Source organism: Falco peregrinus, chromosome 13 (genome assembly GCF_023634155.1).
Source record: "Falco peregrinus isolate bFalPer1 chromosome 13, bFalPer1.pri, whole genome shotgun sequence".
In the NCBI taxonomy this organism is placed as follows: Eukaryota; Metazoa; Chordata; class Aves; order Falconiformes; family Falconidae; genus Falco; species Falco peregrinus.
The window spans coordinates 15,249,781-15,484,384 of record NC_073733.1 but is presented as its reverse complement, the minus strand read 5'-3'; the positions used below and the strand labels follow the sequence as shown (position 1 = coordinate 15,484,384).

General features: G+C 47.1%; 1 protein-coding gene across 1 annotated transcript; it reads left to right on the top strand.

The window, feature by feature from the left end:
* Nucleotides 1-97,771: 97,771 nt before the first annotated feature.
* On the top strand, nt 97,772-233,974 carry HS6ST2 (heparan sulfate 6-O-sulfotransferase 2). Its single transcript, XM_005232774.4, has 2 exons — nt 97,772-98,415; nt 231,017-233,974. Exons 1-2 carry the CDS (start codon nt 97,904-97,906, stop codon nt 231,717-231,719), a joined length of 1,215 nt encoding a protein of 404 aa, XP_005232831.3. The 5' UTR covers nt 97,772-97,903; the 3' UTR covers nt 231,720-233,974.
* Nucleotides 233,975-234,604: the final 630 nt, after the last annotated feature.

The window sequence follows — 234,604 nt, the reverse complement described above, 5'->3', positions numbered from 1 at the left end:
GCTACAGAAAACAAGAGTAAACATCAATGTAGGATGATCAAAAGTTGTGTTCCTGCTTTTATTTTGTGTTTGTGTGTGAAATCGGCTCTCTGACACGAGCTTGTAAACTGAACCATGCGAGTAGGGGCGAGGCATGCTGCTGACTTCGAGGAAGGCATGTGCTCCCTTGCTTCAAGTATGGTTTGTGTTTTTTCACATAACCATTGCCGTTACAAGCATGATTTAAAGAAAAATTCCCATACATAGAATTGATAATTAAAATTAATGGAATTGGTAACGAGCTTCAAATGCAAAACGAGCCAGGAAGGTGGTGTTCTTGGCAGCATATGAGGTGCTGTCTCCCAAAGAGCTGGAATAAAAAAATACAGCCCTTGAAAGGACCTGCTTTAGCAGCTGTGTGCTGCGACAGCCTCGCAGGCAACGCTTGCACGGCGTGTGCAGGCTGCTCTGGGTTCCTCCGGCTGTGTCTGTGCTTCAGTGGAGGGGGAAAAGGAGAGCACATAATGGGACTCTTGTTCCGTGCTGTGGTGGCAATGTGGCCCTAAGTTGGGACACATGACCCTGGCAGCAAGAGGAGTCCCCCCGCAGCCCTGGGGCAGGGTCCTGCCCCTGCCCCCAGCTGAGCTTTTGTCCTCACGGGCAAGTTGGTGTATTAATTCTGGAAACTGCGACCTCTCAGTACATTGGTCGTTTCTTAGACCTGATGGTGCTGAAGTTTCCATCACCATCCTCTTAACTGCTTTAGCTGGACCTAAGACTTGCTGGACCTGGCAAGACCTCTGGCACGGTCCTGGCCGCTTTCATGGTAGCGTCTGGTGTTGGACATTTTAGAGCAAGGCACATAAAAAAATCTCTTCAGTCTGTTCGGATGTTTTTAATTATCACGTGTCCCACAGTAATTGCTGGCTCTGATTGTCACCCTCCACCCAAAGCCACCCTCTTCCCTCCTATGGAGCAGTGTCCCCCTGTGGTGGAGGTGGCAGCCAGATGAGTGACAGTCTGACCTGCTCCTGCGCACACCCTTCGCTTGCCAGCACAAACCCATGGCATTTCTTCTTGTCCCTGGGGAAGCCTGTGCCACTGGCATACCTCCACAGCCAGGAGCGGAGACACTGAGGTTCTGCCGGCACAGGCAGGCCCTGGAGCATCTCGGGGGACCCTGTGGACCAAGGATTGTGTGTGTGGAAGCTGGTGGGCATGGCTGCTAAAGGAAACCCAAGCCTGGATAAATCCATCTCGGACTACTGGAAGAAAACAACTTGCATGGTTTTTTAATATATATATTTTTTTAATGCCGGTGGCTTTATTTTTCCATGTAAGCCAGGCTGAGTATCTAGGAGAACTGCGGAGTGTCACTGCCTCGAGTCTCTGCCTGGTGTGGTGGCCAGTGGCCACCTGCCTACAGTGGTCCATAAGCCATCACTGCAGTGCCTGCAAGGCAGGCAGGAGGGTGGCCTGTCCTCTGCTGATTCTCTTCCTTGGGATGCTATCTAGGATTACTAGTAATTTAAAAATAAATTAAAAAAGAAAAAAGTAGAAGGGGATGAAGATTAATGAAGGAACATTGCAATCCCCTTCCTGGCTGGTGGGATCTCTGTTGACCTGAGCTGCTACATGGGGGGGGGGGGGGCTCACAGCAGGGAGCCACCCCAGGAGGGCGAGCAGCCACCAGGTCAGCACTGCCCCTCCTGCCTGTGTCCCCTGCCTGGGGGGTTGCAGTCCCCATCCCAAACGGTGCTGTGCTTCATGGCGTGTTCGTTGCGGTGGCTGTGATTTAACGGTTTGAGGTATCTGCAAGACACACGTTGGTTAGACGGTGTGCAACAGTGGTGTTTTTAGAACCACCTGAATGTGAACTAAGCCTAGTAATTTTTTTCATTTCTTGATAATGCTGTTTCAGGTATCACGTTTTCTGGGTTTGGTTTGCTTTGTTGTTTTTTTTTAATCCTCTGTTGTAGTTTGTTTGAGGGCTTGTGACTGTAAATTGCTTGGGAAGAGGCAGCTCTTCATGGGCTTGCTGTAATTCTGGGTCAAGTGTGCTTAAACTGCTGTTATTTGTATCTAATGGATTACGTGGATTGAGAGCCCTTTTGTAACTACTGGAGCAAGGAGGGGCTCCCACCCTGAGAGGAGGGGAAGGTAACCTGGGCATGGCCCTTTGTCCCTCTCCTCTGGGAGGAGGACCATCCTTTCCAGCCGTCCCTTGGGCTAGGCAGCCTGGTGAGAGCTGGGGACCCAGACAGGTGCAGAAGGGGTGGGTGGCCGTGGGGAAGAGGCTTTTGCTAAACCTGGTGAGTTTTGGGGAATGCTGATGGAGTGTCCTGACGTTGTGTTGCTTTCCTGATGTTTACTACCTGTGTGCTGTAGGCTGGGTGCCGGTGGGTAGCTGGTGGAGATGTTTTTCCTCCCTAAACCTGCTCTGCCTCATTTGCCTTTGCCCTTTTGGGCTCCTTCCAGCCTGCTCACTGTGACTTTGTCCTGTGTTTTCTTGCTGCCCTGGCTGCTTTTTCCCAAATCTTTGCTTTTTGTGGTGGACTCTTTTACGTGTGCCCCGTGTCCCAGCAGGAGCAGGGCAGGGATGTGTCTCCCCCGTGGACCTGGTGGTCTCCTCTGCAAGTAATCTCCATTTAACTCCCAACCAGAGGTTGCTGCAACCATTAAAACAGGAGTTTTCATTGAAAAAGCAGCTCTTAAAATTTACATTGGCAAATCTGCCTCAAGTTGTTAGCCATTTCAACAGCCAGGTGATGTCTCTGCCGCCCCAGCGGTCACATAGGAGCTGAGTGGGAGCAGCTTCATCCCCATCATAAAATTTGGGGTGCCCGTGCCCCTCTTCATGTATTGCGGCAATACAATTCCCCTATGTAGCTGTTCATCTTCCCAGTGTGTCCTGCTGCATTGTCTCCTACTACGTGTGTCATTAATTCATGTAATCTGGTGCAAATCAATATGCTAAACCCCTCATTAATTGGGTTACTGATTTATACTAATGAGACTTAAAATCTTGGAGAAGCTTGAGGGTATTTGTTTCTTCTCTGAAGGGCTGACAAGCTATTGTCAGCCCCACAATGGCTGGCCCTTGGCTGGGCTGGTAATTGCCTCATGGCTGTATTTGCATCGACATAATGGTGAGGATGTTAGCAGGAGTTAAGGCATCTCATCTTTTCCTCTGATTGGGAAAATTCAGGATTAGCAAGGTGGAATGCGTTTGCCAACGGTTGCTGGCAGCCCTGTTGTGCAGGGTGGCTGCTCTTTACCTGTAACGCAGCTCTGTTGGCGTTCCCATTATAAACCTGCTTTTCTTCAGAGCTCTATAAGCTCAGCCATAAAAATCAGGCCTGCCTGAAAACTTGGCACGTTGAGAATTGGCCAGGCTTTTATTTTTTCTGGTGGGAAGAACTGATGATTATTTTTAGAAGAAATTGTTTCGTCTGTGAAGTTTAATGGGTTGAATTGCTGTTTTGGCATTCACAAGCCTTCAAACCAGCTTTGTTGAAAACCCCATTTAGCATCATCAATAATACAGTAATGCTGAGGATCCCCAGGGACAGGCAACTAGAACAATAGCTGAAATCTTACATTTTTAAAGCTAATTGTTGTACATGTTCAGCCATTTCCCCCATGCCAGTACCACACACGCGCTTGCTGTCTTGTGCAAGCAGCAGATCTGAGGACGGTTCAGTCCACAGGAGGCATTTCGCTGACGTTAACAGGGGGTGCATCTGCATTTGCAGGGACTCTGATGGATGCAAGGTCACAGTTACGTATCAACTGGGGTGCTGCAGTACGAAAACTATTCTGGTTTAACCAAGAGCTTTTTTGGGGGGCTTTTTGTCTGTGTGGTTTTTTTGTTGGTTTTTTTTTTTTTTTATGGCTGCCTTTGTTCACATCCCCATAACAGGATGTGTTTGTATCAAAGCTGCGATGTGCCATCCTAAATAACTATGCCTGTATGACAGGGCTCTGGAGGCAGCTTTCAATGCATTTGTCTTCACACCACCCCTCTGATTTTGGGTGAGCAGCCACCCTGCCCTATTTGCAGGTGAGAAGCTGGGCACCTTGATAAACGTGTGGGGTAGCGGAGCGAGAGAAGTGGCTCTCACCTGAACAGTCCTAAATGACTTTGTTGTTTGCTCTGAATCTCCCACGCTGCTTTCATGAGGATGCTTCTGGTAAAATGCCTTGGAGAATGAGGTGAGGCGCTGACTTCTGAGAGAATGGTGCTGCTGTGTCTTGGGGCAAGTGGGAACTTTGGCTGGTGTGCCATGGCTTTGCTACTTTGGCTTCTTGCATAGGAAAAAAAATTTCCAAATTTGGAAAACAAAATTAAAATACATAACCGCTGCTTATTCATTATTAGTTCCTTTGCTTGGTTGTGCATTCAGAAGCACTTTAGTATTGAATAAGAATTTGTTGCTACAAAGTAGTGGTGGGATTTTCGGGTTTGAGCAGGAACAGTTGGGAATCGGTGCTCACGTGGGAGAGAGAGGGCTCTTGGCTAGCCAGAGGCCAGGAGAGTCAGCATTACAAAGAAGCCGTTGTCTTTGACAGAGGTCTTCCGGAGCCTCGTTGTCTGAAAATAATTAGCTAAATAAATTAGGTATGTTCTATTCCTTGTGTGTTCCGTACTAAGTAATTCTGACGTTTGGCTTCCTAGCGAAAGGGGTAATGTATATACGGCAGATAGCTCAGCTGGTCTTTTGTCAGCCGCCCCCACGACAGCTCTGCTCGCTGCTGCCTGCACCCAGGGAGGAGTTTGCACAGATTATAACAGAAGGAGAAGCTGCTGGGGAGCCTTGTGCTGACCAAAGGGATGGGGATGAGATGCCTGGGGAGCTCATGGCCAGCTGGATGGTGGGTGGGCAGAGCTGCCCTTTGGCTCCTGGGTGTAAGTGTAACCTGCCACAGAGGGCATGTTCGGCTGCAAACGTGTTTAGAACAGGGGTAGCAATTCCCTTCCTTGGTGTGCTCCAACACGTTAGTGCAGGTGTGGCACCGGATGAGTCAGAGGCTCATCCAGGAGCTCCCAGCGTTGTGGGGCCAATAGATGATGGTTGGAAATGAGAGGGAGATGTGGGATGAGTGCCTTGGGCAGCACTTGAGCTGCATCTTTGCCACTTACTTGATTTCTGTTCTTTCTTTCACTCTCTTGGTTATTTCAAGTGCATTAAATAGAGGCCTGCCTTGTGGTGGTGTATTAGCAGCTTCTTTCCTGAGAGGGGCTGGTGGCAGCATCATTCGGCCCACACTCCCGTGCTGGTTTTCTCTGCCACGGGGCGCGATCTCCATCAAAAGGCAGCAGGGTTGCAGCGTTTCCCGTGTTCTCTCTTTTGTTGGCCACCTTTGCAACAAGCATTGCGGAGGCTCTCGCTGCCTGTCCTCCCGACAGAGCCACGCTTACCCAGTCTGTGCTTTTTACTGCGGCATTTAAACCCTGCTGCAGGGTGAGAGCGTTTTGTTTGCAGCTCGGAAGGGAGGGAGACGCAGCTGACAGAAGGGCACAGGAGCCAGGTTTGTTCGTGGATTTTGTGCTGCGCCCTCCAGGCGATCGCAGGAACCAGACGTGAATTTGAGGCTTCTGGAAGGGGAAACCTCCCCCGTTAGGATTTTTGTCATTGCATTGCAAAGAGGGTTTACTTACTTCCTCGTTTTCATGCCCTTGCTGCTCACACCCACAGCATTAAGGAAGCAGGAACCCCAGCTGTGAGAGGCTGCTAAACCTATACAGTTGGAGGTGCATGGAAAACTTGAGTAAAACCATGAGCGAGCCTATATTTTTGTCCCGTCTCAATGGATGGAGGAAGCAATGCGTTAATGCATTCTATCCTTTGGTTTTCAAAAATATATTAAAGGGAAAATAACCCCACCAGCACACAAACCCCCTCCAGCCCCAGGGGCATGTGCACGGTTGGGTGAGGCAATGCAGGAGGCTTCCTAGGAGTCTGCGGTGATGAAGGTTGTGCTGAGGCTGTGTGTCCCCAGGGGGACGGGCAGCTCCATGGCACAGAACCCAGCACAGGAACATTCCTGGCTGTAATGAACCCAAATTCATCACGAATCGGGGCTCTGCGCTAGGTTCCATTCCACCAGGAAGACGGGGATTTTGGGGACCCATGTAAACAGCCCCAGGACTTGATCTGGGGTGAGCTGGGCTGTGGTGGTGCAGCCGCCTCCGGCACCGGCAGCAGCCATGGCTCAGCTGTCTCTGGGTGATGGATTCATGGCTCTCCTCTTCTGGGCCCAGCACTGAGACAGCGGGGTGGTTTTAATGAGAACGTGTAAGTAAAAATTGTTGGGTTTTTTTCTTTACAAAATTACTGGCAGGCTGTGGCTGTTCAGGTTGCTATTTTAACTGCTCCAGATGTCAAGTACAGCTCAGCTGTGATCAATGTGTAATCCAAAGGAAATACTATTAATTTGGAAGGAACGTGGTCAATATTTAAATGTTTTGGATCTTTTTAATATGTAGACGGTGGTAGTGGTCTAGCTGGGCTTATTAACTCTGCTTTTGGAGCAGTGATTCTATTAACATGAATTAATGTCTATGAATGTTACTGATTTTCATTAATTTTAACATATGGGCCTGTAACAGTGTTGGTTATTTTAGACATTCTCCAAGGCTGTACCAAGTTGGGAGCTGTTGGTTTAAGGCTTGATCCCAGAAGCTTTTATCCTTCCAGTTCCTACTTAAGCCCTGACTTAGCTCCAAGCCTGCAGAGCAGCTCCCGCAGACAGACTCCGGTTGGATTGAACCTGTTCTGGGTCCCCCTTCACCCAGCCCAGACAGCTTTGGCTTCATCTGCAGAGAAGCTTTGCCGGTCCTTGCATGACCAAGGTGAATTTAAGGCTTCAAGCAAAGCAGTAGCCGCCGTGAAGTATCCCCTCTGCTCTACCTCCACATCATTTTGTTCATTCGGTACAGGGTGGAGAGCCAGTCTGGGTCTTACACCTTCAGCAACAAGCAGGGTGGACCTGGTGTGTGTATTAAACTATTTCTAAATCAAGCCCAGACAGACCAATTTCCCCCCTCCTCTGACTTTTTGTTCCAATTGAATGTATAAAGTGCTTGTAAGGCAAAGAATTTGTAATGAGGAACAGAGTAGTCTTGAGTGTTTTGTTAAAGGTATGGGAAAAATGGAAAGTTTTAAAAAAGAAAGTAGTCTCCTTTAAACCAGGTTAAAGAACAACTTAGGAAAATAATCGGAGACAGAGCTGTACCTTACAGAGCTAGAAATGGACCTGTTTTTCAACAAAACAAAAAGTTCATAACTCAACATTTTCTCAACAAAATATCTGTTTTCAATAGCTGTTGAAATATTTTGCTTGTAGAGGTCACACATCCTTAGTGAAAGACATATCAGGTTTTTGGTTAAAAATATTTTTAAATGCCAAATGATTTCCATTTAAAAAAATTGTTTTAAATCGCTGGTAAAATTACAGAAAAGTTGCACAAGAAGAACATTATAATCAGCCTAGATATATTTTTGGAAAAAGCAGACGCTCAGAAAAAACCCAAGCCAATGCGCAAAAGATTTTGGTCTGCGTCAGAGCGCTCTCAATAAAAGGAAACCTTTGGTTCCTTTGTCTGAAGAAACCTCACCCTTTGTTCATGTCTGAGAAAAATGTTTCTTGTTACTGTGCGAGTGTTTGCCTTGCATGAAAAAATGGTTTCTGTGGGAGATGTTTTACATTCGAGTGACGCCAGAGAGCCAAAATGTTGAGCTATGTCAGCCGTAAAGACCACAGGCTGATGAAGCTGGAACAATTCGGTTGCAACCCTTTGGGGAAATGGGGGGATTTCCCCTACCTCTCGGGGCGAGCGGGGATTTCTGGGCAAGGCCAGGTTCTTTTTGGGTGGGAAAAACGCCGGGCAGGTGATGCGATGTGTCAGCCTGCGTGGATGTGTGGCACGAGGGCAGGGAGGGTGGCCAGGGGCACCGGTACCCCGCGGCTGGAGTATGGGGCCATGCCCATCTCCATCCCCACCGCCCTGGCTGGGAGCACATCTGGGCTGCACATCTGGCGCCTTGCGCGCCTGCCCGCCGGCCGTGCTATTTCTCTGCTATTTCTGCCTCTGTGCACTAGATGGCATTGCCAACTCGGCGACGGGGAGTGGGCTTCGGTGGCCCGGGGCGAGGGGCTGCAGCCCCCGGCGCTGCCTGGCACCCTGCACTGCTGCCCGACCTGAGCAGCCTCCTGGGTGGTGCTTGGGCAGCCTCCAGAAACAGGCGTTATTTGCGTGGATCCGAGCTCTGGGGCACTCTGTGCGTCAGCGGTGCTGTTGAGGATAATTTGTGAGGGCTTTTTACTTGGAAGCTTCTCTTTGCTGGGGAGAGTGCGGTACAGCTGCAGCGTCGGACCCAAGCCAGCTCCAGGTGCTGGTGCCTGGGGATCCCGGAGCCGCTGGTGCAGCCGGCGTGGCTGGGCTGGGGGTTGTGCTGATGGTTAGCAGCTGGGGCTCAGCTGGGCGTCCTGCTTTTGGGCACTGGCCGAGCACACAGCAAGAAACCATCTTTGCTGCGGCCAACAACCCCTTACAGGTGACTTGGACAAATATGAGAGAGGCCAGGTCATTGGCATCTTGGGGAGGCACCTAAATACCAGAGACGTCAGGAGTTAAGCAGCACCTCTCGGTCCCCTGTTCAGGCTATTCCCTTTCGCTGTCTCCATGGAAGGAGCCTTGCACTCATCCTGCCCACCTCTGTTCCTCCCCCGGCTGTGCGTGCTGGGCTAAGGTCAGTATCACTGGTGCTGAACAGAACGCTGTGGGAAGAGGGTGCACCTGCGCGGTTGTTACCTGGTTCCGTGGGTATGGCAGCTGGTGCTGAATGCCAGGAAAGCGTGCCAAAAACGGAGGAACTGTAAACCTCTGAGTCTTCCTGCACTGTCACTTGTTCCTTGGACTCTGAGATGCTTTTTAAGGGCCCAGAGGTACCTTGCTGGTATTTGTGTGCTCTGCTGGCCCTGCATCCCTTTGCAGGGAGCAAACCAAATCAGTAAAATCCAGGAGGGATGCCTAGGGTAGGTCTGCAGCAGAGCCGTGTATCTGAAAGCATGAAACCCGTCCCAGGGCAGGTTCTCCAGGGTGTCTGACCCCCCTGTGCAGCCCTGGGATGCTGAACAATGTGGGGCTGAGCAGCCGGGGCTACCTGGTGCTCTCTTGGGTGTTTGTGCTCCAAGCCTGTGAGCACCTCCTGCCCTGCAGGTGCCAGCCCCAAGGCTTCGCTGGGACAAATGTGTCATTGTTTGTATCCTGCCTTGCAGTTTCTCTTGAAAACAAAATCCTGAGTAGCATTCAAGTGAAACAGAGTTCTTGCTTTCCCAGATGGCAGTCAACAAAGGATATGCTTCCCTAGAAATACCGGCTGGCTCCAGCTTGTGTCATCCCAGGGCGCTCAGGTGGGTTGATCCTGGATTATTTTTTGTTTAGAGTTCCCTTTGGTTGCCTGGGGTGTCTGTACAGGGTACTGGTGTGTGGCTGCCAGTAGATCTGGTGATCAACAAAAATATCATTTGTGTTGTGTTAGCATCTTAAAGTATCTGTGTGACTTTCCAAGCTGCTCGGCTACATGATCAGTGTAGGAGTTGCAGAAATGCTCATGAAAAGTCTTCAGGATAAATCTCCCCCTTGGACAGTGAGTTCTGTGCTCCTATTGGAACCCCCTGAAAACTGGTGATATGGGAGACTTGAAGATGCAGCACTGCTCTGCAGACTTGCAAAATACATTTCTCTGCATGTGAGTGAGTGTTTGGTTGCGGAGAGAACTGCTTGCACCACTTTGGATATTCAAGTTTCCATGGAGAGGGAGCTGGCTGTCTTTCCTGACCAGGAGATGCAAGGCTTGGAACAGAGCTGCTTTTGGAAAATGAGGTATTTGTGCTCAGTTGAGCTTCCCGGAAGGAGGACTTGGCCTGAGTGTGTTGTTTGGGCCATTGCAGCACTGTCAATCAGCAGTTCGTATGAGACTTATTTTGTATGATCTTTGGCAAGTCCCTTCTCTGTCTCTGTTACCCCTTTGGAGGAACAGACCTAAAACCTTATCTGTAGCAAAGAACTAAGATAGCTGCGAGCTGCAGGTGCTGCTGCAGGACTCTCCGCTCCTGCTAACCCCTGCTTTACTGCCCCGCATCAGTGGCCCCACCAGTGCCGTGTGTTGCCATCTCTGATGGATTACAGCAATTCTCCCATTAGCGTGAGCCAGCCGCGTGTGCAGGGTCTCGTGCTTGGGTTGCTGAGCAAACCTCCAAGAACTTGGTGGTTCATATTTTAATGCTGAGCCGCACTGTAATTCTTTTTTTCTCCTTTAAGTTATTCGAACATACCAATTGTCTCAGGAACCAAAAAATCTGCCACCATAAAATGTATTAATTTGCTGTCCGCACTTTATTTGACTAACCTAAAATGCAGCTCACTCCTTGGTGTTCCTGCAGACCTGGGTAATGTGACATGTTGAAAGAACCAGAACATCCCTATCAGGGACTCTGCAGTGGACAAGCAACATGCATTTTTGCTGCACACTCAGGAAGGAAATCTCATTAGATTCATGTGATCTCAAACCACATACATTCCTTGTGCAAAAAACCGGGCCCCAAGCAGTGCCTGTATCTTTAAAGCCATGAAAATAAAGCGGCAGCATCTCTAATATCCGTCTTAATGGGATGAATTAGGAAGCATATGTATGGATATAATCCTTGAGACTACTGTAAGCATAAGTGATTGTAAAGAGAAGGGTAAAAGAGTGTGTCAAAGTCTCCAGCTTTATTAAAGGAGCCAGTTATGCGTATGCATGAACTTGGAGTGCCGGTGTCCAAATATTATGATTGCACCAGTCACTCTGAGTGGTGTTCATCTGCTAGGTAAATAACAGTGAGATACTTGTATTTACAATTAAATTGTGTGAGTATTCAGCTGGCCCTCATGCTGCCAGGCTTGACTACTTTCATTGCACTTTACTCATCCAGGCAGTCAGCGTCTCGGGGAAGTCTCTCGGTGAGACTTGCCTTGGAGGCTGCGGGACTGCCTGGTGACTTCATCTGGAAGAGCAGGTTAGAAACTCTCCCCAAAAGTCTGACCCAAAGCTTCCCATTTAACTCGGGCAATTCCCAGTAATATCTTTCCCAGCCAGGGCCAGATGCTGTGCAGTGATGCATCCTCCTACCTGTGTTACTGCCAGTGGCTCTTGCACCGCCTCAGCATCCCACGCTCGGGGCGTGCAGTGGCGGCAGGGCAGGGCGCCGTTTGCAGCCCCTTGCAGTGGAGCTGCCGGTGCTGGGGGACCTCATTGAACCACAAACCGCTGATCCCCACTGGGGTCTTTCCAACTCGCACATCAGTGGGACGTTGACTATCAATAGGAGAATGTGCGTCATGATGGTAAATTCTGCACCGCTGTGTCAGCATTTGTCTGCTTTCCGCTGCGCGGAGCAGTTTCCCACCCTGACGTGTCTCTGAGCAATTCAGCACGTGACACTTCTGGGCTGTGTGCTTTTGCGTTTTGGTTTTTTTCCAGTCCTAAGAGCAATTCCTTTGGCTCCATGGGATGTGCCATTAGTTGAACCTAAAGTAATTTCTGTGCTACCTGGGATGACAAACCGGCTGCTCGGGCTGAGCAGTTATAAACTACCTTAGGTTGGTGCTCAATCCACATGTGGGTAACGTAGGGTATATTTGCAGGCATGGGCAGTCATTAGAAGTTAAAAGAAATTAAAGTAGAAACTTAGAAATTTATATGATCCTAAATTATGCCTCCTTGCACCACTGTTGAGGAACAGCAACACAGCGGGTTAGACTGACATACTGATTTTGTGATGTGCTGCGCTTTTGCTGTTCTGAAAGGTTGTAAAACTGCGTCATTCTCAGATTATAAAAAACTTCATTGTCTTTATTATTGAGATGATTTTGTGTTGAGGGATGGTATCCATTTGCTGCTAAACAACATCCCCCCCATCCCTCCCACTTTTACAGGTAGATTTCTGAATGAAGGAGTTGGAGCAGGTCTGTGCTCTTTTGGCATCAAAGTAAATCAGAGCAAAAAGTAGCCTGATAGCAAACTATCCATTTCTGAAGGCGATCTCAAAAAATTAAGTAGTAACTCCCAAATTACCCCAGCGACCAGCAAATCTGTGAGTCCAGCTTGCAAACTCAGCCTGCCTTGCTGCAGCAGTATCGGTAGTCAGAGGCTCGGGATGCCGTATGCAGGAAGAAGCTGTGCTGCAGTTTCCATGTGTATCAGCATTAACTGTGCTGTAAGTGCAGAGCCAGCTCCGTCTAAAGTTGGGGGCTGATGTTAGTGCTTTCATAACAGAATTAATACCTAAAAGTATGTTTCAGAATATGCTTGAGACATGATCTGTCTTTCAATGTGAGCTCTATCTTAAAATTACAGCTAAACCTCTGCAGTTTAGTATCTAGGTGAAGGTTTGACTATCTAGGAAGAAAGAAAGAAAAAAAAACCCTTAAGTGTGCAGTACTGAACAGTGGGGTTTATCTTGATGGATTTTGTTCATAACCTCCTTGTGGAACTTAACAGAAAATTAGATCTCTGCCACCAAATTCTTAAAGGCATTAGAAAACACAGTGGAGAAGATCTTACCTTCTATCAAATTCCACTCCAGTGACTTTTAAAGAATGCAGCTGTTTCGCTCTTTTTGAATTCTTTTAGGCTTTTCCATAGGGGATATCTCTAGTTTTGCAAACAGTTTCCCATCAAATCTGAGGAGGAGAAAAAAAAAAAAAAAGAAAGGCATTTTGTCTTAGGAAAAATCTTGTGTGCTCAGCTGGAGCCGTTTCATGCAAAGACGTTCTCCCGAGGCCCGGGGAGCTGCTGGAAGTTCCCATGGCCACTCCTTTGCTCTGTGCACTGGTGGCTCAGGGATGCTCTCCCTGGGCACAGATACTGTGGCTATGTTGTAAGCACACGGGTAATGCGGGTGGATTCCCAGGGCTAAAGTCCCCAAGGAAGTCAGCCAGCAAACATCCCCCGTGCCCCAAAATCACCATGTTTAAAAAAGAAAATCCAAAAATTTAAGAAATACAGCAAGGAATACATTTAGCATTTGTTTTGGCTGGCGGTGTCTTACCAGCCAAGAAAGCCCCCTGTGGCTAAATTTTGATGGCCCTGCTGTGGGTGATGAATAAATGTCCCTCCTCCCTCTGTGACCACCTGCACCTGTCCTGGCAAGCAGGCTTTCCTTTGAGAAGCTGGCCTTTTTGGCAGAAGTTTTGCCATATTTGGTCCTAGCCCAAAAGATTCTCATTTAAAGATCTAGTCTAAATCTAACCAAGTGACTTGGGTGAGGGAGAAAGACTAGTGCATGGAAGAGTTTGCAGCTGGAGCCATCAAGGAGCCCACCGAGCTTGGGCACCCATCCCGGGCCCAAAAGCCAGCCAGATCACAAGCGTTACTGGGATGTTTTGCCTTTCCTCTGCCCAGGTGACTTGGTTTTTGGCTCCACCAAAGCATCATGGCACATTGTGTGACCCTGAGAGCTCATGGTGTTCAGGTGGGGATGGATGGAAATATTGTTTGGGGTTTTTTTCCCCTTCCTTAAATACATCCATACATATGGAGGGGGAAGGAGTGAGAGAGAAGGGGGAGCTTTTGGCTGGTGGCTTTGGGCAAATAGAAGATTGACCCAGCAGCATTGCTTGCGGGTCAAGGAGGTTAAATGGAAATGAAACAAAATTATTAAAACAAAAACCGACGTGGAGGAGAATCATGTTTCCTGGAGGGTTTTGCTTCTCTTGGGTGTGGTGGTCTCTCTTGGCTGGGCTGTCAGGCTGAGCTCACCGCCGGGCAGTCGCTGCCCCACTTCATTCTCGGCGTGCAGGGTGGGGCGGTTTATTTAACTAGATGGCTTAGAGCCCCGCAGGACTCCAGGCTGCCATTTATCTTTCTGAGCGACAGCATTAGCACACTATTCCTTTCTTTCATCTAGTCTCTTTTATTTAATAAGTGCTAACCAGAAATGCATGCTTTCCAGCTTTCCTTTCGCAAATACCGCAGAGACTTGGTCCTTGCAGGCAAGATAACAGCAAACAAAACCCCGGGGGAATGGTCAGCCCTTGCCTGTAATGGTTGGGTTTTAACACTCTGGGCTGGGGAGCAGACCCTTGCATCGTGGGAGTGTTGGAAATGACAGCCCTTAGTATCGCCCAGCTCCTTGAGGAGATGCTATAGTCATGTATTTTCTTCTCAGTGTTTCTTACGTCGCCCCAGTTTTGCTCTGGTTTTATTTCTATCCTGTGGTGGGAGCACTTAAAGCTCAAACCTGGAAAGGTGGGATGTTACATGCAGCACTGGGCTGGAGCCATGTGGGTGTCTCTGTCTTCCAAAGCACCCCCTTCCCGATGGGAGCCAAGCCCCGACAGGGAGCCCGGCTGCTGGTGCTCTTCACTGCAGCGGGGACAGGCTTCTGCAGCCTTGGTGGCATGTTCTACCAAACGTACGTACAGCAGCCACGCGTGCACGTGGGATGCGGAGACCAGCTGTAGCTCTGAAGATACAGTGTGCTGCCTCCTCACGTGCCCAAGGAACAGCCTTGGAATTTTCATTTGGTTTCATAAGAAAATGGTGCTTAGGTAAAAAAACAAACAAACCAAAAAAAAAACCAAATAGGAAAGCTTTTGACCCGGTTGCTTGATTCCAGCCCTGTTTGACACGTGGGTTGGTATTCCAAAGAGGTCAAGCTTTTCCACGTTTCATAAAAACAAGTAGCAGGGTGGTGGAGAGGGACTCAGGTTGGTCCCTGTGGGGAGAAGGTGGCAGCATGTGAGTCTCAGCCTCAGTTGCTTTCAGAAAACCCACAGGCAAAAGCTGCAGAAAACTAAGTTTCCTAAGTTTTAACTGTTCACAGGCCTGCCTGCTTGTTTTTCTTGTACGTGTGCCTACAAACAAGACATACATCCACCTTTCTCTCTTTCATACTTTTTCACCTTATCTTGAAAATTAAATGCATTGCAGATGAGACCCTGGCCTTGCAAAAGGACTGACCTGAGGGCAAGAAAATGACAGCAAGAAAAGCTGGGGATAGTTAAAGGAAAACCTTAGGTCAAGTCTAAATATCAGCATATCCGTACGTACCCAGACGGAGTGGTGTTGAGGCATATTTGGGACTCACTTGTCTCTGAGCTATTTAGTACCTTGTGAGATGGCACAGAAAGACCATTAACAATGAATCTTCTGCCATTCAGGGCAGTCTTGAGTCGTTGTGGCTTAAAAAATAAATTATCATATAAATAGCTGCTTAGGAATCTCAGCCCGAAGACCACAAAATCTCACCAGTGCATAGCTTTTTTGGCTTATGCAGCACCATGTCTACTTGCGGAACATTTTGGCCGTGTGTTGTAAAACCGCTTCCTATTTTAAAAAAAATATCACAGGAAAAGAATAAAGTCTATTGTCAGTGACAATTGCTTGTGGTTTCCTAGTGCCTCTCATTCAGAGAGGCTGAGCATACCCTAACCAGATTTTGCATCCCGTCTTTGCTGAACCCACCCCAAGATGCTGCTACCTTAGGGGGACCAGTCCCCCCTGCCCTGGCTACCCAGCAGCACGGCCGTGACCAGGAGCGCCCATAGGTTTGGTTTAACACTTTTTCTGGGTAGTTTTTCTGAAGGGCTGGTGGGTTTTGAAAAGCCAGAGGAGAGCGTGGTGGTGAGCAAGCAAATGGTTTTGCTCCTGCAGTTGAAAAATACTACTGGGATTTTGTTTTGCAAGCTGCCTCCTTGCGAATGGCATCCTGTTCTGCTGTCCTGAAGCAAAGCTGAATGTGACCCCTTTGAATCTGGAGACTTTATAATGGGAAAAAGTGCCAAGGTCTTTGTTATAGGCATATTGCTCTCTCCCAGTGCTATAGACAGTTAATAACAACGTTTTTGTTGACTTTAATGGGAGCAGGATCAGATACCAGGAGCGAAAATCCTCCCAAGAAAATTGTTCTGAGTGAGCTCCAGCCAGGCAGTTTGAACATAATCCATCCTTGGGTTTTCCCACTATGCTGGTTCAGGTCAATAAACTGCTTATTTATTTTATTTCTGTTTGGTTTTGTTTGCTTTATTTGCTTATTTGTGATGTCCCTTTAGGGGGAAAAAAAAAAAAAAAAAAAGAGGCTGGGAGGTACAGCAGCACCACTGGATCGGGGCTGTGGGACGGTGCACATGGTAATGACCCTTTCAACAGGTTTTTTCTCAGACATTCGGCAAAGGTTTGCAGTTCCAGCACAGAATGTGAGAATGATGTCTGTATCACAAAGACATTTTCCCAGTGTGGTTGAGCTGTGATATGAAACAAGCTGATTTTCTCATGAGAGGGGAGTAAATCCTTGGAAGTGTTATTTTTCTAATGTTTTATTTGAAAAGTACTAGCATGACCTTTTCTTGATGTTGCTTTTTCTTTCTCTTTTTTTTTTTTTTCTTTGTAAAAACCCTTGCAGGATTGTGATTAGCAAGATAATGAATACCATCTGCTTTTAATCAATTCCTTCCTTTTCTCTCAAACTCTCCTAACCTCTAATATTAATGGAAACAGATTTGAATACTGGAAGGGGCCGCTCTGGAGAGCGCTTTGGGTATTTACTAGGTGAAAAGTGAAATTGCACAGGTTTATTTCATGGGGTAGGGCATTTGACAGGTGCAATTTTTCTTCTAGATGTGTTGCATGCCTGTTTTATAAACCAAAATGCATACTGACACATGAGATTATAATTCTACATTGGAGGGAAATGTTAAGAAGAGGAGGTGACCTCTCACGTGAACTGGAGCGGCTGCCCAAGCCCTTCCAAAGGGCCAGCTCTGATTTACTACTGCAGTGACACACCTGGGGGTAAAGGTGGTTTACAGGTAAAGCAGGGAAGAAAAGGATGCTTCTGAGGAGGAAAAGCGATACTCATGATAGTTTGAGTGTTACCCTTCAGCTGCTTTTGCAAAATTTCCAAACGGGACTTACTAATACAGCTTTCCTCAGTGCCTATGCATCCAGATTCCCATTGTATTAGTTTATCTTGGAAGCTGAAAAAATTTGAATTCATCTGCTGTCAAGCCTTGCTTCAGATCAAACAGGGTTTCCCCCCCCTCCCCGGATAGGAATCAGTTTGATTTGTGCTTTTCTCTTAGGTTGGTATCAATCATCCTGCTCTGATTTGAATGACCCCTCCAAAGGTTTGCATAAACAGGCATTCCTGGGATGTTTTCTTGATTGGGTTCAAGGCATTGTGTGTTCCCATCTGTCCTGGCTGATTACGAACCAGCTCTGCCAGCTAATGTTGGCTGGGAAACATGTTCTTTCATGCATCATCCAAACTGGGCCCTGAGAAATCGCTGTTTCTACCACAAACATTTCCATTTCATTCTGCTTCATGCAATACTTGGATTTGGGGCTGGGGGTGGGTGGGTGGGTGTATGCCTTTGACCCTAGTCAGGGGTATCCCCTTCATTACCCCTGAGCAGTGAGTGTGGCCCCTGCACCTTTCCAAGGGCACGGGCTTGTTTCCATCACACAAAACTTCCTGGGTGGTGGTGGAGGGACCCTGCATGCCTGTCCGAATTAAACCAGGGCTTTTACCACGAGAGAACAAGGTGTGTACAGATGCTTTGTCCTCGGTCTGGTGCAGGTTCAGCCTGGGGTACCACGTTCCTGCTGGTTGCTTTTGTCTTTGCAGGGCTGTTTGGTGAGAGTGGGCCGGCGGTGCTGGTCATTCAGTGTGTGCAGCCCTGGGGTTTGCCAGGTAACACACAGACGAAGCAGCCCCTTTTCTGAACAGGAGCTGGCTGTAAGCACCTTTCTTAAGAAACAAGCTTCTAGTGGAGAGTTTTTAACTTCCCCAGCATCTTCCCTAATCCCTTGCTACAGGAGCTTTTGGGGTGAAGGTGTCTGAAGTCGCACGAGAGACATGCATGTAGTACTGCTGATCGGCTGACACAATTACGAGGGATGATGCTACCAACAATGCGCTCTTGTTCCCTCTCTCTCTTTACAGAGAGATGCTGGCATAACAGTGTACACCTCCTCAGGACATGGAGTCTGAAGTGAGTGAGCGTGGGCTGGGACAGAGCCAGGACGCCATCCAGGGCAGGGATGCAGATATTGCTGGAGTGTTACTACAGGTGCCTGATTGTGCTTTTCCAAAGGGGGGATGCTTTGCTGTGCGCTTTGCCATGCCTTGGAGAGCCTTCCCAAACAGGGTGACTGCATTAGCCAAACAGTTCTCCTGGAGCCATGGCTGAGATTCCAGGGTGGATGGAATAGTGGGGAGAAAAACAGTTGATCCTGTTTGCCTCCAAGAGCATTTATGTGTTTTTCCTGCTCCTAGGGACCCCTGAGAGCCTCTGGGTACAGTTTGGGGTGGGCATTTCAGGGATGCCTCAGGAAAATGCCACCTTCTTAGCTTGGTGGTGAGGATGTGCGTACAAAAGCACCGCACAGTGAAGACCAGGCCAGGAGCAGCAGGCATGTGGCAGGAGCCCCGCATCCGATGCAGGATGCTCCCTGTGCTTCCCGTTGGCACACACCCGCTGCCAGCCAGCCTGCAGCCGTGTGAAGGTCAGGTGAAAAGAATAGCTCTTTTTGCAAGGCTGATAGAATGAAATCGAGGGGTAGGGAGGAGGAGAAGGGGACAAGAGTCGTTGTGGTTTGCCAAGAAGCCTACGTGAGACACCTACAGACCGCCAACGGGGGTGGGCAGAGGCTGTGGTGGCTAGTGGAAAGACCCCTTAGCAGCCGTTTCACGTGTGGATAGACTTAAAAAGCCTCCCTCGCTGTCCCACTCCTCTGCAGCTCCAGTCGAGGTGGGTGTGGAGCTTGGACATTTTTCAGATTCTGCGTTTCTGGCCCCGCCGAGGCTGTCCTGGCTCGCTGCGATGTCACCGTGCGGGAATGCGCTTCCCCTGCGCTGGGACATCGCTGGCCAACACCAGATCCCCTTCCTTCCTGCCTGCTCCCATGGCGGGGATTATTGCTTTTGGCTTCTCCTGGCTTTGAAAGGCATCCAAAGAGCTCAGCTCTTGCAAGCTGAGAGCGGAGACAGAAAACCTCTCCCTGCCTCACCTGTTTGTGGTTATTCAGCTCCCTCCCTTCACGCTTTGGCACAATAATGGCCTGAAAGTAAAACAAGAGGCAAGTTCTCCCCCCGGCTCAAAGCGCTGAATGAAACCCAGCCAGCGGGGCCTATTGAGACAGCATCGAGACAAATGTCAACTTTAACACAAAGAGGCTTAAATGACTGACACAGAAAGGAATAATCTCGGATCTGTTTTCCAGGCTGCTCCCCAGCATAGTTGTGCTGCAGACGGAGACAATTTCCAGTTCCCCCGGGAGATTGTATAGCCAAAAAAAGATACTTGGTGGTGATATGCTATAAGACTAGGTCATGAGAATGGATGTTTGGAATAATGACAGAATTCATTATAGACAAACTAAATTAAGAGAGTGTCTTGAGAAACATATGGGGAGGAAATTGCCACTGAAGCCCTGCAAAGTGTAGCTTTGTTTCTTATTGTACTGGGCTCACCCAAGGCCTCCATGAAACAGGACAGGGGGTTATAGGAGTCATTTTGCGACAACTCTCTGAATTGGTTGCCTTTTTGTTTGCAGAGAGGGGAGGCTGTCAGGGCTATTTGCCTCTGAATCTTCTGGAAAAGTGAAAGTAATTAAGGTTCATAAATAATGGGAACAAAATGAAAATATAACCATCTTCTCCCCAGAAGTGAGAAGCAAATAATATCCTAGTTGGTGTCTTCTCAACCTCGCTCAGACCTTATCAGTGAAGCAGGCCGAAGCGTGGGTGCTGCATCATCCATGCCAGGGACCAAGAGCATCCCTGCCTGCCCCTGCACTGCATTTGCCTGTGCCAGACACAGAGAGCATCCCTGCCTGTCTCTGTGCTGCATTTGTCCATGCCAGACACCAAAAGCATCCTTGCTGCCCACACAGCACCTCCCAAAGCAGCCGCTGGTCCAGCTGCACCTGGCTGCAAAGAGCTTTGATCCCATCGCAGCTGCTGTGGGGGATGTGCCCAGGGCCTTACTGGAGGCTCAAGAGAGGGTGGGTTTCTGCCTGGGATGTCAGAATGAGCTGAGGATCTTCCCTGGGAGGCCCTGAGGAGTCTGAGTTTTGCAGGATTAATGAGCCCTTGGTCCTTTCGTTAGGATTAATGAACTCTCAGTCCAAGGGGTGTCCTCCCCAGGACCTCCACTGCCTGCAGGACTCACCAAAAAGTGTATTTACCCCTTGCAATTTTCTCTTAATTCAATGCTGTCTGGTAACAGCTGGAAGTCCCAAGAAAGGTCCCTGTACCTGTTTGGCTGGTGGCCCCTTGGTGCTTTTGGGTGGCAAATGACTGAGCAGGGACTCGGGGCCACGGCCATGGGCTGCCAGCAGGGGAAGGGTCCCAGCTTGCAGCCGGGTGCCCTTGCCTGTGGAAAGCTGGGGCACTTCTGGTGTGCCTCTTACTTGTATCCCTCTGGAGAAGAGGCTGCAGGACTGTAGCTAAGAGATTATGAACTCATGAAACAGCGAACAGCTGGAGTATAACAGGGTAGCATTCGGTAGAAAAAAATCAGCCTGGAGAAACTCAAGATGAACAACTGAGTAAGGGGGAGTGCAGGGGGGTTGCATGCTGTATTTGTGTTCATATTTATTGATACATGTATATAGGTAGCACCTATACGTACGTGCATATAGAAGAAATGAATGCATGTCGCAAATCCCGAGCAGTGTTTGCCTGGAGCATGGTGCAGGAAAGGCAGGAGGATGCTCTGTGTAGCCAGCACTGGTTAGCCTGGCATCTGGCCTGTGCAAGTAACAGCAAACGTGGCCTCAGGTTCAATTAGTAAAGAATTAAAGGACTGAGAGTCAATTGATGTGGAGCATTATGGAAATAGTCCTTTTTTCCAAAGAAACTCTGTCTCCCCAGGATCTGTAAATCAAGGTGGTTGGAGGCAAGGCACATTTTGAAAGTTAGCTTGGTATTTCTGGAGGTCCCAGTGGTGGGACATGGCAAAGCGTTCAAGAACAAGCTAAACAAGGAACCTGAAAGAGGACCTTAATGGGGGTCTACTGCAATAACCTCCCTGGGTCTGGAAGAGAAGAGCCATAGTAAAAAAAAAAAAAGGAAAAAAAATACAGAAAAGTAGTATGCTGTTTGTTTGTTTTCAATTTTTCCTCAAAAGCCCTTTCAGGGTCAGAAGCGTTTGGGGCTCAGTCCACTGGGAATTAAAACATAAAATAATATGTATATCCTTTTTGTAAAGTGTTGGCATTTCAGCTACCACTGAGCCCAGGACCTCTGGGGAAAGCTCTGCCTTCTCCTGGGTGGTTTGGGGAGCGGGGCTGGGGGGGGTGAGACAATGCGCTAACCCCAGGTTTTCTGCCTGTGCTTAAAAGGATTTGCCCTTGCGGCTGGCTCTGATGCGGTGTGGAAAAGGAAAGGGACGGGGAAGCTCAGAGGAGCTGACAGAGGCAGAAAAAGGGTGTGAAATTCATACTATCTGCTGTGTCTCCTTTGATGTGTCACGCAGAGATTGTGCAGGCGCTCAGACGGGAAGGGGTTAACGCGTTTCTCAGTAACCATTGAAACGGGGCTGTTATGGTCTATTTAGGCAATGATCTGTTACAATATCAATGGCGATTTCGATGGCAATGTCTCCTATTCTTCTATTGAAATCACAATAGCTTTGGAAGTTCATGGCCACTGCAGTCTCAGGGACAGATTTCTGTTCATTTTTCTTTGTTGTGAAGACTTTTTCTTTCTCTCCTTTTTTTTTTTTTTTTTTTTTTTTTTTTAAGGTAAATTAACTCACACAAATGTGAAAGAAGCATCAAGTGTGTGACCTTTAGACAAAAGCTTCAGATTTGTCATTCTCTCTCCTTAACTTATGCCGCTGCTCTCAGCCATGCCCTGATACAATATGTAGCCCAGCTTGGGCTACCTGGCCACAAATAGCTGGGCAAGGCTGGAGTGACAACGTGAAATCTCCATTTCTATGCTGTTGTCAGCTTCTAACACTTAGGGAAAAAAGTCAAAGTTGGGGAGAGGTTTTAGCTGTCTGCCTCCCATGCATTTAGATATAAAGGGAGCCTCCCAGCTCGGCCCCTCTCTGCTTCTTTAGAAACCAGGGGCTAATGCAGTCCCCAGGACTGTCTGGAGAGGTTACTCGCCCAGCCTTCACTTTGATGATTGATGACAGTGGAGAAACTAATGATATTTTATTCACCTGTCAAAAAAATTACTTGCTCTGGGCAAGGCAAGGCTAGCACGGCAGAATTTTAATGCTGCTCTTTTTACAAAAATGCAGTTATCCCATTTTCCCTAAAATATTCTCTCAAAGGGAAAAGTGCCGCCCTGCCAAGCCCATCGCTCCGGGATGCTGGTGAGGGGCATCTCTCCCACCTACAAAGTGCCTTGAACTTTGCATTTGGAGCATGAAACAGGCATGGCAAGTGCATTCCAGGGGGGGCTGCCCCCCGCTGCGTACGGGCAAGCAAAACTTACCAGGACCTGTAGATGTTCTGAAGCATCTTCCCAAAGAAGGCAAAGTATCTTTAGGTCAGGAGAGCCCCCAATAACCAACTGTGCCTTAAATGTTGTGGGTTTGAATCTCAGCTACAGGCAGCTTGCTTCTGTTTTATCCCAGCTGGGTGATTTATTTTTACCGTGCTCATTTATATTTATTGATTCCATGTTATTACTCTCAGCTCTTCCTTGTCAAGGAATGAACTAAATGTTACCTGCTCCTGCAGCTGCCTGTTGTAGATGGCTCTTCCTAGACCCAATAAACTACATGTAATTATTAGCAAGACCATTAGTTACCCTGCTTTCTCTTATCTATAGCTGACTGTGAAGCTGTGTCCATCCGCATCAGCCAGGACACCCCATCTGAGTCTTTCTTATGGTTCAAAGTGAGTAAAATATGTTGGAAATGAGTCCAGCAAAGTCAGTGTCATGGAAGCCATGAAGACTTTTTTTTTTTTGTGCGCATTCTTTATCAGCAGGTTGCTCTGCTAGATGTTACTTTGTGCTGTATCGTGAGTCAGAGTGGAGATGTCCACCAGAGCCCAGCTCTTGCTCTAGCTTTGCTGTGCTGCAGAGGGGCTGGCTGGGGTGGGATGGCTTTGAGCTGACCCCTGATGAGTGCCGGATGAAATGGGCTGTGCAAAATGTTGCTTCCCAGGGAGAGACATCAGGAGCTGACCATGATGGCATGAGGAGAGCAGACCCTGCCTCTGCTGCTCCCATGGGTCAACCCTGCAGATCTCCCTGCACCTTTGGTGCTTTCCCCATTAGACTGTACTGGCAACAGCATGAAGTCACCCTGCTTAGGGTCCTGTTGCATTTCCTGGGGGATTTTCCCATGGCAGAGTGCTCCCAGCTGTCTCTTGGCATGCTGTCCTGAGCCTTTAATCGTCCGCAATGTTGGCAAAATGTTTCCTCAAGGAGACAATTGATAAAGCGGATGAAAAGGGATCTAGGTGCCTAGGCAGGCTCAAGCTCTGAAAAGCTGGATTCCGCAGCACAGCTTCAAGTGCAGACATATGAAAAATAAACATTTCATCTTAATGCCAGTGCAGGTAGAGCTGTTCAAATGGGATGCAAACTGCTCTCAGCAGCCTAACTAATCTGAAGTACCATTACAATTCATCACAAAGAAACCCACAGCACAAAAAAATTGGCATCTTTTGACCTATTTCTGAGCTTGCTGTGTCAGGGTGCTGCTGTAGTCCCCATGGGCAAGATGAGGGGTCCCCATCATGCTGCCAGCAGGACCTAGAGGTCCACAGCATCTCTGCACATGGGCTGGTAGGGCTTCTCCTCCATTCCCTGGGATGATTTTAAGCTATGCAGGGCAAAGCAGAGCTGCAGCATGGTCCTGGTGTGATAAGGTCTCCAAATGAGTTCAGATACAGCAAGGAAACGGAGTTAAGGTGTCTCTTATCTGCTTGATGTGAGAGCAAAAGGCAATATATATTGCCACCCCGTCTGGCAAAAGCTGCTGCTGGTGCTCTGACGTGTGCAGGGTTAGTGCACAAGGGATGCTGCTGAGTGGCGATGCTCGCTGGGTGCAGGGGAGCCCTTCAGGTGACTTTGCAAGATGGTGCTTCTGCAGGAGCTGTGATTAGAGTGAGAGGTGAAACTGGGGGCTTGGATGAGGTTTGAATATTACCATTATTTATTTATTTTTTTTTAGCTTGGCTGACTTTTTTTCTTCTTTATTTTACATTAGATAACATTACTGCCGCTTTCAGTTCAGGGTCTGGTTACAAGGACTTACCTCTATTTCACACCAAGCAATCTGTCTCGACATTAATCAATGCAAGTTCTAAAAGAAAAGAAAGAAGATAAACTTAAAGCATTTGCAGTGTGAAGGCTCCAGAATGCTGTAATTTCAGCCCCTTCTCTTCCACCTCTATGGAGAATACCAAAAAAGAAATGTTCTTTTTTGATATTTCCAGTGCAATTATGGAGATAGAAACGAAACTTATGGAAATGAAAGTTGCTGCCTCTCAGAGATGCCAGACTTTGAGCACAGAGGCTCCACAGAAAGCGTGCAAGCTCCCCTCTTGAAAATGTCACTTGCCTTTTAAAAATGCTGCCCTAGTGTGATAATTACTGTGTAGATTTATTCCCCCCCCCAAAAAAAATCACAATGCCATGATTTATTTCCAGCATTTCCACAGGAAATATTGACATTTCAGCAGAAACTTGATAAACCAACTGTTTTGCTTCAGAAGAGCAGCTGCAACATGGCAGGCAAGTGGGAGCTTGGACGTATCCTTCCCTCGTGCTGGGAATTGCCATGAGATATGTTGCTGGGGTGTAGGAAACAGCTCGCTTCACTTTCCAGAAGTTTGGTTTTTCAGGAAGAAACATATATATATTTTTTCCCCATGGAAGACAGACCCTTTTGGTGGGGTGGTGACAGCAGCAGGCTCACCGGTGATGCTGCATCTGCCTTACCAGGGGAGCTGATGGACATCTGAGCCTGTACAGGTGTGTGCTGGTAGACACCACCAACTTTCTTATGAATGAAAAGCACCGCAAGATGGGTGTTGCCTTCATTATGACATCCCATTTCCTTTTAAAAAAGCGTTAAAAATATCAAAGCCATTATGTTCTTCATAACCTGTAGAAAATGCTTTGGGTGAAAACTGACTTATTGAGCAGGTAACCTGCCCCACACTGCTGGCAAGAGTCACTGAAATCCCGGATTGATTTGCAGGTTTGCCCGTACATTTTCCCCAGCTATTACTTCACATTGCCACTAGGTGGCAGTCAAGTAAAAAATATAGTGCCTGAAACCTTCCCGAATAAATATTTCATCCCATGTCAATGCGCAGAAGCAAAAAGAAAATTTCGAAGCCCTTCTTCCTGAGCTTGGCAATACCCCACTGTTTACCCTTAGATATTAAAGCTTGGGAGGAGATGGCAACAGCAGAGGTTGTAGGAATACGTAAAGGTTTTTCTTAGGAGAAGCTGAGCGTGCGGATGGATGCTTAGGGGACCAGATGAACAGCTCAGCCAACTTCTGCCCACTGATTCGGCCAGTGTACTCTTCAGCATTTACAGAAATCAGCCAGAAGAGGTTTGAGGCATCAGTAAGTGACATAAAGGTGCGTACAGCTGGAGTAAAGGCAGGAATCAGGCTGGTAGTGTTCCCCACCCACCGCAACAATGAACAATGCCATCCGCAAGCAAAACTACAGTTCCCCATGTAGTGAGCCCCTGGGTAACATTTGGCTCTGATGCATTAGTAACCATTTTAATTTTTAAGTGGTTTGAAAGATACTCAGGTAAAGCCTCCCGAAAGCAAGGCAGAACTAGGTCAGACACAGAGTGCGTTGGCTTTAATTAGCAACTGTGCAGATTTTTTAACCTTTTGTGAAATTCAGGGACCTCAGGTACCTCCCCTGCTCTGCTCTGGAGCCAAAGTGGAGATGACCTCTTCAGGGAGAAATGGTAATTGGAAGTGTCAGTTATCTGAAACTTTTATCCAAAAAGACAGGATCCCAGGCACTGTGCCAAGGTCCTTACGTTTCGAATATTTTAAAATATTTGAAGAAAGTAGCATGCGTGGCATACATTTTAATGTTCAAAGGACTCCTGAGATAAATTTTTTTTTCAAGCGTAAAGCAAATAGTAGAAAGGGAAGATAACTATCACAAAGTCATCTAAAAATGCCGGGGGGGGTCTGTCTCAGCCACCAGCGAAATCTGATGGTGTGGACCTGCTGAATTTCAACCAAGACCAGCCCAAATTCCGTGTTGCAGTTACTGGTTCTGCATATAGTTTTTCTGACCCACACTGAAGTTGTGCTTACAGATGCAGCGTCAGCCTTGGAGCCAAGGGGGTGACCCCTGGTAATCCCCAGTGCGTGGATCCTGGAGACTTCCAGGCAATGCTGCAGTGGAGCTGGCAGCAGTGTGGATGGAAGATGTTTGGGATACAGCAGCGGATGCTCTGCACTTGCTGGTGGAGCTTAAACACTCTTTGCAGGATTGATACTCATTCAGCAGGCTCCCTTGTACCTTCCTCCCTTTCTTGACACCGCACCTTGTTTTGCTGGTGTAAGTTACACGCAGGGCTGGCGCTCTGCAAGGGCACTGCTCCTGTATGAGCTAATTACTACAAGCAGCCAAAAAGGGGCCAGGTGCTTCAAACTCTACCCAGGCTGCTATTTCCTACTATTTTTTTCTGAAGGTCACACCAAGTGACCCTGTTTTCAGCTTCAAGCTCATCCATTTCCAGTGCCACCGTTATTTAATCTTTAGAGGTGTGTGTGAGGGAAAAAATTAACCCTGCTTCAAAATGTTATTTTTTGAAAGATGGAATAATGCAATACAAAAGCTTGGCTGAGTGTGCAAGATGTGCCCAGGCGTGCGAGCTGGGCTCCCCTAGAGGGGCTCAGAAAGCTGTGAAGTTTCAGGTGATGTTTTCTCCAGAAAAGAAATGTTTCCAGCACAGGTTTGTGCTGCTTCCAGCCCGCCTGGGTGCAGCGGCAGTGCCTCCAGGATAGCCTTGGCACAGGTTTAGCCAGGAACTGGGGCAGGCTGCGGCTCGTCCAGGCGTAGTTGGTGGTACCCGCTCCTCGGCGTGATGATGCTGGCACCCTGGGGGCCGGCTCAGTGAAGGGTCCCTGTGCAGGAGGCGATTTGTACTACCACGAGCCTCAAATCCAAAGCGCTGGGCGGGCGGGAGGCCATGGGAGCATTATCTGTGCTTTGCAGATGGGATGCTGCAGTGTGGCTGGAGCCAAGCGCTGGATGTGGGCGGCACAGTGCTGGCAGGGGATTCCTTGCAGCGTGCTGCTGGGGAGCCCATCCTGCCGAGATGCCTTCTGCTGAAGCTGCTTTTTGTCAAAACCTGGTGTGTGTTTTCTTTATGGAGCAGTAGTGCCCATTACCAGTGGTGTTTCTGAGCCCCTCTGCTTTCTTAAGGGCTTTTTCCCTGACCTTGGGTCTGAGTTTGCAGCAGGCTTTCCTATTTTTGAGCAGGAACACTGTAGCACAGATTAATCTTTGGGTTTTTTCTGCTTGCTTCTTTTCATGTGCTGATTTAGACATCAGTTTCCTTTCGTTTATCTCAGCCTCCCATCAGGATTCAGTCAGAGGCTGGGTACCATTCCCCATCAGTGTCACACCATGAAACAGGCAGTGTCAGCGCAGCAGAGAGGACCTGCAGGCACCCAGGGAAGAGCAGAACTAGGGTTGTCTGGGATGTGCTTTTGGAGTTGACGGCATCCCATTTCTGAGCGGTGGTGCACCAGGATTTGCAGAGGAGAGTGGAGCTGTCTTGGGATACTTTGTCTCCAGCCTGTGATATCCCCTTAGTCCCCATTTCTCTCCTGGATGCTCTTTGGGAGCGATGTGCCATCCCCCAGCTCCGTTCCTGCACCTTCAGGTTCACTTTGGTTTGTTGAATGTGTTCCTTTCTTTGGAAATGAAATGCTTGGCAAATAGCAAATTAGCCTGTGTTTGAATTCCTTCTGCTTCCCACCTGGTGACTCCGCCATTGGTTACAAACTCAGATTATCAAATGCTTTTTCCTTAACCAACATCTTGGTAGAAATTAGATACATATGAGCAAAAAAACTCTGTTCCAAGGGTGGCACAATATATTTCTGACTGTTTTAACCTTGTCAGTGAAGTACCAAAATGGATTTGCTGTTAGAAAGCCTACAGCACTGTTCTTTGTTGCTGAGCTCAGAAGGGAAAATTACCTTCCACTCTCAAATCTGCAACTTCTGCCTTTTGCATGATGAATAGAAATATTGCAAGGTCTTCTTTTAAACTTGGAGGTATTACGGACCCCTTTTACCGAGAGAGGAGGACACATCTAACTTTAAATGTGTGATTACCCCATTATCTTCAAAGGGAGAGAGCTGTAGCTGGAAGTTAGGCATGTCCTGAGGTCCCTTGCTGAAACAGAAATACGAGGAGCTCAATTTTACGCATACCGGTGCTGAGACTGTGCTTCAAGTAGCTGGAGAAGTGAGTGCACCCAAGGGCTGGTGCTGAGGTTCCTTTCGAGGTACCAGCTCAGGGACACTCGCCGCTAACAGAGAGTAAGTACGCAGAGTCAGATCCTCCGCTGGAGAAGTGTGAGGTGTTCTGCTGGTCCCACTGGGTCTGCACTGGTGTATATCCAAGAAGGTCTGGCCTTGAAGGCTGCTTAGGGGTCTTTCAGGAAAGTACCACCTACTGATTTTAGCTGGTTTTTTAACCTGCAAAGCGTCAGCTTGTCTTTGCACCTACATATTTGTTTTCAGTGCATGTCTTGCAGCTAAATGGCACTAAATGTTGTGCTGTTACTTCGTGCAATTGGATTGATTTATACGGGGTTGCAGTGGTCTCATTAGGAACAAGATTTGTTGCTTCTGGTAATACTCAGGGTTAACTTTTGTGCACGTGTGTGTGTAGAAGATAATAATGAGAAAATATTGATAGGGAAGAATGACTTCTATAAACAAAAACATATCGTGGAACTCTGTGGGATCGCGTCAGTCGGCAGCAATAGCTGGTTGATCACGTCGGGCAGAGAATTCCCTGGCTGAGGATGGTCCACATTGCCCCAGTGACGCAACGCCTTCTGCTGTACACATGCTCGGAGATTTACTGGTGCACTAAGACATGACAGGGTTGAGGAATGGTGAGTATTCATCTGCATCTAATTGTGCTGACAGCACAAGGCCAAGCAGCTCATGCCCAGCAAATGAGATCTAAGCAAATATACCATAATGCATGCTTTGTCTTCAGCTGATTTCTTACTCCCACAAGAGATATAAATATGAGTGTTTTGGGTACCACTGGAGTCCCAAGGCCAGCTCTGACCTCTCCATCTGACCTCTCATGTTGCCCATGTGTCCCCATGTTGCAGGATAGGCAGCAGGGAGAGGAATGCATGATGGTGTGTGGGTGTCTACTTTTGGGGAACTATAGCTGTCATTTAGGACAGAGAGTTTATTTGTAATTCACAGCTTTAGAACTGGTTCAATTAGCAGAAGTTTACTTCTAGATGCTTTTAATGGGAAGGATGCTTTTGAACTGCTTGTGCTGCTCCCATACAGCCTTTGGTTTTGCTTTTGCAGATTTGATTTACAGATTTCCTTTCCCATTAAAAGCGGCGGTGATATTAAGCCCAGGAATCCTTGATGGCTTTCAGATTGAATACTGTGATTCTTGTATTAATGCAGGCTAACTGCAAATAAAGGAGGAAATCCATTAAGCGTGTGGTGTGCATCATGAATATTCCATAACACAAAAGCGTTAATGTAATGATAAGAAAGGAAAAACAAAGGTGTAGGAGTTGGGAAATGCTGAGAGCTGAAAGCTCACTCAAAACATCTCTAACTTCTGCATTAACAGCCCTTCAGATGATAAAGGCCACGCTGGACTCCTCACTGAGCACTGTGAACAGCGCAGTTTATTATTAATTTTGTTTCTGATGAGATTTTGAAATCTCACGCAAATTTTCTGTAACCAGCCAAGTCTGAGTGAAATTGGAGTTAGAAAACCAAGTGCTTGCGATGTAACCAGTAATGACTTCAGTGAAGCTGTGCCCGCTTACTAACTGCGCATTTGTCCTTTGTGCAACTGGGTAATTGAAGCTCCTGTTTAGCGAATATTAACCCAGAATGAGGCACCGTGCCCTGGAACGACATAAAGTATGTGGGAAGCTATGGTGTAATGCAGCAGAGTCTGTGCCTCCAAGTCTGCTTCATGTTTGCATTGAGACCATTACAAAGTATAAGTAATTATGAAAGTTAACGTTAGAAATCAATCCAATGCATCTGCCTCGGAGTCTAAAAGCGCTGAACCAAGCGTGTGGAGCTTTCAGAGCAAACGCAAACAAACGCAGCGTATCGCCGAGGTGTGGAAGCCTCTCTGCCAGCTACAGAGACAAATGTTCTGGCTGGATTGTAATAGGCGCATTCGTTGCCCGTGCAGCTATGCACACTGAGGCAAGGAGGGCACAAACCCAGCCCAACAAACGTGTGCCCACGGAGAGCCCTGCGCTACTCGGGCACGTTCCCAAGGCACAGCCCGCACACCTCCCCCATCGCCAGCGCTTACCTCTTCCCGTATCGCCCAGCAGAAGCGATGCCGTGTTCTCCACTGTCTGTACTGGCTTTTCCCGCCCCCCCCTCCCCCCACCCCACCCGGCTGATGTGTAGTGCACTGTTTTCCAGGCATTTCCCTGCTTGTAGATTACTCTTAGTGAAGAGGCTGGCTCCTGTCGCTCACCTCCTCCCTCCTGCACAGTCTTGCAACGTACACCATCGCCTTGCTGCTCCCAGCAGCCTGCTGTTACAGCACTCACTCACTGTTAGCAAAGCAAGGAGGCACTTGTGGTTATTTCCGAAATCTGTGATGATGGAGGGGGGTGAGGAGGTATGACCAACCCTTTGGCAAGCAGCTTTTGCCTGTTGAGGCATTTCATAAGCTGGCGAGCACCATCCACAGGGGAATTTGGCCAGCCAGGGGGGCTGGTGGCACAGATGGAGTGGCTGGCTGTGAGACTTATGGTTTTAATCAGTTTAATCAGAATCAGCTCCCAGGTCTAAGCAGCACAAGAGGTGGGCTCCAGGCTGAGGTGTGTCGCTCAAAACTTCCCCAGGTTTCCCAGCAGCAATGTTGCTTGGTGCCAGGTAGAGATGCTGCGGCTTAACATCTGGCAGCTGCTACATGCATGGTGTGAGCAGCAGCACTTCGATGGAGATGCACTGACAGGGATGTTCTGACCTGTCCACTGTCTTAGAAGAGTCTGTGCAGCCAGCGGAGTCCAGTACCGCGGCAGGACAGCACCACTCGCCTCTGGGACTTGGCTGGCTGTCCATCCCGCTGGGACTGTCGGGCTGGAAGTGCAGCACTGCCTGAACCTCACGCCAGGGAGACGTGTTGGATGCAGCTCATGCAAGAGCCCAGCCAGGCAGACAGCTTCCAGCCTGCAGGGTGAGGTGCAGCTCACAGCACTGCTTTGCAGTTCCTCTCCTGGTGGCATCGAAGTACCGGGATAACAAAAGCAGTGAAGCCAAGAGAGCATGGGCCTTAGCACGAGGCAGGACTGAGCGGGGCACTAGCTGCTAGCCTGAGTTAAGGTTTTGGTGCTGCTGTCGCTGGCGCTAACTGGGCTGTGCTGACATCTTCTGCGATACAGTTATTCTTCTGGGGAAGGAGGACTTGGCCATCGGAGCAGAAGGCTTGGCCGGAGCGCACCCCTTTCAGCACGGGGTGTATCCTTTCTGTAATTTTGATTTCAGTTCGCTTGTGGAGAGCCCCTGCAGCACCTTGGGGCTGTTGTGCTTTGTGGGATGAGAGCACTGCTGTGTGGGAGTCAGATCTGCCTCCTCCACGCTGCAGGGCCAGGGCTCCCTGCCGACAGCAGCAGCAGACGGGCTGTGGGCCAGGGAGCTGGGGTCTCGCCTTGCCTCGGGGCTCCGAACTATTAACACGATGTGCCCAGTTTATCCTTTTTGTCTTCGGTGCCTGTGCCAGATCACATCTCGAGGCTGGCTACCCAAAATTATCTAATGCGTTTGTGTTTTCCCATCTAAAAGCCAGTGCTGCCACCGTTGCTCGCTGTTTTCATCTTGAAGCAGCGCTCAGCCTGACCGAAGCCTTTGAAGCCCAAGTCTCTTTCAGACCAAAGCTGTGTTGATTATTATCAAACCAGACGGCAAGGACTGGAACTGAGGCAGGAGGAGTGGGGAGCATCCTTCTGGTCTTCCACATGCCAGTGTCTGGGATTGGACTCCCCAGTCACCCAAGCAGGGTGCCATGGATTTTTGCAGGCAGTGATCTGATCACTGGACAGGAGCAGCGCTCTTTGCAGCACGCGCCAGGGAATAAATATTTTCTGTTTGGTTTCAAATCCGTGGTGGTGGCTGGGTGGCTCTTTAGAGCCAGATGTTTGAACTGCCATTTTGCTTGGCTGAACGAACTGCTGACACCAGGTTTGTGTGGAGGAGACCGTGAAAGGATAGTGTCATTTTATGCCATTGACGATCTGAGACCCCAAATCAGTGAAGAGGTGTGAGAGCAAGCCAGTGATAACTTAATGCATTGGATCAGCTTGATTTTGGGTCTAATGCTGGGGTATTTTGCCTAATGGCTTAGTAGGGGGATGCTTATCAGACTCCAGGGGATTGGGATCCCCTTGTTCTGATGCTCTTGTCAGGGACAGAGATGGAAGTGGAAAAGGCCTCTGGCACGGCGGCGGGTGGAGGTGGCTGTGCCTTAAAGCACCTCTCCGGACACAGGCACAGCAGGAGAGGAGAGCCTGTCCTCAGAGCTCCCTTCCACTCCACAGAGCTGCAGCACAGTGTTTCATCCCTCTACCAGGCTTGCATGGGGAACCAAAATGCTCTGGAGTTCGCAGTTGTCATCACGTTTTGTAAAACTCATCTGGCAGACAAGGAGAATTCTGTTTCTCTGAGTCAATGAGGTAAATTTTTTCCTGGATTGAATATCCAGGAAAAATCCCCAGGAAGGTATTTTCCCCCTGTTCTCTATACGTTAATGGTACCCTATAGCTCCATAGGCTGCTTGTGGTGTGGTGGGCTGGTTGTCTTAGCCTGTGCCAGTATCCCTGGGCACCCTGATGGAGTTGCAGGGAAGTTTGCTTAAGGGCTCTTGTGCTTAGCATCAGGGTCTGTTGAAACATGAGTCTGGTTAGGGGAAGAGTAACGGGCTGGTTGCGGTCTGATCAGTCTGGACAGGCTGCCTACATATAGTGACGGATAGCGCTCTGTGGATGTTGTCTCACATGCACACAGGCACACGAAGTTTACCCTGACCTGGCAGGGGAGAGACCCTTCACAGATGTCATTGAATTAGGCAGAAGCAGGTGGCCTTTCAGTCACTTACACAGCAGAGATGCCACCTTTCTCCCTTAGTTTTTTCTCCGATAAATGTTTATTTCTGTCCACAAGGCAAGCAAGACTATTTCCCCCTGCTTTTCATCTTGTTGCCATACTCTGGGTTTTGAAAGTGCTCATGCTTGCTGGATTTGGTACTTTTTTGGTTTTTAAATGTCTTGAGGCTATTGGGTACCAGGAGATCAAAGACGACCTTTCCCTTGGGGATGCCCAGCCCAGAGCACCATCCCCTTTGCTGAGGCATATAAGGCTCCAAGCGTTGTCTCTTGCTTTTTGCTTGCTACTGTGTGAGGGGCAGGAGGGCAGATGCTGGGGAGCAGCGTGGGCCCTGGCTGCGGCAGGAGCAGAGCAGCAATAGGAGTGAGCTGGTTTATGAGACTTTTGAGCCCTGCCTGTGAAACCAACTAGTTTCTGCCAGTTTTTAAGTTTCTGTCTTTGTGGAATGTAAAGGAATTCTGTACAGCAAGCTAAGTTGGTCAGATGTCCTGCACTTGCAAGAGAAATGTACTTCAGTACAGGTCTAACAAGATGCTGTGCCATGTGATGGATAGATATGATACACAAAATGTGACATGTTTCTTCGATTTCTAACGTTATTGTTAGAAATCCTTGGCTTATTCTGGGTTTATTGGTATGAAACAAAGGAAAAGAAGATAAATCCATCTATTGCAGAAAGTTTTCCAACAAAAATATAAGAGGACTTTTGCCATGTATGTTATTTCTACGTAACTGACACTTTCCTTTCCAGAAACTGCTGGTGTCTTGGTCTTTATTCTGTGCCCAGATTATGTGTAATTTGTTGCCTTAACATAATTGAGTAGTAGAGGAAGAGCAAGGTTAAAATGGGGAAAAGGCAGAAGTACAAATGGTAAGTTAGCTTTGCAGAATGCAAGCTGCTACTTTGAAGTAGACCACCATGTGAATTAGCAAAGCAGCAGGAATGGGAATGCTCCAGTCCAGCTTGCTAAAAGCAAGCCAGTGGCCAGGCTCATCATATTTGTCTCTTTCTCTGACCCATTTAGATTCCTGCCTCTTAAAGGACGTTTCTCCAAATGATAGTGTTTAACTAATGCAGAATTCCTATGTCTGAAGGACAGTCTGTGATCCAGTCCATTGACTCCTGATTTCATTTAAACTGCAATTCATTATTTTCTTCCTGTGCTCATTCAAGAACCCATTGTTCATTACTCTTTCATCACTCTATGATTGGAACAATTTGTATCTGTCGTTCATACATTGGCCAGATAATGAAATAATCATTTGTGCATCTACACAGTATTTTACATTTATTTTTCACAGTGTAATTCACTTCGTAGGGTCATTTTATCATTCTGGAACAAATTGTGATCTTGTTTAAGCATTTGCTAGTTGGTAACAGTCTGCAACTGCCAATGTCAGGACACGTGTCTGAATATTGCTGTCCACAGACAGAACAGCGGTAAAATTATTGCTGATCCTCCAGCTAACAAAACCAGCACATCTTCTAGGAGGAAGGACTCTGCTGGCTGTAGTCTTGATCCAAAGCACGCTGATGTTCTTGAGCAAAGTCCTGCACTCTTTCCCAGGGTTTGGGTCAGCCTTTCAGAGAGAGACATAATAAGAAGGGGTAAAACTACCTTAATAAAAATGAAACTAGATGATAATGCACCCAGAGTGCAATTATGGTGCTATTCATATGAGCTCCTATTCTCAAGGAGGTCACCAAGGTTATGATTTCTAGAGGGGTCAAGAGATTAGGAGAATAAACTAATTATTCTGACATCAAATAGATAGAAAGGTGATTGCCGATTGGTTAATTCATTTTTCTTCTGTGAATCTATTTCTGTTCAATTAATTAAAATGACACATATGTTATACTCTCCAAATATCACACACATTATTATGTAAAGGTTGAGTTAGTCATTATGTTGGAAAAGGTCAGGGCTTGAATTTAATGCTGGAGGGAGATACTGTCTTCCATTTGCTCGTCATAATTACCATCCAGTTCCTGTCCTACCCGCTGGTGGGATCACAGCTATGGTTTTCAATGGACTTGCTATGCAAAGTGTTTTGAGCCTCCCTCCAAGCACTTCTCCAGCAGAAGCAGGATTAAATCAAATAATGCAGTCTTTAAACCCATGGATTTGGCCTGGGAGCTGAGCAGTATCGGTGGCAGGATGTGTAATTCTTCTGCTTTCTACATATCTCGAGGTATCACAGGTGGCCTCTAGGAGAGGAGAAGGCTCCTTTGTGTTGGAGACTCTGCATGGGCAGCCCTGGAGATGTTTGGTCGGCTGAGGTGTGAACGCACAGCACAGAGCAGCAGTAGAAGAAGAGCAGATACACGGAGGAGTGCGTGACTGTACAAGGGTGACTGCTTCAGCCTCAGACCCATTGACCCCTCAATACCTTACCTGATCAGCCTCGTGCTGCCCCTTTGTTCATCCCTTCAGCTCCACAGGGCAATATAAGGGCAGAGATTTCTGCTGCTGGCCAGCAGGTGGGTGTCAGTGATGAGCGAACCATAAAAACGAGCCATTCTCGCTGTTAAACCTGGAGTGTTTCTGCACACTGGTGGCTGGGCTCAGAAATGACCTTGAAATAGCTAGAAACATTTGTACGCGGCCACCTCTAGCAATGCAGACAGAGGAGGAGAAATGAATGTCAGCAACAGTGGGTTTGGCGTGAGTATGGAGAATGGTGTTCCCACCTTGTCTTGGGAATGACTCCTTGCGCCAAGTTCCTTGTGAAGGTGATGCTCTTGGTGCAGCTGCTGTATAGATGCGTGGGGTTTGGTCTGCAGGGCCATCACTCCAGGACACTGCTCTATTTATAGGCTCTTTCCCCAGGAAACACCAAATATCCTAGAAACGGAGAAGGTCAGATGGGCATTTACTGGCTTCATAAAACAGACACAGAATATTCCAGGTTACTACCAAGTAAAGAGTTTAAACATTTGCTGTTTGGAACAGGAGGGAATGAGGGGACACATGTGGCCACAAGGTTTGCCAGAGTCTGTAAACATAAATCTGTGGTCATGTTTGTAGTTTTAATGCCTTATGTGAGACATTTTACACTTATTTTAATGGCCGAGAAATACTTTTTTTTGTAAATACATTAATTCTTCTTAGTTACGCTCCATTACCTGGTGTTTAGTTAACGTGCCTGTAGACTGTATCAGCCATTTTAATAGAACAAGACGGGGAAGAAACGCTATAAGGCACCGAGCTGGCATCAGATTTATCTGGAGAGAGAAAATATCGGCAGAAACAAACTGTCGCAAGGATGTTAAAAAATCACCTGCTTCTTAGAGGAGATACAATTGGGTAACGATCCATGGAAACATGAACATTTCAGATTGCGTATCTTCTATTCAAATTTATGACCAGCTGTCAGAGCGCTGGTGCCCCTCACTCCTCGAGAGGGATTGCTCTTTGCCAAACCGTAATGAGCAGATTATGGGTGGCGCTAGAAAAAGTATGGGACTCTTTGAGAAATTGCAGTGCATCGTATTAACTTCTCTCTGATGTTAGCAATTTCCCATCATATTGTATTACCAATCACTGTCACTAATATACCATGAAATTCAGATGTATAATGTAGTGTACAACTCAACCTCTCATTTCAAAGGTTTGTTACCCATAATCCTGCATGAGTCATTAGTAATGTCACTGAACAGAGTAAAACTCATTCACTTCTTACAGTGTTTCCCCTGCTGCCAAATAACTGACATATTACACGTGGGCACAATGCTTAATTCTCCAGAGAGCTTTGATTGCAGCATTGTGAAATGTATGCTTCTTTAATGGGCAATCAGGTCTCTGCACAGCCCTTGACTGTCCCCAGTCTAGCATGCCCTGCCGGATGGCTGAACAGCTGGGTACTCTGATAAAGCATCCATTTTCTTGTCTTTAAATTATTTATCTATTGAAATGCTGCTTGTGGTGTTTTAAAGGCAGTATCATGCTAAAAGGTAAAAATACACCCAACAAAAATGGAAAAACTTAAGGGTAGGGTTAAAATTTGGGAAAGAACTCAGATTTATGTTTTTCAAGGTTCGGTCTCACTTGCAAAAGTCACCAAAAGACTTGTGGCCCAAGCTTTGGGACAAAGGTAAGCACCCAGGTCCCTCAGGAAGCAGCAGCACAGGGCCAGGAGTAAGGTGCACTGCATCCGTCTGGAAATCGGGCATGGATGAAACCCAGCTGTTGCTGGAAATGCTGTCTTAGGTTTAATTGCAAGGAGAATTTCTCAAGGCAGGCTCAGCAGGAGGTTTCTCAAGGAAAGGGACTGTCTCTTCCTCCAAGAGGAAGATGGATGGCTTTGGAAAGCCTCAACCTACTTGTTGGGTTGTCTCACAAATGGCTTTATTGGACTTCACCGTGGTGATGCTGGGTGAGCTCTCCTACCTCGGAAGGTCATCTTGAACCGTGATCCTGTTGCCCAGAGCGCCGTGCCCCCTTGCAGCCATGCCTTTGCAGGTTTGTGGGTGAACTAGCCATCGTGCCAGCAGAAAGATGAGCTACAGGACAGGGCTGTGTTTGACAGTGAGCTGCAGATAATCATATTGAGAGCGTAGATTTGCGGCAAATTTTCATTTAGCTTCCATTTCCTCATTTTGCTCGTGTGAAAGTTAAATGGGATGGTGTCAAGAGCCTTCCTGAGCCAAGATGTATCACATCTACCGCTCCCCTTTGCCTCCACACTAATTATCCTGACAAATTGGTTTGCCGTGATTTGCCTGGGAAATCTGTTGGTCATTTCCCACCTTCTTATTGTCAGACTGCACACACAGCGTTTGGTTGGTTTACCCGGTCTTTTTGCAGGCGCTGGTTTGTCCGACAGGCCCGTGCCTTCTGCACGGCCATGGGGCATCATGATGATGGAGCCATGGGAGATGGTGCTTCTGGGTGAACTTCAGAGCCCTCACCTCCAGCAGCAGGGAAGGTGGGTATGGCAATGGCATGCTGTGCTGGCGGGTTACACCCGGTGGCGGGCAGACTGTGCTCTGGGTTTGCAGCCTGCGCCTGCTGAGTGTCAAGGGCGTGCTTCCTTCTGGTTCACCTTGTCTCACAGCTTAGATAAAATATCTGGAAATGACACTTTCTTCCTGACTTCTAGATTAGAAACACATGGACAGATTGCCTTTTTATTCAATTGCTTGTTTAAATTAAATAATTACTTTTATATTTTTTATTTTTAGTCCTTAATGTAACCTTTTTTTCCTTTCTGTTTTGTTTGGTTTTTTTAACCATTCTTTCATCAACTCCAAGATCAGGTCAAGAGCTTTTCATCCGGCAGGTCATTCTGTTCGTGAAGGCACTGTGACAGGCTGGCGCTGCAATGTTTGAGGCGTTTACAGAGAAGAACCACATTTAAAGTAGCAGGTGAAGTACGCGGCAGGCGGAGTAGCAAGGTGGCAGCGGGTCTGTAAGATTCCCCCACCAAGGCACGGCTGTACCTTAATTTTGCCTTACCTGGGCTGTGTGGAGGTGATGTTCCAGCCATAACCCCGGGCTCGCGTGGCTGACGAAGCTGTGGTTGTTAATGCTGGAGATGGCAAGGTGCGCCGTGGGTTCTCCCAGCAGTAGTGTGACAGGCCCAGTGGTTCCTGCATTGTCAATTCAAGTACTTAGCCTGCCATTCCCAATTTATTTCAAGAAGTGTCTGCAGTCTCCATGTTTGCTAATGTCACGATGGTGATGTATCTGTTCTTATCCCTGAAAGGATGCAAAAGAGGGACATTAGAGTCAGTGCGCTCCTCTTAAATACCTTGTTGGCAGGGCGTATCAGAAATACAATCTGTTTTTTAAACACAGCTTGCTAAAAACTGTATTTCACGGAGTACACAATTATTAGGAGTGATGCTTGTGACAGTAACATACGTGGCATTTTAGCTGTTCCTCTATGTGATCTGGCTGAGTGATGGTTTATGACCTGATTGGCACGCCAATATTTTTGCCTATACAAATAACCAGACAGCTATACTCAAACTGCAATTAAATGGGATCCAAGCTGTTACCAGTTTAAATCAGATTAAAGACATACCAATCTGGGAATGATAAACCATCAGTGACACTATCAGTAACTTACAGTAAATTAACTTTTGCAGGCTGGCCCGGGTGGAGTGTCACAGTGCAGAAATGTGTTATCTGGCAAAGGCTGTGATCCCGCATCTGGGTGCGATGTGATACGGAGAGCTAGTCAGAAACTTTCAGAAAAACAATTTCTCCACAGAAAATATTAGTTTACCCAGCCCTAAACTTTTGGCACGGAGTACTAGCTCCAGCAAAACACAAGGGTTATGGCATTCACCAGTGACGAGTTTATTATCTAAACCTTATTTTCTGAAGCCCCGGATGAGTGCTCAGACTTCTGAGACCCAGGCTGCGCTGGCTGGCTCTCTCTCAATCCCCAGTTCATCAGGATTCAATTTTGACACTTTTGAAGTTTCAGATCTATTTCTGGCTGCCTCTGCCAGTGTACCCCTGCTTGGTGTTTAAATGGCAGGAGGAATAGCAAGGAAGCCTTCCCTTCAAATCCTAGTTCAGCTCAGCACTTCTGTAAATTTGAGAATTTGCATAAAAACACCAAGTCTCTACTGTGGTTGCTAAATTGGGCTTTGGGAGAAAATGATTTTTAAAAACCTCATGAGTGGAATGGAGGGATTTCTATATGCCTACATATATCTCAAATCTACATGCCTGCTTTTTTGGTACAATCTTCTGGTCTAAAGCCCAGGGTGGCTCAAAGGTCTTCAGGTAAGCCAGATGTTTAAAGGCTTGTCCAAGTGCAGCTGCTGAGCCGTGGGGTCCATGAGAAAGTAAAACTTTAACCAGGCTTAATTTTCAGTCATTCATATTTATTATGAGCCTTTTGGGGGTCCAGGGCCCGTTCTGCCCTGTAACGACGTTGTCTGCCTGTTAGCAAGTGGTGCTGCAGCTGGTAGATATGGGTGAGACCCCAAGGCTGGGCTTTCTGTGGAGCTTCAGGACTAGCACGGTAAGGGGTGCCTTCACTGAACGCGCGGGGCTTTTGCAGAAGAGAGCAAACTTTGCAGCTTGAGACCTTGTCAGCACAAACGAGGGAGCTGTTTCCTCTCCCAACGTGATGTTCCGCTGTGGCGCTCATTGCCGCGAGAGGCTGTGGTGGCCCAAAAGCTTAAATGGTGCAAAAACCACTGCAGATGTGTTCACGGCAGAGTGATGCGGTGATGGCTATTACACACCAGGAGATCACCGCTGGCTCAGAAAGTCTCTAAGCCCTGATTACTGGGGCCTGTCGAAGCACCCCAGGCAATTAGTGTGTGTGCTTGTCCTGTTCCTAATCTTTTCTGTAGACATCCACGACTACTTGGTGTTAGAGGTGGGGTACCGGGCTAGAGGGACTTGTGGTCTGAGCCAGCCTGGCCGTTCTCATAAAGCAGAAGGAGATGACTTGTTTTCATCTCTGTTTTAAGACAGCACATGAAGATGTGAAGTCTGTACGATCTCCTTGGTAAGTGACGTGAGCTCTCAGTGTCTGAGAGCTCTTTTTCAGGAGACAGTCCTGAGGAGGCTGGCAGCGACGCCTGTGTCCTGCTGGAGAACATCGTGTCTGTGCTGGGGTCTGCATCGGTTCAAGTTAGTAAGGAGAAGGGAGGGGGGGAAAATAAGATAGGAAAAAGCAGAGGGTGGTTTGGCAATTCCAGTGTCAGCAGGAGCTGTTCCCAGCAGTTCAACATAATCACTGAAAGCAGAGAAAATCCAGGAGATTTCACTGGAACTGAGCAAGAGCTTGACAGCTGGCAAATGCTAATGTAAGTAGGCAACTGGGAGCGAGGGGTGGCGGGGGGGTGGTGTCATTTAGCATCGCTTACAGAAGTGCGTTCACGTCTGAAGAGAGCCTGTAGAAAATGCGCCCCTTTTTGCTGAGCCTCCCTCCCCTGTCACGCATGTCTGCCTCCCCAGCCCTGCCGTGCCGGTGGGCGTTTCGGCGCTTGCAGAGTCTCATTTAATGCAAAGCATCTCCAGAGCAGCCTTGGTTCACCCAGCCTGAGGAAACCTGCCTCCTCCGCTGCTGTCTGGAGTGTCACACAGAGATGCTTACGGTGCAGCAGGAGCATCCTCCTGCTTCTGCTGAACCGCTGGTTTCTGCCCCCGGGGATGGGGAGGAGAAACAGTGGCTGATGCAGGGCTGGCACAGAGTAGAGCTGGGTGACCAGTCTCAACAAACCAGCATATTTTTTCTCATGTGATTCTCTGCTCAAATAGCCTCCTTCGTTCAGTGGGGTGAAGGCTGGTCACATCGGTGTGTGGTTGCTGTGCTTTTTCTGCTGGCAAAGTTTCCCTGTTCCTCACCAGTCACTGGGTTCTCTGGACACTCAGCATCCAATTTAATTTCTGTCTTACTGCCTCTCCTGACTTCTGGCAGCGCTTCATCACCAAATGAAGCCAAATCTTTTTTTTTGATAGCAACAAATGTGGCCATTTTTGTTGTATTAGAGGTGAATTTCTTGCATGAACATCAAACCCAAAGCAATTTTCTTGCAGTGGCAAGGTTGGTGCCAAGCATCCGTGCTGCGCTGCAGACAAGATCTGCCCCAGCTCCACCCGAGATTGCATCAGGGTAGCACACACAGTATTTAGGCTGTCACTACACCAGCAATAATGTCCTCTGCACCTAGCAACATTTCTCTGGCTATTCTCCCCCTCTGTACAATTAACTATTTAACATTTAACAGCTCAAGGAAGCTTGATTGTGCTCCAGCAATGGTCTGTGAGCCTGTTCCACAACCCAATGCTCCAAAATCCCCCCCGGCCTCCATTTCCAGCAGCCTTGTCCGCTGCATAAAATAAAGAGCTGAAGCGATTGGACCGTGTGCACATTCTAACACCAAAATTGATTTTTTTCTGCATCTAAATAATAATTTGGTTGTCTCAGGACAAGCTTTTTTGGCCTTAGAGCTCTTGCTCTGACATTCTCTCTCATAAATACCTGATCACGTTAAATATCCACGCGGGACACTGTGCTTTCCTGAAGGAAAAAACCAAATCAGCAAGTGACACGTGAAGGTTGTAACTGCAAACCACAATTCTTTCTCATTTCCTGAATGGCATCATGCTATTCAGAGTTCCAGGTATTATTTGCTATCGTAGACCATATGTAGTATGGGATACGCTCCAGTAATTCTCCGTAGAGGCTTAGTATTGAACAGTTAAATGTAACGTTAAAGAATCAAATTTACAGGAAAGTGTTTTGCTTTGTTGACCATGTTAATAATAAAGTTTTGCAGAAGGATAACATCTGAGCTTCTGTAATCCAGCCTGCTTTCATGCAGGTTATTTTTGGTTTCCTGTGAAATGTGTGGTCTTAAGGTTCTTAATAATGACTTGTATCTGGATGTTTCTGCAGACGTCCCTGAAGCGACAACTTACCAATGACAGGCTTCACGAGCTTGTGGGTTGTTAATTTGAATTAATTATAGCAGATTTGACTTGCCTTTGCTATAAAATTGACTTGCCTAATTTGCCCAGCAGAAGTTGTCACTATTCAATCCAGAAGGTTTATGAGGATAAAGATCTTGGGATTCTGGTGACCCTCCTAAACACTTAATCAGACTAGAGCTGAAATCAGTCAAACACAAGGTCCCATGCCTGTGCTCAGTGTTGATGGGCATCCATAAATCCAGGTGCATGCAAACTCCAAGCATTTTATGATTTGCTATTATTCCAGTTCAGAGGGTGTGTGGAAGTCCCCAGTCTCCTGGGGAACACCACTAACTATGGATTTTCACTTTGTGTTTCCAAAACCAGCAATCGGTGGTCCTGGCAGGGGAGAACAGAGACGTATGTGATTCTTGTCACTTCACTAAGTGAGAGCTGTGATGGGGACAACTTCATTAACCAACATGATGGCTCCCAAGGGTCACGTCTGCAGCTGGAGACCCCAGGTCTGCCAGACGATCAGGGCAGCCAGTTATCGCATGGTGAAGAACCAGCTCCAGCTGCTTTATTAAATTAAAAGGTAACAGCAGTTTTCACAAGACTTCACAGCTCTTGGGATATCAGTTTCTTTGGGATGGGGGGAACAGGCTTGTGCTGAGCCCTCCAGCTCAGAGACACTGGACCACCCTGGACTGGCAGTGCTGGTATGCAGCTGCAGGGCTGGCAGGGGCTCTTCCTATGGCCTGTCAAGGAAAAAGCTTAATCAAAAGCTATGCATTTCTAAGGATTATTTCTTACCTGGTGTGCTGATGTTTCCTCAAGGAAAATGTTGCTATATCAAATTAATAGTGCTGAACCAGCAGCCTCTCTGTTTGTGCCTTTTTAAATTGAAAAACTAGAGGGGATAGCATTCAGCGTTCATGTGAGGAACAGAGTCAAATGGGTAACAGCAAAAAAAAAAACCCAAACTGCCATAAGGAGATATATTTTTAAAAGGAGAGCGAGAGAGAGAGAGAGTGCCATGGATTCCAGGGGTTAGGGATTTACCTGGGTGGTCCAGAGAGGTCAGACCCGGGGTCCCGTGTGCCTTCCCTGGGCTGTGCTGGCAGGACTGGCAAGGAACCAACACCCTTTGTACTGGAACAGTCACCCAGAGCTCACACATGGCTGTGAAAAGTTTTGACTTTGACCCCCTTGCCCCCTTTCTTTTTCTTTCCTGTGTCAGGAATAAGGGGAGGAAAGAGAGATGAAGTTTTGTTAGCAATTTCTGAATGAGCTTTAATGTGAGGCTTTTTACCTTTCAGTGAGAATGGGAGAATTATGTACTGTCCTACCGAGCCAGACTCCAATATCCTGTCCAACACATGTGTGGCTAATTTGTCTTTTTATATTGGTAATGTTAAGACACTTCACACCAAGATTAGCTCTGCTGGTAATTTGACTTCATTGGTGCCTGGACACTGCACTATGTAAGCTGCATTTTTATAGCTAATACGTGGAAGAAAATTTTTGTCCTTTTGCATGTGCTTCTCTTGGGCTTTGTCTTCATTAGCCTCTGAGCCTGTCTAAGGTGATAAAAAGATCCGCTCCTGTTCATAGGCAAAGCCAGAAGAGTTTCATACAGGCCATACTACAATTTTGAGAGGAGGCTGATTTCTTGTTCAGACTTAAATGCTGTTTGATTAATAAAATGTGTTAATTTACATCCACTTGGAAATTAAATAACAGCTCTGATGGGAGGCTCAAAAACTGCCATTTCAAATTGTGTGAGAGCAGGTTTGGGGACTCTGCTGTATAGGAGATAGAAGGATTTGCAAATGTTATGTGTTGCCTGACAATCCCTTACAGGTCACTGATGCAACCGTCTCATCCTCAAAAGGATTAAACCATATATATGGCAGGGACATATATATGAGATATATATATCTCATATGAGGAGAGGCAGCACACTCTGAACTGCAATGCAAAACTGGAAACAGCTTATTAAATTCTTAGGCTCTTTTGCATGTGCTAAGAAAACTAAGGTAAAAATGAAGTAACCAGTAAATAGGTTAATCAGAATAATGTAAGCATTGTTTAAGCTATATATTCCATAATAATCAGTGTGGTTCAGCCAATGTAGGATTGAAGAGTTTGGCTGCATCATGTTTTAAGCAATTATTATGGATCAGTATGGAATTTAAGGATAAATAACCTGTGGGGAAACAGAATCAAGATGAAGTTTTGTAAATAAGGTCACAAAATTGAATTGACTGAATATAGCACGGAATGCAGAACTCAGGATGGATGAGGTGTGATGAATGGGAAAAGCAATCCAGGTGACCTCACCGCGTGGATCGTGTCCCGGAGGAAGCCAGCTCGCCAAGGCAGCGCTGAGTGCCTGCTCCTCTGTGGCAGGGAAGGTGCAGACCTGAAAGGCTGTCCAGGGATAACATTGCAGAAAACTATGCAAAGTGGTATTTCTTCCCTGAATCTTGCTGTTGCTGGGGATTACCAATCAGTAATGATTTTGTGGTTGGAGTAATTTCCTATTTCATGTGTTGTGTTTATTGTGTAGGGCATTAGCACACCAAGTAATGAACCTGGAGCAGCTGACTGATTTGACGGAGTGTTTGCTCAGATGCTGAAGCTGGTTGGTGATCAATTACGGTTCTGTTGTTCATGAAAATGCTAGTTTCTAGGAGCATTAATTTCTGTGTGTGTAATTACAGTGGAAAGCAATATGCTCGAAGATTATTTTATTCTAACTAGTTCTAGAAGTCCCAGTATTGGAAAAATAAAACTCAAAAGTTATGCTTCCTATGGTATTTTACATTAATTTTAATCATATTATTCTTCCTTTTATGAAGTGTCTCTCTGGTGCTCATAAACCACAGAAATGGATATAATCTACTCTGACTACAAGTTTACATGATAAGTCGTTAGATGCAGGATTTGCCTGTTTCTTTATGAGATTTGATACTTGACTTTGTTTTGGCATTAAGAACATTTTCCACAACTTTGAGCATAGGGACCATCCATTCCTGCTCTGAGCGTCCTTCCCACCTGCCAGAAACACACATAAAAATCAGACATCAGTTATCTCAAGATCAAATCAAATAACCCCACAACTGCATGAATGCAATTAAGATAAATGTACTCACAAACCCCCCAACAGATTCCACCCAGCCCAGCCAAGCTCCCGGCTACAATTAGAGTGAGAGAGGGACTTGGGGCTATAGTATGTGCCTTTTCTATAAAATTACTGGGTTTTTTCTTTTCCTTTTTTGTTTCTTCTGAATTTCTATTAAGTGTTCGGTGTGCACCAATTGTTTTTTTTTCTTGCCTTGGGAGTTTTCTGAGTTTGCATGTGTTTTTAGCAGCCTGCTAAGGGCTGTCCATCCTCCAGCTCCTGAGCAGGCACACGTGCATTCCTGATGAAGATCCAGTTTTCTTTAGGCTCCACCATCAGCCCCACCTTTGACTCATGGAGTACGTGTTAATTAACCACCCCGCTGGCTGTAAGAGAAATTTGCCTGCAAATCCAGGTTGATAATCCACACGAGGAAAAATAGTGCAAAGGAAAGCTTACTGCTAGAATCAAGAAAACTCTGCAACTAAAATTAGTTTCTCAGGAATGAAACAGTGGTTTATTCAGTGACTCTTTGTCAAAGGACCTACGCACACAAAGAAAAGTCAATATAGTTGATGAATTCCCTTCTGTTTTACAGTTAAGGATAATTAATTTCTAATGATCTCCAGTATTTGTGTGTATGAGCATCAAATAGGAGGAAGCACAGCAACTGTCCCAAAAATTTGGTTTATGCAGAAGACCAGAACACCGATTTCTTATTGTTGGGGCTTTCTGTTAAAACTCTAGGAAATTTAACAGAATGTAATAGAAAAATGGAGTTGCGTACACTGTTGAATAGCAAAAAAAAAAAAAAAAAAAAAAAAAAGAATATTTTATATATTAAAAAGTGCTCCTAACAACAGCTATTCTCATAATAGTGTTTTGTTGAATGAATGGCTTGAGCAAAAGCGCTGGTAAATCGCCTGAAACGAGACTGCCTGACACTCAAATAGCTGCTAATGGTAGGTAGCTCCTTGACTTCTTGTTATATTTCTTCCTTGCATTTAATTCCATCCTTCTCAGTCCATTATGCAGAAGGACACTGCTTTGCTTAAAGGGTTATCAATGTCACCAGGCATTGGAAAAGATCCGGGTACATTTTTGTACACCTTTTTGCGGATGGGACTCACACGTCCTATTGAGATGCAGCAGAGCTTCGCTGAGGTTGGAAACCTTCTGAGAGGACCCCTGGAAAGGTTTTGCTGCTGCTTTGTGGCGGCGGATCTCCCTGGGGGAATGGAGCTATCAGCAGTCACTCCATTACTAACCACGTAGGACATTTTCCATTTTAACTCCTATTTTTGCTCTTTTTCCAGGGGAATGATACTTATAGAGCAGGAGCGAAATCTCTCTTAATCTTAACGGTATCTTCGGGCTCTGCTGCCCTAATCTCGCCTTGTCTCTATCGGGTGTTTCTATGGCAACTCCCTGGGGAGTTTTTCTGTTATCTGGGTGAAGTTAACTGGAAACAAGTAAATATGCTTGAGATGAAGTGGTGTTGGAGAAGACTGATGTGGCCTTCAGAGCGTGGTCTGAAAAAAAGCTGAATTATTTGCAGGAAATCCCCCCTGGAAGGGGCTTGAGGCTCCCACAGTCAAAGATTTTGCTGAAAATGCATTTGCCCTCTGTGGTGCCAGCGTAGTCCCAGGTAGAGGCAAATTTTGCTGCATTAATAATAAAATACATGGAGCCCAAACCAGCCAAGCCTGGAGGCGCCTTGCTGGGGAATGGAATTTTCACAGGCAGTTTGGCAAGGTCGATAGCCCCTGTTCCAACCAAGTTATAACAAACCTGGTGTCGTGTCTCATAGGCAGGCAGCCCTGTGTGTTTCATACCCTGTGGGTGAGATCCATCTCCCAGCTCATCACGGGGCTGCCAGGGGGAAGCAACACCTTTACCACCCTCCGACGGCAGCGTGGCAGCGGCTGGACCCAGCATCACTGCTCGGAGGAGGCTGTGCTCCTGGAAGTGGAGGTGAGGGGTGGGCCTGGATAAAGGGATGCTCTAAGGGGAAAGAGGTCTTTTCTGCAAGGAGCCTGGGGGCTGTTGTGGCAGCTTTTCTGCAAATGAATAACCCAGATTATCCCAGGTCAGAAAATTTGGGTCCCAATTCAAAGCCCACTCGCTTCACTCTCCCTCCTGTTTCAAGGTTGTGGATCGGACCTTCCCAGGTTTGTGTCATAACCGACATTAATACACTTTGCCTTTGCATCTTAGACCACCATAGACCAAGCTGTTGGTGGGCCAGTGGCTATTTGAAAGCTGTCAGACCTTTGCTAACTGGTGAGCATTTCTCTTTGAGCTTAAGAAATGTCTCTGATGGGGAGCTGTGACCTCCTGCTGCTGTCCCCCCGGGGAATGGAAAACCTGCCTCCTTTGTGGCATGGGCTTGCAGATACCATGCAGCTCCTTCGCCTGCTTTAATTTTTTGGATGCCAGCCATGGGTTGCTTATCATTGGTTCTGATCCCTAAAGCTGAGGTGCTGATTCTAATCTGCGGCTGCAGCCAGGTTTAAATCTTTATCTGCAATCGGTGAGTCTGAGCGCTGAGTGTGCAGAGACGTTATTAGATTATTAAATCAATGACACTTAGGTTATTAGTCACACTCATCCGCATTACCTGACACTGTAATGAAGTTCTATTTTTACTTCCAGCCTGCTAATGTCCCAGAGGTACTGAAATTATGACCAGAAAATTAATTTCTATACATTTGAACAAGAAATAGAAGTATAGGGAATAATCCCATATCGACAGTATAAATCCTGATGGAGTTGTTTAGAAAAGCAATGGGGAAAGGGAGAAGATTGAGAACTGTGTCTTGCATGCAGCTTTCTCTCCATTCTGCCATGCCCAGCTCTTACGGGTATGGTGGTTGCTAATAAGTGGGCCAGACTATTTTAGCTTGCAATTCATTTGGGGCAATTAGGACTCCTGAGCTGGCATTAATGATTTTACTCGCTCAGCCAATATTTTCTTGCAGAATCCCTCCACCAGGATGTCGCAACGGGCTTTTTTTTTCAGGCGTGAAATCAAACCCGGTAAACAGAAAAAGGCCAGCACATGGCAAGATGTTGTTTATGTTTTCAAAAATTACTCCTTAAGCAAAGGCGAATTATCATCCCAGCCCCCAGGTTGAGTTAAGAAGGGAGGCCTGATCTGACGGCGCCTGAAGGCTGAATTCAATGTTATTTCTGCTCTGTGTGACTAACCATCTGCAAGTTTGGGGGGAGTCTGTTACCGTGGAAAAATACCACGGGAGATGCTCAGAGTCCGTCCCCACCCTTGTCTGGCAGAGCGGTCCTTGTGTCTCGCCCCTGGGGCCAGCGAGCTATAGAGATATGTCCCTAAGGGCTCCGCTCCCACCTTCCGAGCTGGGAGCCCTGTTGGTGTATGGGGATGCTGGAGTGGGATGGGGAAAGCACTGGCATGGGGACAGAAACGGGGACGTGGGGAGGGTGGCTGGAAGAGGCGAGCTCCACGGGGTGCCCACAGCGCCCAGCCAGCTGCCAGCCGGCGCAGCTCACCGCTGAGCCCACAACTTTTGTGGGTGGGGGGGAAAGAGGGGGGAGCATATGGTGAAACACCCCCTGAGGGAGAACCGTTCGCAGCCTTTCCCCATGCCGCCCACAGCCCCAGCTACCTGCAGGTTCCTTGAGCTTCCTGATTACTGGGTGCAAATCTCCATATTGCTTAATTAACATGGTTTTAATGCATATCGTCACAGTGTGTTTATTTCACATTTGCAATTAATTCCAAAGTGCTCGCTGTGCCAGAAATGGAGCAGGGTGACTTTCTGAGGTCTTCAGCTGAGGAAATTCCACTTAAAAATGGAGAGAGACATGTGAGTACGAATGTGGGAGTAGGTCTTGTTGGTACCTGCTAAATGCATGTTGCAGGATGCTCTTGTGAGCAAATTTTGTAGAATCATAATGAGCTGAGTTGTTTAGGTGTAATTAAAAGATGGGGTGAGAACTTACATGGAAATTCTTTTCTCCAAGCTTTGGGAAGCCTGCTAATAAGACATAAACATTTAGCAGCTCAGCTGGAGTATGGTGTGCTCTTTGGTTAAATATTAAAGGGGCATTGTCAAGTGGTTTTAATTAATTAGCTAGGTTTTAAATGAAATCAAATCAATTTGGAGCAGTTAGGCTCAAAATTAAAGTTGTTTTCACCTGGTGGGAAACGTCCTTCAAAATCTGATCATGTTAAAGACAATGAAAATTAAAAATGCCTTTAAGAAATTGCACCCACATAGTTCCCTTTCCTTTTCCCATTTACCCAGAGAATGGCCAGTATTCTGACGATCTGGCATTACTGTAATTGTTATAACAGTGTGTCTGAATTAGAGCCTTCTGGTCTCTGCCCGCTTCAGTCAGCATTTACACGACATCTTCTAGACATGCAGTACCCAGAACTCATCTTAAACTTGGCTTATAGGGTCTTTGATATATCGTTTTACCTTTTTATTACAGCTTGTCATGGTGCAACATAGCCCTTACACCAACAGGTGAATAATGAAAGTGGGCAAATAAGTTGTCATTAATGTGATTGCTGGACACGGGTGCGATACGGGTGTTTTACATTCAGTCTCCAGGATCTGTGAGCTTTCTGCCTGCTTTTGGCCACTTTGGGTGGTGGGACAGAAATGTCAAGAATTACAAAATTCTTACAGGTATTGTGAAAACCCACAGCTGGGAAGGGGAGGGAGCCCAAAGGAGTGCCCACGCTGGAAGGAGATGGAGCAAGGTGAGATCAGAGTGGGAGGTGGCAGATAAAATCCAGTTCTCCAGAGGAGAGGGGTTTCTGTTTTCCTTCTTGCTGTTTTTGGGAAAACAAATACTACTCTGGATATTGACTTTTTAGAAGTAAAAAAACCCCAAACAACCAAAAACAACCCAAGTGAGAATTTAGGCACCTCCTATTAGGCTGGCACAATACCGTATATTATCTTAGATGCTTTGTGCTAGATTTAGGGGTGGAAATCAACACAAACTCCTTGTGACACAACAGGCCATAACTGCTGGAAGCTGTTATGGGCTATTATGTGAAGCCGTTACAGTCTATTGAGTAAATAATCTGCAGATTAAAGCTTTCTAAGTACACAGTAACTTGATAGGTAACCAAAGAAGCCATTACGATATTTCATGTCAATAAGAGGAGGATTAAAGTCCCTTCCACTTGGTGCCGTGACAGAATCTATCTGCTGCAAACCGGTGTTAAACAAAAGTGATCACCTTTTAAAAAAAAAACTGCAGTGGAGCTGTGTTCTGGGGCTGGGGATGCCTCTGCTGTAATTTATTGCAACCCAAGGACGATTGTGCAGATCAGCCACCGCGCTCCATCTCCAGCCCCCTGGGCTCACCTGCTCCTGGGCCATGGGCAGCTGGAGCCAGGGCCATCTGCTAAGGAGAATGGAGCAAACTGGCAGGTTTGGGGGTAGCTCCCAGTCCTCGTTATGGAAATAAGGCAGAGCGCTTTCCCTCTGAAATCTGGGAGAAATGGGTGCGCAGAAAGCCTTGCTGCAGGGCGGCAGGACGGGACACGGAGCCCTGCGAGCCCCGCACGGGGAGGATGCCGCGTGCTCGGTGGGAAGCCAAGGGGCTTTCCTCAAGCGTAAGAGATGTCTGCCTTCCTCCCTCAGCTACCCATCCAGCCACCGCCCTGACGAGCCGTGGCGGGGAGCCCGGGGTGCTGCTCCTCTCCCCTCTGCAGGAGCCCAGCTCAGCACCTGCCCAGTCCCTGGTGCACCCCAGCTCTTCTGGGAGACCCCTCCTGCACCTCCTGCTTTTGCAGGGGCCTCCTGGCTAAGGCACATCCAGCATCCCGCCTCCCCCCCAGCATTTAATTACTCCGGGTTTCCAGTCGCTCTGGTGAGTTTAATATGAGCTATGTAAATTCCTCCCAAGAATGATAGGATTTTGACAGCCTGATTTGCCTCGCAGGCATCCTCAAACCAGCTCATTTTCTCTTCCCTGGATTTTTTGAGTGGTCGGGTGGCATTTGATTATCATTGGCTGGCATATCTGAGCTCTGGGGTTGAGCATAAAGATATTTTAAATTTAATAGGTTTAAGATGTCATTATTTCCATGCTGATGAATTTATACTTGTAACCAGAGAAACTTAGAGCATTTAATGAACTTATTTAGATATCATGGTGCAAGCTTTCAACTCAATCCCCAGTATAAAATTAAATCATGTTGGATAAAAACTAACACCCAGCAGCAAAAACTGAACTGGGTAAATGAATGAATTTCAAAAGACAAAATAAATACAGACATAAGGCACCTAGGGGACAGATTTACTAAGAGTTTTTGCACTGTTTTCAATGGAGCTTGTAATAGCATAAAAGTATTAAATCTGATTTACTAGAAAGGATTTTTATAGTATTTCATCGCCTGCTTCCCGGTGCCGACAGCCCCTTCCCCATCACTCCCAGCTCGCCAGCAGGAGCTCTGGACACAGCCGAACACACAGCGGAGAAAGCTCCAGCTTTGCTGAGGAGCCTGCAAGCAGCCAGAGAAGAAAGTGATGCAACCATTCGGTGATCCAAAAGGATTAACAATGTGATGCTATGAAAATCAATTCTCACTCCCAATGGGTCAATATGGAGTGGCCCCACTGTGCCGGCCGGGAGATGGATGCTGCCTGCTCCCCCGTGGGACAGTCCTGCCCACCCTTCCCGGCACGGTGGGGCTTTGGGTTTGCCAAGGTAGATTTGAAACTTCCTTTCAGGCTTCCTTGTGCTGAGGCTTTTCTGAATATATACGTTAAATCCTACAGACTTTCAGAGTTCGTGCAAAGAAAGCGTCCTCTTGATAATAAAGGAGACGACAGTTTTCCCGTAAAGATGTCATGTGGGGTGATGACACACAGACCAGGTTTGGAAACACAGTTAAGTGAGCTTTTTTAATTTTTTTTTTTAAACAATTAGAGAACCCAGGTGAGGAGAAGCAGCTCTTGATCTATTCCTGAGGACCTCGTTCAAGATGTAAGTACTGATGAGCTGCTCTAGTAGTGACTGTTGTTACCAAATTCAGCATCCTTATGGGAAAAAAATCCTACCACAGCTATATTTCATTTTAAATGAAGAAGCTAGAGGAGAATGAGGAAACAGATTAAGAAGAAATTTGAAGGAATTAAATTTAAAAGTTTTTTTTTTAAAAAAAAAATAAAAGTTGCTTAAATGCTGCCTACAGGCAGAGATTGCTCATTTAATGCTTACCAAAAGCATGCAAACGCACCAGAAAATAAGTCAGGAGGGCTGAAGGACAGAAGAGAATCACCAAAAGGACTTAATGGCTCTAGGGCTTTCACAACATTAACCTCCTATGGACTGGTAACAGTTAGGAAACGTAGACTAGGAGCAAAGTCCTATGACAGTTTTTTGCACTGGGTGGAAATTAGAGTAGAAATCCTGCAGGAACTGGAAAAAAGAGGTGAGTGGTGAGATGATGAAGTTTACAGGTGACACAGATTTGCCCAGGGTAGCCAGCCCTAAAGCAGAGGTTTGCAGAAGGATCTTGGAGAAATAAGTGTGTCGGTGATACGAACTGGCAGGCAAAATTCAGTGCTGGTAAGTACAAATCAATGCCCTTGTTAAAACCGGTCTACCTATGTACACAGAATGATGGGCTTTGAATTAGCACTTAGCCTCAAGCCGGAGAATGTGCTGGAACCTTTGCGGCTGCTCCTCTCCGAACACTGGCACCATCCTCATGGCCACAGGGAGGACGGAAGAAGGCTCTGAGCACGAGGAGCATCACTGTGCCAAGGTTAAATCCCTGCATGCACACACTTCCAATCCTGCGTGCGGGTCTGGTTGCCCATTGCAGAAAGGTTGCAGGAGAACAAGAGAAGGTATGGGGAAGGCAACAAATCTCCTTAGACACAGGGATCAACCTCTGGGATTGGAAAAGCTCAGTACGTTCAGGGCTCTTGCTTGGAAAGGACAGGATTGAAGGGGAAAGGGTAGAGGTCTGTGCTACCTTGAGTGATGTGGAGGTTGATAGGGTTAAACGTTACCTGCAATGCAAGAAGGCGAGTGCCAGACTCCCAGTTTAGGGAGAAGAGGGCTTGTTTCTTTATTTATTAATTTATTTTGAAGGGCGACTCAGCTGTATCGCTGAATGATCAGCCACCGGTAGAGCGGGTCAACAATTTTCCAGCAGAATAGTTTCCCGAGCCACTTTCTGTTGGAAAATGCTGATTCGATGGTATCAAGATGCTCTGTGGGAACATGTCAATGCCATCAAAGCCGTCAGCAGAAGCCAGACATCTGCCTGGCCCCCTTGCCTGCTGCCCAGCTGGCTGGCTCCCTGGGACAGCTGGGCCCCGCGCTGCAGCCAGCAGCCCGCTTGGTTCTTTACTTTATCGTTGTTCTATTTATATTTGCGTTTTCATCTTTATGTTTTATAGCCGACGTACTTACAGCTTTAGAAAATCCCCTGTTGCCTATCAGAACATCGGGTGTCAAATCAAAGTGTAAGTCACTCAAAGGGAATAATTTATATTACAATTTAGATGAATTTTAAACACGCGTTTTAAGATATAATAGTGTACAAATGTAAAGAACACATGCAGTAAAAAGATGGGGCTTTTTTTATTTGTATATTATGTCTTATATTAACATAAAGTCATACTTCATGTTGTTTAAAGGTTGAGTTCATGAAGCCAAAATGATACTTTATATTTGAATCTCTTTCTAACTCACTGGGCTAAATGGAAATGGCATTTTTGTAGGACGCAATTTCAGAATTTCACTCCCTGGGCAATTTCAACATTTTGCTGTGTATGGTTGCTTTGTTTCACAGATGTTTCCATAAAAAGCAGGAAAAATGGAATGGCTGTTCTCTCTGTTAAATGAAAATACCTGCTCTCAGCCTGAATCAAGGCCGATGTATCACACAAAATGGATGAGTCAAATTTTAAAGGCAGGTGGAAAATCAGCCGTATCTGGGGTAAAATGAGCAAGTAAAACCCCTTCCCTAGTCAACACATCACTGGAAACAGGAACAGGATAAACTATGCAAAACACCCATCTTTGTATCCAAGATGGGAAGAAGTAGGTAACTTTGTGACCTAGGGTGATTCCCAGTAATTTTGTTCTGCCTGCACCAATGACATCTCCAGCAGAGCAGAAACCTGCACCTAGATGAGTGTTGCCCATGCTGCAGGTGAGGTTGCCGCTGGGTGCAGGTGGTACAAACTTTCATGAGATAGCCAGCCGTCAAGCATCACTAGATAAGCAACCCCTCTGCAAGTCTCAGCATGCCTGTTTTGGTTTGAAAAGCTTAAATTTGGTCCACACAGTCAGGAGAGTGATTTGAAAGGTTGATTTGGAGGTGTTTTTTCTGGTGAGCTGGTGATGCTGGAGCGAGTTAGTGCAACTCCTGCATGCAGTGAGCTGCAGGATGGTCTCTGCCCAGCATCCTTCCTGCACGGCAGCCCTTTGCCACCACGGCCACCTCTGACTGCAGCTCAGCTGGAAGCAAAAATGCTGTTTCTTCCAGCAGCATCTGCAGCTCTCCCAGTGTTTGGCGTGCCAGTGAGTCCAGCTCGTCACGCTAATGAGACCTTTCTGCTCTCAGATTTGGGTCACAGGGAGCAGGGTGACATACATGGTAAACTACCCCACCATCATCCCCAAATCCTGTGGTCACCGCCGCCACTTTTCTCTCTCTGGGGCAATTATTTTCAATAAACTTGAACAATTGGCTGAGATAACTTCAGTGAAGGGAGCCACAGCACCATGGGCAACCATTAGAAATTAAAATTAGATAAACAATCAGCCTGTGAACTTGGCACTCAGACCACCACTGCCTTGACAGCCTCTGCAGGAGCCTCCCACAGCCGCTGTACAGCCCAGTGCTCCTGGGGTCAGAGCAGGGCTGGCAGGGTGGGATGGGTGGGATGCCTGGAGGAAGTGCCAGCAGTGGTGAGGGGACTCTGGGATGTATAGTGTTATTTATAATGCCTTCAGTTTCTTTTTCTTCTCCCCTTCTTCATCAAGGCACTGGAGGGAATAGGAACGTGCTATCTAATTTCCTAATTTTCCTGTCAGCTTTCTGGCTTTCAAAATGATTGCAGCAGAAATCTATAAAATGAGGATGAGGGAAGCAACCTTAATACCATTGTAAATCTCCAAAATGGATGCAGAAACACAGTACTCAAATAGGAGTAAATAAAAGCAAGGAGAGATTCATTCCAGTTTTCTCCTCTGTAAACCTACTGGCAGCTTGGAATTATTCAGAAAACAACATTTAACTGAGAAAAAGGGAACCCTGTAAAATAGTAAAGATTATACCGTAAAGCTAAGCACCCTCCATAAATCATAGCTGGGAACATTGCTAAGTTATAGGAACCTGCAGATGGCTGTCATTAAAGGGAAAGAGCCTCTCTGGCTTGGCGGGCCATGCTGCGTCGTGGCGTACAGCTACAAAGCTGCTTCCATGGGGGAGCCACAAAAGTGGTTTTAAAATAGGACTTTCAACTAGAAGCCGCATGAGCTGTTCAGCAGGACTGGGGCTTATGGAAAAACCACGGCGGTAATTTCAGGCCTGACTTACAGGAGATTCTAATAAGCTTCCCCTGTTTAAAATAATACAGCAATAGTTTATTGTTAGTGCAAGTCCAAGGCGAGGAGAGCGGGCATGGGGCAGGGTGCTCTGGTACCGAGCCTGGTGTGGTCTCCATCGCAGACAGGGACAGCCCCTGCCTGTCCAAAGGGGTGAGGGCTGCCGGAGCAGGTAAGGTGCTGGGGGTCCTGTCTCCCAGCTGGTGTTTGGGAGTGGGTCCAGACCGGCAGGCTCCTTCCCTGCTCCGGGCACATTCCTGTGTGCTCACCGAGGTATCGAGGTATCGCTGTTCTTCCCTCTCAGGTAAACTCCCCTGGGGCTTCAACTCGAGCAACAGTGGGGGGAGATGCTCAAAACAAGTCTGCAAGCTGAAAATAACACACACCGGCTGCTGCTGCATCAAGATAAAGATGTCACCAGGTTTAACACTATATATTAAGCCACACCATGATGTAGCATCGAGATGTAGCATCCCATGGGGCAGTGCCATCTATCTAAACCACGCATCACAGATGTACGGGGACATCTGTGCCAGCCCTCAGCCTTGGGGTGCTGGTTCCCCAGGAAGGGCTGTGCCAGGCACCGCTTCCCAGAGGTGGATCATACTATCTGCTCTCTCGCAAGAGCTTCAGTGGAGACTTAATCCTAAACACTGCCCTGGGGCACCAGCACTTCCCACAGCGGTCCCGTGCCAGGAGGTTTAGATGTAGGTCTGGCAATCAAAACACCCAGCATATAACAAGACCTCCGCGAAGCTACCCTCGTTTTGAGGTTGGGAATGGTTTTGCCCCGCTCAACCACAGGGTTCACAGTTTTTCAAGGTCACCATCTCTAACAAGATCAGCAGCCTTTCTGGTTACAAAATGGCACAGCAGCTGATGGCATTGATTTTTAAATTCTCACACGCCCCCCACCCCAGCGTTCCCATTCCTATATTACCACTCCGAATTTCCTTTCTCAGCATTTCTGCAAGAGCACCATATACCTGCAGGTGCTAGCATGGGCTTGCCAGGCTCACTGCTCACCAGGCCAGGGGCTTTCCCGGGTGCTAACCAGGCTCCCTGCAAAAGCTGTAGTCACAGTGCTTTCCAAAAACACAGCCAGGTGGAACTGGATCCCACAGTATTTTTCTTCTCTGTCTCTGGGTGAACTCGAGACCCACTCACTGCATCTCTTAACAACTGTGTTTAGCTCCTTGTCACAACCTCCTTTTGTGCTTGGGCAGAAAAGGCATCACCAGCAGATGCAATTTCTTTCAGTGCTGGAATTGTGTTTATTTTACTGGAATTGTACTCCATTTATCTGGTGGCAAAGGGACTAGGCAATTTATATTGGCAGCACTGAATGTATCGAGACTGGCAGTGGCTGGGCACTCACGGCTTGTTACCCAAGGGAAGTTCAGAGCATACTAATTTATCCCACCACGGAGCAGCAATAGAGGAACCGTACGGTTGGTATGAATCAGTCTTACATTAGAAACACTGTAAACATTTTTTAAGATGGTAAAAGATCCAATAAATCTGCTTTATTCTGTTTCATTGTAAGGTCCAGTTCTTCCTTTCCATCATACAAACAACTTCCAGGTAATGGAAGGGATATTGCATTCGCTATTCACAAATCACAGTTTGACCTATTATTTGTAATTTTCAGTGCCTGCCTTCTTATGTAGTGTTCATAAAATGAGATTAGAGTGATTTACAATAGTGAGAGATGGAACAAGACTAAGCGGAGATGTGACTCATTAGACATTATCCTGTGGCTGTTGGAACGAACTTGCATCGCTCAGGAAGATGTGCTGTGATTTTCCAAAGTGGTCTAGGGGATTTAGATGTACCTTTGAAGGCTTTCAGCACCCATCTGAAAACATGACCCACCAGCCCCGATTTTATCTTTTTATAAAACCAACCAGGAAATTCAGTTTGAAGGTTCCTGAAACTTCTTTCCGACCCACTAGTCTTCTTTATGACGTTGCTCTAAAATGGTGTCCTTTAAACATTGTGTCACCGAGCTTTTCAAAAAGCTTTTTTATTTGCATTCAATGTGGGGAAACGATGCTTTGGTTGTAATTTACAGTGCTTTGAAATTATCAGTATTAGTTATGATTCAAGTGCTCAGCTCCTGTATTCTGGGCTTAAGAAAGAACTTGCTTCCCTGGTGGACCAACCAAAACCAGTCTTTTCTGTCCTGTTAACAGGTATGAACTGGGCTTCATCAAGCAAATGAAAAAGAAATAGGAAGGACACCCAAGGGTTATTTTAATGAGCAAGGAAATTAACTCCAGCAGAAGCCGGTCCGCCTCCTGGAGTCATGGATGCTGTTGGGAACAGCTAAGCAGGTTCCTGTCTGGCCCTTCGGAGGGTGCTAATAGCCCCTCTCGTTTAGTATCTCCTGCTGCTTGGTTTTCTCTCCTTGAGCACCCACATATTTCTGCCAAACTGTTTAGTGCATCTCCCTAAAAAAATAAAAATTGCTTGTCAAGAAGCAGTGCTCGCTTGTGTTCTCTCTGAGCAGACAGGATCTGTAACAAATGACTCACATGCAGTAATTACAGTCTATTTCTTCCTATCTTGCATTGATTATTCAGATGTAGAAAGAATAGTCCTTTCTTGAAGAAAAGAAAAGATCTGAAGACCCAAATACTGGATCGTTGGTTTGTGGGGTTTTTTCTCCCCTTTCCCTCCTTTATTTTCCAGGACTGTTTACAGCCGTGGTATACTGAGGAGATGAAAAATTTATAAACAAAACTTCCTGTCAGTGTGCTTGTAGTTTATGTTTGTTTAAGGGACAATTTTGTGTCACCTCTTTGTATTTTAATAGTCAAAATAAATTTTGCATAATAATTCAACTCCTCTCTGCTGCCTGTAATGACTGTCTGCATTTTTCTGATGGATGTTTGTATTTGTTTCCTATGATTTACATGACCTGACATCTCATATAATGAGCTTCCCAGCGCAAATGCCATTTGTGATACTCTGTGCAGCACTAATCTATCATTTGATGACCTTACAAGTGCTGGGGTCACGGATTCAATCAGTAAAATGTTTCAGAGTGTAATTAATTAATTTCCCCCTCCTCACTCTACAACTGTTCGCTTAAAATTTGATGAAAGCGATGTTTTTTCGTTACACTTCTTCAATACATATGGTTTGTTTGTGTAATCAATCATGCTAAGTTGGGGAGCTCTTAGTATTCATGGCTTTGTCTTGCTTGAAACTTCCAAATCTTTATTTTTACAGTGTAATTTAATAGTCAAATTAGCCAAACAACTAGCTACTGTACTTTTTAAAGTACACTCAGGTTGTGGTTTAATAACATGGTTTTGCCTTGGCTAACAGTGAGCTGGACTGCGCGGTGTGGGCAGCGGAGCGGGTCCAGCTGTGAGCAACACGGCTGAGCTGGCTGCATCCCGCATCAGCCTCGCACGAAGCTGAGCTGTGCTGCGGCCCATTGCAAACCATGATAGGTATGTTAGCGCTCTGCTTTAGGCTTCTCGCCAAACAAAAAAAAGGGAGTTTCTGGTCTTGGTGTTTAGCATCCTTTCTTTGCACCTGTGTTGCTCAAATACCATGCAAGCAGTAGAGAGGGCTGTGGATTACAGCTTCCTTGCATAGAGCCACTGGATTTTCATTGCTGCGGTTCAGCCCACCCTCAGGAGGTGTATGGGTTGTTTCCAGGAGTCTGTACCAAACAGCTAACAAAAGCTAGGCTTAAATTCCCTCTCCTGGGATTTACATCTTCACCAGAAAGGCGGTGGGATGTGCACACTGGGGAGCACTGACCTACGCTGCAGCAGCGCTGGTGCCACTGCTTTCCAGCAGCCTTCTCCAAAAGAAAGTCACGAGCTTCCCGGCACCTGAGAAACATTGCAAACAGCTCTCTGCTCCTTCCACAAAGACCGATTTGAGTCCTGATCTTTCTAAAGCAAAATGCTTTTTGACCACTCTCACCTTGGAGATGGGAAATGCAAAAATCCACATTTTTGCTGCTTTTCTGGAACACTAACTAAAAGTTTACCAGTGTAAGGTGTTACCTAAAAGGCTGTACCATATAGGTGAGATGCACACATGTCCCCAGCCGTGGTGTATGTCATAAAGGGTCTGGCATTTTAACTCTGCCTTTGACTTTATGCAGTGTTTTGTAGATTTTTGTTAATAACAGATGCAGGTGTATTTTTGTAGGTACGTAACCATCTTTTCACCTAATAATGTGAATCATGAATCTCTGATTTACAGGTGCCTCTGGACCCATCCTCCAGGACTCTGTTGGAAGAATGAGATGTGATCTTTGCCCGCAGCACTCAGGACTAACCTGCTGAGGCAGCTAGGAGGGAGCAGAAAGTCCTCGGTGGCTTGAAATGAATTCTCCGAGATGCTGTTATTATGGTAACAAGTTTTCTTTTATCCTGTCAAGGTCTTAGAGAATCTTTCTATTGACCATTAAGGCAAAGCAAGACAAAACACACTGAAATTGAGAACGGAATGCTTATGGATGGAAATCCTATAATGTTATGATTAAATTTCTCTTCAGGTAAATATGATTGTTTCTGCCATCCTGCTGCTTGGCTCACTGAAACCCAGGAAAAGACTCAGAAGGAAAGAAGACAGATGTGGAGGAAAAAATGAAAACTGGGAGAATATTCCAAATCTGCCTGATAAATTGGCCTTGGAAGAGGCACAGGTATGTCTCCAAGGGACAGCAGCGCTTTATCACAGAGCAATGGAGTCTGGAAATAACACTGGTGGCATCTCCCTGAGGTCAGAGGCTTTTGTAAAGGGCATCACGCCACAGCAAAAGCTCTTTAGAGCAAGGGGTTAAACCACTGGTTTAAGGAAAACCTTAGATGAGACCAGGTTGCTAACCCAGCTCCTCCTGCTGCCTGTTTGCTGGACCTTGCATGGAGCTGGTCCCATACCAGCATGGCCCGTGTAGGGAGGAGGCTTTGGGAAGAAGGTGTGGTGGGGACAGAGGCTGGGAGGCAATTCCCTGACATGGCTTCAGTCACTGCTTCATGACTTGCTAGAAAGATCCTTTTCTCACAAATGATGTTTTCTTTCCACTGTTTTGAACACACTGTAGGTAGTAAATCACAGCAGTGCTTGGCTGGAATAATGGAGTGAAGTGTTGTAGCAACATGTTTTTCTCATAGTCTGTAGCCATTACTTTGATGGAAAACAGGCAGGGTCTGACGTGCTTAGGGGTAGCATCTTAGACCCATCCAGCTCCACAGCATGCCACATGTCTGTAACACACGCAGGCATTTGCAGAGCTCAGGCTTAATATGTTATTTCACTGGGAATTGGCTGTATCAAGCACAAGACCTGGTCAATATTGAGAATAATACATACAGGCCATTGCCATAGTGGGAGAATCGCTGTTCCTGCACAGACTTCTTGCAGTGGTATTTGGGCTATGTCGGATCTGTGTTTTCTTTGGAATGTTAGAGGTCAGGAACGACTGGTCCCAGCTAAGAACTAATTGCCTGGAGCAAAATTTCTCTACAGTGAGAGAGAGAGTATGGAAGTAGCATCTGAAACTACAGAAAAGTCCCTGCACTTTTTGCTCTATCAGCAGACTTTAATGAAATTTTGAAGGGGGAAAAAATTGCTGTTATTAATTTCTACAAAGTAGTTTTATAATTGAAACGGTGATGGAACGGTGGCTTTACTTACTCAAATAATGACCTAACATAAGCATAAACGAGGCTCCATAATGCTGTGTCATGATCATAGGAGTTGTTGATAAAGTGAACAGGTTGAAAACTATGGCTTACATGCTTAGCTAAATTCAGATTCTTTAAAATTGTTTTTCGCCATCCTTACGGCATTTGGCTTCTGCATGATACCATAAGGACTCGGACTGTCCCAGGAGGTCACATCTGCTGCAGGGGTTGTCTTTGGCAGGTTATTGGCGTGGCTTATGCTGCCTATTGGTAAAATAACAGCATCCTGTGCTCTCATTTTCATCAGTAGTTTTAAAAAGAAAAGTAGTTTTGGTACTTAAATGGACAGTGTCTGTGGTCTCAGGTCAGTAGCTGGCCATTAGGAAAGACAAGGGCATTCTCCACACTCCTCAATCTCTCAGCCAACATCTGTTTAAAAAAAGTTTCTGGGCCAAGTGAAATTAGGGCCTCTTGGCCAAGCCAAAAGCTCAGCTTTTCCCAGCTCATCCTGGTCTGCTTATCTTATTCTGGGTTTCTGCTCTAGTTTGCTGTGTTTGTTCCAGTTTGTGCAGCCCTAAGGAAACCAGGACCTCACGGGGCTGGCGTGCTCATGGAGACTGGCTCAGATCTGCTCTCTAAAATGCAGACATTTCATTCTTATCCCTCTATATTTTCCTCTTCTTGAGGCTTCAAAAAACTGTGAAGAAAGAGACATATAAATTACTAGTCTCAGCCTGTGCCTTTCTGTGTGTGTTTCTGATTAATACACACCAGCATGCCTTCATTATTACCCCGTTCTATAAGTACCCATCAGGTATGTAAAGCAAAGCCTATATCAGAAAATCTCATCTTCTTCCCTTTTTTTCTGTAAGTAGGCACATGTGCAAATGAGGTAGGATATTAAAAAAAAAAAAGGGGGGGGAAAAGGACTGTGAGACATAGCTTTGGCTTTTTAAATAACAATTTCCTTCCCTAAACGGGAATGCCAATATTTAAGTGGACAAGAAATGCCGTGTGTACTCTCCCTGCCTCATCATTTTCATCAGGCATTGGGGAAACTTCATGAAGATAAGAGGCAAAGAGGAGATGGGAACAGAAACGATCTGGGAAGGGAGAGCTGGGAGGCACTGGGAAGCGCCTCGCCGGTGGGAAAGGCAGCAGAGCGCACTGCATGGGCAGGCAGGAGCTGCCACACTCCCGCCTGCAAGCTTTGAAATAATGCCAGTTATTTCTGACATTATCAGATTTCCACCCGGGATGTTTAGAACCCAGCATTTCTCCTGAAATAAAACACGTGTTTTTCTTGCCAAGCAGATGTGTCTCCACGAGAAGGGCAGTGCAGGGGAACCAGACCTTCCTTCCCTGGTGCCACGGACCAGCCCTGCTCTGCAGCACCATGGTGGTTTCCTCATGGAGATACGCTCCAATTCAGACCCCTTATGGGTGCTCAAAAAGCTTTTCCTTAAAGATACCGAGGATCCATTAATGCCACAGAGACCCACTTTTTGCTGTTATCTCCTCATCTTGAGAGCTTATGAAAAACGATGCCCTGGCTGGATCAGCTGGTTGAATAGCTTCACTTTATATTTATGGTACATGCAGTTCTTTGTGCACCTTTTAAATGTTACATTAAAATACAGAGTGGCACCAGCTTTAAAGAGTTGAAGCACAAAAGCTCCTTTCCTGCTCTTGTCTCCTATCGTGAAGAATTTGCAAAACTCTCAGGGAGGCTCTTGAATTACGGCTCTTCCTCTTCCTCATGATGCATGGAGAAAATAAATGTATTATTAATCTGCCCACTGTCAGAGATCTCTGCTCTCTCTCTCTCTGTCTGTACACAAGGAGACAGATTGACAGGAACAGCAGACGTATGCAGAATTGCCTAGCGTGTGCTCAGGCTGGTGAATCACCAAATGCTCGGGATGATGAGATGCTCAGCTGAACTGGGGCTGCATAGCCCTGAAGGGATTTGGTGTAGGAATGTAACCATGAGGAGCATCTTGTTCCTAGACCACAGTATCCTTCAGATGTTTGCAAGAAGCTCTTTTTATTTTTAAATTTATTTTTTTTTTTAAAGCCTGTTGGTTTGGGACAGCCAGCTCGAGACGTGGTGAACTGCATTTTTAGAGGACTTTGGAGGACAGCCTCTCCCAAGTGTGTGGGTGCAGTGCCTGCAGGCAGCGGAGCAGGAGAGGGTTGGGTGCAAGCCCCAGCACTTGGTGGGGATGCCAGGAGCAATGTGGCCTGACGAAGCTCAGGCAAGGGGGACAGCCCATCCCTCCCTGAGCCCTGCGGTGTGTGCGCAGCAGCCGGGTGCGCCCACCAGCTGCACAGCTCTGTTCCTGCTGGGACTGTGCCCTCTTTCTGCTTCAGACCAAACAGTGCGGCTCTGTGCCACTGCCTACATCTAACGTGGGGGTCAAGTGGGGCTAGGATCACAGCAAGGACTTGTTTTAGCTTTGGAAAGCAAGAGCCAAGGCAGGAGTCAGCAGACATGAACGTGTCTCCGTTGTGAGTCAGCCCTGTGGGATGCATCCCTCCCGGGGGAAGCCCAGCAGCGCAGAGCACAGCAGCCTGCGTCTTGCCAAGAGTTCTTCCTGCCTTGGCTCCCAAATAAAGAGGGATTTAGTCTGGATGTGTAAGCAATGAGCTTTCCCACAGGGGCCGCGAGGTGCCTCACCTAAGAAGGATTGTGCTCACAAAGAAAAGAGCCCTGGGGAAGCAGGGAGGGACCTGCTAAAGGCAAAAAGCCTGGGCTGGAAGGTGACATCCAAATTTCTGTGGGTGCTCGTTTCTCTCAACACCCACTGGGTCCCCCCATAGAGATGATGGTCCTTGGCCACGCTCTACTCATCCTCCTTCCAGCTCAGGATGCTGGGATGCCCTGCAGGAGGTGGGGTGCTGGCATGTCTCAGTGATGTCGGTGAGTATCATAGCACGGGGATGTTGTTTGCTTGCTCTGCTGTGCTTCTCCCTCCTGTACGGACTGGTTCCTTCATCTATGCATAGCTCCAGTGGGAATGCTCTCACTCTTAGATGATATTCAAAAGGAACTTGTTTCATATCATATCACGCAGCTCCTTGGTAATTCGTTTTTTGCAGCTCTCTGAGCTTAGCAGCAGAGCTTTACAGCTTCTAGAAAACCTAGTTTCCCAGATTTTTCTGCAAGAAGATGACCAGCATATCTCGCCCTCCTACTCCCCCAGACTAGAATACTTTCTATCAAAAAGCCTGCTGGAGTATCCAAGCATTGCCGTGCTGCGGCAGCAGAGACAGCCACACGTGTGGCATACGTATGACGTGCAGCAAGATGGCAAGGGACATCTGGGGAGCTTTAGCATCTCCCAGTGCCTGCATAGTGGAGATTCTACCACCTTCCCAGCCCTCCCCTTGGTCATACAAGAATTTTGGCTTGTGGTTCTGGGTTCTTGGGGACAGGAAATTTTGCCTTTCCTGGGCCAGAGCATGAGGCTCAGTGCAGGACGGTGTTTGCAGGACATCTGGTTGCAGTGGGCTTAGAAGCGTCAGGCAAAGTGTCCCATCTTGCCCACTGTGTGCATCCCTGAGAGAGCAGAAGGCTGGAGGAAAAACTGTGTCTGGGTCTTTTATGGCACGGTTTTAGTGGTTTCACTCTATTGTTATTCATTCTGCTGGTGCTTTGCTAGTTCTGTGTAGTGCTTAGTGAGGCTGTTGCACTCCTTACTGCGTGCAAAGAAACTGCTGTTTTCTTCCCATTTGTGTTTCCTCCTGTTTTCTGAATCCCTCTGGAGGACGGTCAGGGCCTGTTCCCATCCTGAGCACCATGGGGTGTTGAGAGGGAAGGTAGTTTGTGTTTGTATGAGCAAGTTAACAGTCTGGAGACATGTATCGATGCTAATTGATTTCCTGTCTCTTTTCCATGTCCAAATGATCTGCTATATCACTGCTATAAATATCAATAACTTCCTGGCTGAAAAACGTGGCACAAAGTCGTAGCCTTGCTGTTGCGTGTGCAAAGGGCAAGAGAAACACCAGCTGCTGATCATCTTGTAGGTCTTGTACACTACAAGTGTCACAGAGGCGAACAAAACTGCTGACTGTGAAAACAAAGTTTAGAAGGAATGCAACATATGAGGAATGTAAGAACAGTGTGACTTCATGGGAACTGTCTGGAAGCCCTGCTCAAAAGGTGGGTAAGGTTGAGAAATGCCTGGGCTTTGCATTTGATGAGACCTCTCTGATGGTCTGGCCTAGATATCCGAGGGAGAGGAGGGTCCCTCTACTGAGTCTTGCATTAAGCCATATTACTTGTGCTTGATCAAGGCCGTCCGTACCTATCACTTTGACACCTCTTGAAGTAGAAGCTTCAAGAATGAGGCTATCGTCGTTTAACCCCAGCCTGCAACTGAGCACCGCACAGCTGAGTGCTCTCTCTCCCCTCAGCTGCATGGGAGGAAGAGAATTGGAAGGGTAAAAGTGAGAAAACCTATGGGCTGAGATAAGAACAGTACAATAATAATAATAATAAAAATTATTATTATTTAATGAAAGGAAAAGAACAAAGAGAGGGAGATAAATCCCAAGAAAGACAAGTGATGTAAATGAGAACAATTGCTTACCACCAACTGACTGACGCCCAGCCAGTCCCTGAGCAGTGGCCCCCACCGCCAGCTTTCTCCCTGGTTTTATTGCTGAGCAGGATATCATGTGGTATGGGACATCCCTTGGGTCAGCTGGGGACAGCTGTCCCGGCTGTGTCCTCTCTCAGCCTCTTGTGCACCCCCAGCCTGCTCGCTGGTGGCACAGTGGGAGAAGCAGATAAGCCCTTTGCTCTGTGTGTCTGCTCAGCAATAATGAAAACATCCATGAATTATCAACACTGTTTCCAGCACAAATCCAAAACATAGCCCCATATTAGCTACTGTGAAGATAATTAACTCTACCCCAGCCAAAACCAGCACAGAGACTCACTTTCATAAAAAGGAAAGGCTTGGGGAGGTCTGGCAGCAACTTGGGCTCCTTGGTTTTGGGTAACTTCTGGGGGATCACATGGTAGAAGCAGAAATAAAACTTTGTCAGAAATTCACTGTTAATTAGCAGAATCATTTTGGTAATCCTTATAACAATCTTACATCTGATACCCATCTTATTGATGTTGAACTGATTTCCTGACAAATAACCACCACTGATAAAATGTTAAGGGAATTCTCTGCTAGGGGGTGGGTAAAGGCTGCTCTGTGAGAAACAGGCAGGCAGTAAGGTGATGCAGGGTCTCTACCAAGGTAAGCTTCACAAAGGCATTGCATGACTGGGTACTTAATTTTGCAGCGTAGGAAGGGCCACCAGAGTCTGTTGTGGTGTTACTGTGCTGATCCAAACTTAGCAGAGACGTTTCCACCTTACTGTCTCCAGTATTGCACTCCGTATTACAGAGTCACATTGGGCTGAACAAACTCGGATGCGTGGAAGACACATGCCATGCTGATGGCAGCCAAGGAGGCCCTAAAAGGAGATGTATTCTGCAGCTCTGAATTCATTAGGCTGAATGGAATTGGTTAATCTTAGAAATCAGGGTCAATCTGAAGAGCCTGGAGAAAAGCCTCCATCTGCCCAGTGCTCAGGGCAGGTGACATGGACTGCATTGTGATGCTGAGTCAGGTAATGAAAGGGCAGATTCTGGTGAATAAAGTGCTGAAGGAAGGTGAGATAACTCATATCAGTCAATGCAGGGCTGTGAGAACATTAACATGATGTTGTTTTCTCATTAGATTATACCTGGGGTCAATGAAAGCAATGGTATTGACCTAGTATACGTAGATATCTGCAAGCTTTTATTATTTTGCAGATTTTTAGTATTGATCAAGAATGATATTTTGTCATTAGGGCACACATTAAGTTGTTTAAAGAGTGGCCAGCCAATGTCCAAAATGAAAGCTGTTTATCTAATTCCTTTTTCCTAAAGATCACCTCTTGTTCCTATGCCTTTTGTAACATTTTTATCTATAGTATGGAAAAAAAAATTCTGAAAGTACTGATAAGGTTCCCAAGTGATCTGAAGATTGGAAATGTGGTAAACAAGGAGAAACTCACTGATATACTACCTGGGCAGCTAGCTAAGCTAAGGGCAAGCAGACAAATGTACAGTTCAAGACATGTAAATACAAGGTCAAGCATTTAGAAGAAGAATGTAGGTCAGGCTTGTGGAGGAGGAAAGTGTCTCAGGAAAGAGAAACTCAGGGAAGGGATGGTGGAAAACTAAATACATATGACTTCCCACTTGTGGTTGCAGCTGAAAGACCAGTAAGATTCCCTGGGTGTGTGGCTAAGTATAGTAGGCAGTAGGAGTAGGGAGGCTGTACTACCTCCCGGTTTGGCATTGGTGCACAGCTGCTGGCTGCTGGACTCATTTCTGGTGTCCACATTTCAGAAAGTATGGAGAAAAAGTTGCAAAGTATCGGAGGATGGACACAAGAGTGATCAAAGTGTTGAGAAACCACCCCATGAAGTTTGTGAGAGTTGCCTCCTTTCACTTACCAGCCTGAAGGTTAAGGATTACTTTGGATCACAATTGGTGAGTGTGTTGGAGGAAGACAGCTGGGTGGTGCAGCAGTTCTTCCATCTCTAAGATAGATAAGTTCAGGTGGAAAATAAGTTGCAAATTGTTCACAACCAGGACAAAGACCTGTTGCAATAGCTGCAGGTTCTCCACCACTGGAGATCTTCATAACTAGACGGGGTTTTTTTCCAAAGATATGTATATTCTCCTCCTGGGACGACTCCTAATATCTGTGTCTGACCTGGGGCACATGATACCTGGTCTCCAGCCCACTGACCAAGCTGACTGACATACCTACATGCCACGCAGGACAGCAGCTGTGCCGCAGAGGCAGGCAGAGGGGCACGGGCAGGTTATCTGGGGAGTGGGGTCTGCGTCCTGGGTGCGCGCTGCTGTAAGGGTGCAGTACCTACCCTGCCTTGCATCTCGCAGTATGTTTGATACCTCGCTGGTCGCCTCAGTGGCCAATTTGACTGCTAGGTGGTTTTGTCTGTTAAAGCATCTGTTTGCATGCAGTTTGTTTTCTCTTATCAATTCATCCCAGGCCCACCTTACACAGTCGCAGGAGTTGTTTATATAAAACAATTTCTTTTCCCATAGGTCTCTCTGCCTAAAGTAATATTGTAACCTAATTCCCTCTAGTAAGCAGTCTTATCCAGACTTCCTGTATTCGTCTAAAATCCAACAGCATAGTTTTCAGAGATCTGAAGCCCCAAGACATCATGCTGGAGCAGCTGAAACCAGTACAGGAGATCAAATATTAAAACAGAGGGGTCAGGGCACGGTAAAATGCTCCACGAGGGCTTCTGAAGCTCTCCGCCGTGCTGCTGACTTTTACAGAGATTATGTTATTATCAGACCCTATTTTGCTGCATGATTGTAATTATTGCTGCATACTGCCACTACTGTGTCTTGGATTTTTGGTTTGCCATTCCCTTGCAGTCCTTCTGCACTAACAGCACGTAAAGAGCATTGCCAATACCAAATAACCCCTGATTCTAACATACCGTTATTTCAAAGGGTAGGTTATCTCCATGACAGCTTGACATTCAAGGATCACAAAGCTTCCTCATAACAACAATGCATGGAATGATCTAATTATGCTTTGACAGGTCATCCCACAACACAGTTAGGTGGGACTGGAGGTATTTTATCATGTTGCTGTGTGTGCTACACATCAAAGACGTGGAGGTAGGAAAACTTTGAAATAAACAATGTTTTTAGGGTTAGCGGTTGCTGCTGGGGTAACTTGTCTGATTCCCTTCCCTTCCTCCTCCCACTCCCTGGATGGAGACTGGTTTGCACCAGCTGAGGTTGTGGCTCTTCAAAACTATCCGTCTGCTTTTAGCTACGGCAAATTGTTTAGGAAAATCCTTTTAGTGACAGGAGAATTTGGGCCAAGTGCACCTGGCGCTGCAAAATGCAGCATGTATGTTTCCTGAAATGTGTGACTGAGTGTGCCTTGGTCTCTGCCTTTGGTGTGCTGCTGCATGCACTCCAGCCTCACTGCAGCGGGGCTCGCTCCCTCCTTGTTAGCACACCCTGTGCGTGTTTGCACTGGAAGTAGAATGTATTTCAGCCCTTATAGCAATGTTTTGTTCGCATGTTGTTTTGATTTCAGTGGTGCTGCTGGGCAAGGCAGGTAAAGTGGGTCAAGTGAGATAAGGAGCTTCACAATGCATAGTAGCTACGGTGCCCAAGCCAGGTACATCTCTGAAGCAACGGTAGAACAACCATTCCTCATCACCTGGAGCTCCCAGGGCTGGGACACTCGCTTCTGGACCAAGCCAGCTCAGGCAATGGCAGGTAAAATCTGGGCTCTCCCCTGTTCCAGCTATCTGTGGTCAGCCCTGGGCGAAAGCCCAGATCATGTCACCCCTGGGAGCAGCATCTCCACATTGGCATATGCTGCACCACCGTGTGCACACCGAGCCTGTGCAGCCCAGAGTGGCTCTGCCTGAGGCCACCTTGTGATCGCTCAACAGTGCTTCCCAGCATGTCGTCTTCTGGCAGTGCAATGCGATGTGCAAGTGTGTGTGTGGGGGGGGTTCATCTCGGAGCCCTCAGTACCCAGCTGCAAGCTGGACAAGTGCCTACAGGTAAGGCAGCCTTGCTCTGTGTTACCTATATCAGGTTTCCTTCTCGGCATGAGCTCATTTCCACCAGTAGGAATAAAGAAAAAGAGTGAAGTCCTCAGCTAAGGTCCTTTCCAATGGATGGTTCTGGGGACAGCTTCCCTGCAGCAGCTTAATTGCTACGTGCATAGTATAGGACCCAAAGGGTTCCACCTCGGTGCTCTCGCAGGGATGCCTTCTTTTATTTTGGAGCTAGTCATACTTGTATGCTAAATCCTGACTAAATGTTTTGTAAAAAAAAAACACCAGCAAGAGCAAGCTGATGGGTTTTCCATGAATTGTACCTTTCAGCTCGTTGCTGCCTCCTCGATTGTAATTTAGAATGAGATATCATCGTGTTCTTGGCAATAATTGCATGTGTGTTATTATAAAGGTTTTGTTGATTAAAAAGCTAGAATGTATTATTTAAAATGGTCCAAATATTGTTTCCATTGAGATAAAGGGATTATTTAGTATAATAGGATGTTATCGAGTGTTTATATGGCATTCTTCCTCTTCAAAGCACTTTCGCAAAGTTAATCTGGGGAAAGTCTTCTATAAAAAACAGAAAGGAGCACTGGGGTCAAGGGGACAGCTCTCAGAATTTAACATTTTATCATCATCTTCTGAAAGGCTGGAACCCTTCAAAAGGCTTCTCAACTAATTTTGTTGAGAAGAGAAGAACGTGACCTGTTTCACATGCCTGCTATGCAGGAAAATGGTCCAACCTCTGATCAAACCTCCAGGAGAAATAGTTTCCTATTTCAGAGTCGGTGCCAGGGTTTGGCCCCAAAAGCTGGGCTCTGAGCGTCCTTGTGCATTTGGAAATGTGCTGTGGAAGCAGAAGCACTGAATCATGCCGAGCAAGATGGGCCATAGGCTCTGCAGCACCTTAAAAAGGCACTAGAAGCTTAAAAAAACAGATACCTTTATTTGCTTTTCAAATGATTATCCCATTGTCCTTGGTAAATGCCAGGTTAGAAGATGCTTCATACAACAAGTTATCTTCCTTTTTAAAATAAAGGTTAGTTTAAGCTTATCAAGAAAATTAATTGCCATTGCAATGTACCATGGAAAAAATGCTTTCACTCTATCCTGAAGACAGCTGTGAGGCTATAACTCTCCTTCTGGATACAAGAATAACTTCTTTGCCAGGGTAGTAATTATCTCAGCATCTGTCTCTTCCTTTCTGTGCTCCAAGAGAATCGAAAGCCTCTGACAAGGTTTGCAGATCAGCAAACACGAGGGAATTCTTAGCCTCTCCCCCCAAGGACCAACATTTATGTCCTTACCTTCCCGTATGCTCCTTCCCTTCCCTTTCCTCCAGAAATCGGAGCCACACTGATGTCCCCTGCTCGTGGCTGAGGCACGTCCCTCTCACTGCCAGCCCCAGCACTGGGGGGGTGCCTGTGAGAACCCCTCACCGCTGCTGCACAGCTTGGCTCTGCGCGGTTTGTGCATGAGTGCTGGCAGCAGGGATGTGCATATGGCTCCTCCAGAGTCAGAGGGAGCCACGCTGCTTCTCCCCACAGGGGGTTAAGGAGGAACGACAAAAAAACCCAAAAGATTAAAAAAAAAAGAGAGAGAATTTATCAGATTTTTACCCATTTCTTTGAGAAATTAATCTAACCAGCATCAGCCCTTCTCTGAAGGGCTCTCCTGAACAGCGTGATGTAGTTACAGACAACTTTGCTGTCAGTTCTTCCAGCTTACATGGTGTCCCTGCTTGCCTGAAGGCTGAAATGCAGGATGTTCTTGGTCCCAAAGGAGAAGCATGAAGCCCAGTTGTCCGTCCGCTGCTGCCAGTGCCGTGCCCTGTCCATCCCATCTGAGACCCATGTCTTCACAGGGCGGTCTCCCAGCTGCTCTGCCAGATCCTGGGCAGCTAGTCCTCACTGCTCAGTCTCTGCTCCGTGAAAACATGTCTAAATTTGTGAGTTCTCCTTCGATGTGTCGCTTATGCTCTTCCCCATACAAAGAAATCAAAGGCTGTAAGCGCTGCAGGATTTGCCTGTTTCTCTACGGATAACCAGTACCCCTTCCCCACTTCTGGCTAAGGTCCCTTTGGCACACCTTTGTGATGTTCCTCTTGTGTTCCCTGCTCTCTTGTGTTCACGTGCTGCACTCGAGGGCTGAGCTTTACTCATTATTAGTCTCTGTGGTGTTGTGTGAGATCACTGAGATGGACCCTGTCTTTGGTAGCTGTCCCTACCATCATTTCACGTGCCCTTTGCATACACCTTGCTTCTCGGTCTGAGCCGGAGAGCATCATCCCACGTGTTGACAGCTCCTCCCTGATTGCTTTGTACCCTGAACAAATTGCATTGCTGCTCTGTGCCTTCATCCTTCCAGGTTATTGATCATACAAATTAATTAAACTGATTCCGGTATTGATCTCAATGGCAGTCTATATATTGCAACCCGAACGGCTTTCATTTAACTACTCTTTCTCATCAGTATCACAGCCAGTTCTTTCTCCACTCGGGCAGCTCCATCTATACAACAGCCAATACCCACGTAATGACCTTCCAGAACAGCCCTTGCCAATTCTTCCTCTTGTCTAAACCCTTCTCTAGTTTTCTAGGGTGTGGTCACTTTTTCTTATCCTCCTAGCAAACAAAAAGGGGTGATGCAGGCCGTGCAAAGGGTTTAGATATGGAAATAATCATGGCTGGAAAGAGGGAAATCATCCTTTACATGCGCAGCAGCTTTCACTTTCAAAGGCAGCACTTGCCCATGCTGACTGTGGTGCAGCTCTCCAGGGCAGAGCTTCCTACTCCAGACAACCAACAGGCAGGGTCTCTGGAGATGCCGTGCTTTTCCTTCTCCTTGGAGGACAAGGCAATATCTGTTCTCTCCAATTGCACTGACCTTTCACTGGCAATCACCATGCTTGTGTTCGGCAGAGGTGTCAATTTGAATTTGTGTAATTCCCAGGGGTCTTATATGTCTCTCTTCCCCTCTCCATAACTTAAAGCAAGCCTCTCTGCCCGCTTCCAGTTTATCATGATCCTCTACCTTGGGACTGACACTGCAAGATCTATTAATTTCTCATTGCTCTGAGTTTGAAGTGAAGACCCTCTTGTAACCCACTCCTAACCTTCATGGGAGAGTGGAGTATCCTTGCCAATTATCTCAGAGATAGCTTTATAAACTCATTCCCTCCAAATATATTTTACAGTGAGAATCATTCATATGAAAAAAGATTCACCTTCCTTTCAGCAATGTCACTGGAGTCACAGCAGATTCAGAAAAAGTTGAAGCACTAACCGGAGTCGTATGAAATCATACGTGCTTCCTCCTTGCTTCTTGTTTTCCGTCCACCATCCCTCCTGGCTGTCAGAGCTTCCAGTCACATATTGAGCAAAAGAATGTACGTTTCTAAGTCCTCGTGCCCTTTGACATAGTCAATTTGTCCTTACCTCCCTTTGGACCAAAAATAAATGGGAGACTTCTTCATTATCTTCCAAATGAGATGTGAAACTGAGGTCTTGACCACTTGTGATCATTAGAAAAATCCCATGGCACTTCTTGCAAGAGCAAGACCATTAGCCCTGATGTCCTGGCAGAACTCCAGTTTGGGTGATTATAATTACATTTTGCCTGCTTTTGTAGCTTCATGGTGATAGTATAACTCCCAGTCCCAGCCTGTCGTACAGGGCAGCAGCACCAGCTGCCCCGCTCCCCCATCCATGTGTTGGGGGTTCCTCTGCGAGGGCAGGTTGAATGTGGGCTGGTTTGGCCCAGGCAGAATCTGGGACAGATGGGCTGCTTCTTTCAAACTCCATTTGCTTTTCTGGGTCGCTAGAAAGAGTCCCGTGTCTCCATGCCAGAAGCCCCTGGTCTGTGCACTGGCTGCATCCCAGTAACTCTGCCACTTGCTGCAGAAAGACCCCGTGGGCGATTTGCTGGTATCTCACTGTGTTTTCTTGCTCCTGGAGAGGGCTCTGCTATAAAAATCTCCCAAAACACAACCTTGGTTTTCCGTTCAGCCCCATGACCACTTGTATTATATAGGGCTGATTAACAGGTGCCTTCTTGCTCTTGTACTTTTATTTTTGTTATGTTTTGAGTTTTTACAGCCATGCAATCAACCCAAGTAACATGCCTAACTGCTCCAGGTGGAGGAGAATAAATCTTTACTAACCTTTTGCATGTTAGCCTCTTGCACCTATATCTAGGAGCTGTCTTTCTGCTCTCTCTAACCTTTTTGAGAGACAGTCGTATTAGGTCTTAGGTGGACACTGTTATATGCAAGTTACAGGTCAGGAGCCACCAAAGCCAATGGAACTACTTCCAGTGAGAGCTGTAGCTGTTCAGCAAACCCCTAAGCCTATAAATAGCTTAGCCAGAATTTGAACCACGCTGAGGGAGAGGCAACAAATTGCGATGAACTATTCTTCAGAGCTGCCTCCATGGGAATGAGGTGTCTCCGTCCCTTTGAGGATGTGTTTCAAAAGTGTTGGCGGCGCGTTGTGAGCAAAACATCACAAAACTCGGTAACGCAGCTGACACCCTCTTTGTTGGCTGTGTCATTCTTGGGTGGGGAGCTTTAGGAAATCCAGGACATCTCAGCTAGGTATTTTCAGATGCATGTGTGCCAGAAGAGTCCCAGCACTAAGAAATTCCTCTGATCATTTGCGTTTAATGCAAACTGAGTTACAGTGGAGTCTCAAAATCGGTGTTGATCAAAACATACACAGGAGGAGGGGTTTGGTTTCTTTTTTTTTTTCAGAAGAGCTACCAAAGTTTATTGAAGATTTTTCCACAGAAAATATCAACTTCTCTGCAAAAAAAAAAAAGTTAAACCCCAGAGAGACAGCGGGAGCTGGGAGCCCAGTGCCTCTGCAGCCCTTCTCCCCTCGGAGGGGTGGGAAGAGCAGCCGCGCTGCCCTGGAGATGCTGTGCACCCGTGCTGGAGCTCTGGCTGCCGGCTAAAGCTTGGAGTTGTGGATCCGCTGCTCTCTGGACATGCTGGGAAACCATGCAGCACTTTAAGACCTTTCCAATCTTCACTTTAAATCCAGAGTTTTGATCTGAGTTCATTTGGTCAGAGACTCTGGCTTTTTTGCCTGTGCTTATTTGTCCGTTCGGCTGGCTCAGTGTGTGTTTCATTTCCCTGGCTCCTTTGACGTTTCTTTGAAGTCTGATTAGAGAAAATATGCAAACCGCCTTTCCTACTGGGAAATTCCTTCTGCAAACACACAGGTGCCAGCCTGGCTCTGGAGCAGCCAGCCCAGCTTGTCCGGGGGGGTGGGCTTGGCGGGGGTTGCCACTGCCACTCTGCAGAGCCATGCATCAGCCAGGATCCACAGTGCCCATTCCCATCGGCATCATGTGTGGACTGCCACACCAAGCTGAGCCACCGCCTCTACCACACAGGTCTTCCCAACAGCATCATCTTTGTCGTGGAGCAACGCTGGGACACGCAGCGGCTGTGCTGGCGCTCAGGAGGGTGCAGGATTGGTGCACCGGAGCCAGGGCAGAGCAGGGCTCCCTGGCTCAGAGCTGGTACAGGCTGCACTCTTCTGCATAGGCTGGCGAAGAGCAGCTCACAGTGGCTGCATCCCTGCAGAAGATGAGCAAGCGTTTCTGGTCAGGGCTGCCTCCCTCCCCCCTTGCTCAACGAGGAGGATCCATGCACCCAGAGGCTGCATCCCAGGCAGCCACAATGAGGGTGAGTGTGCAAAGTCACGAGGAATCCTTCACCGGGCTTGGAAAGTTGCTGCTCACGTTACGCATAGACACATTTTGGCATTATTTCTCCCTGCTGCATCCTGGAGCAGCCAAATACTGCGACAGAGAAGAACTTGTAGAAACAAAAGGTATTTCTCCCTAAGCCAAGTGTCAGTGGAAACAGCCCAGGCTGCAGTAAGCTTTCACTCCCCTATCTCTCTTCATAATTAAGCTTTGCATTAATATCAGATGAAATTAATGCTCAAAGCTCATTCCCTATTAATGGAGAGGGTGGTTGCTGTTGTGCATATGTGTTTAAAGCAGAGTTGTACCTGCTGATCTTGATGAATGGGTCATTTGTGCTCTGAGTTTTCTCTGGAAATGAGGAGGAGAGTACACAACCCTGGTGCTGATAAGGGATGCTGTTATTTTGTGTTCTGTAGCCATTTCTCCACGAAGCTGTTGCTTCATTTGTATTGCTTTTTTAACCTTATATGCTCAGTGGGCCCAGGCAAGGCTTCTTTCTTCTTGAATTAAATGTAATCAGGCTGAGCAGCGAGGAAGAAATGATGAATGAGGACATCATTCTGGAAAACACATATCTCCTGACTGCTTATCTCAATGACATAAGAGGACTTGAATACAGTATGGAAAATAAATGCAGATGGGGGCTCAGCATATCATGCTGGAGAATAATAGCTCAGAGGGCTAGACCTGGCCAGAAACTATTTTTTATTTAGAACGTTGCTGTTGTAATTTATGAAGGTTAATCATTAAAACTTTAATTCTCCTAGAGGAAAATGGCTGAAGACCTCTGGCATTTGTCATGCTTGCAGCAAGAAGGGACCACGGCAATGACAGAAGCAGCCTTGCAGGTAGAGACAGTGCCTGCGCTGATGCATCCAAGAGGGTATTGTCATCCTTTCCACCTGCAACCAGGTCCAGCGCCAGCCAGACTCACTGTGGGAGACCTCTGGGGGCAAGGATGGGTGGCAGGAGGGTGCGTGCAAGGAGGTGGAGTGGCAGCGGTGCACGAGAAGACTTGCAGACTGTAGTTACAGCAAGGAGCGGTTGTCCTTCAGGGAGGACGCTGGATAAAATCCCACCACCTTGCAAGGAGCTCGTGTCCCGGCCACCCTCCCCAGCTGGCAGCAGCAACTCAGAAAATGTCACAGCACATAAAGTCTCTGGAGGGCAAGAGCAAAAAGGGACTCAAAACTTCATGAAGTCAAGAGTGGTGAGGTTATCCCATCATTTCTAAGGCTACACTTTTAGCCCAGGGTGCATTTGTTAATGGCTCTATAAACCGGGTGAATGAGGAGGAGAAGAAAGGGGGAATACTTGCCAAATAATTTGCTTTTCAAACACTCCAACGTACCACTGAAGTTATTTATTTGTGATGTGATTTCTTCTAGATAGGATAAATCTGATAAAGTCTGGCCATGCAGAGCTAAAATAGTATTTGAGCCAGCTTGTTCAGCACAGGTCAGTGTGTAAATACAGAAACGTTCACATTGTCACGTGGAGCAGAACAGGCCACTGTGCCCTGAAAAAGAAGGACCTTTTTTGCACTGATAAGATAATAAAACTTCCATCAGAAACAAAGTGCCTTTGCAAATTCAACTCATCGAGTCATGGCTGTGTTCTGGTGGGGGAATGCTGCTCAGCACAAGAACAAGGAGTACGGCCCATTCAGAATAAGTCCCGGGAGAGTCTGCATTAGGGGAGCATTTATTATGGTAACTGAAGGTGGCAGAAAATCAGTGTTTAGAAAATAAACGGAGGGCTAGGCCATGCTTAATTCATGCTCAGCCTCAAACAACCCTCGGACTTTGAGTATTTGAACTTTGAGATCAGAGACAGTCTCCAGTGCTAATTGAAAAATGCTTATGAATGCAACACAGAGCAGGTTACCTGACCTCCGTGTCAAGTCTATTTCATTGCAGAAAAGGCCTTGAATGTGGTGGGAATCCCGGCCCACCCACCAGCACTGCTGTGCGGTGAATCAGCTTACCTTCCAGCTCACTGCCCAGGGAGCAGCCGGATTCCTCCTGGAGCTGGGGGAAACATCCAGCCTTGCTTGAAGGTTTGCAATAGCTGGATGTAGGGGAAGAAAAGCTTTGGTTAGCAATTTGAGTCCTAAATGAATTGAACTGAAGCGGGTATTAATTAGTGTCTCTGTTTATTGGCATTGCCATAAGATTTTCCATTAATTCACAGAGTGACTGTTTTGTCTTGCTTGTGAAATCGAGGTATCAGCGCCTGCCAGGTCCTGGGATGCAGCTCTTCCTCGAGAGCGCTCCTCACACCACTGGTGTGCAAAATGCACAACTGGAACCTCTGGGAACAAGGTAAAAGCAGCAAAGAGAGCATTAAACGTATGTATTGATTCTTGTTTGTTGACCTCTGTTATTTCTAGGAGGCAAAAATTAGAGCAACTGCAGCCTGGTGATATCTTGCACTTGCCTGTGATGCTACAGGGCCACTGCAGCCCAGATACCAAGAGCGCCTGGGTGTAAAGCACTGACGCCCCATGTGTAGCCTTTGAGCAACATGTGGCTTTGATTCCCCCAGGGAACAGGGAGTGGGATGGCGTTAAGCTGGGGAAGAACTCAGGAGTGCTTCTGTCCAAGGCAGCAGCGAAAATCCTCTGGAGCAGGCACTTGGCATCCCTCCTGACTGCAGCCCAAGATGGAGGGCTGGAGGATTTCATTCAGAAAACCTGTGGGTCCCTGAGGAATGGATGCTTAGGCTCATTGCAGAATGATGGATCAAGGTTTAGCAAGGCAGACTGAGAACTGGGACTGAACTGGTTTTGGAAATCTTTCAATGGCCTCCTAACCAAAAATGACAATTACCCTTTTGGTATTTCTTTCTTCACCCCACCCCATCCATCCCCACCTTATTATTTTTTTAAATTGATTGTTAAAGCATATGATTTCCAGGTTTTACTAGGTCTCTCCTTGCTTCTGATTTACTTAAGCAATTATCTCTAAGTAGGACTGCATGTACCTGAGGTGTTCTACCTGCCGAATAGCCACTAAATCTTGGCAACTAACCATGAAATTTAGAAACACGACAGAGACAATGGCTGGAGCAACATTTCCTCAGAAAAGGGGTGGTAGAAACCTCAAACACAGTGAGCTTTTTGTCTCTAAGGTGGTGTGCAACAAAGGAGTGGGTGCTGCACAGGGTGCTCCTATCCTGCTGCTGGGGGCTTTGGCGGTGGCACACTGGCTGCTGGCACTGAGAGCCAGCCCGTGCACGGAGCTGCCCTGAGAAGGATGCTTCCCTCTCCCTCTCCCTGCATCCATCTGTACACTGGGAACAGAGACAGCACCTGCAGATCGAGGTCAGGCAGGGGGTGCTTTTGGCAATACTTATTTTGAAGACCACTGCATGATGATCTCACGGATCGCACGATAAATGGCAAAACGTGTAAGACAAAGGGAACCTCTGGCTTGTAAAACAACCCTTTTTGGAAGTGCCATAGAAACCCATCAAGTGCTCATCCTTCAAAGGTGGCTGCTGCATTGGCCAAGGGCTCCTCACTTGTATTCAGAACAACAATGTCTGCAAGGTAAGAAAGTGTGAAGGGGAAATAGTCTTCCTCTCCACATTTGCACACTGGTCTTCAGATTACATCATATAAATCAGCACCACCAACTAAATGTGGAGTGTTCTGAAATATTGTATTTGCTTTGGATCAGTTCACAACCAGATTGCTTTTATTTTGTTTCATAAGAAGTTGAGATTGGAGATGTATGGACATGTTACTCTTTATGTTTGCATCTGCCACCCTGGCAGGAGAAAAATGGTTGCTTGGGTTTTGCAAACGCTCTCCAATTATTTTCCTAAAATGGTTTGGATGAAATACTGTTGGTTCATATAATTAGCTGAAATAATAAACTGGCAAGAGTTTGTTTTTGTTTCCTTTCAGAAGGAAAAATACTGCAATGAGCTCAGTTGGCATGAACTGTGATGCCAAGATGTGAACAGTTTGGGGCAGATCACAGACTGCACCCAGCCACAGGTGGTAGTCCTGGGTGCAGGGACCTGAATTCCCGGTGCTGTCTCCCCTGTGGCCATAGGTTTACCATCAACTCTTGCAAAGGCAGTACTGCTGTGACGGAATGCGATACCCCTGCAAAAAAAGGATGTTTCTGGGGAGGCAAAGGGGGCTGCAAAGTCCATGATGCTTCAGATGTCCGCGTTCCTAACATGCCAGATAAGCCAGCTTTGGTTCACCTGCTTTTCTTACCAGCATCGTTACCCACACAGACTGAAAAGCTACTCCAGTAAGTGCTGAAGGACAAACCCCTGATGCACACAAGGAGAAAGGAGAGAAGCTCCCAGTGTGCAGCTACTCACTGGCAAGAGAGCACCGCAGCAGCCCCAGTGCGCTGAGCCAGAAATTCCTGGTATTATGGTGGGCAACTCTTTTCTCTCCTTAATCCCCCTTTCAGCCCTTGATGCAATATGGTGATTTTATCACTCCCCTCAGGAGTGCACGGGTGCGCTGGGCACATTTGGTCTGTTCCCCAGGGTGTCTGCAGTCTCTGCACTGCAGCATCCACTGGTCCTGGGGACCAAACACAGAAATTGCCATGACAAACACAAACCTTTTCTGCTTCCATTGCCCATGTTTAATAACAGAAGGAAAACAACAGTCTGAGTAGCAAATGCTGCAGACTACTAAAATAATCTAATTTTGAGTCTGCTTTGGAAAAGATGTGTGGGTTTTTAAAATGCTTTTGAACTTAACAGCACCAATTTTTATTCCTGACCTCTACAACAACCCTGCTTTCCTTCCCACCTCTCAGCATACCCTCCCTATGCAATAAACTCTGCTCCTCCATCCTGCCGGAGTTGTGTGTGCTTAGATAGTGGATCAATCACCATAATAGCTGTTGTCTTCAAGGTTTATTAATGCTTTCCAACTGAATTCCTGTTTTACTGCTAATAACCCTACCAGTGGAACATTTTTGTGGACACACAATTATTCACGTGGCAAGTTTGCCACGTGAATGCTGGTGGGTAATTGGTAAGTTTTGCATCCAACTAGGAGCAAGTAATTTTTAATTTCTGCAATAGGCTTGAAGCTGGGATTGTTTCACTGCAGGACTGTCTTCACTCCAAGCAATGCTTGGGAAGGAGGAGCAGCTGATGTACATGGAAGGAATGACAGGGGCACAGGTGCTACCCGTAGGGATTTGTTTGGCCCCACAGTTCATATTAGCTGGCTTCTCCCTACCTTAGTCTTGCAGAGTGCAACTGAAAGAAGATGTCTGAAATGAAGAGGGCAAGCAGAAACTGGGGATTTGGCTTGGCTGCTGCTGGTAGGAACGAGGAAAAGCTATGTAGAAAGAGATATGTCATGGTGCTGGAGCAATGAATTTCCTATGGGGTTGTGTGGGTTGGGCTTGTTCTTGCCTCTTTGAGAAACAGTGGGTTGGGCAAAGCCACGACAGAAACGTTTCTGCAGTAGTGAAGAGGAGTTCGGTGATGGAGAGAACCAGGCTGAATTTATTTATGCTCCTCTTGTTTAAGCAAGGCTGCAGGTATCACTTCACTAGCTCAGCTAATAGCCACTATCTGTCCCCAGCAGCTCTCTCTAGTTTTTGGTAGATAGGCAATGCTCAGGACTAGATACAGCCACTGGGCACAGCTCCAGTTCCCTGTGGTAGAGATAGATACAGGGCTGTATATGGACTGAAGATAGTACGTGGTCTTTTGCATTGTTATGCTTTGTCATTTTATGTCTATTATGTTTGGCAGTCAGAATAGTTGGCCAAGCTGGGAGTCATCTCTCTGCTTCAAAATAGTGCAACTTGGCAGCTCTGTTTATCCTTTACTGATTCATTTTGGTGCAAGCTAGAATTTGAGAAGTTTAAAAATTAAAAGAATGAGTCTGATTGCTGTGAAGTATGGGTTTAACTTGTGGCTTTCTGAGTGGGGTTTTTTTTTTCCTTACACTTTCTTTATTGGCCCCAGGCACGGTAGCAGAGTTATCCATACAGGCAGTGTCAGTATTTTTATGCCGACTGTAAAAATATCCTGAAATATTTACTCTGAAGAAGCCAGCACCTCTCTCATATGCAGCGTTGCTGGGTCCAATGTATTATGCTTCCAGACAAGTGAATATGGAAAAGCATGCAAAGCACACTGAAGAAGCAGAACCTGTCAGTCATCCCTTGGCGGCTGTCAGCATTGGAAAGGATGGATGCAGAAGTCAAACACAGCCATCTTCACCCAGTCACCTGTGTGCCTAGCTTAGAGGGAACTCCTCAGGAGGCAGGATGCAAACTATCCTCTGGGATGTGCCCTAAATATCTGTGGCGTTGCAGCTGAGTGGATGTATTACTCTGCTACTGGGCAGAGTGAGGCCGTTGCTAGCGTGTGCGTGAGAAGAGGCTGGGGCAGGGTGTGAGAGGGGTCAGGAGTCCCGCAAGCCCTCCCAGGACCCCTCAGCAGTGGTGGGATGCCCTCAGCTGTTGCAGGAGCTGGGTGTAGGGTTATCCTTGGGGAGCCAGGCATTCCCAGTGCTACAGCACATCCCTGACTGCCGCTTCTGCTGGAGTGGTGTGTGCTGGACCTGACCCCATCCTGCATAAGTACTTAGGGGCTGGTGGCTTTGGCCCTCCACAAGTGGGGCTGACAGGGAGCCAGGGGTGCTGTGGCAGCAAGGGGCTGCTGGCGCCAGTTTCCACCCTTCTGCCCCAAGAACACATCATGCCAAAAAGCTCTCGCAAGGGCTGCAATGACCCTGTCAGCACCCTTTCCCCCATCCACCTCCTCCAGCGTGAGCAATGCATGATGAACACATTGCCCTGCACACATGGGTACAATCCTGATGGTTCCACCATCAGCAGCAAGTACCCATCAATCCACTGGAGTCACTTCAGACTGGTTTTATTCTATTTGTTTCATTATGCTGTTACAGGTCTCCTCAGACACAGTGCTAATTAACTCAATCCCATCCTAGCAAGTCCTGGCTCCCACATAATCTCCAGGGTTTCCAGTCCAGGGAGTTGTAACAGATCATTTATCCCAGGGGATTTAAATGGATGCTTTTCCATGATGGAGCTATAGGCAGAGGGATTCCTGTTTGCAGAGGTGCATTAAAGTCTCTAATTCAGTGTGTAGCATCAAAGTTTGTATAGATTTTAATTAATTCATCACTGGGCTTCAGTATATTTAGTCATTTGAATTAAGAATCTAGAATTTTGTTCCACAGAGAGCTAGTGTGTGCTGTTGTCAGAGGTTAGCTCTGCTGCCTGTGTCCGTGCAGAGGAGTCAGAGGAAGTGACTGGCAGCAAAAGATACAGGAAAATCTGTGACACATAATAATGCCGTCGAGAGCCTCCAGGCAGCTGTGGGCTGGGTGACGCTGGTATGCGGTCCAGCAGGATGCACACTGCTGAGGTGTGGAGAGACTTAATTAGCAAGGAGCCTTGCCTGGGATTGCAGGGTTTGAGCCATTTGAATAGTCTAGGTAAGGTCTTTGGGCTTCAACCCATGAGCTGCCAGCACTTGGGGACTGCCTCCACCTGTTGCCCCTGTTCTGTAAGTGGATTGCAAACCCCTGGAGGCAGTGAGGTGCTCTTGCTCTTTGCTGTGACTGTAACAAAAGGCAACGCGGATGCTCGTACCCATTAGCAGATGCAGCAGCAGTGGTGGACTCTCAGTCACAGTTGGTAGAGCCCCAGGTTTGGCAGATTCCCAAATCCACTGCAGCGGAGCTGAGTCCTGCTACGAAGGGGTGGTTTAGAAATATGGACCCATAGCATCATTTTATAGCTCCACAGTTTCTGGTCCAGGTCTGCCTCTCCCCATTTCTTGACCCAAAGGAAGTCCTTAGGAAGGTGCTCCAGTAGCACTGAATTGGGAGGGGGCTACATGCAGCATCTCCCAGCTGATGAGATCTGCTCAGTGTGTTGAAAGTTATCCCAGCCACAAAAGATCCCAGAGTCTTTTGTCCAAACAGTAGTCTATTTATGGGAAAAGCTGCTGTTCATGAGAGGCCTGATTCTGCAAGGTCTCAACACCTAGTCACGTAAACAGGAGCAGGAAGCCCTCAGCACCTCTCCTAGGATCTCGGCACGTTACACAGGGTTGAAACCTTTTGTCTCCCTCTTGGTTTTATGCATTACAGTCACATTATAAAGAAGTCCTGCAGAACATTCAATTACTTACTGCACAATTATAATCATATTTGTGTATCTATAAGTAGGTCACCAGTCTCTTAGGTTAATCAATTATAATGGCATTCACACCGGTTTCTTTTATAAATCACTGGCTTTTAGTGTATCCACTGAGATAATGGAGGAAAACCATCTAATTTTCATCTAACTAGAATGAAATGTGAACATGCATAATTCACTCTTACAAAGTGTCTCTAATGTTCTCTACATCTGTATTTATTTGTGCTGTTTCATGCTGCATATCACTTATGTGGCAAAAAAAAAAGAAACCCAGAGGCTGCTGCACTTAAAACTAAGTGACCCAGAGCAATACAATCTATCTGAGTTTATTTTATGTTGTTCGTCATGACAGATATTTTAATAACCGGCTTCTGATGACTGATGCATTTATTACAATTGCACTGAAATTTGAGGCCCGACAGCAAGACCGGTATGCTGCAAGAATGTTTGGGAGAATGGTTTTGCCGTGTAAACCAAGCAGTGAAGTGGAGAGGGAGGGCTTTACTCAGGCTGGAGGCTGCGAAGGCTTAGGAGGTAGCTGGATGCCACCAAATAGTGATATCTGCAGAGACACTGACACCACAGATGCTTTAATGCCTACCCAAGGTGCGGCTTTCAGACAACTCAGTGGGTGGGATAAATCATAACTGAATGGTTTCTCTTTTCTGCCTTCTTAACCTGGGTGCCTCAGCACTGCTGTCAGAGATGTGTGGGAGGTCCCTGTGCTGCCCTCAATGGTGGCCTGAGGTAGTCTTTGCTTGGCTAGCTCCAAGGGATTGGAGATGTATGTTGTGAAGTACGGAGCAAGACCTAGACCTGTATTACCAGATCTGGCTGATCCAAGTTTAACTGGAGAAACTGGAGAGGAGAGCTGTGGAGATGTTCAGGGGCTTGGGATGCCTGCCCTGCAAGGCTCTGGCTGATAAGCCTGGCACTAGACTGCTGAAGGGGTGAGTTAGCAGCTACCTGCAGAAATGATGGAGTCGAACCTTTCTTGGTAAAGGCAAATGATGCTATAAGGGGCAAAAGCAGCTTGGGAGGCTCAAACTGGACATCAGGAAAGACTTCTTCCCTGTAAGAGGGATGCATCCTTAGTCATCTGCCAGGATGGTGGTATGCTGGGAGGCTTCCATGCCTTGGCTAGGCAAACCATGGCTAAGCTGATTTAGTGCTGGTGATCCCCCTGCTTTGGGGGGCAGGTCGCATGAGGGGCTCTGGAGATCCCTTCCCACCAACATTGCTGTGATCCCATGCTCCAGTGCCCCTGAAAGAATATTCAAGAAGGGTGACACAGTGGGGTGTGAACCCACCCCTTCACAGCAAATGCACCTTGGTTTATGTCTGTCAAAAAAGTACAGGCTGATCCCTCGTCCCCTTAGTGAGAGACACACCTGTACAGGCAGTGGTGGTGGGGAGCTGGAGGGTCTGGCATCAGCAGAGATCATTCCCGGCCATCAGCGTGGCGGTACACTCACTGAAAACAAACTGGACGTCTGAGTGATGCATAGGCTCAGACACCTTGCCTAGGTGCAAACCACGGCTCCCCATCCTGCCCCTCTTAGAGCAAATGTGATGCAAACCAGCTTTAGCTTTCTGTCTGTATGAATGTCTGCCTGAGCATCCCCTTGGCTGCCAGCCTGGAAAATGCCAGTGTTGGAGAGGTGGCGATGCAGGGACTGCATCCTGAACAAAACCAGCGTGCAAATTAAACAGAGAGGGCTGCTGGGACTCACCTTGTGCAGAGTTACCGACTACTCTGGAAATGAATTATTAGCTGGGAAATGGATTCTGCTTAAGTGCTGTCTAGTTTGGAGCTGTGGAGCAATTTTGTGCCGATTTCCAAACAAGATCTGAAAGAGCAGGTGAGCATCTGAGCGCAGCTTTGTGAGATGGCAGCTCCTTGGGTCTTCCCCAGCTTCTAGCGATGCTCTCCATGTAAATCGGCGCTGCAGGCTTGCTCTGGGCGTGCTGCTCCTCATGGCTCGCTTCCATGGTGTGAGCTCCACGTCCCCACACACTCCAATGACTCTGTGCTAGCTAACAGGGCTGCTGCCATACCCTTAATCCCAAAGCAGCTCGTGGAGGGAAGCTGACAACAAAGCTGGGTGGAGATTGCTCTTTTTTTTTTTTTTTCTTTTTTCTTTTTTTTTTCTTCTTTAACCTTAGTTGCAATCTTCTACTAAAAATCTCCATATTTTCAGAAGAAGTTGCTACCTGGGAAATAAGCAGTGTTTTCGAACCCTCTTGTCAGGGTTTTTGTGTGTGTTTTGCAGAAAACCAAGGATTTTTATACCTGAATTGGTTTCTGCTTTTCTTATGGAGAAAATAGCAATTTTTATCCAAGGGATGCTTGCTGCATGGAGATGTTTGTTTTCAACAAAAGGTTTCTTGAATTTGTTTGGGTTTTTTTTTCTTGAAAATGTTTACTGATAAAAAATATTCCAGCTGCTGTCATTTGGCCAGCTGGAAGGTCTGGCTCATTATTAATGTAATTATTTATTGTTTTGTTTGTGGTAGCAGCAAGAGCCCTCAACCCATCCATGGGCTCGTCGGTCTTACGTGCTTTGCAGGTTGCCATGCAGATTTGGTGACCGTGTCCAGGGATGGCGAAGTGCTGGGGCGAATGGCACGGGGATGGCACCTGGTTTGGATGAGCATCCCTCATGCCCTCTCACATGCACGGCGCAGGCTATGGGAAGGTGTGCCAGCCCAGCCCTGTGTTGGCTCTGCCGCTGCTCGGCTCTGCTCCGCAGAAGCGTTTGTGAGGATTTACGTCTGTCGGGCTCCTATTTTAAGAGGGAAATGTGTCAGTAGATCATAAATGTTCTGAATGATTTACATTCACCCATTCGGGTGCCTTAGCCCCAGGAGTAGATAAATTGTGGTTTAACATTTTATTTACGCTTTCAGGGAATTTAGTGTCTTTGGAAAGCACCAGGTCAATGGTCCCAGAGGGAAGCTGACTCCCAGTGGGATGGATAACCTGTGGGAGGGGGTCTGCCCGTGTCTCAGGTGGCTCCTCCGTCCCGCTCTGCACAGGGCACTGCAGGAGATGTTGAAAAACAACTTCTTCCTTAAATTATCTTATATCTGAATAGATGGTTTTAATTCATTTCTATTTCTATGTGCGTTTGGAAGTCCTACACGTCTGAAATCACAGCAGATGGCACAATAGAGGGTTTAGCTGAGTTTTAGGTATGCAGATGAGTTAAATTAATTAACAGTAATCTCCCTAAAACGAATGGCAGAGTAATACCAGTCTAGTCTATAGAAAGATTCTTTGGGACTTTAATAAAGACCTGGGAGAAATTAATTATGCAGTAACCCACGATTAAGCACATGATATTGGCCAGCTGGTGGGTAGAGTTTGGATCTGCCATTTCCCAAAGAGGATCCTTTGCGTTTGCTACATGGAGTCAGTGTGCACTGATGTTTACAAGGGGTGCCCATAGTCCCCAAAATTCCCATGCAGATCATGGGTGTAATGGCCCACGCTTTGCTAGAGGAAAACTATTATAGCGTAAAGCATGTGGGCTCAGAGGGGGTATAGGTGCAAGGGAAAATTGAATATTTTGTTAAGAACAGATAGTTGCCTTATTACCTTATAAGCACCTATCTAAGCTCTGTTCAATTAATGGAACATGATTTAAAGCAAAAAGGATTGGTACCAACCAAACCACTACACTATAAGCTCTTCTAATCATGCAATAAAATAATGTCCACCAGATTAAAATTTTAATTAGTTTAATTTAGAAATAGAAAAAACATTACATTTCTAGTTCTGGAACACCTAAAATGACCTCAAGGGGGGACAAAAATTGAAAATCAGTTGAGCATTATGCATGTCCTCACATCTGCTGTTTTCTGCAAGACATCAGCAAATCCCAGTAGGTTTAGGCTCCTGGGTTTGCTCACAAGAGGCTGTTTGAGGAGTTCTGGGGGGCTCTGGGTGCAGAGGACAGTGCACAGGGGTGCCCTTGGTTTTCCCCACCACTCATTCCCAGCCCCAGCTGCCTGTAGTCCCACTGGCTCCGCTTTTCAAAAGGCGGAAACGTGCTGGCTACAACAGGGACTTTTGTTCTTTTTTGGTTTGGTTTTTTTTTTTCTCTTTCCTTTTCCCTATTCATAGATTAAAAAGCCAAAACAGACCATTAAATCCAACTAATCCTACATCCTGCATGACAAAGGCCATCCCGCCCATCCCCTAATTCCTCAATACCATAGCTGACCATGACCATGTGATTATATATCCTCCTGTAAATGCACTGAGAGCCTCTGTGTGCTCCAGACACGGCGCAGAACCCCACTGAAAACACCCAGTCTTGATTTAAAGACTTTAAGTGGCTGATGATTTATTGCATCCCTCATGAAACCACTCCAATGCATAATTACACTTACAGTAAAATAAGTCATTGGGCCTGAAAGCATGGGGAGCTGTAACATACAAAGTGCATGGTATACAGTTGTGTTTGGTTATGAGGTAAGGAGTCCAGCAAATCGCTTTTATGTCTTTTCAGGGAAGAAACAAAGACGTTTGAACCATTTGCACAACACAGAAGCTCTCCAGCCCATGTCTTGAAAGGGCTAGAGGTTTGTTGGGGAAGCTCTGAGGAAAAAGGAGTAATAAAGAAAGGAGGGTTTTACGATGCAAGGTCGAATAGCAAACTTTTATTGGAGGGGCTTGGTCAGCTCCTAGTCCCATGGGGGAAAGGAGGAGGAATTTGAATGTAGTGATTTTCCCTTTTGGAAGGTCAAAGCCATTCCATACGATTGCAAAGCAGCATAAGAGAAATACACTTATTCCTCTGTCACTGCTGTCAGAAGTGGAGGGGGGGAGGAAGTCCCAAACACTGCATTTCATCAAAGCCCTGAAGGTAAAAATGATCTGCTGGCTTGAAATTTATCTTAATGAGCAAAATCCAGCCAATGGAACAGGGTGCAGATGAAAGTGACAGATGGGATCATTTAAAGTTTGATTCTTTGCATGAAAGAAAATAATTTTTGATAAGTTATTTTTCTTCTGGTTGTTACAGTGTTCTGCATAGTGTCACAGCCTCCCATTGGCAGTCCCCTGTCCCTGGCAGATTAATTTATCCAGAGTCTCTCGAAAATTCAGAGTTAGAGAGAGCTCCTGGAACTCCTCGGCTCATGTAAACCCACAGAGCTGGTTCAACAGCTGGTGACAAGTAGAGATAGTCTCCTTGGCCAAGAGATTTTTGCTAGGTAGGGACTGCAAGCAAAGACATGACAGAGTTTACAGCCCAATGTGTGCGTTAATGTTTCCGTTAATGGAGAGCTATGGTGGCTTGCTCCCAAAAATGTGTAAAGATGCAGATCCGCTGGGGAAATGCATTTTGGTGAAAGTCCTGTGGGGCAGAGTGAGTAGTCCTGGGTTGGACGGTCTCAAGGAGAACCTGTCCTGAGCCGAGGTTCCTTCGCAGGGATGGCTGCGGCAGATTGCCTTGGGAGCTCCTTCGCTAAGGCTGGACTCTGAGTCTGAAGCTGTCCAGGATCAGCTCTCCGAAAATATGAGCAGACATCAATCAGGCAGGTTAGAAGAGAGTATAGAAATGTATCAATTTGTTCCCGAGTATTTTCAGACACAAACAACTGCAAGAATTTACCACTGCTATATAAAAATGCCACTTGGGAGCTAGGCAGGTCCGTAAAAGCTCTGTGCAGTTGGAAGATGCATTTCCTTGTAGGAGATCTGCTGAATTTTGATGCTGAGAGGTGCTGTCATACACTCCTTGGACCATATTGTTATGTGTTGCTTTATCTTTAATAGGGAAAGAGGAGCAGCAGTGGAATCACCCCCATGCATTCCCCATGCATTAAAATAATAGCTGTCTTTTACCATCTCTTTGCACAGGTAATTTTTGCTACAGTGATCTAGTGCAGGCACAACAGCTGTGTATCAGTGTACACACAACAGCAGTGGAACCTGCCACCCCTGACGCGAACAAAAACATAAACCCACTCTCCTCTGCCCACTTATTTTCTGATTAGATCAATTAGGAGTTAACAAAGGCTCAAGACAAAGAAGAGGTCATCTTTTAGCTTGTCTTATTTAACCGGTGTTGGACTAGATTTTACAATCTACATGGCAAATGTTTGACTATGCAGCCCTCAGCCTGGAGGATGAAGAGTTTACATCAGCATCAGACGGGTGAGGGGAAGCTGAGGCTGTGGTGTGGCTGCTGCTGGTCCCCAGCCACCCCTTCGAGGACCCTGCAGCATCCCAAAGCTACTCCAAAGCATTGAGCAGGAGGCTCGGGTGAGGCCGGTCCATGCTGCTCAGCCCTCAGCAGTCGAAGAGATGCTCTTGGCATGGAGCGTGTACCCCTCCCCTACATCCACCTCTCCCGCCCAAGGCAGGGATGGATGCGGCCAGGGGATGCTGACTGCACGTGTGCTCCTTGCCGCACGCACGGCTCTGTGTCAGCTGGGAAGAGAAGAAAGGGATTGCAAGGAATTTCTTCAGATGTATTCCAGCAGCGGATTAAAATAGCTGCTACTATTTTAATCCGGTGAAGTGGCAGCTAAGGCACATGCAGGACTGGCAGCATCTCCCACAAAGCGGGGATTCAAAGAGCAGCCTGTGCCTTTAGTCATGCAAATGCAGGGCTGGCCCAGAGCGCCCTGGAGAGCCTGGCCCCAGGCCAAGTTACCCAAGGGCTAGAATTTAGGATCAGGAGGTATAAATTCATACTGCCCTGGGTTTCGGGTTTCTTTAGTTATTGCAAAGTGTTGTAATGCTCTGAACCCTAAGTGTTTTGGGGAAACACCAAGCGTGTGTTCGATATTCTTTATTTACATCCAGGCCAGCTGGGGCTTGTCTACTGAATTCTGCTGTGGTGACATTTAGGTTTTAAATGTTGATTTTTTTTTGTTCTCTTATTCCAGAAGTTCCAGTGTAATATAACACAAACATTCTGTTTTCCTGTGGGCTTGTGGTGGTGGAGGAGGGGGCTGTGGGGAAAGGTGAGCTTTTTCTTCTTTAGGAGTACTTTTACACATAACTGGAAAGTGAAACCCTTGCTTTGCCCTCGTTTTTGTTTTGTGGGGGGATGTTTGCTGTAGGCCTTTTGCAACTGGCAGAACTAGATTTGAAATAAAGGAGAAAAAATTTATCTTCATGTCTTCAGAAACTAAATTATTTATTTGCTATCCCTGGTAAATCTGCTTTTGTGAAATCTCACTGTGAAACGAACGTTTCTTTGTTTCACTGGATTTACCGGATCACTCCCTGAAGATTCATCAGCCCTGCTGCTCAGGAGGCTCCAGAAAGAAGCTTGCCTCAAAGCTTCCTGTTTTTTTTATTATTTGGTGATGCTTGGGGTTATTTCTGCTTCACCTTCATTTATTCTTTCATTCATTTTACAAATTAGGTAATTGCATTAACTTATCTGTGCAAATTTAAGACCTCTTCCTGCATTTTTTTTCCTGCATCTGATCCCCTCTCACACAGGTTAATCCCACAAGACAGTGTTGCCTGAATTCAGCATCAATTTCAATAAGCAAATATTTATACAGCATTCGAGATGCAGTCAGTACACAGAATGACACCAAATTAAGTTAAATCGATATTAACTACTCCAGGACTGAAGAGTGTCCAGGCAAAAGGCTGGCACCAGTTTAACTAAATCTATTTCAAAACCAGTGTAATTAAACTGGAATAATTTCACTGTGAAGGGCAGATTTCACCTTTCAGATTTCTTGAATGCCTTTGAACCAAATCCCACTGTATTTACCCCACACATGGCTACCTGTTGAGACAGCATTAGACAATACTGTGTTTTTTCCCCACAGTTTCTTTCAGGGCTACGTGAAAAGGTTTTCCCTTAGTTTTATGAAGATGCAACAAATATTTCTATGAGACCTTTAACAGCCCTTCTCTCCGGTGTGAAACCGCTGCTGAAGAACACTCTACAGTATCTGAGTTAGTCTCTTACCTACCTTAATCAGGAAAATGCTGCAGGTTTTGTTCTAAAGTAGGTCAGATATACGACACTTGCATTATACATCTTGGAAGTGGGACAAAAAATGTCCCTTGGACCATATGGCCTGCAGCCCTGGGTTTTGCTGGCTCACACCCCTTCTAATTCCTCCTAATCTGCTCCTAAGTACCTCCAAACGGGTGCTTCGCACACCTCTCCAGTAATCTCTTTCAATGCCTGGTTGCTCTTTGGATCTAAAGCCAGATGGTATTAATATACCCATCGCTGTAATTATTCAGACAAGCAAACAGTGGCAGGAGCAGTCCCAACTTCTCGCTTTTCCCACTGATTCAGAGGCATACTTGAAAGAGCCCTTTCATCCCCATGGATCCTGTTCCCTGGAGTTGTCCCAGGCTGTCCTCATGAAAAGGGAATTTGATGTTTCAGCAGTTTCTCAGCCAATTTCATGCTGGGATAAGAATCAGTGGTGATGGGACAGTATCATTTATTCACTCTGACTGTTGCCCAGAAGCTTGGTACATGTCCAGATGCCAGCCCCACACTGGGTCCTCCTACAAAACCTTTCACAGGACCGAGATCTATGTGTGAGATGGAAATACTGCTGATACCTTGTAACTTGAAAGCTAGCCTGCCTTTTGTCTGGCTCCAACTGATGGTGCAAATCCAAGATTTGCTGTACTGAACAGCCCGGATGGATGGTTTCCGATGCCGAGTGTCGGGAAGGAGGTACTTCCGAAAGCTTCCTGCCCCCAGCAAGTACTGTGCAAATACCTCCCACCAAGTCCATCTTCCCATGTGTGATTTCTACAGTTTATTTAGCGATCAGCCAGCAGCAAAATGAAACTGTAAGGGATTATCTTGCAAGGCTGGATCCCTTGAGTTTCCAGGTCTTTGGCTCAAGCTTTTAACGGCTGCCCAGTTTCCCACACACCCAAAGAGCTTTGGGCAGTGTTTGTATTCAGGAAGGCAAGATGTGTAAGTGGAGATAACCGCTAGGTGAGTTCAATAGCTGGAAAAATAAGTGCTTTTGGACACCTCCGGCTCTTCAGATCCATCAGCATGGTCCAGAGCGAGATGTTCCATTCACATCAAGTGTGCTTGGTTTTAGAAATGAGTGGCGGTGACGCCATAGTGACAAGAAGCAAGGCTTTGTTGCCCACATTACAAAGAATATGCAAACTTATATTATTCCTTTGATTAGCTGCTCTCTGATATGTCAAGTCCATGAATAATCAAGCCTCATTTTCTAATTAGTTTTACTCATCACCCCGCTGCTCCATGCCTTTGCTCATTTGCATACACTTTTACTGGAGAAGAGCCTTATTCTGTGAGGTGCTAGGAGAGCTTCAGTCCCTCTCCCACCACAGCATTCTTTGGTCCTTTTCTGGCCATTTTCTTGCTCTTGGTCCTGCTTCTCCTCCCATGCAATGACCATCTTGTTGCTCTGTGCTTTTCCACTCTTTCTAAGCCTTGTTTCCTCAGGGAACAGAGTGGTGTCTTCATACTGTCTGTCTCCCAGTGGTATCTTTTGACTCCATAATCCAGCTTTACCCTGACTCAACAGAGAAGTAAAACTATCAATGTGCTGGGTTTGTGTACATCTTACGGAAGTGGTGGGGGGAGAAGTCCTTCTGGGGCAGTGGAGGATAAGGCTGAAGCATCTGCTCCATCACTTTGAGGTCCCATGATGGGAAGAGTGGTTTTGATTGCCCCAGCTGCAAACCTGTTCAGCCATCAGCTGCTCCAGCTGAGAGAGACAAATCCATAAAAGAAAGCTGCAGCAGTTGGGCTGGTGACGATTATGTTTGTTATTTTAATAAATATGCTATTTTCATGGCACAACAGGCTTTTCTGCAGTTATTTCATTTATCTTCTCCCCCTTCCTGCACAGGTACTATAAGAAGAATCACATTACAAGGAGATACAGCAAAGCAGAGTTAATGGCTCGTTTGCATTTCTTTTAACCAAGTTATTCTAATTGTGCCATTGTGCAAATATGGTTTTCCCTCTAATTTGAAAAAGACCTTGTCCTCCCAATAGCTATGGATGTCCCAGCAGCCAGGGTTACCCCAGCCCTGCCTCTCTGCCCAGGGGGGTCGCGGCTGCCTGCACCCCTGCCCGTACCTCTGAGGAGCAGCAGATGCTGGGAGCGTTCAACTCTGGTTGAACTGACATGAAACCTCAGTCCTTTCAGTAAGCTGGAGGTGTTAATGCCTAATAAAGCTCAGTTTTACACACCAACAGCCCACTTACCTCAAAGCTAATGTGTGTTTTCTTTTTGTTAGGGCCAAGCAGTCACAATTTGCCAGGCAAACGCAGCAGTGAAATTCAGATGCTGTGCAAAAAAATGGGTCTTCAGAAAATATAAAGGGCTGTGATGATCAGTCCCACATGAAGAGCTAACAATAAAAAGAGTTTCCTAAAGCTGCAAAGATCAATTTAGGGCTTGAGGCACAAGGCGCTATATTGATCTGTCTCTGGGCAAATACCTGGTGCCTTTGCACACAAACCCCCACCTTTCTGAGCGTGTCTGTGGGTAAATAAGGCGGGGTCAGCCCAAGAGAAGATCCTGCACCAGCTCAACTGGACCCTGCTGTCGCATGTGCAGTAGCAGGAAGGGGCTGGGGCTGGAGGGGCAGCTGCTGGCAGGGCAGGGGGCAGATGGGACCAGCCGGCAGGAGGGGATGCTCGTAGGTGGGAGAGAAGAGGACCAGTGGCTATATCCATGTGCTCATTCAGGCACAGCCATGCACACACACATGGAGGTGGGGCGTTCCCCTGTGCCAGCAGAGAAGGGTGGTGTGTGGGGGACGAGGATAGCGACTGTGTTTTTGGGGTCTGTGGGGATACCGCGTGCTGGGAAGAAGGCAGAGATATTTTTTCCGAGCATTTTGTATCTGTTTCTCAGTGCTCAGCATTTTTGTTTTGACCTCTTAACTTACACTAGCCGCCGTGCCAGCCATCAAAACTTGCCCATGCTGTAAAACCTTAACAGCTCTGTTCTGTCCTACTTTTATCTCGTTCGGGGCGATTTTCATTTCTTTAGTGCCTAAGCAAATGTTTTGTGTCCCTGGATCAAAGCTAGGGAGCATCATTTACATACTGTGGGTGAGAAGGCAGCAGACTGGAGACCATCACTCATCAGTGAAAGGATGATCATTGTTTGTTTAGCCCATTCCAAAATAATGGCTCTGCTGGGAACGCCAACCCAGTATGCATCATATCTTTTATAGTATATATTAATTTAGTGCAGACATTAGGCCATCATTATTCCCTCCTTTTAATTCTCATGTATTAGCATTCAGGATCGGTTTTAACCCAGCACACGTCTTTGTTATTTCATAATGTAAAATAAATAAAGCTGGAGGCAAACGTATTTTTTTTCATATAAATGACTGTGAGAGAGTGATAGATATAAAGCACAGAAACATCTTTATAATTTTAAAGCTTGAATTTCAGAACACAACATTTTCATTAAATGTTGCAGTCCATTCATTTTGGAGATACAGATACAAACAGAAGCAAATTAACTCAGTAGTTCTCATGCCTAGAATCTTTGTGATAAAATTGCCTACTATTGTGAGTGTAAATGTTTTCAAAATACTAGGGACAACTGAAAAAAAAAATAGGAAAGACAGGATAGGTTGCTCAAGGATGAAAACCATAAAGACATCCCCTCCAAACACCACGTACCTGGTGAAATTACTTAAAGTGAATTGCTGTGAGAGGAGGAGAAAGGAGGCAGGCCATTTTTTTTCTCTTTTTATGATGGATAAAGGTCTGCGAGAGCGTTTTCAAATTATTTTCTTTGCTGTCGGCTGTGCATATTAAAAAATTCAGCTCTTGTCTGATGGGCCAGGCAAAGGAAGAGGGGCATCACAAGCAACAGGAGAGTGCAAGCCGAGGTGTTGGGGAGCCCTGCTCCCTCCACCAGCTCGGGAGGGGAAGGAGAAGCTCGGGCATTCCCAACCCTGCCTGAAAATCATGGATTAGGGAGAGGGAAGGAGCATGGTGAGATGCAGCACTTCTGTGTAACGCCTGCAGCTGAGCCCACCAGTTAAACCCTGGAGCACATCGGTTAAACTTGGGGATGGCCATGCCGCAGGTCCTGCCCCAGCTGCTTTTCCTTGGAAGGACAGGCGGCCACCTGGGATGGGAGCAGAACCCCCTTTAGCCAAAACCCTCATTTTTTAGCGGCTTTTGCTAAGCCACTTGCAAGGCTGCGGTTTTCCCAGGCGTGTATTGTCACGGCATCAGCTGCACCCAAGGGGGCAGGGAAAGCCCCGGGCCCAGTGGCTGTGCGGTGCTGTGCCCCTGGCCCTGCCGGGGGGCGCGGGGGGTGGGGGGAGGGGGGTGGCTCAGCAGTTTCGCAGCACCGGGGCGGCTGCGGGTGCGCTCCCACCCGCCCGGCCTCACCGGTAACGTGCCAGGAGCTGGAGGGCGAAACATAATTTGCATATAAATGTACAAAGGACTTTAATCAGAGATAAACCCGCCGAGTCCTCGTTATTGTTGTTTTATTTACAGCCCACTCTCATTGTGCGAAGGGGTTCCCAAATGTGCTGGCAGGGGGCGCGGGTCTGTTTGCTACTGATGAGTCGAAACCCCTCGGGGCGTCAAAAAAACAGCCAATGCCCCCCACCCCCCGCCAAACCCTGAGTGCTGGTGTGTGGGGTGGGGGCACGCAGCGCTCGGGGGGCAGCGGGACAGCGATGGAGCCGGGCGGCGGCCGGCCGGGACGGGGGCACCGCGCCGCTGCCGCTCCGCCGGGGGCTCCCTGCCGGGCAGCGGCCCCAGCCCCTTGCCGAGGGTCGCTCGGGCGGGCCGGGATCGGCGGTGGGGCCCCGCAGGCACTTCAGAGGGTGCGGTGACTCCGCAGCCTGCCGCGCAGAGCGCACGGTGCGCCCCGGGACCGAGACCCGAGCACGGCGTGCCCGGTGCCTGGCCACGGCCGGAGCGCGGCTCAGCACCGTGCACCCCGCGGCGCAGAGCGCTGCGCAACGGCCCCGCTCCGTGCCCGGTCTCGGCCCGGGTCCCGGTCCCGGTGCGGCGGTGCCGGAGGAGCCAGGGCGGGGGCCGTGCCGGTGGAGGGGGCGTGGCCCGACGAGGAGGCGTGGCCCCGGCGGGGCGGGGCGAGGGCGCGCGGAGGGGCGGCGGCGCGGGGGCTGCCGGGAAGGGCCGTCGGCGGCGGCGGGGCGATGGCGGCGGCGCGCGGCCGGGGCGGCCCCCCGCGGTGGCGACGGCTGCTGCGGCGGCTGTGAGCGGCGGCGGCGATGCGCGGCGCTCCCGGCGACGATGGAGGACCGGTCCCACAAGGTGCTGCTGGCGCTGGTGATGCTCTTCCTCTTCGCCGTGATCGTGCTGCAGTACGTCTGCCCGGGCACCGAGTGCCAGCTACTGCGGCTCCGCGCCCTCAGCCCCGCCGCCGCCGCCGACCCGTACCGGGCGGAGGACGAGACGCCGGCGCGTTTCGTTCCCCGTTTCAATTTCTCCGCCGGCGACTTGCTGCGGCGGGTGGACTTCAACATCAAGGGGGACGACCTGATCGTCTTCCTGCACATCCAGAAGACGGGCGGCACCACCTTCGGCCGGCACCTGGTCCGCAACATCCAGCTGGAGCAGCCCTGCGAGTGCCGCGCCGGGCAGAAGAAGTGCACCTGCCACCGGCCGGGCAAGCGGGAGACCTGGCTCTTCTCCCGCTTCTCCACCGGCTGGAGCTGCGGGCTGCACGCCGACTGGACCGAGCTCACCAACTGCGTGCCCTCCGTGGTGGACAGCAAGAAGGAGGTGCGGCTCCGGCCCTCCAGGTGAGGCCGTGCGGGGACCGCGGGCCTTCCCCGGGGGGCTTCCCGTAGTCTCCCCTCTCCCCGGGGCTCGCAGGGCGCCGGTGCGGCGGCGGCGGGATGGATGGAGCGGCAGGGAGCAGCCGTGGCGGGGATGCTGCTGCGAGGGGGGGGCGGGGGAGCGGGCTCGGTCGGTACCGAGCACCCCGGCACGGAGCAGGCTGCAAACCGGCGTGCAGCGGGGGCTCCGGGGGCAAACCAAGCCCGGCCCCCGCTCTGCTGGGGATGAAGTGTTGGGAACCGTGTCCCAGCGGCTGTCGCGATTGTAACTGCTGGCGGGGAGCCCCCGGAGTTACGGAGCCAGGTCCTTAGCAGCAGCGAGCACCGTGCACGGTGACACACGGCAGGCCTGGCGGCCCGGGGACCGCTCGGGGACCCCCCGGGGCGGATCTTTGGCGGTGGCACAGGGGCGAGGGTCCTCTGGCTGCCTGCCACCTTCTCCCGGAGCTTTTCCAGCTCTGGTAACCCACCGCCTAGCACTGAGCTCCCCGGGTACACACACCGTAGCTCCTTCGTACTCCAGGAATGAACCTTGGATTTGGGAGCGTTCCTGAGCCGCTGAGTCTTGTTACATTTGAAGTTTAGCTTATGTGGATGGTGGCCGTGCAAAGGAAAGGTTAGTCTTAGGATGGAATTACCCGCAAAGATTGGCATTCTCCTTCAGCTCTAACCTTGTTTATTTTGTGTTTGCATTTTGAATTTTAGTGGCGCTGCGCTTGGCGTCCCTGCGCCCTCCTTTGAAGTCGCTAACCTCACCTGGGTATAGCTGGGTGGTGGCCTGAGTGCTGCCCCAGCCTTGCAAGAGCCCAGGTGGCTTCTCCTGAGCAGCAAGGACCTGCTTCCTCTGCTCCTGGAGTGGGTTGATGACAGCCTACCTTCAGTTGTAACAGCCCGAGTAGCTTGTCCGCGGCTGTGCACACAGCTGTACCCTGTAGCAGAACAGCTTAGGGTTTTAGTGTCTTTTCACATTGCTTCACTGGGAAATTAGAAGCTAGGGTATCGCTTCTATTGCGCTGTTAGACTGATGGCAGGTCCCTTTACAATGAGGGTACTGTTATATATCATGCTCTCTGAAGTCAAGTCTAAGCACAGATTCACTTGGAATAGAAAGCAATTTCTTTCTAGAATTCCTTTTATATAGTGTGACACTACACTGCCATCTAGTAGAAAAATGGTTAGCGTCATTATCTTCCTGTACCCAAGAAGCAGCTCTTTATGAGACTTGGCTATTGTGATTCCTGCTCTTTTGTTTTCCCTACTGCTTTAAAATTTAATTGTCTCGTTTTGGTGACATCCGATTTGCAAACATCAAGAACCAATTCCTTGCCCTCTGGGTCTATTAGCTTCCCGGTTTCAGGCTGCTGAGCCTTGCAAGCAACGTAGTTTATTTTACCTGTCCTGTAAATACGTTTTTTGTCAGCAGAAATGGAAATTGCATAATGTGCGCTCTCTTGCTGAACAGCTTCCAGTGATCTTCCTCTCTCTACCCCCAGAGATGGGCCTGGCCTGCAGAGCTGTAGCTGTGGGGCAGAGACAGGTCTGTTGGTGCTTGGGCTTAGTTGTGCCCTCCAGTAAAACAGCAGACTCCTTGTGCTGAACCCACCACCTTAGGCAGAAGGGAACAGCAGGCTTGGAGAGCTGAGTTCTTGTCTGTAGCTTCTGGCTTTGGGTTTTTTGTTTGTGGTTTTTTTTTTTTTTTTTGGGGGGGGGGTGGGGCAGGGGTTGTGTACCTGCCCGGGAATTCAGAGGGATGGATCCTTGTCTAGCAAATGATGTACATCATCGTAGCCGACTTCAGAGAGGTCGCTAGGACTCGTGACTTGAGATTGAAGCCAGGAGAGAGGGAGGAAAATGAAGCTGTGATGATTTTGCATTAGGTAGAGGTTTACTCTCTCAAAGGCTTTGAAATGATGTTACATCTTTAATAAACTAATGACACAGCTTGCTTAATAGCTGCAGTTATTCTCCCCAATAATGTCTTGACAAGCAATTATTTGGACTGCAATTTCTAAATGTTTAAAAATACAGGAGAAGTTCTTAAATGAACAGTAGTCCCTTCAAGTCTTCCTGCCCATTGCAATACCTTGTCTTTAATTTTATTTTGTGTTCTTGATTTAGCAACATTCAGCTGACAACTAGTTAATTAGCACCTATTCCTTGTGCCAGTAACAGACGCTAATATAAGCACTTTCTGGACAGAAGATAGCTGCTTGCGGGGCAGCAGTGGGTGTGGGATGAGGACGTCTGAGCAGAAGAGCCTTGCTGGCTGTGAGCGGGGCTGGCCTGGCTGTTCCTGCACCCGGGTTTTGGGGGGGAGGCCTGAGGGTCCTGGGTGGTGTGTGCTGGGTTAATGCTGGTGGGAGGGAGGGGGCAGCACAGCCCTGCGGTGCAAATCCTGAGAGAAGGGGGAGCAACTTGGAGGAGTGCAAGGTCCGTTTGGGGAGCATCATCAGGTGAGGAGCAGAGGACGATTTCAAGGGGAGCTTGGCTTGACAGGGGTGGGAATTCCTGCGTTTGTAAGTGAGGTGATTAAAAAGTGAGACCTGCTCTAAGGGTGATTTGAACTGCTTGGCAGCTGCATAATGCAATCTGTAGTTACTATCTTGAGGCTGTGTAGCCTTGTCTGGGAATAGCCAAGTGAGTGGTGGTTGTTCCAGCAAACTTTGTAGCTCGCACCTGTGTGTGATTACTTTGCACAGAGGTTTGCTGTGTGGGGAGTCTCCTTGTCAGATTGCTGGTTAGGGGGGCCGTTCTGTAGGGGCCTTTTGTTGAAAAGTTGAGCCTTTGTTAGTCTGGAGGGTACCCTGTCCTGGACCTTGCAACGCTCAGCACTAGGTACAGAGCATCACCGTGATATAGGGCCCAACGGGATCGGCCTGGAGGGTGATTCCATGAAGAACCTTGTTGTCTGCAGCAATCATCCTCCAGCCTCTGCTTTTAATCCCATCACTAGTCTGCCTTTGTTTTCCCTGGCAATTGCAGGCTTAGAGGGCAGATACCTGTCCTGGAGCAGCAGAAATACTCAGGAAGGCTGCTGTAATATTTTTTTGTTTTGTTTTGTTTTGGACTTAACACAATGGTGCTTTCCTGTCTATGAGCGTATAGTTTCCCAAAACTTGCTTTCCTTGGTAGCAGCGGCTTGTGCTGCTTAATAAGTAGTAAGTAGCGAAATAGATCTCCCTCTCCTCCTTTGGTCCTTCCTCCTCCTAGAGGAACATGAATCTGTAGGTGTGGGGAGAGGGATTTTTTTAATATGTTTTTTCCCCTCCTTGGGTCCCATTGGGGTACATATTCTCTATGCCCCCATTCTTGCTTGTCTCCTGTTCCATCAGCGCCGCTCACCCCTGTGGCATCTGGAAATCTCAGGAGAGGGAAGGGGGAAGGTGCGGGCACAGTTGATGCTTTGAGTGCTCTGGATTTGCTGCTTGGGAAGTTGGTGAAATGGGCTGATGGTGGTGGCAGAAAGGAGGGGGTTGTCTCAGCCACTTGGCATCAGTGGTGAGAAAGGAGAAAAGTGCTTTTTCCTAGTCATGAGTGACTGACTTGGGTCACTTGATTGATTGTGGAAGCCTCAAAGCTTTTGGCACACTGAACAGAGGCAGCATCCAAAGTAACTGTGCGTGAGAGCATCTCAGAACTGAAATTTCACTTGGCTGTGGCTAATTATTATGGGGAGTATCTACTGAACTTGTCTATAGCAATAAATCCAATGGCACCGTTGCAAGAAACAAAAGGCCTTGGGGTTAGACTGGAAAATGTAATGAGACATGGGAGCAAGTACAGATACCTACATTCTTAAGTGGTGTCATGGCTGTGGGTAAAGGTTGGGCTGTATTTGGTGGCTCTCCTGGCTAGTGTTGCAGGAGAGAGGTGCTCTCCACTGAGAGGAGAACAACCTTGCAGAACTGCCTCTGGAGCCAAAAGGTCTGAGATTAGAAGAAATTTTATGCTGCTGGTACAAGCTTGTTGAACCAGGACCAGGGATGGTGCCTACTGGCTTTTGGGAGGCCTGATGCTGACACCACGTTGTTGTGATGTGGGCCCCTGGTGATGCATGGGGGTTCTTCTCATGTCTCTACATGTTAGTTACTTTTCCAGGTTAAGTCTTGTGAAAAATCGTAAGAAAAGATGCATTAAGACGTTTCCCAGCAAACTGGAAGTGTTTGCAGTGTGTGGCTCTGTTGGCTGAACAGGTTAATCCTCATGCTCTTGGAAACGTGGTGGGATTTGCATCTGTAAGTCTCATTGGCTCTGTGATGTGATTTACGGGGCCTGGCTGAGATGGAGTTAATTTTCCCCCTAGCAGCCCCCGTGGTGCTGTGCTTGTGGCAGCCTGCGAGGTGCTGGTGACACACGGGGGCTTTGGCTAAGCTGAGCAGTGCCCGCACAGCACCAGGGCTGCTCTCCAACCTCCCCCCACCCCTCAGCAGCAGGCTGGGGGTGGGCAAGGTCTTGGGAGGGACGCAGCCAGGACAGCTGACCCAAATGGACCAAAGGGATACTCCATGCCATATGATGTCTGCTCGGCAAGGAAGGCTATGAAAAAGCCAGGGGCATGTGGCACTTGTTATGACATACATCTTCTGGAGCAACCACTGTGTGTGCTGAAGGCCCGCTTCCCAGGAAGTGGCTGGATGTCACCTGCTGATGGGAAGTAGAGAACAAATCTTTTGCTTTCGTTTGCTTCCACATGTGGCCTTTGCTTTTGCTTTATAAAACTGCCTTTACCTTGACCCATGAGGGTTTTTTTTTCCATCTTGTTTTCTGCCCCGCTATCCTGCTGGGGAGTGGAGTGAGAGAGCGGCTTGGTGGGCACCTGGCATCCAACCAAGGTCAGCCCACCGCCTTGGCGTGCCCGAGTGCTCGGGCTGCTGGCAGAGCCCTGGGAAGAAGGCGGCTTTGCTGGAGCAAGCATTGCCATCAGCCCTGGTGTGAGCTCAGATCCTCCTGGAGCAGGCTGGGCCCTGCATATGGGTTTTCCTAGTAAGCTGCTCCTGTGTGGAGTGGGGGGAAGAAAAATCATACCACTGCCAGGGAGAGAAATATCACTTGGGGGGGGTTGCTTCTTAGCACTTGGGGGGGATTTGCTTCTTAGGGACAAGCCTACTCAACAGCTGCTACTGGAACAGCAGAAAGGATGTATAGCAGTGCAAAGGGACAAGCTCCGTTGTTTCACCTGTAGTAGCAGAATTTGGGGACTAGTTAAGCCCCATAAACTAGCACTAAGCCCCTTGTAGGTGGGTGAGATGCTGCAGGGTCCCCTGGTGCCCCAGGGCCTGGGGTGGGTACTAGAGGCTGCGGCAGGAGGTGGACCATCAGAAGCTTCTGGGTGCTGTTGGAGCAGACACAGTTTCTGAGGATGGAGACCCCAGCGCTGCCGCTTTGGGGGTGAAGCCTGGCTGCGGGGGCTGCTCGGGGACAGAAGGGGACCAGCACGGCTGAGCTGGAGGCTGTGAGTGAGCAGATGGGGTGACCTGCTGTAACTTGGGTCCTGGCCAGAGCGCCGGGAGGGTGCCTGCCCGCCCTTGAAATACGCATCGCTGAAACTCTTTGGGAAAAACTCTGCAAAATTTTTAATAAAGTAAAAAAAAAAAAAAAGTTAACAGAGTGTTAGCAGAGATGCTGCCAGGCCCAAGCGACTCCGTGCCACTTCATTTATCAGCGGGATTTCCTAACGACCCTGCTCGTTTCAGTGTGGTGGCTGCAGGTTGAGATATGTGGTGGATGTTCCCTCCGCACCTCTGAACACTGTCTGCAGCAGCTGAATTTCCCTGCCTCGCACCTGGTGGGACCCAAGCTGGGGCTGGACTGGGCTGTTGGAAGCAGCAGACCAGCCTGCGGAGCAAAAATGGGGCTTTGAGGGAAAGGGCAGGGGATTATTGTCCTAAGTGCAAGTGGTTCCTTGACCTAACCCTATCACAGGGCCTGACCTTGAAAGTCTTGGTGATAAACTTAGGTTCATGGGGTTGTTTTTAAGTTTGGACTGTAGGACTTGTAAAGCTCTCTAAATTGATATCGCTGGTTTTGCAGATAAAGTGTTAGACTTCTTAATGGGATTAAAAAAATAATTTTCCATATTGGGTTTCTTCAGTTCTCCTCTTAAGTCTTTTAACAAAGTGTAAATTGATTTTTAGTTATCTAAAAGTATATACTGCCTTTTATTTTTTAATTTGGATAATTTTTTTTGGGGGGAGGGGGATGTTAATATACAATAAACAATTTTTGCTTAAACATATAAACAGATACTACAAAAATTAAACAGAAGAAACGAAGCACAGGTGTTACTCCTTGCACTGTTTATTCCATTTGTTATCAGAGTTGGTCCTCCCTAAAGAAGAGGGTGGGAATATGAACACCGTGGCATGGTGCTGTTTTACTAAGACATGTTACTTTTTCTTGAAAAGATGCATTTCTGCTAATTTTTCTGGGAATTCGTAAATTTAAAAACGGAACTATAAATATATGCTTCGACTCTATTAAAATAGACACAGGTTGTGCCTCGTGATCCCTCTTAATAACTTTATAACCTTTAATAAAGGTGACCAAAGGCACCTGGAAGTTGAGCATCACCAATAGGTTATTTATTTTTACTAAAGGACAGATTTTTAACAAGTTGAGCATCAGTTCTGAGGTGTATTAACTGAGATTAATTTGTGTCTCATTTATTTAATCTGAATTGTCAGGAATCATGTTCTCTACTGATGTAAATGTCGTCAAAAAGGACTTATTAGTAGATTTGATTGCTTTTTAAATTTAACTAGCAGAGATGCACTGGCATGCCTAAGAGAATTGGTCTGTTTCTTGTGAACAGTTCAGTGCCTAATGAATCACTTCAATGTACTTTTCTGAAGGAAAGCAGAGCAATTTAAATGTGCAATGCATTGATTTACCGCAAATGGATTAGGCCTCTGTGTGCAATCTTTTGCATTAATTTACTTTCTCCACAACTGTAATAATAAAGGCAGTGTTTCTGTATGGCGTCAGCCCAATTTAGCTCATGTAACTTGCTAGAAAGCAAAATAATTAATACGTGGCCGCAAATGGGATGCGGGGATGGATCTTTCTGAGAGGATGCGGGTCTGGGGAAGCGTGGCCGGCCGAGTTCAGGATGCCCCTGGGAGCTGTGGCGAGGGTGGGATGCTGGGCTGGAGCCCACCCTGGCCGGACCTGGTGGGAGGCTGTCTGCATGCCCTGCCTGGCCCCCCAGCCTTGAGTGCCACGTAGGAGAGGGTTGTGTCTCAGGTACTGATGATTTCTTGACTTTATTGGGGGCAGGGAGGCAGGGGAGAAGTATTTGTAATTTGATGCACCTTTAAGAGATTATTTTTTTTTTTTATGTGGCCAGGTTTGTTGTTTAAAATGATTGAGGAAACGGGACAAAAATACTTAACTCCAGCAGATGTGAGCGTGTTTTATTGCTGTAGTAACTTTTTAGTCCACTCTCCCCCTCCCTGTAGCATCCGATCTGGGAGCGTTGGGCAGCTGGTGGCCAGGCTGCAAAACTCTGGGTAATTCCTTATTTAACCACTTAGCTGCAGAAATGGCGGCTGGGCTTTGTTTCACTCTGCGGGGATTGCTGTGGCCGAGCAGCCCTCGTGACTCTCAGCCTTTTTTTTGGAATTATGCTTGTAGGCTTCTTACATACTTGCGAGGATTAATTTCCCCTCCCCTTCTCAGTCGGCTAATTCCCATGGCTGGGCAGCTGCCTGCCCAGATGCAAACCTGCAGGGAAGCAAAGCGGTGGAGCATCCCCAGCTGCTGCCTTCCTCCCTTGGGAACCGGGTCCCCAGCTCCCAGTTTGCGGTTGGGATGCTCGCCCGAGCAGCGCCTGTCGGAGCGTGCAGCATCTCGGATGGAAGCAAAGCCGACCAGGACAGGAGAGGGATGGCATTTTTGTATGGGAGGATGAAGGCGGTGTGGTGCCCGGGGTGGGGAGGCAGCGCTGCTCCTGCCTTCCTCCTCTTCTGCCTTGGCAGCTGGCACCGGAGAGCGAGCGTGGATTATTGTTTGTGATTGATTTGCTGATGCTGGCAATTGTACAGCGTGTTCTGGGACTAATAGGGTAGCACCGAATTATTCAGGCATTATTGAAATGAATCACATTTGTGATGAGTAATAAGTAGCAGACTTTGGTATTTATGAATAATTAACACAGTAAAGTTTTTCTTAGACATGAAGAAATGATTTAATTTCTACTGTGAACGCTCTGTAAAATTAATGAAAGATAATTGCGTTTGCTAATGTGAGACTAAGAAGCCAAAGCAATCTATTTTTTTTTGTGTTTAAGTTCATCTTGCTGATGTAAACATTGAATGTATAATTCCTTCAGTCTGTTTTCATTGGGTGGGACCTGTGTTTAACATCCGGTGCGGTGGGTTTTGTTGAAATAAAAAGTCTATTGGTAAACACATAACTCGCTGTTGCGGTTTTCATCCACTCATGTCTCTCTGGGCGCGTGGTGTATATATGCATCGAGCAATATAATGTTTTTGAACGAGTGGCAGTTAGGACCAGCTTTTTTTCCCTCTTCCCTGACTCTAGCCTTCTTCCTCAGCTGTTCATGCTTTTGAAGACAGAATCCATTTAAGATATTGCTTATATACAGCTTTGAGTGAAATCTCCATTTATTTAGTCTTGGGGGGAAAAAAAAAATCATTAGTCTTTAGAGACCTGTAAGTCCTAAGATCCATTAGGGCTGAGACTCAAATCATGTTACTTCTTGGTTCTCAACTGCTCATCCAACTCTGAAGGAGCCAAACTTTTGATATAACTAATACATGCAGCTATGAGGGAGATAATCTGGCAGCATTAAATGATTTTGCACATCTCCATAAACGCATGAAAAAGACTATTCCTTTCATGAGATCCTTGTAGCAAATGCTCCTAATTTCCCATAATCAAAAGGGCTGTGAAGTTTTGATGCTCTTAGAGGTCCAAGTAGCTGGAAGATCAGTTCTTCCTTTGCTCCATTTTTGTGTTGGGTAAATTAAAACATTGCAGGGCTCCCAGCAGTGGGAATCTGCTCATTCAGACTTCAGTTTGAACTGTGGGATCCTTCAGCAAACGCCCAAATCAAGTAAAGCACACTCTGTGCTGATTATTTTCCTCAAGCTTCCTTGTGTTCAGAGTAAAGCAACTGTTTTAAGAAAACAGTTTGGAAATTAAGAAAAACAATGTTTCCTTGGTCAAAGCCAAAGAAGCTGCTTTTGAGAGTTGCTTTTTCAGGGTAACTGAGGGAAGGGAGTTTCCTTTTGCCTGTGGGAAAGTTATTCCCTGGAGCAATCCCAAGCCTTTCTGAGTTTTGTTTGGATCTTTTTTTCTCTTGTGGGGTCAGAGAGGGTTATTGGGAATGTGGTTGTGTCCAGCTTGAGCAAAACCTACCAGGTACTAACTTTCTCCCTTTTTATTGGCAGCAGCTAAGTCATCTTGATAGGGAAGATTCTGCTGTGGTAGTCGTTGCCCATGGAGGACTTTAATGGGGCTGGATGTGGGTGGAGGCATCTGTCCCTGCGATGCTCCCAGAAGAGCAGCAGGCTTCATTCCTCCTGGAACTGATGCCACCAACTGTAGATGAGGAGGAAGATGGCTGCGTGGCTCCTGCCTTTCACAGAGCTGTTTGTTTTTCTGTGGGGGTGTGGGATCTAATCAGTACGGTGGTGGCATAGAGAAGTAAGACAAAAGTGCTCAAGGAAATGTCAGACACAACAGGATGCGTCTGCCTGATGATAACTGAGTGACTTGCAAAAACATAAATGGCATAAATTAGACTTTAACTCCTTCAATTCTTATGTGCTGCGAGTCAGTTGCTGGTAAGAGAAAAAACTTTTGTGGTGGCGTGGTCTCCCTGTTACGTTCTTTTCCTAACTTTGCATCTTTACTGAAACTTCAGTAGGGGATTTTTTTTGAATTTTGGTGATTTCCAATAACTTTAGGTCAATAAAATGCGGAATAGAGTTTTGGCTTTCAAATAAAGCTGACCTAAAGGCCAGTTGTTTGGCCTTCTGGTGATGGGTTGCTGCGGGGGTCTGTTGTCTTGGCTCTGGTCTGGGTGGGAGAAAAGTGGTGGCTGAACGTGTGAGTGGGATTTGAGAAGCCAGGACTTTACACCTGCGATGAGCTCTTGTCTCCATCATCGTGCCTGTCCTCTTCCTCTCGGCCTCAGCCTTGTCTATGCAGTTCAGCTCTTTGCATCAGGATATCTCTGTGTATGTAGCCTAAAGGATGCTGGATTCCCTGGCCTGACTGCATATAGTAGCTCTGCTGCCTATACGTGACTGATCTTAGGTAGAGGCATTGGAAATATTTGTTTAGTTTGAATTTTGGGAAGCTGTAGTTTTAAAGTATAAATCCAACATACTGTACTGACAGGTGACTCCAGCTTGCCCGTGTGCGCTGCCCTGTGTCCTGTGAGGGCTGTGGTGTTCGTCCTCTTCTTGGGAAGGCAAAAGGAGAGCACCCTGACCATGTAGCTGCTGGTGTGTGGTCACACCGCTCCGTGCTTTCATGCCCGAGCTCTTGCACGATCTACTTTTCACCCCCTTTCATGGATGAAGCAGTCTCTGGTTTCACTCTTTGGAAGGCACTGCTTGGAGAGATCAAAAGCCTGGAAGAGCTGTCCTAAAGCCTGGTCTAAGCATGCCCTAAAGGTATGTCCATGAGCCTGGTGCTCAGGCTCATAGAAAAGCATAGTGAGAAGAGCCAGGACCCGCTCTCCTGAAGAGGAGACAGTGGGTGACTGACACCAGGTGTCCTGGCCAGCCTCAGTAGGAATGAAACATTGCCGCTCTGCTTTAGGCTTTTGCTTTGTCTGGTTGCAGTGGGTGATTGGTAAGGTGCCATCTGCTCAGGGTGGAGAGAGCTAGGCTGTCAGAGGGAGGTGGGACCACAGACCTAAGAGAAGCTGTAGGCAGTTCCTTACATCTCTTGAACACTGTTAATTTGCAAAACTGTCCTATATAGCCCTTTTAAACCAGTCTTGCTTCTGGAGAAACAGGTCAGATAGAGCCCAGGTGAGCCCATGTTCTTGAATATAACTAATGCATTTTGTAAAGTGCCTTTTTTCATCACGTTTCCAGAGGAGAGGCAGAAAACAAATGAAAAGAGTAGTTGCACCTGCAGCTGCTTCTCCTGAGATGAGCCAGCCTTCTGCTGGCTCACTTTCCATGCTGCTAGTTGTGTTTTGGGTGTCAGCAGTGTCCTGGGTTGGAACTGAGCATATTCAACATGCTACCACATGCAAGAGGAAATTGCAGTTTTGCTAGAAATGCAGTCAGCAGAATGTCGCACAAAAAATGCGTGAGCATCACCCTGTGTTCAGATTACTGAGCTCTTTTGGTGCTTACAAGAACAAAAGTGTGTGAGTAACTATCTCTGTCTACAAGCATGGTTAAGTGTGTTGGACCTGAGGTTTGGTACAATACAGCTTTTGGAAAAATCTGTCCTGAATATTTTTTTTTAAAAATTATTTATTGGGACATTCAACTGAAGTCACGTAACTGAGAACAGTGCTGATATTTCTGGGGAAGGGATTGGAAGGAGGTTGTGCATCACTGGGTTTAAGATGCACACAAACTATATCTTGTCAAGCCTGAACTCTATTGTGTGAACAAAAGTACTTATATATGTTGTTTAAGTATATACTTAAAGTGCTTAAATGTATCGCTGAGCACTCTGCAGAAAAAGGGTCAGTCTGATGGTGTGAGCACCTTTTGCCCTGGGGTGGTGAAGTTTCCTGCTCTGCAGAGCTGGGATTTCAGATGTCTTTGCTCTCATTTGGGATGCTGGCTTTCCCTGCTGGAATTCTCCTCTTTTTACAACTTGGAACTGGTCAGCGCTGCAGCTGTGTGTGCACTAGGATGAGCAGAGTGTGCGCAGTCCAGAGATTTGCTGAGAGAAGTGAAAAATGAGATTCCCTGTTACGGGACCCAAAGACCTAGAGAGCAGCTTGGGTAAGTTGATGCGTCCATGTGACGGTGTCCGTCCTGCCTAGTGTGTCGGGTTTGGGTTGGGGACCTGGAGAACCAGAAGCAGCAGCTGTTTCAGGCTCTGCAGGAGAAGGCTGTAGGACAGATGCCTTTCCTGGGCAGGTTTGGTTTGAGGGTGCCGGGGACAGGGGAGGTTTTGACCTTTTTTCCTGCCAGCATCTGGAGAAGCGTACCCAAAAGGCCAGCTCCATCTGACCTGAATCCAGACCTCCCGTCACCAATCCCTTTTATAAAATTGGTCAGTGTATCAGGCAGCACGGGGGGGCGGGGGGGGGGGGGAACACCACAGAAAAGACTTAAGAATAGCTGAGCTCATGGTGAGATAAAAATTTCTCAGAGCCTGGATTATGGAAGGATCCGGTTATTTGTAAAGTATATAAGCAGATTCTCTGCCTCAGCCGCGGTAGCTCAGCAGTTGTGCTGGGGGATTTGATCGTGTGCTCAGCCCAGCCTGCTGCTCTCCAGGTACAGCTGAGGTCTGGAAATGGAGGTTTAAGGCTGACGATAACTTGTGTATTAAATGTTGCAGATTAACTGTACTTTGGAAACTGCAAATACAGGGGTTTTTAAGGAACCTAAGGCACTCTTGTTTCTTTTTTAAAGGGTTGGTTTTGCTTTTCCTGTCACGTTATGTTATTTTCCTGGAATTAGCAGGACAGTTTTGCTTCTGCTTTTCCTCGTGTATCACCTGAAGTCATGAAGGTGAATTGCTTCCCGCAATAAACCTGCGTATTCACAAAAGGGTTAGGAGTATGAAGTGCAGTATCATACTTTATTTTTTCCCTGACAGTAAAAATCCTTAATGTCTTATTATGTCTTACATATGTTCTATCAAGATAAGTGAAATTCTGGTCTCTTTACTCTTGTGATTAAAAGGTCTTTTTAAGGATATCTATATGTCTCTCAGTACACACTAGAATCCCAGTACTTGTACCTGTTCCTTATAATGGAGGGTGGGTTGGTTAAACCTGAGATTGGGCATCTCGTGCTGATGGATGCTCAAGCTGGAACCTGACCATTGAGGCAAACTAAAAACAGTCTGTGAAGCAAGTTGCTCTGTTTTTTTGGGTGAGTTTTTGGGGTTTTTGGCAGCAGGCCTTACCAAACTGCTTTCTTGTGACTTTCACCTCTGCATATTCAGCTTACCTAGAACCTGTTTCCTTATTGAAGACAGCTTTGGGCTGGAAACCTCATCTCCTCCCTCCAAACACAGGGCAGGTAGAAGTCATTTGACACATGAGCATTACAGATGGCTTTGCCTGTCTAGGGCTGCATCTTTTACAGTGTGGCTAATCATTTCGGTTACAGCAGAGGACTGACTTCATTTTCTATGGAATGGGAAAGTGGGCATCAGGGATGCGATACAAAGGCAGTAATTGCAGTTCTGGGCTGCCAGAAGTCATTGCCTTTTTGTATTAGTGGGAGTTTGTGTCGGACTGTGTTACAGGACTTGGAAGATGCACTTTCTTTTGGAAGTGGGTTATGGTAGGATTTATAGATGCTGAAAAGCATCTTGTCTCCCAGTGGCATGACCTGTGCTAGTGTAAGTGATCCTAAAATCTGCAGTGTGCTATCTGGTGGGAATCAATCTGGGATGTTTGGAGCAGGGGGAAGCAGAACACAGGCTTTCTAGCTCACGTTAACAACATCCTTTTATTTTAAACTTGTTTTTCATATTTGCTTGAGCAGCTGAGGTGAAACATCCCTTTCTGTTAGGAACAAAAGCAGAAGCCTTCACTTTAATGCAGGTACCAGGGTTGGGATGTGCTGCAGTCACTTACTGCATTGCTTGGCTTTGATGCTTGGTTGTGGTGTAGGAGTGCACAGTACAACTCAGAAAGGTGCGGTGGTGAAGTGGTTTTAAGTCCCTGGTCTAGACTGATGTCGAATGTGTTCCTGGCCCAGAGTAAGTTAAGATCACTCCAGTCTGCAAGTGCCATCGAGCTCTTCGGGGTCACCTACAGTGGTTGCATCCCACAGTGCACAGAGCCCAGCCAGATCTTCCTTTACTGCCTGCTTTCCCTCCTTGTGTGCCCCCCTGGACAGGGAGACTGGAGGAAAAATTGCTGGGAGGAATGTCAAAAGGCTGTCTGTTGCCTTCCCTGTTTGAAAATTAGGATTCTCTTACTGGTTTTTATTTTCTACGCAGCTTTTGTGTTAAACAAGAGCAGCCTTTTTGCAAGCTCCGCTGCTCCTTGGGCTGGGAGCAGGGAGAGTATCTGCCTAGCAGAGACTTTGTGGCAAAATTTGTGTGTTGCTGTACTTGAACACTTAACCTGAGGGATTTTTTCCTCTTCACTCTTTAAACAAGCTTTTTTCCCCCCCCACTAATGGAAAATTTCAACTTGTCCCCAGCTTAACCACGGTTCAGGCTTTTCCAGGAAAACAGAATGAATCAGTAATGCTTCCCTTTTTTTGCTTCTTGAGTGCATAGCTAATTGTATTATTTTTATTGTGGGTTTTGATTGCATAAAGGTCGCCTTCTGTCCCCACCAAACTGGCATGGTTTTTTAGACAGGAGAAGATGGTCAGGATCTCTAAGGTGGTGCTTCTCCCTCCGGGGCTGTGTTACCCCTCGACCTTCAGAGTTTGGAAGTTGTTGATTTAGGAGGAGGATGAAGCTGAACAAGGGCAGACAGGCACATCGTATAGCACAGTGGTTTAGTATGGACTGAGGGCTTTTGATTCAAACGATGTGCAGGGATGAGCATCCAGGAGCACAGGGGCAACTAGGAGTTTACTATTTGGTGACAGGGAGGGGCAGCTTCTCCCCACAGCTGCCGGGCAGCCTCTTGGTGCTGCTGGGCTCCCTTCCTACCACTCGCTCCTCTTTTCAGCTCCCAGCCCTGTCCTAGAGGTTTGTTCTTGATTGTTTCGCCTTTCACGTAGACTCGATGCTCTCTAGATTGATGTCTTGAAGGGTGGGTTTAAAATTCAAATAGCAAATGACTGCGCTGTAATGGAAGTTATTGCACTACACATTATATTATGGAAGTCACTGTGGTTAAGTGTAGTATCTCTGGAATCATGTTTTTATCAAGACGTTTATGTGCCCCTCTAATTTTTGTGGAGAGTCGTTTAGATGTTTTCCAGATTAGAGCATAATGGAACTGCTAGCTATAAATGTTTGGAGGAATCCATTACACATGGTGATTTAGTGGTTAGTCACAATTACTTTGGAGCTACAGTGTCAAATTTAACACCAACCTTCAAATCCACGTTTTGTGAAATCCGGACATCCTTCCTGTGAGATGCTCCTCAGGCCTCCCAGAGAATAAAAAGGCATTTTGTACAACAAGATACAAAAGCAATTTGGAGGGAACTGGTTGATGCTGGAGGAGCAATTCAGTGTAAGAAGCAAACCAGCAGGCAGTTTTTCCCCCATAGGGTTTTAGTCTCTCTCTTTCTGCTTAATTAAAATCCAGAAGATTGGTGGTGACAGTGGGTTGGTGTGCTTGTTTCCCTTCCCGCTGTCCCGCTGGAGGTGCAGGTGGAGGCAGCGACTGATGGAGCTGCGGCAGGGCAGTGCTGCAAGCCCGGGTCTCCTTCCCGCAGCAGTGGGTGGTGCAGGGCTCCGGCGGCTCCTGCGGGGCACTGCTCCTGGACAGCAAAGAGCTGGTCTCCTTGAGATCTGGACTGGTGTTTTTATTAATGGTCGTGGAGATGTTCCCGCAGGTTTGTTGAAGAAGGTGCCATGGGCTGTAGAGCTTTATAGCTAATAATTAGAGCAACTTTGGTATAATAGATGCACCAACAGGCATTTTCACTCACTGTAACTATATATAGGCACCTGCTTTAACCACAGCCCTTGAGTGGAAGCTGTTGCCTCTGTTTAGCTTTTGAAATACCATGTTTTCCCTGAGATAACTACCTGGTTGTTGCAGTTGGCTGCCTGTTCCTGCGTCCGACCCAACGAGAGTTGTGTGCAGCGTCTTGAGCTCCATCTTCTACCGACCTCCTGGGGTGGAAATTGTTGCTTTGTCTTGAGTGACCTGCATCTTGCTGGTTTTTGTTTGCTGAGTGGAGGTTTTATGACCTGCGGGGCTTGCGAGTTGAAAGTGAGTTCATCTGAAGACTGTTGTAGCACTCTGTTACATATTTTAAGCCCAGGGTGGATGTGTCAAAATGAAGTACGTAAACGTGCAATCTAGAGGATGAGCAAGTAAATCCTATGTAATTTATGTGTCTTAGAGTCTCAGAACAAAATTTGGATTAAGGGGCGAGCTCATGCAGTTGGGCATCCCAGAGCTCCTCAGTCGTCTTTGTTGTCTGGGCGTATTTGTTTCTGCAGTGGTTGGTGCTGGAAATGCCTGCAGGAAACCTGAAAGTGCTTCACTGTCAGTATTTTAATAGCAATGATTTAATGGCACATTTTAAAAAGAACATTATTTGGGATTGTGAAGACTTGGCCTTGGTTTGGAGTTTCTTCTTGATACCTGGAGGAGATATTGAAATTCCAGGTTTGTGCAAACTTGAAAGGGTCAGTGCCCTGATCGATAGCTGAGTTTACTAGTAAAGCTTTGTAAAACGTCTAGGAATTTTTAGCTAATTCAGGTCAGACCCCCGCTTCTTACCAGCTGCCCAGAAATCTGAACAGTTTAAAACCTGCGTAACACAGAGATCCTCTAACCCTTTCATTCCCTTTGGTTTAGAATGTTACTTTCATTCATGAGCACAATGTAAGCTGTTAGAGGTGATGTTAGAGGACTTCGGCTTTGTGTAGAAATTAGTTTTCCGGGAGCTGGAGCATAGCAGCAAGCTTGCCGGGAGTCTGAACTACCCGGGGAAGGAGTCCGTACTTGATGTTGTCCCTTCGGTAGCTCATCGTCAGCTTGCTTCTGGAGGCATCTGAAGGGCACCGACAGCGTCGAAGCCGATGCTGTGACCTGGGGTGTTCTCGTGCTGCCTGTCCTCTGCGTCCCGGGGTGCTGCCGGGTTTGCTCTTGGCTTGTCTCTGGAGCTGCCTGGTCTGGCTGCTGCATAGCTGGTATTTGCACCCTCCCCGCCACGCGTGCCGTGGGCTTTGCAGGGTGCTGCTTTCCTGGTCCCACTCATCCCTGCTGGAGACAGCGGTGCTCATCCCGCTGGTTGAACGAAGAGCCCTGTTCCCAGGAGGGATGGCCTCCCTGGAAAGGGGGTAATTCATGCCCTGCACCAGCTCCATCTTAAATTGTTTGAAGAAGGTCTGCTTAGCTTTAACAAGAAGAGCTGGGTTTTTGCAGAGTCAGCTGTTTTCCCCGTCCTTAATACTGGGACCACAAAATTCATTAGAGTTGTATGATGGAATGAGAGGTTAAAAGCCAGTGTGATACCTACAAAGTGCTCCAGCCTTATAAAGAAATGTCACTGCATCCTTTTTAAACGCTTGTAATTAGTAATTCCTGATTTGCCCTGGCTCTTTGGAGCAGTCTGCTGGGAGCACAGGCTTGCAAACAGCACTCGGCTGCCTGGCTAGGGCTGTTAAACAAGCGTGCAGTTTTTGACATTCTTCATTTTTAGAACTGTGTTTCCACAACTTGCTTTAACTGTTATCATTAGCAGTTTGCTAGGTTTCATTTTGGTGATGGGAGAGCATTTTGTGATCTCTGAAGCATTCTGTAGTGCAGCAGTGTACAGGAGTGGCAGGCAGTACATAAACCAGAACTATATTATTGCTTTCTAAGTGTATTTTTTTAATATTTTTTTCTTTTAAACGAATTCCTCTTGGCAGCTCAACTAAACATATGTATCATTGCTAACATTTTCTTAAAATCAAATCTGGTACCTACAGTTTTTTACTCTTGCTTTTAAAGGACTAATGTGTCTCTTTTTTTTCTTTCCCTCACCCCTCTTTTTTCCAGTAGACTGTGTTCATCCTGGTCTCATGACTTTTTTCCTGTTTAATTGCTTTAGGATTGCATTGTGTTCTGCTTTCACTTTTTAATTGGCAATCATATCATGTCCATGGTGGAAGAGAGGGAATTTCACTGTGGAATTGAAGGCAGAGATTTGGACCGCTGTGTTTTCATTTAATGAGGAAAGTACTTTGTAATTCTCTTTGAACTGTACCTACTACAATAACAAATGGTGTCTACTTAAGTGAAGCCTATCAGATATATAACAAACACTTCAACTCCCTCTTTAAAGAATGACAAATTAGGGCATCAATGGCAACTAATCCAGATTTTGTGCCATGGCATAGCCGAGGAAGAAGGTTGGTGCTGGCATCATGGCAGGTGTGGGCTGCCGTGGGTGGTGGGGATGTGGTCAGAGGAGCCTTTGCTCCGCTGGCTGCCCAGTGGGTGGGTGAAAAAGTCTTGGCTGATGGACAGTTCTGTGCCATGGGCTTGCATGGCAAGTTGGTCAGCATGATGTTAGCCCTGCAGCAAAATGGGTATCACCAAGATGACTTCAAGGTTAGAAATTTCTTCTTCCCAGTGGGTTGGGATGCCCCTGCTTGCCCTTAAATTCCCCATGCATGAATGCTGAGATGCAGCTTTCAGATGTTTTCTTTGCACTGGTTGTACTGGGAGCTGAGTCAGTGTAGAAGCTGCACCTCAAACTGGGCAGCACAGCTGCTTATGCTTCTGCCAGCTTCTCACCCTGGGTCCTGTTTAAACCACCCAGCCAATTTTGTTAGCAGATGAACTTCAGCACTGTTGAGTTAGTGTATAAATAGCTTTTGATATAGGAGTTCAGCCTGTATAAATGCTGTAATGTCTTGTCTGTGATGGTTCCTGCACTTAATATTTTAGGGTTCTTAGGGTATGGCACAGACTACTATTGATCGCTTCTTATAGGTGCCTGTAGTTAGCATAAAACAGGAAAGTACAACTTGTATTGTGGGCACTTATTTATAAATATCTCGGAGCATCCAAGGAGCGTTGGAGGGCGCAGTTTGAGCCCCTCGATGTAAGGCTGCATGCTCAAGTCATCCCAGCGCCTAGACCGGGGGGATTCAGAGCCAAAACCTCTAGCCCTGCCATCAGCAAGCACCACTGCCGTGCACCCAGAGCTCCCTGCGTGGGTGAGGAGGCATGAAGGAGCAGCAAGGCAAGTTGCACTTTTGCATAATAACAAAGAGTCTCATCCTGTCACCTGCCCAGGCATTGTTCTTTGAGGTCACATTGATGCAAATCTGCTGTGCTGGGTGCAGGGAGATTGTGCATCTTTCCTGCCACTTCACCCTTTTGAAATGCATACCGCACAGTCCTGGAATTCAGCTTAATCAGAAGCAGGAATGTTTGTACCAAGATTGGCTGATGTATTTATTTTACCCAGGATTAATTTATAAACTCTGTGTCTACCTGGAGAAGTTTGATTAGTATTATAAATGTGCTGTGCAGTAGATACTGAAGGAACTCGATCTTTTAAAAAAAATAAAAAAAAATTAAAGGGAAGCTGGAGGGAGAATTCAGATTTAAATTGCAAGGCTGCCTGTGGTCCTGTAGAAGCTGAAGTTGGTAAGTCTGTGTCCCCTGGAAAAATGTAGCCCATTTGGGATTTCATTCTTTATTTATTACAGATACCCAAAACATGCTTAGCAAAGCATCTGGACAAGTCTGAATGGTTTAGAGGTGGCAACGATAACAGTTTCGGGGTTTTTTTTTAAAGTAAATTTTGTTGCTGAACTACAAGATATTTTGTTACCTAATATGACCCATTGAAAGAAAAATGAAAATCCCAACGGGCAGCTGTGACTGTGGTTTTTCGTATCTGTGATGCACAAAATTTTCAACAAACGTTAGGACCTGACTGATGAGAAGTGCCGGTGTGAACGTGCATCTGTCCTGCAAGCCAGGTGTGTGCCTAAGCCTTGATCAAACTCCTTGTGGCTGTCCTGCAAACATTAGCAGAGCTGCTGCTTGCAGAATTTACTTCTATAAAGTTCAGCGTGCTGGGATTTTTCCTCCAAGGGCAGATGGATGGCTTAGGGGACAAAGGGAGATCTTTTCCTGAAGAGCGGTGCCCAGTATTGATGAAGTTCATTATTGAAATTGATTGTAACTGCAGGCCTGTTTGAGGGCAAGGGATGTTTTTATAGAATAAGAATTATTTTTTCCCCCTCCTATTCCCAGAGGAGTATTGTTTGTTGCAGCTGCCTCTAGGATTTTGAAATCATTGGGGAAGGTACTGGTCTGATATATTTATTTTTTTTTGTTTGCTTTCCCAGCTGTTCCCTACTACGTGCTAAATGGGTCTTGTAACCTAAATGGACGCAGCTCATGGATGAAAGAAGGCAGCTAGAGGGGCAGAGGAAGAAGGGAGGAAATATATTGTGAGGCAGTTGAAGTGAATGATTTTGCTGATTGGTGAGGTGGCAGGCAGCCATCTGCTCGCTCTCCTGATCCTTTCCAGTTGACCTTAGCTTTGTTCTTGGTCGGTTTCTCCTAGAGCCCATCACAGAGTCGTCAGACAAGCGTTTGTGGAAAGGGAAGACCTTCACCACAAACCAATTCACAGGAGGTTTCTCCTTTATCTCAGACCTTGCCTCTCTTGTACCAGGTTGCTAAAGCCACTCTTGCATCATCTGTCCTTATCCCGGAGCAAACGTTAATGGACCCAGCGTCTCTGTACTGCTGACGCAGGCAGAGGGTCCTTGAAAGCAGGCAGTGACAATGCAGAGTTGGCATTTTCCGCTAGATCTGCTAATTAATTAAGGTCACATGTTCCAGCTATTAGTTTGGCCATTGCTTTTCTCCATTAAATAGGCACTGAAATGCCCAGGGAGGGGAAGGGGGGCTCTCCCCTCCACAGAGCACCACCACGAGACCGGGGTGATGGTCGCAGGGCGCTGTTGGCTGCGGGTGGGCCGGCCTGTTGATGGAGCAGTATTGTTCACTGCTCCAAATAAGAGAATTTGTTTTGTGTGGCAGTAAATTAAGAGAAATTCTACATGCTTGGAGTGTTTGCCTGTTCTTTATAAGGGTCTGCTCCAGTGAAGGCTTGCTAGAGAGCAAGGTGTTACTAGCTAAACTTGCTAGGTGCATGCTGGCGGTGCTGAGAAGCTGGCTTTAGTATTTTTAAGCAAGCAATCATTACCTTGTTTTTTTTAAAAAATAGTTTTTAATCAAGACTTATTGTTGAAATCTGGAGGGCATTCCAGTGCAGAGTACGTCACCTCCGCGATTGTCTAGACAGGTTACCTGTGTCCCTGTTAAGCAACCTCATTATTTATTTATAGTTATTATAATAAATGTGATTGCCTGCAGTAAGATGCTAACTCCACTAAGTCATATTTGAGATTGCACAGCTGTGTTGGTTGAATTTTCAGAATAAATACAACATTTGCAGCTGCACATAGAGCAACCTCTTTGACTTGGATGGCTCTAGAAGGTGCTGTTTCTGGGAGAGGTGTGAGAGGAGGTGGTGCTCGATTTTTGGGAAGGGGGAGGGGGCATCCTTCAAACTCGTACGCTGTCTGACCTGGGATGATGTCCTTGTGAGGTGCAGGAGCTGGTGGAGCTTGCTGTCATTGCTAACTTCAGCAGGGCTAGGATAGTACCCCAGGTGCTGCTTTGAAACGCTTCAAACAGTTTGAAAACATCCAGTCTCTACACAGAAATGGAGTTTAATGGATGTGGTGTGTTATCACAGTGATCGTGTTCTGCGCTACAGGACCATTGTTTTTGGTAGTGTTACTGAAGATTTGTCTCTGTCAGTAGCTATGATGAAAATTTGCTGTGTGCTTTTTCCCTCCGGAATTTTGTTGTGTGGAAGGAGCTCGCCGGCATCCTGATGCCTCTGGTTTACTGGGAGAAACCAGGAGCTTGCAGGTAGACTTCTGTCCAAAGGGTATGATGTCCTTTTTGAGCAGTTACCCCAAATCTGGGGTCCTCTGGACTGTTTGGCTGAGGGGGGAAGGCTGACAGTAAAGCTAGAGGTTGTTGTGTGTCCTTTCCTCAACACGGGAGAGAATTGACCAGGGGGAACAGTTTCCTCGCTCACCCGCTAATTAGTGTTCAGCCTAGAAAGGGTCCTTGCATTTTCTCCCCTTGGAGTCTCAGGTCTGCATCTTCTGGGACTGCTCTTGCTGCTTCTTGGCTGCTAAGCCTCTGCCAGAAGCTCTGCAAAGGTCCTCCGTGTGGCTTGCACTGTATTTTGGACAGGTGCTACTTGCCTGTGCCTGTCCTCTGGGTGTATTTTGATTGCTTCAGCTCCTTGGCTCGAGGGACAGATAAGCTCCTTTATTTATCCTAAATGAGGTGTAGCTGTCACACCCATCTGTTTGGTGAGCTGGGACCCAAGCCTTATGCAGAAGACAACCTTGTATGCTGCCAAGGAGCGGTAGAAAGCTTATCCAGTGGTATATTTTATATGTATCCTGAGTGGCAGGATTATGCATAGTCGATCTGTTTTGGTTAGATTGATCTGATGGCAACATATGGTCAAAATGGTTGAGCTTGGCTAGACGGATGTTTTCTTTCCTGTAGAACTTAATTTTATTAAAGTGCGAAAGAACATTAAGTTTGGCATTTTATGAAATTACTTGAGGGAACCGAAGTTAGTTGTTCCCTCTAGCATTTTATAAAATACACAAAGGCCATAAGGAATGAATGATTCACTTCTCGACTGTCAGCTGTGGTGGAAAAATGAGGTGAAGCTGGATTCGTGATCTGAAATCTGTTCATCAGCACTGGAACTTGTCAAAACATAATTTAATCTTGTTAATTTTAGAGAGTTATTGACTCAAAATTAAATCATAAAGATTTGTAGAAGGAGAGGAAAATGGTGTTTTACAGTGCTTTTTTTAAAGCTTGATTTATATATTTTTTTAATTTTTTAAGGAAGATTTCATAAAACTTCCTGCTGTTATAAAATTAACATGCTCTTGCTCCAGTAACGCCTGCCTGATTGCAGAATTTGAGGTTTAATCATGCGCCATCAAATTCTATTTTCAAATTCAGAGTTAAAACGGTCTTTCAGGCTTAAGTTAACCTGCTCACTTTCGTTTCAGTGCACAGAGTGGCAGATGTGGCAGATGATTATTGTGCGTGCTGTATTTCTCTCATTAACATTAATAGGTTAGTATTACAGCTTCTGCCGCACCACGGATAATTAAGGGGTACCTCAAGTATGAGTTTAAAAAAAAAAAAAAAAAAAAAGAAGAAAAAAAAATTCTGAGGAATTGTACTCGGTGAGGTAATGCCTGTCTTGCAGCAGAGACCAGGTAAATGACTTAACGAGTCCAAATCGGCAGATAGTCAAACATAAAACCTGTTCAAGCTTGTTAGCTGATCTCATCCATAAAACTAACTGCCTATTCTTCATGGATGTTAACCCGGTTATACTAATGTTTTAAGATAAAACACCCACAGAAGTGGAAAAGTTACATTTGGAAAGGGCATAATGAATGAACCTTCCTGCTATAGTTAAGCAGAGCTGTGGGCTGACTCTGACGCTGCTGGTCACGGTGTGTGACTGGTCGTGTTCCATCACCACTGTCTAATGTGGTTGACCAGCTGCATCTTAAGCAAGCTGCAGGACGGAGGACTTCCAAATTTCCATGTCAGTGTGTGCATGCGGCAGATGGATTTCTAAGAGGGAGAAACAGGCTGGCCGTGGGAAGGATGTACGCGAAGGGAAGGAGTGCTTAAAGCCCTCTTGTATCATCGTTGACTTAGGTGAGTTCATGTCTAGTAATACATGCAAGTAGTGCAGTGGTTTAGGTCTGCAAGTTATTCTAGGATCCCTGGGTGAAAAAGACTCTATTGCTACGAATTGCTCATAAATAGATTTGCTGGAACCCTAATGAAATAGCAAAGCTTGGGTGGTTTGGGCTGGTTTTGGGCAGCGCGGGGTGTGCCGCGTCCGTCCTTCCTCCCACCGTCTCCAGAAACGCTGCAGTGGAAAAAGCACAAAGGGTCCAGTTTTGTAAAAAGTAGTGGGATGTGTAAAAAAAGTAGTGCTTGTCTTCAAAACTGCCTTGTTGGGCAGGGTCCCTCTGCAGTGCGTATTTTTCCAAGTGGTCTTTGCGCCTTTTTTTTTTTTTTTTTTACTGTTAAAAAGCAGTGCGGTCTTGGGATCCAGCTGTTCCTCCCATGGCTTTTGGAAGCGTACACCATGGAGGTGCTCCAAGGTGTGTGACGATCCCACCTCCAAAGAGCTGTCAGCTGGAGCAGGAGGGCCCAGGGCAACCGTGTCTGTTGGCACCATCAGCAAAGACCTGGAGGAGCTGGAGGCTGAAGGTTCTTGTAGACACCTCAGAGCACTCTTGAGAGTGGTTTTGTATAAGGAGGGGAGCTGCTTTCCAGATGTTTTCCTTTACTTTTATGGAGGGGCTTGCTATGGGAGAAAGCCCAGAGTCTGGTTGGTTTACTTGGCTTATGGATGATGTGGGTGGCTTGGAGATGGGAGTCAACTCTTCCCAGTAGGACTGGGAGGTGGCAGTCAGGGAAGGGTGGGAAGGGCCCTGAATCTGAAGCCAGACAGCTGGCTTGGTGGAGGGATATATGGGTAGAGGCACAGCTGAAGTTACTGGTTAGGACGAGGACCTTTCTCCTCAGCTTTCTGAGTGGGTATCAGCAGGACAAGGTGCCTCTGTCAAGGTCAAGGCATGTGCTGTAATTGAGCTGCGAGATGAGTGGTCCCCGGGCGGGCGCTGCTGCGTGTGCCTGGGTGGGAAAGGCTGTTCTTTAAACCTTATGCAGAAACAATCAGCAAACCTTAGATCCAGCCTGGCTGTGAGGATCTCAAGTGGTTTGTTAAAAGCATGTTTGATGAGTGTAGAGCTGAAGGGAAGACGGGGGAGACAGCTGGAGAGACAAACATAGCTGAGCCTGGGAGGGAAAAGCCTGCATGCGGGGCGAGGAACGCGAGGGTGGGCAGAGGAAGGCTGGGGGTCACTGGTGGGGTCCTCGCTCTGGGTGCAGCGCGGCTGCTCGGTCCTTTGCATTTCTGCTGACGGACCTGGAGAACCAATGTGCCATGTTGCCGAAAGGAACAAAAATCCAAGTGCTGCTTTGCTGTTGAGGATGCAGGGTGCTTGTACAAAAAGCTGGAAGAAAGGCAAGCGTTAAACAGCGTGAGGGTAACTTGACCCATTGTTGGTCGTCTTATTCCTTCCCACCAGGAGGGTGGGCTTTAGTAGGGCCTTAATAAGGGAGGAAGAAGAAGACAGTGTGATCGATTTGCTTTGCAGTTATTTTGGAGTTAATTTCTGGTGGCCGTGGCCACAGCTGGGGTGTGGAGGAGTCTTTAGGAGAGAGATGTTTCTTGGAAAACCAGATTAACCTCCCTGGTGGTAACCAGTTCTTCCTCCCCATGTCCTGCTTTTAGCCTCCAATTAATATTTATTTTTTTGGTTCATTTCAAAGGGGAGGTGGCTTCTAGAGGAACTTGATGGTGTGTTAGTGAAACCACTTGGTGTCAGGTGCTCCTGCTGTTTCATTACCAGTGTTATTGAGACTGAGCTCTCTCTGGTTTCCCATCGCAAATGCTGCATAGGAGTTGTAGGAGCAGCAGGAATTGTTCACTGCTCTCCTGTTAGTTTACCCTGTAACTTATGCATGCAATTGGTATTTGGCAGGATCTTCAACATATATAATTTATTAAAGAAATAAGCTAGAGCTGGAGGTGAAGAGCCGCAGTAGTAGTTTGTGGGGATGTATTTCTCCCTTCTGCTTCTTTTTTCTTTTTTTTTTTTCCTTTTTTTTTTCCTGAAGTTAAGATCAATATTGAGTAAGTGTTGTTTTGAAAAAATTGACATTCAGGTGACCAGAAACAGTAAACAACAGACAGCAGCTGAAACAGTCCTAACATGGCTGGGCAGAAAGAAGTGATCATTCATCACAGTCCCAGTTTGTTAGAAAGATAACGTTTGAAGAAATTAAAGCATGGTGCAGAACTGCTTAGGGGTTCTTTCTCTGGACCATGCATATGCTCACGCTTTATTTGCAGTTATGCTGCTGTTATGTATGTTTGGCTGCTAGCAAGCACATGAAAATCTAATATCAGGCTCAAACTGTGCCTCCTTTATTTATAAACAGCTTTTCTTTTGCGTTACGCTGATAGAGCATGATACAGAGACATCTTGCGATAGACTGTCTCGGTATAAGGTGCCAAAACTGAAGAGGAAACATTTCATGTGATTAAACAACTGAGACGTCCTGGCAGATGTTTGCCTGATGGAGTTTGCAGGGCCAGCAGCGCTGCGCCGATCTGGTTAGTGCTCGGGCATGTGTTTGCTCCCCGGATTCGGGGGGGTGTTACTAGCTGGCCGTCTCTTGCAGGCTTCTCGGACCCCTCCCCATTTGTGTGGGCTTTGCGGTGCGCGTCGTACTGCGCCTCCGAGAGCGCCTGGCACGGGCTCAGTGCATGGCGCTGGGCTGACTGCAAACTCCTTCCCCATCCCTGTCCCAACAGCTTTCTCTCCAGTCTTCCTTTTCTAGAGCCTTCCTTTTTGTTAGCATCTTTGCTTGAGGTTTTCTGCCTCATGGCTCTGTGTTTCTTTCTTGTATTGATTTCAGAAGGTTTTTACTGGTTTCAGTGGAGACTTCTAACGTAGATCTTTCCAAAATCACAGTCAAGGTTGCTGGTTCTGACCTCTTGGTCCTGGCTGAATGTCCTTCCACTTCAATTCCCAACCAGATTTATTTTTGTGCTTTAAGGGCAGTTTTTGTTGGGGCTTTGACAGTTTTTCAGTATTAAAATAGCTTCAATTTGAAGTTTGAATTCAAGGTAATGCAGCTATGGCTTTTGAAAAGTTGCAGCTGATTATTTCTTACTCTTAAGTAGGTGGCAGGAAGGCCCTAAGTATTTTAAAGTTGTATTTGCATTTGGAGAAGAAATAAAAATGAATTCAGACCTGTCCAAGCTAGTCTGGTTTTGGTTTTGTCTTGTTTCTTTCCCCGTGCCCCCCCCCCAGATTAGTAGAGCAGGAGATGGACGTTTTTGTGATGCATAATCAAGTTGGAAACTTGTTTTGAGCCAAGCTGCAAAGGTGTAATCCCCTTCAGGGATTATGGTGCATTTTGCATATTGCCTTCAAGTGCCTATCTGAGGATTCAATGGCTGCTTTAACCCTGCCGCTATCTGTAGCACTTTGGAAAGCATTCATTCATAAAAATGGATTTTAACAGCTTTGCAAAGGAAAACAAGGAACATCATTGATTGCCCGGGAAGACATTGTGATTCTGGCAGCTGCAGTGATGAAAAAGGACACTTCACCTTGTGTGCCAGGAATGTTATAACTCATTTGGAGTTGAGTTCACCCCAAAAAGAGGAAGAGCATGGTGCATTCGTACAAGAACAGCTGTGGGCTACTGAAGATGCAAGTTTTCACTTGCGTTTGCTCCCTCATATGGTGCAGATTGGGAAATAGGTGAGTTTAGAATAAAACCCCCTAAAAACTGCATCCTAAGATTGAGTCAGATGATACATATTTCTCCTCCCCCCAGGCTGTGCAGCCCTCCCCTGGGGAGTCTGGGCAGTTTTAGTTCTCCATTGACTCCTGCTGCGTCCTTCTGTTAAGCCATCTCCTCCCAGCTTAGTGTATGCCCTGGCATGAGTCAGTGCACCAGTAAAAGAAGGAGAAAAGGGTGGATGTGTCATCCTTTGGTCTGCCAGGTCCCTGAACCTGTTTTTTACTACAGAAGCACTAAGGTGAGGTCATATGCCAGCAGTATGTGGCCGGGATGCTCCTGTCCAGGAGGCACAGCTGTTCTCTCGTGGTCCTGTTAAATTGCCAACTGCATTGATACAGCAAAGTTAAATCCACGGGATACTGCCTGCACATCTGCCAGGTCAGACCTGTTCAGCCCTGACAGCAGATGCTTGGGGACAAGTATAAAAAAAATCATCCAGATCTTTTCCCTTCTACTCTTGACAGAAGTCAGCAGCCTGGGTAAACTGTAAGGCGTTGCTAAAGTGCCTTTTTGTATGTGGTTAATGACAAGAACTGTCTGATTTTCATCAGTGGGACTCGAGATTTTAGCCATGAATTGCTTTTGTAGGCCAGCGCTCTGCTTGTAAACATGGCTGTGCTGGAGTAAACCAGTCATGGTTTGCTGCTAAGTCTTAATTAGGTGACAAATGGTAATGTGTTACATTATATCTATTGGTCTCATTTGCATGGCGTGGAAGGTAATGTGAAGAGGCTTATTTGTTGGTGCCTGGTTAAGAGGATTGGATGTGGCTCTGCAAAGGTGCAGGCAGGATGATGGGAAGGTGGGACGATGTGTGCCGTAGCATCACTAACGCCATAAACATTTATGTAAAAGAAAACTCCCCCTTTATCCTGCTGTGCTTGTGTTGAAGGAAGCACACTTGTTCCTTTTGACTTGGTTGTGGGAGAACGCTAAATTATTGCTTCATCCTACAAAGGCACTTGGTGAACAGGGTGGAGAGATAGCATAAAGGCTAAATAAGTGTAAAAGGATTAAGCGTTTGTAATTTATGACACAGCGCTCACAGGGGAATATGCTCACGAAGACCTGCAGCATCTTTTCCTATTGAGTGATTGGATTAATGCTGGCAAATTCTGCCGTGTTAGGGACGTGTGTGAGGTCACTCTATGTGGTTGGCCGTAGGAAATACTTCAGCTGGAAAAAGCCACTGTTTCCTTGCGGCTGCTTTGGATTCTGCTTTTACAGTCGAGAGAGCAGACTCTTTTTCTGGGATAGTTTTGGAAAATATTTAATTAAGCGGCTCTAATGAGGGGCCATTATAACTGCAAACAGAATTATTGTTATCATCATTTCAGCTGTTAACATTTTAAGGGCAGTTGTTCACAAACTGTTCAGTAATTAGGGCCCAATTCACTGTGGAAAAATTGTAGTTGGGCTGCTGCTGCAGCAAGTGTAATATGGAAAGGAGCATTTGAAAAGCAGTCATGCTTCCTAGGACGTGCGGATACGCAGGGGACACGCGGACCCATCACTTCTGCATCACGTAATCTCCCTTCAGTGCAGGCTACAAAGGTTTAGATCCTAGAAGTGGCATGGATTGCTTTGGCTTATGTATGGCAGGCTTATTCACCAGTGGGAGTGCTGTGGGATTATTTCATGGTCCTTTCTTAGTGCCTTTAGTGCAGAGCAGAGGCACAGGTTTGGGGCAGAACTATGGAAACTTGTACTTTTGGCACAGCTGCTGTAATGATCGTGCATGGCAGTTCTGCAAACATAGTGGCATCATTATATTAATGTCTAGGTGAGCCTTTTAACCTCCTAGGAAATTAAACAGCACAAGGAGGCGAAAAGCGCAAATTACCTTTCCATTCTTGGTAAGAAGCAGCACCTTACACAGCTTGATGCAAATTGTTTCTAGTTAAGGAATGTCTTAAAATGCAACTCTGCAGGGTTGCTCAGCTGTAGCTATAGTTAGAGCTGCAACTATAGATAGCATTGAATTTATTTAAGTGCTAATAAAATGAAGTTTGGCATTTCCTCTGAGACTTATTTTAGAGCAAGTCTATCTGAATTGTTTAGCACCTTTGTGCACCTCGGGTTCAAGCACCTTCATACTGCTTAGGCTGGGCAAGTTAATCTGGGGCTCTGGCTGAGCTGAGCTTTGCTTTCTCAGCCTGGTTTGGGATGGTCCTGCAGGAGCTGGGGTGGATGCGCCAGCCTTCCTGCTCCTCTTAGTCCTGCCAGGGTGGCAGGGTGCAGCTGGAGCACAGGGCTCTCCTTCCTCAGGGACCCATCTCTGGTGTTAAAAAAAAAACATGGTGTAAATCTCATGCTGAGAAACCCCAGTTCCTGTGGTTTTCCTGTTGGGATTAGAGCACAGGGTGCAACTCTTGATCGGCAAATCCTCTTTCTTAGCCGGGGAGGTGGTGAACGTACAGTGCTGGGTGTGTAGGAGGCCGGTTAAGAGCTTTAGCCCAAGAATGGAGCTCTGGAAAGTGTTGGTGCCACATCTCTAAGCCCCGAGGCTCTCTGGACTTTCTCGTATTTTCTCCTCTTCAACTTAAGTAAATATCTTCTCTCTTGGTGACTTCTGTTGGATCTGGGCAAGGCATTTTCCAGTTAGCAGTGGTTTGATCTTGGCAGGGAACATGGTAGGAAGTCATTAGTGGTGTCAGAAGAAGTGCTGCCAAAAGGCTGTGGTGGTGGTGGGGTAGATCATGGTGTCCCTGCCTGGGACATGTGGCCTGTTGTTACAGGACCATCCCTTGGAAAGCCAGCCTGGGGGTTAGGGTCAGGGACTCTAGATGGGTTTCTGTCTCGAGAGCTTGCTTCCCACAAGACTTCCCACTGCTGAATGAGATGGGTGCCCTGGTGGCGAAGGACACAGAAGGTGGCGTTACCAAATGCCTTCTTTGCTTCAGTCTTTGCTGCCACAGCCTGGAGGCAAGAGAGGAAGTCTGGAGAAAGGAAGATTATCCTTCGGTCGAGGAGGATCATATTAGAGATCACTTAGGTGAATTCAACACTCACACATCCATGGGCCCCAGGGGGATGCACCTCCAAGTGCTGGGGGAGCTGGCAGATGTTATTGCCAAGGCACTCTCCGTCATCTTTGAAAGGTCATGGAGAACAAGAGAGGCCCCTGAGGGCTGAAGGTAAGGCAGTGTTACTCCAGTCTCCCAAAAGCTCCTCCCTAGTTCAAGGGAGGACCAAGGAAACTACAGGCTGGTCAGCCTCACTTTCATCCGTGGAATGGTGATGGAACAGCTCATCCTAGAGGTCATCTCAAAGCACGTGGAGGGAAAAAAGGTTATCAGGAGCAGTCAGTATGGATTCACCAAGGGGATATAATTCCTGACCAACCTAATAGCCTTCCGTGATGGGATGACTCGGCTGGGTAGGTGAGGGGAGTGTGGTGGATGTCGTCTACCTTGACTTCAGCAAGGCTTTTGACACTGTCTCCCATAACATGCTCATAGGTAGGCTCAGGAGGTGTGGGTCAGACAAGTGGACAGTGAGGTGGACTGAGAACTGGCTGAGTGGCAGAGCTCAGAGGGCTGTGTTTAGTGGCGCAATCTGGCTGGAGCTCATGGTGTTCCCCAGGGGTCAGTGCTGCATCCAGTCCTGTTCAGCTTAGTCATCAGTGACCTGCATGAGGGGACAGAGAGCACCCTGGGCAGGTTTGCTGGCGGTACGGAGCTGGGAGGAGCGGCTGATGCCCCAGAGGCTGCGCTGCCATTCAGCGAGACCTGGGCAGGCTGGAGGGTTGGGCAGGGAGGAACCTCCTGAAGTTCCACAAAGGCCAGTGCAGGGTCCTGCCCCTGGGGGGGGGACAGCCCCACGCACCAGTACAGGCTGGGGTTGACCTGCTGGGAGGCAGCTCTTTTTGGTGGTGCCCAGTGACAGGACAAGGAGCAATGGGCACAAACTGCAGCACAAGAAGTTCCTTCTGAAGACGAGGAAGAACTTCTTTACCATGAGGGTGGCAGATCCCTGGGACAGGCTGCCCAGAGAGGCTGTGCAGGCTCCTTCTCTGGGGACATTCACACCCGCCTGGACGTGCCCCAGGTGACCCTGCTTTTGCCAGGGGTTGGACTAGATGGTCTCCAGGGGTCCCTTCCCACCCCGACCGTTCTGTCATTCTGTGAAGACTCTGCTGTCCCGCAGAGCTGCTTTCCTGATTTATGGGTAGGAACATAAAATGGGAATATGTTTGGCACCATGCTGCAGCTGTGGGAGAGCCAGGTAGTGAAGTGCTGTATGGTTTTAGTCTGATAAATGGTGTTTTTCAAGGGATGGGGAAGATGTCTTGTGCCATGAACAGCAGCTCCCTGGTGTACCTTGGGCTACTGCAGAGGGCGATTTAACGATCCCTTCAGAGACCTGTGGGAGAGCCCAGGAGCATAGTAGCCCCAGGACGCGTGCTGGGGCACGGTGGTGGGAGCTGGTGCTGCTCTGCTTCCTTGCAGGCTCGTTCCAGGAGTTAAGGCAGAAGCTGATCTGGCAGTGAGCTGAAAAACCTGGTTCAGTTACATTTCCAGTCCAGGGAATAGCTGTGAGTACCCTGGAGATGAAATCTTGTTGCCTTCTGGTGGGGGTAGAGTCAGGACAGAGCGAGCACTCCTTCTCCTCACCTCACAGCCAAACTGGTGCTTCTTGGGGGGTCCCTGGAGCAAAGGGTGGTCTGAAGGCACTTGTGTGGGGGGTTTGAACCTTAGCTCTTCAACAAAACGCCTGTGACATGGTAAATCATGTACATGCTCTCTGCCTCAGTTGCTCCCTCTTGCACGTGGAAAGATCTGCCGTTTGTCTTCTCTGTCTAAGGTGCAAGCAGATGTGCAGCGCCTCGGAGCGGGGAGCTGTGCCATGCCCCTGCAGATGTCCCAGGTCCTTTGCCGGTTTGGAGCGAGCAAGGCACAACTGTCTCACCCGAGAGGTCCGCCACTGCTGTACTGCAAGGAATAACCTGAGCTTTCCAGCACAGGAGAATCTGATGCTCATTTCTGTTCCCATCTTAAGCAGTCTGCTAGCAAAGGAATTTATGATAACGAAAATATTTTTTGTGCAAAGTGCAGGTAACGTAGAGCAATAAAACCCCGTAATTGCAGCAGGAATATTCCACGTTAAACCAAACTATCAATTATAGTTTGCGTAGAGGTTTGCTAGACTAAAAAGGTGGTGCTTTCATGTGAAAAAATATTCATTATCTTCTTTCAAACACACCTTAATTGCCAACATCAAAGTTATTAATTAAGCAATACATCTTGCAAAACTGGATCGGCTCACCCGGCGCGTGTGGAGTGTGGTAGGAAGGGTACAGGAGAGCGTAGGAGCCTTCTGGATCCTCGCAGGGGAGAGCTGTTAAGAGGAATCTGTTCCCCTCTATAAAGGCAATACTCAAAGGAGTTGGCTTTAGGAAAAGTGTCACGTTTTGGCGTGCAGCGTACTTGCTTTGGCAGCAAAGCTCTAGCAGAAACAGTGATAAATTCTCCAGCTAGTCCCTTCGCTTAGGTTCCCCTCCTGGCAAACAGTGCCTGCGTGGCATAGCCGGCTCCGCTGCTGCCACAACTGCCATCCCTGGGGCTTAGTCCCAGGTGGTCCAGGCGCCCCAAAATGTGATTTGGAAACATCCATTACAAGAGTAGTTGGAGCAAGAAAAGGTAACGAAGGAATTTGGGCTTTGTTTTGCTTGTCTGTCCCCAGTTGTACCCGTGCTGCTGGTTTCCAGTTGCTTCCAGTGCTGTTATGAAAAACACAGCTGCTTCAAAAAACAGAGGTATGCCTCTGAGCTCCTTATTACTACATACTTCAGGTATTTTGTATTTCCATGCTAGCAGAGGTCTCTTGCCTTGAATAAAATTAAATTTTAAGACTGCAGGTTGAGACCTGGAAATTTAATTTTTTTAGCTTCTGGTAGCTCAGTCCTTGCTCAAAAATGGCTTTTCTGTATAATGTGGTTGGTCAGCATCGTATCTGATTAGTGGAAGGAGAATCTCAGATGAGCTCTGTTGTGTATCAGACACTTGTTGTTTTCTTTCATTTTGCTTTCCTGTCCTTTCTTATATCACTCAGCAACACGCCAAAATTAATGGCACAAAGATGTCACAGAGAATGGTCCTCATGGTTACAGGTGAGACTTCAGAGCACAGCTGGACCGGTGGGTATCCAGCTCACGCTGTGCCAACTGGATCTCCCCCCCAGGCACCTTGGTGCATCCTCCCTGGGCATCAGCTTTCCCCATTCTTTGCTTATGTGCTTAAAGCCCTTTTTGTGCTTGACCCTAACTTTGTTACAGGTGCAAACTTGCCGCAATAACGATGAATAATTTTTTTCCTCTATATGATTTTAGAGAATGATATTATCTTCTGTTTCCAACTAGCTCTGGAGGAAACTATACCTCTAAAGTATTTGTCTCATCAATTTGCAAAGACATCTTTATTGCCCTTGGTGGATCATAAAGGCTGCTTTCCAAGAGGGATGTTTACTGTAAAAGCTAATGAAGACATCATTGCTTTCCATGGCATCTCATAGCTTGTTCTCCAGAAAGAGTGATTGACTCCTTGTTGTGGCTGTATTTTAACTTCTGCTAGGTGTGTGTATTTTGTGATTTTTTTTTTATCAGGTTGTTAATGGTGGAGTTGAGGGATCAGACAAAGAGAGTGTTGTCTAAACTGGCAGGGCTGGCTTGCAGCAAGCAGGGAGGATGCCTGGGCCCTCTATTTGCTCTCCAGGTTTTCTTTGAATAAGAAAACACTATTGTGTGCATCACTTAAAATTAAACATTTAATAATTAAACACATCTTTTTTTTCATCATTTTCTTTCCCTCATCTTAGTGCGAGTAGGAAGAGTGTTCCCAATTACACTTTTATGACTATAGATTTTCCACTTCGCATTCTCAAGAGCGTGGAAACATGATTAATGTAAAAGATTGTCAAACAGCATTAATCACTGTTGATTTCTTATCGATTCCTGCCCTCCCCTTTTCCCAGAGAGCTGGTGTGCTTGCACTGGCTGGTCAGCTTCTGTGCAGTGAATAAAATCTTGCACCTTTGTTGGTGCCCTCTTGCCCTGCGGTTTGAAGGAGTACGGTGCAGAGCCAGGGAGCTGCTCATCTGGGATTATTGGGAAGCTTTAGTCACAGTGGAGAGAAATAAGGGGAGGAGAGGATAAGTGTATTTCATTTGATGCCGTTGCTTTGCTGTTACATGTGCTAAACTATGCACGCAAGACAAGTGGTTTTACATCTAATGTATATTTTCAGCCAGGGTGGCCTTTGCGAGACGTAAATGACATAAGGTGAACAAACTGCTTATTAAGGTAAGACAATGAAGGCCCAATTTTAAAAGGTTAAGATGTACTAGAAAGTATCAGTGCATCCTCCAAGTCATTAATGCTATACAGAATGCACAGCATGTGGTATTTTGAAAGGCCACTGTAACCTTTTCAAGCATGAAGCATGCTAAAAGGAATCTATCTCCTTACTGCCTTGAAGAGGGAAATCAGTCTTTAAAAGCCTTAGTTTTTATTTGTTTAAAAAGAAACCTTTCCTTGGAATGTAAAAAGAGAGGGAGGATCCTTAAAGCTAAGCGAGCAGTGAGCTGTCTTTTGCAAGGGAGCAACCCTGGGAGTCCATAAGCGATGCGAGATGTGAAATTTTTAAAGGGAAAAATATTCTCACTGTTGTACTTTGTTCCCCAAATCCTGAGCTGAATTTTAGACTTTGCACAAATTTGCTTTTGTCTCTATTCAAAACAGCAAAACATGGCAGGTGGGCGAGTGTTGGGGTGCGAAATCTCTGCATCCACATGCAGCGTTTGGGGGAGCCGAGGTGAGGAGGAAGGGGCAGCGTTGCCCTGCCTGCATGTGGGTGATGTCCCAGGCTGCAGGATCTGGAGTGCTGAAACAGCAGTTCTAGATGAATGCATTTGGAAGTCTTGTGTTCGGTTTGAGGGGGCGGGGGGGGGGAAGGGAAAAAAAAAATCCAACAGACAAGTTTTCAAGGCAAACAAGCTACAAAGACCCGAAAAAGGATTTATATATTCCTGAAAGCTTGTCTGGTATTTGGAGTTAGATTGTTTGGCCTTATCTAAAGGACGACAGCTCCCTACAGAGCAAGCCTCGCTGTCCTGTGCTGTCACACGGCAGCACCACCACTCCCCCTCGACAGGTCTCTCTGCTTCTCATTACCTGCCCATGCCTGGGAGCAGGAGCAGCCCAGGCATCAGCCGTTCCCTCCTGCCCCGCAGGTGCTGCAGCCCTGTGCCCACCCAGCAGGTGTTTTGGGGGCAGCAGTAGTACACGAACAGACAGCAGGTGGTTGACCTGTTGCCCCACTTCACATCTGTTAAGGTGGGCTGGGCAAGGCCGTGCTTTGAGTGCTGTGGAGGTCCGGTCATGCCTCCTTGAGCTTGCAGGGTACAACTGGAGGACTGGTTTGTGGGGGGTTTTTTTGGGGGGGGTATTGTTCCTGTGCCTGTTTTACATTTCCAGTTGCATTTTCACAGAGAAGGCTGAGAAGAGGTAACGCATCTCCTCAGACCTGCAGAAGTCCCCAAGTTGCCTTTTGCTTAAGTCAACTTGACTGTTAGGTGGCAAGGATGAGCTGGAGCAGCTGGGCTTTGCAGCAGGCATCTTGCTTTTGTTGCTGAGAAGGTCTTAATGAAACAAATTAACCAGATGCAAGTTTTGACTTAAGCCCACTGGGAACCAGGAAGCTCGCAGACCATCTTGCTGTAAGTTAAATATGAACACTATGAAAGAACAATGTAAGTGCTACTTGTAGTCTGTCCTTGGCATCTGTTGGCTAAATGGCCTCTTCAAATACACACTACAGCTCCAACTTCGCTTCGCTGTAGCTAAGCTCCTGATTGCAAGATGCTTTTTCCTCCTGACTATTCAGCCTTCAACTCTTGCAGTGTCAGTAGAATTAAAGAGCATAAAGAGCAGTGTTTTACAGTCAGTGCTGCTGCTTTTGCTCATGAATCCTGAAAGCCACTCCGGAAAAGCAGAGGTTTTGTGTGTGGAGGGAAGAGATGAATTAAAATATTCTATCCCCTCCTGAACACAGAGAAAAAGAGTCCTTATGTTTAGATGATCTCATTCAGTGGGTGTCTAAAGACTGAGTGAATGATGTGCAGTGTGCTGGGGTTTTCAGTACATGAGGCATGGGAGTGGGCTTTTTTCCTTTTCTGAGGCAGTGGGGGAGATTATGGTCCATCTGGGGTTTCTCCAAGTTTGGGATTTGATTTGCAAGGTAGATTGTGCAGACTGGCAGCCAGGCAGTTGTCACCCAGCTCTGCTTTCAGATGTTACAGCTCCGTCACTCGCCTCTAGTTCTCATTTTCCTGAAAACCGATGGCAATTTCAGTGACCGATTTGGGACTCCTATGGGACTGCTCCCGGTGTGACACATTGAACGATCAGATTGTAAAAGGGGAGTCTAGAACGTGCAAGGAAGGGACAAAGCAAGGATCTTGGCAGCTCACCAGCCTTTCTACCTTTCTTGGCTGAGGCTTGCAAGCATCAAGTTGCACTCCTGTGTGGAGGAACAGCGGTTTAATGTTTGATAGTGATCAGATCAGGAGGAGAGCAGAGCACCAGGCATCCGACAGGTTGTCAAACCTGTCACTTCTCAGCCTTTTCTTCCCCTTGACAAGGTTAGCCACTGACTGACAAGGGTACACTTTGCCAGGATGGCAGCAGAACCTTTAGAAGGAGGAAAAATGCTTTCAAAAATGAGTTCGGCTGCTTTCCGTGTATCGTAACATCTCTGTGCAAAGCTGCATTCTCAGATGTGCCTTTGCAATGACTTTGAGTCTTTTCCTTTCTCCACTTCCCCATTACTGGAAAAACAAACACACGCAGCGCCTTCTCCACAGGCGGCAGTCACTTGTTGGGCGAGACGTGGATGGGCTGTGAACAAGATTGCGGGGCAGTGAGCATCCCTTATGATGGCTCCTGGTGTGGGATGGACATCTGCAGTTTGAGGACCTGTGGTGACATTGGTGTTACAGAGAAGGAGACTTCAGGAAGGGATGAATGTCTTGTCTGACCTGGAGGGGTTTCTCTCTTGATCCCTTGCCCTCCTACCTACCCTTGCGCCTCTTTTTTTTTTTTTTTTTTTTTTATTTTTTTTTTTCCCCAGCATATCGAAGGGCGGAAAGTGCCACGGTCTGTCCATCTATTTTATTCACTTCAGAGTGTTAATGCTGTGTTGGTAAATACAGTTCTAGCTGAATATTTTTAAAATGCGCATTCAGTACTCCCTCACCCCCAAGTGCCAGTGAATTTTTGCAAGGCATCTTGGCTCTAGGATTTTGTGATGCAGACCGGTGTACATTTGTGTTGCACACTTTCCCCTGCTGTGTGCTCATAATCATACATAAATGCACCGCCCTCGATGTTTGCTGCAAAAGGAAAAATTCTCTTTTCCCAAACTGTGGCCAACCTCAATCACATTAATATTAAAGCTATAGGTCTGCAAAACGTTAGTGGAATCTGCATTCACTGTAGGAGTGGAAGGATGTTTGTTAATCCTTCTCCCATGATGCACTTTATACTACCTTAGATCCGGTATAGTTTTCGCACTTTCAAATCAAAATCATAAAGATGATAGTCATAAGGCATAAAAAGTTAGCATGCTCTTATCTATGTTAATTTTGTTTGAATGACGCCATCTGCTTTTCTGAATATGGCGGGTGGTTGAAGGAAGAGAATGTACCAGTTGGGAACTGCAGGAACAAAACAGTAGTGTATTTCTTACAGTTGATGGATTGTTATTTTATCTTCTTTTTTTTTTTTTTTAAACATGCTCAGTCATGAGTGAGAAAGCAAAAATCAATGTTACAGAGAAACAAAGAAGAAAAATTGAATTATCAAATTAGTTTGGGTAAAGTTCACAAGCAAAGAAGTTGAAAAGTGAATGTGCTGGTTAAGCAAGAGCGCTGTGAATCCCTGAAGGTCCTTTGTGCAGAGTTCATTCCAAAGCCTTTCAGAGCTCCAAGCTCTAGTTGCTGTGCTGGTTTCCTCTAAATACCAAATTGCCAGATAATTGTAGCCACAAAGATGTAGACAAACGTGTGAGCTTTGGCAAGATAGGTTAGTCACACATTTCTCTTTTGGGAGTAAGTTACGCTTGCACCCTCTTTGTCCGTTCCTTGGGAGGATGAAGGCTGCTCTCCTGCCCCTCTGCTGCGGGAAATGCCGCTGGGATGTCATTTATCCCATGGGTGAGGATGTGCTTGCTGTGACCTCAGCTGTGAGACAGATCCCAGCCTGCATAGCACGTGTTTCCTCACCTGCACGAGGCAACAACTTGGGATTAGGCCTGAACTGCAAGACTTTCAATGGACATGATTATTTTTCTGCTGAGGTATTATGGCAACAGAGTGGGTGTATTATCTGGAAAGCTGCTATGTTGGAGTACTAATACTGTTTGCCATCAGATCCAGAAAGGAATGAACTGCCTTGTTGTTGTTGGCTTTTTTTATTAGAAGGGTGAGAAGCAGCTGCTTAGCTGAATGTTGGCGCACGAGTTGGTTGTCTGATATTCATCATGTTGCTCTAAGCATCTGTTGGCAGGTGGGAAGAGTTCTTGGTGAGCAGGCTCATGGCTTTATTGCCTACCTGGGTGTAACTGCTGCTTGGAAGGCTGACAAGTTAGTGGAAAAACACTCCTTTGTGCTGTGCAGAAATCTGTTCATATGGGTGGGTGGATATGGACCGGGCTTAGCAGATAAGACAGGTGTTAAATAAATGCCCTCGACGTGAGAGTGAAGAGCCGAAGCTGAGCTGTTGTCATACTAACGCTACACCCGGGCATGTTGTTAAAAGTGGTGATATATGGCAGTTGCGTCATTCTATTTAGTTTCTATGTCATGTTGGGAATTCAGTTTAACTCTGGCAAATGATCCTGGTCTGATGAAACGGGTGTTAGTGCCCAGCCAAGTGAAATCACCAGCTCTGGGGACTGAGGTTACTGGGCTTGGGGAGATACTTTCCGTCAAGTTGGGTGATGCCTTTGTGGGTGCAGAAAGCACAAACGTTTAAGTGAGGTTAATTGTGTCTCAGTACTTCTCAACTAGCTTTCCATGTTTTTGATGACTAAATGGTCTAAAATGCTTTCATTAGGAAAAAGAAAAAAAAAGTTAATCTTCTGACACAATGCTGTATACCTACTATATGTCTTCAGAATGTATGAAGACAGTCTTTGACCTGCACAAATATCAGAGGTCCATACAGTTGCTTTAAGGTCACTTGAATAACCCCATAGAATAATATGCTGGCATTGCCTTTGACAGATAGCCTGGAGATTTGCTTACTGAAGCCAGTCTTGAGAGCCACCGTGTCTTAGTAGCAAAGACTGTAATAAAATTGTTCAGTTCAAAACAGACCGTTCTTCATTTTGACTCATAATCAATAACTGTCTGTGGCTGGTGTCGCCTCGGACCCTGTCTCGCAGGGACTTACTGTACAGCGAAGTCCTCTATGCTAATGTGTCTATAAATAAAGATCCATCTCTGTGAAGACTTCAGCATCCTTCTTGGGCTGGTGGAGAGCTAGGGGCTGAGAGGGGGGCCCTTGTTGTTTAGAGGCTTGATAGACTTTGATTAATTTGGGTTCGGGACCTGCTTTTTCCTGAAGAGATAGGATTTAATATATTTAGCTGGACAAGTGGTACATTTGCCGTATCTTTGGCAAATGTCTTTGTGTTCCTTGAGGCTGAATAAAACAACCACCACAGTGTTTTTGGCAAATGCACATGAAAGAGGAGTTGCAGCCAACCCGTCTTGCACGTAGTGGAGTAACAGCGTGTGCAGGACTTGTCCCCCTGACCAGGGACCCCGGGTGGGTTGAGCCCAGTGTCCATCTTCGGGCCAGCTCTTGGTGGGTGCACAGGGACGGGTTTGGAGCAGGGCAAGCCTGCAGCGGTGCTTCCCTGACCCCTCTGCTTGGCGGGACAGTGTGCCATGGTGGCACCCCGCTGCCTTCCAGTGAGATGCTAGTTGGTGATGAGGATTTATTTAGGGATGTGGCAAAGTGGCACAGGAGTCTGGCTGGTTCCCCATGTCCCAGTTTAGCAGCAGAGATGCCAGGAGTGAGCTGTGGGCAGAGCATCCTGGTTGAAACATGAGGCTTGTGTGGGATCTGCTGACTTACAACTTTCTTCTATTCTGCTGGAGTTGTGGGATATTTATTTAAAAAAAAAAGAAAAATCCTGCAAAGGCATCTTTATATGGGTGTCTGAGGGAGAGGCTGGTGGCTTGGTGAGAGGATATTGCGTTACTTTGAGCTGCTGTAGGATGCAGTGTCCGTTGAGCAGGCCAGTCTCTATTTATACATGCAGCCAACGGCGGGTGTGCAGATGTTCTCAGGCTTCTGTGCGAGCTATTGTCTGTGCTGATGTGAAACACAGATTGATGCTGGGGAGGTCAGAAATGCTTTGTGTTCCTACACTGGGCCTTGTACATAATGTTTGATATATTTGCTGTCCAGTTGCTAACTCTTGCTGCAGCACGTGCAGGGTGCGACCTAGGTGCAGCAGAGTACCCACCTGTAATGCCACGGTACCCACCAGAGAAGCACAGCCATGATGAGCGGTAGGAAAGGGATGTGCAGCCGTGGTGTGGAGTTATTCCTGCAGCTGTGCTCCCTGGTGGGTGCACAGGGGGTTTAGGCACAGCCTGGCAAGGGGAAATGCCACGTGCTGGGGAAGGAGCAGGACAGCCGTGCATGGCTGAGCTCCAAGGAGAGCGGAGGGAGTGTGTTGGTGGCTGCTGCTGGATGATGATGAATATGAAATAGGAGCAGGAGAACATGGATCTAACTCAGTGTCTGCCCACGCTGTTTCAGGCCATGGCTTAAAGATCATTTCTCTCCATCAGATGAAGCTGCCTCTGCTCCACTGCTTTCCTCGTTGTGGCTGTGTGGTGAACCAGGCTGAGGAGTCAATGTGGAGTAAAAATAACCGGGACAAGAGAGAGTGCCTATGGCACACTGTACCTCCAAGGGAAATGCTTGCCAAAGTGTGCCCATAGGGGTGAAGCAAGAACATTGCATGTTTTGAGTCTTAGATGGCATGCTGAAACCAACTGGGAGCAGTTTTTTCTGGTTTTACACTGTTTTGCTGGGTTTGGAATGCTTCTTCCTTTATATGAAGTGGCTTACGCTGCGGGGGAAGCTTAAGACTGGTATATTGAGGTGTCCTGGCTCTGCACGGTTATCTTACAAGGTGGGGTGGTGCTCCAAAATGTGCAGCTTTGGCATCTTTCTCCCTTTGGTTATCAGCTTCCACACTTCAGTTGCGTAGCTGGCGGTAATTGCTGCCAAAATGTCATGTAGATGAAGCAGCCTCATAAGAGCTTTAGTGCCACAACCTTTCCCAACCCCTGCAATTACATTTTAATTCAATATTTCATTGGAGTTTTCAAATAATTTTAAATTAATAGGGACCAGATTGCAGGGGGAAGAGCTGGCATCGTTCTCTGTTTGCTTACAGAGTCTTCTGCACTGCAGATACCCAGTGGATACACACAGCTGGGAAACCAGGTTTTCTCCAAGGACAGTTGAATGATTCCTGTTCCCAGTGAGAAACCAGAGCCCACCCAGAGCTTAAATACCAAAACAGGTCCCAGGAAGGGAGCTGCAAGGGGGAGGGTGTTACACATGGGGGATAGGGAAGGCAGAGAGGAAAGCACAATTTAGTTCCCTCCTTAGTTTTGGAGCATTATTAAGAAGCAGCAGAGCAGTTGCACAGAATGTCCTCTGCTGAGGTGCCTGGCTCTGGGCTTTTGAGTTTACAGATTGTGAGCAGGCATGCAGCTGTGTCTTAGGAGGGGGCTGCTCGATTTTTGGGTGCTTATGGTGCTTCTGTCTTAGTAGGCACAAGGTCTGTGGTTTGTTCTGCATTTGGAGAAATGCTTGTAAGTGCATCCACAGGGAGCGGTGGGCAACTTCCCCTCGCCCTCCTCCACCCCACTCACAGTTTTGGCCTGGCTCTGGCTGGCCATGACATCTGTAGCTAAGCCGCCTCCTTGCCATGAGAGCTGAATTATCCTCCCCGATGTCAGGGCTGAGGGATTTGATGCCAGGGGCTGGCTGGGAGCTCTGTGCATGGCTTGAGGCTGGGTCGCCGGCTTCCCAGGCAATCCTTGAGCAATGAGCATGAAAAAGGATGCTGAAAATCCCACCGATTCCTCCGGAGTCAGGATTTCACCCCTTCTGCTTAAAAACAGTAAGGCAAGAAAGGCACAGCAGTGATGAGCTAGCGACGGACAGGCTTGCGTCAGACCTCTTAACTGTGTTAGGCTTGATAGATTTAAACCACTGGGTTTAATCACGGTTTAGATCAGCAAGTAACAGCCTTCATTTAAAAAATTGACTTGAATCTTGGGTTTTGCATTTGTATTTATTAAAGTGATTCTCATGGGCTGGTAGTCATAAAATATACTAAGGAAGAGGGGCTGTGTTGCATTGGATTTGGTGTTCCTTCTTTCTTAGCCAGGAAAAATAAATCCGGTGTCCGTGCATACATATTTAATAAGTTACATAGATTTGTATGTCTGTGTTAAGATTTGTAGCATTCTTGATATATTAATTACTGTTGTTTTGCTTGTGATTTTGTCTCAAACGCTCTTTGGAAGGAAACTGGAATTCAATTACTGTGCACAGAAACAGCATTTGCAAAGCTCTACTGAAATATAATTCTCTGAAGTGTATCAGATGCACACAAGAAATACTGTCCATTGTATTAGGACTGCTCTTCTAATGAGGAAGTTCAGAATGTGAAAAATTTGGACTGATTGCCTGTTCATATGATGCTGCTAAAAATCTAAGGATTAGTAGATCTCATTGTTTCTTCATAAGCAAGAAAACCCAAGGAAGTTCCCCACTTTATCAGATTTCAGTTAGTTTTTCAAGTCTGAGAGGATGAAGCTATTTGGAAAGCCCGAACTAGTGCAGTACCTTCTTGCAGAGTGACTGCTGAGCTCCTGCATGCAGAAGTCACCTTCTTGGTCCAGGTCAGTGGCTTGAATGCTGTACAACTTTGTCACCAAACCTTTTATAAAAAGTTTTCTCTTTAAAACAGAGGCTAAAATCCCATTTCTGCTAACAAATAATGAATAGAAGTATTTGGGATCTTCAATTGAGAGAGTAAGAAAATGTATTTATGATGTGGTTTGAGAATACTATTTCTTGATTTTTTTTTTTTAAAAAACAACCAACACAAATCATTGCTTCAGATTCTGGTCTTGATCTTGCAGCTGTATTGCTTTCATGCATGTGCCCCGCTGAAAAATTTGTTGTCCAGATGTAAGTGCAGGCTTTGAGCCACTGAAGATATTTCTAATAAATCTGCTTTTCAGGCAGCTGAGGGAAAAGCAAGCTTCTGTTAATAGGAATCTTTGTTATCTTGGAAAGTCAGTTATGAATGGAGAAACTGTAGCATCATCAAAATGTGTAAAATAACTGCATTTTGAGCATTTACTAAGGAAAAGATGACAAGACAACAAACCAGTGTTCTTTAAGACCTAAAGATAGGAACTCTTGATTGTGAGAGTGAAGAATTGGCTATCTCTGGGCCCCTGTGGCTTCTGATATAGGAGGGAAATGCATTAACTTCATTCAAAAGGGAGAAAATTATTTTTTCATCCTATCTATAAGCAGTTTCATTAACTTTCTACGATCAGTAAATTGTGAAAAAGAAACAGTAACTGTGTGACCGACCTCGCTGAGGTCAGAAATTTTGTCATTTTAGTGGGTATAAAAAGACTACAGTTCTTCCTTGGTGTGGCTTGACATAAATTAAGCCTGACGTTGCCAATAGTATTTAAAAAATTGGTAATGCAATTAGCAATTTAATGTTGACTTTACATAGAAACATTCTTAATATTTAATCGAGTTAAACAGAGCTCCAGTCATTTTCTTGTATGGCTTAACTTTCCACCCTAACGTGGGCACTTTGCAGACATGGGTGGTGTGAGACCTCGCAAAGCTGCTGTGGCACGCGCCAGCACAAGGCAAGCTGCTCACAGCCTGTCTCCGGGTCTGAAAGGGCACGTCTGGCACTCTGGAGCTGTCAAGGCCTGGTCCTCCTGCGATTTGGTTGAGCAAGTTTGCTCTTTGATTGCCACCACCATTAGAGATGCCCCATGGGGTCACAGTAGCAGTCCTCTGCATCTCTGCTTTGCCCCCTCAGTCCTTTTGGCTGCTCCTTCCTGGACGCTCTCTGCCTTGATGGTACCTTTGTGGTACCTTTATTTGCAGTGAAGCTCATCCACCCTTTTTCTCTTCGTTCACTCTGTTTTTTGAGGTCTCTCATCAGTACTCAAGTCAGCAAGAGAGATCTTCAGAATCAATCTTTTTCAAACTTCAAGTTATATTGATTTTTTTTTAAAAAAAAAGTATTTCACTTGTATCAGTGGATAGGAGTATTACAACGTGCTGTTTACTGTTGTTAGCGTTCCTGCTCTAAATGTGTTTTTATTCTTGCTGAACAGGCCAGGCATACTCTGAGCTAACGATGTGGCTTAGGACACATCCATCTGCACGTATTTTTATGTTGGGAACGGCAAATGCCATGGCTCATGTTTACTACAAACTGCTTATCTTGGATGGGCACCAAGTTGCATTTGCATGGGGGTTGGAATTAATACAGAAACATAGGCTTAATTGATGAAAAGTCTTAAATGTGCTAGATGCCTTAAAAAAAAAAAAACCAAAAAAACACAAAAAAAAACCACAAACCAAAAAAAAAACCCCAAGTGTTTAAACGTTATTTTCTGCTGGTTTGCTAAGCAAAGGCAAGATGGGTTCAGAGAGGTCACCGGAGTCACTTTTCAAGGGACATGGGTGCCAAGCCCTATTTGTTACAGCTATGTGAGGACTGTGAAGTACTCCTCTGCAGCTGGTACCAGTGGGAGCTGGGTAGCCAACCAGTTCTAGGATGCTTGTAAAAATCCACTGAGCTCCTGTAGACATTATTTGGATCTAAGAGAGCTTTTAATGTTTCTGTGGTTCATGCTGGGTGCCCAAAACAGGTGGATCTGGACAGCGGTGCTGCAGAGCTTGCATGTTCCATAGCTGGCCCATAGCCACGGAAAAGCCTTCCACCTGGAGGGATGGAGACCAGGCCCCTCCGATGGTTTTCTTGGCATCTGCTACATAAAATTAATGTGCTTGCCAATTAGGCAGCAGATTTTAATGACCTACCATTAGCAGCTAAAAAGTTCCCTGTTAAGAATCTGATTTGACTGTGGGTATTCACACTTCGACATGAAACAAAATTTAAACTTTCTTTTCCTCCCAGAACTGCAGCTGGCGGCGGCCCCAGGGTAGCTGCTGTCTAAATGGATCACCTATTGGTGCAAAAAAGCTGTGGTTTGGAGTTGAAGGCTCCCAGATGCTGGGGTGGATTTCCCTGGGATCTCGTGCTCGGTGTGTTTGCAGCCCTACATGGCGGCGCAACAGGACGTCGATGAGAAGAAAGCTGGAGAGGAGCATCAGATGCTTTAATATCCTACCTCTGACTGAAACAACCTCCCTGTGTGGGAGATAATAAACATTTCTTGTCTCTTAAGGGAAAATCATGCACAGACAGAGACAAGCGCATATAAATAATTTACAAAGCTGTAATACACTGTAAATAACAAGCCTACTGAATAATGAATTAACCCAACTGCTGATTCATAGGTAAATATCTCTTGTAAAGCAGAATTTTTATAGATTTTTACAGCTTAGTTAATATCCCCTCGTATTTTATTAAGGCTGTTCAGGTGAAATATTCTGGTAATAGTATGTATATCTTTGGAAGTGAGAGGGGGCGGTTGCAGGCTGTCACGCTGGTGTCAGGTCTGCCGTCCCTTCGCTCCGAGGAAGCAGAGGCTGGCTGGGCCTGGGCAGGCTCTGGCGTTTGTTAGTCAGGCTTTTCTTCCCCTCTGAAGCAGGCAGCAGAGATTAAGCAGGAAGAATTTAGATGTGGCCAAAGAACTGGAGAGCTACAGGCAGGAAGGGAGTCTGAGCATCTTCCCCCCAACACGCCCCGCCGCCAACCCCCAAGCTTCTGGTGATAAATAATGCATTCGCTCTACTTTGGCTGCGCTCTGGATGCGGTGAGATTTCGCCGTGTCTTCGAGGACAGGGAGGCAGCGAAGCTGCTGGGTTGGGATGGCCACCCGCCGATTCCCGAGCTCCTCTGTGAACGCTGCGTCCTTCCCGGCCGTAACGACCACGTGTCAGCTGCTCAGACAGAAACCAAACATGACATTTGCTTCCTCCATGCTTTTTCATCCCCCTCTTGCCCCTCTTTCTCAGGCAAGCCTTAAGAAACAAAAACAGTTGCTAAGCTACCGGATAGGGAACATCGCAGCATTTTGTTGCAGCCCCAGTATTAACGTGCCTTTCTGAATGCTGGGGAAGTGGGAAGGGCTCTCTTGTAGCTTGAATTGTTTGTCAGTTAAAAGTGTTGTGCTTCCTAATGCAGATGATATTGAATGTGTCAATTTAATTTATGCCCAAATAGATGGGGGCTTTTCTCCCTCCTCTTCCTCTTGCTTTTTTTTAACGTAGGCTGCTGGGGAAAAAAAAGGTATTACCTACTTTTTTTCACCCGTTTTGGGGCATGTCACTTGTCAAACATGTTACTGCTTTGTTTTATTTCTGATAGCTTAAATAATTGCTTTCATAAAAGATAACTAGATTTCTTTCATCTGGAAGTACATTAGTTGTAAATTGCATTTTCTGTTAAAAGTGTAGATGTCAACACTGATTTTCACTGACAGCGTACGGTGCTGCCATTGAAGGTGTCTGTGGCAAGGGTGCATCTTTAAGGTTGAAGAAAACTCTTAACAAGCAAGAATTAATCTGAGATGATGTCCATGGCATACCCGCTATTCTAATTGGGTGATTTTGGGGTGTTTTCTTGTAAAGAAATGCGCATTTTGCTCAATATGCAAGGCTTTCATATAAAGTAAGTTGCACACCTGTTTGACTCGAGGTGGGATGTGCCAGCATGAAACTGTTTCCCCTCCTTAAATGCTCTCAATGTTCAATTCTGTGCTGCGTGAAGCACCTTACCCTGTAAGAGGAGAGTAGATCCCGAGATATTCGTTGCAGAAAAGGATGCTGCTGCCTGTTCTCTTCTAGGTAGCTCAGGATGGGATTATACCTGAGTTTAAACCTATTTTCTGTGAGCATAGCTCTTCCGTGTAGAGTTTCTTTATATACAATAGTTTAAAAAAAAGCCAAAAAACCAAACACCAGTGCCATTAGGGACATGGTTTATATATATTGCAGTGAAAGTAAATTTGAAATAGCACAATACTCTGCGTTCCTTTCTCCTTTGCCTGTCAATACCCCATGAAACCCTTGCCACTGCTCAGTGGTGTATTTAATTAAGCGAGCCATCAGTTCTGTGTGCCGCGTGGATGGCTTTGCAACGTGGTCGCTGCTGCTGTTACCGACGGGGAAGCGCAGAAATGTTTCTCCGTGCCTGGGGAACAAGGGGAAATGCTAATTGGTCACACATACGGCTCTGCTCGCATGTGGCATAGCTCCATGTGGCATCAGACCCCAATTAATTCAAAAAGTTGGTGCGCACACATCTTTTCCCTCGTTGCTCTTCTGCCAGGAATAAACTGCTGGATTTTATGCTCAAGATGTTGTTTAAAAAGTCTCACCGAATTACTAGGATTATAACTGGGGCTTGAAAGGAGGAGGGTATGGTCACGCTTATGGAAAAGTGTGGAATTTTTTTTTTTTGCATGTTAAAGGTGCTCCTGCAGTCCGGCTAGCTGGGGAACCTCGGTGTAGCTCACTGGGGCTTCAAGACACATCAATGAAAGTAATTTACAGTATGAAATGCTATTTTTTTGTATTTTAAAGATTAACAGAGCCTAATGTGGAGGAAAGAAAAGTGTGGGAAACTAGTTCTCTACCATTTGTAGCTTGTTAATACTTAAGTTCTTCTTGATTAAGAGAATACAAAAATGCTTCTGTAGTGCTCTGCTTTTTTTGCCCATGAAGCATTTTCCTTTATTCTTACTTTTCTATGTAGAAGGATTTCCTGGGGGCTGAAGAAAACTTTCTGTTGTTAAGGAAAAGAGAAAGAATAACTGCTATGGAGACTTCCACGTTGCTGGGAAAAAAAATAAGTGCAAAATACTATCTGATGGAAGTCTTTCAAGATTTTTATTTTTTTAAAACAAAAGTGTAAATTAGGGATATTTATAGTTCCAAATGAAGTTTGTATTTATAGAGTGAAGTGCTGAGAGCTCAGCTGGGATCTGACGTTCTCCCCTGCCTGGCACTGTGCAAGCACCATCATGCGCTGCTTCCCTGGAGAGGCTGCGGGCTGCCCCTCGCTCCCTGCGGCTGTGGGATGGTGTTCCTGCAGAGGTGGAAAAATGGAAATGATAAAAGACCAAGTCATTAGTGGAAAATGCTATTTAAAACTTTTGTTCCCACCACTCTGTATTTAGTCACTATCATCTATCAGAGCAAAAAATAGCCTTCCCTTTTCCGATGAAAGCACTGGACTTGGAGCAACTTTTCTGGCTTTCTGTCTCCCATGTAAAACCCTTGAGACCTGTTGCCTTCTCCCCTGGGGGATGTTGGTGGTGGCTCCCTCTGCCATGGTGGTTGCAGGTCAGGCTGAGAGATACTCCAGCAAATACTGCAGGAAAGCGAGACCTGCTGGTGCCTCTGCCCAGTCCAGCCTCCCAAACAGGAGGGTGCTAGTCTGTCCCACCATGCTTGTTTTTATAAGGGCTCAAATTTGATAGTGAAGCATGCATGTGAAGTAAATGGTGGATTTCATGTCTGAAGGGAGTGAAACTTTTATTTTGGTAGGGAACAGCCTGAAGGACAGGTTACAACTGCTGCTCCCACCCCTCCCACGGAGTGCTGCTGAGCATCTCATGCAGCCATATCTTTGGGCTGCTGTTACGCAGCTAAAATAAGAAAAGATGAATAGATTTTTTTCATAGGTTATTATTTTTGTATCTAACCATTGTCATCTTAAGTCTCTTTTAGTTAATGAGACTTCTTTTGACACCCAGATGTCCCATCCTTCCCAGGACCATGGTGGTCCCTCTCTGCATGGGTGACACCCCAGGGTGAGCAGCTGCGACTGCTGTACCACCGGCAGCAGGGCTGAGCTTTAGAGGTGCACACAAAAGAGAGCTCACACTGCCTGGAAAACAGACGACGGGGGGGCAAGGGTATGATAAAAACCTGCAAAACCACGTGTGGCTTGGAGGGACCATACAGGGCACAACTGTTTGCTGTCTGTCACAGTACAAGGGCCAGCAGGCATTGACTTCAAACAACCTGTGGGAGGTGGTTCCTGATGACTCCTCATCACTGTGGGTATCCAGAGTTTATATGAGCTCAAAGACTGGACAAATTCACCTTGGGATGCTGGGCCAGAAAGATCTTTGGCCTCAGCAAGTATCCCAGTCCTTATGTTGTAAAGAGGCCTTACGCTCTTGCTGCTGAAACCAGCCGTGCTCTTCACTGCATCCTGCTTTGAGAGAGGCAAGCTGTGCCTTCAGTGATGTGCAACCTCCTGGGCAAACCCACAGATAAGAGATGCGTTTGTGGTCTTTCAGTGATGTTCTGCAGTCATGGTGGGGTCTCTTCAAAGCTTGGTCTGTCCCTGGGGTGTCCATCCCAAAAAGAATTCACTGAGGATGCTGGTGCCAGGTTCAAGGGCATGGTGCAGGGCTTTTGCACAGTGTTTTTTCTCCTGAGTTCCAGTAGTTTTCTCCTGGAAAAGCTTATATCAGAGTCTTGTGACAGTAAAGTAAGTTCAGAGACTTGCTGTGTCTTGAACTAGGTTGATGACATAGCCAGATTTTTGTAACCTCCCACTTTGATTCCTCTTCAACTGTACTGGAGCTTAACATAAGAAAAATCTGTAATTACTGATATTGCTGCTGGATGAAAGGTTAAAAAACAAGGAGAGACTGTCAGCTAAAACTGAAAGTGTTAGCAATTGAGAGGTACACTTGGGTGAGAAAGGTTAGGCATTGCCCTAGGCTTAAGCATCAACAGGTTGGCAAGTCAAATGGCCTCACGAGATCCTTCAGGCCTGTCATCTCTGATTTTTTGCTGGAGGTTGCTTCTCTCTTTAAGGAGAGGTTTTGCTCCCTGGATGGACCTCAGTTCTAGACTAATTTTGATACTCTATGCGCTTGCCCTCTGAAGGCGATAAACCAACAAAAGTTACCTGTCAAGACCCTTGGCAGCCATACGTAAAGGTGAAAGGGATGAAGGAAGGCAGGGTCTTTCCGTTGAGGCTTCAGAGAGCTCCATGCTCTCTGAAATCTCCACTCTAATACCAGTTCAACCAGTGTAAATGAGGAGCTAGCTCCCATGCAGTTAGTCCATCATCGGTGCATGAAGAGATATGGACTAAAAGCATAGCTGTTTCTGTAGGTATCTGGGGCTGGTTAGGGATGGACATGTGCAGAAGCCTTTGTAGCTCTTTGACGTCACTAGGGAGTGGGCATGGGAGGACAAGCTGTTGTAGTGACGGCCATGAATATAGGACAGGTGCATAGGTTGCTGGCCTGGGAGCTTCTTCTCAAAATAAGGCAAAACTATTCAAGTCCTCTGGTTGAGTAACGTTTCCGTATAAAACTGGATTTGGCTCCTGCTTCCGAACTACCCTTATTGATGAAGTTATGCGCCATGTGCTGCTTCCCTTTGAGCTCTTGGGTCCTGAGCCACCACCTACCCATCTGAACTGAGGCAGGACACCTCTCCTCTGCTGTGGGACCCACTGCCCCAGCCATCTGCTGCCCAGAAACAGCTTTAATCCTAATACTGCCTCTTCCTCTGCTAAATGAAACAAGCGGCCTCCATGGCTTGCTTTGGCCTTTATCGTGACAGTGAGTTTTCAACTCTGTACTTGTAGCTTCTGCTCAGACTCCTCAGTGGGGACTCAGGGCAAACACTTTGCTGAAGCTTCAGAAATTGGTAGCGTAAGGTCCTGCTGCTTCGATACCCAACCACTTGTCCTACAAAAGGGGGTGTGTGGAATAGGAGGGAAGAAGGAGAGCAAGCGCATCTCTTCGTATCACCTCTCCTTGACTCTGACTCCAGAGCTCAATGGCTCCTTTCCCTAGATCCTGGGATAATGAAGAACTGTGTTGGGAAGTAGCCTGATGCACAGATGTGCTCATAAATGCAACAGTCCATAGGAACCCCTTGCACCAGCTTTCTGCATGGGGTTTGTTAAATTTAAACTTGTTTAATGACCTTAAATTACAACTGACTTCAGAAGGATTAATGTGTTGTCTGGAGCCTCCTCAGTAGAGTTGTTTATCTGCAGGGAAGCAGATGCATCTTCATCTGCTAGCAAGGCTCCAAACCTGAAGCTAAATGCTTATGGGCAGTGTATTGCTGTGGGGATGAGCTGGCCAGAAATACATTTTGGCTAGAAATTGAGGAGGTCGAAATGTTCATTAGAGCAAGCGGTTGTTCACAGCCTCCTGGGGAAGACAAGTCCTGATTATTTCCAGGATAGAGCTTGCTTGGTCTTAGGGCGGGGGATGAAGCCATGCAGCTGCCTGGGTGAGAGCTCAGAACGTGGAGTCGTTTCCAGGCTGGCGTCCCAGCCTTGCTGCAGCACCCTGGGCAGAATGAGATTCAGAAGCAGGCAGTTCCTAAGGGCATCGAGGGGATTACTGTTGTCCCAAACCCCCACAGACTTCCTTGGTGTCAGGGTTCCCTTCAGGTGAGGTACAAGTGCATGCCAGGTGACTTTTGATTGTGGCACGGTACAGATGACAAGCCAGTGATAGGTCTTCTGTTTCCCTGCGGAGGCACTTTGCCCACATACCACTTCGTGCCCTGCTGCAGCAGTGCATCTTGGCTAGGATTATTGCATTGCTGTGCATGTTTGTGATTGCAGAGGAAACGAGTAGAATGTGGATTTGTATGTGTAGTATGTACACATCTGGCTGTACACTCCATCTACCGGAGTTCGAGAAGGTTATTTTGAACCCTTGTGTTTCTAAAAGACTGTTCCTTTTGGACTGATCATTCCCCGTGGGTGAGCCTGGCTCCTCTTCTGAGCTCATCAGATATTTCTAGCCTTGGACTTGGCTTGTTCTCAGTGGAAAACATACAGTTGCATGTGCAGGCCAGGTACTGCGTCACCTCTCACGTGGCGTTGCTCCTGGTGACCTCAGCCAGAGTGCTGTGGTGGTGTCTGCTAGGGTATCTGGGTTTGGATGGAGGAACACTCTAACCTCAAATTATTTTCCTGGAGATCTCCACTAAAGCACTTTTAATATTTTGCAGTATATTGTGTTATTGCTCTTGGATAAATGCTCATTTTGCAATGTTTCCTGTCTGTAAAACCCTCAGTTGTGCATCGTCGCTTGGGTTTGGATGCTAAGGGCGAGTGGGGGAGGCAGCCCCGGGCAAGGATGCTGCAGGGCTGTGGGTGCTGTGCTGCCTGGGTGCCTTGTCCCTGGGGGAGCAGGGGGCTGCCTGGGGCCCTGCCTGCACCTCACAAAGCCCACCCGGTGCCCTCTTACGAAATCAAACAGCGGGTGCAAGGGGAAGCTAAGCAGAAAACTCGTTTGAATACCAAGATGAATCCGCTTTTGATTTTCATCATTTTTATAGGGAGTTGTAAGACTCTCAAAAATCCTCTTTTTTTATGTTGTTCATGACTTTTTTCGCTAATTTGACACTCTGGGATGTTGTTTTACATTTCGTTTTAGTCTCTAATCACAGAAAATTATAGCTGGCCGCAGATGCTGGCTTTGCATTCTTGCATCTTGTTTATGTTCATTTGTACTAAGGGATAGTACTCACCGCGTCTGCCCAATTTATTTTTCTCCACAGCAGCAGGAATTTCCAATACTCTGGAGCTTCATTACCATGTGCAGGAAACAACAAAATTCAAGGTTATCTTATTTGAACTTTATGACTTCTTGATGTACTGTGTTTTATTTATTTATTTAAGGTTTATTAAACCCTTCAAAAAAGAAGCCATTTAGAAGAAGTGTATGATGTGTAGCTTATTAAGAAAACTTAATTTCATTTTGAGATTTAAAGAGCCTGAATTATGAATGTCCCGAATATTTGATTTTTGCCCCAAGATATATGGAAGAGAGAGATGAGCTGTTGGAGCCAATGCCTTGACTTCTGATGTCTGTGAGCCAACAAAAAGCATGTTTTCGGAGAGGGATGAATGCATAGATTTCTTCTAATAGTTCTCCTTGGTGGTTTTTTTGAGATCTCATTTTAACATTTGGGTTTTACCCTGTGACCTTTCAAAGCCTCCCACTACTGACAGCTAGATAAGGATCTCCTGCTTCCCCCCCCCCCCCACCCCAGTTTGATTAATAACCGTTTCATGAGTCATCCTTACTGCAGGCTGATTTTGGCTGTTGGTTTGTTTATTAACTGAAAGACTATTTTTAATTCCAAACACACCTACAGTGATCAGAACACAATTTCCAGATATTTTATGGGGCTTGTAGTTAATAGTAGCACCTGTTGGTTTGTATTTTGAAACCTTTCCTTGGAAAAAAATCCTCATGAGATGGGTTTCTGCTGTAATTACTTCTTGCCGCAGGAGATGGTCCTTTGACACTAAATCCACCCTTTACTCTAACTCACAGCATTAAAGGTCATGTCCTTGCTGACATCTCCTAAAGCAGAAGAGCACTTTTTTGGAAACATGTAGTAAATGTAACGCACGTTAATTTTTAGTAAGGGCTGAAGGATTCCCCCCACCTTTTCTTTAGAAAGGTGCAGTTTAGGAAAGCTTGATCTTTGCCTTATTCCAGCAAAGATGCCATTGGCAGCTGGGTTTCTGGAGTTGTTCCCATGGTTTGCGTTGTCTTGCGGGCCTTGGTCATTCAGCCACATGGGTGGGTGAGGGAAGCACTTGTGGACTGTGAGGTCTCCACGACCCGGTGACAGAGTCTCCTTGGAAATCTGTTGGGCCCTGGAGCCACAGCAAGTAGGGTTTTCTGCTTGAGAAGCACCTCTTGGCTTTGCCCCATCGTCCTGCACATTTGGATTAAACTCACACTTTGCTGAAGAGGGTTGTTGTACATTGATGCCTCCTTTTCTTTTTCATCATCTAACAAATAAATAGCGACTTGAGCACTGAATAATGCTGCTTTCAGAAGAAGCTTCCATGCATCTTCCTCTGTGGGGAAAATGTGTCAAATGTTCTAATGAATGAGTTTATTTTGGTGCTTTGGAAAAGACGTGGGTGGTGGCTGTTGGGGGGGGGGGGGGCTTGTGCTGGTGTGAATGAGCATCTTGTGAATCCTGTCGAGATGGCAGCCTGGAGACTGATGTCTCTGTGTCTGGACAGCAAGTGCACTGTGAGCAACAGTTGTGGAAATGCTCCTGTTCCCCTTCCAGGTTGTCCTGGGCTGGATGCACAGGCAGTTGGGAGGAGTTGGGGACAGATGGCCTAAGGGAAGAGGGGGATGATCAGTGTGCTGGGACCCCGAGGATGGGGTTTCAGATCCTCATCTGGACATACAGTTCCTGTTGGAGCTACTTGCATCAGGTCTGTCTTGCAGAGGGACAAGAACAGAGTTTTTTATGTACATTTGCGGTGTGCTGAGATGCCTCATTACCTCTATGATGCAGCCACAACCATTTATTTAAGGCACTCATGCCCTGTGCGCGCCACACCGAGCACGCCTCTCCAAATAGCATATGGAAGCCTAAAGGGCAGCATGGTTTCCCCTTTCCTTGTTTTTCCCTGGCGTGACCAGTTGTGCAGCCTGCAGAGGAGAGAGCAGCTGCTCTGCGGTGGGGACCTGCTGCCCATGTCCAGCCCCAGGGCTGCGATGGCGCCCGGGGGTTCCTGACTGGTTTGCAGGCTTTCACGTGCGGATTGCAGCAGGTCCCGTGTTTGCATTACCTTGTTCAGCTTCCCATCAGTTACAGAAACTCCCGGCTTCTCTCCCCTGTAAAATAACCAGGCATTGATGAAGGATTAGTGAGGGATTTTAATTTAGCACAAATAATTGGATTAAGCTGGAATTTGCTTCCCGTTAGTTTTAGATTGGCCAGTACAAATAGATGGAGCTTGACTTTGGCCTGTGTTCTGTGTGTGCAAAGAGCTGCATGGAGCTGTTTCTGGGGCTGCCCGTCACTGCTGGCTGTGTTGGGTTTGCATGACGAGGGTTTGGTAGCGGGGGGGCTGCAGGGGCGGCTCTGTGAGAAGCTGCCAGAAGCTTCGCCCATGTCCGATGGAGCCCGTGCCAGCCGGCTCCGAGACGGACCCACCGCTGGCCCAGGCTGAGCCCAGCAGTGACGGTGGCAGCGCCTCTGGGGTAACACGGTTAAGAAGGGGGAGAAATGACCTGTGGAAGAACAATAACGGCGAGAGGCGTGAGAAGTGGGAGCAGCAGCCCTGCAGCCCCCAGGCCGGGGCAGGAGGGGGCCGGGGGGCTCCAGGCGCCAGAGATCTCCCCCTGCCCTTATCCCGCCCCAGGAGCCCCTCGCTGTGTCTCTGCCCCCGGCCCGGCTGAGCAGGGCAGGGACAGGGCGGCCCGGGGGGCACCCAGCACCCAGTGGGGGGCACCCAGCACCCAGCCGGGCTCAGCCCACCACTGCTCATCCATCAGCTGCCAGTCCCTTATTTGTGTGTGTGAGTGGTGGGTGGTTAGAGATGACAACCATGTTGTTCCTTGGGACTTGGAACGTCTAGGTGCTCTTTCTCTCTGTACTAATCACTGATGATAATATATATATTTATCTCACTTGGGTTCTGTAATATTTTCACATCTATAGATTTAAACTACAAAGGAAAAGTGCTGCGTATGTTTCTGGTGTTAAGGACTTTGTCAGAAAACTTGCTAAAGGAGGGGCTGCAAGGAGAGTGGGAGAAATACTGGATGGGAAGCAGCGATACCAGCCTGCCGTGCCCCAGGGTGTCAGAAGCAGAGGGGGATTTCTCTGCTGTGTGAGCACAAACACCCCCAAACTTTACCAGACAGAAGCAGACAGGCTTGTTTTATAGCCCAGGAGATACCGTCCGTTCATCAGTGGACGCTCTCATCTCTTTGCTGGAGTCTTTCTTCTTCTAAAACTTAGCTTAAATCTCCTTGAAGGGAGATATTTTTGTAGTACCACTAGGCTGCTAATTTTTTCCAAACAGCTTCAAAGCACTGCCTTCAACAGTCTTATTTGCAGTCAGCATTTGCCTAGGGACAGATTTTTACAATGGGTGCTTTGTAAAACTGTTTAGTGTGTGGAAGATCTTAGTTTTTTTTTTTTTATCTTTTTCTGATGCACCACTTCATTTGATTATTTCCCCCTTCCCCCCCCCCCCATGCCTTTCTTATCATTTCTGTTTAAGGTTTTGTGAACTGATCCCTTTATTTTCAGAAGAGAATAGCAAATAAACAGTGATTAGCATGAAATATGACTCATGGCTTCCTAAAGGATATGCTTTAGAACTGGTAAACAGTTGTAATTGCTGTTAGATTAAAGTGGCAAATTGAATACATTCTCATAATAATTATAAAGAGATAGATAGACTATTCTTGCTCTCAAATCTAATGGTATTAGTATAATTTTCAGTTTTCCTTGTAGAGGATGATCTGTATAAAAGTTAAATGTAGTTACAAATGTGTTCATAAAAGCTGGTTGTCGGTGGAAGAAACCTGCTTCTACACAGAAGCCAGGGAAGCAGCTGTGATGTGTTTTTTTCTGAGGGCAAAGAACTGAATGTAATATTTTAAGGTCTGGAGATCATCTCATCTGGAGCGGTGTTACAGCTTTGGTGGGATGGTGCCGAACTGCGAAGGTCTTTGTTTACAGAAGACTCTTATAGTGTGAGTCTTTGACAAGTCTTGAAAACTCTTCTGTTTCTGCTGGAGTCACATCTGAGAGAGGGTAAAGAGGGCATTTTTGCAGTATCACTAATTTAAATCAGAAACCTTAAAATAAATAATAATAAAGATAATACTGAGTAATTAATTACAGAAAATCTGTATTTTTCTTATTGCAGCTGCATACTACTGTCATGGTTTAACCCCAGCCAGCAGCTAAGTACCATGCAACCACTCACACCCTCTACCCCACCGGTGGGATGGAGAGGAATATTGGACAAAGGTAAAACCTGTGGGTTGAGATAAGAACGGTTTAATAATTGAAATAAAGTAATAACAACAATCATAATCTTAATGAAGAGGAGAAGGAGAGAGAGGAATAAAAGCCAAGGGGAAAAAAGCTCAAGACAGACAAGTGATGCGCAATACAGTTGCTCATCACCCACTGACCGATGCCCAGCCAGTCCCTGAGCAGCAATCCCCGCTCCCGGCCGGCTCCCCCCAGTTTATATACTGAACTTGGTGTTCTACGCTATGGAATATCCCTTTGGCTAGTTTGGGTCAGCTCTGCCTCCTCCTGGCTTCTTGTGCACCTCCTCATTGGCAGAGCATGGGAAACTGAAAACTCCTTCACTTAGAGTAAGCACTACTCAGCAACAACTAAACCATCAGTTTATCAACGTTATTCTCATGCTAAATCCAAAGCACAACACTGTACCAGCTACTGGAAAGAAAATTAACACAACTGTCGTAAATTATTGGCTCCTGTGAATCCAGTTAAATCTTAGGGTGTCTGTATGGTGTGGGCATGCATCCGTCAGCATCTCTGCGCTATATGGAGGTCTGTCAAAGACGTGCCAAAGGGGAGCATCCGATCTGTTCACGCTTGTCCTTTGGAGAAGACTGGCTTATGGCTTTTCAGAAAGTGAGGGTCCACTGGAGCTGTCAGGTGTCCCTTTGCTGACCTGTGCATGCTTTGCTTGCACCAGGCTCTGGGGATGCTCCGAGAGATGGCCCCCAGCGTCCCAGCTTTGATGGTTGTCTTGTGTGTAGTTCACCTGAACTGACAGCCAAGAGGAGGAGGAGGAGGAGGAGGAGGAGGCTCTCTGCCAGTGTGCTATTCCCCCCGTGCCAGTGTGCCATCCTCCCACACTGTCCTCTGTGCACACTTGTTCCAGCAGTGTGCAGGTATGCAGGAAGGGACACGGGAGCGCTCACACGGAGTTTTTTCTGCCCTTTACCATTTGTTACGTGACTAAAATGGCTTTCCAGCCGCAGGGGAGGTGGATTTCAGTTCACTTGGATTGCCCAGCAGTAAATCACTGTATCAGAGCCATGCAGGCAGCAGTGTGATCCGTGCTGGTGGTTTCATCCAACAGCACAAGCAGGGAACGGACAGTGAGGCTTTTCCCCTTGGATACACCGGCTGGGATGCCCCGTGCCACCCACAGGGAGAGGGGCTCGTGGGTTGCTGCCTTCTCCCAGTGCTGGCAGCACCCAGCGTATTGCTTTGTGGTGCCAAGCAGTGGCCGGAGGTTCTGCAGTCAGCTTCTTAACAAGGAAATTATTTTAAAAGAGCTAGTTTTGTAGCTAAACTTAGTATGCTTGGATGTCATCCAAAACTCCGCAGCAATAATGCAGCAAATAAAACTGGTTTAAAATACATTAAATATGCAGGTTGGCTCATGGCGGCAGCTAAGCCCTTGCAGACAAAGAATAGGTGAAAACTACTAACTTGTGTTGTGTGCATATATAGCATGGTTAATCATTTGCAAATAAACATCCAAGTGGGGAAAAAATAGTAAAACAAACCATCAAATTGCAATGTTACAGGAATGTATTCTTGGCAAGAGCTCTTTCGTTTCTAAACTGAAATTCTTACTCAATTTTGAGCTGTAAAATATACCAAAGGAAAAAAAATGATAAGCCTGTTTTAGTTAAACAAAAGCAATGGATTCAGCATTTGCTAGAGGCAGATTTTGAAGAGAAACTGAGCCTGAAACTAGCACAGGAATCCTAATTAGCGTGATTTCCTAACAATAGCATCGTCTTTCCAAATGAACAGAAGCGCACAATTGAGGAATTTTTAGCCAAGTGATGTTTCGGTTTTGAGGCACGATTTGATGAATCTGCAGTTACAATGTTCCCAGAAGTCTGTCCTGATGCAGTTCTTCCAGATTTCACCTTCTTAAGTACACGTAAGAACACTGATATACCTGAGTGTTCAAAAATAACAGCCGTTGGGCTCAAAATGATCGCAGGCAGATGATTCACACTTTTAAAGGTTATTTGCATCAAGGTACATAATTTTTGTTAAAAAAAAAATACCTATGGGTAATTTCTGTATGTGGCTATTAATAGAGGTTTTAACGTATGTTTTCTTAAAAACATCAACAAAAACCCCACCACCAACCCCCAAGGAAACAACCCTAGCCCCGCTCAGTCAGATCTTGACAGGCTTGGGCTGAATGCAGGCTTTCAAACTGATTTAGGCAAACAGTGCGCAGCCTTGCTGTACCCTTTTTATGGTGCTGACATGGGGGTCTTGCTTTTTAATTAAACAGTGACTCCGGCGGAAAATCGATGGATATATTTCTAGGCCTGCCCAAACCATATAAATGTGAATGTCTTGTGCAGATGTAGGTATCTGTTATTTGCAGTCTCTGCTATGGGTTATGCTGGCATTTATGGTTTTATAGGTGTTTGCTGAGAGCCGATGGGTCAGGAGCAGAAGTTGAGTCAACGAGGGGATGCCAGCAGTAGGCAGAGGCTGAAGACGAGGAGGTGGATGAAACTTGCTCTAATACCAGAAAGACTCGTACTTGCAGTCTGGGCTCTTGGTGGGGATTTCGACCCCCTCAGTACCAGCTGGACTGAAATCTTCTGTAGCATCCTTGTAGCCAAACTGGGGAGATACGGACTGAGTGGGTAGACTGCGAGCTGAGGGAAAAACTGGCTGGACCATCAGGTGCAGAGGAGAGTTGTTAAAGGTTCTATTTCAGAGTGGTGTTCCTTGGGGGTAGGTACAGGGACCAGCACTGTTTAGCATCTCCATGCTAATATGATGGAGATGTTTTGCATGTCCGTGGTTATAGAGACAATGGAGGCAGGCTATGTTCTGTTCCTTTTGTGCTGGAGATCTGTTTGCTTTAATTACCTTTGTCAGCTTAGCTAACAGGTGCAGAGAGAGTATTTTCTAGTTTGGATTTATTTGTTTGAAGTTGAGAAATTGTTTGGGAGCTGGGAAAAAAAGAGAGAATTGGTAGTGGGTGGTGATAGATATTCCTCCATCAGCCCCTTCTCACAGCCTTGTAGCAATAAAAAACGATCAGCAGAAGACCCAACGCCAGGCTCCACGACCCAGGAGGAGGAGAGTCCCATCTTCAGTGCGGGAGTATGCACATGGACTTCTGGAGCAGTCGCAGCGAGCATCTAAATCCTGTATCAAACTACAGCTGATTTCAGTAGGAAATACACCTCTGCATTTAGAAACTCTGAGCTAAATTTTAGAAATCTGGTCTGTCGCAACTGAAGACAAACCTGTCAGCTTTGCTTTACCCTATGTTTACACAATTTTCATTAAAGCAGTTTAAAATGCAGGTGTGTTGTTAAAGGATGCTATTTGTGCTTTGCCAGGCTTCACATTCAGCTGCCTTAAAGGATCCAGAATATGTCCTCTAGTATTAATAGTTTCCCCCAATTGAAGCCATTGCTTCTGTGGCTTCTGTGGGGTGGCATAGGGTGGGGTATGCTGCGATTTCATTTTCTTTTTGGTCTGTGGTCACATTGTGGCAAGAGCATGGTTATCAGCTAATTGCAAGTAATATCTTTTCTTGCTCCAGATGCAGCTTTCCAGAGGAAGGTGATTGCTGGTGGTAGAGCCAGGGTTTGTGAAAGGTGCCTGGCAGCGGGTGCTGGTGTGGGTGCCTCCTCGGAGAGCCCAGGGGCAGAGGGAAGGCTGTGCTGCCTGGCAGGACGGGGATCACACAGCATCTTGCACAGGAGGGAGGAGGGAACAGCTCATTCCCTGCAGTGAATTTTGAAGTGAAGCAGAAGTGTTTGGCAGATGCCTGTGTGGTAGTGTGGGGGTTTTTTGTTTTCTTTCTTTCTTTTTTTTTTTTTTTTTTAACAACCAAACAATATAATGTAATGTTCGGAGAGGGTGGGGAGCGGGCTGATTTTTATTCCTTTGGGATGTTTTCTTGGCTGCTGTTGCCAGGCATTGGAGGTGTCTGGGTTCTTTAGGGCTGTCTTGCCTGAATGAGCTCTGCATATTGTAGGAATGAGGACGGGGGCAGGATCTCAGGCTAGGTAGCTTTTAACTGAAGGTGCCTTGTTGAAGTTTATGCTGGTGCTGCTGCTGTTTGCTTTTATGATCTGAATTTTAACCTTTGTTCAAGGCCCCAGAGAAATTTGGATATAGCAGGACATGGGTGCAAGTGCCTAGGTGGGTCCTTTAATGTGTTAGTTGAAGTTTGTCTTTTCTATCAATGGCTTTCAGTAGAGGCATGCAGTCACTGAGACACTGAGGGAGGGAGAAGAATAAGTTGATTGCCTAACTGGCATTATTTGCAAAATAGGGACCTCATTTTGTACATTCAGCTTTGGTCTGGGCTGCGCTTCTGCTTTTTCTGATACAGCTTTTCTGTGTCCAGAAAGAGAACCTGCAGCAGTGCTTTCATGTTAAAAACTTCTGGTTTAGATAAAAAACAGTTTGCTTGCTTGGAAGTCAAGACTTTGCTCCCTGTGGGGGTGCCTGTTATCTGGTTACAAGATAATACATGGTGGAGGCATGCTAAAGGGTGGTAATACACTAAATGTTGCAGCTGTAATTGAACCGCACCAAGCATCACCTGCTTTTAAGTTATTAATGAGTTTGAACTATTTATGAACAAGGACCAGTGTGAGAAGAGAGGGCTTGTTTGTCTCTGGAAGAAAGTCCTTTTATGGTCTTGGAGCATGCTTTTATGTTGTATATTCTGATAATGCAAAGTCTAGATGGGGTGGCACCATGGGTCTGGCACTCAAGTATCTGAGTAAAGCATCTGGCGCCAGCAGAGCCCAGCATCCGTCATCATCTGAGCATCCTGCCCTGCCTCCTCACACCACAGGAGGACATGCAGCTTTTGGACCATTTCATGCAATGTTAAAATGGCTCCAAGCGGTTGCCACACTTGGGCCAAACAAGCAGTCAGGTGTGGTTGGATTGAGGTGTCTGTCACCACCAGAAACATTGCTCTGCTCAGTTGGCTCCACTGCTGCTGGGTGGCCCCGTGTTAACAGCGGCTTTGGGAGCATCTCCAGAGTGGCACAGCACAGGTCACTGTGCTTCATCTCTTGCAGTCAGGAGGAACTGGGAGGGAGGCATTTCTTCCTCTCCGTTTTAAGAACTTACTGCCAAACAGCCTGGTGACATTTGGTCAAGTGAAAAACTCACAGGTAATAGTATAGTGTAGGTCAGTGTTGGCTTCCGAACAGGAAAATAAGGGGATGAAAAAACAGTAGTATGGATCAGATTTCGGGGGAATTAAATAGACTGCTGTCGGTGTTCTCAGATGTGGTTTGATCTCAAAGAAAAACAGATCTTCATCATTTTAAACCAATTTCATGCTTCGGCAGTTCCACCCGCTTCTGTCATCTCGGCACCACGGGTCGCAAATGGGACCTGTGCAACTTGCAGAAGCTGAAGCATTCCTGCGAACACCCTTCCCGCACTCAGCCCTGGGTGATATAGAGCTATAAAGGCCAGACAAAGTTTCTTTTGATGTCCCCAAAACGGAGACCTCTAAATTAGGCCGTTTTAAAGATTGCAATGTCTTACAAATGATGTATTGGAGCAAAAATAGAGACTGCTTGTCTGACTTCAGGGATTTAACTGTGAGGCTGTGACCTCTAGAGGCTAAAAATAAGCAAACATCTTTCCATCCTTCTCTGCTCCAGCAGAAATGTGTTCCTGTGGTGACACATTTCCGTGGCGTCTCGTGAGCTCTCACTTCACACGGTGATTCCTCTAACACTGGAAATGTAATTATAGCACGCCATAAATTTTTCACTTTTGGCAAGATTATTAGCGATGGACAGTTTGTTTGCAGAGGTCATTTTCAGAGCTTTTCTTAAACTAATACCTTAAATTGGTAATGGACATCTAGACTGTAATACTTATGCCTGAAGTGCCACATTGATTTTTTTAATTATTTTTTTTTTTGCACGTGCATATTTAAGTGCATGCTACATTAGATTTAACTTTAAGCTCTGCTACTGCAGCGGGGCTGTTTCTGGGATGTAAGATACAGCCACGATTTGTTGTTGGCATTGCACGACAGGGGAAGCGGAGAATAGCTTCTCTAGCCGAGAGCACCGTGCCCAGTGTGGCTTAGTTTACAAGCTCAGATGGAGTCGCAGATGGTGCTGCTGATATGGCCATGGGTCTTATTGCAAACAGCAAGCACTGGGGATGAAGTCTTGTATACCCTAAATAAACCAGCAAAGTGGTCTTGATTCCTGTCTGTGGAGTTTGCAGCATAACATCGTGGGTTTTGTAAAGTAGTGTATAGTTTAATGTCTGAATCTTTCAGTTTTATATCCGTTTTCAAGGTGTAAATGAGACAGTCCCCATGCTCACCCAGCAGTAAACAGAAGAATTTCTAAATGGGATCAGATCCACGGTGCTTCAGAGGAAAGTGCAGACAGACCGTAGCCTAAACTGACGAGGATAAGTTATGTGCAAGGTCTGAAACCATGTTCTTTGTTCCAAAGAATATTGGATTTTCATGGCAAGACCAGAGATCCTGGTGATGCCCGCACGTGGCAGATCCTCCTCTCAGACCTGCGGGCATCCCTGCCTCCCCTCTGCCTGTGGCATTGAGTTCCCTTGTAACCTTACATGCTGCAAGGGGAAGAAGGATTACTTCTTTTCCCTTACTATTTTATAAAAGCAGGTTGCAGTTTCAGGGGTGTAGTTGCTCCTAGCTGACCTTGCTGCTGCCGTCACCCAAGATGCTGAGGACTGAGCAGGATGCCTGTGAACGGACCCCAAGGCTGCTCTTTCAGTCTGGTCTCTTTGCAAGGGGAAGATGATAGAAGAGAGGTTGGAGAAGGGACTCTGCGCTCCAGAGAGTGAGGACTTCATTTTTAATTGCTCCTTTGGTGAATTCAGTGTGTGCAGCCCTTTTCCTGGTTGTGATGGGGAAGAACCTCCCTCTCTGGGAGGTGGGGCTCATAAGGAACCCGGTGTTCAGTAGGTTGTGCCCCTTGGGGTGATGTGGTGTAAGGGACGGTACCTTGGTGACAGCACATGTGTTTTTCTTGAAACAAAGACTTTTCTTGCATAAGCAGCGCTGCATTTGCCCCGTTGCTTCATGGGGCCCATGTTCTAGCAGATGGCTCTGCCTATCATCTGGTAATTGTCTAAATGTGGTGGTGTTGATTTGGCGAGCGTTTTTCTCCTGTTCTCTTGATTTATGCTTGTGAACCTTTTTGCTGTCTGTTTTTTTGTTGTTGTTAATGATCTTAGCCTTTTGTTCTCAGTCTATTTTAAGGCTTAAATTGTTCCGCATGCCACAATGGGAGTTTCACAGAGCATCACAGAATGTCGCTGTTTTCTTGACTCCCTTAGCTGAGATACAGAGCGTAATCTTGCACTTCCATCTGCAGCACCACGGCCCCTGGCACACCTGGAGTGAAGGTCTGCTCCCTGGTGGGGCAGGCAAGCAGAGCTCTTTCCAGGCGAGAGTCTCTGCGCGGTTTGCAGGGATCATGCAGATGATCTCGGAATAAATGGGAATTACGGACTGAACAGGTTTAGAATTATCATGAACATCCAAATAGTGTTGTAATATGGTGTTGTCATAGAAACATAGTTTCTACAGCGCCTCATCATCAGAGTTGTGCCAATACCTTCTCCTGCTTCACCCCGTTGTAGAGCTGTTTTAAGGGGTTCAGAGCCCTTGGCTGGAGTATTGTGAGGAGTTCCCATGCAATTTAGCAAAGGTAACACCCAGCTAGCCTAAAGTTAGTGTCTAGCACAGGGGAGCCACCAGGTGCTTTCGCTTCAGGGGAGTGTGGGTGCAGTGCAGTGAGGGCTTGGACCCTCCCTGCGTCCTCCTGGTCCACCCTGAGCAGAGGGTGGGCTGCTGGGCTGTACCAGCTTGTGATGTGGGCTTCATGATGGCTCGTTTCGTCCACGGGACTGCTCTCTGCAAGGGACACAGCGTGTCCGTCGTCGCGCTGAGCACAGTGCCTACGACTTGGAACATTAATTGCTGTGGTCATTATCACTATGGGCAAACAAGGCTGGGCATTTTCTCTGTGCAAATGCACCCATGGAGAGATGCACCCTTTTATTTTACAGACAATGTTAAAACATGTTTTCCTACACCCCTCCTTTCTTCCCTGCCTCTGTTCAGGCTTGGGGTGAGCGATCGATGAAGCAAGCAGCACGCAGCTCCATGACAAAGGGGAGTATAAACATTTTGTGAAATGTGCTCCAAGTGCAATATTCAGCCTCCCAAAATAAACTGTGAAGCAAGCTTGTTCAGGGGCAGGCAGCGAGAGCAAACCCTGATCCAGACATCTGAGGAAAATAAAAAAAGCTGCCTGGTGAGTCCCAAGGGCTGCGCTCTGCGGAGGGGCTCAAGGCACCACAGGAATGGTGCCAAGCACCCAGGGGGTCTTTTTCGTAACGAAAAACAAAACAACCCACCCACCCCCCTATAGACCCCTGTGGTACAGGGACTTAATTAAGCAACAGCATGTGGTTGTTGTGCTTCTTGATGATAACCGAGTGCCAGATGATGGGATGTAGCAGAGCTTTTCTCATGTAAGTACTAGTATTGTGCTGTGAAAATGAGACTGGCATTAAAAACAGTCCTCCCAATTAATATTGGAAGTTGAGTGCTCTGGGTTCTTATGTATGAAATTAAACATTGTGCATCTGATGTAAAATGCTTGCACGACAGGTAATTAATAACATTAGAAACTAATTAACTGGAAGTCCCGTGTACCTGATAACAACTACGTGAGCAGACTCGATTTGCAAATCACTCTGGATGTTGTAGAGAGGTCTTGGGGGGGTTCTTCTCTCATGGGCTCCTGCTCCCTTGGGTGTGGAGGGGGCAGCCCCAAGCAAGGGCTCAGTGCCATTCCAGGCTCAGGGTGACCCTCATCGTCCTCACCTGGAAACATACGGATCAGCACATTAGCAAAAAAGTATGTGCTTCCGTGTTTTCCTATCCCAGTGACAAGGATCCAGGGGGAACTGACAGTGGCTGCCTGGGGAGGAGGATGCGGCAAGGCTTGGACTTGGTGTGCGCTAACAAGGTGGGCTAACGAGGTGGTACCTGCCCTGACCCGTGCTCCCCTGCGCCCAGACCATGCTGGGTGATGTCTGTGGGGCTGCAGCGAGGCAGAGCTGTGCTGCAAGGCTAATGAGCAGCGAGACCTCCTCTGGGGCAGGGATTCTTTTGCTTCTCCCGCGTTCCTGCCTCCATCCAGCAAGGATGGACGTGGGTGCTCAGAGGCAGAGGGTTCAGTGACCCGTTGTCCTGACAGCACCCCGTGTCCCCCATAATCTGCTGCTGGAAAGCTACTGCCTTGTTTCTCCATTGGGTTCAGCATTGGTCAACTCAGGATGGATTTGGGGGGGGAAGTAAAAAACAGAAGGTAGAAGCTCTGGGGATCGAGCTGTTGTGTCCTCCTGGCCCCTTGCTAGCTGGCAGCATGGTTGTCAGTCTTGGACATGGGGTTTTGTAGATGCTGTGGAGGGTGGTGGAGAGGTGCAGGGAGAGGGCAACGTGCCCAGGCTGTGGGATTTGGGCACCTTGCTGTAGGGAGGTGGCTGGGTTGTCCCTTCATCCCTGGCTGCAGGTCCTCTGTGCAGAGCAAAGATGCGTCAGATGTAGGTGCTGCTTTTAATGCAACCCTCCTCAGACTGGGCACATGGAAACCGTGATGGAAAATGGCCAGAGACCTCAAACCAGCAAGGCTACGGGGAAAAGTTAAAGGGGGAAAAAGTGTAAGTGTGAGCTGTGTGTCTGCTTGCTTGGTTTGGGGTTTGGGATGTTCTCCCAGCCGTGTGGGGTACCGCACGCTGCTCCCTGCACTGGGGACACTGCCAGTGCCTAAGTGGCTGCTTGGAAGTGCTGAGGGCAAGTGAGACCATTTGGTGCTTTCTGTTACCCTTCTGACAGGTAGTAAACAGGGCTCTCATCTCATTATTACTAAATCAAAACCCTATTGATTCCTTGTGTGAAAATCCAGCGCAACATAAAATGTTTTATTTATGCTCTTAACCTGGGCTCACCACAAAAAATGCTGTTTTTGTAAATAAATGAAATGAAATTCATTGCCGAGCCAGAGGCTCTAAAAACAGCGCAGTGCTCCCTGGCATCCCCTGGTCAGCGGGAGGCTCGGCCGTCTGGCTGGTCCCAGCAGAGTTATGAGCTGTCAGTGAGCTGCCTCGGGCACCGTGTGACATGGGAGCAGGATCCGGCTCCATGTGTGGTGTCAGAACCAAAAGTGCTGTCGTGTCCCTGTCTGTCCCTTGTCACTGTGCTTCCTCCAGGAGCTCAGAAACTACCACAGTGCTAAAACAACTTTCCTTTCCCAAGAGTATGCCCTGCCTGCTCCGGAAGAGGGGAGCAAAATGCAAAAGGTTTTAAGAATAAAATGCTACTCTGCAACACACCTCTGTCCACTTTGCTGGTGCATTCTGCAAAGGACGTGCCAAAAGAAGGAAAGCAAGTCATCACAGGTGGTCAGGAGAAATGGCCCCATGATGGGTCTGGATAGCAGGAACCTCTGGAGCTGGTGGGGCCAAGTTCAGACCCTGCGGCCGCCCCGGTGTAGGGGTGGCTGCATGGAGCACTGAAGACAGAGGCGTTGTGTGCAGTGTGGCACTTTGCTTGTCAGCACAGCATTAATTGTAGTTGTTTAATGTGGTGATTAGTGTTGTTTGTTCAGATGTCTAATGTAGCAATTAGCCTCGTCAGGGTGTTCGGTGATAGGTTACGAGCGTTTTCTTCCTGCCAAGAGTACTCTGCATCTCCAGCCTCCCCTCCTGGTGCTCCTGTACCTCATGTCACAGATATTGCAGGCGTATGGCTACATTCATGCAAGGTGAAGGTGACCTGCTGGTGGAGGGATGCTGCTGGGCTACTGTTCAGTCAGAACCCAAATTTTCACTGGTGGTGCCTCCAGCAGAGCTCCTGGACTACATGGTGGTGTCCTCATGGCAGTGCCCTGCATGGCTTGACCTGTGTTTGTCCGTCTAATGCTTTGGTTGAAGCTCAACCTCTTACCAGGAATGAATTTTGACTCAGAGAAGAGGCCCGTGGCTAAAACTCACTGAGATGTGTGAGATGTCCTTAGCTGCTGCAAACCCATCACTGATAGGTTATCTGGGATCGCATCCCATGATCAAGACCCTGGGAGGGGAGAGAGAATACATCCCCTGCTGCTGAAAGAGAAAGCTATCGATTTTTCTTCCACTGGGTGAGATCTGTTTCTGGATTTTGATGGATGACAAGTTGAAGTGTAACATAATCCCCAAGCTGTGGGGGTTTGGTGCTTTCCGGGGCTGATGCCATCTTATTCCCAAAGCCATTAGCGCCAGCAGGCTGCTGGTATTGCTCCACAGTTCTGCCATGCTCCGGCGAGGGGAGCACGAGGGAGAGGGAGGCATCGCAACAGCAGCTTTGCAATGGATTGTTTAATTAGCAGAACGTTTAAATGCAAGCATCAGATTAAAAGGCTGGGGCTGAGAAGTACCGTGGCTCTCAGGGGAGGGGAAAATGTACTAGATTTACACAAATGGGCTGCAGAGCATTAGCAGCTTTCTCTGGGGGGTTGCTCGCCCCTCCATCAAAGGCTTGGCAGGGGGAGACTCCATGTGTGTGGGATGCTGGCCTGTCCCACCCAGCTGCTCCGGTCTGCTCCCAGAGCCCTCTCATTGCACCCGCTGCTCTTCATCCACTGGGGTCCCAGAAATGCCTGAGGGGCCCTAGGGATGTGGTGCTGTCTGTAAGTTGGAGGCAGCTACACAAGCAATTTGGGGAGAAGCGAGTTGTTTCTGGTCCTTCGGGTGCTGTGGGCTGTAGCCCGGCACTGAGCAGCGATGCCTCTTGGCTGCGCTCAGTTTTCCAGGTGGGCCAAGGACTGGGAGCACTGGGAGGCCCAGGGCAGAGGTTCTGGGTAGGTGAGCCCCTGAAAGGTAGCTCTCTGTTTTTGGCTGAGCTCCTGCCATGTGGCTGATGGACATGTTCACTCAGAGAGGTTTCTGGGGAAAAAGGAACCAGAGTGGCTTCCAAGCTAGGTGGACTTCTCTGGTGGGAAGAATTTCTCCCACTTCATCACCTGAAAAACAGATCCGTTCAACAAAGTTGCTTCTCAGACTTGCCAGTATTTTTCAGGAAAGCAAGCTGACTTTTTCCTGTTTTTAAAAGTGAAACTGGAAGAAGAAAAATAGCTGCTGGCAGTAAGCACATGTCACAGGAAAGCAAAACATAAAGGTGCAAGAGATGAAGCTGCAGCAGACATGTGCCAGGCATCCTACGACTTCCAGGAGCCCCTGCCTCAGTGGGATGCTGGACCACCAGGTGTACAGGCATCTGACCCAGGGAAAGGGTTGCTACCCTCACCTCCAAAAAGCAGTTCTCTGAGGAGAGGGAAGCAGTTCTGATGTTTACAAACGCACCAGGGAAGACGCCTGCGCTGAGAAATGCTGTCTGTTGACTGGGAATTTACAGAGCTAGATCAACTGTATGTTGGTTGCTGCTTTGTGCCCGGAGGCTGGGAACTTCAAAGTGAATTATACAAGTATTGCACGTCCATGCCGGGAGGGTGGCTGCTGGAAGGAGCCTTCTTCCACCCCCTCTCTGGCAGCCCTTAAGGCAAGAGTGGAGCTGGCTGTAGAAGAAGCACTAATTCAGCCCTGGGGGCAGCAGTGCTGTGGCCAGTAACAACAGCTTGGCTGGACATGGTTGAGTGGAAACGCTGAAGCGTAAGAGAACGAGGGAAAACATTGCACTGAAGATGCATTCTCACTGTGGTGTCAGGCTGTGTCTCCCTGGGGGGGGTTCCCAGTCTTCCCTCCCATTCCCACACATGTACCCACACGTGTACCCATCCACCAACGTTGTGTGCTTTCTGTTATTTCAAAGCATGTCTTCTCCTGGGGTACCCCTGCTTGCCTGAGCTGAGCTGTGGATGGAGCAGGGCTGCTGGCAGTGATGAGGACTCTGCTGCATCTGTGATGGCTCGTGGGAGGCCAGCCCAGGGTACCTGGCAGGGGAGCGGTTCCAGGGCGGCTGCACTCTGCTCGGCATGGAGGTCCTGCGGCAGAGCCCACCGCTCGAGGTCTGCAGCCCCCTCTGCTGAGGAGCTCTTCACAGGCTTTGGGCTCCCAGGGGGTTGCAAAACACGGCAAGGCTTGACTTGGTGCACCCAGGTCTGCTGCTGCCTCTGCTTTGGCTAATGAAGGTTTCACTGGTTTTCCCCAGCACTGCCCTTTTGCTAGAGTAGTCTGCTGTACAAAATGGTTTTTGTTTGCCCAAATGGCAGGAGAGGTCTGCAGAGGACATCCAGAGCAGGGGGTTTGGGTGTCCTCCAGGTACCTGAGTGGTCCTTTGCCCTGGGCTGTCCCTGGGGTGGTTACAGGACAGAGGGGTAGGGTTGTCCTGCAGAACCAGGAGCAACAGGCATCCCAGGGAGGAGCACTGCAGTGAAACTGCTGCGATTCCCGGTGCACCGCGATAAGCTCTCTTGATTTCTTTGTGAATTATTTAAAATGCAGGAATTGCAAACAGAAGCCTGGCTGTTTTTGTTGTGTGCACAGGCTAGATTAGAGCAGGAAGCTTCATTACAATGAGCTTAGAAGTCTTCAAAGGCTTAGATGTTTTTTTCCCCTTCATTGATAAGCAATATTGATTTTAGCAGCGGTTGCCTGCTATGCCTGGCCACAGGAGTGTGGTACTCCTGCAGACCCAGAATTGTGCATTAGCACAAAATTGTGCACTTACTGTTGAGCAAACTAGGTTGTTTCCCGCAGGCTGTTAATTCACTTGTGGGAGTGAGGGTTCAGAAGATGTTTAACGTGGAGATTTGTATTTTTTCTGTGCCAGGTAAGACCATCAGAGCTGCTGCATTGTATTGCTGCCTCTCATGCTGGCTGCCAGAGTGCTGCTCACCTCAGTGCAGACTGAAGCAGGTTATCTCAAACCTGCTATACTCCTGTAGAAAGTCCTCCCATGGAAAGGAAATGTTTACCTCCAGTCTGTGCTGAAAAAGATGCTCTAGGTAACCTGCTGCTTCCCCTGAAGTCTTTTTTCTTTTTGAAGCACAGCATTTTATCACATATTGTGATGCTACAGGGGAAAAAAAAAAAAAAAAAAAGAATGTTTTTCTCCCTCTAGTTGGCCAACTAAATGCAGGATTTTGCTGTTTGTGAAACTGGGTCGGGCATCCAGCTACCAAGATGGGCATCCTGCCCTGGTGAAGCATCCAGGTACCAGTGACACAGAAGACTATGATGGTCTTTAAGGTGTTGGGAGCGATGGGGGAAGGAAGTGCTTCCCTGGCCTGCGTGGGCTCTTGACATAATTAAGACAGGTAGTTGGTGGTGCTGAGCTCATGGTACGGAGTAAACCAGACTGATCAAAATCAGTGGTTATGAACATTGCCATTATGCTGATCTGTGTGCAAAGATTTATCCTAATCAGCTGTTCCTCTTATGTCGCATCAGTGTTGCTCACCCAGATTTGGTGATACAGCCAGACAGCGTGTGAGACTAGGGTCTGTGTACCTGGAGAAGACCCAACATCTCCCATGATTCACACGTTGCCTCTACTTTTTGTCTGCTTGTGCTTCTGAATTTTTTTCAGAAGCAAAATAACAAGATAAAGGTTTTTTAAAAAAAAACACGCTTAAGTTTCTTTGCTGTAGAATATGCTTCACTTAATCCAGAAGTTGTCCAGAAGAATAAGGTGTACCTGATAATACTGGGTCATAAATACCTACTTTTGCACATCTGGATGCTGGAGTGTTTACTGCAGTGTAGAGAGCTGCGTGGGAGTGTTCACACTAGAGTCCTGTGAGTTAAGATCTACCTGGTGTTGGGACTGCAAGAGCATGTTGGAGGTGCCTGATGATCATCCATTAACAGGCTTGGCCAAGCTGCAGTTCAGCCTCTTATTTAATTGAGCTGTTGGACTGTTCTCAAAGATTTGAGTTCTGTGAGGATTTAAGTTCAAATTGCGTCACAATTTGCATGGCTAATAATGTGCGCATGATATGCTCCACATAGCAGCAACCGTGACATGAGCTCACATGCTGCAGCTTCTCCCCATGAAACATGTTTGACTGAAACATTAAAATCACAAGCATGAGAGAGCAGTAACTTCTTTTGTATCTTGAGGTTTTTGGATGCACTTGGATCACATTGAATTTTTGGTTGTTTTCTTATTATTTACTTCCAGAATGACAAAGACCCAAATGCTTTCTAACTGCAAACCCAGATGCCAAAAACTGAAACCGTAAGAAAATAAAATCCTGTGAGTTGTGTCATAAAGCCACATGAACGTCAGTGCTGATTCCTGGAGGCTTGATTTTCTTCTCCTTTACACTCACTTAAATCCACATTAACCCTGGTTTAGCTGCTTTCGGCTGGCACGAGATGGGCCCTGAAGTGGGCTGTGTCAGTCCTGAGCGGGCCCTCGTGTTTGCAGAGGGGGTTGAAAAGGCCACACTTTTGGATGCTGTTGTTTGCATCCCAGTTTCTTTGGCATCGATCTTGCTCTCCTGCCACTTGGAGATCCAGGTTTGGAGTTCCGTCGTTCGTTTTTGTTTAATTGAACTCACCGGTGCGTGTTCTGAAATGAAAAGCACGGGCACTTCACACCGCGGTCACTAAATCTTTCATATTGTCCCTGGATTTTCTCAATGTTTTTGGCTTACCCTGGCACTCGCGTAACTTAGTTACGTTTGCTGCAGCTGGAGGGGATTAGAGCCCTTTTCCTTCTCTCCCTTCAGCTGGTTTGTTGTTTGGAGTAGAGCTGTGAATACTGCAGTTCTTCTTCTGCTAGTAAGTCTCAATGAGAAGTGATGATTAAACATAATTCTGATGATGATGGAAATGTTGACAGCCGACACTCAGCATGATGGCAAGGATCTGTAGCAGGTGCTTTGTACCTGGGATGTGCTAAATGAAAAGAAATAAAGAGTAGTTGTCATGTAAAGTTGAGCTGGCTGAGTCAAAGGAGCACTGGAGTCCTTGCAGCCTTTCGGTGCTGTTCAGGTTGGCTGGAAAGAGGGAGGCTTGGGGGACAGAGGTGCATCCTCTGCAGGTACGGGTCAGGTCACAGGGAGCCGAGGGACAATAACTGATTACAGCTTCCCCTTCAGAGAGCTTTGTCTCCTGTTTCTGGCTGGTGTGTTCTGAGGCCAGTGCTTCAAAGTCCACTTTATCTTTTATTCGCAAATGCTGATGTGTTTAAATGTATGGTGCAGTGCAGTTGCTATAAATAAGTGAGTGTCAATACGAGGCTTTAGCACATGAAAGGCTCATTGATGGGAGGTTGCACTGATAATGGCTCTGCAGCTTCCTTCAGAAGTCTGCAGGACACGGGAGAGGAATCAGGCTTGCAATCTGTTGCAAGAACTTTTTGATCTTGGCGGTGGTGCTCGCTCTGTGCAGGATGGGAAATGGGGAAATAATGGAGAAACCATTTACTATTATTCTTGTGAAGAGAAGGGGGAGGACCGATGGAGGTGGCTATAATAAACGTACTTTATGGGAACATTTTTCTGTCTTGACTTCTCTCCTGCAGCTGCAGGAACCTATAGCTGTTGATCCAAATCAGTCAGCTGTCTGCTTGGCATCCCGTTCCTGCAATCCTTCCCCTGGTTTTATTTGCAAAAGTAAAAATATCACCAAGCTATTCCAACCCCATGCCCGCCTCTGTCTGTGGTTCTTGAGGGTATATGTATGACACACCTCGTACCAGAAGATGAATGTTCTAATAACAGATGCTGCGTGTCTAGATTTCCGGGCATGGCAGGGGAATTCAGAGTTTAATAAAACCAGTACAGCCTTCTGCTTTACTGTGGCCCTGCTGAAACTTGGGAGATTCAGTAGGAGAGCACAGCATTGCAATTGCATGTGCTTTGGAGGACTGGAAGATGCTCTGCATGGGAGATCTCTTTTGCTGTCCCCTGGTGCTTCTGCCCACTCCCAGCTGAGGATGGCTATAGCTCAGCATCATTGCAGCATCAGACCTGACTTGGATCTGGATGCTTCAGCCTGTCTTTGACCACTGGCTCGTGGAGTCGAGGTGGCCCTCGCTTCGCCCAGTGCTTTGGGAGAGGGAAGGGACTGACATGTAGCACGTGGGCCGGTTGCACAACATGCTGTGGACAAAGCCAGGGGCTGGCTTCCAACCAAACATCCTTCCAGGGACATATTTTACTGCTTAGTTTATTTGTTGGGAGCAAGTCAACACTTATTTGCTGGAAGCTCAAAGGAACTGCACGACTGTGCTCAGGAAGAGACTTTCTCCTTTGGAGACAATCTTCCAAGCTTCTTTTGGGTTTTAGCTGGCTCCAGGCTGGCTGTGCATGGCTGCTGGTCTGTCCCCATGCCTGTGGAGGCACCAAAAGCTGCCTTAGATACGGGAACAAATCATTTGTACAAGGCACTGGCTTTAACTTGAAGGCTGCTTCCTGCGGGGACAGGGAATTTCCTCCTACGTGCAGCATCAGTTGATGAGGATGTGTTGTTCTATTTTCATGGCTGTCACCAGGCCCCACAGAAGGCTTGGTGCTGGTGGTGGTGCTTGGGTACTCCAGCTGGGATGCAGACGCTCTTGTACCCTGGCATTTCCAGGGGCATCCTCCTCCGTAAAAATGCTGTTGGCATAGAGACGGATTTTCTTGAGGAAGCTGATCCCTTCCCCAGGCCAGGTTCTGTTCCTGGTTACACCAAAGCAATTTGGCTTCAAATTAAGGAGAGACTGGCTCATTTTGGGCTCTGTGACTGTCAGGCACGGTCCGTGGGTGGGTATAGTGTGCCTCTCGCCACTGCTCAGTTGGGACTGCCCTAGAGTGATGGCAGGGAGTGGGCAGGCTTGCTTGCTTCGCTCTTACCCCTGCCCCATTTTCTCTGCAGCGGCTGTTCTTGATCCTGGTTTTTACTGGGCCACCATTTCACATTGTGCTTTGCTATTGCTCTTGCTTATTTTTCCCCTGGATTTTATTTTTAATGACACTGGGGCTATGATGATAGCTGTTTTCTTTCCCCCTGCTGTAATAATTGGTACTTCAGAAGAACTAAAATAGGCAGCCCTGCCTTCCTGCTGGATTGCTTAATGCATTTTAATTTAATTAATTAAATTGTCCATTTTGGTTACATCATGAGCAAGGCATAGGAAGTCAGGACCCAGAGCAGAGCAGGCTGATGCAGCTGGCAGCATGCAGCCTTTTAGTGATTTATAAAAGCTTTTGTTAAATGTACATGTTGCTGTTTTTCCCCTTTGTAGTGGCTCCATTAAGGCTGTAGCTCTGTGGTGGGGCTGGGGCGAGCGTTCCTGTTCTACATGTCTGGATTTGTGCTATTTGGTATCCTTTTTTCCAGGCTCTTGAATGGAAAATGGTCCTGTAGCAGTGATCAGCTCAGCTTTCAGAAGATGATATTTGAGCTTGGCGTCTCCAGTGCTGCATTGCTGGATGCTGGGGTCACGGGGATCTTGCACATAGCATCTTGTGCCCTGTCTCACTGTTGCACCCAGCTCTGGGCACGTACATTGCCCCTAAACTTTCAGAGTCCTTTTAAAATGCATACAGCAGGATGCAGGTTCACCGTGTGCCTTGCCCAGTATTGCAAGAGCAGAAGCTGTAATGAGGCTCTACTTCAGTAAGACCAGCTTTTCGGGGATAAGGCTTGCTTATCAGTGTGTGTGATGTCTCTCAGGCCGCTGTCTCTGTTGTAGTACGTGTTTATAGAAAGCCAGAAGAAGGCAGCAGTACGGTTGCATTGGTATTGCTCGCTTTGCCTCCTGTCCAGCCATCCTACCTGAATCGCTGGATGCTCAGAAAGCATCTCCAAAAAGTGCTCACAGGGCAAGCCCCAGAAGTCTGGAAGCCTGAACTGTGGTTAACATTTCAAAAAGGTGTCCATTCAGCCTCTCCGCTAAAGTGCTCATGGCTGGAATCTTTAAAATTGCTGCCCAGCATGGGGAAAACAGATGGACAAACAAAAAAACCCCCTCACTTTTGCTGATTTGGTCTTCCATCATTTGGCAAGAGAGGAGCTGGCTGCAGTATGAAATCTTACAGCAGGCTCTGTTGTGATAGTTCATCCATCAAAATACTTGTGCTGTTAATGGCTACAGCCATTTTTCTTGCTGATGAATCCACACAGGAGATAATAAGGGCCAGTCGCCCCGGGATCAGTTGGGAGTCATCACCCTCCCAAACTGGAAGAGCAGTCTTGGGGTAAGACCAGAGATGCTTTCTAGGTTAAACTCTATGAAGCCGAGATAAAAATCAGATGCGAGACTTGCTGATTTGCAGACACTGCAAAGATGTCTTGGAGAAACTGGCAAAACCAAGCAGCAGCCAGGGAGGGGTGGGCGCAGTTCTCCGAGTGATGGCTTGTAGGGGCGATGGGTATTTTCCCCTCTGTTGCCAGTGAGGGTGAGCTGGTGGATGCACAGCTGGGATGCAAGGCTGGGAAGCAGCACAGGGAAGGGCAGGACCTTTCTTCTGCAGGCACTGCTTTTGTGCAGGAGGTCAGGGTCATCTCAGTGAAGCTCCTGGGCTTATTGCAGTGAGAGCTCCCGGGCTTCCCAAATGCTTGGGAATGGGAGGGACAGGGCACCCGCACCTGTTGGAGGGTGGTTCAGTGGAGAGTACAGCATAGGGCTTGCTTAGTTTTATTAAAACTTCGAGATAAAGGATCAAACTCCAATTTAACTTTAAAATGGGATTCTCAAGAACTGTTGGGGCTGGACTTATCAAGTGATGCTGCATAATTCATTGCTGATTTTTATCACATCATTTAAACATAAAAAAAGCTATCAAAGGGTCAGCCCAGGAAAGTCAGCTGCTGACAGCAACCTTCTCCTTCACTCGCCCTCTCTCACACCAGACATACTAGCAGACTGCATCCAGCGGGCAGCGCAGACCCCCTGCTGATGGAGCCCAGCAGAGCCATGGGCAGGGGAGAGAGGTATGAGGTGGAGTTTGTGGTGTAGCTTGAGCAGAGAGAAGAAAGGAGGCTTGAAAATCGTGGTGTTGCTCAGTCTCAGCCTCTCAGCCTTATGTCCTGCAGAGCAGAGGGCTGGGGTGCTGGGGTGTTGTCCAGAGAGGTATAAAATACAGCCGGCATAAGCACATGATGGCAAAAACATGGCCCTTGGTGCTGGCCATCAGCCGCTTCCCGTGGGGGCTGTAACTGATGGAGGCTTGCAAGGAAACTTCATAAAACCTGCATTTTATTGGTTTGCTTTCAGGGCCTTGATACTTTGGGAGTTAGCACTTCTCCTCAGACCCAGCGATGCTCAGGTTGTGTTTTTCCCTGCAGTGAAACGAATTTCAGAGGCCGTCAATAATTCTTCAATTCAGATTTCTTGCTTGGCCATAGGTTATCTGAAGCATTTGCCTTGTGGTTCACGTTAACTTTTTTTTTTTTTTCTTTTTCTTAAACTCTGCTTATCCTTGGGAAATCCACACAAAAAGTTTTGTGCATCTCAGATCATCCTATAAACAAAGCTGGTACGTGTCTGTGTGTTGTGCTGATGCTGTTGGTTGGTTTTGGAGGCGAGGACTGCAAGAAGGCAACAGAGGAATATATTTAATTGCTGCATTAAGTGTTTGCTCCCACTCATTTAATAGAAGTTAATTTAGATTCACCATGATTTAACTTCCAAAAATAAATTGGCTCCGCTTGAGGTGTTAAAAATAGAATTTCTAATTGCAATAGCATCTGACAGAAATCCTGGTTTTGTAAGTAAAGTCAGACTTACTCCTATCCTGTAGGTGAGGTTCAGTCATGGAGGTGACGGGTTTCTATTTCAGATGCAGGTAATATGTGCTCGTGTCTCTGTCAAATCCTCCCAGCTAACGCCGTGGCCCACAGTACTACGCCGTGGGTGAGACGCCAGCTTGTACAAAGGCAGCTCTGAAGAGCTGGGTCAACGTTCAAAGCTCTGGGTGAAGGCTTGAGACTTGTATGTGAAAATGACTCTTAATCATGCAAACAGCCGTGTGTTACCAGCACTGCCAGGTGGTTTCATCACCGGGTTGTTTCTGCTTGGATTTTAATGCTGTATGAGACTCAGCAGGTTTTCTCCTGCTGCAAGAGCCCTGGCTCGTGACAGGGAGCCTGGGTGAGCCTGGCTGTGCTTTGCAGGGCTGTGTTTTGTTTTCTCTGCAGTCTTTCTGGAAAAAAAAAAACAAACCCAAAAACAAAAACAAAAAAACCAAACCCAACTCCTACTTTTCACGGTCATCAGTGGCAATCCCAGAAGTTTTCCTCCATCCCTTCTGCTAGGAGTTGATCAGGAGAGCACCACAAGCTGCTCCCTTACCCATTGCAATAGCATCCACGTGCTGAGTGCTGCGCTCTGGCTGTGCTCAGCCGGAGGTGCTGGGCCCTCAGCAGCAGCAGCAAGGCTTCGGTGACCCCGATGGCCAGGTTTCCTTAGGCTCCCTGGACTGCTCCAGCTGCTGAGCCTCCCCAGCTGTGGCCTCCCGGAGCAAAGTGGGGATGCTGCTCCTGGAGGAGCCTCCCTGCCCCAGGCTTTTTGCTGCTTTCTAGCCCAGACCCAGCCAGCGCTGGCCCGGGACCTGCTCCTCAGCCACTCTTCCCACTCTTGTTTGAGCCCCCATAAATCCACAGACTTCTTGCTGCATGGGAAGGAAATCTTCGCTGATATTTATGAAACTTTGTTTTCATAAACTGGTGGTTGTTCAATAGGGCGTAAAACAGCCAGTATGAGATAGTTATTTGCTCTACAAAATCATTTTGCTCCCTAGCTCCAATTTCACACGGTGCTTACTGCATTTCATTTAGTTCTCTAAGAAATGTGACACAGTAGATTAACTATTGATAGCGAAATACGGAGTTTGCTATACGACTGTCACTCGCCTTCCTCCATCCTCTCCCTTTTAACCCCAGATGATCAAGTAGTGCCAAACCCTGTTGCTCCTACAAGGAAATAGGTTCTGAAATGCTTCAGTGAAGAGAAATTTTAGCAGGGTGTTTTAGGCATTTCAGCCGTTTCCTATGTCTCCTCAAAGTTAGCATCAAACTACTGATGTCTTTAATGGCTGAGAAGCATTTTGTTCAGCCTAGGTGGTAGCATCTCTCTAGGTGACTAGTCAGCATCCAGCACCTTCAGCACCAAGAAATATTGCCATTGTCAACATAAATTACCATGTATTAAGTCAATAATGCATAATTAATGCCATGGCAAATAATTTATTGTGCAGCTGATCGAGGAAATACTTTAAAAAAAAAAAATAGGTTGAGGAAACCGATCAGGAGATTTGATGGTTGTTGTTTTTTTCTTTATTTTTTTATTCATTTCCCATCCGTTCTGGATGCCCAGCTGGTGTGTCCAGCCAGTGCTTGGGGGGACCTCGGTGGGCAGCAGCCAGCCGGTGGCATTTGCAGCCCAGCCACAGGACCGTGAGCCTGGCTAGAGGAGAGGATACCAACTGCCTTCAGCTGTTACTTTAGCACAGAAAACATTCGGTGAGAAGAGGAACATCACCTGACCAAATCCCCATTTATTTTTGTTCAGGATGAGAGTCCCCTCTTGCCATCAGCATCAGTCTTTGCCCCGCAGCCTGTGCCCTGTGCTGAGGACGATGCAGAGGAGATGTGGGAGCTGCTGGCAGCTGGGGCTTTACTGGGCAGTGGGGAGCCACGTTGTCCCACCAGCCATGGGGTTGTCCCACCATCCACATCGTGGTGCTACGAGGCCCAGCTCCTTAAAAAAGATAGCTAGAGTGAGTGCTGCAGCGGGATGCAGGCATCCTTGAGCTTGTTTTCAGATTACCACAGAAGTGGCTGAGGGGATGTGGTTAGTGTACAGATACTCCCCTGCGAAGAAAATAACATCTATTAAACAGCTCTTTAACCTAGTAGAGGATCTGTAGCAAGTGCCAGAGGCCAGAAGCCAAATAACCTGGGTCTGATTTCCTTGTGCGGCTGTGCTTTAACCATCAATACAGAAAGTGCAGTGAAGTAGTGAAGACAAGAACCATTGGTGCAGTGTCAGATCTGCCAGGGGTGCTCCTGACTTCTCTGCAGGATTTCGTCTCATGCTTTGAAATAGAAAAAACTCTAATGCATGCGGTGGGTCCTGGGTCAGCTGACGTTTGCAGAGCCTGTGATGCGGCAGATGCTTGCGGAGGTAGCAAAAAAACTTCTCGGTAGCAAGGAAAGGTGAGCTGTGAGCACAGGGAGAAAGACTTTAGAATCCTGTGTTACGTAAAGGGCAAAAATAGCTCCCTCGCCATGCTGCTGCGCCTGGGAAGCTGCAGGTAACAGCGGGAGCATCGCAGCCTTGCAGCACCGGTGGGGTGAAGTGCACGTGGGGGTTTGCTGTGACCCTGAGTCATTTTCAGACCTGGCTTGTTCAGAGTTGGTGTCAGAGGGGAGGCAGATCTCAAGGGGCAGTGGTCGGAGGTGAAACTGCCTGCTTGCACAGCTTGCCTGCTTCCCCAGGTGAATGAAGTTTTACTACTTTTAATATCAGTCCTGTGCAAGGCTCAAAATGGTGAAGGTGTGGTTCCTGCTGATGTTAGTGAGAGCAGCATAATCCTGCTGGAGGAAACATCTGAGTACAAACAAGTTACAAGCGTTAAGTCTCAGTGGAGCACTTGACTTGTAAAAACTTTAGTTACCAACAAGGATACAAAATAAATCATTAAATGGGCCAGCTCTTCCCCTGTCAGCTAACTTGTGTAGTGTTACTGAAATAAAGTGGTAAAAGCTCTGTACTCGCAAGCTGAGCAAAATCACTAGCAATTACTGCAAAGAAATTATTTTGGTGTCTTTCCAGTGGTTTTTTTTTTTTAGGGGATCAAACGATGCTTTTTAGAAAATGGTGCATCTTCAGTGGATGGGCAAAATGTGGGGTTAGTAACTCAATGTTACTCATGGGAGAAGCATTTCTTATGCTTTTTGGCACAGCGATGGGGAGAACCCAGCCTGCTCCATGTAAGGCTGCCTCTCTAGATGACTTAGCAGCCCTGTGCTGGAAAAGGGATGCTCCCTAGGGATCAGGAAGGTTTCTTCTGAAACTCTGAGGCAAGGTGTGTCTTGACAGCCCTCTTTCTCCAAGCACACCTCATTGGTGGTGTGGGTGCTCATGGGTAGAAATCTTTGCAACTCGATCAAGTCTAGGAAGAGCAAACTTAAATATATATATATTTTATTATTATTATTTTTTAAAATAATAAATCAATAGTGGGCAAGGCCTTCACAGAAGGTCTTCAAAAAATGAGGGTTTTGGCCAAGGTAGATTTAACCTAGTTGTTTGCAGGAGGGTTGTAGCCCTGGTCCAGCCGGGGGGTGCCTGCCCCGTGGTGTGGCTGCGTGTCGGGGGTGTGGGCATTCATCTGCCATCCTGCTGCTGCCCACCCCACACAGAGCTCGGCTGGGAGCCCCAAGGCGAGGAGAACCCGCGATCCCCACTGCAAATTGTCCTCATCAGCTCATTTCTCACAAGTCTCCAGCTAGCAATTTTAATCCGCTATAGTTGAGCAAACATTGATGGTGCAGAGGTTGGAAGGCGTGAGTGTTTATTTTTACATGCATTTTTACATCTGGCCTGCCAGTCGTTCCTGGATGGTGGCTGGCCATCAGCATTGAGTTAAATGACTCCAGGGAATGTAATTCCAAGTCTTTGCACAATTGCCGCAATAGCTGTGCATCCTTAGCCTGCTGTCTGCAGCTCGTGTTGATGCAAGGCAGCATAGGAGCGTTTGGGATCACGCTAGCAACTCGGGCATTAGCTGGCCTGGAAAATTTGGAACTGTTAGGTTTTCAAGACAGGAAGATCAGAAGTTTGATTTCTGGTTTTTAGGGGCCCTCAGTTCCTCCTTAGAGGGCCAAGTGTAATTTCAGTTCTGCTTCGCTTGACCTTTTAGCTGGGAGAAAGGCAACCTTTATACATGATGCATGAGCACAGTTCTTTGAAACCTGCAAGAATGGTTTGTTCATTGAACATGCAAACAAATTACTTGCTCTGGCCTGGAATTTAAACTGACACTAAGCCCAGAGAACATCTATATTTAATTATGTATAAGGGCCAGAAAACAATTTATAACCTTAAAATGGTGTAATTAAAAGTGAAGCCCTTCCTATGGAAGGTATTTATCCTGATAAAACCCTAGCTCTTTGCTCCTTGGAAAAGCAAAGAGGTGTTGAGTAAAGCCAGCGATTTTTAGCCCGGCAGATTTCTTGGTTGTGTTTTAGGACTGGCTTTGGGTCTGGGTGTACCCGTCTGCAGGAGAAGTGTAGGAGGAATCGGCCATCTCCCACTCAGGGGGTGTTTTGCTCTCAGTGGGGTCTGTCCCTTGGGAGCACCCATGGCAGGTATGCAGGGACTCCTGGGGCAGCTCTCGCCTTCAGCTCCTTCAGGGAGACGATGCAGGAGGCTGACCCCAAATGCTTATTGTCAGGTGTTTAATAGTCTTTCCATCCTGCTTTTAGTAGTGCAGATAATCTCAGGCTGGGATGGGCAATGACTGGCAGAGGAGTGAAATGGTTTTTTTCTTTTTTTTTGTCCCGTTTGAGGACTTCAGAGAGGATGGAGACTTCTGAAGTAAATACATGCATGGGTAGTTCTGTTTAGCAGCCTTGGCCAAATTACGTTGCTTTTCTTTTGGTGTTTCTTTTTTTTGCAGTCACATTTTGTCCCCACCTGCCCCAAAACATTGCTGTTTCAGGCAAGTGGTTGGACTCCATCGTGGCAGTTTGCCATCTGCTGTCAGACATGGCAGCATAAAAAATTATGGATGCAATCTAGTGGTAGCCCTTTGCAAAAATGACTGTAAAATGCTGAACTGTAAAACCCTTTCCTCCTTTCAGAAGCAAGGCCGGGGTTATTAAACACAAAATATTGCACATTAAAATAGCACTAATCAGCTTGACTGAAAAAAATATCTTTAGAAATCTTGCAAAATCCAAATCAATGGTAAGGGTTGTATCTTTGTCCTTGACTTGCTCTGTTTTACTGTCCGCGCGATTTCTCTGCTTTCTCAAGACCACTGCCAGCAGAGGCTCTTGACTGAGAAAATCAGTCAATTTGAAAAGGATTCAGGCTGTTAAAAGTTAGTTTAGACTATGGTATTCGGTGAATAACTTTTACAAATTCTTAATATTCAGATTTTCTTTCCAGACTTCTTAATTTCAGATTTTTTCTCCAGCCTTGTAGTATGCAAAGCTTATGCTTCTTGGAGAAATTGATTTTACAGAGGAAAGTGAGTGCAAGCTCTGCCCGGTGCCCAGAGCAGCAGTGCCAGCAGCTGAGTCTGGAGGCATTTCGGCTCAGGGTCTGTGCTAGGGGCACGTAGCCTTCTGCAGAGGCTGCAGAGATAGTAAAATAAACGGTCTGTGTCGGAAGAGCCTGCCCCTAAGACGGGAACATCACACTGCTTGCGGTATTGAAGCACACTGCAGCTGTCTTCGGCTGGTGCCGTCATGCTGCTTGGGTGAAGAATTGCACATCTGCATTTCTGGGCTGTGGTTGCTGCATGCTGGCATGGGCTGTCTGCTGGTGCATCGGTGTCGGCGTAGAGTCAGGGGCCGGGGTAGGCTGGAGGCGGTCTCCGGCTGTCTCGTTTGCAACCCTTTGCTCATAGCAGGGCCAGCTTCAAAGTTAAATCTGGTGGCCTACAGGGGTTGCAAGGTGATGTCTGCTTTTGGGGGAAGATCCGCATGTGCACGTGGGCATCCTGCGCTTGGACAAATCACTCAGCGCTTAACCTGTCATCAGAAAGAAATTAACTAAACCTTTCTGCTTAGAAAGGTCCCTTTCTGAGGCAGTCGGGAAGCACTTTAGGAAAACCAGCTGCAGAACATAAGACTTTTTAATCTTTGCGAAGCTTCAGGCAGGAATGTATTTTACAGGGAAGGTGCGCTCGGATGAGTGTGCAAGTCTGCAATGCAAATTGCAGTGATGCTGGAGGGTGGTGGGAGGGTATGGAAATGGCCAGGCTTTGCTCAGCTAATTCACACTCCGGAGCGGGAGAGCTGTACCTATAAATACAGAATGCTGAGTGCTTTAAGGACCTGTATATCAGCTGGCGTGGCGTGGTTAACATTCGCATAGGCAATAAACACCATTTGCTGAAGATTTGTTCAGTAGTTCTCATCATCAAATCCACTTACTTTAAAAAATGTGATTGGTGCCTGGGTGGATGCATTGCTGGGGGAATGCGCCTTCGTTCTCAAAGGAAGTGGAAGAAATATCGGAGTCGCTGGTGTTTATCATTGCAATCCAGCAGTAAAAACAACATTTGGGGGGAAACATGAGAAATGAGCATTAGTAGAATGTGTGTTTATGGTTTAACAGCTACTATAAAGGAATAATTCAAAATGTAGTTTGTTAATGGCTTTCAAGTGTCTTCTCTATCCTGCCTTTGATTGCAAATAGGTTTAAAAAAAGGGGCTAGCAGAGGTTTAGTCTACTTCATCACTAGTTGGAAAACACTTTAGCTCACTTCTTAATACAACTTTTTTTTTGTTCAGTTTTCTCTTCCTCTTTAATTCTATGCAGTCAGTGTTTTGTTGTTTTTCTTGTACTGTATCAGCTTCCATTTGATCTGCTGAGATGTCTCATTGGGTTCTGTGGAAAAAGAGCTGTCATGGTACAATGGGTGCTTTGGGTGGGAGAGGAGTGCTGCCTTTGCCATCCTCCTGTGCTTGCAGCGACTGTCGGGGCTGTTAGCTGTCATCAGGCAGCTCCTCCGACTGACTAGTTCAGACTCATTAAAAACAAGAAGTAGTGGAAGAAGAAGAAGGTGGTGTTGAGTGAGGCACTGGCTTTCCCATTGTCAGTATCTGCTTGCAGTGACCCTTGGGGAGATGCTAAAACAGTGAATTCCCATCAGAAGCATGTTGGTTTGAGGACTGTATAATTTGATGGAGGAAAAAAAAGAAACGGTGTTAAGCTAATTCTGAGATCTTGCTGGTAGTCCTTTTTTCTTGTTAGCCAGTATGAACAAACATGTTGGTTGAAGACTCATTGGGCCATTCGGTGCTTGCTGGATGTTTGAGCAAAATCCTTTTAATTATTTTTTTGTTTTTTTTCCCCCCCCCCAAATGTTTGAAATATAGACAGTTCCTGTTATTTTGCTTTTGGTTGTAATTGAGGCTGTAATGGCTTGGGGTGAAGTGCAATAACAATTTTGTACCATTTTTGCCATTTTAAGCCTTAGCATTGTTTATGTTGAAGGTACTAAAAAAAGTGCTGTAATGAAGATAGAGGCACATGGGGATTTTGGGGGTGTCTCTTAACTTTTTGGGTCTGCTGCCCTTCCAGACTCCTGCCTGGGGACACTGGAGTGATGGTGGTCGATAGCTGCTCTGTTAGATCCCCTCACCCGCTGAAGGTCTGCAAAGACCTTTCACCTTTCTAAAGACTGCTGAGTAAATATTTTTATGCAAACATATTAAGCTCAGTCCTCAGCATTTAAATTAAAAATCATGAGCCAGGCTGAAGAGAAGCTGAAATATCATTAGGTTAAGGCTTAAGACCTTAAGGCTTTTTTCCTGATTTGATCCCACAAATCTCTCGTGTGCTTGGAGTTCTCTAGAAGCTCACGAAGTCCCATTGATTTTGCACAGCTAAGCATGCGCTTAAGTGATTTGCAGGATCAGAGCCAAACTTGGTTTTTCTTTATTTGCTTATACCAGGTCTGTAGGGATCATGTTTTCGAGCTTTTCCTAGTAATCGGGGAGTAGAAATTATTAATGTGTTTTTTATGGGAGTTCAGATTCTGACTTCACATGATTCCAGGAGCTAAGGTTGTTTGGAGTGTAATCAAATGTAAAGAGTTAGCAATACTGTAAGGAACTGACTGTCCTGTATTTCTTATTTTGCCTTTGAAATACCAGTTCACATTATTTCGCCTGATTTTTAAAGTAGGAGGAAGAGGAAACAAACCAACAACAACAAATACAAATTCTAGGCATAATTTCTATGTAGTGACCGCTAGCCCATCCTTTCCTAAGGGTGCACTGCGAAGGTGGGTTCCTCTCACTGCTCAGCCGAGAATTGCTCCTTCTCTGTGAGCCAGAAACTTATAGCTGACTGCCCTGCGAGTTGCCATCTAGCCACTGGGGAAAAATGCGAGCCACTGAGGGGCTGTGAAAGCCATCTGAAATCTGCAGTCACTAGGAGTAGATGGAAAGCCGTATGCTCCATCAGGTTGGAGAAACTCCTCAGCTGTTTAAATGTGTGCTCAAGTATTATAAAACTATGTTTTACAGAGTTCTTTTATTACGGTTATGTGAGGCTTGATCACATAAAGTTATATGGGCAACAAACAGACTGGTGCTGAAATGAAGTTCTTATGGCTTTGTTTTGATTTCCACAAGGAAAAAGGATGAATTTGAAATGCACCTTCCAGCTGCAGATAGAAATGTTATTAAAAGCAGAGCAGACTCTGAATTGGAAGTTCTGCTTACCACAGGGTATAAATTACAGCTGTCCCCTTACTCGAACTTTTTTGGGGTTTTGTTTGTTTGTTTTTTCTTGGCTGAGGGACCCAGACCTTCAGGCCAAGCTTTGCAGAGCTTTCCTGCAATTCCGTGGCTGTTGTGGGAGCTTTGCCGGAGTGAGGACTCTAAGATGGAGCCTGATGGAAAATTGTATAAATCCAGTCTCGAATACAAGCAAATCCTTTAGAGGAAAACCAGAATGAGAACTCTTGGTTCTTACAGGAATTACAAGTGCAATTAGGAGTGTTAAAAATACTGTTGCAAACACTGTATTTGTTATGCTAATCAGTCTTTTTGTTTCTTTCCTAATACCTTTCACCTGCAATAATCGAAACACCTGAAATGGCTGGATATTTGGCATTTTCCATGTTTCATCACAACTCTTCTGGAAATTCCTACTTGAAGGTAAGCCTGTTTTTATTAAAAGTGTGTAGATCTGAACCTTTGGTCTGGCTTGGGTTTTACGTTATATTTTGGGAATGAAATCGCCAGCAATTGGCACTGAACAGTCTGTGGTATATTCTGTTCTGTCACCAAGGATTTGGTATCAATGCTGCAAAATGCTCACCAGCCAGGGTAAAACTGAATTTGGTGTGCCATGTTAGTCAAACCCAGCATAATACATTCAGGAACCTGCCAAATTTTTACAGCATTGAGGGTCACCTCTTGAAATTGGTGTGGGGTTTTTGATGATTCTTCTCCAGGAATTAAGGTTTTACTTGCATCATCGTTTTGTGAGGAACAAACTAGATTTCTAATCTCCTAAGATCCTAAGGACAGCTTGAAGACAAGAACCTAAATGCTCTGAGAGTGCAAGTCAAACGCAAATAACCAAGCATGGATGATTTTTTAGTTTTGAAGGCTTGGTCCTGGATTGCCTCTAGTTGCCGTTCTGAAGTTGCTGTCTCATACAGCATTCACTTCTGGAAAGCTGCTACTGTTTTTTGGCCAGCATCCATGCTTAGGTGTGACTCTCCCCTGCTGTTGCTGTACGCCCTCTACAAGGCAGTGGGATGTCACTTGGGCACTGGGGTGACCTCAGATGGGTGCCAGGAGGCAAGGTGCCAGGACCAGCTCCTGGCACTGGGTCTGGTGGTAATGTGGAGGCACTGGGTAATGTGCAGTGCCAGGCTGGCTGGCGTGGTACGAACGGGAACCCAGCCCAGCACAGATCTGCTCCCTTACCTGGTTGCCTCCAGCCCCTTGCAAGCAGAGGACGGTGCAGAGCAGCACCAAGGTGGTGTGGCTGCATTCTCGGTGCCAGCACAGGGTGGCTCTCCAGCCATGACCCAGGGCAGGACCCCTCTCCGGCTGGTCGGGCGGCCAGCAGAGGCGGCCAGGTCTGAGCAAGCTGTTCCTTTCTTTCTCTGAGTTTAATATCTCACCAACAGGAAAAAAAAAAAAAAATTAGATAAAAAAAAAATCCTTGGCAATTCCTCCCAGGTCTCTCCTATCGGTCTTTTCCGTTTCCATGATGCAGCAGGTTTTTTCATCAGGACACAGATCGCTGTTCTTACTTTGTGGAAGGAGATTTAATTACCGCGCAAGTGAGCCACATCCATCATTTCCAGTTCAGAGCCCATCCAGAGTTTCTCTTCTCCGTCTTTGGGTATGTGAAGTCACAGGGTTGTTTTCACTGCGTTTCCCTTGCATTTGCCAAAATGATAGCTAATTAAGGCAGAAACAGCCCATTGTCCAGGCTGTTTCCTTGCAGGATTTTGGGGAATGTCACCACGCACTTTCCCCAGCATTGCAGCATTTGTGCTCTTATCTCTGGGATTTTTCAGTAAGTGGTGGAAGTTTCTGAATTTGGAGCCTTAGGTGCAAATAATAATGCAATGCTGGATTGACTGAGCTGGGACAGTAGGCAGAAGTGGCTAGGTGAGTGTGTGCTGGCTGAGAGCAAATGAGCAGGAATTGCTCTAGGTTGGAAAGGTTTGTGTTTGTGTTGCAGTCTTCCTTCTCTCCCGTGGTGGTTTTTTTTTTGTGACTGGTGGTTTGGATCAGTTTCCCTCATCCTGAAGCAAAAGGACATCCCTGAAGTGGATACTTTTTATTTAATGAGGTTCAGGGTAAGTACTACGGCATTGTTTTCATCAGAGGTAGGAGGATTGTATTTTTGGGTAGCTCTGAGTCTTTTTCCTTGCACTTCTGGGAGTTCATCCCAGAAAATGACACTCTGGGAGTGCCTACCATCTCTTACGCTTTTGTCCCAAACACACCAGGTCCGGATTTCAGGCAGGTTTGGAGCAGGTGGGACCTGACCCAGTGGTTCTGTCGTGCCCTGAGAGCCCAGGGTTTGAAGCCTGGCACCATGGAGAAGCAGCTGGCCACCTATGTCAGCTTGGGCTGCAGTTGGTTTTCAAGGGGCAGTTTAAAACCAGTGGGGATGCTTTGACAACCACTCTCCCATTTATTTTTCTCAGGGATACCTGGGCTTTTTATTCTTGTGACTGTGTTAGTTTCCAGTGTATTAAACCTTCTATTTTGCGGCCCTCCTGCATCCCAGGGGCACAGGGCTGCTCCTGGGCTGCAGTACCCACTGCACCAGGCGGCGATGCTGTGCAGTGAGCCAGCCCATCAGCATGACTTTAAAAAATGCAGTGAGGACAATAAGGCAACTATTGCTTTAGCTATCCCTGTCGTACATGCGGTTGCATAAATGTGCTAGATTATTATTATCTCTGCCTCATAATTAGCAATTTGCATAACTGCTTGCTGTGAACAAGAAGTCCCATCAGTGTTATGAAGGATTTATTTAGCTGTCTGAATATATTTTTGTTATCCAGTGCAGAAAGAAAACAATCGAAATGGAAGCAGTCCCAAATGCTTGGTGTTATTTCTAACCCGCACGCATAATTAACAGGAGTACTAATTGTTCAGCACCAGAAACTCATTTGTTTCTCTATAGACTGGAAGAACATTAATTCTCAGAGTGCCTCTCTCTCTTTTTCCCCATAGCCAGCGGTATCATAAGCTCTGCAGTTGGTTGTAACCAGATTATATTTGTTGTGTTTGCAATGTAGTGTTTGCGATAGTCTTGTCTTTTCCCAAGCTTCTGTCTAAGCGGTGAAATGTATGTAAATGCATGTAGTCAGGGCTGCGTTTCAGTCTCTGAACAATGGATCCTTGTACCTGCTGTTGTCATATGAAGTGAGGGCTCAGCCCAGGTACCGGAGATACCCTCGTGTACCTGCTTGGTGCTGGAGCATCCCTGCCTAGGGAGTGCCAAGAGACGAGACCCGCCTTTGCTTTCTGGCTTTACCTGTCCATTTGCTTCTACACTCCAGAAGATAAAATGTACCTGTGGAAGAGGGACTTGGCATATGTGGTTTGGATTTTGGAAAATTGGGTGCAAAGTTGGTGTGACCTGTGTGAAGGACCAGACTGACCGCATACATACAAAATGACTGCTTTATTTGCACTTGTGTAGTGTGGAAATTGTGGGAGCTGGGAGATCCACCACTGTGAGCAGCATTTCTTCTGAAAGCCATTTAAGTGTAGTTCTAAGGTGAGTACCATTTTGCGCCACGTGTCCTGAGTTTGGTGTAGTGCTGGGTCAGTAAGGTGGAGCGAAGGATAGGCTGGCAAAGACCCTGACTCCAGGAATTTTCCAGTTTTTGAATGTCTGCTGACTCTTGAGCTGCAATAGTCTTTACTTGGGAATTTTTAAAAGTACACAGCTCTTCCTCGGGAAGCTCATGAATCCTGACAAAACACAAGTTCTGTTCTTTCTGAGCCTGAAATGGGGCAGCAGTCAGTGGGTGTTTCATCACGTACCTTTCCTGCACAGCCTGTGCTGCTGTGCTCTAGGGCTGAATGGCCACTTTCTCTGTGTTTGGGAAAGAGCATGTCCCGCCTTGGATGTCAGGCATCCCTTTGTGCCCAGGTCAGAAGCAAGGTCGGCAGAGCTGGTGGCCGAGTCTGTGCAGCGATGAGCTGGAAGCAAGGTGTGAATGACGTAGAAAACTGGTTGGGTGAGCAAGTCCTGTTAAGTTCTCGGTGATAATCCTGAAACATAAAATCCTCTAAAGGGCTTTTCCCGCATCAAGCTGTAGCTTTTTCTGCATAAATAATGCTGGAGAAAAGTAACTTGCTTGTGGAACATATGTCGTATGTGGTGGCAACCATTTACAATGCCTAGACCAAAAGAAGCACTGTTGCCAGGAGGGGTCTGAAGCACATGCCACTGAAACCGTGGGGCCCTAGGGATGGGGCTGAGAGTGCTCTTGAATGGTGGCCCTAATGCACGCTGGCTAAAAGGGCAGAGCAGTGTCTTTAGAGAACTTGCTTGAAACAAGATGATACTCTGTAATCCAAGAGCCAAATGATTTAATATGCAGCGAACCCAAAATCTCATTTAAAGAAGTGAATGCGCAGGCTTGCACCATCATAATTTACTTATTTTTATGAGTATCTTCCATGCACTGCTAATAAATATGAACTATTAACGGGTTTTTAATCTGATTCGCGTTTATTACAGGTTGAGTGTGAGGCTATAAATAATGGTTGCTTAGAGGCATGAAGTATAAAGCTGTGTGAGCGGGTCCATCATCCGTTCTTGGAGCCTGGGCTGTGCAAGGCAGAGCTGATTTGCAATGCTGATCAGCAACCAACTCAGCAAGGCATTTAGCTAATGCGTTAGGCGGGTTTTCTGCCTGGCTGCGAGGATGCTCTTCTGGAGCTTTCCCACCGCTGTTTCCTCTGAAACAAGGTCTTGCTTTGCCTCATGGGTTGAAACAGGTATTTGGGGGCATAAACGGTGTTTCTCTGTTCAGTGGGAATTTAGAAATCAAACCGCTTGTGAAGGATGAGGGGTCTTGAAGATACTTACTGCTGATGTTTTCCAGACTCACCTGTCCCTCCTACCCTTCCCCAGCCATTGGGTAGTGTGAGTAATACATGTGCGTGCAAGGAGAAAAGTTGGGCATAAATCATTGGAGGGAAAGGGGAAGACGACATCCTCAGGCTCCTGTGCGAGGCCGAGTGGTTTTAGCCCTTTTTAATTTTTCTCTCCTTTCATGGAGCCATTTTCTCCTACAAGGTTGAGTCCCCAAACAGATGCGCTTTCTGGAGGGGGGACAGGGGTTGCAGATTGAATAAGAACAAAATGAAAGTTGCTTATTGGAGTATTCCCTGTTTGCAGCTGGGAGTTTTCAACTCAGGAAAAGGAAGAAATGAGCACCTCTAGCATCCCAGGACAGCAATAGCTAGGGCAGGTAAGAAATGATTGTGGGTTTCCCACTGGAAATTTAGCTTTTATCAAGGAGAAAATAAAAACCAGGCGTTGCAGAGAGGCTTCGCACTCTCATTGCGCTGCAGCAGGAGCACATTTAGTCCTGCAGCATTTGCCTGTTGTGTCCCGACAGGGTGCGGGGCACAGAAGAGCTCTCCCGGCGTGTGCTGCGCGGCCACTTCTGCTCAGCTGCTGCGCTTTGTGGGGGGAGGTGCAGCCCAAACCATGGACTTGTGTCCAGAAAGGAAAATGCAGGGACAAGGCAGCAATAGGACTGCTCGGTGAGATGGGGCAGCGTGGCTTCTCTTCATGGCTGGAAGCTTTCTGATCGTTTTGTGTTAAATGTTTACCTGCCCAGACTGCAGAAGCTCCCTGAGGAAAAGGAACCCTTCATGACAAATAGTTTTGTCAAAAACCCAATTTTCCTTCAAAAGCATTCTGATGGAAACTTCTTAGTAACATGCACCCTTGGTCTTACTTCTCCCTTACTTGCACAAGCAGGCTTGATTTATTTTGCCCTTTGATGTATGGTGCAACTCCCATCGAAAGCAGCAGCGGTTGTGAATAAGTTGTGGGAGCGACTCTTTGATGGTTCCCAAGATTGCATTAATGAGTGGGGGCGACCCGCAGTCTCAGGGACTGCCTGATGGAATTATAGCTGGCAGAAATTAATTTGTAAGCATCAAACTAAAATACACAATGACATGGGCATGTTTCAGCTCTCGTGATAGCTGTGTTTATTGGTGCGTTATGCTTTTCGCACTGGTTTCCATTCTGTTGTGTGGCTGATGATAATTAATTGCAGAGAGGAGAGGCTAATGCCCTGGTTCGATGGAAGAGCCCAGAAGGTGCATGTCCACTTAGCTCCATCTGGTATAGAAGGGCGACTCTCAAGTTTGTGTGACATTTACATTGACAGCTGCATGTTTGCATTAAAGGAGAATATGATAAATATTTTATTCTGAGATTTTTCGTGTGATCTGTGTAATGTCATCCTCAGTACAAGGGCAGGGAGGAGATGGGAGCTTCTTCAAAACTTCCTTATGGTGCCACCTTGATACTGCTTAATGCTCTGTTCTTGTGGCTCTTTCTCTGCGTGTTCCTTGCCTTGCCTGAAAATCAATAAATGAAGCATCAGACCTGAATCCTCCCAGTCTTCCTGGGGCATAAGAGAGGAAGGGTTCCCGGCACAATTCTTGTGACTGCAGCTGGTCCCCCCTGAGGGCTGCAGAGATGGATGAGGACTGGGCAGCATCTGCAGGAAACACACAGCAGAAGTCTCTTACCAGCACTGCAAAACCTGGCTCTACAGGGAGGGAGTTTTCTTCTGGTGGCTGTGCTACCCAAATTTTGGCGGCTTCAAAATGAATACTGAGTGCCTGCAGTGTGGGGTTTCTAAAAAGCAGATCGCTGCCTTTTCACTTTGGCTGGCAAGTCAGGTCTTTGGGTTTTATCAGTCAGAGCGATGGCGTGGCCGGTCCGGTGGGCGACAGGCTGCATGTGGACCCCTGCGAGTGGGCTGCAGTGAGGAACACAACGTGTTTGTCTCTCTCACATGGCACTTAAGCATCCAGCTTCTAGTATTTGTCCTGCTTCCCGCTGGTAGATGGGTGCCTATTGAGTGCAGCCTGTATCCCAAGCTAACTTTGCTGCCCAGACGACATTAAATGAAATGAATTCGCAGCACCTGCAATGTTGTTTGCTGCTTTGCTATGTAGTCTAGAGTAAGAGTGGGTCAATACTGCATTAGTTCTGGCTTGATGTGACCTATCTGAAGCCACCAGAGTAAATTCAATTTGTGTTTATTTCAGTGCTGGAGTCTGTTCTTCACGGGCTTGACAAGGAATTAATCTTACCTTGTTTTTACTTATTTCAAAAGGAAGAACAGTGGAAGGACTTAATCCTGGAAAGACTTTGTGCTGGTTTTCAAATACTCCTTGTCTAATGTTTCTGTGCAGCTTTGGTCTGTTGATGCTCAGCTAATCCATCTGATCGTAATTCTCACAAAGTCCTTTGCAGTCCACGCTCCCCAACCTCCGATTCCCAGGAAAGGTTTTTATAGCTGAGACAGTGCTGTAAATACTGCAGTTCTTAGCTGGGACCCCCCCGCCCCCCATAATTCATGGACTCCAGTAATGTGACTTCCCCAGTGAAAGGACATTTATAGATTTCACTCTCTAATGCCTGATCCGTGACCTGCTGTAGTCAGCAGATGTCTTTCTGCTGACCCTATCTGGCTTTGGATCAGGCGATAGGGAGCCTTTTGAGTGAAAGCTATCTGCTCCTTTCTAATGGCTGTATCATATGTCATAGATTTTTCCTGGTTAGGAAAGGATATAAAAGCTGTGATGTTAGAAACCATAATACTTTGTTAATTGGATTGCATTAAAGCACGTTAATCAAACTGAAAGGGAACATTAACTGGATTTTCATGTCTGCTGAAAAAGCATTTAGAGCCTTCTGCAAAGACGAGGACCTGTTTGGTGGTGCTTGGGGGAATGGGACCCAAACCCGTGTTTCCTTGCAAGGAGCTGCAGGGTGCCTGTGCGACTTTGTGGATGTGGGAATTATTGGTGAGATGCAGGATCGGGCCCCGTGATCCCAGCCCTTCCAGCGTGTTGGACCGGCAGTCTCCAGAGATCTGAGTTCAAACCAGTTGAGGATTCAGGTTGATTGGGCTCTTTAAACACACGGTATGCAACAACATCTTCATGTAAAGAAAAATTGGAGCCTGTCCATCAGCTTTCTCAGTTTTAGAAGTTGTTTCTCCTGAGCCTTTCCTGGCATGGATGGCTTTTTCTCTCTTCCCAGGAAAGTTCACCAGGCAGAAACAGCAAAGCCAAGGCTGTGAGTGTGTGGGCATCCTCACAGATGTGCCAGCATTGCGGGTTTATGAAACAACGCTGGTAGGTTTTAAGTCACCTTAATGTAGAGATAAAGATGTTAAAAGACCTATGGGTCTTTTTTCTAGGAATCACTTGTAAAGGACCATGGATGAGATGATAAAGATATTGCTTTGCCTATTAGGCTTCTTTTTTGTACATTGCTCTGTCTTCTGGGAAGCCTGTTGGCTGCACAGTTGTCACCAGCTGCTCAAACACAGCAGTTTTGGGTTGCCCAGTTGTTGTGGGTTTTTTTTGCATTAAACTATTTGCCATTTCAGTGGCAGATTCTCATTATGCAAAAGGAGAAACAGCCAAGGCAAGTGTTCAAAACGACTTAAGATTTGGACTGTGTCATCTGTATAATTAAAAAACACTGCTTGGGTCATTGTTCAGTTGGAGCTTTGCTGCTATTACTTTGGCAGATGCTTAAAGATCCTTCCTGACTGCTAAACCTGGCATAGGGACCTGCCCTTGATGTGCTACAGGGCCTCCTGCTCCCCCAGCACGTGGAGTCGCATCCCTCAGAGCCGCAGCAAAGGGAACAGCCTGCAGCCTGATTTCCCCCAATACAGCCATCCCGCAAGTAAACAGGAATTAATCATCCACCCCAATGAACTGGTCTTAAATCGAAAGTGCTTAAATTCCTGATTGTAATTGTGATTTGCATTGCCAAGCAGCACCGAGGGTTTAAATAATCGATGTTTCATTTTTTTGTTCTGTTTGCGATTGCTGGCTGTCTCCCTGAAGGGAGGTTTGGTCTGATTATTTGGTACCTCTTGCTAACCTGGGTCCCCCCACGTTACCTTTGCAGCTAATTGCTAGGTTGTATTTGATTCACAATTTGCCTGGAGTTGTAAATGGGTTGGAAGAGGCATTCTAGAAAGTTACTTTTTAGAATTTGGTGTTAATTGACTAAAGTAACTCAAAAGGTAGAGGATATATAGGAAAACTAGCAAGTTTCTTGAAACGTTTTTTTCTTGTGTTCAACATTGATTGGGGAAGGAAATAATACCCACAGTTATATCCAAACCTGGAGATAGCTGGTCATCCCATCCTTCAAGATGAGCAAGCAATTTCCATCTTCTCACATCTTATTTTTATTCATAAACTGACAGAAGAGCCAAAGCTGTCATCTTCTGTATCTTCTTGTTCTGCTTCTCAGGCCTGAATGATCTGGTCATTAGTGGACCTACCTGAGGAAGTAACCAAAGAAAATACTGTAGTTTCTCAGCAGACAGTTTCTAGGCTGTCCTCATTCTGCCCCATCCAGCAGAGCTGGTGGCTGGAGGAGCTGAGGGGTGATGGGAGCATCGTTCCCATCACCCAAAAGTCTGGTCCTGGTCTGCTCAAGGGATGCAGAGCAGACAGTGTGCACCCCGGGGGGTGGGGGGGTGCATAAAGACAGGGGACCCCACATGCTTTCAATCCCTCGCTTTTCTGCTCCTTCCCGTCTCTTGTGCAGTTTATCAGTATGAATGTGCATCACTGTCTTTACGAAATGTTTTAACACGTTTCTGAGAAAGAGGTGCCCCCCCAATGCTGTCAGCAGTGTTAAAACAGCAACAAAGCAATATGCTTATCAAGTATCAAAGCCAGGGTAAATCAACAATACAGTGTTGATAGTAATTCATCAAATTAGTGAAATCACTATGTAAGGATTGATTAATTTGGGTACTAATTTGAAGTCTAAGAGGGTGACTTTCCGTCTGGTACAGGTAGTCTTCTGGGATTTCCAGTAAGTCAATCAAATCTATAATTGCAAGCTGGCTAAATCATATGGAAAATAAATTATTGTCTGACACTTCAACCAGTACGGCAGAGCCAGCTGCGCACACGCGGCACGGGAGGGCTGGGAAGGGCTTTCAAATACCTTTTGGCTTGTCACACAGTGTTTACTCACTAGCAGGATGAAAAGTCATCAGGACTCAGGAGCTGAGCTGTGGAGCAGGTCTGAAGCTGTGGTCTGTCCCTCATCTGTCGGCGAGCGTGGTTGCGGATGGCTTCTTGGCATGTTCCCGGGGATTGCAGATGTGTTTGGTTTAACGAGAGGGAACGAAAAGGCCGCCTGCGTTTTTAGACGGTTTTGCACAGAGTGCTGGATGCAACCTCTTTTTAATGTTGCTGAAGGAAGAAAGTGGAGATAAAATGGGACTGTAGATGTCCCAGGGGAGGATGAGCCCAAAGCATCCAAAGGGGTCACAGCAGGGGCCATCCCGCACAGACCTGCCCTTCCTGTACGTTGCTGTACGAAAGGCCGTCTGTCTATGTGCTCACCTGAATCCAGGGACAGTGAAATGTCCTTACCGCAAGGTTGTGGGGAAGATTCGAGATGTGGGGTACTCTGAGACCAAACTATCAGAAATCACACAGGTGCCCAAAGTATAAGCCCAAAAGAGTGGAGCTGGCAAAAGAAAAGGGGAGGGATGGGGGGAAGGGAGAGAAACTCGAGAGGTATGAAAAGAGGGCAGTAATTTGTCCTCGTTGGCTTTGACTGTGTGCAACAGTTTGATCCCATTGCTTTCAGGATGCAGCAAGAAGTCGCAGAGGGTGCTGTAGCTCGATCTGATTCTAAAAGAAACAAGGGTGTGAAGGGATTTTCTGGGAGCTGGTGATGGCAGCGGAGATATCCAAACAGAAGTGCTCCTCTTTGCAAACAGAGGTTGAAGCCAGCCCTGCTGACGGCAGCTCGCCGCAGCGTGTTGAGCCGCAGGCGCTGGCCGGGGCTGGGTTTCCGATGAGCCCAGCCAACACGCGCCGTCAGCCCCCGGGGAGGCCGGTCTCATCCGGATGGCCGCTGCTGGGAAAACTCCAGATGAAAAGCTGAGAATTGCTTCCTCTAATGGCTTTTTAGCCAGCAAAATGTTTCGTTGCCTTATTTATGACTTCTGTAACGCAGGAGCCTGGGATGAAAAGGCTGAAGGCTTCCTTTTACTTTTGTCTGCAAACTCCCTCTCGCTGCCACGGATTTGCAAGTTCTTTAGTGGGATGAAAGTTGTGGCTGAGGCTGGCCTTCCTGAGTTGTTTCATTATGCTGTTGACACGAACACTAAATCCTGCTTTCCTTTGCTGCATGCTGAAGGTCACTGCTGCAGTATGATCATAATGAGCCTCATAAGCCGGCGTCTCATCTCAGCAGAGCTCTCCGCAGATTGCCCCAAAACCCCCAACCATTTATTCTTTAACCTTATCAGCCTACAGATGCCAAAGGCATCGTGTGAGCTTAGAGCCTTGTAGCTCATCGATGTTGGATGATGCTTTGATCTTATGAGACTTGGGGGTTAACAGAAGGAATAAGGCGGTGGAATGAAAGTCGGCAGCGTTTCAAGTACTAAGTGCCAGGCACAGCATGAGTGACCACACTGAAAGAGGAGCACCTTGTGCTGTGTATCCTCTGTATCCTGGCGGGAAGAGGCAGTTGTGCAAGCCCACCCTGACTTTTGCTTGCACCGGCGTACGAGAGGGGGGGGGGGGGGTCCTCCAGCACAGAAGCTATGCCCACTCTCTTCAGCAGGATGCAGTTCCCAAAGCAGAGGGAGAAGTTGGAAATGAGCCATTTAAATAAATGCACCTGCAGCTTCTCCACCCTCTATCTGAACACCGTTTTCAAATTAACACCTGCACATTTAGAATCCATTAAAATAATAATTTCGTGCTCCAGTGACTATTCTGGCTGTTACAAATGCAGAGGGATAGCCTGGGATACCCAAACAATATTCTTGTAGGGGGTTTGTCGTTGCATAGATCAACATCAAGAAGCAGCCGTTTGTAAAAATGTTTATTACATTGCCATTTAGATTGTGTGAGTTTGATTTAATTAAAAATACAGAGACAGGGAAGAGAAATCACCCGGAATTTGGAATAAAGCAGCTGACAAAGTGTTTATTAGAGCCTTTAATATAACTTACACAAGATAGATAGATCAGAATATTTATCTAGCTGTCTATCATTGGGTCAGAATATAGATCTTGGGGAAGTGAGAACAGCTTGTCAGCTGCAGCATACCTGACAGCGTGTCCCCGTGCGCCCTGTCACTTGTGCCACGGCAGGAGGTCCCTAGTGAACAACCAGGTGCCTCTGTGGATGGAGGCAGGAGTGTTCACTTTCTGTGCATTTTATTGCCGGTGTCGTGGCTGCACCATGTCCTAAGCGTGCAGGTAACAAACTTTCAAAGGTTCAGGGACTTGCTAGGCTCAGCAGCTCTGGGCATTCACCTTTCCGGACACAGCTCCTCTTCCTGGGTTTGTGTTGCTCTGTGTCCTCCCCTTGCTTGCAAAATGAGGCTGAGCTGAAGAAATGCAGACATCTTCCCTCTCGTGCTTGGTAGGCTTCCCAGGTGTCACAGTCCCTGCCTGCAAGTTCACTTCTGCAGTGCTTCTGTTAAACATGATTACTCCTGAGTCAGTCTTGGGTCAGCAGGAGGGAGTTCATCTCCTCCATCTTTCAGATGCCTCAAAATTACTCGGAATTTAAAGCCTACATGACCAAGGCTTTCCTTGCAGAAAAGCGGGGAGGAATGTGGGTAATTCCTTACTTAATAAAAAAAGGCTAATTCCTTTTTCCTTACCCCTTGTCTTCCAGCAATAAGCCTGGAGGACCGCCCTGCACTTGAGCTAGGATAGGAGGGAGGCATCCTGCCCCCTGGTCCAGGGCAGAAGGTCCTGGAAGCTTCTGTGGGAAGCTCCTGAAAGCTCCTACTCTGCACGGTGGTCTCCAGGGCTGCTCTCGTGCTTCGCTTTTAAGCAGGGCGACGGTGGAGCTCGCTTGGACACGCTGTGCTTGCAAAGCCCTGTTCTGCCTAACCCCAGAAGAGTTAATTCGCTCCCGCTTAGTGAACTGCGGGAGGGTGAATTGCAGGAGCTGTCATTAGAGTGTGGGAATTTTCCTTTGGATTTGTGAGCCAAGACGAGAATCAGGGGACCTTTATGGGGCTGCGTTCAGGGCCATATTTGCTGCTCGGTATAGTGAAAAAGAGATTGCTGTAAGAGACAAGGGAAGGCACTCATCTGTGATACAGACAGTGTATGACAGCTGAGGCTGCCCGAATTGGGCAGCCAAGCATGCAGAGCGCAGTAGGCTTGTATATCTTGCTCTGATCGCTGTTACAAATATTCCTGGGTAAGTGCCGCTTGCTGACGGTGCAGACACCCTGCAGGGGAGGGAGGCAGCCGCAGAGCTGGTGCTGTGCAAAAGCCAATTAGCGGGACGTGTTTTTCAGCAGGAGGGTCTTTCCAAAGCACGTGAGCAAGGAAATGTGCAAGTTGGAAAAGCTGCCTTATGCCCAGATTTTGCTTTATTTTAAAACTGCATCCGCCTCACTAGAGAACCGAGATTCTCCTTGTCTTCTCCTCTTGTCCAAGCAGGCTCTCCTGTGCTTTCGCCATCCTTGATGTGCTAAGAGATGTCTTAAAAACTTCAAAAGGCAGAAGTTGTTCCTCCTCCCTGGGCAATCCGTCAGCGTCCGGGTTAGCGGTACGCCTGCCCGCGGTCGTTCGGTGCCATATGAGTGCAGGCACACGAGCACCCTGCACGGGGAGGTGGTGCTGCTCCTCTGAGCATGGTGGCAGCTTGCTGTGACGGGCTGGCTCTGCTTAAACTCACTTTGTTGGTGGCCCTGCTTGGTGAGCAGAGTGCTAAGTCGCGGTCCGACTGCAGAATGCCGGAGTGGTAAGGGGATGGGGTTGTGCCCCCTGAAGCCCTCTGAAGTGGCAGTATGGTTTTTGCACTTGGAGCTGAGGTTGGCTCCACCGTGAACATGTGTTACTGCCAAATTCATGTTCTTTGACACTAACTTGGCTAATTTTTTGATGATGCTGTTAGGTTGTCCCGTGGCTTTTTTACTGCAGAGCAGCACAAGAGTCTGCATGTTGTGATCTGTTCAGCGTTCAAGTGTTTCATCTTTATTTTCCATTGCATCTACTACTTTTAATTGTCATCTGGGTAAAGTAAAAGTAAATTTTACATTGAGTTAATAAATGCTGGCGAATGTTGGTTCTGGAGCAATGCCATATAGTACCTGTGGTGCCTTCTGGATGGGAAGGTGTCCACCAGCAGCTCCCTCCTGCCGGCACCACAAGCTCTTTTGGCCCGTTCGGTGCGTAGTGAGGCTTTTAGCTGCTACCAGGAGAGAAATGTTAAGGCTGGCAGAGGTGTGAAATCAGCTGAGGTTTGGTGCTGAGTTTTTACAGGCATCTACTTGGAATAAAGGGACTGCTCCTATCGTTTGGTCTTTGGAAGAAGAATAGGCTGACACAAACCAGCGGGCAGTTTTCTGGCCACATGCTGCTTAATAACACATTTGATATTGATTAACTGTAGCTTTAAGCCCGTTTGGACAATTCAGCCACTTGACTGAGGGGTTGAAACACAGTGGAAGAAATGTTAATAAATGTAGTTCCCTGTTTGATCATGAGTTTAAATTTTAAAATCCTTCGTGTATGAATCAAGTTATTGTATTCCCAGGGAGGCGCCAGTTTGATTTATGACCTTTTGATGTCCCAAATACAATTAACACTCCATCAGTATGCAGATACTATCACGGGGTCCGGTGACTTGAATGACTTCCAGTTACCCCTTTATCGGGAAGAAGTGTCACAGCTAATGAAATTCTCTCCAAAAAGTATTGATTCATTAGACAACACAATCCTTTGACTGTCCTTTGCCCAGTGAATTGTCAGGAAAAATGCATCTCGGGATGTCAAAATGTTCATCCTGTTTCTCATCACAACTCTTTCCCCTCTCTGATGCTCGCAGGGATCGCACACGTCATACGCTGCTCGTGCTAGCGTGCTGGGGGCTTCTGTGCGCCCCAAAAGCGTGACCCAGCCCCCTGCCCCAGTTTGTGCAGTGCAGATCTGCCTGGCCGAGTAGATGCGATCTCCTGAGCTAAGGTACTGGCATGGCCAAATTCATGCTGAAAGGCAGCAAGTGCATCTTGGAGGATGTGGGGGAAAGGAGGGTGGATTCAGTGATTTGCAGAAAAACTGGTAATGGTAACTCCGGCGTTTAACTTGGCACCAGCGGTACCCTTAACAGATTAGTGACAGCCAGAACCCCATACAAATAGTTAAAAAACCTCTTAGTGACAGCACTCTAACCTTATGTTAAATAAACATGATGTTAAATAAACATAAGGTTCCCCATGTCCCTGCAGTACGTTAATACACTATTAATGTTCTTTTTTAACGTGCGAGGGAGATGGAGAACACAGAGCCATGGGGCTTGGCCAGCGCCACCAGGAACAGAACTTCAGATATCTGCTTTCCTTTCTTCACGGATGCACTTTGGGCTGTTTTCATTTAATTACCTTGATGATAGCTGCAGTGTTTCCAGATGCTTCTTTAATTTATTTCCTCTCCCAAACAACCGCTGGAATGGCAGGAAACATTAAAATAGCAGCAGAGTAACTGGGTGATGCACATCTGAAGCCAGGCTCACCAACAGCTTGCGCCGGCTCTCGTGTTGCACGGAAGTCTTTACTCGCCCGCTATCCGGAGCAAATGAAATTTGATGAGCTTTCTGCCTTTTCCAGGGGGGAGCCGGGTGGTTGGGTTTTTGCCCTCTTCACACTGCCAGCTCTGTGCACCAATTAATCCATGCTAAAAGGACTTACAATGAGCTTGTTATTCTGCGGGCTTGTGAAGTGGCGGCTCGCCAGATTTGCGCTTGTTTCAGATGTTTAATAGATAGAAAGTTGATCACTTGGCAGCTGAACCAACACCCTGGAGACTCTTCCGAGGCTGTAAAATACTCTGGGATCCAGCAGCTTGGGAAAGGCCAGGTATTAATGAGATAGAATAACTTTTAGCCTAACTAAAAACAAACACAGAGATACCTGCCTTAGCTCCAGATTGTTTAAACTTTGGTGTGGCTTCCCCTCTGTTAATGCGGTGCTGTCCTGTTTCATCTCCCCATCAATATACGCAGCGATAAGCAAATAGGAAGATAATCACTGTCAGATTAGTTGTTGCTGTGGAAGATTATGCTTCAAAGTTATGCAAATTTTGCTCCCTTCATTGAATCCAGCGCGTGCGTAGAACTAAATTTTCTTAGTTTATTGGCCTTGGTTGTAATAAATAAACCCAAGCTGAAAAATATATCTGGAGCCTATAAATATGGATTTGTTTGAGGCAAGATGCTTCTCAGGCAAACTCAGAAGCATCCTTGCCAGCGATTTATGAGGACAAGCTGTGTGTGATCCCAGGAGAATATTTTGCCGTCATCTGCTGACACCTTAAAGGACAACATGAAAACTCGGCAAAGGGCAGTAGTACCCTAGGTCAAGAGGAGAATATTTTTTTTACCTTGTTTTGCAGCTTTGGGACATCTCTTTTTTTTAATCAAATTAGGAAAAAAATAAAAGCATCCAAAGTGCCACTGTTTGGGGACAGGGGTTAGAGATCATTCTGTACTCACAATTTGTAGAGGCAGCATCAAAGCAGGCTTGCACCAGATACTTTCAGTGTAAAGCTTAAGGAGGGGTCATCCAGGGAAGGAATATGGGCAGTAAACTGCAGGCAAGTTTGCAGACTGCAGAGTCTCTTGATAATAGCAGATGCTGTGCAAAATAGTCTGTTTCAGTGCCCCAAATGCTGTGCCAGAAAATCAGCAAGACAGCAGCAGATGTAATGGAATTCTGTAGTTGAAAGCCGCAGAGGGAGGGTAGTTTGTGCTGGGTGTTGGTTTTTTCCTCCAGATTTCTATTTTTTGGGTCTTCTGGACTTCCTTATGGTTTGCTCACCCTAGGCAGTTTGAGGATGGGCTACGTCAGGCTTTTGCAAACCTGGCAGGCGGAGGTGCTTCTGGTTCGTCTGTCTTTGTAGACCCCACCGGGAGCACAGGGAATGGGTGGAATTCCTGTAAACTGTTTTTAATGGATTTCTACCTCCCCCTGAATCCTTTCACAAGTCCTTGGAGGATGTGAGCCCTGCTCCTTTCTCTTCAGATTACCTCTCCGTCTTGGGGTGCCCTTAGGCGGTGATGCCACAAAAACCCAAAAGCAGTGTAAAAGAGCGTGGGTTTGACAGGAGGGCTCGCATTTGGTTTGTCCCTTTGCAATCCGTTGCACGGGGAGCAAAAGTTTGGGGGAGTTTGGGTTTCCTTGCTAAAAAAGGTTTGATCCCACAGTGCCATCAGGGAGGCTGAATCTACTCGCAATTGTCCCTGTTTAAGTGAAGGATAAAGCTGAGTCCTGGTGTTTCACAGCCAGACCAAGCCCCAGGATGAGTGTTGGACCCCAGGGATGCTCTGCTGACCCCCACCACGGTGGAGCCCTCTCCAGTGGCCCCATACCTGCCGCAGCAGCACGTGGAGAGGTGCCCATGTCCAGCCATCATCCTGCTGCAGCATGGGATGGTGGCAAGGCGAGCACCACCGTGGGCTCTTCTCTGGCAGCAGATGGGCACGTTGGTGCATAAACGCTCGTCTCACACCTAGATGCTCAAATTAGCGTCACGGCAGGGCTCAGGAAGGTCCAGATGCCCTGCAGAATTAACCAGAGGCCAGACCTGGTTTTTTCTTTCTTCAGCCTGGGCATGCAGTAGCTTTTGCATTACCTGTTGGAAATGCCTGCATGTGCAGCTCAGTTCCCGCTCCTGCCTTGACGGCCTATTTTGGGATGGCCTATTTTTGGATTGCAGCACAGGTGACGTGCCTTGGAAGAGTGGCGTTGCATTGCTAACGATTGCTGCGGCGCCGCTGAGAAGATGACACCTTGCTGTTCCTCTGAAGTGAAGGGTTTAAAGCAGTCGCTGCCTGTGTGATTTATTGGGAAGTTTGGGTTGTCGTGCCAGTTCTCAGCAGCTGACAGGGAGAAAGAGGGGGGGGAAAACCCACCCCACTACAAAACCCTGCTAGGAAGGATGACTGAGTGGCATGTTAGATCCATTGCAGCCTTACTTGTATGATGGGAGGATCAGTACACTAGTCTAGATAAAAATATAATGAAGTTACCACTGTGGATATGTTGGCTTTCAAAAATGCAAATGATTAAGTAATTATTCTTTTTCTTCTGCAAGCATCCTGCCTATCGAGTGAAATACAGCAGCAGAGCGTTTGATTAGTACCTTCAGTGCTCAGCTCAGTTAAATCTCCTGTTCGAGGGCTGTTTGTAAAAACACTTATAAATGGAAAGTTATGTCATCTTATAAATGATCCAAGGCCTGTTATTTAGCAGTGATTGGTATGTTTGTGTGCAGAACAGAACGTGCTTTGTTTATTGAGGCTTTTATTTTCCTATGAACACACCGCAACTGGATTAACATATCATGTCCCACACCCTGAGCTGTTGAAGACTGGCGTGTGTTTATTCAAATATTCTGTTTACTGGCGATATCTTGGTGGTTTCTTAAAAGCAGATACAAAGATGTTTCCAATCTCATTGCCTTAAGTTGTCTCAGGCTAAGTGAAGCTTGCAAATGATGCGCTGGAATTACATCCCAATTACGTTAATAAGGAGAAAGCAATTGCAGAGTTGCATGTGTGTTTGTGTGTCTGTGCTGGGGCACTGGGGTTGTTGCGTGTTAGCAACAGGCATGACACGGGGCAGAGGTTTTGAGGAGCGCTTGAGTGTGCAGAGCTGCTCCCACTAGTGCTTGCAAGAAAGTTTGTCCCTTTGCTTTATGCTGAAATAACACAAAAAACTTGAAATGAAATAGAAAAACAGCAGCTGTCCTGTTACTGCTTTAACGTGGTGGCGAAGAGAGTATCCCCAAGGCATAGGGATGGCAACAAACTGCATCAGAAGAGATCTTAGAAGCAGAGGGAACATTTGGAAACCTGTGCTTGGTGCGAGTTTGGCACACCCACCCTTGTGCCATGACGGGTGGTGGCTGCTGAGCACGAGGGGCTGTCTCCCTCCCTCCCTGAAATCCAGAGATACTCCTCTCCAGTGACTCCATCAATGTGGCTCGAGTTGTTTTGGCTGCAAGTCCAAAGCCTGGAGAGTGTATGTTTCCCGAAGTAATTCAGAGAACCCATAATGTATAGTGTTCACAACTGGTCTGCAGTTGTGAATTTTTAATTATGCCAGATCATTTTCAGTAAATGGGACTTCAGGCTCAATTAGGGCTGTCAGATCCAATTTTTCACTCACCTACTATTGAGCTCGTCCTGTGTTGTTCACAATAATTGCCAAATCCACAGGAAAGATGAGACTTGCAAAAGATGAATGTCTGCGACATTTCCCATTCTTACAGTCTCCTTTGGCAGAGTGATAGGAGTGCTGGATGCAGGGGAAAGTAAGGTGCTTGGAGAAATATTTTGACTGTTGAGAAGTATTTTGCTCAAAGCAGCAAGAATACAAAGTCTTGTCATTGTATACAACAAGGCAACTCAGCACACTAAGTCCAAGAATTTGCATCGTAAGAAAAATCTGATCATTTCCTCCAGCGTGAATGCGGTTTTGTGGGGCGCTGGTCTGTCTGCATGGGACACCAAGCCTGTCCCCGAGACACGATGGCCTGGTTGGAAGTCTGCTTGACTGACAAGTTTGCAAGGAGTCTGCACCGGCCCCGAGGGGAGCAGAGGACCTTCCCCCTGCTCCTCCTCACAGCTCGTCCCACCTGGGGCTGCCCAGGGCCAAGCCAAGCCCCACTGCTCTGGTAACCCGCCTTCGCCCAAAGGGTGCTTGCCCTGTGCCTCTCCATTTCTTCAGCTTGCTCTGATTATTGTCTGTCTAAAGCAGAGACATGAAGATGCCCAGAAAGCAAAAAATGTTGCCTTCTGTAAACTCATGCAAAACTTGTTTTTGGAAATGAATGGGCATCTCTATATGCACTGACCTGGAAGGGGCTGGAGGTTTCTGTTTGCCAGACTGGAGCGGCACAGGGGCAGCTTTCCTAGTGCCTTTGGCTCCTGGGGCACCGCAGAGCCACGGATGATGCACAGAGCATCCTCTGAAATAAGCCCTGAGCCTAAAAGCGTGCTTTATCCTACACAAGCACCCCTGGTGCTCACCCCAGTGGTGTGGGGATGTACCCAGACGCCCTGGCTGGGTGCAGGGGTGCGCAGAGACCTTTATTTGGGACAGAAAACAGCATGCAGTAGCAAACCGGGGTTGGCCAGCTCTGTGCTGGGGTGCTTGGCTGTTTGTGTGACCAAACTGCACCCAGGCTCTTTGCCACACTCCTTAGGTTTCTCTCTCTGGGATAATGGGAGCCTCTTGGCTGGATCTGCCAAATAAGTGTTTGAAGCGGCGACGTTCGCTGCATCCCTGAGGCAGAAGTAGCGGGGAGCCTGGCTGGCTGTGTCGTGAACCTGCTTTGAAGAACAGGAAGGCTGTGGACGTGTGTGCTGGGTGTTTGTGATGTCTGGCTGCCCTTGCTGTACCTGAAAGGTCTGAGGAGGTTGCGTTTATTTTTTTTATTTTTGCTTAAATCCCAAAATGGAACAAAACCCAAGGAATGGCAGGGAAGGGGATAAAATGAGCTGAAACCAGCCTCCGAGTATGCGAAGTGCCTGTCCTTGTCTGCTCCCTAGAGGAGCCGGTATGTGGAAGGGAAGGGATAGCAGATTTGGATGGCAAAGCCGCTTCCCAGGGACCCTTCCCCTGCCCCTCCGCTTTGCCTGGGCAGCTGCTGGGGCAGAGCTCTGGCACCGCTGCTCAAAGGCTGCGCTGAAACGAGAGCTGCTTTGCAAACAGCGGCATCTCCGTGGATCGCTCCCCCCTCCGCCTCCCGCCCATGGCAGCACCAGCTAATGGACCCAGCGGCGCCGGGCCCAGGACCCTACTTACCCAGGCACTTACCTGAATTCCAGCAATGGATTTTAATACCACTTAGCCCTGTGGAAACTTAATAGCATACCATCTCTCCCCGTCTTCTTAGCAAAACACTAACACAGGTGAAGTCCGTGCTAACTAGGCAAGGAAAAACTGCTTCTCCCAGCCAGATGCTGGCATCTTACAGTTTGATCCCTGCTCCAGCAGGCGTCTGTGTTTCTGCACCCCCGTTAACCTACAGCCTGTTTCCTCACCCATTTCTCCTGCGTATGTACTCCATGTATTTTTGCTGCCGAGCCTTCCTCTGTATTTGATGCCTTTCCCTGCAGGCAGGGAACAACCAGTTCTTTCTGTGCACTTGGATCTTCTCCCTTGCTTGATCCAAGAAAACCATTAAACAACAAAGTGTATCAACAGTGGCGCTCGGCAGAACTGGCTTTTCCTACTTTTCTGGCATTTTGCATCTTTGTCCTATTTTTGTGCCTGATTTGAGATGACATATCAGCTCCTCTTGGCAGGAGACTTGTAAAACGTCACTGGCGCTCTTGGGACACTGCTGCTGTTCAGCAAAGCCATCGAGCGGTACCTCTGTTGTCTGCCCCTGCTGCATCTGCTAGCTTTCTATGCTAAGAATCACCGTGCGTCTCCATCTCATCATGAGCACGGGTGATGAGAGGCATTTGTGCTGTCAGGCCAGCCGCAGGTCCCAGCAATGCCTGCTCTCTGTCGCTGGGTGTTTTCCCCAACGTCCCGTCTCAGCGCTTATTTATCTTCTACCCAAATTTGACAGCAGAGTCTCCAGACAAGGGAACCAATTAAAAAATTATGAGGAGGTTGGTGAGAGGGGAGGGAGGTGGACAGTGTGTTCATGAGAGGCTGATTTCTTTAGGTAACGAAGCTAAAAATAAGTTTAATGATGTTTTACTGAGCTTTTGCTTCAAAGCAATCTGCTGAGTGAGTCTCACTCCTTCCTGCTCTGGGTGTCTAACTGCTGTCATGTTCTTGGCTGTAATTTTCCCTGCACTTTCAGGAAGGCTGCGAGATCTTTGCTAATAACAGAGGGCAGACAAAACCTCAGTTTTAAAGGTCTCGTAAGAAGAAAAAAAGAAAGAAAAAAAAAAAAGGAGGCATGCAGTAAATGGCACGGAGCTCCAGTGAATCTGCCATGGAAAGATGAAAGCTTGTGCTCTGATCGCCGGTATTTGAAGTGGCATCTCCAAAGTCTCTGGCAGAGTATTAACCCACCGCTGCTGGCGGCACGAGTCAGTTATCTGACAACAACCAGCTCTCCCACACTGTGTCTGATGTGGGATGCCACCGCACCTCAGATAACCACACATAACCGGGGACCAGCTCTGCAGGTGCAGTACTGGTGAAAAGGACGTGGCTTTGATTTCCCTGTATATGTGGTGATAGATAAAGCAGAAAATTAGCTGCGTGGTGCTGCCAGTGTCTCCTGTTTGATGGAGATAAAGATCTGGAGAAGCGCAGAGTTGATTACATTTTACTGTTTTTAAACGCCTGGATGTGTGTGTCCTTTCCCAAGAGGAGCACAGCCTGCGGTACCCGTACACCCAGACACCCAGGGACGCAGCATCCTTTGTCACCTGTAACCACAGTGGTGCAGGGTGCTTTTTGTGCAGAGCATTTAGGAAGAGCTGTACTTAGCGCTTTCGGACTGACAGCCAGGAAGGCATGCAGAAGAGCACTCTGGTATTAATTAACTCATCCTGCCAAGAGCAGATATTGATTTGCTTTTACAGGACTTTGATGAGTCTTGATTATGATTCTATGGCGGTAGGAAGGTTTCCTGCCCTCAGAAGACTAGAGCAGCCATAATTATAAAATAATTGTGCTTGTTTTCTTCTAAAGTAGTATTTTATTATTTGATGAATCTCTTGTTTATACTGAGTAGACAGTACGACTTCACAAATTACTTGTTTACTGTCATGCCTTGATTTATAATTCTCCCTTAAAATTTTAGAGGGTGGGGGTTTTTTCCCAGATATGCATTCAAATTACTGCAAAAGTAGGTCACATCATATTTGTGCAGATGTTACCCTTCCCCTCTCGCTCTGGCTCTCCGCTGGTACACGGGCTGACGATAAGTTTGTGCTGATGACCCAAGGCAGCACTCGCGAAAGGTGAACCAATCTCATAAATCTTTCACCGTGATCCTGCTGTGTGTTAAAGGCTTACACGTAGTTTGGAATATTAATTAAAGACAGTTAAATGGTGCTTTTTTTTTCCTTTTTTTTTTTTTTTTTTTAAACTATGTCCTTAACGTCTCCTACCTGGCAGAGAAGCTTATTCCGCATTTGCTTTGCGTGCATGGACCCGTGGGTTTGGGGGAGTGTGGCTGGTGTGGGAGGGTGAGGGTCGCCCTTGCTGCCTCTGCCAGTCCTGATGTCCTTGCTGGGACAGTCCCCAAGCTCACAGGAGAGTGGTGGGGGAGTCTCTGCTCCTGCGCTGCTTCAGTGGGGCTGCTGGGACCTGCCGTGGAGCAGGGGGAGAGTATTTACAAGGGCTTGCTTGGAGAAGGGAGGCAAAAACAGAGTAGAAGAGCAATAAGCCAAGGAGGGAGCTGGTCTGGCAGCTGCTGCGAGTGCAAGGGGGGTCAGAAGTAGCAGAGAGCAGATTTACACCGCCGTTTCCTCCGCACTGAATAAGAGATTTCCCTCAGGAGGTTTTTATGGAGAGGTGCAAAGAGCTGTTAAGTCATTAGTGCAGTTTTCCATTGTGGCAGCATTATTCCTTGTTATCTCCACTTTATAGCTTCTCTTTCTCACCAGCAACTACTGACCCAATAAATATTTGTCCTGACTGTATTATCTGCATCCCAAATGCTTACCTTGTCCTTTCGCATGCAACTTCAAGACACTACAGCCCCTTCTGCCTGATAGGGAGATTCTGGGCTTATTCACCCACTAGTGCTGCAGGCTAATGCCTGCCTGGGAAACAAATTCTGACCTTGGGTAAGGATTGGGGAAGTTTCCCCTCACAAAAGCACTTTTCTTCCTTCAGCTTTTAAACCCTCGACTTCCAAGATGCGTCCTTGACGCAGCAGCTTCTAAAGCAACCTCCCTATTTCACACCAGCAGCTCTTTGCCTTCTTTTTTTCTATTCCATTAACTCGGTGTTTTGCAGCCAGCACTCCTGTTAATTAGGTGCTAATTTATTATTCTGACCAGCTGTTATTACTGTGTAACACCCCCCCACATACATACAGATACACACACAACCCCAACTCCAGGCTCTCTCAGATCTGGGTTCTGAGTGTGCTTCCAGCCATGGCATCACTGTTGACTGGGTGACCAGCACCCCCAGCTTAGCATCTGAGGGAGGCACCAAGGCTGCCCTTGCCGTGAAGAGGAAAAATGAGGTTTCCTGTGGACAGAGGGAGGGCTTTAGGGGACATTTCCCAGGGTTTCTTTCCCCAGCTCAGCATCATGCCAGTGCATGGACCCCCACTCCAGCGTGGCCCTTTACAGGCAAACAATCCCCATGAGCACTTGACAGGACCTGCTTTCCGAGGGATTCGTGTCTGGTGGTCGGTTGATTTTTAAAGAGATGTGAGCACTAACTGAAGCATGTGCCATCCCTCTCCCATGTGAACCCCCTCATGTTCAGTAAAGCCTGACAGCATTGCCCTGGTGGAAGGATGGCTGACACTGGGGGTACTGGGCAGTGGGGTTTTTCACTCTATTCTCAAAATGATTTTTTTCTTTAAGTACTCACGAGCTTTTTTGACTGAAAATTGAACTGGTAAAAACTCCCAAAAGAGAGGAGTTGTTTCCCATATGGCTCTTGTTAGTGCATTTCATAGCTATCAAAACCAGCGTTCACTTAGCTCCTTGCCCTTGCTCCAATTCATTAATTAGCGTTATTAATTAGTTGTAATGTGTTAATTACAAGCTGATACTTCTAGCATAAAGGAGGCTGAGCGCAAGAATGAGCTTCATAACCTCTCTGTTTGTGGATGAGCAAGGTTTTCTGAATTTTGGAGCTGCCCTGGAGAGTTGTGGTTACGCGTGCCAGGTAACGATGCAGCTGTGTTCAGTACTGCTAGCAGAAGCGTCGTACGATACCCATTTTGATGATGTTGTGTGGGTTTACAGGGTCGTGGCTGGTGTGCCAGTGGCTTCCGGCTGGGTGGATGTCGGCATCGGTTCTTGCCATTGTGTTGTTCAGCATCCAGGTGTGCCCTTTCCACCTCCCCTCCCCGGCTGCGATGCTCTGGGGGCTTTGTCCACGTTGGTGCAAAGCAGCCTCCATGGTAACCCCAGGCTGCCAGCTCTGGGTAGCTTGAGGGCTCTGCAACTTCTGTTGCAGAAGGCAGTGAGGCGCCTTGACTCAATGTAATGCCCCAGGGGATGTTTGTCATGGCTCCTTCTGAGCCGTATCAGATAAAAAGTCTGCATCAGTCTCAGTTTCCTACGCAAATGCAAAGAGCAAACCTGTTGTTGCCCATCCTGGAGGTCCCCAGTTCAGTTCCTGGTTTGTTTGCCAAAACAGCAGCCTCTCTGCGGCACGGCTGCGTCAGGTACGTGGCGTCAGTCGTGTCACTTGAGGATATTAGCACAGCGGCATTGAGCCCTGCAGAGACTCAGCCTTAGCAACGTGGTTGAGGTCATTTGTGCAACCAGACGTGCTAAGGCTTCAAGACAAGCTGGTGCTTGAAGTGAAGATGTAAGGATGTATCATGTAATTTAGGCTGTCTTTCGGATCTTTTGCATGTGCCAGTCACTTAAGAGGATCTCTTTGGTCAATGAGAGAAGAGCACTGCCATCTAAGAGGAGAGCCGGTCTCTATGGAGATAGGCACATGGGGAGGAAGGTCACATCTTGGTGGCAGAAAAGGCTGAAGCTGCAGATTAACAAAAGATGGTTTGATAAAAGGATTGTGGATGCTGCAGTCAGTAATCCTGTTTGCTTTTGTTTACGCTGTGGTCAGTTGACTCCCCTGTGATACTCTGAGCCTGATAGGGGCAGGTAAACATCCTCTGCGATTCATTTAGCAACTGCCTCCAAGATGAGAGCCAAGCAGAGAGCCATGGAAGTGGGGAGTTTGGGCACAGCTCCCCACTGTGCTCCTGCAGGGCAGTGCCAGGGTGGGCAATCCGCACAGGAGCACTGACCATCGGAGATATTTAATCTGCTCCGCTTTAATCCCAAGGACGCTTAGAGATCAAGTAGTGTCAGCATAACTCGGTAATCTTCAGATTTAAGACATGCCAGGCATTGTCAGTTCTTGCAAAATGCTGAGCTGATTGGTGATTTTTCTTTTCCCTCTCCCTCACTTTAGATCTAGAAATGTCACTAAATGTTAGTGCAGTATTTTGGACTGCATGAGCAATCAAAGCAGGACCACGTTGTGATACTGAAGAAGTGGTGGGACAGTCCTGCGTGGAGCATGGGCTCTCCTGTCATTGCTTCTTTCCCTGCCACGGGAAGCTGCCCCGTTCCCACCATGTTTGTTGCTTTCCATGGTGCCATCGCCCCTAGGAGCTCAGTGCAGAAGCAGCTGAGTTGGTGGCGAGATGGTGTTTTGCTGCCATCCATGGGGCAGGAGAAACCCACTTGGCTGAAAACACGGTGCTAGGCAATCCCAAGGGGCAGTTGTTCTTCATGCAGTTCTTTCATCTACGTGGATTAACGGCTCTTTAGACTAGCTGGCAATTAATTGCACAGGCTTACAGATTTTAGGGGTGCAACTTTTGGGGGGCCTCTTCTGCAAGGGGCTGCAGAGCCAGCAGTTTCTGGAGCTGGGTGGGCACTGGGCTGCCCGATGCTGCAATCCCACACCGAGACTCAGCGGAAACCTCAGACCTCAGGAGCACAGAGTAAATATTTAGCTGGCTCCTCTCAGTGTTGATCTACAGGTGGAGGCTAGGTAGGTAGTTAACACTTTTCCCCCTGCTGTGTGCTGTGTGCTCTCACAACTTGAGGTAATTTGGTGATTTGACAGCGTTTTTCCCTTGCACCGAATATAAACAGGCGTTTGGCACACCTTCTGCATAAATGCAGTGCTGCTGGAGGTGGGGGCAGAGGCAGCCGAGAGCTGTTGGAGTACAGTCTGCTGATGTCATTCTGAAAACCGAATTTCTGCAGTGTGCTACCACATCAGAGTCATGCCATGGATAACCCCCCCTCACTGTTGCAGACCACCGGTCAGTCACCCAAAGCCCCGCATGCCTTGGGCTGGACCACGCGTGGGATGCTCTGCTCCCCTGCTCATCACACGCTGCTGCCTCAGGTGCCCTGGCTCCATCCTCGAGTTGCCCCGCTGGCCAGGTGTAGATGGGAAGCCCAAGCCATCCCCCAATTAATTAACTAGGAGAACCATCAATTCGATAAGTCATCGGAATTCTTTGGGTTTTTGGTTGGGTTTTTTTGGTAGTTTCTTTTTCATACTGGTTTTGTTAGGAAATGCTTTCCATGTGAGCATGGAAATATCCTGGTGAGGCTTGAAGAGCTGAATTAAAGGGAAAAAAAAAGCCTCTCATTTTGCACCAGCATTTAGCTGATGAAATGTAAAGATGCAGTTGGCTGATTAGTGATTCTGGTAATGTAATTAATGCCTCTGTTCTTTCATACGTGCAGAGCTGGAGGTCGAGCTGAGTGCTCAGTGAAAATTTGCCCTGAATGCGCAGTGCCGTGCGCTTGAAGTTATAGCTCCCTAGTTATGATTCCTCCAGTAATTCCAAATTAAAGTTGATATACTTGTAAACGAAAAACAGGGCATGCTTATGAGTTACAACGGCTGGAGTATTTGATTGCAAGATGTGAATGTTAATGCAGCTGAACCAGGGTGGACTGTGCAGGGGAGGGACTGGCAGCAGCGGGAATACCTTGGTGGGTGGCAGTTCTTCCAGATGTGGAGCTGGTGGAAGAGCCTGTCTGAAGTCGTGGGCTCCACTTCCCTGGCTGCCACAGACAACCAGCTCTGCACAGTTCTGCTCTTACATCTTAACATCTCATCCGTCATAAACCATTAACATAATTCCCAGTCTGAAACCAACGTTGGATGAGCTCATTTTTGCATGCAACGTGATTTTGGCACACCCTACATGAAACTCTTCTCTTTGTGTTTTTGTTGGGTTTGGGTTTTTTTTCCCCTCCCCCATTTTTAATAAACGTCACATTATCGAAATATTAGTGACGCTGGATTTGCCGTCGTTGGTTTACCATAGATAACAGCATGGAGTGTTCTTTCCGTTTTGATTCAATAGTGCATGACAAGGGAATCCAATTTGTTCAGATTTAGATGACATGCCTCCAATTATGTAATTCCATTAGGAGGTGCCTGCAGCCAAGTCTGTGCTCACAGTCTCAGCAGACATAACTCTAATGGGACGTGTTGCAATATTGCTGTGTGGTAAGCACAACTTTGATAGAGAGCGCGACCTGTCTCTCCCAGTCGTGTTTGTGGGAATGGAGAAGATGAAAAACGGTCTAGCTGTACTTAGGGCTCTAATCTGGCAATAAGTTATGTCACTACAAGAACAAAGCTTTGCAATGAAAGGAATTTGTAATGGCTATATATTTTATGTATTCAAAATCAGACAGTAAATGCAGCACTTTGAATATGATCTTATATTCAATTCCGTAAATGGAAGATATATTGGTTGCCGTTTTTCCTCTTGAATACCATCGCAGATTCCTATATGCTTGGGAATGTTGGATATTTATGAGAATATAAAGCAGTGATGAAAACATAAGACTAAATCTTAGCACAGTTACAACTTGCTTTAAATTATTAATCTTTAAGAAGCATGATAAAAAGTTCTGCTATGCAGATTCTGTGGGGCTGGGGTTGGTGTACATACACATTACTGTAGAGCTATCTAAATAATGTCTTTAAAATAATTGTGTAACGTTGATGCAGACTTACAGTTTCTACAGGCAGGAAAAGGCAATTCTAGTGGCAGATCTGTCTCCCCAAGAAGCAGGATGTAACACCACTCATAAATAAAGCTGTTTAGATGAATTTAGCATCACTTGCAAACCAGGAGATTTCTGTTACGCCTTTGGGTAACATAGCTCAGATGGGACTTGGTTGGGCACAGCTCTCCTAACTGGGGCCAGATGGGGTGCGTGGGATGTATTTTTGTTAGAGGATGCTTGGACCTCTGGAAACTGCAGAAGTTTACAGGCTTTTATTAGCCATAAAAAGGTCAACGTTCTGACAGAAGGTAAGATACCTCTTGCTCAGTCTTGCCCTGGTTGGGTTGGACCCAACAAAGTTGGAATGTGAGCAGTACGCCCCACCTCTGTTGACTAGTGCTAACCAGGGCTTGGCCAAACAGATAGAATTTAAATAGATAGCTTTTAGTAAGAAGAAAAGCTCCTTAATCCTTGCTCCGGGAAAGTATGAGTGATAGCATGTCTACTTCCACAATCTTTTGCAGCTCTCACATGAATATATGAAAGAATTTAATAATGTTCTAGGTTAGAAAATGGGCATGCATATGTATACATCTTTAAAATCTATCTTCTCTGACTTTCTTTCCCCTTATTTATGTTGAGAGAGAAAGCCAGCAAACGATTTCAGTGTATGATGCATCCAATATCACCTTTCACATAAACAGAAAAAATATGCTTCCTCTGTTGATGTGATGAGACCAGGGTGCATTTAAGTGTCTAGAGAAAGTGTCATTTTGTTTAAAATAATGTGAAGAGAAGCCCAGTCTCAGTATGTTGAAATGAGTTATGGGGGTGCTGCTGTTTTAATGACAAGATTGGCGGAGGTGTAGCTGAAGATGCTGCTGCTGCGCCTGAGCCCTGGCCCAAATCGCTGCTGTCGTGAGCCCTTTTGCACCGCCCTCATCCACGTCCCTGTTCGGATGCTTTGCCAGAAAACCCAGCTCAGGTGGCATTTGGCTGTGCATTAATCTAGCCACTCGGTGGATGGCTCATCCTGCAGATATAACGGAGTATATGAACCTCAGGTTCAAAACCCACTGTAATTTCATGGGAATGAATTGTTCAGATAAATTTGGTAGAGCACAGTTTCTTAATCTGCTAAATGGGAAAAGACACTGCTGCCTGGTGTTTATTGGATTTTGTGCAATTTGGGAAGAAATTAGATTGTTTTAGATTAACCCCTCCAGGGGTGGACACCTAGGAAGAGGCTGTTGTCGCTCAGACAGTTGATTTTCAGGTTTATTTATCACAGCAATCCAGCTGCTGGTGTGATGGAGAGCAGAACACGCGCCGCTGCGATACACTTCAGCGTGCTCTGGAGCACCTGTTTGCTGAGTTCAAATGAGAAAGTATCGATCGATCTGCTGCAAACCAGGCTGTGAACCCCGGCTTCGGTGGCGCTGGATGGTGTTTTGGCTTCTCTCCTTGAGAGCCAAATACCCGGGCGGGTTTCCCTGGGTGTTCAGGGGCTCACTGGAAAGTGTTCGTGAAGGTACCTGCCCTCCAAGGCAAGCTCTGCCCTCGGGTCCCTCCAGCTCTGCAAGCCCCCTGTAAGCGCCCTGTTTGGCTCCCTTTAGGAAGAGGTTCCCCAGGTGGGCTCAGAGGACCATCATGGGTCTCACCATCTTCACCTCTGGATGCCAGCATGTCACTGAATTAAGTGACAGCAAGCAAATCTGCGCGCAAGAGTCAAAGCCTACGCGGCAAACGCTTTTTGGCCAGCAGACTGAGCCAAGTGTCACTGGCTGCCTGCAAAGTCTGCGTCAGCCCCTCTACCTCTGAAGCTGCACTCCTGGACGTGTTTCAAAGCAAAATGGGAAAAGCAGGGGGTCCAAAGGGGCTGTCCCTTGGCCCGTGCAGCATCTCCCCTTGCCTGGACTTTGCAGGAGTACTTCCACATCCCAGGGCTGTCGGCACAAGGGTGAATTTTGAGAGCAGAGCTGGTGTTACCGTCACTGCGCCTGCACGGGGGCACGGTGGGGGGGTGCCTGTCCTTGCAGACCTAGCTGGAAGCCAGCCTGGTGCTGATGTTGAGAGAAGGGGTTATTACTTGGTACTGCGAGCGGCGAGAGGAAGTGTTCAACATATTATGTTCTCGGACACCTTCCCAGAAAATGTTTCCTTGCAGTAATTACAGCACTGATGCCGTAAGCCCTGGCAGCGGCTCCCCTTTGTGGTAGTGGAGATGAATGGAGCGGAGCATCAGGAAAGCTCTCAGATTCAGTTCAGCCATAGCCTGTTATTTCAAGAGCATCGTGTGCTCCTCAGCCTGGCCGTACGCAGCAGGGAGCGACAGCCAAAAGCTCACCGTGTTTGTTGCTTGAACTCTGGGGATGCCGCTGCAGCCCTCCCCCAGCAGTCGCTGGATCCCAGTCCCCTCCTAGGTGTGTTGTCCGAACTGGATTATAAGCTCCTTGAAGCAAGAGCCACGTTTGCCATGGTGCTGTAAAACTGGGAGATGAGTGTTCACCCACTTCATTGTGCTCAGCATGGAGTTTACAGAAGAAAGGCGCAAGCCGTAGGGTGGACCCAGCCTGAGCTGGGTCTCCTCAAGGTTGTGGCTACAACTATTGCTAGATAATGCTCAGACACATCTGTACATGCCTTTGTTGAGTTGTGGTCAGGTGAAGGTGGCCCCAGGTCCTCCTTGTCCCCCTCCACATTGTGTGACATGTGTGATGGTGTTCCCCTGTGTGGCTCTGGTTTCTTGGATTTTTTGTGAGAGGGGGGAAAAGAAACACGTGGAAGTGCAGCTCCAGTACTGGGGTTTTTGGTAGGATGGTGAGCCGGCAAGGATGAATGGAAAAGCTTCTGGCCTTGCTCCTCTCACCCCCTGATAACGTGGGGCTTGGCACTGATGGGTCCTGAAGGGACACTCATGCTATCCTGTCCCTTTCCCTTGGGGACACCTGCTGGGAGGACTGCTGAATACACCAGAGGGGAAGAGGAGGAAATCTGGGGAGTTAAAGCTGTTACAAGTGGGATTCGCTTAGGAAGGCACCAGATAAATTAAGTCCTTCATTGGGACGGAGGTCGCAAGGTCACCTCTCTGCTCCCTCGAGTAGGGCAGTTCCTCTTCAGCCACCTTTCATCCCATCATCCTTTTTCCAAGGCAAATGCTCTCTTGCTTCGTACACGCCATGCTTTTGGGTTGTGTAGAGCTGTGTTCCCTTTTGTTTCCTCATTGGAAGCACACCGTGCATTTGCTTGGAGGAGCACAATTTGCACGGAGTTTCTACTCCCAGAGCTGTGCTCCCAGCATCGGAAGGGTTGCAGCGGTTCAGATGGGTAGAGGAGAAGCAGCAGAGGCAGGACTTGAAGCTTGGTGATCGGTGAACTGTAAATTTGAGCTGGAAAATGTGGCTGTACTGTAAAATTCAGGACACCATCTGTTTCATTGCTTACTTGCAGTAACATTTGTACTTGATAATTAAAATGTCACACACATTTTTAGCCAGAATAATCCATGGAGGAGTAGAACTGTGTCTTCTGAAAATCATTCAGGAGATGTTCAGAGGTAGGAATGATGCTGTTTTGAACCATCTCTCATGGCTCATAGAAGAGTTTGCTCTTTTTTTTTTTTTTTTTCTTTTTCTTTTCCCCTCCATATTTTGAGGAGGAGGTTAGAGGAATGGGAACAATGGCAGATCCGTTTGGAAGGAGCTGTGAATCTTAGTGAATAACCCTGGATATAAGGATATAATGTGGTTTATTTTGCTTTAGGTTGGTCATGCTGTGGCTGGGCTGGTGGTGCTTTTTCTGATTTTCTTCTGGCAGTGGTAGGTTAGCTCTCGCTTCAGCTGAAATGAGCTTGTTTTTAAGGGGATCTCAGCTAACTTAAGCAAGGCTTCTCCTCCAGCTGGTGTGGCTGAGGGTTCAAAGCGCTGCCTGCTTGGCTGGCTGTGGATGGCGAGGGCTGGGAGCTCAGCTCCTCTGAGCAGCAGGCTCGGGGCCCAAGGACCGTGGCGAGAAGCTGCTCTGAGAAAGGTCAGGTCCTGACCCATGCTTGTGTTACCCTCACTGGGAGAGAGCCAGGGCAAGAGGCAAAGCAAGCAGCGCTGTGTGTGGGCAGTGGGACTGAGTGCTGTCTGCATGGCAATGCCAGCCCTCACCCCTTTAGCTGGTGCAGAGGGGAGCTGGGCTCCTCTCCTTGCGTAGCCCAGGTTGCTGTGTCTCCCCTTTGCTGTGGCCTCAGTCCAGCGGCCAACTTGACTGAAGTTTGTTTCGTGGCACTGAAAAGATGCAGAAATTGCATTTGCTTTTGGCTGTCTGAAAATAGAATTTTGAACATCTTAGTGCTACGTGTTAATTAACGATATAGGAGGCATCTGAAATCCATAAACACCCAGTGTGTTCTAGCCGATACCTGTGCTGAACGCACTGTCGAAAGCATCTGGTGAGGTTTTGCCAGCTCAGTCTCTGGTTCCCATGCTTGGGACGTTGCATGCTTGCACTGTGTAGATGCTGTTCCTCCGAGCACAATGCGATGGACACATCCCTGCATTGGTTCAGGATTGTATAAGAAGCAAAAGTGGCATTTTCCATAAACGTGGCTTTCTAAGGGCATCATCCTAAGTGATTCAAACTAAGTAAAATACGCTTTTGCTAAATGTATGGAGTAGAACTAGCGGACATGGGAAACGGGATGTTCTGTGCATGCTGTAATGTTTGCAAAGTCTTGCTCGCTTAGCTGATGTAAAAACCCTCCCAGCTGAGCTTTGACACAACAAATACATCTACAAAGTTTTATTAGAAATGCACTCTGCTATTCCATGAAAATTTTAAATCCAGTTATGTCAACTATGTGTGAATAAGATTTTTAAAATTCTGGTCTGCTGGGAGACATTTGAAGCTCACAGCTTTACGGTGCATCAGTGTGTGCTATCAATAACTAGTCAAGATTAAAGATGAAGTCTGCAGAGGAGCTGCAGTGAGTACTCCAGAAACGCTTGCCAGCCAGTGAGATGCTTTCTGGGCTGTCTTCTGGTTTAAATCAAGCATTTTGGTGACATCCCAAGCATCCATGCAGACCTTGTGCATCAAAGCTCAAGACATATCCTTGTAGGACCAGGTCATGTGCTTCTGGCAGGAGACTGTATTGTAATGTGTGAGAGAGGTTTTAAAATATTCTAATTGTCTGCTATGAAATTACAGTTTTGTTCCCTGGAGTAGAAAAGTGAGTTTAAATCATTAACGCCATAAGTCTCAGTGATGATTACGGAAATGTTTGCAAGTGACTTAATCAGTATAGTTTGTCTGAGTGGCCCATTTTAATATTATTGCACTGATTAAGTTTTCTTAGCTAATATGTGTTTCATTTCCAATTCAATTAAATAAGAATCCCCTTCCATTACATGATATTACTGAAGTGCCCTAGTGGGGCAGGAGCACACTTGGTATTTTCAATTGATACAGATTTCTTCATTATACAGTCTCATGGTGCTAAATGAAATCAATGAAAGCTGAAATTAAAATTGTAGCAGGTTGCAGCTGTAAATACGTTGTCTGTTCCTTGCCCCCTCTTTTAGCAGTAGGCTGAGAATATATCAGTATCAGTTCATTAATTACATTTCAAAGACATTTTCAGTAGATGCCTGCCTTTGACAAAATTTTGGAAAGCCTGGGAAGGATTTTCCTTGGATTTCTCTATGCCCAATGATTATGATAAGCAAAGTATAAGTTGCATTAATGTGCCTTTTTTGTATGCTGTATATCCTCGCTTTAGCTTTTAAAAGCACTTTCATGTAACCTATCACGGGATATATTAACTGGTATACGGAAGATTATCTGCAAATGGCTTGTGAAGGAATTAACATCAGCCTTACATTTTTTCACGTGAGCCAAACCTCCTCCTTTTATGTATTATTGAAGAGAATTGATTGAGCTGTGATATAGTAACAAATGATTTTATAAATACCTCTCCGGAGTTAATTCCCCATTGTGGGATATGCAGAAGTCTTGGAGCAGATCATATGATCTTTTTCTTGAGAGCTCCAAGATTCCTCCAGCGTTGAGGCAGGGATGTTCAGCAGTACGTGTTTTCATATATGAAGGAGTTGGGAGGCACGTTACTGTGATTCAGGCAGCAATTAGGAAATTGCAATGAGTGCTCAGGAAATACGATAAATCACAACTTCTAAATACATATTCATATGTTCATAAAAAAGACAAATGTATGTGTCAAGCTGAGACAGGAACCCTCTGCACCCTCTTGCTTCCAGATTATATTAACAACAAACCTTGCAAGTGAAGGGCACAGGGTTCAGTAACCTTCTGCTGCACGTGCACCAGCTGACGTGCACCCTTTGGGCGGCTGGTGGGTGGCAGGACGGCTGCCCACAGCCCCAGGGGACATCGGGCACGTTCGGTGTGGCAGCCCCTGTCTCGTGTTTCCTCTTCTGTGCTGCTCCGTGCAGCCGTGCGTTCAGCTCGTGCCCTCCGCTTGCACGCCCAGGGCACAGCAGAGGCTGCCTGAAGTATCGGTTTTATTAAATTATTAAAAGTTATTTTCAACTGGTCAGAGAGTATGCGGCTTAGCGCGCTTCAGATATAGCTAAAATGTATATGGATAAAAGGATAACGCTTTTTGCTGTAATACTAAATATATGCTTTTTATAAACAAGAACCTGGATTGGTTTTGGTTTAGAATATGATAAATATTTTAGCATCATTATTCTGGCTCCATAAGCGCAATGAAAATGTTAGCCTTGGCATATCAATCGTACTTTACAGATGACTGTAATTTCCTGAATGTCAAAACTCCAAATTTTTCTACTAAGCAAACTTTTTGGTGGCAAAATAGATTGACTCCATAATATATCACTGTGTGCAAGAAAAAATGAAATCTTTATGTACTGTATTATGAATCAATGAGGCATTAAGATTCTTGGAAGGGTGAGTGGACTCTGGAAAATGAAAAACTGCCACTATTCCCTCTCTGTAAACCGCTGCTTATGGAGTGTAGGCTTTGCAAACCTCTATCTTTGCTGCCGCAGAAATATCAGTTACAAGTTGAAACCAGTTCCTGCAACGGCATTTCGATAGGGTAAATACTGTTGTAAATATCTGATTTATAGCAACATCCTGTGGTTATTCACCAGCACTTTTGCAGTGGCTTCCTTTTCGCGTCGGGAGGTCTGCTGTGTTTTTTAATGAATCTGGAAGAGCCCTGCGAATGGGGAGGTGCCGTACCACGCCTGGAAGATGCTGCATGCCGCAGCTCCGGGGGACAGGAGCTCCGGGGGACAGGGGCGGTTCCTCATGCTGGGAGTAGGAAGGTACTCCTGGTACTCTGTGGGCTTCAGAGCTTGATTTTTCAAAGGAGATCGCTCACACCTTGACTTTTCCTAGTGTGTATTAAGGGCGAAATTCAGCTCAGCGTCCTGTTTTGTAAAGGATCGTCGCCCTTAGCAGTAAAGGCGCTTTCCAAAGCCAAGACCTTGCTTGCTGCCGAGGCTAGCATCACAAGTCCAGCATCACCCGTACTGCCGCGCGTCATCTCGCAAGGAGGAGGCATGGCATACTCTTACACTGATGCTCCTCTGCCACCTTCTCTCTCTCCTTTCCTTGTGTTTTACCTCCCGTGTGCAGCTCAGGGGTCTCGGCACCCCTGCTGCCCTCCACCCAGATGCCTCTATCATTTAATTAAGCTAACAAGGTGGGAAACTTTGCTGCTCTGCTTAGGTTGTGCTCAGAGACGGGTGTTTCCAAAGGGCAGTTCAGTCCTTTTCCAGCAGGTCAGATGAGTGGGATGGGGCTGGGCCCCTCTGCCCAGCTTTGCCACCCTTTCCCATGCCAGACTCCGGGGTGGTGGTGGCAGCGGCGGTGGAGTCAGGGCTGGCTCCAGCGGCTGAGTCACTCTTCTGTTTGCAGAGTCTAAAAATGGAAACTTGCTTCTCGATTTTTTATGCACCACTAAAAAAAAAAAAATAAGTAAAAAAGGCTACTGTTCTTGCTGAATTGGTTGTGAGCAAGGGTATCCTGCAGAGATCTTAATAATACAGGCAATTATGAAATTAATACCACTCTGGCGAATCTGCAGGGCAGCTCTCCCCTCCGCAGGCAATGCTGTGGACAATTAGTTCGTGAGTGAGGGTAGCTGGGAGCATGGGCGGGTGTGAGGCTACATTTTTTACTTATTTAAAGCCTTATTTTCATTATCTTTGTGTGCGTGTGCCATGCCTGGACATACATGAACATGTACCTTGAGCTGCAAAATCTTAAATTACTGCCTTCCTCTGCGCCTGAGATGCTTCTCTTTTGCAGATCTTTCCTATTTGATAATTTCATGGGCAATGATGGGCTGGTGTAATTGCCATTCTTGCAAAATCCAGCTCCTTTTAATGGGTTCCTTTGGCACTTTTCTCCTGCTGCCGTTACTGTGGGTAGGCTGCTGGCTTCCTACCCCCACCATTAGTGTTTCTAGACAAAACATCTCTGTGATTCATTGGGTGCTGATAGAAGTGAAAACATAATGATTACTTAGAGGAAATGTAAATTTACATTTGCTAACGGCTTTAATTCACAGTTCTGAAATACTTATCTCCTTTCCTCCTCCCAGGCCCTTGCTCTGAGCTAATGCATGATTCTCCTGTGCCACCCTGAGTCCTGGAGTAAAGGGATACAGTCCTCATGCTTGTAGTTTTGCCCACTGCTGCAGAGAAAAGCAACGTTTGTTGTTGTTCCTCCTCCTCTTCTCCATCCCCATAATCTTTAAACTTCACTTCTTCAATGAAGAAGTCGTTTGTTCCTCTAGATTTTGCTGTACTTTGAATTTTGGATGGAGCGGAGCAGGAAGTTTAGGTTCATTGAATTGCTTGAATGAAGGGGGGTCTGTTAGGAGCAAGTAGGAGCCAGCCCTGGCTCTGTTTGCTCGGCAGGAGCTGCACTGAGGCCCTTGGGGAGAGGAGAAGGGGAGCAGACCTGCTCCAATAACCCTGCTGCGTGCTCACCTCCTCGCAAGCACCCCGACTTTAGCAGGGGAGGACCTGGCGCGGGCAGCCGGACTGCAGATCCGGGGCGTGGAGGCAGCCTGGGGAGTGCAGCAGGCCCCCTTTTCCCTCTTCTGCTGCAAGATGGGGCCCATTGCCCTTGTCTGTGGGGCTGGGAGGCCTGGGAGCAGAGAGGAGTGCTGCGGGAAGCCCATGGGCGATGCTTCTTGGCTGCTGCCGTTGCCATCCACATCACTGCTGCAAAGCATCTGGGACCAATCTGGAGTAGATGCGAACATTTGATTCCCAGCGCTGCGTCAGTGAGCTTGCCAAATATTTTGGCCTCGTCTCTGCGAGCTGTGCTGTGGGAGCAGCTCTCGGCAGGGAAGAGGTATTCCCATTTCGGGGGGGGTTCCAAGCACGCATGGTTGAGGCAGGAGATGCTGTCACCAGGATGCTCACCCTTGTCCTTTTAATTGTGTCTCTAGGTGACAAAGTTCGTTAAGAGTCAGGATGAGTCACAGTATTAAATGAACATTTTGCCTCTCTCTGAGCAATCTCCAAACAGATGCCTGCCTCCAACAAACAAGGCAGCAGGGGTATTTCTCTTGGAGGAACAATTTGCGGTATTAGCAAATCAAATTCTCAGTGGGCTGCTCTTGATGGGAATTAACCTCACCTACTGGGAGCAAAGCACTCCCGGCGCCTGGCGTGGCGTAATTGAGTTTGACTTCTCGTAGAGACGTGGTGGGGCTGATTGATCGGTGGGGAGACCCTCTGCCAAAGGTTAAAATCCGTTGGCAGCTTTGGAGCTGTGCAGGGAGGGTTTCTAAGAGCAGAGCAAGAAATGTGAGCCTCACGCCATTCACGCTTCTGACCTTCCATCATCGTCCGCGACTTTGCTGTCGAATTATCCCAAGCAGGGACGTTTCATGAGCGGTGTGGGGCAAGCGAGGAGTGCAGGAGCCTGCTGGTGGCAGAGTTCCAGTTCGCTGCTGGAAGTGGTGGAGGAGAAGGGGGTGGGATCTCGGACCCCTGCCTGTGGCCACCATGTAGGAGCATCTTCCTCTGGTTGGATGAGCTGTGCGAGAGAAGTTGCTGTCTCAAAACAAACCCGGGATTGTTCAGCTTTTAAAAGAATGAGTATGTGACTACTCTTCTATAAATGAGCTCGGTGGATTTTTATTCAGTGGCATGAGTGCTTTACGTGGAGGGTGGGAAGGACACCGATCATCCTTGTGCTGCTCACTGATTCTGGTGATTGTGCATTGTTTCTGGTGCCGAAGCACCAACCCTATGATTATTTTTCTTTTTTCAGTAGCTCAGTTCTTAATTCTTTGCATCATATGCAGAATCTCTGCTGCAGCATTTTGGTTTGTTTTATTTGCTTTTGTCCTGGTTTCAGCTGGGATGGACTTAATTATCTTCTTAGGAGCTAGTGCGGTGCTGTGTTTGGGCTTTGATGTGAGACTTTTCAGTTCCTCAGGCCTTGCTAGCAAAAAGACTGGAGGGGCACGAGGAATTGGGAGGGGACACAGCCAGGTCAGCTGAGCCGAACTAGACAAGGAGGTATTCCACACCCTGGGACATCGTGCCTGCTGCCCAGGGGGTTGGCTGGGACAGGCGGGATCATTTCTGGGGGACTGGTGGGGCATCAGTCGGTGGGTGGTGAGCAGTTGCATTGTGCACCACATGTTCCTTTCTTCCTTTCCCTCTGGATTTTATTCTTTCCCTTCCCCTTTTCATTATAACTGTTGTCATCATTGTTATTATTGTTCTTTCGTTTTTATTCTGTTTCAATTATTAAATGGTTCTTATCTCAACCCTCGAGTTTTACATTCCTTTCTAATTCTCCTCCACATCCCTCGGGGTGAGGGGGGAGTGAGCAAGCAGCTGTGTTGTACTTAATTACCAGCCAGGGTTAAACCGTGGCAGCTTTTCTGCTGGATGTGGTACATATCTGGTCCATCCCTTTGCTCCTGCCCCTTCAAAGGGAACTTTCCTTTCAAAATGTCCATCTTCACCTGGAGCATAACTTGGTTTCACACTGCCCCGTTAGTCTACCACAAAGTCCATGGACTGGGGGAGAAAAATCCCCCAGAACAGAAAACATTCCCAAAATTCCCTTCCTAGCCCATCTGCAGCTTCAAACCATCCTAGCCAGGCTTGCCATCTGGATGAGCTTGACCTAGATACAAACCGGTGTACTTGAGCCAGCTTAAAGGGTAGCTTTAGTTTTGCTGGGTGAATGGGACTGCCTCAGTTCATTCCCTGGAAATCGTAGCTCTGCTTCCTCAGCCCTGTGCTAAAGCTGTGTTTTTCCTGGGTTAGGCACTGTCTAGGAGGGAGGCTGGGATGTTCCCAGGGCTGCGGTGCTCCCAGTGCAAAGGCTGTAAGGTTTCTCACCCTCTGTAGCCTACGGAGCCCTTCTTGCTGCAGCTTCACATCTCAGCAGAAATGGGAAAAGGTCACTCGGTCCCTCACCTACTGATCCATACACTAATGGATGTAATGGTGAGTGGATGTTTAGCTTTCAGCTCCCCTCTCCCGATCCTCGCCTCATAGCTCCATCAAGCTGGGCTCGGGTTTCCAGGCTGCAGGCATGGCAGCTGCCAGTGTCTGACCTCCAGCCTTCCTCTGCCTCAACACGCAATTAAACAGCACGGCAGCCTCTGTCCTCTGGCAGGAATCCATCCTGCTCGGCCTTGGCTCCAGCGGGTGTTTTGACCTGATGGGGCTCAGACGTGCCGAGTTGAAGCCAACCCTAGTTGTGGTCCTCGTGGAAATGGTACCAGTTTGGACCCCACAGCAGTTGCTTCGAGCCTCACCACTGGGGTCAAGGTGCCCTGGGAGCACATACAAGAGTTAAAGCTTCTAAACAAGAGTTTACCAGTGAGCCCTTTGCTGCCAGCACGCAGCCCACTGCTGTCAGACCCTCGGGATGGTTGCTCAGCTGCTGAGGGTCCATTTTGCCAGGCCTCTTGTGGCAGAGGTGCTTGGGCACAGCAAAGGGAGCTGCAAACCTTCCCCCCGCGCTCCAGCCGCAGGCTTGGCCGTAACCCCTTCTCTCTGCATCGCCTGGGTTGTTGCTGCCTTGCAGTCCTGCTTTGCATAGCCAGGACGGTTGGGTTGGGGTGAGATGTACTCTTCCTTTGGGAGGTTCTGACCCATTTTGATGCTTAAGCAAAGTCATCCCTTCCTCGCCCCCTTTCAGCAGAGCAGCTCTGCCTGCGATGATCCTGCTGAGCACCACGGCATGGGTGGCTGCATACCGCTTCCCTGGCAGCTCCTCCAGGCTCTGAAGTCTCTGGCTTTACTCAGTGCTGTCATCCCCTGGGGTTTTGCACCTCCCCACTTCGACTTCAATTTATGTTTTTTCTTTAATGTTGCTTTTAGAAGCTTGCTGCAAGGATGCTTTTAAAAAAAAAAAATCATTAGATTGCAAAAAAAGGATTCTCATCAGCCCCTGTGCTGGGCAGAGGTGGGGAAGGGGCTGGCACAGATGCGCTATGTGACCACAGAATTATCCTTCAAAGCAAGCAGATGGCTCAGTCTCAATAAGCGCCTTAGAGAAATTCATGGAGGTCTTTGAGGTTTCAGTTTGCTTTGTATTTTCTCCAGGGGCTGTGCAGGAAGGAGAAAGGGGGCTGCTTTGGGCTGAGGAACTGGACAGCTGAAGGAAGGTCTGTCCAGTGACAGCACACGTTTCTTGGTCCGTTTCAACAAAAAACATCAAGTCTTGGCAAAAGTCATCTCATAGCAAAAATGTCAGGCAGGGACATGCTCCCGTGCAGGATCTCTGGGATGCTAACATGTGGTAGCGGTGTTTGTGCAGAAGGAAGAGGATGGAGCACCTTCCTGACCATGCAGGCTATTAAAGTGCCCTGGGACTGGCCGCGGGGCATTTGCGTGGCAGCACCACCGCCCCAGAGACGGTGCCTGTGCTTGGTCAGTCAGAGGAGCTACGGTTCTGGCCCATGGGTGAAGCTTGGCCTTCCTGGCACCACAGTGATGCTGGGACACGTGGCAGCTGGCGTGCCAGGAGGACGCAGTGTGAGAGCTGGCACTGCTGTGGCTGTGGGGGGGCCGAGCAGACCTCTCCTCTCTTCCATCCCTGGCTTCCAGCCGATCACCCTGCCTGTCTCTGCCGTTTTCCCCATTTTCCTTGTCCCACCTATGGGTAGAAGAGTCAGAGCACTGAGAAAGGCCAGCTTTCACACCACAGCATGCGATGTGAGCCATTAGCTGGGCGTTTATCTGAGGGAAGCTTTTGACCTTTCCTGAGCTTCTCTGCAGTGATGGGTCATGTGCAAATAATTCACGGCTCCCCAAAATGCTCTGGCGTCATCCCTGCAGTGATGTGATAAGCAGAGTGGGTGATGCAGCACGGGGGAGTAAACTCAGCATTGTGGGACTCTTAGTCCTCGCATTCCTCAGGGAATAGCTGTGTGCAGTTGAGATACCAAAAGCAAGCGGCTATCACACCATCTCGAATTCCTGATGGCTCCAGGGTCAACCTACTTTCTCAGTTGCCCATGAGCTCCTTTTGTTCTCTGCTTCACAGGCATCCAGCTCAACTTTATTAGAAACCCCTTGTTTCTGACGCGTGCGGCTCTTTAAGTTGGAGGGATGATTCACAGTAAAGTTTGAGCTCTACCTGCGAACATGTTGTCTCAGGCTCTGAAGCACAAGCTTCAAGGAATGGGCAAGAGCGCAACACCCCCTTGTTAAGAGAGCAGAAAGAACAAGCTGTTACGTACAGAGCTAAAAATAATTGCAAACCTTTGAGTCTTCCTCCCAGTTGCAGCAGAAGGATGCTCTAAGCGCTGATGGCCAAATCCATCTCTGGCCTGGCTCTGACTGGATGTTGCATTAAAGCTTTTGTGACCATTCGAAGCTCAGTTCAGATAAACGCAGAGCAGCGCAGCGCAGCTGCTTGTCTGGAGCTGCTGTGATTTCTAACTTGGATGAGAGTGGCTTTAGGCAAACTCAAAAGCTGGTGTTCCCCAAAGGGACAGCACCTTTTTTTGTAGCGTTTTAAGAGGGAAACTTAAGAAGGGGAGAAGTGCACAAAATAGCTGAGATTTGCCCAGCAGCTGGCACAGCATCTCTCTGTAAGTCGTGTCTTGAAAGCAGGATTCATCTGGGAAATAATAACGTGGTATAAATAACATCCATGAGCCTGTTTGCAGGGAGCCGTGTTCAGGCCGGGTAGGATTTGGGCTCTTTCCGGGGCATCCCATAAGCATCCCTGCTGATGGGCTGGCTTCCTGAGCGTGGGGTGCTGGAGGGAGCCCTGGCACCTCCACGCTCACTGCAGGGTTTGATGAGCATCTTTATTCAGTGTCCTCTCCACAGTCTCCCTCGACGGCGATGGAGATATCTGCCCGATGAGGCTGCCAGCCACCTGGGGTGAGGGTGATCCGTTACAACGCCGTTTCTTCCACCAACATACAAGTTTTTATTCATCCTTTTGTTTTTACAACAGCAGCCAAGGGAGGCACTTTGTCACCACCTGTGACCAAAGAGCACGAAGGGAGAGCAGCCGAGGAGTTTGAACTATAATAAAATGCTCGCTGTATTGATCTTGGCTCAGGATTTGTTTCCCTTCTTGCATTAACTCCCCATCGATTTCTGTGATGACCTTAGAGCGTACGGTTTGGTTGGCCGGCACCACCCCCGTGCCTGCACCCCGCTCCCCTCCCAGCCTCGCCAGACTGCTGACGGGCCAGGTGGTACAAGGTGCTCGGGGTGAGCAGAGCTTTGCTTTTGCCTCCTCGGTCATAGAGGCTGGTTGCTCTAGGTTAGTTGCTGTAGTTAGCATAGGGGTTAGTGCTATAGGGCACTAACTTGTTATTGCTTGAGGGATGGATCATTATGTTAGTGCATCATCCCAAGAAACTAGATCCGAGAGTGTAGGAGACCTGGCAGGAGTCAAAGAAGGAGCTTGGGTTTGCCCTGGAGATGCTCCATTCCCCCGTGTCAGGGACCTCGACAAGGCTGTGGTGGTGTTGCACCAAAGGAGCCCACCGCTCAGGTGTGACCAGGGACAGCTCTTGCCTGCCGGGGTGGCTGCTTGGCGTGCTGGTACTGGTGGAAAGCCCTGTCACTTTGCCAGGTTGGGTCCTCCAGTGCTGCCAGAGATGAGGCAGAGCAAAACTCTTCCCCTCTTTGCAAGGGACAGCATGAGGTTTGTTGCTGCTGCTCCAGGTGCATGACATAAAAGCGAGCTTTGTCTTTGCTCCCTCTGAACTCCAAGTCCCACTGTGAAATTGTTTAATGGCACTTTTGGGAGCAAGGACCATCCTGGGGGTCACGGAGGGGGCTTTGGCTCCCTTTGCCTGTGTGAATCTGTGGCCAAAGCCTTGGAGTCGGGGGGCAGCAGCAGAGCCCAGGTGAGCGTGGGGACGGTGGCAGCGCTGATCGCAGTGTCCAGCTCTCTGAGGTGCCATTGTGTCCAGCTGCTGATGCTGTACTGGGCTCCCTGGCTTTATTTGGTTTTGCGAGTTTATTGTATTTTCTACTTACTTAAATATTTATGAGCTTGGGTGCTCTAAATGGGAAGAGGAATGGCGACTCCCCAGGTTTCCTTTCCCCCATTGGACACTTTGGTGCTTACGATTCGCTTTTTAGTCAAGCCAGAGACAATTTTCTGTAAAACATTGACATCTAGTGGCTTTTCTGCTGAAGGAAACGATAGGGAACAAAAGATTGGCTGCGGGGTGGCCAGTTGTGATGCCACTTGGAAAAGCAAATGACTGTCCTTTCTCCTCCTTACCCAGCACCGAGGACATGGCAATCACACCCGGGGGCTCAGGGCTCCGGGGCGCACAGTCCTCAGCGTCCTCAGCGTCCTCAGCATCCTCGTCCTGGAGGAGCGCCCTTCCCTGGCAGGACAGTTTGCTTGTTGAGCTACTTGAATTCCATCTAGTGAAGCGGATGGCTGGTACCCTGACAGTGTACCTCCAGCATCATCGCTGAGGTCATGGTCATATTAAAGGCGGCACAAAGAGCTCGGGGTGTATGGCTTCAGGCTGCCGACACTGGAACGCATGGTGTTTGAGGGTGGATGTTAGTGTGTGACCCAGGGTGATCTCTTAAAACTATACATTCAGTTGAGCTTGCAGCCTCTCCAGCTGGCGGCGTGACGGGGTTCCCTGCGGCAGCGTGTCCCCTGCGTGTGCCACTGTCATGTTGCTCCAAACCAAAGCCAGCACCCCCTTTGGAAATGTTTTCTTTTACAAAATGCTGTAATGCATCCTTTAATTTCCTGTTACTCACTTATCTCTCCTCTCTCATCATTGTAGTCCTGTATCAGGTGAAGGCAAGAGTATAAAACGAGATTTGCATGGGTGTTTCAGAGATCCTCATTTCAGTGCAAGTGTGTTGGGGCTCCTGGGCACATCCCGTTTATCTGGCCTGTGAAAGGAAATGTTTTGTAGAAAATGTCTTCTTCATAGGTGTAACGCTGCTCTGGGGCTTGTGCAGCTGAGACCCACAGCTGCTCGTCATGAAATGTAGCACAAGCAGCTTTTTGCAAACTACAGAAACTTGTCAGTGCAGCTCTGTTGTACAAGGAAAATAAAAAATCCAGAGCTACCTGTGCCCTGTTTGGGTCGGGGCTTACGTCCTGGGACATACTTTGGTTATTCTCCCAAGGTCTGGGGAGAGCATCAGTTGAGGCACCAACCAGCCGGAGCATGTTGCCCCAGGGGCAGCCCAGCACAGAGGGAAATCTTGGGTTCCCTCCTGCTTCTGCAGAGGCAAAACCCATTAGGCAGAGGCAGATGTGTGCAGGTGGATGCAACCCTTTGTGCTCCCCCCGGGGGGGTTGTTCAGCTGTCCTTCACCCTGCCGAGGTGAGCGTGCAGAGGAGCACTCTGCAGCAGGGCTCCTGAAAGCCTCTTAAGTGCATCTCCAAGTTCCTATTGATTTTCAACGTTAATGCGCCGTGTGCTGGAGACGCACGGGACTAAACGCTCTTCCTTCCTCTCCCCTTGGCAGGAATTTCTACTATATCACCATCCTGCGTGACCCCGTCTCCCGATACCTGAGCGAATGGCGCCACGTCCAGCGAGGAGCAACGTGGAAGGCGTCCCTGCACGTCTGCGATGGCCGGTCCCCGACCACCGAGGAGCTGCCCAGCTGCTACACGGGGGACGACTGGTCGGGCTGCTCCCTGCAGGAGTTCATGGATTGCCCCTACAACCTCGCCAACAACCGCCAGGTCCGCATGCTCTCCGACCTCAGCCTGGTGGGTTGCTACAACCTGTCGGTCATGCCCGAGGAGCAGAGAAATAAGGTTCTGCTGGACAGTGCCAAGGAGAACCTGAAGCGGATGGCCTTCTTCGGCCTGACCGAATTCCAGCGGAAGACTCAGTATCTCTTTGAGAAGACTTTCAACATGAACTTCATCTCGCCGTTCACACAGTACAATAGCACAAGGGCCTCCAGCGTGGAGATAGACGGGCAGACTCAGCAGCGCATCGAGGCCCTCAATTTTTTAGACATGGAATTGTACGATTATGCAAAAGACCTGTTTTTGCAGCGGTACCAGTACATGAGGCAGAAGGAGCACCAGGAAGCGCGGCGGAAACGCCAGGAGCAGCGCAAGATCCTGAGGGCGAAGCAAGCGCACCTGAGAGAGCAGGGAGAGAACAGCTCCAGCACTGACTACATAGGGAATGTGGAGCGGTGGCGGCGGTAGGGGAGGGGGGGGGGGGGGCTCGCCAGCCGCTGAGAACGGAGCAGAACCCAACCTAACCTGCAAATCGAAGATGACTGAGCAGTCCAAACAAATTCGCTTCTCAAGGGTTTGAAGCAAAAAGAGGTTAAAATGTTGCCTTTGCAGTTGCCTTTGCAGTAAATGTTGTACTGTACGTGGGACACTTAATCTTAGCGTGTAATTAAATTGTCCTTTTTAGGTTTGTTGGATTATTTATGAAATACAGGAGCCAAGTAGGCTCATCGGAAATGGTTGCTTGGACGTTTACTTAAAAGAAAAGAAAAAAAAAGATATCCTTAAATTAGTTATGAGTACAAAATGGGATGCTGGAAAATGTTTATGATGCTCGGCTGAGATCTATCTGGGAAGCAAACTCATTTCCTAATAACGAGCATTTAGCATACTCTCACAATACAGTATATGAGCAAAACCTTTTCCCTTTGATTTTATCTTAATTTTATTTTAATAATGTGTTTTCAAGGGCACCGACTGCTTATGATATTTACCAAGTTAATGAATGGACGATGAAGGGAACAATAAAGGTCTAGAAAAAATACTGACTAGTTTTATGTATAATATTGGCTTTTAAAAGGAATAGAAGTAATTTCTCTAGTTATATAAATATTTAAAGTTTTAAACTTTTTCTACCTACTGCTGTTTAGAGTTTTAAGCTTGGTCTGTCTCATATTAAAATAAAAATAAAAAAAGACATACATACTTTTCTGAACTCGATGCTAATGTTAAAGACACTGTTTCTAGAGTTTTTCAGGGCAGTATGATTTTAATCATTCTGGAAAACTTACAGCACATTGTCATGTTTGTTTCATAAAACCTTTTCCAAATTATAATCCTGTGACAGTGTCTCACTTTAAGTCTTTCTTACCCATTAGAATACATAATGCTGAATTTATCATTCCTTAATAATTGGTGGTATTAACTAGATGAAATTATGTTGCGGATATTTGTGTAGTGTCTTTAAAACGTCATAAAACTCTCTAATCCCAGCAATATTATGAAGAGAATTGCTCAATGGAAGAAGTAGATTTTCACTTGAATTAGGATTTACTTCCAGTAAATCTTTGCTACACCAGATAAGAACAGGGCTCTTTTTTTTTTTTTTCTTTTTTTTTTTTTTCCCCTCTACACTCTTGAGCCCTTCTTAGGGATGACAGATGGGTGATGACTAAAAATGACGGAAAACAGTTTTATCATAGCCATAGTTATACAGGATGGGCCGGTTGCGTGGTGCACAGGGATGCAGGAGCTTGCTCCCAAGCAGGCTTTGCTGGGGCTCAGGGTGCGGAGCTGCACTGGGCTCCCCCGCAGCCCTTCGGCCTCGCTGAGATTGACAGGGAGAGGAGACGGGGCAGGAGGTGCAAGGGGCTCCTATAAATCTCTATGCAAAAAAAAAAAAAAAAAAAACCTCTGCAAGGCTTGGGCTATACATTCAGCAAGTTCAGAAATTTTGTATGTAGCCTGCAACGCTCCCAAGCTTGGCACTGAGCGGCTATCTCGGGGCGGGTGCGTGGTGATGGAGGCACCCGAAAAGGTCCCAGCGTACACAATGCTTACCAGGCTCACTTGCACTGTTGCCTTTCGCCTGTAATATTCTATACACCAAGAGGGCAGGGGGGCATAAAACGGGGCAGAAGGCTTTAAAAACATCTTACGGCTCCACGCCTAACTTATCTGAAAGTTGTTTTACATCCAGTGTTGCATTGCAACCCGGGGGGCAGCGATCCTGCCGGGGGCAGGCAGAGAGCAAAGCAGCAGCAAACCAATACCCTGCATTAGCAGCTTGGAGAAGAGAATAACTTCATGTACAGCATTATTATTTTTTTTTTTTTAAATGAGAACTGCAGTTGCCAATATGATGTCTCGGTTGTATTTTGGTTTTTAGGGGGGAAAATAATTCGCTCTTAAAACTGAAAGGCACTGCTGTAAACAGGACTTAACTGTGGGCAAGCTGGGGGGCCTGTTGCAGAAGGTGCGTTTTGTTTTTATGCTGTGGTGTGCATGGTTTACAAAGACTAGTTGCATTTTCTTTGTGTATACTGTTTATTGTATATAGGGGATGTACGAATATAAGGATACCATTTTGTCATAACCATATCAAATTCTACTGATTTCCACTGTAGACGCTGTCTTATTGTGTAGATTTACAGGCCGATCCACTGACTTTGATTGTGTAATTTAACAATAGAACTGATAAATAAAATTTAACTACAGTCTTCTGATTTTCATGTGATTATTTCTTTATCTGATGACGTGTTGGGAATTGTGCAGTTCAGAATGAATGGAAATTTCAACATGAATGAAATAGCAGTTGACAGGCAAGTATATGAGTTTAAAATCATGGCTTTTCTGAAGTGTGTTTAAACTACAGCTTTCAAGGGCAGAGCCACTTTGGACGTTCTCTGGTTCAGGAGTTACTGCAGAGGTTTTGGCTGCTTTTCTGAGCGGTCCTCAGGAAAAAAAAAAAAAAAAAAAAGGCTGTGGTTTCTGGTCATTTCAAATATGATTGCAGTGGTCTGCAACATTAAGAGATTCTTTCTGTGTGTGTACATGTGTACATATATGTGTATGATCGTTTTTGTTGCTTTACGTGATACCCTCCATTTTTGCTCCAGGTGGCTCTGGAGGATGCTGCTTAGCCACTGACTTCCAGTACATCCTGCTGTATCCCGCCCAGGGATGCTGGAAACCACAAAAAACTAAACCAGAATTTTATGCAAAAGCAGGTGAGAATGAATTGAGCCTAATGCCCCAGATCAACAAGAAAAGATGCTTTTTTCCAGTTTGGATGGAGGCACTTTTTTCTTGGTGGCTATAAAAGATGGGGCTCGCAGGACTTGCAGTGGGGTGGT

Excerpts from the sequence above, each read along its gene's own strand:
- HS6ST2 (XM_005232774.4), top strand. The coding sequence starts at position 97,904 with ATGGAGGACCGGTCCCACAAGGTGCTGCTGGCGCTGGTGATGCTCTTC. Across the intron at positions 98,416-231,016 it reads GTGCGGCTCCGGCCCTCCAG|GAATTTCTACTATATCACCA; the intron begins GTGAGGCCGTGC and ends TCCCCTTGGCAG.